This window comes from Lissotriton helveticus, chromosome 3_1, assembly GCF_964261635.1.
Source record: "Lissotriton helveticus chromosome 3_1, aLisHel1.1, whole genome shotgun sequence".
NCBI lineage: Eukaryota > Metazoa > Chordata > Amphibia > Caudata > Salamandridae > Lissotriton > Lissotriton helveticus.
The window spans coordinates 937,413,045-937,701,402 of record NC_136061.1 but is presented as its reverse complement, the minus strand read 5'-3'; the positions used below and the strand labels follow the sequence as shown (position 1 = coordinate 937,701,402).

The following is a 288,358-nucleotide window of genomic DNA, read 5'->3' as shown; positions in this document are numbered from 1 at the left end:
GGGAGGGGGAGAAGCAGGGTGGAGCCCTCTCTACCTTGCCCCTCCCCCTCCCCGCCTCCCTGCCCCACCGTAACTCCCTCCACGGCCCGCGGCTGCTTATAAGTGTTGCTAACTCTTATTCATTTACAGCATGTTAACATACTGTCACCATTCGCTTTTTATGTACTAGTAACTATGCTGGTAATTTTGCTACTGATAATATGTGTACTTGTATTCTCCACCCTGCTTCTCCCCCTCCCCGCCTCCCTGCCTCACCGTAACTCCCTCCACGGCCCGCGGCTGCTTATAAGTGTTGCTAACTCTTATTCATTTACAGCATGTTAACATACTATCACCATTCACTTTTTATGTACTAGTAACTATGCTGGTAATTTTGCTACTGATAATATGTGTACTTTTATTATCTAAGGTACTACGCCTGAGAAGACGGCATTAGTAAATAAACATTTCAAATACACATCTGTTCTTCTTAACTCCATGTTCTGGTTTCTAAGAAATCAATAACGACCGACTGTTCATGAGTTCCACGTATCCTGAGGTACTATAAGTTCATATTCTGGATTGTCTAAACATTGAGAGTTTGTTATATCCAATGTGACACTGTACCTAGCTTGCTAAGGAGTTTTTGATTACTAACGTGAGTTTTGGGACACCCTAATTCGCCGAGGTTCCAATCCTCTGTCCACAGTTCTGTGTGAGAACAGAAACCCTGCGACAGGGGCACCCCCGACCCTTGCTGGAGCTTCATCACACTTGCGATACAACTCCAGCAATGCATTCGCCGAGGTTCCAATCCTCTGCCCACAGTTCTGTGTGAGAACAGAAACCCTGCGACAGGGGCACCCCCGACCCTTGCTGGAGCTTCATCACACTTGCGATACAACTCCAGCAATGCGCCACCTTTACGGCACAGATACATCACGCATCTGTGCTGTTTTTGCCCCATGATGCGCCGCATTGTAAATGCAGCACACCATAGGTGACGGAACAGCGGCACAGAATGACTAACACATCCCTGGTGATGCGCCAGTCATCATAAATGTATCCCTATGCTTCTTATCTTGTTAGAGATGAACCGCCATATGTATCATCAAAGTTTTTTGCATTTCCTAAATAGCGAACTTTAAGGAATAAATAGCGATTATTTACCATTCCTAGTTTGCGATGAGCTATTTGCTAATTAGCCGAATGTAGCCCAATGAAGCCCAATGTAGCCCAATGTAGCCCAAAGATGGCCGCCAGACACACAAAAAAACAAATGTAGCCCAAATATCAGCCAGATGTAGCCCAACTATAGCCCAGTGACAGAATGACCAATCAGCTTCGCAAACCTCCGTTACGCGAAGCGGAGCGCTGTTACAGATATATATCTTTTTTTGAACGTTAATTTCTCAAAATCCACTGGAGCACATATATTGAGACCTAGCAAAGGCACATCGGGCTACCAGTCCCTAATATTTTGCCAAGTTTCGTGCAAATCCATTCAGCCGTTCGATTATTATTATTATTTTTTTTTTTGCCCCGCGGGGCCCTTTTAAAACCTCCACATCAAACCTAGGGGGTCAGCGAGGATCTACTATGCCCCCTTATAGTTATTTCCCCCTTTGTTTTGACCTCCTCTTGTCTCTCGATCCTACCGAGAGACAAGATGGCGGCCGCTACGGACTGTTTGGAATATTGACAGACGCCGGAGAACCAATCAGCTTCGCTTCACAAAGCTCCGTTGCGCGAAAAGTCCGCGTCCTGGGCCGCTGCCCAGTCCGCTGTTACAGATATATATCTTTTTTTAAACGTTAATTTCTCAAAATCCACTGCAGCACATATATTGAGACCTACAAAAGGCACATCGGGCTACCAGTCCCTACAATTTTGCCAAGTTTCGTGCAAATCCATTCAGCCGTTCGGGCTAAAAGTGAGGCCAACCGCCCTATGGAAATTAACATGGGAAAAACGCGTTTTGGGACCCCCCTTTTTTCTCGGCCCCCCCTTGACGAACCCCCCCAAAATTTTCAGGGGCTGCTCAGAAACAAAATGTGCCATTTTCCTGAAAATTTCAGCCAATTCCGTCCACAAACGCCAAAGTTATTAGACATAGAATTTTCAAAAAACCCATAGAGAAAAAATCCTAACTATATATACCTACTGGCGACCGCCAGTAGGTAATATATATATATATATATATATATATATATATATATATATATAAAAAGATTGTTTGTAGCTGAACACTTTTTTTTTTTAAAACAAATTTGATTTGCCTAGTTTCACATAGATTGCATAGATCTGGAGTCCAGAGGCCTCTGTGCACAGCAATTACACAATAATAATGACTTTGACTTTCAGGAAGAGTATTGGACCGCATGATAACGCCCCCCCCCAACTCCCCCCTCCCCCCCGATTGCGCCCATATCACAGAAGTCTATCAAGTTTGTATCTGCACACCCGAAGATCACCGCCTCTCCGGGTCATCCAGTCCCCTCCACCAATTAAACATAAATCAAACAGATAAATCAGTCCGGCAACCGTGCCTCCACCTCCCGTGGCGGGTCCAGCCAGTTCTAATCCTCGGTAGTCTGCCCACCTCTTCCATATTTTATAATATTTGCGTGGGCACCTCCTGGCAAGGAAAACGCACTGGGTGGAGTCTTTGCCCTTCTTCGTACTTTTCAAGGACTTGGTTGTCATATATATATATATATTCACTGAAAAAACCATAGGTTATAGACCATATATAGTTAGGAATTAGCATTTACAAAACCTTGAAAATTCACTGAAAAAACCATAGGTTATAGACCATATATAGTTAGGAATTAGCATTTAAAAAACCTTTTTTTACTCACACAAAACCATTGAAATTCCATATATAGTTAGTTAGTTGCACTAACTATATATCGCGCACCCGCAATCCACTGCTGATCATGTCACATATTACATCATTCATGACATGGTCAGTGATATCACTGATGACATCACTGATGACATCTCAAATGACATCACTGATGACATCTCAAATGACATCACTGATGACTTCACTGATGACATCTCATTTGACATTACTGATCACATCACTGATGACATCATTCATGTGATAATACGATGAACCTCTTCAGACTCTAATATAACCTTAGATACACTCAGTGTAAACAGACACTCACAGACTGTCACTCATCCATGGAGTTACTCACACACCTAGTCAGTCATGCAAAGAATCAATCACACCTCCATTTCCTCAACTATACAGTTATACACACCTTACTTATTCAAACATATACTAACACATATTTACTCTCTTATACAATCTCTGATACAAGTTCACAATGATCCATACAGCCACTCACACATTCACTGGCTCTTATGCACAGTTATTTATATATGTCAACTCTCACATGTACTGTGTTTTACATATGTACTTACTTTGACATGTAGCACTGAGATATCCATTCACTCACCAATACACTCATGCACACAGTCAACCGCCCATACAGCTGTTTCCACATGCACTTTTGAACCCATATATCTACTGAATCAACTGCTCACACATCTTTACACAGAGTCATACACCCCCCAGCCACCCACACACACACTCAGTCTCCCATACAAATACTTTGGCAACCAATCAATAACCCATATAGTTACTCATATAGCTACTGATCAACACATGCAGCAGTTTACAGAACAACAGACATAATGATGCACAAATTAAGACAGTTTAGTCACTAACCCATGCACTCAGTGAGACACATTTAATCACTCACTCATACAGTCAGTCATGCACCTACTAAATCCTTCATCCAGACACTTATACATCCACTCATTCTTCAATATGTAAGACATATTTTAACTTTACAGAAACATACAGTCACTGGATGTTGTCATCAGTGATGTCATCAGTGATGTCATTTGAGATGTCATCAGTGATGTCATCAGTGATGTCACTGACCATGTCATGAATGATGTAATATGTGACATGATCAGCAGTGGATTGCGGGTGCGCGATATATAGTTAGTGCAACTAACTAACTATATATGGAATTTCAATGGTTTTGTGTGAGTAAAAAAAGGTTTTTTAAATGCTAATTTCTAACTATATATGGTCTATAACCTATGGTTTTTTCAGTGAATTTTCAAGGTTTTGTAAATGCTAATTCCTAACTATATATGGTCTATAACCTATGGTTTTTTCAGTGAATTTCATTGGTTTTTTAAAAGCTAATATCTATATCTGTAAAATATATTCTTTATTACGTGACGTATCACGTAGCCACGTGAGACGCCTCATGACACGTCGCATAACCGTGACGTATCGGCTCTGCAGCGCAAACAAAACCCGTAACGTAAGCGCGCCGGAGCACGCTTACAGATATATATATCTTTTTTAACCTTAATTAGCCAAAATCCACACGTGCACATATCTTGAGGCCTTGCAAAGGCACATCAAACAAACAGTCCCTACAATTTTTCAAAGTTTTCTTGATAATCTATTCCATTATTTTTTTTTTTACTGTTTCTCTTGTTACGCTTACCGGGACGCTTACCGGGACGCTACCCGGTACGCGAACCGGACGCTCCAAAAACACAAGATGGTGGACTCCCGTTACGCTGCCGGTTAGCTGCCCGGTTCGCGTACCGGGAAGCGCCTCTACCGCGAAAAATCGCAATTTTTTTTAATTTTTTTTTGCCCCGCGGGGGACTTTAATATCCCCCTCATCAATCCTAGGGGGTCAGGAGGGGTTTACCTTGCCCCCTTTCCTTCATTTCCCCCTTTGTTTTTCACCACATCTTGTCTCTCGAACCTACCGAGAAACAAGATGGCGGCCGCTCCGGACTGTTTACAATGTTGACAGCTACGCTGCCGGTTAGCTGCCCGGTTAGCTGCCCGGTGAGCTGCCCGATTCGCGTACCGGGACGCGCCTCTACTGCGAAAATTTTTATTTTTTTATTTTTTCCCCCGCGGGCACTTTAATATCCCCCTCATCAATCCTAGGGGGTCAGGAGGGGTCTACCTTGCCCCCTTTCCTTCATTCTCCCCTTCGTTTTTCACCACATCTTGTCTCTCGATCCTACCGAGAGACAAGATGGCGGCCGCTCCGGACTGTTTAGAATGTTGACAGACACCGGAGAGCCAATCAGCTTCGCTTCGCGAAGTTCCGTTACGCGTCAGGTACGCGAACCGGGGCGCTGCCCGGAGCGCGCTTACAGATATATATCTTTTTTTGAACGTTAATTTCTCAAAATCCACTGGAGCACATATCTTGAGACCTAGCAAAGGCACATCGGGCTAACAGTCCCTACAATTTTGCCAAGTTTCGTGCAAATCCATTCAGCCGTTCGGGCTAAAAGTGAGGCCAACCGCCCTATGGAAATTAACATGGGAAAAACACGTTTTGGGACCCCCCTTTTTTCTCGGCCCCCCCTTGACGAACCCCCCCCAAATTTTCAGTGGCTGCTCAGAAACAAAATGTTCCATTTTCCTGAAAATTTCAGCCAATTCCGTCCACAAACGCCAAAGTTATTAGACATAGAATTTTCAAAAATCCCATAGAGAAAAAATCCTAACTATATATACCTACTGGCGACCGCCAGTAGGTAATATATATATATATATATATATATATATATATATATATATATATATATATATATATATATATATATATATATATATATATATATGGATTATACTTAATTGTAAAATACTTATATTTACTGGCAAAACTTTTACCACACATATGCGTTTATCATTCATGTTTTTTCAAATAAATTCATTTTAAAGGCATGTGTGGTAAAGGCATACGGCATTGTTAACTGCCACTTTGTAACAGCATACCTTATAACTGAATTTGTGGTTCCATCATACATCCATCTGAGTTGGCTGACAGGCTGGGCTTTGTGCATTCCCTTTAGACAGTCACACAAAGGGAACTGGGAGTGATATTTGCATCCTGATGGCCCAACACCAGGCTGATGGGCCTTCCAGCTGTAGATTGGGAGGGAGGAGCAGGCTCTTACTGAATAGGGCTATGCCTGCTCCCACACAAATGACTGCATACCACCTTGCAGTGGGTCTGAAGCCATGGCAGGTAAAGCTATATGGACCTTGTGATCTTCAGCGTCAGCTTTGAAGTCTCCCCCGCTTCAAAGGCACATTTGGGTATAATTACTCTGGAACCCTAACAGCAACAAATCAGAACTTACCTGGAACCAAGGACATTCTGCCTGAAAGAAGAGCGGCTGTGCTGTAGGAGCGACTGCTACTTTGCTAACTGCATTGCAGAGTTGGCTTGCTGCCTGATGATCACTGTGCTGTAGGAAGACTTCCACTTTGCTACCTGCTCTGCTGTGTTGGCCTGCTGCCTGCTGCTTCTTGCCTGGGAGTGAGAAGGACTGTACCTCCTGGAACCCAAGTTTCTCCAAGCGCATGTTGGCTTACCTCCTGTTCTCTGGAGTCTCAGGGTCACAAAGTACTTTTTGCAACCCTGCTGGTGCTGCTGGACCCTGCAATCTGTGAGTCCCACCGTTGCCTGAGGTGCCCCCTCCACTTCCTTGGCCTCAGAAGTGGGTTCTGCATCTGTTTTCTACAAATATCGACGCAGTGAAACATTTGCGCCGATCAGAACCGACGCAGTGCCGATTCGACAACGACGCAGGTCCTGACTGCAAGGTTCAACAATGACGCAGCGCCGATCCGAAGACGTGGATGCCAGGCTTGACTTTGACACAGTGCTGATCCTTCGACACCTCCTACAAGGCTTGGCTCTGACACACTGACCCGACTTCGTGATTCGAAACCGAAGCATTGAGTCCTTGACGTTGACGCTTGCTCCATACAAAGGTACTTTTTTGGTGGGCCCTGTTTGGGTCCTGTAGCTGGCCTGCCCTCCATCACGGTCAGCTTCAACTTTGGATTTACCTGGTCTAGTGTGACCTCAAGTAACCTTTTAGCGCTATTGACTTGTAAGCACTGTTTTTGGATTTAATCCTTAAAAATTCATATCCCAAGTTCTGCTTATTGAATCTTTGTTCTTTTGGTCTTATTTTACTCAGATGAAAATACTCTATTTTCCTAAACTGGTGTGGAGTCTTTTTGTGGTGTTTTCACTGTGTTACTGTAATTTAAGTTTTGTACAAATACTATACACATTGCCTCGTAAGTTAGGCCTGACTGCTCTGTGCCAAGCTACCAGAGGGTGAGCACAGGTTAAGTTGCGTTATCTGACTTACCCTGACTAGGATGTGGTCCTTACTTGGACAGGATGCACACCTCTGCCAACTAGAGAAGCTTCTACACGCTCAGAGGTGGAATCAGCCTTTTTGCCAAAGAGGCAGGGCCCATCAAAATTCATATCCACTAGAGACACCAGTACTTCCCCAAAAAAGCCTGTGGATTGCATCCATGTGTGGCAGTCGAGTACCACAATAGTACTCACTGCACGCCCCAAGCAGTTAGTCATATCCAGACCAGGGCTAATGACGTACTTTGCTGCATCCTGACCATCGTAAATGGTTTGAGCCAAATAGGCCTAAAACCCCTCCACACCAATGGCAAGATTTTACTAGCTATGTCCAAAGAGTGTGCAAATAGCAGCCTAACAGGCAGACCACATTGACAGATCTCAACATGAAGTGGTAGAGAAAAACATCTGCTTTCTGTATGCCTCTGTCTTTTTTAGATTCCCTGCCGGGAGGAGTCGTAGGTAATGTATAAGTGTTAACTTTGCTGGTTGATGCTTACACCATCAAAGTCTCTGAAGTCAGGTGCTGTGTAAGAAAGTCTGGTTCAACCAGTGCCAGTCTATGATGCCGGGCCACCTCACCTGCCTGTTTACTGGTGGGAAAGAGCAGGGCTTCACCAAAATTACCCTTAAGCGCATCAGTCAGAGCTTCATTAAATGAAAGTAAGGGGTCAGATGAAGCAAGCCCTGGTTGTAAATCCTCTATTAGGACATTTGTATTGATTTCACTGAAGGTAGCAGTAGATCCAGCACCTCAGCTGCATGCTTAATCACCACAGCAAGAGATGTGCCCTCTTCTGGAGGGAGGTCTAATGGGAAACAACAACCCTTTGTCCAAGAATGTATCCTGTCCACTGGCCTCCTGTAAGTCCATAAAAATGTTGTCATCACCATCATCATCATGATCATAGAATGGGGGAAATCATTCCCATAATCACCATCACTATCGTCAGTTTGATCCGAATTCAAGCCCAAAAGGTGATGAAGCCTCTGAGGAACGCATTGTGGGAGAGAAAGAGTTTTATTAGAATTAGAGTGTATTTGGAACATGTACAGCTGTAACCAGAATGTAATCATACCATGACTTTGGCTGGGGTGGGAGTGGATTTAGCAAGAGTGCCCCCTCCAACGCCGGCAAAGTCAAGATCAGCGTTGGTGGAAAAGGATCTTGGAACGCAATGGACCCAAAACACGCCAGGAACGCTAACCTTTGCATGATGTATTAATACAGTGATGTCATACACAAAGTCCATGCATTCATACTTTGGAATACTAAATTTATGATTTAGTTGTCTTGATAAGGTACCAGGCATTTCCCTTGTGTACATCTTGAGACTACTTTTGAGGCCCTAATGAAGTCTGCTGTTAATATTGAAAATATCAGACGAAATACGTGCTGGCAAGAAACTTAACGAACAAACGGCAATGTCAAGTGCTTGGATGCTCAAATAAAGGAAAGTGGATACGTAACCATTACATCATCATTAATTCATTGAGTGCTCATTGCGGAGATGTTTCTTTCCCGACTGAGGAAGCTTCATATGCTACTGGACTTGCCGATCAACTTCAGTCATGATAAGGACCTAATGCAGGCACGGCCTCTGGAGTGGGTACGAGACTGCGCCCTCAAACTGGTCATGGACTTACAAGAGGCCAATGACTTCTTACAATGTCTATTGACATACAGCTTCATTTCACAGTCCTGGATCACCTGGGAGTGTACTCTTTGCACAATTTGGATTCGTGCCCTGAGCCAAACACCGGAGGCAGATCTCATGCGTTCTATCACCATCTGTTTCCGACAGTGATAGCACGGTTTGGACCCAGTAGTCTGCGATGGGGACAATGTTCCCTTGCATACTGGAAATTATTTTTGAAAGAGAGCAGAGCTTTGGATCCGCATACAAAGGCGCAGAAAGAATGGAATGGGCATCAGCCTGCACGGCTGTGCTTACATGTACTCTGCCCGGTCATTTCCGGGGTGGAACGAGGCCAATGCGAAGCTGCATGACACCACCTTGCAGCACGCTGGATCACTACAATGAAAACCTCCGGATCCAGTCTGGTGTATGGGGAATTTTCTAAAGGTGCGGAATCTGCAGTTAGAAGTAGCTTTCCAGGAAAATATTATGTGAAAGAAAAGATTTGTTGAATTCTGGTTGGCTGCGACTAAACATGTTTAAAGATGAGATTAAACCCTTGTGGACAATTAAGAAAGAGCTGACAGTTGAGAATGGGTTGTTGTACACAGACACCAAATTGGTTCCACGAAAGGTTTTGTGATCTAGTCTTATTCATTTGGCCCATGAGAGACATTTTGGCGTGCTGAAGTCCAGGGAAAGGATATTTTTGGATTTTTGGTGGATCGGTATGATTCTGGAATTTGAGTGATTTGTAAGACAATGTAGTAATTGTTCTCTGATTGGCAAAATGTTAAAACCTCAAGTCTCCACTAATAGTCTGGCAGTTCCAGCAATACATGGGATGAAGTAGCTTTAAAACATTGTGGTCCAGGAGAGGAGAAAGGATAACTCTGTATTTGTTGGTTCTGGTGGACTTATATTGGATGTGGTCAGAAGTAATATGGGGGAGTTAAATTACATCCACAAATGTATCAGGTTTCTCAGGGATATTTTTTAGCATGAGGGCTTACCTATGTCAATGGACAATCGTACACAATTGTGTTCCAAGGAAGTAGGAATGATCCTTCTAGAAAATGGCATCAAACATAAACAAGCATTGGCAAAGCCAATAGTTCTCCGCAACCCGATAGCTATTGGCGTTGTCAATGTCTTTTAGCCAAGTTGAACAGCAGCACAGCTGTTGTTCAGCATGGCTGAAAGTTGTGTAAAAAAGCGCTATGACCCAGCCTGTGCTGTATTCTGAACTCACGTATTTGAAAGTGTTTTCATGCTCAATAATGAAGAAGAAATTTTCGGTGAAATAAAATATATGGGCAAGAGCACACAAGGAGAAGCTCTTAAAGAAACTGAAACCAAGTGCTTGAGCTGCAACTACCAGACCCCATATCCCACAGCTGCTCCTTGACCGTGCCAGTTTCTGGGCGCGTGCCCATAACCCCAACAGCAGACCTGTTTTTGTCTGCTTGAGCTGTAGTGTCCTGTGTTGCGGCTCACCTGCCAGAAGCTGGCATTATCATTTAAATGAGTGGAAACAAAACAAAAGTTTAAAAAAAGGGGACATGTGACTGGCACCTAGCTTGATAAACATCATGCCTCATAAAGTGTCATTTTAAAAAGCCTTGGGCCACAGCAAAACAGTTCCATGTGTTAATTTTGGAATGTGAGTTCCTATTTCCATTGTTTTAAAATATTAAACACAATAAGCAGGTCGCAAAATGGTACAGAAAGGACGCAAGGGAGGTGAAGAGGTGAATAAATAAAGCTGATCTGTGATGGAAAAGAAGCAACAGAGTTGGGGGAGGGTGGAAGGAGACAGACTTGGTGAAAACACGAGCACTCATGTGGAGGTCTCAAAGGCAAAGAAAAAAGCAGCTCCTAAAATGGGAGACGTGGATTAACACGAGTACTTTGTCCATGCTCTGGTGGAAGGCTAAACACAGAAAGAGGCATGAATCATTCATGCCATGGACAACCGGGAACGAAGAATACGAGACCGACGATGGGGCGAAAATATGGTAATCCTATGGGTGAGATGAAGCTCACTGAATTGTAAACAACATGTCTCTTCCAGACAGCACATGCGCTGTCCATCCAACACTTAAAAATGCTCCTTATATTAACCCCATTCCAATGGAGTTTAGGAAAGATTTAATTGCATGTTAAAGGAAGGTATACACTTTGCATGTGGGAATAGTTTGATTGGAAAGTGTAAGAAATTGGAGGAATTAGTTAAAGGAGATAACTACCCACCTCAAATAATAATCTCAGTCTTTGTCAAGGTGAACCACTAAAGTCACTAAATTAACTTGAGCTCAACCCACATGTTTAACTTAGAGTATTCATGCAGTACCAGAACAGTAATAAAGTCAAAACACAACAAAAAAAATCCCAATTTAGAAAAACAGAGTAAATTTTATAAATACACTTACACCAAACAACAAAAATCTAATAAGGGACCAAGAGATATGCATTTTTAAGGTTTGAGGTAAAAAATAGGGCCAAAAGGCATTAAGCTTTAACTGTTGTCAGCTGGTCTCTGTAGATTGGAACCTAGGCACGGTTTGAGGCCAACATCGATGGAGCACAGATCTGCTATAAAAACCAGATTAGACCTGGCCAGAAGTTTTACCTTCGGACTTAGTCTCTAAAATGGAAGTCCAAAATCTTCAGTGGCTGTGGCTAAAAAGGGCTCCAGCCTCACTGGGCTCCAAGTCCTGGTGAAGCTGTTGACTTTTGGCAGGAAAGCTCCAAGCGGTAGAAATTAGAACTTCACACCCAAGGAAAGTCCTTTGGTAGCCGGATACTTTTAGCGCCTTCAATGGCAAAGATTTATATGTTCGCAATTATTCACTATCTTGGAGCTCGATTCCTTGAGGGGGCAGGGTTGCAGGCTGTAGCTGAAGAGGGCTCATGAGGCTGGTTAACTTCTCTGTGAGGTCCTGCTGAACTGTATTTGCTGCTGCCAAAAAGCTCAGAGCGGGGGAAACCTGAATCATCAGGCCTGCAGCAATGCACCTTGAATGGATAGGCTTGGCAGGTGTGTACCCCGCCTCTAGAGGTCTTTGGAGCAAGTACCAGATTTTTCAGGATGGAGGACGAGCATACTTTGACACAGCCCAGGGTACCATGACCTTAGGAACAGCACTGGAGGGCCAAGATTCACTATAGCAGAAGCCACCAGCAAGGTCCAGGGCAGGTCCAGTTGGAAATTGTCAACTAGGCAATTTGCATGCAAGGCCTCTTGTTGTGTTTTGTATCCTTGTAGCTTGAACAGGTGGTCAGCCTTATGATGCTTGGACTCCACTTCTTTGTCCTGGATACAAGAAGAAGAATAGGTCCAGTCCTTCGGGGCTCTTCTCAGGCCTCAGACAGCGGTTCAGTCCTCATGTGTTTTCCAGAGGGCCAGTAGTGTTCTGAGGAGGGTACTGTCAGTGCCACACTTATGGCTGGCACTATCCTGTGGGTGGGGGTGACTACTGTCTCCTCTGTTACCAATGGGTTAAAGTTACCAGGAGAAACCCTACCCATTTTTACAGCATTTGCAGTATTTCCTGTGTTCCCTACAGCAAATAATCCCACATTGTCCCTCCCTTTCTAAATCAAAGATGGTGAAATCCTTTTCTACTTGTGCGGAACCAGTGTTCCAGGAAAATGAGAAACCCTTACTCTGTGGTCATGTCAAACCAGTTTAGGGGGCAGCTCCCCTCCCACTGTGACTGAAGCCTGCCTGGTTGGGGGAACAAAGAAAGGCTCTGCCCAGGTGCCAGCTAATATTTGCTAGTGACAAGGTAGGCCTTCTTTGAAGTTAATAAAGTTCCTGAGTGCAGTCTATATGGCCCTCCGACCAGAGGAACAGAAACACCTTACCACAACCAAACCTTTGTCTCCTTCGCTGAGAGAAGTTTTAATACCTCATTCGGGGATAGGCACTCAGAGGGCTGCAACTGGAGGGGGTAAAGTCTCTAAAGGCTTTAGGCAGGGAAAAAGTAACTGTTAGAAATGAGGGTAACTAGTTGGCAATGGTCTGCACATTGTCCAAGTAGGGACCCTTCTTTCTAGTCAGGATAAGGGAGTTACACTTCCAAAATAACCCCCTTGATAGCTTGGCACGAGCAGGCAGGATTATCTCAGAGGCAATATGTAAAGCATTTGCACATATCTCACAGTAATACAGTGAAAACCCTACAAAAGGACACCACACCAAGTTTAGAAAAATAGCCAATATTTATCTGTGTAAAAAAAGACCAAAAACGATATAAATCAAACATACAGTTACTCAAAAATATCAATAGTGAAAAATAGACTTTAGAAATAGTTCCTAGAAGTGGCTAGCTCAGTCCGAAGCTACCACTGCGGTGTGAACCAACAAATCACACGGTTCTGGCCGATGGCGGCTGTGCGGCCCGGCTGTGGTGTCAGAAGACCCTCAAACAGTACTTTTCGTTACGGCTGACCAAGGCGATGCGGGCCGATTGCAGCAGAAGTTGAGGCTGCGGTGTGAATTGGCGGAGCGGTGTGCGGTGCTCTCAGGTCGCGGTGCAGGCAGTGGCTCGTGGTGGTCATCCAGCGGCGTCGGTGAGACAAGGGCTGTGCTACAAAGTGGGTCAGTGCTTGTTGCGGTGCTGACAGTCGTGGTGCAGGCCACTCCGTCAGTTGATGATCTGGGATCGATGGGGCTGGTGTCAGTGGGCTGAGGCTGCAGTGTGGGATGGGGCGGTGCATCGTGTAACTTACGAGTAGTGCCCCCAAACCACGGTGCAGGCAGTGGGGGAGATGTCAGCTTGCAGTGGCATTAACGGTGAGACTGGGGCGGTGGAGTGAGGCGAGGCCGTGCGGAGTGCAGTGCCCACAGGTCACGGTGCATGGAGTGGCTCAGGTGCGGCGGACGTCATCACCGGTAAGACCAGGGTTGCAGTGGAAAGTGCGGTGGTGCCCTCTGCGCTGCCTTCATGTCACGGAGTCGCTGGCAGTCATGGTGACATCGGTTTATTGTGGTTTTCCTCTGTGGTGACTCAAACACATGGTCCCAGAGGCGGTACCCAGAGGAAGGCAAAGTCTTTGCTGTTCCTGACACTTCCTGATCAGGGGGCAAGCTCTACTTCAAGCCATAGGAAATACTCAGAAAAAGAAGTTGTAGAAAGTTCAGTCCAGTTCTTTCACTGCCCAAGACAGAAGCAGCCGCTGTAGGCTAACACAGCAAAGCACACAGCAAAGCGGTAGTCCCCTCGCAGAGCTTCTCTGGCTCTTCATCTTGGCACGTTTCTTGATCCCAAGGAGTGCCAGATTCCTGAGGTCAGGGCCTCAATATATATATCACATTTTCCTTTGAAGTTGGTACAAACAAAGTTCCTCTTGTAGTGTAGTTCCTATATCCCCAATCGGCTCTGCGCATTGGAATAATATATCCTGTAGTTTAGACGTAGGACTGAGGTCGACTAGGTCTCTACCGAATATATTAAACTTAATTGTGAGTGCCAGCTAGCTCAGAGAAAAACCAAAGGTGGTGATGGACGGAGCGTTGACAATACAAACACTCACCCCCAGTCAACTGATCTGGGTTTAATCCATCACCGTTCTTTAGCTCACTCCGCCACCCCAGTTCAGACATGGCCATATGCAAATCAGTCTGACCCTGTGCCTCATGGGAACAGTACAGCCCGAACTGCCAAGCCATTTCTTCCCTGGACCAGAATCAAGCTTCCCAGGACCGGTTTCTGGCATTACAGCAGTCTTCAGCCGGGCTTGCTTGACTCCAGTGGCAAAGTGAGCAAGGGACTCACGTCTGAGCATACCCTGCCAACTTAGGGCGAACAAAGAAAAACCAAAGGTGGTGATGGACGGAGCGTTGACAATACAAACACTCACCCCCAGTCAACTGATCTGGGTTTAATCCATCACCGTTCTTTAGCTCACTCCGCCACCCCAGTTCAGACATGGCCATATGCAAATCAGTCTGACCCTGTGCCTCAAGGGAACAGTACAGCCCGAACTGCCAAGCCATGTCTTCCCTGGACCGGAATCAAGCTTCCCAGGACCGGTTTCTGGCATTACAGCCGTCTTCAGCCGGGCTTGCTTGACTCCAGTGGCAAAGTGAGCAAGGGACTCACGTCTGAGCATACCCTGCCAACTTAGGGCGAACAAAGAAAAACCAAAGGTGGTGATGGACGGAGCGTTGACAATACAAACACTCACCCCCAGTCAACTGATCTGGGTTTAATCCATCACCGTTCTTTAGCTCACTCCGCCACCCCAGTTCAGACATGGCCATATGCAAATCAGTCTGACCCTGTGCCTCATGGGAACAGTACAGCCCGAACTTCCAAGCCATGTCTTCCCTGGACCGGAATCAAGCTTCCCAGGACCGGTTTCTGGCATTACAGCCGTCTTCAGCCGGGCTTGCTTGACTCCAGTGGCAAAGTGAGCAAGGGACTCACGTCTGAGCATACCCTGCCAACTTAGGGCGAACAAAGAAAAACCAAAGGTGGTGATGGACGGAGCGTTGGCAATACAAACACTCACCCCCAGTCAACTGATCTGGGTTTAATCCATCACCGTTCTTTAGCTCACTCCGCCACCCCAGTTCAGACATGGCCATATGCAAATCAGTCTGACCCTGTGCCTCATGGGAACAGTACAGCCCGAACTGCCAAGCCATGTCTTCCCTGGACCGGAATCAAGCTTCCCAGGACCGGTTTCTGGCATTACAGCCGTCTTCAGCCGGGCTTGCTTGACTCCAGTGGCAAAGTGAGCAAGGGACTCACGTCTGAGCATACCCTGCCAACTTAGGGCGAACAAAGAAAAACCAAAGGTGGTGATGGACGGAGCGTTGACAATACAAACACTCACCCCCAGTCAACTGATCTGGGTTTAATCCATCACAGTTCTTTAGCTCACTCCGCCACCCCAGTTCAGACATGGCCATATGCAAATCAGTCTGACCCTGTGCCTCATGGGAACAGTACAGCCCGAACTGCCAAGCCATGCCTTCCCTGGACCGGAATCAAGCTTCACAGGACCGGTTTCTGGCATTACAGCCGTCTTCAGCCGGGCTTGCTTGACTCCAGTGGCAAAGTGAGCAAGGGACTCACGTCTGAGCATACCCTGCCAACTTAGGGCGAACAAAGAAAAACCAAAGGAGGTGATGGACGGAGCGTTGACAATACAAACACTCACCCCCAGTCAACTGATCTGGGTTTAATCCATCACCGTTCTTTAGCTCACTCTGCCACCCCAGTTCAGACATGGCCATATGCAAATCAGTCTGACCCTGTGCCTCATGGGAACAGTACAGCCCGAACTGCCAAGCCATGTCTTCCCTGGACCGGAATCAAGCTTCCCAGGACCGGTTTCTGGCATTACAGCCGTCTTCAGCTGGGCTTGCTTGACTCCAGTGGCAAAGCTAGCTCAGAGGTCACTAGAAACTTCCGCGAATTCACAAGAAGGGATTAGTTTCTGACAACCGCATAAACATGACAACTTTGTTTCCCAAGAATAAGAAATCAATCTCTAGAGTCGCGGAAACAATAGATAGCTATTTTACTCAGTCAATCGTGCATGTTTCGTTTCACCAGAGGTGCTGAGAAATAGAGAGACTGGCGTTTTCAATAAAAAGTATTTATTGAACAGTCTTCTTTCTCAAGCATAAGAAATGTACTGCTACAATCGTAATACTGGTTATAAAGTACAAGGCATACAATACGAAAAGTATTATTAAGTAGTACTGTAAAAGCATGGTATGGTTTCTAAGCCATATAAAATAACATATAATACATACAGTGATAAAATAATGACTAAAAGTACTCAACTGGTGCTTCTAAAATTCGCCTACCCCGGTGTACCTAACCTAAGTCTAGTACAAGGGAAGAAGTAAGTGAGGTGTAGTTTAAGTTTAGTATTCTTTGCCAAGAATCTATTCCAAGAATTCTCTAAGGGTCTAATCAGCTCCGTACCTTGGTTTTAGAATGAAGGAGGTCTTGTATCTATCTCTCAGGACTCGATTTCCCAGCAACCCGCAAGGGTAGCCTGGAAACACTTGAGCTGGATTTCTCTGCAGGAGAAAAGACAGCGTCTCTCAGTGCGTCAGCTGGAGGGTCGGCTTCCTTCGGCACTTGCTGCTGCAGGGTGCGTCGGGCAAGTAGAAAGTCGAACTGCTCAAAACCACTGTGTGTTTGTCTGGGCAAATGTAGGCATATTTATACCTTGAAGGTGCCGAATTTGACTTATTGTTGGACATAATAACGTCATCAAAGACTCAGTTCTTTGAAAACTCCATGATTTCCTAGATAAATTAGCATTCAGGCATGGGTAAGTCCCTAGCTGCTGAAGGTGGGTTTTTCTAAGAAACCGTTGTTGATTCTCGGAACTTAGTGGAAGTAGCCATGCCGTATTTGGGCTGCATAGGCTCAGTCTAAATATGGTAATGATTTCTATGCCTATATTAGGATCGGGTAATTTATACCTACATATGGGCATGAATCGGGAAAATTACACTAGGGTCCTAGATTCCTACACACACTCTGGCACACTTAAATTAGTTCTGCCTGGGTCAGGCCAGGTTCACTACAGGAGGTGGAGACAGCTTTGTGGAAGGCAACCACAGTCCATTCAGGTGCAAGCGACAACCCCTCCAACTACTCTAAATGGAGCCAGGTGTATTCAGCCTGGCTTTGAGTCACCCAGTAATAATATCCACATTTGTAAAGCGCACAATCACCCGTTAGGGTCTCTAGGCGCTGGGGGCCGTCGGGAAGATTAAGCAAGCTATTGCCCAGAGTCACATGGTGCTGGGCTAATCTGCCGCCGGTGCCGGGGATCGAACCGTGATCCCCAGATTCCGGAGTCAGTCGCCCTGGCCGCGGCGCCACACCTCTTCCCTAAAAGCAAAAGCAGAACACACCTCAACCCCCCCTCCTTGTGTCTGTCTTGTATGAATGCACATCCCCAGCTCCTGACATTCCAAACCCAGACATTGAATACACAAATGGCAGAGGCACATAGGATGGGTAAACAAGAAATGCCCACTTTCTAAAAGAGGTGTTTTCAAACACACATTATAAAAATCATCTTCAATAAAAGTTGCATATTTAAATTCTGAGTTCAGGAAGCCTAAACTCCATTTCTCTATCTTGTCCCAATGGAAAGTTACGCTTGTACATTGTTGCATGGCAGCTCCCATGTTAACCTATGGGGCAGACAGCCTTTCAATAGTGAAAAACTAAAAACGCAGTCTTTCACTATCAGGACATGTAAAACACACAAGTACATGTCCTACCTTTCACATACACTGCACCCTGCCCATGGGGGTACCTTGGGCCTACCTGAATGGTGCCTTACATGTAAGAAAAGGCAAGGCTTGGGCCTGGCAAGTGGGTGCACTTGCTAGGTCGACATGGCAATAAAAACTGTGTGCAGACGCTGCAGTGGCAGGTCTGAGACACCTTGGAAAGGCTACTTGTGTGGCTGGCACTAGTAAATGAAATATCCCAAATATGGACAACCAATCATACACAATTTACATGGAGAGCATATGCACTCTGGCTCTGAATAGCAGTGGTCAAGTGCCCAGAGTCTAAAACCAATGAAAAATAGGGTCTGAGGATAAACCCACTGAAAAAGCCAAGTCTAACAATAGCTTTCTAAGTAACATTATTACATTTAATATTGTATGCCAGTGTTTTCTATGGGACAGCCAGCCTTGCTACAGTGAAAAGCGCCCCTGGGGCTTTTTTTTACTGTAAAGACGTGTAGCATTACATTTCTACGTGACCTACTTTTAAGTACTATGCACACTACATTATAGGTAGAAAGGCTTACTTCGGGGTGACTTATTAATATTTCAAAGGAAGGTTAAGGCCTGTCAAAAGCGTTTATTTTGACAGTTTGAATTGCAGTTTAAAAGCTGCTTTAGTCAGGCGTTAGTGGTATGCCTGAAGTCATGTTTTACACTGTTAACTGTAGCGCATGGCACATTGGTTGCTGCAGTCCACTAGTGACATTTAACTAACAGACCCTGGGTAAACTGTGTATCATATACTAGGGGCTTATAGTTAACTTAAATATGCTAGTTCGAAGAATCCCAATTTCATCATGTAAAAAGGAGGAGCACAGGCACTTTCCCGGTGGTTAACAGGGGTAAAGTACACAGAGTTCTACAGCCAGCAAAAACAGTTAAGGTAAAATTTCAAGGGTGCACCACACAAAAGATGGTTACTTCCTACAGAAAGTAGAAGTGATGGATTTAATTAGCAGCTCTTTTCTCCTTCTACCAAGTGAACATCCCCATTTGATTTGCTTTGCGGGAGGAGGCCATTCACCAGGCTATCCCCAGGGTGAATTTTTCAAAACGAAGGGTATGTGTATATTAACAATATCTGGAGAAGGAATGAAAAAACAGCAAAAGAGAAAAGAAAAAAACATTATGACACGAGTCATGGAGTCAAGGTTTGCAAGATAAAAGTGGGAGATTGGGAAGGCTTCTTCAGGCCATACTGTTTAGGCAAAATATTCCAAACCCATTCAACTAGTTACATTTTTCAATGAGGCTGTACAAACAAATGATGTAAGGATCTGTAATATGAGCAGGATATGATGAATTTTCTGTCAGGTTGTGGGAAACTGGAGATGGTATGTATGAATGTTATTATGAGGTGGTTAGTCCCTTCTCGGATTTAGGAGCAAGTGCTGGGTGTGGTAGCAAAAGAATACACAGGAGACCAAAATATCTTGATAACTATATAGCAATTAATTTATGTAACTTGGTTTGTTTTTGTTTTCAACTGTTTCTAGTATATCATATTTCTTCAAGCCAACTTTAATTCTTTTGGTTGTTGTTCTCCTTGAGATTTCTGTAAATGTTTGTTTATTTAAAAAGGGCGAAGATGTGCGGCATATCACCTGTGCCTTCTCTTGGGGATTTTCTTCTCCTTTGACTGTGACATAATAGGGTTCCTGAACTGTTATGAAGGGATATTTAAGTAAGGTAGAGCACGCAATTTTCAATAATTATAATAATAATAAACATGTTATTTGATATTCCTTGAGTAAAATAGTGGTCAGAGATTATGTACTAATCATCAACATGCAGTTGAAAACAAATGAAAGCCTCTATTTAATTGCGAGGCAGCAGAAAACTTAGACCAGCCAACACATGTTTCACCCCTCAATGGCTAACAGGCCTGCTGTTTTTTTTTAAGGCTGTTCAAGTATTATTAGTTACAGAATTACAGGTAATCTATTGATGTACATAAATATGTCACATAAAGAAAACAATAAAAGTAAAACCAAATGATGAATACAGATGAACATTACATACAAGCAAAAAGGAGAGGCAAAAACGAGAGCAACAATCATAATTATAAATATGTATTTAGAAATATTATATGCATTTGCTCCATGGTTTCCATGAGGGATTTGTTTTAAAAAAGGTAGCATTTTTGGCTGCAAGATACATAACAAACTGCCAACAACTAATCTGCTTGAAAACGCTAAGAAAATGCATACTCGCCCTAAGTGTGGTAGCAGAAACGTATATCTGTTTGGGGTTAGGTCTCCTTATTCTAAGAGAATTAGTTATTTCCCTTATAGCAAGGATCTACAATTACTACTAGACACAAATTATTTACTATACTTGCTGCCATAATTTCTGGAGCAATATCTATAATACTTTCTCAAGAACACCATATACAGTACTATATTTACTATGATGTTTTTGTCCATACTATAATGAAATTACTAAAATGTATCTATACAAAGCTGCAGATGCTTCTGACTAAACTTCTATGAACAACAAAATATCTATGAATAATAAATTACCAGTACCAAAGGAGCTAGATCATGTCCCATTAAAAAAAAGTACCGATAGAAGTGACGTCTAATAAAAATGCAACTTCTGACAACTTAGGACCAAATATACCCAACAATGGCAAAAAACAGTTCACTGCATCTAAAAAACTGTAAATAACTTTTACTGAGGGACTGATAGGAGAACTTCTGTGAAAACTGTAACCACTCCAATATGACCACTGCTCCTTTTGCTGTAATATGAACAGATTAAAAGTATTTATGTACCATACTTCGGTACATATAACACCACACGAGACCCATAGTGTTGTAATAATGTACAATGATATCAATGAAAGATTTTGTTGCTTTTAACATCATTTTACTAATCTGTTAAAGGGAGGTTCCATATCATTTTTTGTGAAATAACTTGCAACCACTTTAATATGGCTGCTGCTTTTTCTTGTATATAAAAGATTATTAATTTTGAGTGTACAACAATAACCAATTTTTGCTGGCACTGTACTCTAAAATTGAATTATTCATATTGAACAAGTTACTTACTGTCGGTAACGCCTTATCTGGTAGAGACTCTCTCTAACAGCAGATTCCTTACCTTAGAATATTCCCCAGCCGTCAGACTGGATCTGGAAGATATTCAAGCAGTATCTCTGTGTGCTGGTAGGTGGTGTCGTTCGACTCTGCATTGTCCCTATATAGGCGCCACCTTGGTATGCTGCTGTCGGTTACTTTTGCAACTTTTTATGCCAAGAGTGTGGAGCCACGATTAGAACTGACCACTGTGTGACAAGCTAAGGCCCAGAGGAGGGTGGCCCTTAAACTGTAATCAGTTCACAGAGCGGGCAGGATGGGAGGTCCGGTAAGGAATCTGCGGCTAGATAGAGACTTTACCAGAAAAGGCATTACTGAAGGTAAGTAACTTGTTCACCCGATAGAGACTTCGAGCCCCAGATTCCTTACCATGGAATAGATACCCAAGCAATACCTTTCCGGAGGTAGGTCTGCAAAGCCAATTAAATCAGAAAGTCTAGCAAGACAGTACACGCACCGTGCTCATCACAACAAACCTGACTGTCCAGGCAGTAGTGTTTGGTGAACGTGTGCAGGGATGCCCATGTTGGTGCCTGACAGTTGTCAAGAACAGGGATGCTCTGGTGGTGTGAGCCCAAAAGCCCTCAGGGGGCTGCTTCTTAGCCAATGCGTAGCAAATCTTAATACATAGAATAATCCATCTTGAGATAGTCCATTTCTGCACAGCCTTCCCTTTTTAGCTCTTACAAAGTCCACAAAGTGCTGATCATCCATCAGAACTCTTTTGTGCTGTCAAGATAAAACAACGACGTTCATTTTGGGTCCAGGCGGTGGAGTCTCTCCTCTTCTTTGGAGGGATACAGCAGAGCAAAAAAGGTAGACAGGGTGATGCTCTGATCTACATGTAAGGGAGTCACAACCTTTAAAAGGAAGGAGGCACATGTCTGGAGAACCAGTTTGTCCGGAAGGAGGGGTCCGAGATCAGCTCGTCATGAGCCACGGTGCTCCGGTGCTCATGACGAGCTGAACTCGTCACGACCACGCCCGTTTAATGGAACGCTCAGCACAGCAGGGGAATTAGCCCAGTGTGCGATTGTTCCACGGGACATGACGAGCTCTGCTCGTCATGAGCACCGGAGCACCGTGGCTCATGACGAGCTGAGCTCGTCATGAGCATGGGAGGGGTTAAGACGAAAAGCGCCTCAAAGTGAGAGTCACTTTGGAAACTCCAGTTTGAAAAACAACTGACATTGCACGTTCTCTGCGATGGCGAACAGATCTAACCAAGGTACTCCGCACTGCTGAAAGAGACTTTACATCATCTTGTGATAGAGAAGCCATTTATGATCCACTAGGCATCTTCATCTGAGTTTGTCGGTTCTGGCGTTCGGAGAGCCCCCCAGGTGTTGAATCACCAGGGAAAAGCCCTGACTTTCCAGCCATATGCAGGGCCTCTTGACCTGAGGGTCCATGACCCCACCCTACCCTACTTGTTGCAGTACCACATGGCGGTGGTGTCCATGAAATCCAGCACCAGCCTTCCCTTGATCTAAGTAAGAAAAGCTTTTAATGCCAAGCAAATTGCCCGTTGCTTCACAAGGTTGATGTGGAGCTCAGACTCCGTAGGAAACCAGAGTCCTATGAGCTTTACCTCGCGCAGATGGCCACCCCAGCCCAGGAGTGACGCATCTTTCAACACAGTCAGATCTGGTTGGCGAAGGGAGAGGGGTCTGCCACTTAAACCAATTGTAATTTGTTAGCCACTACTCCAGATATTTTGCAGTTTACTCTGAGAACTGGGCCATTTCGGAGAGATTCCCCTGATGCCGCGCCCACTGGGACTTCAGGTACTACTGCAAAACCTATCTATGCCAATGTGCATGAGAACAGGCAGGATGCAGGAGGCCTTGAGGCCCAATAGCATCAGAGTCAGTCTCACTGAAATCCAATATGGAGGCTGGGGAGCAGCCCTACAATGCAAAGAGCACAATTACTGGCAAATGTCACGAAGTACAGAAGTCAACATGGTCTGCTTCAGATTCTGACAACAGCACATCTGGAGATGAGATGGATGCAGCTACAGTACTAGACCATGATCCAATACTAAATGCCATGCCCATGTGTTATATTTGGCATCCATGATATGGTTTCCCCTGACTTTTTGCCTCTGCCTCCTGTATTTATGATGCTGTGTTGGATTTTGTTTTTGCTGGCTTAGATGCTTTGGGCGCTTTGCCATTGCTGATCAGTGTCAACGTGCAAGTGCTCCCTGTATACATTGTTTTGGTAATTGGTTATCCATGATTGGCATATCTGATTTACTAGTAAGTCCCTAGTAAAGTGCACTAAGTGTGCCATGGCCTTTTTAAGCAAATGGTACTAGTGGACTTGCAGCACTGGTTTGCCACTCACAGAAGTAGCCCTGTAAATGTATCTCAGACCTGCCACTGCAGTGTCTGTGCGCAGTTTTAAGCTTACACACTAGTAGGGATAGGGACGTTTAGTAGGTCCAGCATACATGCCCCAAAATCTAGAAGTGAAACCAGAGGTATGCAGTTCCTTTGGAGAGGGGGGTCACCCACTTGCCAGGCCCCAACCTTTCCTTTCCATGTAAGGCACCCCTCAGGTAGGCCCAAGGTACCCCCATTGGCAGGGTGCAGTGTATGTGAAAGGTATGACATGTACTGGTCTGTGTGACATGTCCTGATAGTGAAATACTGTGTACTTGTTTTTCACTATTAAAAGGCTATCTGTCCCATAGACTAACATGGGAGTTACTTTGTACATCTTACAAGTATAACTTTCCATAGGGACAAGATAGAAAAGTGGAGTTTAGGCTCTCTGAACTCAGAATTTAATAACACATCTTTTTAGGAAGATGGTTTTAAAATTGAGTGTTTCAAAAACGCCACTTTTGGAGAGTAGACCTTTTCTTATTTAACCATTCTGTATGCCTTTGCTGTTTTGTGTATTGACTGTCTGGTTTGGAGTGATAGGGGCTAATGATGTGCAGTCACTGTAGACAGCCACAAGGGGAGTTGAGGTGTGTCCTACCTTTCCTGGGTGATTAATAGCTGGGCTGAATAGACCTTGACTGCATTTAGAGTGATGGGAGAATTTTCGCTTGCGCCTGAATAGGCTGTGTCTCCTTTGCACAATTCTGTCTCCATCTCCTGTGCACAGAAGTGGTTTGGACTGGGCTCAGAGACCCTTATCACAAAGAGACCAAATACAAAATGGGGTATAAGTAGCGGACCTTAAACCCCAGAGAATTAGATCACTTCTGGACTCAAGAGGAACCTTTTGCCAAGGAGAGGAGCTGGAGAGCTGTAAGGAGGAGTACTGCCTCTTTGCTGTGTGTCTTCCTGGGCTGGCCTGCTGTTGCTGCTTCTGCCAAGGAAGAGGACAAAAAAGAGCTTGTGTGAGCTGGCCTCCTGTTATGAGGTCTCAGGGACACAAAGACTTCACCACCAGCTCCCCTGAACTCCACTGCTGGGAGTTCTGACCTGCCACAAGGTGCCTGTTCCAGTTCTGGGCCTCTGGAGGTTGTTTCTGCTGTTGGCAGCTGGAAAAAACTTAAAGGAAGCAAGAAAAACACCTCAGATGCTGTCAGCGACACCGCCACTGATGCTATGACTTGCACCAAGGCCAGGGCACCGCGAGTTAACTGCACGTTGCACCACCCGGCCTACAATGCAGCTTCGACACCTGCAGACGCCTGCAGTTATCGGCTTTCCCGACGCCAGCGCTCCAACCAATGCTATCATCGCCAGCACCTGCATCTTGATATTGCGGAGCTGATAACTGACGAGGGTGACTTTATGTACTCTTCGACTTAGCATTTCCTCAGCGGAACCGACACCTCACCATTGACGCCGCCGTCTTCCCCTGTCCTGGACCCGACACGTTGCCTCCTCACAGACATGATGCTTCGCCTCCCCTGTAGCAACCAGGGAACCGACCTCAGCGCCAATGCCTCGCCTCCACGAAGCCATGCATCGTCCATAGACTTCGTTTTCCAAGGTACTGTTGTTTAGGGGTCCGTGTGACTTCATACCCGACGCCGTGCACCTCGCGGTCGGCGCCGTACTTTGAATTTATGCCTGTCACAACGTCATAATAGCCCCAGGTGGAGCTATTTGTTTCTACAAGTGCTAAGTGCTATTTTAATATATGTATGTTGAATTTTTGTTGTTTTGGTCTTGTTTGGTTTAGATAAAGATACTTTATTTTTCTAAACTGGTGTGGTGGCCATATGTAGTGTTTTCACTGTGTTGCTGTGTGCTTTGAGTACAAATACTTTACACATTGCTTTTGGATAAGCCTATCTGCTCATGCCAAGCTACCAAGGGGGTGAGCAGGGGTTATAGAAAGTGTATAATCCCCGTACCCTGACTAGAAGCAAGGGTCCCTACTTGGACAAAGGTACATACCTCTGCCAACTAGAGACCCCTATTTCTAACACCACTGAACATATTGCTTAAATGTAAATATTTACTATGCACTAGAGGCTGAAATTATTTGATAAGTGCTGGGAACATGGTGAGATACGTTAATTCCAAAGTAGGGGTTATAAGATATTCTGCAAAATACTCTGCCAGCATGCTCATGGTTTTTTGGGACGAAACCTGGTGGCTGTGTTCTTCACATTATAAAATGAAATAAAGTATACTTTGGAACTATGTCATCTGGAATCTTGGGCCCTGTCACAGAAGCTGATACCGAGGTTGGTCGTCGTTGCGCTCCAAATCTTTGGGTAAGTTGAAGATAAAACTAAAAATTGGCCCACTCCCCCCCCTGTCAAACTTATGAGGATGCACAAGGGCTTTGTTACTGGTGTTGGTTGACTTCAGAGCCGATCTTGAAACTTTTCACAGCACAACCTGAGTTTCCAAGGATGTCTGCAACACTGCAGCAGATTTAAGAGTTCTGCAAGGCCATGTTCCAACCCTCTGAAAACACCGTAGGGCTTAACTGGCTCCTGTTTCGACTCTGCCTCCAGCTCTACATTCCACACTGCTTTCTGGAGCATCAACAGTTATGCCAACTCTTTTGATGCCAGAGAATGAAGTGCCCATTATGCTCCCTGACTCTGAGTCCGAATCACTACAACCTTGATTGAGTCGACGTTTGGTTTCCACTGAACCGCAACCTGTACCGTTTGATGTCCCACCACCACAAGGAAGATCCCATACATTAGCTTCCTTTTTGGTACAGATTCTGACAACGATTATGATGCAGGTGATGAAATCGGCCAACACTACCATGAGAAGAACAAGTACTATGACTTTTGAGAGACCAGTGGCCTTGACACCGCCCCTGATTCTGGTCTTCTAACACCGACAGGTCATGCAACTGAAGAGCGTGCTTCCTTCACAGTGGCCATGAAGAGGGTGGCTGACATTCTAGACCGGCACCTCCACACCTATGAGGTCAAAAGCAATAGACCTTGTCTATCACTGAAATGCCACCGAATCTCCCACTGTTCCCTGAATGGCTGGCAGAGGACCATATGTCTGTATTATGGCAAGAAATGAAAGCCCTTTGAGTAACCAGAGCTATCGAGAGGGTGTCTGTTTCAGAAGTCAGTCATGGTTGTTATTTCTATGCCAAAAAACGATGGAGGACATTGTCTTATTTTAAACCTGCACCCTCTCAATGCCTTCCTCCCATAGGACAAATTCAAAATGCTCACACTGACCCAGGTCTTGTCTACCCTGGTCTTGTCTGCATGCGACCCTGGAGATCCGATGACTGGATGGTGGCATTGAATCTGCAGGATGCCTATCTCCATATACCCCTCCTGAGGGCCCATTGGTGCTACCTGTGGGACAAGAGCATTTTCAGTTCACTGCGCTTCTCTTTCGTCTCACCAGTGTACCTCAAGTGTTCACAAAACTGATGGCGATGATAGCAGCACATATTTGGAGGTCAGGTGTCTCAGTTTTCCATCTACCTTGATAACTGGCTGTTGAAGGCAGGCTCACAACAGGCAGTCATTACCCACCTCCAGACTATGGCGAACCTCCTATCATTGCTGGGTTACCGAACAACATGCCAAAATCACAAATGATTCCTTCCCAGATGCTCCACCTCATCAGAGCCATTCTGGACACGGTTCAGTTTTGTGCCTTTCCCCTGGAAAGGAGAATCCACGACATTCAAGCTATGATCCCTACCTTTCAGCCTGTGACCTGGATCTCAGTGAGGTCGACTCTGAGGCTGCTGGGACTGATGGCCTATTCCATTCTGCTGGTCATGCATGCCATGTCGCATGTGCAGGCTCTGCAGTGGGATCTGAAGTCTCAGTGGGCCCAACATCACGGGGACCTCTCCTATCACATCCAGATTTGGAAGGAGGTTGTAAAGGATATGCTGTGGTGGTTGCTGAACTGCAATTAGGTTAGAGACAGACCCCTTTCCCTACCCCACCTAGAGCCGACAGTGGAGGCTGATGTGCAGCTTCTGGGTTGGGGCGGCCATCTGGGAGAGATGGGGATCAGAGTCTGGTCTCTGGCCAAGGACAGGCTCCATGCCAACTTTCTGGAGATGAGGGCCATACAATTTGTGTTGAAAGCCTTCCTTACATCCATTAAGGGAAAGCTGGTACAATGCCACTGCCATGTAGTATTGCAATAAACAGGGTGGGGTGAGGTCATTGACCCTGTAACAGGAGGCACCGTGCCTCTGGAAAAGGCTGGACCATCAAGGAATTTTCCTGGTGTTGAATCAGCTAGCAAGATCTTTGAATGCCAGGGCGGACAAGCTCAACCATCGACGCCTAGCGGATCATGAATGGCAACTGCACACGGGCGGCGTCTACATGGAAGGCGTACGAACAGGCGTGGTCGGAATTTCGGCTGTCTGGAGCGGTAAGGCAGGGGGACCGGTGGCAGCGGGAGGAGCAGGTGGTGCGTTTCATGCTGGCCATGATGGATAAGGGTTTGTCTAAGGTGACGATCGCGGGTAAACTGTCGGCGGTGGCGTTCATGGGGAAGCTTTGGTGGGGTATCCGCCGTCGGCCGGGTAGTTGGGGATGAGGTTGTTGGAAGGCTGGGCAAGGGAGAGAGGTGCTCCGGTGAGTGTGCGGCGGCCTATCACGGAAAAGATGCTGGGAGGTCTGATAACGGCGTTGCCGTCGGTGTGTCGTGACGGGGGGAGACGATGTTGTTTTCCACGCTCGTGTCTTGGCTATTTTTTGGAGCGTTCCGGGTGTCGGAGCTAGTGGATTTGAAAGGTGGGCGGGGGTGCTGTGGGAGGATGTGGAGGTGCAGGCGCATGAGGTGGCTGTACGCTTGAGGCGCTCTAAGATGGATCAGCGGGGGGTGGGGACTTGGGTGGTGTTGGGGCCGGGGAGGGTGGCCGGTGTGTGTCCCGCGGAGTGGGGTAGGTGATTGGCGGCAGGAGGCAGGGGGGGAGGTATTTGGTCGAGGGATGGATGGCCGGGTGACGGCAAGTCAGGTGCTGGGGGTCCTGCGGCACGCCCTGCGGTGGATGGGTGAGGACCCCATGATGTTCGGGACGCATTCCTTTAGAATTGGGGTGGCGACGGACGCGGTGCGCAAAGGTTGGGAGACGGAGGACATAAAGCGTTTGGGGCGGTGGAAATCGGATTGTTATAAGAAATATGTTCGGTTGCGGGGGGTAGACGGACTGCAATGACGGAGATGTTCTGCCGCTCTCTTACGTGTGTGTCTTTACAGGTGCTGTGGCGGGGCCGGATGCGGAGGTGTTGGACATCTTCATTGTGGGGCATTCATTTGTAAAGAGAGCGGAGAGGACCGAGTGGGACAGGCATCAGAGCCTTTATCTGGAATTGGACAACAGATTGTTTCGGTTTCAATGGCGTGGAAAAGGGGGGATGCGTTGGCACGAATTGGTGCCGGTTTTGAACAATGTGGTGAAAGGGGGTGTGTGTCCGGATGTGGTGCTCATTCACGTGGGGGAAAATGACTTGGTTACGTGCAAGGGGCTGGCGCTGATGAAGCAAATGAAGCAGGACTTGTTAGAAATCAAGTCGAAATGGGCAGGCTGCTATGTTATCTGGTCCGAGTTCATTCCTAGGAGGGTCTGGAGGGGGCCGAGCGTCCCGGGGCTATAGACAGGGCCAGGAGGAAAATCAACAGGGAGATGAAGGACTTTTGTGCTAAGGAGGGGATAGGGCGTATGGCCTGACCTGAGGTATGGGGCGGTATATTTCTTCAGAGAGGACGGGGTGCACTTGTCACGTTATGGGATGGAGCTATACCTGGTGCAGATGAAAGAGACCCTGGATGCAGCTTTGGGGGTGCGCAGATACCCAAAAGGGGGGATGTCCGAAGGGGGGGTCGAAAGTCACACGTGGCTTTCGAGTGGCGCTTTTACTAGAAGAAAGGGGCTACGTTGGAGCACTGGGATTGTCTTGACAGGGAGTGGGGTGTCACTGCAGGGGTCAAGGTATGTTTAAGTCAAAAAGGAGGCATGTTGCACATGGATGGTGTGGTTAGGTTGTGAGTATGTTGTGATTGGGGGATATCATTTAGGGGAGGGGGTGGGGGGTTTGTTAGGTATTCCTTATTTAGTGAGGATTAGTTTTGTTCGGCGCAGGCCAAGGTTTGTTTATTCAGGATGCACCTGCTTCCAATAAAGCGGCCTTTGTCACACCTTAATACTGTGTCTGTGGTCGGTCAACCCCCCCCCCCCTCCCCCCGCCCTCCTGGGTGGGCCCCAAAGTGTGACTCGACAGCATCCAGTCAGCCCTACGCTAATCCCGCCCTCCTCCTCTATGAGCTGATAGAGGACACCAGGGACGCCCAGCTGGGTGTTTAGGAAGTTTCGGGATCGTAATTGGCGGTTTCTCTTGCTGGGGTTTGCATCACAATGTAAATTGGGGGTGGGTGAGGTAAGGAGGGGCCTGGGGAGATGCAGAGGCGTGTGAAAGTCCCCCTGAGATTCCACAGACCCCCCACCGGGGTAATCAAGCAGGAGGGGCAGTCAGTGGCGTGACGTCAGCCGGCTGGACTACGGCAACTCCCTCTACGCCTGAACCACCGCCAAACTCCAGAAGAGACTCCAGCGGATTCAGAATGCATGGGTTGCAGGTGGCCGTCTCGGCTGTGGCCCACAGGCCTCCGCCAAGCAAGGGTGGCCACCTCAATCTTGGTAATTAAAGACACTTGCTCTGGACCTGAACATGTCGTATACAAATCTGTGATTTCAAGTTTGTTAGCGTGGTTAGTTGAATGGATGCAACAATTGACTACAACACCCAGAATGCACTAGGCTATAACGTAAATGTCCAGGACTTGAAATAGGGTCCATAATGACACGATGAGAAGGGGTCACCCTTCCTCTGCCCCTCATGCTTGTGTGCGTGGCCTGTTGTCCCGTAATTGAGAATTTCCTACCTTTGGTGTCAGAAATGTTAGATTTTATTAAAGACATGGAGGTGAGTATTCTGCTTTCTTTTCTTACTTTAACATCAACAGCTGCCAAGAAGAACAAGTACTTGCATAGCCAATAGGCCTTGCCTTTGGGACCTTATAAGTGTTTATCCAGATCTATTGGCTTTGCCAATGTCTTTAAGCTATGTGCTAGAGCAGTGTGGCTGCTGTGCAGCTTGTTGAAAAGTTATAATAAACAAGCATTTGCAATGCAATAGGTTTCACATTTGCAAGAGTTTAATCTGTTAGCATTGTAAATGACAGTGCCTTTTATTTATGTTTTACAAAACAAAACTTAAATAAAAGGCATTGTCATTTACAATGCCAATAGCTCAAACTTGTATAAATGTGAGACCTATTGCATTGCAAATGCCTGTTGCTAATAGGGGCCTGGGGAAGCTGCATCCCCCTCCCATTTTGTGCTGTGCTAAACCAGGGGCCCCATAGAAAATGAATCACACTGGTCCCATTGCTCAGACTCTCACCACACATGCAACATATCCACTGCACATATATGAGCCCGTCAAGCATAAGGAATGTCAGCAGAAAGGTGTAGTGTTCAACTAAGCGGTATTTTACACGAGGGCCTTCTAATCTGACAGTGTGCTGCCACCAGTTTTTGTGACTAACCTAGGACATGAGCTACAGTTATTTGCCAGATATGAAGATACGCTTGATGCTTCCCTCCAGGTCCTTGACCTCGCATTACCATGGACAGACCTAGGTCTTTGTACACACAGTAGATTACTGGGGTTACAGGGCTACACACAAAGTCAGGGTGCACGTTTCACATGCAGTCAGGCATCCAGGGCAGGGGTACACACCTGTTTGCCATGTTAGGGACCTTCCCGCCCCAACAGTTGTAAACTGGAGTGTTGAAATAGGCATTTGCAGGTCTCAATGCCCTTCTAAACTGAGCCACGTTCCAAAGGGTAAGATGGGAGGGGGCCTTTGAACTCAGTGATTTTTACTATAATGCCTTATTTTTGAAGTGGAAATGATAATTCAGTTTGATGTTGCCCTATGGTATCCCTGCCACATGGGTAAGACCCCCCGCATAGGTTTTTGTAATCTATAACTTGAAGTAGGGGTGCCAGCACAATAGCTATCACATTGTATAAGGACAAGTTAGAGACCTGCGTAAATCGTATATATTTGATTATTATTGCAAGGTTCCAAAGAAAGAAAGAAAGAACGACAGAGAATATATGCAGTTGGTGAGTTGGCTGTATTCTTTTATATCATAGTTGCCATTCAGAAGTCTAACATGTATTTCGCTGTGTCATGGCTCGCAGGCCTGTGGCGATTAAGGAATTTCTCCAGACTGCAGACATGCACTGATTCCAGAATAGAAATACTATTCAAGCTGCTTTATTTTTTTACTTGAGCATATTATTAAGGCAATAAACTACAACACCAGAAGGACAAGGAAGGACTACAGACGCTCCTCTACGACATTTACAACAATCATTGCCTTATATTGTGACCCACCATTTATATTTTTTATTTAGTTTGAAAGTATTTATGAAGTGTAACGAACACCCTATTAAGGGTACCTTGGTGCTGGGCAAAACAAAGACAGTGCCTAACCACAAAAGCACAGGCACAAGATTAATTCTGAGCAGAGGCTCTCCAAGTTTTTTGCAACTTTCTAAATGTCAGCTAATTGTATCTGGCCTCTTAAGAGAGGGGAAGTTTGTTCCATCTCGGGCCACTAACCCGGAAAAAGATCTTCCGTCTTGGGTTTTCAGTCGAAAGTTAGGAACCACTAATCAACATTGATCAGAAAATTTGAGCAGGCAGAAAAGACTGTACAATTTTAATTTTGGGACATTTGGGGGGGGGGAGGTATAAACTGCCTTGTAAACTTGGCTGAGAGATTTGAAAAGAATACAACCCTTTACTGGTAGTCAGTGAAGGGAACTCAACAATTGGAGTGATATGGGTATACCGATAAAAGTCAAAGACTTACAAGCAGCATGATTTGAATAAACTGTAATTTCTGGATTAGAGAGGCTGATAGACCTAGATATATAGCATTACAGTAGTCTAGGTGAGATTAAATCAAAGCATGCATTAGTTGGATTTTCTGTGGTAAAAAGAAATAGCAAATGTACTTGTTATATTTTATGGAGTTTGAAAAGATAGGCTGTAGTCATAGAAGCGATCTGTTCATCTAAAGTAAATCCTTCACCGCAGAGGCTGGATTTGGCAGAGAGCCTAGATTCTGGCTAAACAAGATTTCCTGAAATCACAAAACTTGGAAGAGCCTAAAATGTCTATCTTGTTGCCATTACATTTTAGGTGGGTGGCATTCATCCAAGAGAGACTTAAGATAAAGCACTTTAAATTGAGTCTATCACCTGGGGATCTCATTCCAATGTAACAATAATTTGGGTATCATCTTTGTATAGAAACTTTTTTAATCTGAAAGACTGGATAAGGTGGACCAGAGGGGTCTTATAAAGATGAAATAGTAAAGATGATAACACAGAGCCCTGAAGACGCCTTCAGCGCCTTGAGACCTCACGGGTGAGTAGTGCGCTATATAAACCCCTGATTGATTGATTGAACAATACATGAGCATGGCCTTAATGTAGACCTAAAAGGCGGACATGAAATTCAAAATGTTCTGTCTTTTAACCATATCTGGAATCCAAGCTAAGGCCTTATCTTTCATTCCTAACTCTGGCAGTTTAGTAAGAAGAATAGGATGGAGTTTGGTATCAGTTGCTGTTAAATCTAGCAAAATAAAAGCAGCAGGAATATAAAAATCCGCTGCACATCTTCAAGTACAGAAACTAAAGTATGTTCAGTGCTGTGGCCTGCACAGAAACCTGTCTGAGCTGGATGAAGAAGACTTCTTGATTCCACAAATTCGGTCATTTGTTGGGAGAACACTTTCTCCAAAATTCTGACCGAAACTGACAGCTGTGAGGTGGGTCAATAATTACAAATGTTGTCACGGTCTAGAGTAGGCTTTTCAAGCAGTGGTGATACACATGCCATTTTTAGGATTTCTGGGGCAATCCCTTCTTGGAAAGAAGAATTAATAAATACTTGCTCTCACTCATCAAAGTTATGTTTCAGATATTCTTTATGTAAAGTAGTTAGTAACAGGTTCCCTGGGGAACCTGACGGCTTACTACACGTCAGTGGATAGAAAAATCGCTATCATATAAGGGAGAGAACTGAGTTAGTGGCTTTACATTGTTTGACTGACTTTGAGGGAACAAAGAATGAGAGGATTTCTTGGTGATGCTAAATGCTCCCTGGATACTATCAATTTAGTTACAAAAGAAGTCAGAAACACGATTCCATTTCTCTGGGGTATTAGATATGTCTTTTGGATTATGAGGGGCTTGTAGTGCATTGATCACTGAGAACAAATCTCGAGAAGTATCAAGGGCATTTAATATCCTATGAGAGTAGCACATTGAAAGATGTGATTTGCAATGGTCCACTCAATGCTAGTTTCAGCGTTGCAGTTTTGGCTTCACTGGCACTCAATGGAGCATAAAGAGATCTTTAGGGTTATACATTCTGTTGATTCCCAGGTCTTACGAGGAGCAGAGTGCTTGTAGTGCCTGTTTTAACCAGAGCTGGTTTCAACTGCTGCATTCCCAAGATTGTAATATCTTTCTAGCAGTTTATCAGAAGACAAATAATCATTCCCTTCCACACATGGAGGAAATTTCCGTGGTCAAGATTTTGACCCTGCTCGATCGCCAATTCCTAGATTTGAACATTAAAATATGTCAAAGGGTGGAATTCCTGCGGTGTCCACATCACCTCATCATTGTCTCACCTTCTCAGTGCACTTCTGTTGGACAAGTATTGGAAAATGTGCAATGGCCCGTTTGTAGGAAAACTCATTGAAAGATCTGGTTTTATTTAATTATTAGCCATAAGCTCCAGTAAGGGGAGTAAAGCCCCAGGTCGTGATGGGGTTCCCATCGACTTTTTCAAAGCTAATATGCAGCTTTGGGGCCCTTTTTTGACCATTGTTTTTAAATCATGTCGGAGTATAGGGTTTCCCTCCTCATGGTCTGAGTCCCATATAGTACCAATATATAACAAGCATTTGCAATGCAATAGGTCTCGCAGTTGTGAGAGTTTGAGCTATTGGCATTGTAAATGGCAATGCCTTTTATTTACGTGTTGGTTTTTAAAACATAAATAAAAGGCATTGTTATTTACAAAGCCAATAGCTTAAACTCTCGCAAATGTGAGACCTATTGCATTGCACATGCTTGTTACTGCCTTCCCAATGCAACTCAACTCTGACTATTCGCCCCAGTTTCTTCATAGTACCACATGGTCACCTCCTGCAGCCAGTCACACCCGAGACCAATTCAAAACAGCCCATGTCTCATGTCACACAATGTGGTCACTGTACGTCAGCGCCCGGGACCCACTCGATGCAAAATGGCTGTTTTGCGCAGTGAGAGCTAGACACCGGCTGCTTGGATAAGCCCTGGGTGGGTGTGTTCAATAGGACACGTTATGCATGTTGTATTTTCAAGTCTGTTTACTGTTTTGCACAGCAAACCTTATTGCGTCCACACTGTCTCCTGGCACACATGTTAGACGGCTTCTTTTTGTAATAAACGTCAAGATACTTCCTGTTATCGATTTAAAACAATGTTTATTATGGTAACATTTATTTGTGTGATTCTTTTTTAAATTTTCAAACAAATATTGAAACTTTAAATAAAAATTAAATCAGAGTGCTACCAGTGGAGTTTATGATCGACGTTGTACATCCCAGAATGCAATTATCAAATATATTGTTCCCTTTTATGTTCTTTGTGCAGTACATTTATAAGCATTTACGACGATACTGTAATGCAAGATGGTGGGCCCCCCTACGGAACGGAAGAAGGTGCTCACAGTCCCTCATATCTCACAGATATTTATTGGTGTTGTGCTGAAGGGGGGGGGGGGCTGCGAGGGGCTGTGTTACACCCCTGGTTGTATATTGGGTTTCAGGTGGCTAAAGCACAGCTGCCAAGTGGAACCATGTCCTCTGACATAGTAGCCAGTCTTTGCTTTTTAAGCCAGTGATGAACTGTATTTCGGGAGTTGCAGTTTCACTTTTGACATTACTGATATATGCTCACAGCGTGCAAACTACTGTTGCTAAGAAGGAAGCTATGATTAAGGGTGCCACACACGACATGAGGCCTCTTGTCGATAATGGAAAAATGAGAACTCTTGAGGTGTAAGTGTCCCCAATATAGAGGATTACCCGTCACTTTTATGGAAAAGCGCGCTGCACAGTGCGGCTGACAGTCACACACTTATAATGAGAAGGATCGAAACCTGAGTCTCAAAAGTCAGAGTTGTTGCAAAAAACGACGGATTTAGGCCCAGATCTCTGTACTGGGGTGAATGTATGACAATGTTCTGCATTCTGTCCATCACCTGTTGTTTTTGCCTTTGTCGCCCCGAGTGGGATGGGTATGCTCAGACGTGAGTCCCATGCTCTCCACACCACTGGAGTCAAGCTATCCAGGCTGATGACGGCTGATAGCCAGAAACCGGTCCTTGGATGCTTGATTCCGGTCCAGGAAAGACATGGCTTGGCAGTTCGGGCTGGACTGTTCCCATGAGGCACCGGGTCAAGGCTGATTTGCATATGGCCATGTCTGACCTGGGGTGGTGTGGAGTGCAAAAAAACGATGGATTTAGGCCCAGATCTCTGCACTGCGGTGAATGTATGACAATGTTCTGCATTCTGTCCATCACCTGTTGTTTTTGCCTTTGTCGCCCCGAGTGGGATGGGTATGCTCAGACGTGAGTCCCATGCTCTCCACACCACTGGAGTCAAGCTATCCAGGCTGATGACGGCTGATAGCCAGAAACCGGTCCTTGGATGCTTGATTCTGGTCCAGGAAAGACATGGCTTGACAGTTCGGGCTGGACTGTTCCCATGAGGCACAGGGTCAAGGCTGATTTGCATATGGCCATGTCTGACCTGGGGTGGTGTGGAGTGCAAAAAACCGATGGATTTAGGCCCAGATCTCTGTACTGGGGTGAATGTATGACAATGTTCTGCATTCTGTCCATCACCTGTTGTTTTTGCCTTTGTCGCCCCGAGTGGGATGGGTATGCTCAGACATGAGTCCCATGCTCTCCACACCACTGGAGTCAACCTATTCTCCACACCACTGGAGTCAAGCTATCTAGGCTGATGACGGCTGATAGCCAGAAACCGGTCCTTGGATGTTTGATTCCGGTCCAGGAAAGACATGGCTTGGCCGTTCGGGCTGGACTGTTCCCATGAGGCACAGGCTCAAGGCTGATTTGCATATGGCCATGTCTGACCTGGGGTGGTGTGGAGTGCAAAAAACGATAGATTTAGGCCCAGATCTCTGTACTGGGGTGAATGTATGACAATGTTCTGCATTCTGTCCATCACCTGTTGTTTTTGCCTTTGTCGCCCAGAGTGGGATGGGTATGCTCAGACGTGAGTCCCATGCTCCCCACACCACTGGAGTCAAGCTATCCAGGCTGATGACGACTGATAGCCAGAAACCGGTCCTTGGATGCTTGATTCCGGTCCAGGAAAGACAGGGCTTGGCAGTTCGGGCTGGACTGTTCCCATGAGGCACAGGGTCAAGGCTGATATGCATATGGCCATGTCTGACCTGGGGTGTTGTGGAGTGCAAAAAAACGATGGATTTAGGCCCAGATCTCTGTACTGGGGTGAATGTATGACAATGTTCTGCATTCTGTCCATCACCTGTTGTTTTTACCTAAAAGACCTGCCGGAAGGCGCTCCAAGTGACATGGCACCAAGTAATAATACTGGAAGAAGGCACCAGGGATGTGGGATGTGCTATTAAGAGAAGTGGCATGTGTGCATCTCCTATTAGATGGAAGCAGAACACGGACCCAGTTTTATCTGAAGTGCAAAGAAAGTCGTTATTCATTTTTTGGGGAGATTTTGGTGAAAAGGCTGGGATCTGTGACATCCCTCGATCCTCAGAAAAGCTCCTGAAGATAGTACTTGAGCTGGGTGGGTTAATGTGCTTTTTGCAGATATATATATACTTGGAGGCCAAAAGCTACAATTCCAGCAACCTTCAAAGATTGTGGATGTGCCCTCTGCAAAAACCTGACATGTGCATGTGCCCTGAAGCCTCAAGCAGAAATAGCATTGAGTTATTTGTGGTGAGGAAAATTGAATTTTGCCCTGCTATGTGTCCCCTACGTGTTCCCCATCATGTAGTATATATGCTTGACCTCCATGCATTATCTTTCCATGGCCGAAAATAAAGACGCATTTACAGTTGCGTCCAACGTTAGTATGCCAGTTATCCAGTCCTCCGTGAAAGCAACGTGAATTAGGCTTTTAGGCCTATGTTGCCAACGTCTTTACATAGTGCACGTTAAATCATCGAGATGCACCCGTTTCTAAGGCTCCACAGGGCCCGGACACAGGATCCAGGCCTCAAGCCTCCCGAAACATTTCGAGAGATCCAGCCTCGCCCGCATCCCTGACCCTTCACTTACTTCCTGCCAAGCAACGCGGTGCCCGGCTCGGTCTGGCCTGCTTGCCAAGAATATATTATGCCTACAGTTATCTGTTCAGCTCCCCGGAGTCACATTCCTAACTAACGAACAGGAAAAACATATCCGTCTACAGTCCAGTCTTTCTGTCTCCATGCAAGTGATTTACTGAATTAGTATCCATAGAAGATTCATAGCTCACGCCATACATGAAGAAATATATGCATACACTAGCTTTTAGTGACAAGCAGCCTTTGCCCTGATGACTTTTAGAATCAAGCAACATGTACTCCATACACAAGATATCAGATACGCTATAGGTACAGGTCGTTCTGACATCCCAGACTTCAGTCTCCTCTACTAGTGCTAGGAGTCAGCGCCCCCCAGCCCTCCCCAGTTACACATCATGACTCGTTTTGCGCGCACCAGTAGGTTAAAGGTTCCAGCTGCCCATGAAACCCCCTCCATATGTCCACCCACCTATGACACTTCTGTGACGTCTACATCACACACCTCCGTGCACGTCCTGTGCACGCCTTCTTTTACGCCCATATGTTCTTATCTTTCTTTTTTCACTTGTTACGCCTACTGTATTCAATGCAACTGTACTGTTTTACTATATATATTGTATGATGTTAATGAAATGTTGAATATCCCTTCCTGAACCTTAGTAGGTGATGGAACCCGATGTCTATTGGCTCGAGCCACTTAATTAAAGCCCGTATGACTCAGATACCACGGATTCTGCCTCTCATTTATTGAGCTATTCTTATAATCATTTAATGCATAGAAAAATAGTCCCGGTAATTATTATTTACCACAGTGGCTTAACAGAGCTGCTGACTTTGTAACTGGGGGAACAGGTTCAAGCCTGTTTAGTGTCTTAGGCTCAATATTCTGTGATTCTGGGCAAATCACTTATTCTGCCCGGGCCTAAAAGAAATGTGACCTTGTGTAATGTAATATGGTGCTGAGGCAAAGCGCTCCGATGCCTTTAGGACAAGTTAAAATGGGGCAGTCACAGGGGTTCAAATACAATAAGTCACCCGACTGGTTTATTTTGCTAGGCACCGAAATACAAGCGTGCAGACTGCAGTTCACATATTCTAGTTCCAATGTGTTTGATAGCTTAGGGCTAGGTGAAGCTGGAGAAGTTCTCTGAAGTCGGTTTCTTTACCCGCAAGCGTAAGTTTTAATTTCTCCCTGCCCAAGACGGTGCAGCCGGTAAACAGACAAAATATCGAGTAGAAAATATCGAATGGACAAAATATCGACTTCAAAATATAGAATGGACAAAATATCGAATGGACAGAATATAGTCATCATAAATATCGTTTTTAAGGTAAGTAATGTAATATCGAATTTTAAAAATAGAGAAAGTAAAAATATCGAAGTATATAATATAGGTTATTAAAATTATCGAATGTTTAATAATATCAATTTTTTATAGTGTTTTTTATGTTAGTATGTGTGTGAAAAGTGTGTATTTATGTTATAATTTATTTTAATTAATGAATTTTATGTGATTTAATTTTTGCGTGATTTAATTCTGTAGCGGGTTGTGGGTTTATAGGGGAATAGGGTGGGAAGTAATTTAATTAGATATGTAAATTTATTTATTGGTATTTATTTTGAATTAATTGTTAATTAATTTTTATTTGGTAATTAATTAAATTTTAATTGGAAATAATTTTATTTAATTGATTAATTGATAATTATGTTAATTTTACTAATTTATTTTTTGTAGCGGGTTGTGGGTTTATAGGGGAATAGGGTGGGAAGTAATTTAATTATAATTAATTAAATATGTAAATTTATTTATTGGTATTTATTTTGAATTAATTGTTAGTTAATTTTTAATTGCTAATTAATTAATTGTTAATTTGTAATTAATTTGTATTAATAGGTAACTAATTGTAATGATTAATTTTAATTTGTATTTTTAATTGATTAATTATTATATTATATTAAATTGGTAATTACTTTTAATTAATTTTTTATAGATATTAATAAATATATTTTTTTAAATAATATATGAAGTATTTACTTTCCCTACTGTTGCACTCACTGGAGTGGGAATAGTAATTTTTACCCCTACGCTATCCAACGCTTTCCCTACTGTTGCACTCTCTGGAGTGGGAATAGTAATTTTTACACCTACGCTATCCAGCGCTTTCCCTACTGTTGCACTCACTGGAGTGGGAATAGTAATTTTTACCCCTACGCTATCCAACGCTTTTCCTACTTTTGCACTCTCTGGAGTGGAAATAGTAATTTTTACCCCTACGCTATCCAACGCTTTCCCTACTGTTGCACTCACTGGAGTGGGAATAGTAATGTTTACCCCTACGCTATCCAACGCTTTCCCTACTGTTGCACTCACTGGAGTGGGAATAGTAATTTTTACCCCTACGCTATCCAATGCTTTCCCTACTGTTGCACTCTCTGGAGTGGGAATAGTAATTTTTACCCCTACGCTATCCAACGCTTTCCCTACTGTTGCACCCTGTGGAGTGGGACTAGTAATTGTTACCCCTATGCTATCCAACGCTTTCCCTACTGTCACACACTCTGGAGTGGGAATAGTAATTTTAACCCCTACGCTATCCAACGCTTTCCCTACTGTTGCACTCACTGGAGTGGGAATAGTAATTTTTACCCCTACGCTATCCAACGCTTTCCCTACTGTTGCACTCTCTGGAGTGGGAATAGTAATTTTTGCCCCTACGCTATCCAACGCTTTCCCTACTGTTGCACTCATTGGAGTGGGAATAGTAATTTTTACCCCTACGCAATCCTATGGTAAAGATATTTTATAGTTTTTTCTTAATATTATGTTAATATATATATATATATGTTTTAAAAAATATATTTTTTTTAAACTTAAATTAATTATTTAATAATTCTAAGGTTATTTGAGTATTTGTAAGTATATTTTAATTAATATTTTTAATATTTTATTATTTTTTTTAAATATATTTTAATAAATTCGATATTTTTACTAAGTATATATATATATTCGATATTTTTGATTCGATATTTTTGTACTTACCTGTTTGTAGATAGGAATTCGATATTTTGTCTTTCTATATTTTAACTTCGATGTTTTTTTCTTCTACATTTTTGCATTCTATATTTTTTCAGTGATCCGGTGTAGCCACCCTGTGAAAGTAGAATTTTGGGGAGTACGCCAGTGTGTCAATATGTTCTGGATGGCTGAGCCTATTGCAATGGCAATCAAACAACATCTTCTGGATTTGAGTGGGTAAGTGAGGGGATTAGACAGCCCCAGCAAGATATATGCAGGGAATCTTGGAAGTTGAGTCTCTGAGTGAGTGTCTATCTCGTCAAGAATCTGCTTCCAGTATGGTTGAACATGTTTGCAGTCCCATAAAAGGTGAGTCAAGGTCCCCACCTTCCCGCAACCCCTCCAACAATCAGTGCTTTGCCGTGGGTCATATTGGTGTATTCACTCAGGTGTATAGTACCAATATGTAGCTAGTTTTGTAATTGTCTCAGTAAGTCCCGAATGATATGCTGAATGTCGGGCCCTGTAATAAATACCTACCCACTCCTTGTGAGTCAGGGAACTGCCCATCACCCGCTCTTAACGTTCTCGGCCAGCATTGTAAGTATGTTTGTCATTCGTTAACAGCATTTTATAAAGGTCTGAGAGGAGTTTTTTGTCGGATGTGCGGGTAATGAGCCATTTTTCATAGGTGGTCAAGAAGTGGTGTGCTTCAGGTTTGACATGTGGGTGGAGGGCCCAGTGACGGAGCTGCAGGTAGTGCAGACGTTCCACTTCTGCGAGGCCATACACGGCTTTGAGCTGTGGGAATTAAGTCATCCCTTCTAGGTCAAATAGGTGACCCAGTGAACGGAATTCTGTAGCCCCCCAAGCTGAGAATGCCTTTGCCTCCATGCCCGGTTGAAAATCTGGGTTATCGAATAATGGGGTGAGTAGGGAGGGGAAGGTGGTTAGATTATACTTGACATTAGTGCGATCCCAGGCTTCCAGTGTCGTGCGAGTGATATGGGATGCATATAGATTGGGCGGTCTGTGATGCTTCGGGAGAAATGGTATTCTCTGTAGGGGTGTGGCAGCTACAGCTTGATCTTGAAATAGCCAGCATTTCTCAGATTCTGGGCGGCACCATTCCACTAAATATTGCAGTTGTGTGGCGTAAAAGTAAAGTTGAATATCGGGAACCCCCAGACCCCCTTCCTCTGGCGGAAGGATCACTATGGTGTGTTTAAGCCGGGGTTTACTGCCTTACCATATGAATTGTGCAAGCTCAGATTGAGTCTGTTTAATCCAGCCAATGGGGGGGGGGGGCAAAGAGGCAAAGTCTGAAATAAATATAGGATAGTCATTTGAATAGCAGCCAGCTATCCTGCCAAACCAGGGAAGTAGGTGATGTTTCCATCGGGTCAGTTCCATGCATATAAGTGAGTGTAATATAGCATAGTTGATGTCGACTATGGATGGGATAGTGGGGGCTAAGTGTATCCCTAAGTTTGAGGCTAATTTTGATGACCATTGAAGGGAGTGTTCTTCTTGAAGGCTATTTTGGGTGGATGGAGATAGAGAGAGGTTGAGTGCTTCCGATTTGTCCACATTAATTTTAAACCCTGAGGCTAATGCAAAACTATTCATCTCGTTAAAAAGGGATCTCAAAGCAGGGATTGAGTCTGAAAGAGAAATTAAGATATCGTCTGCGTATAGGTTTATGGTATGTGTCCCCCCGCCAAATTTGATACCGGTTATAAGAGGGTTACGTTTAATCCACAGGGCTAGGGGTTCCATATATAAGGCAAATAGGAGGGGAGAAAGAGGGCATCCCTACCTAGTGTCCCTGCTAATAGGAAACCGCGAGGATGTATACCCATTTACTCCGACTGTGGCTTTAGGGAAGCAATAGCAGTTAAGGATCCGGGTGCATAGTTTCTTACCCATTCCCACCTGCGTGAGGACTTGTTCTAAGTAGGGCCAATGGATCCTGTTAAAGGCCTTCTCGGCGTCAAAATTTAAGCAACATGTACTCTCCTTACGTCCGAGAGGCCTTGTCATTCAAATGGAGAACCCTTTTGGTGTTGTCGCTCGTTTGGCGCTGAGGGATAAATCCAGCTTGATCTGGCTCCACCAAGGTGGGCATATATGGAGTCAGACGAGAGGTGAGTATTGTGGAAAAGTAAATTTTGCCATGTTGTATGTCCCTACGTGTTCCCCATGTTATGTCATATGTGCATGATCGATATGCATATATTCCCCCATGATCAATTAAAGACGCAATTACAGTTGTGTCCATCTCTAGTATGCCAGTTTCCAGTTTCCGTGAATACAACGAATATCAGGTCTATGTAAAGCTACGTTGCCACGTTTCACAGTGTGCACGTTAATTCATTGAAAGTCCCCGTTCCTAGGCCTCAAAGGGGCCCGGACTCAGATTCAGCTCCTGTTTCCTGAACCCTCTCCGAGGAGCGATACAGCCCCACCTGTATCCCTGACCCTTAAGCTTACTTTCATGCCTCACAGTGCCCGGCTCGGCCTGGCTCTGCCTCCAGTCTGCCAAGAGTATGTTATGTTTCCAGTTATCAGTCCAGCCCTCCTTCTCTGCATTCCTAAGCTACTGAATCGCATCAATAGTTTCCGTCATGGTCTAGCCTTTATGTCTCCATGTAAGAGAAATACTGTATTAATATTCATAGAATATTCCCCGCACACGCACTACATATAGGACTATGTATGCACCAGCCTTAATGTCTGTTAGCCTTTGCTCTGCTAACTTTTGGATTCTATCAACATGTTCTCTAAACACTAGATACTAGATATGCTTAGGTACGTGTCGCTCTGACACTCCAGACTTTAGTCTCCTCTTCTAGCGCAGAAGTCATAGCCCCAGTTCTTCCTAGTAACACGTCATTGTCAGTTTGCGCGCACCACTAGGTTAGAGGTCCCAGCTGCTCAGGTAGCCCCCTCCATGTTTCCGCCCCTTTTATGACATATTCTGTTACGTTTACATCACATGTCTATGTATACGCCCTGAACACGCCTTTTTGTTGCATCAGTCATGCCTTATCTTTCGCGACTGCTACGTGAAACGCCTACTGTTACGCCTACTGTATTGAACTGCATGTATTTTGTTTAACTATATATACTAATGTACTGTTATTAAAGGCTACTCCTGGTCCCTGCCCCTGATGCGCATCATTCCTATTCCCATACAGGCTGTCCTGTTCTTGTCCTTTATGCTTAATTAAAGCCTGTATACTCTAGCTACCTAGTATCTTGACTCTTATTTATTGAGCTAACCATTTATCGTTTATTGTCAAAAATAGCACAGGTAATTAATTATTTATTTACCACATAATGGCGCCCGAATAGGGACTTTCCCTTTCCCCACGCGCCGGAGAAGCCACGCAGGCCCCCTGATCCTCTGCAGCCGTGACGGAACCATACCGTGCACGTGCAGATATTTCTGCTTCAAGTATCCCTCAGGCCCACGGAGGAGACGGAGGTTGCGGTCCAGCATCCAGACGAGGCGGTGGAGGAACGCGGCGAGTCCCGACCAGAGCCCAAGCCGAGAGTCCAAGGTCCGAGGTATCCGGAGGCCCACCCGTAACAGAAGTCCGAAGTTCGTCCGTCCGTCGTCGTAGCAGTCCAGTCCAGTCCGAGGCCTTCTGTTCTTGCTGCCCGGTGAGTACCGTTGCTGGGGTAGTATCTAGACAGGGTCAATTGCATTGTCTCTGGTCCGTGGGTTTGGGTACGCAGATCCAACACGAAGTGTCCACTTAGGTGGATGCGGGTCCTGACGTGTCTCTTTATGGGACCGGTAAGTTTCGTACTGTTTTAGCAGTGCATCTAGTCCTTACAGTTTCTGTTCTAGTCAGTTCTGTTCTCGAGAAATTCATGTATTCTGTTTTCAGTATTCCAGGTAGTATTTTGTCCGAACTGTTATTTTAAATGTTCTTTAATGTGTTTTCAATGTCGTGGTATGAATGTGTTGTTCTTCAGTAATTATCGTGTTCATTGTGTATTGTATTGTGTCTAGACTCCAGTTCAGCCATGCCTCTGTTCTCCAGGTTACGTCAGTTAAAAACTAGAAAAGGTCTGTTAGAAGAAGCAGTTCCTGTCCCGCCTCGGGACAGTCCAGGTCATTTTATGTATCAAAAGCATGGCATAAGTGCCATATTGTATCTAGATTTATGGGTGGAGTACACCAAACAGTTAGAGGAAAAGTATAGATGGCCTGTATCAGGTACGTGGGATGCCGAGTGCATCATGCGAGTAGAAGAAGCATTATGGAAAAAGAAAGCCAGACAGTCCCAGAAAGACGCCATCGAGTTATGGCGCAAAGAATCTCACAGGAGAACAGAAAAAGAAATCAGAAAGTCAGAATTAAGTAGAGAATCCTTAGAAAGAGCCCAGGAAAGGGAATTAATCGAAGTAGGTGAACGAGTTAAAGCCGAACAGTCAGACAGACAGAGAAATGCCCTGATTAAGGGTATGTATCCTCTTCTTGCCGAGGGCTTGCCAAAAGCAACCCCGGAAGCACCATGTAATTTTCCGCCGCCATTAGTTCCGATTAAGCTACGTCACAAACCGACCGCAGCTGATATTTTTCTCTCGTCCTATTTGGACGACACAGTCCCAGAATATGCAAATCCTGTTCCGCCAGCTCCTGTAAATAATGTAATTCATGGTCCTCCAGTCACCGGGGCACCCGTTACAGTACCTGTTACAGTACCCCCGGTCCAGCCCATAGTACAGCCCATAGTCCAGGTTCCAACTACATCGGTCACTCTGCCAGCACGGAGAGTATCAGTCGACGATTCCAGTATGGGGGCCGCGGGAGGAGGTCCTCCTGGTACCCCGCCGCCAAATAAACGTCTAGGGTTAGTCGAGTTACATGAACGTGCGTTACAGCGTACGCCCAAATATCAGTCCGTTGCAGACATCAGACGAGCTCTTACTGAATGCTGTTATGATCCAGTTCCAGGCGAGGATAATATGGTTATATATTCCTTGCGTGTAAGACGGGTGACCGGGTATCTGGACACCCTACCGAATATGAAAGAAGATCTAGACAGAATGTATCGTTTCATCCGTACAGGAGAAGATCCAGAAAGTATTGGTGAAGTCATGTCTCTCAGGAAATCTGAGACCCAGCTTATGTTATTAAAGTTTCTGATCAATTGTTTAATTAGGGAACAAGAATGTCCGACTAAAGATCCGAACGAAATGAAAATTCTGACGAGGTGGAGTGATAATATAGCCGAGGGTAAACACAGGACAATCAGTAGTATAGAGAGTATGTACAAGAAAATACGTGAAGAAATAATAAGGTTACACGAACAACGGAAAGAAGCACTAGGAAGCGAGAAAGAAAGTAATTCAGATACTGAAGAAGTAAAAGACGAGAATACCGCCAGAATAGCGTATGTAGGAAAACCTAGATATCCAGACCGACATTTATGTCCGGAACACAAGAAAGTCGTTCATCTTCCAGCACCAGAAAAAGGTTCTCTAGAACAAGTATTTCAAGCTACCGATCACATTCTGAAATCACGAATCGGTTATAGTGAATTAAGTACCATGCATGAACAAGAACTAGCCCGATCAGCAGTCCGATCGATTACTGATTCTACCACTTTTCCAGACGAAATAGTGGCACAAATGTTTCTGAAACTGCCCCCAGCCGAGCAGCGACTGGTGGGTATGTATATGATTCAACACCTCATTACATTGTATGAGGGTCAACATTCTGATCCAGGTCCGTTACATGATATCCTGAACGAGTTACTCCAGTATAAATGGAAAGGTTTAGGTACCGATTTAATCAGTGTCATTCTAGAACAGCGCCATAAATATAGAACGTTTCTGAACCCGCATTTTGTTCACGTCTCACCTCCGGAAAGTAAACCGTTTTAAATAGATAGACAGCATCCGTTACGTGAAATACACCCAGTTAGGACACCAGATGGTGAGATGCAACGAGTATTTGTTTACACCCCAGTTACCAAGATGGAACTCTTAGAGATGAAGAAGTTAATTCCCTGTCACGATAAAGATCCAGCAGGGTTCCATCGAGAATTAAAAGACATGCTCCGTATAGGAGAATACACGTATCCAGATATTATTAAAATGTTAAAGGTCCTGTTGCCCGCAGGGGTATATGAGAAACTCAAGGAAAAAGAATGGGAGGTGGGAGAGAAAAAGATCGATTGGGCAGCCCTAGAAGCTGAAGATAAGATACGAGTACCAGGTACCGGTCTTGGAGATAAATGTAAAGAATTACCAGAGTTATTGATTCAGGTTTTGCCTAGGTTATTAGCCACGAAAAAGGAAGACTGGGATGCAATCTCAGCATGTAAACAGAAACAGGACGAAGATACTAGTGATTTTTATTCTAGATTTGAGAAATGCTTTATCATCAACAGTGGTTTGAAGACAGGTAGCGAGTCATACCCTCATCTTTTTGTTACTAAACTAGTCGAGAATTCAAGCCCACAAGTAAAGAATCGAGTTTTGAAAGTCGAAAGTACTTGGCAAGCTAGTACCCCGTCCCAGATGTTACAGATGCTCCAGTATCACCAGAATAGAATCAGGGAAGAGCAAGAACACGAGAGGAGACGTATGAAAGACACGAAAATGAAAGTACTAGTTGCACAATCTGTTCCACAAGACAGTCAGAAGAGGGGTCCGAATCAAGCCAGTCATCCTGCAGCTCCCGTTAAAGGGACGTGCAATTATTGTAAACAGCCAGGTCATTTTATAAACGAGTGTGCAGTTCTGAAACACAACATAGCCACTGGTAAGACAAAAGAAAGACCACGCCCGCCTAGACAAGAACAAGTTTCACAGACTTCTCAGCCACAGAATGCACAACAGACAGTTCCAGCACCGCAGCCTATTGCTGCAACACAGCATGTTACACAGCAATTGTACCAGTATGCCCAGTCAGAGTATCCAGAGTATCAAGCGTATTCATGAAACAGCCTAGAGAGGGAGGTAGGCTTGCCTCTCATCGAGATTCCTGTAGATCAAGAGGGTCCCTATGTACATAGTCAAGTATTAGGGAAAGACAGAAAGTTTTTGATTGATACAGGGGCAAGTAGGACTACTATCAGCCATGACGAGGTTCCAGGGGCTCCGCTCTCAGGCTCTAGAAATGTTTCCCTTGGATTTTCAGGAAAACCTATTGTAAACGAGATATCAAAGCCAGTTACTCTAGAAGTTGGTCCATTGTCCCGGACTACTGATTTATTACTTACGAAGTCATGTCCAGAAAATTTGTTAGGTATTAAAACATTGAAAGAATTAGGTGCAGTTATTTGCTGCTCTCCAGAAGGAATACGTTTGTTTTTGAGGGATTTTAAGGGTCTCTATGTTCTACGAGATTTTGATCCGAGATTGTCCAATGTACCACAGCATTTATGGGCGCAAGGTCCAACTGATGTAGGTTTCATGCGAATCACACCCCATCATGTGACCCTCAAGCAAGGTATAGTCCTGCCACGAATCAGACAGTACAGATTGCCACCTGAGGCTGTAGCAGCCTTATCCAAAATTATTGACGAGCTCATTGCTCAAGGAGTGGTTGTAGAAACTGACTCCAATGTATGTAATTCTCCTATCATTCCAGTCATGAAACGTACTGATCCAAATGCACCCCCAGTATATCGATTAGTGATTGACCTTCGAGAACTTAATAAATGTATCATACCCCAGTACCCAGTAGTTCCAGATATTTCATCTCTGTTGACAGCCATTGATTCTGAAGCTGTATTTTTCACCGTAATAGACCTCAAGAATGCATTTTTCAGTGTTCCGATTCATCCAGATAGCCAGTACCTTTTTGGTTTTTGTTTAAATGGAAGGAGCTATAAATTTACACGAGCTCCTCAAGGTTTTACAGAAAGTCCTAGCATTTACAGTCAAGCACTTAAAAGACAACTAGACAATATTCACATGCCAACTGACACTGCCCTGCTCCAGTATGTCGATGATCTACTGATCACAGCCCGTTCTGAGCGTGCTTGCGAACGAGCATCACTTACAGTTCTGTATTTCCTAGCCGAGATGGGGCACAAGGTGTCCCCTTCGAAGCTCCAGTTCTGTGTCCAGTACAAATGAGGATGGTCTGAGTATGGCAGATGTAATATACATATATATACAAATTCAGATAGGACCATGTTCACCTTTAAAGTTTAAACCAATCAAAAGAGAATTTAATTATTTGTATTTCTTTCAGGCGTTTTATTCATTCATAGCCATAACATAAATAGTTGCATCCAAGTTAAAAATGAAAAAACCTCTACAACCAAGCTAATGGGCAAAGGTTCCTCTTCCTGACGAAGACCCCAACATGAGGCTGTGAATCACCCTTCTTGCGTATCAGGGGTCGAAACGTAGAAATACGCCGTTTTTCCTTGACACACCATAGGAGCTAATTAAGAGATGTATTCTCATAAATCTATGCGTGATGTAAAATTGGGAACCTTTGCCCATTAGCTTGGTTGTAGAGGTTTTTTCATTTTTAACTTGGATGCAACTATTTATGTCACAACACCTTTACTCTGTCCCCCTCACTTATTCACCTACCCTTCCCTTTTCACAGAGAGCACCGATTTCGAATACAGAATGTAATGATGAAACAATTACATGTCTTTATCATAAATTGCTCTACACAATTTTGGCTATGAATGAATAAAACGCCTGAAAGAAATACAAATAATTAAATTCTCTTTTGATTGGTTTAAACTTTAAAGGTGAACATGGTCCTATCTGAATTTGTATATATATGTATATTACATCTGCCATACTCAGACCATCCTCATTTGTACTGACCAACGGACCCAGGCCCTGAGTTTTAAGGGCCTACCCCTTTCATACTCCAGTTCTGTGTCCAGCAAGGGATCTACTTAGGCCACTTGCTGTCCAAGTGGGGTAGGCAGTTGACACCCGATCGTATCCAGTTAATAGCGAGTCTTCCACAGCCCAAGACACAGAAGGAGGTACGTGCTTTTATCGGCCTTACTTCTTACTGCAGACAATGGATTCCTCAGTATGCATTTCTAGCAAAACCACTAATACAGTTAACGACACAGGAGGCAGCCGTATCGACTGTTCTCCCTTGGACATCTGAACATACACTTGTTTTTAATGAATTAAAGAAAGCTTTATGCCAAGCTCCTGTTCTAGCTACACCGAACTACAGTAAGCCTTTTACACTTTTTGTCACAGAACGTGATGGTACTGCATTATCTGTTCTGACACAAGATCAAGCCGGACAATACAAGCCTTGTGCTTATTTTTCGAGCACATTAGATCCAGTAGCCCAGGCTTTGCCTGCATGCCTCAAGTCAGTCGCAGCCACAGCTCTAGCAATCAGACAAAGTGATTCTATAGTATTAGGACACTCCCTGACAGTACAAGTTCCACACTCCGTGGAAGTTCTTTTAAACCGAACACAGACTCAGCACTTGACCATTGCACGTTTAACAGGTTATGAACTGACCCTGTTCCAGCCACACATAGAAATCAGACGCTGCAACGTTCTAAATCCTGCTACTTTGTTACCGTCAGTTACCTCAAATCCTGCCACACATGACTGTGTGGAAGTTGTTAACACTATGACGAAGCCAAGACAAGATCTGACCGACATTGCATTACCTAATCCCGACCTGACACTTTATGTGGATGGTTCATGTATGAGAACCAGTACAGGAGAACTAGTAGCCGCGTATGCAGTGACTACTGACACTGAAGTTATTGAAACACACCGTATTGACACCCTGTCTGCTCAAGCAGCAGAGCTAGTTGCTCTGACCCAAGCCTGCATACGTGCCAAGAACTTGAAAGTAAACATATATACTGATTCACGTTATGCATTCGGAGTTGTACACGACTTCGGAGTGCTCTGGCAGGAGAGAGGTTTCATGACTTCTCATGGAACCAAGATTCAGCATGGTCTCCTTATTCAAGCTCTGTTAGATGCAATACATTTACCGACAGCTATCGCTATCATGAAGTGCAAAGCACATACGAAAGTTACTGACATTATTTCCCAAGGTAATGATCTAGCAGATCGAACAGCCAAGCTTACAGCTCAGACACCAGACATTCCAGTTAGCAAGACACAGACATCCACTCTAGATCCGACTACATGTATGACAGTTAAGGACCCTACACAAGATGTTATAGACATACAGTTACATGCTACTCCTGAAGAAATCAAGAAATGGTCCGAACAAGGAGGGGTCCAGACAGATTAGGGATGGTTGACGAAGGGAAAAGCCACATGGTTTCTCCCCGACTCTATGGTTCAAGTCATTATCAATACCGCACATAGTCCAGCACACCTAGGAGAAAAAGCTATGTTAGACAGTATCCAGAACCTTTGGTTCAACAAGCATTTACGAGCTGCAGCCAAGCAAAAAGTCCGTACTTGTATGAAATGTTGTCAATTCAATCCAGGTAAAAGTGTCCCGGTGGAACAAGGTGGATTCCAGCCCCCTGACCACCCTTTTGAAGTCCTCCAGATGGATTATATTCAGATGGAGCGATGTCGAGGTTTCAAGTATGTCCTTGTAGTTGTATGCGCTTTGTCCAGGTGGACAGAAGCATATCCAGTTCCAGATTACACAGCAGCGACCACTGCCAAGCAGTTGGTTCGTGAATTCTTCCCCCGTTATGGACTTCCTAGGGTCGTGTATTCAGATAACGGCCAGCCATTCTCATCTGAGTTGATGAAACATGTTTCCCTTTTGTTAGGGTACCAGTGGAAGTTCCATTGTGTACGCCATCCAGAAGCAGCCGGTCTCGTAGAGAGACATAATCAAACCTTGAAAATCCGTATTGCCAAGATCTGTCAAGAAAAAGGTGTAGACTGGTTAGTTGCCCTGCCAGTTGCTTTGTTTTTTATGCGCATGGTCGCACACTCCAGATCAGGTCTGTCCCCTTATGAGGTCGTATTCGGCCGCCCCCCGAACATGTGGGGTACACCTAGACCCCGCAGTATTACAGATGTTTCCAGTAATATGTTGACAGATTACCTAGCTTCCTTGATGTCTGCCCTACACTCTTGTCGTTCACAGGTTGCCGCTGCATTTCCAGACAATACTGAAGTCAAACCACACGAGGTCCTTCCCGGTGATCTAGTACTTATACGGAATTTTGATCGTTCTAGTCCGCTGGAGCCTCGCTGGAAGGAACCGAAACTCGTCCTTCTGACCACCCGTACGGCCGTGAAGTTGGAGGGCCGTAAGGGTTGGGTCCACCTGTCTCACGTCAAGAAATTTCACGGACTCAGAAACAAGACTTTTAATGACATTTCTACAGACATTTCCAATTCTAAAGACTGCCTGAAACCAGACTCTAAATTAGACATCCATTCAATTCCAGAACTGAAAGTTCCTCTGTTGGAGAGAACTCCGCAGCAGGAATATAGATTGAAACTCCGGTCTAGTAAAATAAGTCAGCCAGTTTAATTGTCTAAGTCCCCCTCGGGTGAAACGGTTAGACAGGTATCTGACATGTATGAGATAGACCCCCATAGTGAGAGAGTTAGTCAAAACTCTATCCGATGTATCGTTTTTCTAAGTTTTCTATTGTTTCTAAGTTTGATGGTTACTTGCACAAGTTATGCATTCCATTTATGTTTTCCAATTTCTCATGTAAATAAGTTTTCTAATGCTACAGTAGAGCACACATTTAGTGATCTGCCCCCTCACGAATTATCCTATCGTCTTGCTATGCGCAATAACACGTTTATTAGAATGTTGCATTATTCTCACCAGACCAGCAATGCTACAAATTGTTGGGTGTGTGGTCGACTCCCCCCTTTCCAGACACCGAAGGGAGTTCTGCCACTATTTCCTTATCCATTTTCACATAATGGTTCGTGTGGAGCATGGTCCATGTTAACGTCATCTCCAAATGATATGTCCCTTCTGAATAGAACATGTTTTCCAGACAAGCAAGGTCTTCCCCACAGAACAGGGTTAGATCTAGAAAATGAAGTTTATAATTTGGGTAATTATTCTTCGAATTTTATGGTCCTGAATGTTCAGTCTGATCCTACTCCAGACTTACCTGCTATTTCAGTACTACCAGTCAAAGGCGAATTATGTGTCAGAAATAATGGTTCCGTACATGTAGGACATAGTGATTGTACTACTACTGTCGAGTATAGTGACAGTGGGAAATCTATTTTCAAAGCTTCACGTCATTCTTATTTTGTTTGTGGTCAGACCGCATATGTTCGTCTGCCCCTCGATTGGGAGGGAACATGTTACATTGCCTTCCTACTGCCACCAGTTTTTCTAGCCCCATCTGATTATCACAGAAACACACATCTAGTACACGTTAGACATAGAAGGGAGATCGAGTCCCCAATTGTCGATCAAACTGAAACTGCTCTAGAACAGTATACAGACTTCAATAGAGGTTTCTTTTTCTTTATAGGCCCTATCCAGAATAGTAAGTTAATTCGTAGATTAACCAGAACCCTTGAAGCGGTAGTGAATGAGACTGCTTCTGCTCTAGGTAACTTAACCGAAGAGCAATCTGCTATGAGGTTTGTCGTGCTCCAGAATCGTCTCGTTCTTGACGTCATACTGGCCGATAGAGGAGGAGCATGTAGAGTCATCGGATCTAGTTGCTGCATTTTCATTCCTAATAACGCGCCGTCTGTTTATTCAGCTATAACCAGACTACATAAAATTGCCCATCAGTTACACCAGAATCCAGGCACCTGGACATGGTCCGGTTGGTTTTGGAGTATCCTATCTGCATGGGGATGGAAAGTATTGTCATTTCTGGGTATTGCAGTAGCGATCATATTCAGTTGCTGCCTCTGTATACAATGTGGCCCTGCGATTTGCGGCATTTGTGCTACCTCTTGTATTCCTAGTCCCAAGTCCCGCTCTAAGTCCCGTTCCAAGACAATTCGAGACGAGCAAATGATGCTGTATGAAATGATAGATGGTATCATGAATATAGATGTTTCCTGATGGAAACGTAGGGCACAAGGAGGGAATGTGGAAAAGTAAATTTTGCCATGTTGTATGTCCCTACGTGTTCCCCATGTTATGTCATATGTGCATGATCGATATGCATATATTCCCCCATGATCAATTAAAGACGCAATTACAGTTGTGTCCATCTCTAGTATGCCAGTTTCCAGTTTCCGTGAATACAACGAATATCAGGTCTATGTAAAGCTACGTTGCCACGTTTCACAGTGTGCACGTTAATTCATTGAAAGTCCCCGTTCCTAGGCCTCAAAGGGGCCCGGACTCAGATTCAGCTCCTGTTTCCTGAACCCTCTCCGAGGAGCGATACAGCCCCACCTGTATCCCTGACCCTTAAGCTTACTTTCATGCCTCACAGTGCCCGGCTCGGCCTGGCTCTGCCTCCAGTCTGCCAAGAGTATGTTATGTTTCCAGTTATCAGTCCAGCCCTCCTTCTCTGCATTCCTAAGCTACTGAATCGCATCAATAGTTTCCGTCATGGTCTAGCCTTTATGTCTCCATGTAAGAGAAATACTGTATTAATATTCATAGAATATTCCCCGCACACGCACTACATATAGGACTATGTATGCACCAGCCTTAATGTCTGTTAGCCTTTGCTCTGCTAACTTTTGGATTCTATCAACATGTTCTCTAAACACTAGATACTAGATATGCTTAGGTACGTGTCGCTCTGACACTCCAGACTTTAGTCTCCTCTTCTAGCGCAGAAGTCATAGCCCCAGTTCTTCCTAGTAACACGTCATTGTCAGTTTGCGCGCACCACTAGGTTAGAGGTCCCAGCTGCTCAGGTAGCCCCCTCCATGTTTCCGCCCCTTTTATGACATATTCTGTTACGTTTACATCACATGTCTATGTATACGCCCTGAACACGCCTTTTTGTTGCATCAGTCATGCCTTATCTTTCGCGACTGCTACGTGAAACGCCTACTGTTACGCCTACTGTATTGAACTGCATGTATTTTGTTTAACTATATATACTAATGTACTGTTATTAAAGGCTACTCCTGGTCCCTGCCCCTGATGCGCATCATTCCTATTCCCGTACAGGCTGTCCTGTTCTTGTCCTTTATGCTTAATTAAAGCCTGTATACTCTAGCTACCTCGTATCTTGACTCTTATTTATTGAGCTAACCATTTATCGTTTATTGTCAAAAATAGCACAGGTAATTAATTATTTATTTACCACAGTATGCTGGTGTACAGTTTAATAGCTATATTAAGAAAGGATATCGGCCTATATGCTCCACAGGATGTTTTATCTTTACCGGGTTTGGGAATGACCGCTATGGAGGCTTCGAGCATTTAGTCTGGTATTGCCCCCACCTGCGCGAAAGAGTTGAATAATTTTGTCAGTAGAGAGGCTAACAGGGGGCAGAATGTCTTATAGAAAGCTGCTGAATAGCCATCAGGCCCCAAGGATTTGACCAATTTGAGATGTGAGATCGCTGTGATAACTTCCTCAAATATGATGTCCCTATCTAAGTGGTCGGCCTGTGCCGGCGAGAGGGAGGGTATGCCTGCCGTTGCTATATAGTCAGTACTAAAGGAGAAATCTAGGTGTTGACCTGCATAGAGATGTGCGTAAAAATCACGGAAGGTCTCAGTTATTTCAGAGTCCTCCGTAGTTAACCCACCGCCATCCGTGCGAATAGCGAGGATACTCTGATTCTGCCTAGCCTCTCAAAGTTTATGTCCTAGCAGACGACCACATTTATCCCCTCCGGTGTAGAAGGAGTGACGCAGTCGAAGGGCTGCAAATTCCGCTCTGTCTTGGTATAGGGCTGCCAGCTGTTGCCGCATTGTGCTTAATTGGCGCCAGATTCTATGTGCCCCCGTTCTCTGATGCATTTGTTCAAGCTCTTGTACCTGTGTGGTGAGGTCGGCTCAGATATGACAACGTTTGGTGTTTTCTGCCGTAGCAATGGCTACAAATTCCCGGCGGATTACCGCCCTGAGAGCTGTCCATTGCGTTAACAAGGTAGTGTCACTGTTTGCATTATGCGTGAGATACTCTTTTATCTCCTTCTGGACCTGTTGTATTACAGTGGCCTTCTGGAGAAGGGTATCGCGTAGGCGTCATTGGCGGGTGGGATGTTGCGTGGGCTGTGGAAAAGTAAATTCTGCCATGTTCTGTGTCCCTACGCGTCCTCCATCATATGTTATGTGTGCATGACTAATATGCATATGTATTCTTCATGTTCGATTAATGACGCAATTATAGCTGTGTCCACCTCTAGTATGTCAGTTTCCAGTTCTCGTGAATACTACGAATATCAGGCCTATGTAAAGCTACGTTGCCACGTTTCTCAGTGTGCACGTTATTCCATTATAAAGTCCCCGTTTCTAGGCCTCAAAAGGGCCCGGACACTAGATTCAGCTCCTGTCTCCTGAGCCTCGCTGAGGAGCGATACAGCCCCCACCTGTATCCTCGACCCTTCACTTACTTCCTGCCTTGCAGTGCCCGGCTCAGCCTGGCTCTGCCTCTGAGTCTGCCAAGAGTATGTTATGATTCCAGTTATCAGTTCAGTCCTCCTTCTCTGCATTCCTAAAGCTACTGAACTGCATCAATAGTTTCCGTCATTGTCTAGCCCTTACGTCTCCATGTAAGAGAAATACTGCATTTAATGGTCATTTAATATTCTTCATCACGCACTACATGTAGAATAATGCATGCTCCAGTCTTAGAGTCTGTTCGCCTTTACCCCGATAACTTTTGGATTCTATCAACATGTTCTCTAAACATCAGATACTAGATACTGCTTAGGTACATGTCGCCCTGACTCTCCAGACTTCAGTCTCTGCTCCTAGCACAGAGTTCGTAGCCCCCAGCTTCTCCTAGTAACACGTCATTGCCAGTTTGCGCGCACCATTAGGTCAGAGGTCCCGGCTCCTTAGGTAGCCCCCTCCATGTTTCCGCCCCATTCATGACATATTCTGTTACGTTTGCATCACATGTCTATGTATACGCCTCTGTTACACCTACTTTCACCCTTATCTTTCGCGACTGCTATTGACCACACCCACTGCTCCGCCTATCGTATGTATTGTAATGCAACTGTTTTAGTATATATGATCGTGCACTGTTATTAAACGTTACCCCCATTCCCTTACGCTGATTCCGATCCTGCCCCCGGCAGCGCTGCCATCCTGTTCCCGTGCAGGTTGTCCTGTTCCCGTCCTTTATGCTGTATTAAACCTGCAAACTCCTACTACCTCGAATCTTGACTCTTATTTATTGAGCTATCTGTTATTCATTTAAGCATTCAAAAATAGAGGTATTATTTATTTATTTACCACATAATGGCGCCCGAATAGGGACTTGCCCTTTCCCCACGCGTCGGTGAAGCCACGCCGACCCCCTGACCCTCTGCAGTCGTGACGGAACTCTTCTGCGCACCGGCAGATATTTCTGCTTCAAGTATCCCTCAGGCCCACGGAGGAGACGGAGGAGGCGGTCCAGCATCCAGACGAGGCGGTGGAGGAACGCGGCGAGTCCCGACCAGAGCCCAAGCCGAGAGTCCAAGGTCCGAGGTATCCGGAGGTCCACCCGTAACAGAAGTCCGAAGTCCGTCCGTCCGGCGTCGAAGCAGTCCAGTCCAGTCCGAGGCCTTCCGTTCTTGCTGCCCGGTGAGTACCGTTGCTGGGGTAGTATCTAGACAGGGTCAATCTAATTGACTCTGGTCCGTGGGTTGGTGGTACACAGTCCCACAAACGAAGTGTCCACTTCGGTGGATGCGGGTCCTGACGTGTCTCTGTATGAGACCGGTAAGTTTCGTACTGTTTCAGCAGTGCATCTAGTTTCTGTTCTAAGTCAGTTCTGTTCTCGAGAAAATTCATGTATTCTGTTTTCCGTATTCCAGGTAGTATTCTGTTCGAACTGTTATTCTGAATGTTATTCATGTATTTTAATGTCGTGGTATGAGTGCGAAGTGATTCTCGTGTTTATTGTGTATTGTGTTGTGTCCAGATTATAGTTCAGTCATGCCACTCTTTTCAAAACTGCGTCAGTTAAAAACCAGAAAAGGTCTGCTAGAAGCAGCAGTTCCTGTTCCGCCTAGGGACAGTCCAGGTCATTTTATGTACCAGAAGCATGGCATAAGTGCCATATTATATCTAGATTTATGGGTAGAGTATACCAAACAGTTAGAAGAAAAGTATAGATGGCCTGTATCAGGCACGTGGGATGCCGAGTGCATCATGAGAGTAGAAGAAGCATTATGGAAAAAGAAAGCCAGACAGTCACAGAAAGATGCCATCGAGTTATGGCGCAAAGAATCTCATAAAAGAACCGAAAAAGAAATCAGAAAGTCAGAATTAAGTAGAGAATCCTTAGAACGAGCCCAAGAAAGGGAATTAATCGAGATAGGTGAACGAGTCAAAACCGAACAGTCAGACAGACAGAGGCATGCTCTTATTAAGGGTATGTATCCTCTTCTTGCCGAGGGCTTGCCAAAAGCGACCCCGGAGGCATTCAGTAATTTTCCGCCACCACTAGTTCCGACCAAGCTACGTCACAAACCGACCGCAGCTGATATTTTTATATCGTCCTATTTGGACGACACAGTCCCAGAATATGCAAATCCTGTTCCTACTCCGCCAGTCCCTGTAAATCAGGCACTTCCCGCTCCTCCAGACACCGGAGTACCTGTTACGGTACCCCCGGTCCAGCCCGCCATACAAGTCCAGCCTGCATTTCCATTTCCCACTCTGCCAGGACGAAGAGCATCAGTAGACGACTCTAGTTTAGGGGCCGCAGGGGGAGGTACTCCAGGAACCCCGCCGCCACACAAGCGTTTAACGTTAGCCGAATTACATGCACAAGCGTCACAGCGTACGCCCAGGTATCAGTCTGTTGCAGAAATAAGAAAAGCCCTTGCCGAATGTGGCTATGATCCAGTCCCAGGCGAGGATAATATGGTTTTATATTCATTACGCGTAAGAAAGGTGACCGAGTATCTAGTCACCCTACCAGATATGAAAGAAGATCTAGACAGAATATATCGTTTCATCCGTACCGGGAATGATCCAGAAAGTATTAGTGATGTCATATGCCAAAGAAAAGCTGAAGTCCAGCTCATGCTATTAAAGTTTCTGATTAATTGTCTAATAAGGGAACAAGATTATCCGACCAAAGATCAAACCGAAATGAAAGCCCTGACAAGGTGGAGTGATAATATAGCAGAGGGTAAGCACAGGACCATCAGTAGTATAGAGAGTATGTACAAGAAGATTCGTAAAGAAATAATACGGATACACGAACAACGTAAAGCAGCACAAGTAAGCGAGAAAGAAAATGACTCTTCTACAGAAGAGGTAGAGGACGAGAATCCCGACAGAATAGCGTATGTAGGAAAATCTAGATTTCCAGATCGCCATTTGCGCCTAGAACACAAGTCAACTTTACACCATCCAGCACCAGAACAAGGTTCACTAGAACAAGTATTCCAAGTTACCGATCACATTCTGAAATCACGAATCGGTTACAGTGAATTAAGTACTATGCATGAACAAGAACTAGCCCGATCAGCAGTCCGATGGATTACTGATTCTACCACTTTTCCAGACGAAATAGTGGCACAAATGTTCCTGAAATTGCCCCCAGCCGAGCAACGACTGGCGGGTATGTATATGATCCAGCACCTCATTACATTGTATGAGGGTCAACATTCTGATCCAGGTCCGTTACACGATGTCCTGAACGAGCTACTCCAGTATAGATGGAAAGGTTTAGGTACCGATTTGATTAGTGTCATTCTAGAACAGCGCCACAAATACAGAACGTTTCTGAACCCACATTTTGTTCATGTCTCACCCCCAGAAAGTAAACCCTTTTACATAGACAGACAGAATCCGTTACGAGAAGTACATCCAATTAAGACAGACGGTGGTGAAATGCAACGAGTGTTTGTTTACACCCCTATCACAAAGATGGAACTCTTAGAGATGAAAAAGTTAATTCCCTGTCATGATAAAGATCCAGCAGGGTTCCACCGAGAATTAAAAGACATGCTCCGTATGGGAGAATACACGTATCCAGATATTATTAAAATGTTAAAGGTCCTGTTGCCCGCAGGGGTATATGAGAAACTCAAGGAAAAAGAATGGGAGGTGGGAGAGAAAAAGATCGATTGGGCAGTTCTAGAAGCTGAAGACAAGGCACGAGTACCAGGTACCGGTCTTGGAGATAAATGTAAGGAATTACCAGAATTATTAATACAAGTTTTACCCAGATTATTGACAACTAGAAAAGAAGACTGGGATGCAATCTCAGCCTGTAAACAGAAACAAGACGAAGACATTAGTGATTATTATTCCAGATTTGAGAAATGTTTTACCATAAACAGTGGCCTCAAGACGAGTAGCGAGTCGTACCCTCATCTTTTTGTTACTAAACTAGTCGAGAATTCAAGTCCACAAATTAAAAATCGAGTTTTGAAAGTCGAAAGTACCTGGCAAGCTAATACCCCGTCCCAGATGTTACAGATGCTTCAATATCACCAGAATAGAATCAGAGAAGAGCAAGAACATGAAAGGAAACGTATGAAAGACACGAAAATGAAAGTACTAGTTGCACAATCCGTTCCTCAAGACAGTCAGAAGAGGGGTCCGAATCAAGCCAGTCATCCTGCAGCTCCCGTTAAAGGGAACTGCAATTATTGTAAACAGCCAGGTCATTTTATAAACGAGTGTGCAGTTCTGAAACACAACATAGCTACCGGTAAGACTAAAGAAAGACCACGTCCGCCTAGACAAGAGCAAGTTACACCGACTCCTCAGTCACAGAATGCACCACAGACAGTTACAGCACCGCAGCCTATCGCTGCAACACAGCATGTTACACAGCAGATGTACCAGTATGCACAGTCTGAGTATCCAGAGTATCAGCCATATTCATGAAACAGCCTAGAGAGGGAGGTAGGCTTGCCTCTCATCGAGATACCTGTAGATCAAGAAGGTCCCTATGTTCACAGTCAAGTATTAGGGAAAGACAGAAAGTTTCTGATTGATACAGGGGCAAGTAGGACCACCATAAGTCACGCCGAAGTTCCAGGGGCTCCGCTCTCAGGCTCTAGAAATGTTTCCCTTGGATTTTCAGGAAAGCCTATTGTAAATGAAATATCAAAGCCAGTTACTCTAGAAGTAGGTCCATTGTCCCGCACTACTGATCTGTTACTTACTAAGTCATGTCCAGAAAAGCTATTAGGCATTAAGACACTGAAAGAGTTAGGTGCAGTTATATGCTGTTCCCCCGAGGGAATACGATTGTTCCTACGTGACTTTAAGGGTCACTATGTATTACGAGATTTTGATCCAAGATTGTCTAATGTTCCGCAGCATCTATGGGCGCAGGGTCCAACTGATGTTGGCTTTATGCAAATCACACCCCATCGTGTGACTCTCAAGCCAGGTGTAGTCCTGCCACGAATCAGACAGTACAGATTGCCACCTGAGGCTGTAGCAGCCTTATCCAAAATTATTGACGAGCTCATGGCTCAAGGAGTAGTTGTAGAAACTGACTCCAATGTATGTAATTCTCCGATCATTCCCGTCATGAAACGTACTGATCCAAATGCACCTCCAGTATATCGTTTAGTGATTGACCTTCGAGAGCTTAATAAATGTATTATTCCCCAGTATCCAGTTGTCCCAGATATCTCTTCCCTGTTGACAGCTATTGATTCTGAAGCCTCATTTTTTTCAGTCATAGACCTCAAGAACGCGTTTTTCAGTGTTCCCATTCATCCAGACAGCCAGTTTCTTTTCGGATTTTGTTTAAATGGAAGGAGCTATATGTTCACACGCGCTCCTCAAGGTTTCACAGAGAGTCCTAGTATTTATAGTCAAGCACTCAAGAGACAACTAGACAACATTCACATGCCAACTGACACTGCCCTGCTCCAGTATGTCGATGATCTACTGATCACAGCCCGTTCTGAACGTGCTTGCGAGCGAGCATCCCTTACAGTCTTGTATTTCCTAGCCGAGATGGGGCACAAGGTGTCCCCTTCGAAGCTTCAATTCTGTGTCCAGCAAGTGGTCTACTTAGGACACTTACTGTCCAAGAGGGGTAGGCAGTTGACACCAGACCGTATTCAGTTAATAGCGAGTCTTCCCCAGCCCAAGACCCAGAAGGAGGTACGTGCTTTTATTGGCCTTACTTCTTATTGCAGACAATGGATTCCTCAGTATGCATTTCTGGCCAAGCCACTGATACAGTTAACGACACAGGAGGCAGCCGTATCGACTGTCCTCCCATGGACATCTGAACATACACTTAGTTTCAATGAGTTAAAGAAAGCCCTATGTCAAGCTCCAGTTCTAGCAACACCGAACTACAGTAAGCCTTTTACACTTTTCGTCACTGAACGCGAAGGTGCAGCATTATCTGTTCTCACACAAGATCAAGCAGGACAATACAAGCCCTGTGCTTATTTTTCGAGCACATTAGATCCTGTAGCCCAGGCTCTGCCTGCGTGCCTCAAGTCAGTTGCAGCCACAGCACTAGCTATCAGACAAAGTGATTCCATAGTGTTAGGACACTCCCTGACAGTACAAGTTCCACACTCTGTGGAAGTTCTTTTAAACCGAACACAAACTCAGCACTTGACAATTGCACGTTTAACAGGTTATGAATTGACACTGTTCCAGCCACACATAGAAATCAGACGCTGCAACGTTTTAAATCCTGCTACATTGTTACCATCAGTTACTTCGAATTCTGCCACACACGATTGTGTGGAAGTAGTCAACATTACGACAAAGCCAAGACAAGATCTGACAGATATTCCATTACCAGATCCCGACCTGACACTTTATGTGGATGGTTCATGTATGAGAACAAGTACAGGAGAACTAGTCGCCGCGTATGCAGTGACTACTGACACTGAAGTTATTGAAACACACCGTATTGACACCCTGTCTGCTCAAGCAGCAGAGCTAGTTGCTCTGACACAAGCCTGCATACACGCCAAGAACCTGAAAGTTAATGTTTACACAGATTCACGTTACGCATTTGGAGTCGTACACGACTTTGGAGTGCTCTGGCAGGAGAGAGGTTTCATGACTTCTCATGGAACCAAGATTCAGCATGGTCTCCTCATTCAGGCTCTGTTAGATGCAATACATTTGCCGACATCCATTGCTATCATGAAGTGCAAAGCACATACGAAAGTTACTGACATTATTTCCCAGGGTAATGATCTAGCAGATCGCACAGCCAAGCTTACAGCCCAGACTCCAGACACTACAGTTAATCCGACACAGACACATACTCCAGATCCGACTACATGTATGACAGTTAAAGACCCTACTCAAGATGTTATAGATATCCAGTTACATGCTACTCCCGATGAAGTCAAGAAATGGTCCGAACAAGGAGGGGTCCAGACAGATCAAGGATGGTTAACGAAGGGTAGAGCCACATGGTTTCTCCCCGACTCTATGGTTCAAGTCATTATTAATACCGCACATAGTCCAGCACATTTAGGAGAAAAAGCAATGTTAGACAGTATCCAGAATATTTGGTTCAACAAGCATTTACGAGCTGCAGCCAAGCAGAAAGTCCGTACCTGTATGATATGTTGCCAGTTTAATCCAGGTAAAAGTGTCCCGGTGGAACAAGGTGGATTCCAGCCCCCTGACCACCCTTTTGAAGTCCTCCAGATGGATTACATTCAGATGGAGCGATGTCGAGGTTTCAAGTATGTCCTTGTAGTTGTATGCGCCTTGTCCAGGTGGACGGAGGCATATCCAGTCCCAGATTACACAGCCGCGACCACTGCCAAGCAGTTGGTTCGCGAGTTCTTCCCCCGTTACGGACTCCCTAGGGTCGTATATTCTGATAACGGACAGCCATTCTCATCTGAACTCATGAAGCATGTTTCCCTTCTGTTAGGGTACCAGTGGAAGTTCCATTGTGTACGCCATCCTGAAGCAGCCGGTCTCGTAGAGAGACATAATCAGACCCTGAAAATTCGAATTGCAAAAGTTTGTCAAGAGAAAGGTGTAGACTGGCTAGTAGCTCTGCCAGTTGCTCTGTTCTATATGCGCATGGTCGCACATTCCAGATCAGGTCTGTCCCCGTATGAGGTCGTTTTCGGCCGCCCCCCTAACATGTGGGGTACTCCTAGACCCCGAAGTATTACCGATGTTTCAAGTAATATGCTGACAGATTACCTAGCTTCCTTGATGTCTGCCCTCAACTCTTGTCGTTCACAGGTTGCCGCCGCATTTCCAGACAATACTGAGGTGGCACCGCATGAAATCGTTCCCGGATCCATGGTCCTAGTGCGAAATTTCGATCGCTCAAGTCCACTGGAGCCTCGCTGGAAGGAGCCCCGACAGGTCCTCCTGGCCACCCGTACAGCCGTGAAGTTGGAGGGACGCAAAGGATGGGTGCATCTTTCACATATTAAAAAATTTTATGGATTAAAACCAGTTTCAAAGAACATTTCCCAGGATTCAAAGGACTGCCAAAGTACTATTCTTAAGGACTGTCCCGCAAAAGACAATGATACTGCACCCTCCCTGTTAGAGAAAACTCCGCAACAGGAGTATAAACTCAAGTTAAGGTCTAGTAAAATAAGTCAGCCAGTTTGATTGTCTAAGTCCTCCCCTAGGTGAAACGGTTAGACCGGTTTCTGACATGTATAAAATAGACCCCCATAGTGAGAGAGTTAGTCAAAACTCAATCCGATGTATCGTTTTTCTAAGTTTCATATTATTTCTCAGCATTATGATTTCCTGCACCAGTTATGCATTTTACCTGTATTTCCCAGTTTCTCATGTGAATAAGTCTGCTAATGCTACAGTAGAGCACACGTTTAGTGATCTGCCTCCTCATGAACTCTCTTACCGCCTCGCTATGCGTAACAATTCCTTTATCCGCATGTTACATTATTCACACCAGACCAGCAATGCCACTAATTGTTGGGTGTGTGGTCGACTCCCCCCTTTCCAGACACCGAAGGGAGTTCTGCCACTCTTTCCTTATCCATTTTCACATAATGGTTCGTGTGGAGCATGGTCCACGTTAACGTTATCCTCAACAGATATGTTTTTTCTTAACAGTACATGTTTTCCAGACAAGCAAGGTCTTCCCCACAGAACAGGGTTAGATCTAGAAAATGAAGTTTACAATTTAGGTAATTATTCTTCGAATTTCATGGTCTTGAATGTTCAGTCTGATTCCACTCCAGACTTACCTGCTATTTCAGTACTACCAGTCAAAGGCGAATTATGTGTCCGAAATTATGGTTCCGTACATGTAGGACATAGTGATTGTACTACTATTGTCGAATATAGTGACAGTGGGAAATCTATTTTCAAAGCTTCACGTCATTCTTATTTTATTTGTGGTCAGACCGCATATGTTCGTCTGCCCTTCGATTGGGAGGGAACCTGTTACATTGCCTTCCTACTGCCACCAGTTTTCCTAGCCCCATCTGATTATCATAGAAACACACATCTAGTACACCTTAGACATAGAAGGGAGTCCCCGATTGTCGATTATACTGAAACTGCTCTAGAACAGTATACAGATTTCAATAGAGGTTTCTTCTTCTTTATAGGACCTATCCAGAATAGTAAGCTAATTCGTAGGTTAACCAGAACCCTTGAAGCAGTAGTTAATGAGACTGCCTCTGCTCTAGGTAACTTAACCGAAGAGCAATCTGCTATGAGATTTGTCGTTTTACAGAATCGTCTCGTCCTTGACGTCATATTGGCCGATAGGGGCGGGGCCTGTAGAGTCATCGGATCTAGTTGCTGCATTTTCATTCCAAATAACGCGCCGTCTGTTTATTCAGCTATAACCAGACTCCATAAAATTGCCCATCTGTTACACCAAGATCCAGGCACCTGGACATGGTCCGGTTGGTTCTGGAATATAATTTCCGCTTGGGGTTGGAAAGTCTTGTCCTTTCTAGGTATTGCAGTAGCGATCATATTCAGCTGCTGCCTCTGTATACAATGTGGCCCTGCGATTTGCGGCATTTGTGCTACCTCTTGTATTCCTAGTCCCAAGTCTCGTTCTAAATCCCGTTCCAAGAAAATTCGAGACGAGCAAATGATACTGTATGAAATGATAGATGGTATCATGAATATTGATGTTTCCTGATGGAAACGTAGTGACAAGGAGGGAATGTGGAAAAGTAAATTCTGCCATGTTCTGTGTCCCTACGCGTCCTCCATCATATGTTATGTGTGCATGACTAATATGCATATGTATTCTTCATGTTCGATTAATGACGCAATTATAGCTGTGTCCACCTCTAGTATGTCAGTTTCCAGTTCTCGTGAATACTACGAATATCAGGCCTATGTAAAGCTACGTTGCCACGTTTCTCAGTGTGCACGTTATTCCATTATAAAGTCCCCGTTTCTAGGCCTCAAAAGGGCCCGGACACTAGATTCAGCTCCTGTCTCCTGAGCCTCGCTGAGGAGCGATACAGCCCCCACCTGTATCCTCGACCCTTCACTTACTTCCTGCCTTGCAGTGCCCGGCTCAGCCTGGCTCTGCCTCTGAGTCTGCCAAGAGTATGTTATGATTCCAGTTATCAGTTCAGTCCTCCTTCTCTGCATTCCTAAAGCTACTGAACTGCATCAATAGTTTCCGTCATTGTCTAGCCCTTACGTCTCCATGTAAGAGAAATACTGCATTTAATGGTCATTTAATATTCTTCATCACGCACTACATGTAGAATAATGCATGCTCCAGTCTTAGAGTCTGTTCGCCTTTACCCCGATAACTTTTGGATTCTATCAACATGTTCTCTAAACATCAGATACTAGATACTGCTTAGGTACATGTCGCCCTGACTCTCCAGACTTCAGTCTCTGCTCCTAGCACAGAGTTCGTAGCCCCCAGCTTCTCCTAGTAACACGTCATTGCCAGTTTGCGCGCACCATTAGGTCAGAGGTCCCGGCTCCTTAGGTAGCCCCCTCCATGTTTCCGCCCCATTCATGACATATTCTGTTACGTTTGCATCACATGTCTATGTATACGCCTCTGTTACACCTACTTTCACCCTTATCTTTCGCGACTGCTATTGACCACACCCACTGCTCCGCCTATCGTATGTATTGTAATGCAACTGTTTTAGTATATATGATCGTGCACTGTTATTAAACGTTACCCCCATTCCCTTACGCTGATTCCGATCCTGCCCCCGGCAGCGCTGCCATCCTGTTCCCGTGCAGGTTGTCCTGTTCCCGTCCTTTATGCTGTATTAAACCTGCAAACTCCTACTACCTCGAATCTTGACTCTTATTTATTGAGCTATCTGTTATTCATTTAAGCATTCAAAAATAGAGGTATTATTTATTTATTTACCACAGGGCGGGAGCTTGAACGTAGCATGAACTGTTGCGTAGTCCGATAAGGAGGCGGTCATATGCTCAACCTCTGTCGCCAGTGCATGCAAGGGGGTGAGCTAAGGAGATAGTCAAGCCAGGCATAGGTTTTATGTGCTCCTGAATGATATGTGCATTGCCGGCTCTGAGGGTGAAACTGTCTCCATAGATCTATCAAACCTAGGTCTGCTACTCGGGTAATCCCGGCCGCTGAGAGAGCACCGGCCTGTCCCATGCGCTAGCAGGAGCGGTCGGCACTATTATCAAAGACTAAGTTCAGGTCACCCCCCAGGATGATTCTACATTCTATGGTGGCCATTGCATCAGTGAGGGCATCATGGAGGAAACTTTCTTGTCCTTCGTTTGGAGTGTATATTGATTCCGCTATGAATGACGTGCCCCCCCACCGCGAATTGGTACTTGAGAAGCCGACCCCTGATCTCAGCTTCTGTCACGTTTCCCCCGGCCGCTGGTAAATCACTGCCTGCTCTTCGATACTGAACTGGTTGGGAAACTACATATCCCATGATCCTTTGCGCGGCGCGTTCCTATGACGCTGTGCGACTGGAATGGATAATACGGCGTCTCACAGGGGGCGCGCTGCCGATTATTCCTGCTTGGCGAGGAGAGTCTCTGAGCGTGTATCCTGTCTCCTTTTGGAAGGTTCTCTGGAATTCGGCAGCGGTAAGCGTTGGTTCGCTTTGACCGATATCACAGATTGCTGAGGTGGGGCTTGGGAAGCGCCCGCTACTAGCGCTGTGATTCAGTGTTCTTTGCTTGGTTCTTTGGATTACCCTGGTGGGGCTTAGGAAGCGCCTACAACGGAAAGGTCCCCAGAAGTTTGTGCACGTGAGCTCTGGATTACCCTGGTGGGGCTTAGGAAGCGCCCGTATGGTCAACTGTCATCGGAGTATAAGGTTTTCCATGATTGAGTGGGGTGCTAGAGTTGAGTAACTCTCTGGTGGAACTTGGTGTTCGTGTACTAGTTATACTAAGAACAGTCAGGGAGCGTCTTGCTCCGGGTTTTCCTTAGGTGCCGCGAGACCATTTATCGCACTATAATTACTCATCAGCGCTTACAGAGAAGGATCTGTAGAGACGCTTTGTTTATACTTTAAGCTGGGCACATGTTTTTGTTCTTTCGTTTCTTTCAACAACAAACAAGTAGGGAATGTATGCAATATAAATGGGGTTGACTCTTCCTGCATTACCCCGTGAACATTCGTTTCATACATTTCCTAGGAGGAGGAGCCTTTTGTTGTGAACTTACCGTTAAGGGATGTGATCATCTTTCATTTTGTTCTGGGCATTGTATTGGGTTATCTTCATCCCAAAGTCTGGGTAGGTGTCCTGATATCAGCTCTGTCCTTAAAGATTCCGGTCACATGGTGGGAGGGAACATGGGGGTTTTCTAATGTTTTCTGTCTTATGTCTTATAGTAGCACATACCAGGGGATTTAGAAGCCGCCCTTTAGATCCTCCCTTCATTTATGCACACCTGTAGGATATGCAGGTGAGGTAACATGTGGTATATTGTTTAGCAGGTCTTCCCGCTTAGGACTATAATTGCACTTATCCCTTGCTTCTATAATTGCAGGTTGCGGTTCCAGTTGCCCAGCTGTTCCCCTCCGGACACATATTTTTCCCCCGCTTGATCTCCTTAACAGTCTGTGACATTGACAGTCGGACTTGGGATGATCTAGAGGTGGGCCCCTTTATAGCATCAATCCAATCCTGAGGAGCAACCACGACAGACCTGACAGCTTCTTTCTGCAATATTTTGCCTTGAAAGGACCGTGATACTAGGATGGCTACCCTTGCTGATTTAGTAGGGCCTGATGAAAACTTTTGCATCTGGAATATGTGAGATTTCAAACGGTGACAATCTTTGGGGAGGAGGTGGGTTTCTTGCAGGAGGCACATGTCTGCTTTGGTGTGTTCCGGATAGGAAAGGATCGCCCTGCGCTTAATAGGGTTGTTTAGCCCCCTCACATTCAAAGTGAGAATTTTAAGTGTGTTGGGAGGCATCAGGTAAGAAAGGCTCGGGTTAGAGCGAAGAAGGGAAGCGCGAATGTCAGCAAGGGAAGGGAGTGAGGTGCATGGGGGACCCGGGGAAGGCCCTTTATGGTAGTCAGAAGACAGGTCGAGGAGGTGGACGAGGAGTCTCAAACCCAAAATAAAGAAAACCATACAAAATAAACCAGCTCCAGCAATGAGCTAAAATGAAAAGGTAGAAAATAAACAACAATGAAAACACTAGTCCGTCATTGTGTGATGACCAGTAAAACTTCGTAATGGGGTCCATATTGTAGCTAAGTGTGGAGGCATCCACCCCGCCTGCCGCCCGCCTAAAGGTGTACAGTAGAAAAACCGGGCACGCCTGCCCTCTCACGAGTCCTCGAATTGTATCCCCGCTAGAGCTTCCAGCATGTTTCGAGAGCGGGCTGCTGCCCCCTGGCTATTTCTGTTTTGTCTGGACGCCAATGTCGCCTCCTTCTGCCTTGCCGCTGCCAACCCGAGGGTGAAAGCTTGAGCCTAGAGGGTGTGCTATGATGATCATCCTCCCCACTGGGTGGGGATATTCCCAGAAGGCAACAAGCATCTGTGAGAGAACGTAGTTGGTTCAGGTTGCCATTCTGGTGGAAGATAAGTCTAAATGGATGTCCCTAGGAATAGGAGATCCCCAGCTGTCGGAGATGTTCTGTGACTGGGCGAAACTGCCGGTGTCGCTGCAGTGTTACCGAAGATAAGTCTTGAAAGAGCACTGGCGATTGATCCTCGAATTGGGTGGGGTGCATAGATCTCGCCTTGGTGAGAATGGCCTCTTTAGTTTTGAAGTCTTGAACGCAAACAAGAATGCCTGCCGGTGAAGAGGGCCCACTATGTGTGCTCTGTCTAATTTGATCTCGGTGTCAGGTGGATTACCCAGGATATAGTTGAAGAGCTCCACAGTGAACGTGAATAAGTCTCTGGTGGCTGCTGTGATTTTAACACCCCGAATGTAGATGTTATGTCTGCGGGAGCGATTTCCTAAGTCTTCCAAGTGGAGTGGCATATCCAGGTGTTGATCATGCAGCCGTAATACTGCCTGTTGAAGGGTGGATAGTTCGGTCACAGTGTTATCGCTTCAGTCCTCCAGTGTTGCCACTCGCTCTCCAATACTGTCCATGTCCCGTCGCATATCCTTGATCTCGGCGGTGAGGTCCTTCTTCACTGTCTGAAGGTCTTCTCCGAGGGCTGAGAGCAGAGATTTCAAGAAGGCCTTGGTGATTGGTTCTTCTCCAGTAGGGGTCGCCGGGACCGGTGAAGTGATTCTTGAGTTACTGCTTGCCATACTGGGGATGGATTGCGTGCGGCCAAAGATATACTTCAGGGGTTTGACCTTCTTCTTCCTGTTGGAGGACATCCCTAGATGGTTCCGCTGGTGCCAACGAGCGGGCCAGCAGGATACGTTGAATAAGCCACAGGTGCCCGTGTAGGAAGAGGCAGAAGTTGAGATCAATACGATCCGGCGGGGAGAGTCAGGGATCTGATGCCCCGCCATTGTAAGGGGATGCGCTATTCTGGCCACTCCGGTCGCTGTGCAGGAGGGGGAGGGTGCTGAGAGGGTCTTATGACCACAGCGAGTCCCAACGGGTGAGATGTACCTTGATTGGCAGGGTCCCCAGACGGGGTTGCTGCGCCAAGTCAGAGGCGGAGAGGAACGGGTCGGGCCACCGCGGGATCTCAATTCACACCCAGGGCCAACCTCAGTGTTGGCAGTGAGCTCACCTCACCCACCTCTGCGATGTCATCAAGGGGGCGGAGTGTCCATGCTGGTCAACAGACCCCCTCTCCGCAGATCACGGGCGCCCTGTGCTCGCGGTAGCTGCTCTGTGAGGAGAATCCTCGTTGCGTAGTGGGTGGCGGGATCCGCAGGTCGCCAGTGAGGCCCAGCGATGGAGGTGATGCAGCGACGCCGCTAACCCCGCCGCATTCTCCCCGATGAAGCAGATGAGTGGGCCTGTGTGACGCACCCCAGCCGGGCACCTCAGTAAGATGAGCGCCGCCACAGCAGTTCGCGACGTGGGGGATCTCACGGGGTCACCCCAGCAGTGTCTTCTGTTATGGTAAGTGGGCCGAGCAAGGCCGCCAGTATCAGCCCACAAGTCCAAGTTAAGGGGTGCCCCAGTGGGTCCATGGGGCGCTGCGTCGGCCCCGGCGTAGCGTTGTTATAATGGTGCCAGGCTGCAAGTGCTCGCGGGTCTCTTACCGGGCAATCGATGAGGCGAAGCACCGCTGAGGGGGACCCCCATCCCTGCAAGTTCCGGCCAGGGATACATGTGCCGTCGTTGTCTCACCCAAGGCCCGGCGGCGATCCGCCAATCGAGGCCGGGGATGAGCTCGGCCCACCGGTCTTCCAGCCACTCCAAGTTCGAGTAGCGTCTGGGGCCTCAGGGCATTAGGTCGATGCTGGAAGCCGCCAGCGAGTCCCGCATGGAAGTCTGGCATTGCGGGCGTAGAAGGAAGAGGCCAGCCCCGGTCGTGCCAAGACTGCTACCACCGCAGTGTCTAGGCCGCTGCATGTGTTCGTGAGATGGGATCAGAGATGCTGCGAACCGGGCCTTCGCAGTCCGGCACCAGATGGAGCGGAGGCCGGACGTGCTGGACTGCTGCAAGTGAAGCCCCGCTGTTGGCGCTTTCTAATGAGACTGCTCCGGGTGCTTCAGTGCTGTAGGAAACCCGGGAAACTCAGTGACATGGCAGACGGCAAGCAGGAGCTCTATTCAGTGCATCCTACCTCGCTGCCATTTTGGCCACGCCCCCCTATCTGGGTATTTTATTTGACTGCAAGGGGAATTGGAAAAGCGCAGAGTGGCGTATGGGGCCTCAGGGCATCAGGCCGATGCTGGAAGCCGCCAGCGAGTCCGGCCTGGAAGTCTGGCATTGCGGGCGGAGAAGGAAGAGGACAGCCCCGGTCGTGCCGAGCCTGTGACCACCGCAGTGTCTAGGCCGCTGCGTGTGTCCGTGAGATGGGATCGGAGCTGCTGTGATCCGGGCCCTCGCGGTCCGGCGCCAGATGGAGCAGAGGCCGGACGTGCTGGACTGCTGCAAGGGAAGCCCTGCTGTTTGCGCTTTCTAATGAGACTGCTCCAGGTGCTTCAGTGCTGCAGGAAACCCGGGAAACTCTGTGATATGGTGGACGACGGGCAGGAGCTCGATTCAGTGCATCCTACCTCGCCGCAATCTTGGCCACGCCCCCCTATCTGGGTATTTTATTTGACTGCGAGGGGAATTGGAAAAACGCAATTAAGTAAAAAAACTGCAATTTATCAGATCCATTGCGGCTTTGTGTAATTTCGCAAGGAAAATAGGTTGTAAACAGCCAAGAGAAAAGTTAAATATTTATAGTGCAAAATGTAGAACTATCGCCATGTATGGTTCCGAGTTGTGGGGTTATATGAATCTGGAACCACTTCAGGTGTTTGAAAATGCTTTTTTTAAAAACTTCCTGGCACTCCCCTCTAGCTGTTCAAATTTTGTGTGCCACTCCGAAATGGGAACTAAATATCTAACCGATTTGATAAGAATACAGTCAGTCCTCCTTTGACACAAGATCTGGACCTCAAACCACCTGGAATTTAATCGTTCTTTAGTTAAGGACTGCTGTGATTCTGACCACCGATTCAATGTTCCTTGGCTAATGTTTATTAAGAACTTCATGGTAGATATTAGTCACCGAGAATTTTTTGATCCACCGGACTCCTTGAACATCATTACAAGGAAAGCACTTAAATCAGAGTGTCTAAGCCACCTTGAAGAACTGAGACTATCAGTGGAATTAATTAAACCTTCAGTCCACCATAACCAAATGATTTTAACCACTTGCTCAATACAACCATATCTTTTTAACGTTTTAAATGCACAAGACAGATTTGTTTTAACACGTTTTAGATTAGATATTTACTATCGCTTGACGACTTTTCCAAGTGTTAATAATTGGTCAAAGGACCTGGGGCCATATGTATCATTCCAAATTGCGATCTCAAATTTAGGCGTTTGCAATTGCAATTGGGCTTAGTGGTATGTATGAATGAAAAACTGCCTTACAAAATAAGGGAATTGCAAAATTTGTGATTCCCTGTTTTATGATTGCATTTAAGGAATCACAAATTGCGATTCCTTAATTTTAATGTAAGAAGCACAGAAAAAGTGCACTTTGGCCTTAAGGAATTGCAAATTATCACCAACTTCAAGTTGGTGGTAATTTGCGATTCCTTTGAAAAATGCATTGGCGCACATACATGCATTTAGGGCATGTATGTGCGCCACATGTGCACCCATGCTTATTTCAGGGGTGCAACAGGGTGTCCTTTTGACACCCTTGAAATTGCATTCTCACTTTGCGTTTCTCTAATTGCTAATCACTAATTGAGAATGTCTTCCCATTCATTCCTATGGGCCTTCAGGCCCATAGGAATGTGTGGAATAAAGCGACCTTTTCAGCTGAGAAGTTGGTGATTGCTGGATCTATTAATGGGTGGCTCCATCCCCATTTACACCAACCCGCCCTGCCAGGGTCTCATGGCTCGTGTTTGAAGGAGCAAGTTGTGGCTGGATTTAATGTACGTGAGCCTGACCCGCCGACCTTTACTGAGGCAAGACAGGAAAATTCCTAATGAAACCTGCAGTTACTTCGGAAAGGGAGACGAGAGGAAACATTTCCTTTTGCCAGCTGAGAGAGGAGAAAGCGTTACCTGGAGAACATTGCTTGGATATGCAGGTTTGCAAACTTTAAAGCGCTAAAACAGTACGATTGAACACTGGGACTGCAGCAATGTGACACTGACATGATTTATGCTGCTTTCCGTTAATTATTGAACATTTCTGTTTTAAGTGCACTTTCAGTGAGAGAATGTGACCTGCGTCTTTAAATCACGTGGTCATTTCAAAAAACACAATTTTCCCGTGACCAAGGCTCAATGGAGTTGAAACATGTTGGGATTTGCAGTACCTGTGCGCACTTTCTTTGTGTGGAATAAAGCGCTTGAAACCTCTTTCAGCAGGTGTCGGTGTGCCTCTTTTCAGCTGAGAAGTTGGTGATTGCTGGATCTATTAATGGGTGGCTCCATCCCCATTTACACCGACCCGCCCTGCCAGGGTCTCATGGCTCGTGTTTGAAGGAGCAAGTTGTGGCTGGATTTAATGTACGTGAGCCTGACCCGCCGACCTTTACTGAGGCAAGACAGGAAAATTCCTAATGAAACCTGCAGTTACTTCGGAAAGGGAGACGAGAGGAAACATTTCCTTTTGCCAGCTGAGAGAGGAGAAAGCGTTACCTGGAGAACATTGCTTGGATATGCAGATTTGCAACCTTTAAAGCGCTAAAACAGTACGATTGAACACTGGGACTGCAGCAATGTGACACTGACATGATTTATGCTGCTTTCCGTTAATTATTGAACATTTCTGTTTTAAGTGCGCTTTCAGTGAGAGAATGTGACCTGCGTCTTTAAATCACGTGGTCATTTCAAAAAACACAATTTTCCCGTGACCAAGGCTCAATGGAGTTGAAACATGTTGGGATTTGCAGTACCTGTGCGCACTTTCTTTGTGTGGAATAAAGCGCTTGAAACCTCTTTCAGCAGGTGTCGGTATGCCTCTTTTCAGCTGAGAAGTTGGTGATTGCTGGATATATATATATATATATATATATAGTTTTTTTTCCCCCCCAGTATATCAAACATAGATTTTGACGGTGGCTCCAGTGTACATATATACAGAGAAGACCTTGCATTAGCAGGTACTTCTTGTGTTTATAATCATTTGAAAGGATTATACATACGGGGCCCGGTGCTAGACTAGGTACCAAAGTTACCACTCCGCCATCTGCTTGATCAGAAAAATCTACCCTCTCCAGTAACTGTGTTCCCATAGATAGATCCCAGTCAGTCACCTTGGTATTAGTAACCGATCCAGCACTGCCTCCTCTATCCTTCTTTCGTATAGTAGAGGCCTGAGCAGATGTACTAGCAGAAGAAATGTTCTGGTATTGGCTACCATCTATATTGGGGGAATTTGCAATGTTGTCGCCACAACTGTCCTCTGGAAGTGACAGTTCATCTTCCATGTCCGATCCTTCAGACTGTTCTGAAAGTGAATAAAATTCACCATCCTTACTACTTAGTGGCTCCGGTGCTTCTCCCTCACTTACAGTACCTTCTCCATCCTCCTTAGCACTTAATTCCTGACCGTCTTCATCAGTCTCAGCCGAGATAGAAGGCGTCCCAGAAGATATCATTACCTGGGATGGAGGAGCTTGTTCCATATTTATACCATTACCTCAAGTCGCTTCCGCCTCATTAAGATTAGACCTAGAGGGGGAGGAGCCAAGCTCGCGTCCGAGATGGCCGCGTTTTAGCTCGGCTCCGTTCGCCTGCCTGTTTTTATCGTCTATCCTGCTGTTATCCTGCCCCGGGCAGTCCTCTTTGCTATGCTGTAGTGCTAAGACACCTTGCAGGCACTCACCTTTTGCTCTGGATGTCCTTGGGTGCCGTGGATCCTGCACATCGCTCCCGCTCGCTTCGGGGCCTCCGGAGCGGGCTGGCATGGATCTTCTCGGCGGCGCCCGGACGGGGCGGAGCGCGATGGTCGGCCCTTGATGGCGCTGTGGACGCGGTCGTAGAGGCCGTTGTGCGTATAGGCCGGCTGTGACTTGCTGGCCGGCTCCGGTGGGCCGGTGGCCTTGGGTGGAGGCGCTGCCTTCCGTTGACGGGGCTGACCGTACATTCGGCTTGCTCCCCCTTTGTTCTCCGGTCCGGCCATTTTGATTTCCTCCGCCCGGACTCGGAGAACGGGACCGGCGGCACTGGGGAGCCGGCGATCTCCTTTCTTCTGGTGGTCCCCCTTCCTGCTCTGGAGGTGCCCTGCTGCCGGTCGGCTGGTCTTCGTTTGCCTCGCTGCTGCCCGGACGGGGGTTGACGGACGCCGCGGCCCCGCCGGGCTTCCAAGATGGCGGCCGACCCTGAATTTCTCAGCCGGGCCTGGACGAGCGCTGGAGGCCCGCCGCATGGCCCGAGTGCCGGATACTGTAAAGGTTTTCCTACACTTAAGGACATCCTGGACGCCCTACACTCCTGGAGAGCTTCGGTGGCCGCACCCGTTGTCACCCTGGAGGTGGATCCTCTCTTCGGGCCGTTGGGCCCCCTAAACTGGGTGCGGCTTTGTCGCCGTTGCAGGGTGCGGCTGGAACTATCCTGGGAAGCATGGGCCCGGCGACGGCCGCGTCTGTGGGTGTGCGGAGTTCCGTTGCCCTTCATCGTCCTGTGCTATCTCCGGCGCCACTGGTCCAGGGGCCGGATCCCGTCTGGACTGGACTCAATGGCTCTTTCTGCCTCTCTTCGCCTCGAATGACCGACCCTGGCTCCTGCGCCGGCCCCGCTGAGTCGGCTTTTCTCGAACTGTCCCTGAAACTGTGCCTGCATTGCGTGAGATGTTCTCTGACTTTTCCGGATCATCCGGGTTTTACTCCACGTATCTTATCTGGACTGCCGTTTGATCTCCCTGTTCTTTGCCTTCTGTTCTTCGTGGTCTGGTTCTTAGTGAATCAGACGACTACAACTTTGGACAAACAAGGACAGGGCTGAGACGAACTTGCCTCTGTGTGCGGTAGTCTTGTACTGGTTGGATGATCGGCATGTAACGGTATGACTATGTGTGAATTTGTGATGCTCCTGGAGTGTATCCTGATACTTTTTTGACTTCCCGAGGGCTCTGCCTTTTTCTCAGGCGGGTGGGTGGGTGCTGATAATTCTGTTCCTTGGCCCTCTCCCGTGCGTTTTCTTCCCTTTTCCCTTTCCCCCCCCCTTTTTTTTTGTCTTAGGTTTCCGTCTTGCCTTTGCTCTTCTATATTTCGGGTTCTAATTAGGGCGACAGGCACGCTGCTGGGGGGTAGGCCATAGCCTTCTGCAGGGGTGCAGGGTGGGCTTGCGGGGTGGGTGGGGGGTCTGTCACTTTGGGGGGTCTTTTTCCCCCCCTTTTTTCTCCTTTTTTTTGTTCTATGGCTCTTAAGTATTCTCTTTTTCGGGACTCCGTCTCGTCATGTGTCCCCCTGGGGTGTTTCTGATGCACTGGCCTGCCGGTCTTATTGTGAGTATGGCTCACTGCGTGTTCTGTCACTAATCTTCAATGTATGCCGTGTACCGGTTTATGTTTTCCTGCTTCGTCGCCGGGGGGGCATGTCTGAGGAGGAGTCCCTTCCTTTTTCTTTTTTCTTCCTTCCCCTCCCTCTTTTGTGGGGGATTTCCTTCCTTTTATTGGGGTGTGTACCGTATTGATTGATACGATGGGATCTTTTTTACATCCGTTTGTTAAGTCTGGTTGTAGCTGTGGTGGGTGGGCGCTGGACGGCGAGCGCAATCGCCTCTCCTTGTGGTACTTCCGTTGGGATTGTATTTACAGATATGTTTAGTTCTTGTTGGATTTATCCTGTACTTTCTATGATCGCCTGTACGCGGCTCACCACGGCCCCTCCCTTTTTGCTTGACTCACTGCCCGTCATGATCCTGTACTTCCCGTTCCCATAATAGAAAATCAACCTTCACATATCCTGTCCATGCTGGTTGCTCTATGGCTTTCGGCCTATGTCTCCTGTGTTCTTGTTGTCATATCCTGTGGATACTTTTGTACTGCTGATTATGCTCCTGCTATGTGGTGGCCAGCCCGCCGGGTTGTAGGCCCGTATTTGTGAGCACTTTCTGTACAATAAAGGTTTAAAAAAAATAAAATAAAAAAATAAATAAAAAGATTAGACCTAGAATTACTGCTGGGATTAGGGGTAGTAGCAACGGTGCCAGTTTTTTCCCCCCCGCCAACACTCTGGAACATTTGCGGTATCTTTGGATTACCCACATTAATATTTTTGCTTGGCCCATCATGTCCCAAATCATGGACGTCCTGCATTTCCTTGGACTTCGCAGCTAGTGCGGCGCGTTTACCAATTGTCGCTTCACCGACTGGTCTAGTTTTCCCACCCCTAGCCACTTTGGGTGGCATAGTAGAAAAAGGGACCGAACCACGTACCGCAATGTAACAAAATTTTAAAGAAAAAAAAATCCTGGCTCCTCAAATGGACTTACACGTTTATGTACAGCACCAGTCCCAGTGTAAATATAATGGTCTTTATCTCTCTTTTGTTTTTTTAGTTCCCCTCGCGCCACTTTGTTCCAAAGAAAGATTGCAACAGTTGCAAAAAACAAGCGTGGTGCTGGCAACAATTCCAATTCCAATGTTCAAAAGCACTCTTCAAACTATACTCAATTATGTTCCAGTTATAACATCAATCAGAGCCAAAAAGTATCTCACTTGCTTTCCTTTTGTTTTAACGGGTATTCGCCTGCTCCCCCGGTGCCTGTATCCTGGAGCCTACCGCCGTCGCAGTGAAGGAGCCAGCAACCGGCAGCCACGGACTCGATACTCCTCACTACTCGTCCAGGTGCGGCACGCCACAAACTAACACACCGCAGGTGCTAGCGGCTGAATCTGCCGCACACGCCCTTGACGCCGCTCCCGGGCTCCCAAGCAGAGAGCCGCCGCGGTCAGCAGTTCCTCGAACGTCGGAGCCCCCACTGTGGCAGAGCGCTAGCAGAACAGCAAAAAAACACCAGATTTTCCTCCTTTTCGCCACGGCGTTTCTTCACCTCCACCGCACCAAGCCAAATACACGGTAATCAGTCAGCAAAACAGCAAAATACAGTTGACCCAGGTCTGGGGACAGGGAGCTCCTCAAACACGTGTCCGCACGGACGCCATCTTGCCTCCCTAGTTTGCTACCTAGTCTAGCACCGGGCCCCGTATCACTGGAGGAGATTTATAGGTCCATTAACGACCACAGGTTGGAGGCCCGAGCTGAACATCTTAAGACCCATACAGCGTGTAAGAAATTGCAAAATACTGTTCGACGCTTCGTAAAAACATGTAATGACTTCACGGACCGTATGGTAGAAGCAGAGGCCAGGATATCACCTCTGGAAGATCAGATGGTGTCTCAAAAGGTAGATCATGAGGATATAAAGGCACATAGAAATGTTGTCCAGGATAAGATTGACGAGCTGGAAAATCACCTTCGGCGGAATAACCTACGAATATTAGGGGTCCCGGAAAATCTAGAGGGGCAGGATATACGGAAATTTGTGGCAGAGCTTTTTGAGGAAGCATTCCCTGAGGTGACAGAATGGGACTGGTCACGTGAGATTCAAAGGGCCCATCGGTTTCCATTTCGGCTGCGACCAGCAAGTAGCACACAAGTGGGACCTCAGCAACCACGGGCAATTATGATTTCTTTAAATAATTTTCTGGCACGGCAGGTACTTTATGATAAGGCCAGACCCGGTCGGAAGAGAACTGGCAAAGGCATACAGTTTTTTGTGCGGCCAGATTTTTGCCATTCTACCGTTGAGAAACGCTGGAAGCTCCGACAATTAATTGCTCCATTCCAAGCCAAGGGGTCACAAGTATTTCTTTTGGAGCCAGCAACTTTAAAAATTGTCCATAAAGGCCAGACCCGGTTCTTCTCATCTGAAATGAAAGCGAAAGACTATTTACTTATTCTGGCTTGACTGTTTGGTTTAACTCTCAGTTAATCATGATTTTTTCTTTTGATATGTTTTGTCTATCTGTTAAAAATGGACTAGATTTTCTTAACGCGCTATATGCAAGATTGGACGACATTGGGCTGCATGTACGCAAAGACGAACATAGCCAAGTTTTGGGGGTCCCCAGTGCTACCGATGCTCAGAGATTGGTGCAAGGATTTAGACTCCACAATGTTGGCGGAACGAGCTGTATATCTGAACCGGAAATGCCCTCGGAAATGGACCCGAATATGGGGGGCATGGATTGAATACCGGGGTATTTGTGTGAACCGCCAGTGTTGGGCAGTGAGGATGACTTAGAGTGAGTGAGGGTGACTGGAATTAGTGTCCTTTTATTGAGGTGTTGGAGGCTCTGGTCCCTTTACATTGTTTATGTGCTTGTCAATTGCATTCTTGATTTCCATGTCTTACTCGCTATTTGATACAGCTGTATTGTATGATTTTGGTATGTCCTATGTTTTTTTTTCTTTTTTGTGATGTAAAAATAATACAAATATTTAAAAAATAATAATAATAAATAGATTAGATTTTGAGACGAGTCTTTAGGGTAGCCACTCACCGAACATCACAAGGGTGCTTTACCCTATTGCCTTAGTTAAGGTGGGGGGGCCACCTCGGGGGTGGGTAGGTTTGGTGTGTCGGTGTGTGGGTGGGGTTAGGGGCACTAGGGGTCAGGGGGGTGTGGTAGGGGTGTGGGGTAGTGGGTGGAAAAATAAAATGGCAGTTCATAACAGTTTTTTTGAGAATTGTGGATTAATTATAGCTTCCAGGTTACTAGTAATAATTAGTGATATGCATTCTACAAGTCTTGATGGCGGCCAGGTGTTTACGAATCTGTTCCTTTAATGTCTGCGGTCTTAATAATGTGACGAAAAGAAAACGGGTGATTAATGAGTTGCGTCTTATCAATCCTGATGTTCTGTGTATGCAGGAAACCCATATTCCTTGGTCCAATCACAAAATTCTATCCTCGATGGGGTTTACGCTGCTGGCTGCCTCAAAACAAACTACTATGAACAGAGGTGTTACGATACTGAGTAGTCGGGGTGTTGTAGGAACGGGTAGGACGCGTGTGGACTACTTTGGGCGGTGGGGGATCACTGAGTGTATAATTGAGGTAACTAAGTTTACAGTATGCACAGTATATGGTTCTAATTTTGATGAGGCCAAAATGCTTGAGTTTTTAAATGTAGAATTGGCACAGTGGGCAACTCCTCTGATAATACTTGGGGATTTTAATGTGCATGGAGATGCCCAAACTTGGAACCCCTCTTTTAAGAACTATCAAGGCCGTAAGCCGAAGGTTTTTAGGGCATTAAGTCACCTTATATCACAACATGGATTGGTTGATGGGTGGGCAACGTTACAACCTGGGAATCCGGGGTATACTTTCTTTTCCTCTCCCCACTCTAAACTGGTAAGATTAGATTATATATTTCTACCCCAATTTCTTACTGTAGGGGCGAATATTCAACTAATGCCGCGTATTACTTCCGATCATAACCCAGTGGTATTAGACTTGACATATTGTAAAATGAAACGTGAAGTACGTGCCTTCACTTTTTTTTTTTTTATATATGTTTTTATTAATTGAAGACAGCAAGAGCGAGAAGTGGATATATCTGGTATCATACAGCAAAACACAATACGAAGGGGAACAGGCAAAAAGATTGAAGCGATACATCTCAGTTAAACAATTACGAAGACATCAACACTAGCGAAAAAGTAGGGGCGAATATTCAAGTAATGCCGCGTATTACTTCCGATCATAACCCAGTGGTATTAGACTTGACATATTGTAAAATGAAACGTGAAGTACGTGCCTTCACTTTTTTATTTTATTTATGCTTTTATTAATTGAAGACAGCAAGAGCGAGAAGTGGACATATCTGGTATCATACAGCAAAACACAATACGAAGGGGAACAGGCAAAAAGATTGAAGCGATACATCTCAGTTAAACAATTACGAAGACATCAACACTAGCGAAAAAGTTGGCAGGAGCAATAACATATCAATCCACCACCCCGCTAGGCTGGGGCCCTCAGTGCCTGTCGACCCACAAAATCAGGATATTTAAACGGAAGCCCAAGACACCCAGCTATGACAAACAATGCAGATCAGGATAATCCACCCACATCTCGTATAAGAAGAGAGAAAAACAGGAAAAGAAAAGGGCCATAGAAACAACAATAGGAAAAAAAAAAACATCCCCCCACCCTGCACCCCTGCAGATGGCTACAGCCCAACCCCACTAGCAGTGTGCCTGTCGCCCCAGTTAACTAATCCCTAAAAGTAGGAAAGAAGTGGAGGAGGAGCATCTCAATATGGGCCCCCGGACGATCCCTCCCCCCCACCAGAACCAAACATCCCCATAAAATACTCAGAGCTCTATAGGCAGATATAGCTAAAAACAAATTAGGGGAAACAGTAAACACCACCCTGCCTCCCAACAACACAATGGTAACTGAACCCAATTCAAGAACCTATGGTGCCAAACCCTGACAGTCAGTCTCAACCTTGATCCTTCCGGTCAATAACATGGGCCCCCTCCAAACAGGTCGTCTCTTCCGCAGGGTAGTCAAAATGTGAAAATAGTGCAGGAAAGTTCCATGTGGGTCGAGGCAGAGTTATAAGGTCCCTGGAAATTCCATTGATGACAACGGTGGCCCTCATCGATACGAGCATGCTGCGTTTTTGTCCCCGAAAGGATATGGAAAACTTCGAAGAGGGATAAAACACCAGACCATTCCACAGAAAGTATTGAGCACGAGCGTCTGGTAGGGGAGCGACAAGAAGAACCAGCTCGGAAGGCGATGTCGAAGGGCTTGTTAATCCACTTGGCACATCGAGTACACGATCATTGGCCATCACGTTAGAATGAAGCTCCAACACCTCTCGTGGCACGGGGTCCATCACTGCTATGGGGACCGCCGTGGGTGATACGAACTGATCAGGATATTGAGACGGTGTAGGGTCCGGTCCCACTTGGCCGATGCTGTGAGCAGTTGCAATAGATTTAGACTCCACCTGGGAATGGAAAGCCCAGAGCGCTGCCAATACGGATCGTATCGACGGTTCAGACTCAGCCCGTCCCACGGAACCTTGCTACGAGTCAACCATATTCACGTCCCCCCGAGTCCACTTTCCCCGGGGGAATCAAATAATTCTGGAGCGGGCTGTCACAGAGGGAGACCAGGGACTTACCACGATGGCGGTCGAAGTGCCGGCGCTAAGCGGAGACCCCGGCCCGGAGAACACCGGCGGGGGAAATCCGGGTCCCCGGGCTAGGGACCCACACCGTCAGCGCCCTGTTGTGCCCCGTCAACCCTCCATCGATAGAATACTAGAGAAACAACCGCCGTCAAAATCGGGCTCGAAAGGTTTTCCACATCCAAGGACCGGACCCCGATGATCACCCACGGCCGTTGTTATTCAACTGGTACCCGGCTGGGCCAGTACTAGAGTCCACGGCTCACAAGCTGGTGTAGGCCCAAAATCAAACTCGACGTAACTTCGTCCAAAAAGCTGGTAGAAACCCCGGGATTCCACCAAAATGATGCGCCGCGATTCACACACCCGGAGGCAGGGTGGAAAGTCAGGATTTATAACAGGATGATCCGGCGGGGGAAGGTGGTCGGCGGAGCCGGGAGCCTAAGCGGCCATCTTGGTTGCAAGCGTAGCTCCTCCTCACGTGCCTTCACTTTTAGTAAAAAATTAGTCTGTGATGAGCAATTTAAAAATCATATTAAGGCATGGGTTGAGCAGTTTCTAGATTTTAACCGGGGCACTGCTTCTCAACCTATGGTTTGGGACTCGCTTAAAGCGGGATTGCGGGGGGAAATATGCAGCTATGGATGGGCTAAACAAAAAAAATAAAAAGCTTTGATAACCGGGTTGATTGAAGAACTTAGTAAGGCAGAATGTGAGCTTACTGCCACAATCCACTCTCACACTGATTCTCGTATGGCTCAAACTAAGGTTGCCAGCTGTAAAGCCAGGATCAATGGGATATGGAGCCAGGATATTGCTGCCCAATATCAGGTCTATAAAACTGAAAGATATGAATATGGTGAGGCAACAGGTAGATGCTCGGCTCAAAGAATGCGGGGTAGGCAGGCAGCGCAGTGTATAGATGTAATAGAAAATGCTAGTGAGGATATTGTGGAAACTATGGAGGAAATCATGGAAGTTTTTTGTAGGTATTATCAAGAACTCTATACTAAAGACCCTGTTGCTGAGGAATTAATCGAGTCTTATCTTCAGGATTTTGATTTTTGTAAACTTGGGCCTCTTGAGAGGGAGAAACTGGAGGCTCCAATTTCCATGCTGGAACTGCAGTCTGCAATAGATGAGCTGGCATTAGGGAAAGCATCTGGTCCTGATAAACTCCCTTTGGAGGTTTATCATTTATTATTTGAAATTATTAAAGAGGACATGCTTACGGCTTAGTTGTCTGTACGGGTGGGTTGTGCCCCGGTGAACCTCGTGTAACACCGGAGGCCAAGTACTTGGGGATTAAAATTAGGATGTCTGTCCAGGAAATCATAGAAGTAAATTAGGCTGATATTGTAGGATCTGTTAAAAAACAACTTGAAAATGTAGAATGCCTACATGTGTCAATGGTCGGGCGTCGGAATGTATTAAAAACGTGTATTCTCCCTAAGGTACTTTATTACTTCCGACAGTTCCTCTCGAGCTTTCGCGGATACAATTAATGCAGCTTCAGTCTGTTACCGATAGGTTTATTTGGGGGTGGAAGAAAGCTCGCCGGGCTTCAAAATATATGATGCTCCCACTTTCACGTGGAGGGTGGGGGGTTCCAAATTTTTTTAAATATTATTTAGTGTGTCTTATACAAAATTCAAAATATATGTTAACAGGGGGGGTTACACGACAGTTTGAATCACCTAATATCTATCAGATGATAGCAGGTAATACGGCCCGTGCAGCTACGTTGAAATTCTTTGAGCCAAGCTGTTTTAAACGCACTAGATTTAAAATTATGATCGCAGCATATAAGGGATTGAAAATTATACGTAAAATTTTGGCCATAGGTCGAATTAATTTTTATACACCATTAGAATCTACAGAAATATTCCCGGGGATATTTTGGGATGTGAAGATGAAAGTTTGGAGAGATAACGGGATATGTCGTTTGGGGGATTTGTATAAGTACAGTGTATTTATGGCCTTTTCGGATTTAATGGCAACATATACTGTAACCAAGAATGATTTCCTTAAATATCTACAGTTACGTGATATTTTACATGAACGTGCTAGGCTACAAGATATTTTGCGTAATGAATTTATTGAAGCAATGCATAAAGGGGCAAAGATAGGGACGTTATATGAAATCTTAATTTCTAAGCAACAAGACGATCTAGATCTTCAAGATTCTAAATGGCAGGTTCGATTAGAAAACTCTGGTTTTATACTACAAACTTCGATTGATATGGCAAATGAAGTAATTCTGTCTGCAAATTTGCGTACACAACATTATAAAACCCTGTTTAATTTATACCATACACTAGTTAAAATGATGAAGTGGGGTGATATGTATGATGGTAAATGTTTTAGATGTCAAATGGAGGAAGCTGATATAGTTTATATATTTTTTATTGCAATGCACTTACACAGCTTTTTTTATGTATTTAACGATTTTTGTTAGAAACAACTAAAGTGCCTTGTGTAATAAATCGTGAAATGATGCACTTTGGCGTTTGCAGCTGGGCAGAATCTATACAGAATAATTACTCCAATCGTTATTTTATCTTCATGGCCATGGCGGTGGCTAGATTGTCTATAGCTACAATGTGGTTGAAACCAGAGGCTGCGTATGAAATGTGGCGAGCCAAATTTTATAATGTATGTTACTTTGAATATAAATTGTATTGTCTTAAGCCATTGAAAAAGAAGCAATTAGGATTGAAAGTATGGCAGCCTATGTTGCAACATCTTGACGTCTCGCTGCAATAATTACATTGTTACAAGTTTCAGCTTTGCGTTTATGTAATATATTTATGTATATTGTTTTTTGCCTTTTTTCATGTTTATGTTTTTCTAATTTGAATTACTCTTCTTTGCCCTTTGTTTTGGTTTGTTTTTGCATGTTATGAACTAAACAATAAATTTTTTTTTTTTTTTTAAATGAAACGATTATACATTACGCCACTCCAATGACTAATTGGAGTGAACGGAATTGTTAAAATATTTACATATTTGTTCCATATCTCTTTCCTTATTTAAGGTGGATATTCTCGAGAAGGCTATCATTTACCTCTCTTGCTTTAATTTCAACGATGTCATTTCACTAGAAGTGATTGATAAATTTCAAGATATCATCACATCTGTTCTGTCTAGGTAGGTTGATCATTCGACAATCTTATAAATAATTAGAGGACAAGTGGTTAAAAACCGAGATATATATATCTCTTTTTTCACTATTTCTTTTTATATTAAAGGTGGAAACTCTTGAGAAGGCTATCAGTCCCTCTCTTGTTTTTATTACAACAATGTCATTGCACTAGAAGTGGTTGATTAATTGCAGGACATTATCACACTCACTTTGTTTAGGTTGGTTTATCATTTGGATGTATAATTCTCTGTATCAGAGATAGGGTATTATGTTTTATAAGAATTTCCGTCATGAGGATCAGCAATATCTGATTGGTTAATTACGTGTGTTTCATATTGGTGGTTGTGTAAAATATGAAATAGTGAATCAACAATGTAACTAAACAGAAAAATGTTCAATCAACAGTGGAACAAAAAAGTAAATGATTGTTGTGTACATTATGCTCAATGTCTTCTGTGCAAAAATGTTTTTAATTATAGATTCTAACCATATGTTTTCTATTATCTAGAAAAACTGTCCTGAAGAAGGTGTTAATTATAATACCGAAATGCTGCGTCGACAACTGTTTTTCCGAATCTTTTTAATGAGTGTTTTTATGTAATATGCACACAAATGTATTGGATGGAATAAATTGTGTTCTTTTTAACTTATGATTCGTTATTGCTAATTTTTTAATTAGGAATTCCTTGACATTGTAGCATCATTTGTTCCTATTGTGTTCTGTAATCCTATTGTCCACCAGCATTACGTAATCTGTATTACTATATTCCTAGGAAATGGGACTGTGTTAGGGACATTTTTTGCCCCATACTGGCAGCCAATCCAGACTCAGGAAGGTGCTGGGTTGGCAGACACTAACATTGGACAGGTGGGCCTGCACATAGCACCAAAGAGGTACACCATGCCCTTCATTGCCACTCTGCAGAACCTTCCACCATCCCTGGAACGACTGACGGAGGGCCATCTGCCTGTCTTAAAGCAGGAAGTGTAAGGCCTTTTGGCCAAGGATGCTATCAAGATGGTGCATGTGCCAGAAGTCGGTCGTAGTTGTTATTCCCACTACTTTCTGTCACCAAAGAAAGACCGAGGCCTTCATTCTATTTTAGACCTGTGCCCTCTCATCACTTTTCTCTGGATGCACAAATTGAAAATGCTTATCTTAGCCCAGGTCATATCTATTGTCTACCCAGGTGACTGGATGGTGGTGTTTGACGTGCAGCAAGCCAGTTTTTATATGCTTGCCCAATAATCCCTTCAGATCTACTTGCAGTTTGTGCTGAGATTGGAGCATTATCAGTTAGCTGTGATCCACTGTAGTCTCACCAGTGCCCCTCAGGTGCTTACGAAAGTCATGGCGGTGGTAGCAACAGATTGTCGGAGCTCAGAGTCCCATTCTTCCCCTACCTCAAGGACTGGCTGTCGAAGGTGGACTCACTTCAGGCAGTCATCAGCCACCTCCAGACTATGGTGAACCTCATTTCATCTTTGTGGTTCACTATCAATGTGCCGAAATCACACCTGACTCCTTCCCTGGTGCTCCCCTTCATCTGAACCATTCTGGGCACAGTTCGGTTTTGTGCCTTTCCCCGGAAAGGATAGTCCAAGACATTCAGACTATGTTCCCGATCTTTCAGCCTCTGTTCTGGATATCAGTGAGGTAGACTCTGAGGTGGTTGGACTGATGGCCTCCTGCATCCTGATAATCAAGCAGCCATTAGGCAAATGCAGGCTCTGCAGTGGGATCTGAAATCTAACTGGTGCCAACATCAAGGGGATCTCTCTGACTACATCCATATTTCGGAAGAACTGCAGTGGTGGTTGTTGGACCACAGCTGGGTTAGCAGCAGACCCCTCTCCTTACCCCACCCAAAGCTGACAGTGATAACCAATGTATCACTTTTGGGTTGTGTTAATCAGCTGGGCTAGGTGAACATTACAGACTTCTGGTCTCCGGCAGAGCCCTGGCTCCATATCAACCTTCTGGAGATGAGGTCATCTGCTTGGCGTTGAAAGCCTCCATTCCATTCATCAAGTTCGTCAAGTTCTATCAGTAGCTGCAATATACTTCTCCTTAATTAAATCACTTAGAAAATACTTTAACTTTCTTCGTTTGCAAGAAAAACTGTAGACTTTGTGCTTACAACTTTTAGTTGTATTGTAACAGCCTTTATCCTGGCATGTCCAAGCAAACTACTCCATATGCTACAGGTGCTTCAAAACTCAGCCGCAAAACTTGTTCTTAAGCTTCCCCTGAAAAACTCTGCCTCTTTAGAGGCTCAGAAAATTGCACTACCTACCTATTCACAAGTGGGTTATTTTTAAACCCTTGGTCTTGATCTTCAGATCTTTCCATTCAACTGGCTCCAAATATCTGTCAGACTGCTTTCTGCATTATAGAACTCAAAGGAATCTTAAATCTTCTAATGCTAATTTTTTACAAACTCGCATCTTTAGGTTGAAATCCAGAGGCAGCAAAACGTTTGCCAAATTGGGATCTAAGGCCAGGAAACAATTTAGCACCAGACTATAAAAAGGCCAACAAACCTAAAAATAAACGGCCCACCAGATAATAAACAGGTCCACAAACCTCAATAAAAATGGCCCATACAGTCACCTCATCATACTAGCCCCTCAGGGACAGCCTGATTGCCATTTAGGCCAGTCCAACCATGCCTTTGGACCCCAAAAGAGCACTGAGCTTTTACCTTGATCATACCAGAGAACACCAAGTGGATGATCAACTCTTTGTGGGATTTGCTGGATCAAAAAAACAGGCAAGCCGTGCAGGAGAAGACCATCTGCTGTTGGACTTGAGCTCTGCACTAAGATCTGCCTTGCACTGGCCAAAAAGCAGCCTCTTGAAGGACTGCAAGCTCATTCCGTTAGGGCCAAAGCTGATACCACTACGTTGGCATGTGGAGTTCCAGTCCTGGACATCTGCCAGACTACTATGTGGGTGTCATTCCATAAGTTTAGGAAGCACTACTGTCTAGACAGCAAGAGGAGCATGTTGCCCCCTCAGTCCTACAGCACTTTTTGGTTTGAGTCCCTTCACAGACCCGCCTCCAAATAGGTACTGCTTTGGTATCTTTAAAGAAAGTGAGTGCTCGGGGCTTAAAAGTCTCTATCAGAAGAACATGTCACTATCTTTGGTGCTACGCTTTCTGGTAGAAACTCTCTCTAACCACAGATTCTTGACCTATCCTTCCATCTTCTTTGTCCTGTGGTTGGGCTCTAGGCAATAAGATCCCAAGTCTAGGAATGTGCACACTGGTCAAAACAGATGTGATATTGGGACTTCATGACTGATGGCGCGGACATTCTCGAAAGCAACTGATGTCAGTGTACATTAGTGGTACCTATATAGGCCCAGCACATCATTTCTGGATTGGAACAGTGTCAATTCAAAGTCGCAGAGCAATACATACTGGAGCAGAGGTGCTACTTACAAGTTTTTGGATCCTATCTGATCCCTGGGGAATATTCAAAAGGTTAGGAATCTGGGCTTTGATGCCAAGAGCAATGGCCGCACTGCCTTAGGGCTCCGAGTAGCCCCGGGCTTCTGCCCCTAATTAATGCGGTAATCCATAACCTCGACAGAATAGAGACGCTGCAGCATTCCGCCAACTCCGAAAGGCGAATGCGTGGTAGGAAAGCACAAGAATAAGGGACAGTGAGCTCGGGAGAGTGTGGCCCAAATCAGCACCGTCCTCGATTTTAAGGTGTGGCCGGCCGGAAAAAGAAAAGACATCAGGAAGGAACGGCAGCCTTGCAGGACAGCCAACCTGAACACTGCTACACGGAAGGAAGCGCAAACCCTTGTTGGACATCCCCGACCGAGATGAAGGCTGTGGAAAATTCGCCACTACTGCTGCAGGAACAAGCAGGTCCCCACCCGGCGGGCAGCCATAGCGGACAGACGTAGGAGAGGGAGGGAGAGTCAAGGGCGACGAGACAAGGGCCCCCCCATTTTTTCACCATCCCCCCAATCAGTGGAACGGAAATAAATATGTGTGTGGCACACTGGTGGAGACATCTGAATTACAGGAGGGAAAAAACCCCGGGTACATTGGAGAGATAGCTCCTTCAGAAGCTAAGTTGGCACTGCATCCGTGATGACCTTACGGTGTACTCGAGAGACTGGGGGCAGAGCAGCGCAGTCAAGGTAGCGTTAGACTGGTGCATATATGCTGGAGCTGTTAAACGTCTGGGAGCATAGAAGACGCAGGATTCGGTGTGGGATAGCACCAAAGTGAGAAGCCTCCCATAGATCAAGACCCTGCAGTGAGGGGGTGGCCATGTAGGTTCGCGAGGCGGATTGCATAACACCTGACCTACACTGTACCAGCAGTCCATACGACAGAGACTACCCAGACACGCTTGCCCCGATCGCGCTCTTGCTGCCGATCGCTTTGAGGGTGTACGGTCCACTGCCTCACGAGGTTTTGCGAAGCGTGGTGACAAACGGAAACCATGGCCTCACGAACTTTAAGAAAATGAAGCCATAAGTGGAGACAGCTGGTGGGGCAAACCAGTAAAGTGCTATTGGAACACCACAGAGAGCGGAATCTACAATCAGAGCCGCCAAGCTACTGCCAACAAAGCACACAACGCAATGTCCGGAGGTAAACGGGTAAGAGGATCCCTCCAAACTTGATAAATATGTGACACAGAAGCGATCAGAGATAGAAGACCCAGGACGAGAGGGGAATGGAGTGCCATGAGGTGCAGTGAATGACGACCCATCCCTAAAAGACATCATGGAAGCACTGGTCGGAACTTGCGCAGCGCTGGAATCGAGAATGGATGTAATCACGACCGAAATGACTCTGATGAGAGCAGATATGCATAACATTAGTGAAAAAGTTAGGAACGTGGAGGTGGTCACGTTATAATTGAGCGGCAAAAGTAAACAGATGCAAAAGGAAATAAAGAGCTTGATAGATGGTCGATCCAGGCAGAATAATGTGCGAATTCTTGGGGTCCCAAAGAGTGCGGAGGGACGGACGGCTGATCTATTTGTAGAATCATTGATTTGCGACTAACTCAAGCCAAAGACATTATCAAAAAAGTTACAGTTGAAAGAGCACACAGAGTACCCATAGGCGGGCCTAAGCCAGGTGCCCCGCCTTGGCCTCTGTTGGCCAGAATGTTGAACTTTAGAGATCGTGACAATATTCTGCAGACTGCCCACATGGCCCCACCGATATGATATGAAAACAGCGAGATTACATTTTGCCCAGACTTTACAATAGCGGTGCAGAAAAAACAACAGTGGAAATTAAGAGACAGTTACGTGACAGAGGGCTTAAATACTCTATGATATTCCCGGCAAGACTGAGGGTCGAGAAGGATGGCAAGCCATCAGGGCCGGAGTGGGAACTGAAAGCAGCCCTGGCAAATTTTGGCAGACCAGCCCACGTCTGGGGCGTAGCGAACCAGCCCCCGTCCAGCGCATAGCGAGCGAGCGCAGCGAGCGAGCCCGACGGCCATTAGGGGGGTTTGGGGAAATTTTGAAAAACGACAGACCAAAATGGTGAATTTTACAGCACATTTTTCATTACATATTCAAATTGTATCAACTTTCAAAGCACAGTAAACAGTAGGTGATGACCTTAAAGAACATCAGGTTACCCACCCAGTCATATGTATTCATAGGCATTCTTTCAGCGAGCATCAAAAATAGACACAAGTAGTGAATCAGAGAGAACAAAGTAAAAGCTTCAAAAGACACCTAAAGGATCTTCTCCTCAACTAACATCATAACTCCCAACCCCTAACACCTAGCCCTGATCCTGACACTTCTCCTCTTACAGTGGACTCTTTGTATGCTACTGTTGTCCTGTCACCCTTCGAACTCTGTACCCATATATATGTATATTTATATATTTATACACACGTGTAAATAGCTTGATACCACTCTGAGTCTTTACCATATAGCATATGCTATCTGACTCGACCCTGTCCATACTTTTGCTCCATAAAGCGCTCTGATACCATCGGGTCCTACCAGCGCTATATAAAACTCAATAAATAAATATAATAAAATGGTGAGAAGGACAGGGTTGAGTTATTGAGACCGTCACCCGTATGGTTGCCGACCTTCCATATTGGTGAGGTGGGTTGGGGGGGAGCATGGAAACGCAAGCATGAACACTTGAGGTTTGGCCACACTTAGGCAAAGCATGTCCTGTTGTATGCAAACCAGGAAATGTGTTAGACAATCAGCAACTTAATGCTGAGACTCACAATCGACCTGTATAATTCTTACACACAGCCAGGCCCGCCTGATCATTACCAGACAGGAAACGCAGGGGGCTGTCAATCACCACCAATCAATGTTCAGTCAAGAAGCTTACAAACACAACATAAATACCAGTCCCAGTAAAAGAATCAATTACTTTATGTTAAAAAAAAGGTTTCATATCAATTAAATAGACCTTTACCAGACCTCTCTCACTTAATTACATTCTAACCAATCACATTAATAAATAATTATTTCATTACAAGAAGACAACTTACAACCCACAGCATCTCACATGGGCATAGTATCAATAAATCCGATCATAATCTATTCCCTTTACCTTCTAAATCACTGTCGGAATCACACAACAGAAAAAGAGATTTAATTTGCTGCTCCCGAGCACAGAAAGCGTGGGGCCTCCCTTCTTGCAGTGATGTTGAAGCGTTTCATTATCGCGCAAAAACAGGAGATGGTGTTCTTATTAATAGGTACATGCAGACGACATGGTCAGATGGCGTGCAGCGTTCAGAGGAGCCACCAAGATAAAGTTACAATCCCACCCCCCACGCTCCCCCCTATTTTCTTCAGTGTGCCATTCGTGGCCTCGAGCTCATAGGTTCTACGGCACAAAGGCAGTGGCACCGAGGGAGGTTTCCCTTCACGGACGCTGACAAAAGTTAGGGAGCTGCATTGGAATTTTCCGGAAAAGCAATATGTTTGGACCATTATCAAAACAATAAAATAAAGTGTATAACTGGCATGAGTTATTTTCCGTTTCTCCTTGTAAGCACGCCAGATACCCATAAAGAAATTGACGTCACTTTTACTGCTCTCTACAACTTCCTTTTGTTGTGTAAGGTTCGCCATAAAAATCGTTTTAATTCCTAACACAATGTGCCACTGTGAGATTAGTGATGAAGCAATTTAACTTTTCCATCTCGAACAATCTAAAACCTTCTTTTCGGTGACTGCCAAGTCGCAGAGGTGAGCAGCAAATCTGCAACACTTCTCTTCACTTTGTGTACAGGGCTTGCCTCTATAGTGATGGGTTTTTAAACGTGTTCTTCTAACTTGTATTTTTGCTTTCATATGCAAGGAATATTTTATTACTGTCATGTTAAATAATTATGTAATGTTATTGTCACTTTGAAGAGTCCTGTTATGCCAACAAAGGCCTCTGGGCACTAAAAGAAGGGTTATGGATGGAAGTCCTCTAGTGAATATTTAGGACCTTCTGAATGATTATACGGAACAAGGTATTCGATCTCTCCTAATGCTACTGATAGAGAGGCCTGGTCTGGAGACATTTGTCAAAAGCAAAAAAGAGCAGCCAAATCTTTGGAATAAGAAGGAGAAGAGCACATCATTGAGGAGAAGGTTCTAGCTGACAGTCCTGCCAAGCATCACGCATCCTGTGTGACACTCACGCATTTCAGTGCGGTGCTCTGTATCACCGCACTGAAATGCATTGTCACGCATTTCGCGACTCGCGCCACCCGCGGCGCATGTGCACGGCTCCTGCTGCGAGAGATGTGCTGCCAGTGCCAGCAGCTGCTCTAGCAGTTCGTGAATAGTTAATTGTGGCTGAGTCCGTGAGAGCACGGCAGCGCTCGGCGGCTACATTTACAATGTAAGAAGTGGCTCCAGGATGGCGCTGCAATTATTCCTGCCGCGCCACGCGGCTTAAGTACTTTGACACATTTGTTGTCAATTAAGGGGGGCGGGCAGGACGCCCTATCAGCACGATGCTGTAACTTGCTCTGCAGCCAGGCACTCACCAGCGCCTGGCCCCTGAGGTGTTAATTATCCAGATGTGAAACTGTACTTGCCGTTACCTCCGGAGGAAGAGGAACGGAAGTAGTGAGCACAAGCGGCCATGGCAGGGGACTCAAATCGAGTCAGGAGTCCTCCCCACACCGTGGCATGCTGCACTGTGGTCTCTTTGTGTGCAGCACACCTGAGCGCCACAAATATAATACCGCGTTGGCCAGCTGAGCCCAGAGACGGACAGACTCAGTGAGTCAGTGACCATGATGATGGTCCCTGGCTGGCGGCCGGCGAGTGACATTTGGCACCGGCGGCGGCGCGGCGACTACAGTGCCACAGGAGGGCATTAGAGACACAGTGTCGACTCGCTGGCCGCCGCCCAAGAAAAGGCATGGGGATCGCATGGGGGCGACGGCGGCGCTAACTAAAGTTTAACTGCGGCTGGCCCTGGGAGTGCGTCAGTAGCCAGTATCTGTGGGTCGAACTTTTAATGACAAGACTAAGGCAGTACAGTGCTGCAGCTGAGTTGTGCCGCGGCGGGGATCCCTAGGCGGCCTCCGGACAGACAGGGAAAAAAGTCTCTTCTAGTTCAAGTAAGTGTTTACAAGTACATCCGAGTCAATCGAAAAATAAATAATTTCACACAATACTGCATCTCATCTGCAGGGCTGCTCACTCTCATCATCCTTCCCAGTGTGCCTCCTGGTTAAATCTGCAGTCACTCAGTCAGTCTGATCATTGTGAGTGATCATTACAGTCAATGCAGGCAGGGCCGCAGCCAGGGCTTCTCTGTCTGAGTCTCAGGTCTTCTGACCAGTGAGCTTCGCCTACGAGGAACAGGATAAGAATCCAGCCAGCCTTCATTCGTTTATCTCACCAAGGGCCCAGGCCGCTGATGCTCGTGGCACGGACCGGTAGTCCTTTAAGTGATCATTGGTGGGTGGGGCACCACTGGGGGCACGCGGCTGAGGGAAGTAGCGCGAGGCCTGTGACTGCAGACTGTTGCTGCTCCATGTACTACCCTTAAAGGAGCGGCTCTGATGTCCTCTGAGCTGCGGTTAGGTTTTGCAAGCTGAACTTAAATGACAAAAAGCAAATAAAAGTCCAGCTGTACCTCGAGCTCAAATGATGTCACTGCTCTGCTCTGTGCAGTCTGACCCTGGGACCGGCTGCCTGAGACTCGTGACGGCCGTGGTTCATTCACTTGGGTCCGATTCTCAATACATTTAATTTAAAGCGGAGTGTGCGTCAGCCTGAGCCTGGAGCTCGATTGTCTCCTCGGGCTGGACTGAGATGGTTCCTTAGTGGGCTGGGCAGCGGACATCAGCTACAATGGATCTAGATCATTGATTAACAGCTGAGATCCGTGCTGGCACCTCTCACCCACAGCCACCACTCGACAAGAACTCTCTGCTCGGAGGAAGGTCTCTCAGACAGTGTGTGGTCTGAAACATTGCCTCCCCCAATCCCCTGAAGAGTTAATCAGATGTGGCTATCTCACACACACCAACATAGGGGGACCATCTACACAATTCCTGCAGTGGTGCAAAAAGTAGCAGTGAGGGTAGTACGGAAGCACCTCCATAAATCTTTGAGTGAAAAAAGTGCTGCGAATTCTATTAACATGAAGTATTATTTCTTTCTCTGAGTGCATGTTAAAAATATATAATTTTATCTAGTGAAACTTTGGCTCAGGCTGGGGTACATGTGAAAGGAGAACGCCACTGGTTACTTTTACTGCGTGGTACAATGACTTTTCGGAGCATAGCTAAAGTCCTCCTTAAAATGATGCCTACGCTAAGTTTGCACCTCTCCATTTTGCTGCTTTGCAGATCTTTAAAGTCCTTCTTTGAGTTTCCCTTTGCTCAAATGTGTGTAACTTCTGATATTTATGTTTCCCTCATCTTCATTGCTTGAATTTGCTTGCAAGAAAGTGTCACTCATAGTTGTTGAAATGTCACTAATGACATTGAAATTATGAAAATGTCACTCAAAGCAATCCGAAACCTTGGCAGCTATGAGCTGATCTATTTTGCAACTTGTGGAACATTGCTATGGCAGGCTTTATTTGCACCTCATACTGTTAACATGTTGAGCGGTGCTGGTTGTAGGGGTGGAAAGGCTCCCCGTGGAGGGCAAGCCCTCTGACCAACGAGACTATGTACCTGATAATAAGTTATAACCTCAGTCATGGGCCGAGACAGGCCTGAGCTGAGCCGAGTGTATAACTTAATCAGGTACATAGTAGTCAGTCACGTCCACTCAGCCAGGGCCTGGTCACTCACGTCACGTAGCACTGCTTGCTTCTTTACTTTCAGTCTCGGTGGGGGGGGGGGGGGGTTACGCGAACTTAAAACTGACTCACCTCACTCAGGCCTGCTGCCTGCTGACTGCTGTTGGTGGCGTCGGTCACGGACCGGTGGCACTGTGGCAGACACAGAGGGGTCGGGTCAGGCGGCGCCGGCGCTAGCCACTGCCAGTAGCCACTAGCCACTAGAATAACATTAATTTATATGGGCATGGCCGCTGACCGGGACTCCTAGCGCACCTCTGCAGACTGCTACTCTCGTAAGTCATGCGCCGTTAATTATCCAATGCGCATGCGGGCCGCGCGAAGGAGGAGAGTTACACCAGCCGCACCCTAGAGGCGCGCTGACGCGACAGTGGAGGGGGCAGGCATAATTCTTCCTGCGCGCTGCGCACAGGCACCGCCCCCCTCCCTCCTCCTTCATTTGTTTATGTTAGCCAGGTAACGGTTGCACAGTGCACACTGCGCAGACAGCAGAGCACACCGTCAATCAGGCTTGCTTGTGGCGGCGCTGGGAGGGGGGGGAGGGAGGAGTGTTCGTTCGTGCAGGCCTCCTGCATCGGGAATTCAGACATGATTTTTGATGATGTGCCCCTGCCCTGAACAAAGTGAGTGACGCTGTGGCTGGGGCCAGGGGCAAAATCGGCCCCCAGACACAAAACCGGCCCCCTTTTCAGAAACCGGCCCCCAAAACCCTCCAGCCGACCGGGGGATTGCCCGGTGACCTGACTCACCAGTCCGGGCCTGCAAGCCATGGTTCTTCAACACCCCAGAATCGTCAGCGGACTGGCTGGAGGGATGGCGACCAGCGAAAGACCACAACGCTGGGAAAGTGAAAGGTCACACTCACATGGACAAAACTCTGCAACAGGGGATACGACAAGACACATCGGGGACGGAGATCGAAGGGGCTGGAATGTACGGCTGAGACCGACGAACATTTGAAGGCGCTGTGGCACTGATATACCGGGTGAAAGATAAGTGACTTGATTTGTACTAGCAGGATACGTGTATGAACACTGTTATAGGCTCTTGCTGTCAGGTTGTCAGTAGCACAAGAACATAGGAAACGCCACTAACCTTTCTCTAGTGGCCAGCAGAGACGATGACAGATGTAAATCCCACCCAATTCCCTTTAAAGCAACCCCCAGCAGAGGAAGAAATCCTGCTGCGTGAGATTGGGCCCAGGGGAAAAGGGAAGTGGATCAAATAACAAACTAGCTGCAAGTTCTTGGGTCTCTTCAGGGTCTGGTCTAGGAGACTGTACGACACCCGTAGATAGGTGACTCTGAAGGACAGGAAGACAACATAACAAATATGAGTAGCTCTCTCTAAGGTCTGAAACATAGGCTATCTAGATAAATATCTATCTATACCCACTCACCTGTAGTTCTGCAGCTAAGGTACAAAATGAAAAACGTCATCAAGGTTCAACAATAGAAAGACATACTACTGCATAGGAATCCGAAAACCCAGGAATAAGAACGTCTCAAAATAATATGCAGTAAGGGAAACAAAAATGGAACTGTTTAAATCATAGTCACTCCAGTAGTTCACAATACCCTGTGCATAGTGTTGTTTTTTCCACAAACACTTTTGTGAGGATATAAAATTTGTTTGTTCTTATTATGAAATAAGTGCCTTCGATATTCAAAGTTATAAATCCCTCAGCACTGTGAGGAGCAGCTCACAAACTTATAGGAAAATGGCACGCCTATACTGGGAAGCAAAAGTTAAAGGCCAACCCTTTCCGGTATACTCTGTAAAATATTAATGCAAAAATCGCGGAGCAGAGAAACACCAATGGATTAGGCTGACACCGGTCTTGTAAGTAAACTGACAGCAGTTAGTGTTGATGCAAAAGAAAGCGCGCCGGCTTTTCTCTTGCAACCGCAGGGATAGCGAGCTCAAATAAATGCAAATGTAACGGAGGCGCGGCAACCATAAAGTACTCCAGCGCTTCTCGTGTTACTGCGGCGCACCCTTTCAGGAAACACGAAAACGGGCACACGAAGAAGACGATCCCGCACTTCTTCTGGGAATACCTGAACCTCGTGGGCACACTCCAGGAAGTTTTCGGGAAAAGACGGGCTATACACGGGTCACTCAAAACACTGAATGGATGAGGCAATTCTTCTCGCTGGTATCCGGCGGGGAATGCCATCCGCCATTCCGGTCTTCTAAGTGATTGTCAAGCACCTTCCTCTTGCGGAGGAGGTGCTTATATGCGGCCCGCCCTTTGCCTCACCTTGGTTCGCCCCATTGCCTGCTGGGGATTGTAGTTCAGGAGGCCCCTTCGTGCTCTAAGCCTGGGAGTTAGTTTAGAACTATAACGGTGAATAGCCTGATGGGTGGTGATCGGGTATGAAATCGCTACACTTGTGGGGGTTGGAGCCCAGGGAGCCGGCCCAAAGCCTACCCCACTTAATCTACTTTTAGTTAGTTTTTGTAGGGCGACAGGCACTCTGCATGGTTGGGGTCCTAGGCAGTTCAAAGCCCAGAGTGCAGGGGAACAGGGTGGGGGGGGGTCCATATGGTTATTTGGTATTGTTAGTTTTCATTATTACAGATTCAGGCTGCAAATTGCATAAGTTCATAGGGCTGATACTGGGCACACTGGGACTAAAAACAGCGGTTAAATGTGAAAGCAAACTTGCCCCTTTTCTCCCTTTGAAGTGGTCCGGAATAGCGAGAGGATTTATGCGTACACGCTTTCTTATGAACTGTGACAAATACTCATATGGGGACTATGTGTGAGATGCATTTCAATCTATTATCATGGAATGTAAATGGGATGAGGAATAAATTGAAGAGAGGAGTTGTGTTGCATTTATCAAGAGACAGGTGCCTGATCTGGTGCTACACACCTGATAGGTAACATGTGCAAAGCCCTGGGACTTATGGGGTACCACTTAGTGGCTAATTCTGTATTTACCACGGGGTCACGTGGAGTTGGCATATTGAAGAGAAAGTCCTTCCCCATGACGATTGATCAGGTACAGACAGATAGCTTGGGGAGATATGTAGCAATATCGGGGAATTGGGAAGGAGAGACGCTTAACTTACTATCAGTGTACTCGCCGCCAGGCCTCCAACAGGTGGCCCTAGGGGACTTGGGGAAGGTGCTGATGACACTCCCTACAGGAAAGTTGATGTTGGGTGGGGATTTTAATGCAGTAATTTCAGGTTGTTTAGATCACCACCCTCTCAGATTACTTAACACGACACAAGCGGGATTCTCTCACTTCCTGGATGCCATGGGACTTGTGGATAGCTGGAGAATACATCATCTCAATGAAGTAAATTTCACCTTTTACTCAGGGGCCCATAATAGCTTCTCTCGCATTGACTACATCCTCACTTCTTCCGATCAGATCTGATATATTCTCAGATCAAACACCTAGCGAGAGGCATATCGGATCATTCCCCAATATGGGTGCAGTTTGTGACGGGATACAGTAGCAATACCCGTGTAGCGCCCATAAACCCATGGCACCTGCACAACCCAGTAATTAAGCAAAATGTCACCAAATAAATTAATTACTACTTTAAAGAAAGTGAAGGAACTGTAGACTCGGCAGGAACACTCTGGGAGGCCTTCAAGAGAGTAATACTGGGGCAGGTAGTGGCACAAGTGGCAGGGGCTAGGAAGGAAAGGAACGCAAGACTGCTCAGTTTAGAACAGGAGATATCACAGCTGGAGAGTGAGGTCATCAGTTGGAGGGGTCAGGAACCAGCATATATTCTTAAACGTAAGCAAACCGACTACAGGGTGGAGGCGAGGGAAGTCACAAAAGTGTTAAAGAGGCATAAACTTGGGCGTATCTACGAATTGGGAGATAAAGCCGGTAAATTGTTGGCATGGCTCGATAAGAGGGAAATGGCGAGTCGATTGGTGGTGAAATTGATGGGAAGTACAGGTGACATTCTTAAAGATCCTCAGGAAATTGCTAATGAGTTTGCCAGATACTATGAGATGCTTTATACGTCCAGGTTTACGAGACAGGACAGAGAGGTGACAAATTTGTTGTCAGAAATGCAACTATCCCAGTTAACAGAGGAGGACAAAGTCGCCGTAGACAGTGACCTCACCCAGGAGGAAATAGCCCAAGCCATCCGAACCCTTCAGTCGGTAAAGGCAATGCGCCCAAATGGGCTACCCATTGAACTCTACAAACTGAAACCTGACAGGATTGCCCCATACCTCAAAGCCATGTATGAAGAGAGTTTAGAGAAGGGATGTCAACCGCAGGATCAGAGAATGGCCACATTGGTGGTCATTCATAAAGAAGGGAAACCCAGGAGTAAATGCTCTTCCTACAGGCCTATCTCCCTGCTAAATGCAGAAATTAAAATACTGGTGAAGCTTTTGGCTACCAGATTGGTGTGTGTGATTTCTGGACTGGTCCATGCGGACCAGTCCGGCGTTATGCCAGCTAGAAACACGTCACTGAACCTGAAAAGACTAAATGGGGTCATGGGTAGGGTAGACACACTGAGGGAGGATGCAGTGGTGGTGTCATTGGACACCACCATGGCGGTTGACACTATAGAATGTCCGTACTTATTTGCAGTATTGCAGAGAATGGGCTTCGGCCCTAGATTCATGGACTGGGTGCGGCTTCTGTACTCAGAACCGCTCACCCAAGTCGTGGTCAATAATAAAAAATCTACTGTTTTCCAACTTCACAGAGGGACGCATCAGGGGTGTCCCTTATCCCTGCTGCTGTTTGCATTAATGTTGGAGCCTCTGGCTGGTTGGATCTGTAAGGACCCCGTAATCCGAGGGCTGCGTTTGATGGACGGTTGGGAGGTCCGCATATCCCTCTATGTTACTATATTTGGCTTTCCAACTAGATCGTTGCATCAAGTCTTTAACATCTTTACAAATGTTGGCAATAACTCCAGTTACGCAATAAACTGGACAAAGTCAGTGATATTCATACTGCATGCAGACCCTCCCTGCCTCCCCAAAGACTGTCCAGTGACGATTGCTGAGGATGGCTTTAAATATTTGGGGTTGTACATTACCAAGGATCCTAAATTGTTCTACACTGCCAACCTGCAGCCACAATTGCAGCGGCTGGGACGCTATGCTTGGCAGTTCGGGCTGGACTGTTCCCACGAGGCACAGGGTCAGACTGATTTGCATATAGCCATGTCTGAAATGGGGTGGCTGAGTGGGCAAAAGAATGGTGATGGATTAAACCCAGATCAGTTGACTGGGGGTGAGTGTTTGATTTGCTCAAACGCTCCGTCCATCATCCCCTTTTGTATCACTTTGTTCGCCCTAAGTGTGGCAGGGTATGCTCAGACGTGAGTCCCTTGCTCACTTGGCCACTGGATTCAAGATAGCCTGGCTGATGAGGATTATTAATCCGAAACCGGTCCCAGGATGCTTGTTTCCGGTCCATGGAAGACATGGCTTGGCAGTTCGGGCTGGACTGTTCCCACGAGGCACAGGGTCAGACTGATTTGCATATAGCCATGTCTGAAATGGGGTGGCTGAGTGGGCTAAAGAATGGTGATGGATTAAACCCAGATCAGTTGACTGGGGGTGAGTGTTTGATTTGCTCAAACGCTCCGTCCATCATCCCCTTTTGTATCGCTTGGGACGCTATGTAGAGCACTGGAAGACATTTCCGCTCTCCCTATTGGGTAGAGCGGCATTATTCAAAATGATGTCGCTGCCTCGTTTCTTGTATATCCTACATAACGCGCCAGATATGGTGCCAGCGGTCTACTTTAACCCCTTCGGTGCTCATGACGAGCTCAGCTTGTCATGAGGTACACCTCTCGTGTGCTCATGACGAGCTGAGCTCGTCATGACCACACCCATTTCTATTATGGCCCAGCACCGCAGATGAACATCTCAAGCAGCCAAGGTGTTAAAGCTGTGGAGAATGTACAGAGAGTGCTGCTCTGGAGTAACAGCCCGCCCCGAATTGCAATATCAAAATTTGTGCAGAGCTGGTATGACGGGGTATTGGGTTACCTAATACCAAAAAGTATTATTGGGCGTCTAAATTGTCCTCCATTAATCATTGGATCTATAAGCGCCATGATGATCCAGGATATGCAATGGACAGGTGACTATTGCCAGGTAATAACTACATGAGAGCCTTATATACTAACCCGCCCAATCAGGCCTCCAAACTCTGGAACTCATTGCCTGTCGAACTTCGCTCGCAAGCCTCCAAACTGAGATTCAGAAAATCCCTTGAAAACATGGCTGTTCTCCCTGCCCTGATCTGTCTCACATCACCTTCTATCCTACAGCGCCAAGACGCCGCGGCATTCGAGCGCTTAATAAAAACTTCAGTCAGTCAGTCAAGACGGGGCTGACAAGACCCACTCACCATGCAGTTTAGATATGGCACATGGCGCAGAAAATTATGGGATGGGCAAAGACTGTAACACTAGCCACCCCACTATGAAACTCAGAGCAGCTTGGATCCCTTTGGAAAATGAGACTATTTCCTGAGTGGGACACTATCGGGATATCGCAGGTAGGAAATATTTGGAAAAGGGCAGAGGTAGTAACCGTGGAGATGTTGCAGCAAGACTATGAGCTAGCAGAGAGTGAGAAATTCGGATATTTTCAGGTGCGGCATGCATTAAAAGAGGTATTGCCTCGTGAGGAACCGTTTCCAGAGTCCTCGCCACTTGAAGATCGACTTTTAGATGTGTATATGCCACACAGGGCGATCTCGCTAACTTATTCCAAATTGATTAATAACTCCCCGGATCCACTTCAACAGCTCCGGACAAAGTGGGAAAAAGAACAACAGGAGTTAGATGAAGAGGAATTGCGTGAGGCCTTAGCATCACCCAAAGAGGTGGCGATATCATTGAAGTTGAAGTTAGTGCAATTGAAAGTGCTGCATAGAATATACTATACAGGATGCACATTAGTTAAGATGGGCTATAAGGAGGACGCTAGTTGTAGACAAAATTGCAGTCAAGGGGACATGGTACGTTCCTACACATATTGTGGGAATGTCAGTGACATACTGAGAGGCAGTCCTCAAATGCATGGGGGACGTATTGGAGACTCACCTAGAACTATATCCAAAGTTGTGCCTTTTGAATATTTGGGAACCAATGGACATAGGAACTAAAGAGAAGCTGTGGGTGACCCTATGGGGAATTGTAGCAAAGAGAAACATTGCAAAAAAGTGGGGAGCGCAGGAGGCACCAACAGTAAGGGAATGGATTGAAGATATGGATTGGTGTATGTTCCGAGAGTAAACAGTGTATATGTCCAGGGGATGCCCCAAAAAGTAAATGCAAAAATGGGGTAAATGCAACTCTTATAGAGGGGATATATGTGTTCTGCCCAAACTGCCAGTTGTTACCTCACTGGAGGACGTGGAGATGTAGGGGGCGGCCTTACAAAAATATTGTTGACCTATGGATTGTAAAGGAAGTAATGATATGCTGCCAAAGCCAAAGAAATGTGATGACGACAATGCGTAAATCTGTATAGTTTATTGTTTGTCTATAATAAAAAGAATGTATTAAAAAAAAATGAGAAATCTGTGGGTAGATAGAATCTCTACCAGAAACAGTGTTACTAAAGGTAAGTAACTTGTTCATCTCAATTCCTTTGCAATAGGTGAATACCTCCAAGCGGTTGGCCATTGCATGCTAACTAACTGCATCAAAATGAACCTGTTAAAAACTGGGATACTAGCGTATGCGAAAAAGCACCACTCCCACACGTCTTCTACCTGGTCAAAAAAGCTCGGCCTAACCTCAAACCATTTTGTGAATATGGATCTCTACTCTCTTTCTAGGGATTATAGTTATGTTTCCAAAAGGTCTTTTGACTTAAGTCAATGCCAAGAATATTCCATTATCTAGGCTTCCCTAATGAGTAAAAACCATCATTGACCTATTACTTTTCCCATACAGTATGCAGTATGCACCAACTGTATTTACCTTGCATTCTCTCACCACCTGACCTGTGAACTACAGAGAATCCAGAAAGCAGCTGCCGGACAACCTCCTTATCCAGGCTTGCACCAGGGGCGGCCTTAGGCATGTGCAAGCTGTGCACCTGCACAGGGCCACCAAACCCCAGGGGCCACCATGCCAATATATATTCTTAATATAATAATCCTCTGAGGATGGATAAATATTTGTGTGGCGGCCTCTGGCAGGGATTTGGAGGCCTCCGGCTCTGTTCCAATACCAAACACCCTGACCCCCCCGTCTTCACTGGCCTCCGGCTCTGCCCCGCCCGGATCCCCTCTTCCGGGGGCCCCCTACCTACGCTCCCTGCCCAGGGCCGCCATGAGCCTAGAGCCGCCCCTGCTTGCACCTCACCAACTCTTCAATCCTTACATTGGCTGTATGTGACTAGACATTTGAGACCCTATTCACAAAGGTGAATTTGATTCAAAACACAGGTTTACAACTGAACCTACCCAGGGCAGGCTTTAGCACTGGTGACGCCCGTGCAACAATCTTAGTTGGCGCCCCTCCACAAAAACCTCCTTCTCCACAAATTCCCTCACTGCCACACTCCGCCAGTGCCCCTCATCTCTCCATTGCCCCTCTCTCACATGTATTTCATTTGTTTTATAGAACTACTCATACCAGTGTAGGGTTTCAGAGCACTTTACATCACTTACACATTATACAAAGGCAATTAATCAAATGTGTGTTAACCAGTCCATAGGAAATTTACATAAAACAATGAGGATTATAAGTTGTAGGAATCACATGTCACCACTGCTAGTAGGCAGTATATGTTAAGAGTGATTGGAATGGAGAAGCAGAAACTCAGGATTTAAACCATACCACAGTGGTTGGCTTTACTAATAAGAATTAACAGTTTAAATCTCACTGTGCTATATTAGGGATGTAACTTATGAACTACAAGTAGAAAAAGGATCTCTGTGACAAAAGCAGTAGCCCACTGAGCAATCCACATAAAATACAGTTCGGGATTTGCATGGTGCACGTTCTTTGCAGCAGGCATAGCAACCCTCTGTGCTACTTTATCATGAGTGGAAACCGCCACTAGACAAAAGATCTCTCTCCAGCAGGAACATTAATCTCCTGAGTTATCTTGACATTTTTATTGTTGCCTAAAAACTGTTGGACACAAGGAACTCTGCTACAGGTGCTTTCTAAACCAGAGTTATTTTTTAACCCCTTCCCTGCTGGGAACATTCCCCCGCTGTGCTGGGGGGAGGGTGGGCGCGCACAGCGCCCCCGTGCTCATGACGAGCATGCAGCACAGTGCTCGTGTGCTCCTGATGACCTGAGCTCGTCATGACCACACCCGTTTCTTTCGAACGTTCGCACAGCAGGGGAATTTGCCCAGCGTGCGAGCGTTCTAAAGGTCATGACGAGCTCAGCTCGTCATGAGCACACGAGAACCGTGGCTCATGACGAGCTGAGCTCGTCATGAGCATGGGAGGGGTTAAACATGGTGCCCCTTGATTTCAGCACCAGGTGCGGCTGCACAGGTCGCATCACCCTAGAACCAGCCCTAAATGTACCTTACTTACAGCTGCCAGGAATTCCCAAAGAGATTTCTGACAGGCATAAGCCCATTTACAAGGGCGAAGATATTTGCCATGAGAGTTCTCCATGCCCATAAATTCCACTCAAGGGATGGAAATGTAGGTATTCCTTAGTGTTCCCTGTGCTGGAAAAAAAATATGCATTAGCACAGGAAAGCCAATAACCTCTCTGTTGGATTTTCTGCTACAAAGAACTCTACACAGCGGGGTTGGGATCTCGATTGGAAAATCAAATGACTTTCCAGGAATCAGAATGGAAACTTGGCACAGCTAGCCATGTGAATACCTAATTCCACAAAGGAGTAAATCTACACTTGGGTGTAGATGTAAACCTTTGAGTGTAGATTTGCTACTTGTTTGTGAGTCTGCCATATAACCTTTAAAGCAATGCACATTTACATCAAGCCATTGGTAATAGACCTCTTTATCTTCAATATAAGCTACCACCAAGCTAAGGGGATCTCTTCAAACCAAACTGGCCCTATTTCTGACCATAGCTTCCTTCAATAAGTCTTACACTTGTGAAAACTCCTTTACAGTTCTGGTAGCTAAAATAAGAAAGTAAAACTCAATACATGCTGGAATATGAATAATCAAGAGCCACCTTCAATTCCTCAGAGCATTTAAAATGAGGCTTTTCCCACACAAAGTTATGAAACAAAACTCTCCAAGGAAGGTAAGTTTTCCACAGGCACCACTGATTCCAGGGGTGTAAGTGGGACATAAAAACTGGGGGTGGTCTCTTAAAGAGGCGTGATCGATGTAATTACGAGTGTGGCTTAAAAACACCTAAGCTAAAAATCTGTGTTTAGCATCAGGTGGCGCCTGACTAGTATTTTGCTGCTTCTGTCATTGCATCCAGAATCCAACTGCGAACATTACACCTACAACAAGCCAGGACTATTGGCTTTTTTTCAATGGTTGTCAGTTGCATAAGATAATTAAGCAATAACCATGGCTTCGTTGTATATAATAGTGAAAATGCTTCAGGCCTGAAATAATGAGACTGCGAAAGAACTATAACGAGTCTCTTTGAAGTTACATTAAAGGCTGTGATGGGTGGCACTGCTACAGAGTTAAGATTGTTTTCATCCTGAGGGTGAGGACAAAAATGGAGAGTCCGATAGGGACCAGTCCCAGCACCTGCTTTTTAGAACTGCCGGTGCTGAGAACCGGCGGGACCCGGCCTGCTTAAAGCCCTGACTGCTCTATCATCATACATTCTGAAAACATCACTCTAATGATCTGCTCCTAGATTGCCACACTATGAGCTTGATTCTGTGTTCATGATGCTGTTTATTCCTTATGTTGTGTTCATCCCTGTGAATGATTCAGTGTATGTACCTGGTGCTTTGTGTGCACCTGACGATGTTGTGGTTGCTTATTAATGTGATAGGGCTTTGAGTGGACCGGGTCCTGCCGGTGCTCAGCACAGGCAGTTCTAAAAGGCAGGTACAGAGACGAGTCCTATGGGGCTCTACATTTTTGCCCTCGCTGACCCTCAGTATGAAAAATAAATCTTAATTCTACAGAAGTACCACCCTTGGCTGTCTGTGCTGTAACTTCAAGAAACTCGTTATAAGCTTCAAAAATAAATAAATAGTTCTTTCGAAGTCTCACCATTTCAGAACGGAAGCATTTTCAATATTATATGCAACGCAGCCATGGTAGTTGACATGGGCGTAGGAAGTGTGGGGGGCGCGGGTGATATATCCCCCACAGATTTTAAAGTGGGGTAGGCAGGGGGGGGGACAAGCATGGGGGGGGGTAAGGGGACAAAAGAATTTCCCCTCACCCGTCTGTTATTCACCGGGCCATTAGCGCGCGAAAGCGCTACCTAATGGCCCTGCACTTACCTGCCAGGAGTCAAAGAGGCCACCCGCCCTCTGCCCTTTGTTATGCTGCAAGAAGGCTCGGCGTCCTAAGGGCAGAGAAATGCGATGTCTCTTTTCCTTCATACCCAGAGAAGGCATGGACAGTGTCAACTTCTCCTGATCTGCCTCTGGCAGCGGCCCTCCTCTCCCTCTCTCTTTCTTTTTCCTTTATCTCGTTCTGTCTCTGTCTCCCTCCTAGTTAAGTTCTGATTTCAAGAGACAGCTCTTTCGTTCTCTCTCTTGCCCATGGGTGCCCGCAGGGAGGGACAAGGAGGGGCGCTTGCCCCTCCTGGATCTCTGGTCAGGTGCGGCACTTTACATGGTTATATAACGACATTAAGTGTCCTTTGGATGACACGACCTGGGCACTTTATTGTCAGGCTATTACGTATAATACCCCCGGAGCTCAGGGAGTCACTTCACTGGTATTCTATGCTTACTCGAGGTGAAATTTGCCAGGGCTGCTCGACCTTCCTTCCGAGATCAGTAAATTAACTGACATAAAATGTGACATTGACATAGTTGCATTTGTCATGTACACCGCTTAGAAACTGCATTTTACGTGGCTAAAGTTAATTTGACGGAAATAAAAGTAACATCAAAACCCCAATTCCGACCGATGCTTCTAATATATATTTTCGCTTCCCTACTACCGAGACTCAGTGACACTGACGTGAAAATGAAATGAGCTGCGCTCCCGCGACTTTTTATTTGTCCAAACTTTTCGCAGTTTGAAGTGGGCGTCACTAATGCCAGGATGTTTTATCTGCTTTCTCTTTTTTTTAGTTATTATTTCTTCCCAGCCAATGGGGTGGAAACATTTCATCAAACTCTATAAATAATTCTATTGATCAAGGAAATTTTCCAAACCTCCTTCTATTTGACATAGAAGCCTATTAATGACAATATGATTATTCTGAGGTCACACGTCCCCATGTTTTTGAATTTCTACAAACGACCGATTAAATGAAAGGGGTTTTGGAACTTTTCCTTTTTTATTTGTACAGGGTATCACTACACAGTATAATTGCCCAAAACATACCGAATTCGAGCCTCACAAGGTAAACGTGTATAATGGGTGATTTGTAAGAGTATATTTTTATTATACCTTGTAATATTACAGAAAGGAAAAGATGTATGTGACAAACAATATCTGAACTTTGAACTTATGGCAAGCCCCTAATGACAAAAATGATACAATAAGTGCCTACTTCTGAAAGAATAGAAATTGAATTATTTTAGTTTAATTTGGCAGTGACGCGAGAAATAAGAAATAACATTTAATATTTTTAACTTATTTTATTTATGGCTAAAAAAAAATGAACCACCCATGCAAGCCACAGCGAACGTATTTATTTCTATACAAAGGTCAGTGCAACCTTCCAACACTGTTTGAAAAAAGTTTCCTTCAGCTGGGAGCATAAATGTAGATACCTCTACCTGAAAAGTCGGAGCGAGTGTAATACATACATAGTGCCTTTTGATTGTATAGAGAGGTTTTTTATGCAAGTTTTTCCTTCAGGAAATTGTCCTCCGAAATGTACTTTTCTTTTACAGAGACTTTTATTCCACAATATATGTTTGAATATTTGAAGGTATTTCAGACTGTTGTTTTTAAAAGTGGGCATTTTACAGCACATTCAACATTACAAACCTACATTTTGCTTTATCTGCATGGGTCGTAGTCGGAGGAAGATCATTTTATAAAATGTGACTTTGTATCGATTTTGTGTGGGTCGATGACGCATTAAGCCAAGTTGTGGCGATTCCTCGCTTTCTTTTATTTCAATCTCGAGTGGTGCCGACACTGCGTAGAGTGGTGCGGGCGGCGGCCGGGCGCCATTCTTTTTGTAACGTTGGCACTCCAGCAGCCCAGTGACACACTGGTATGCTGGAGTGCGATGTTACCAAAAATAATGGCGGCCGGGCGGGCGGCTGCACCGTGGGCCGTACTACTGGTGTGCGGGCGGCAGCCGAGCGCCATTCTTTTTAGGTCTCGCCTGAGCCAGTGCGCATGCGCTGCTCTGCCAGGCTTCTAGTAAGGACTTCCAACTGGGACCACACGCTCGTTCGTGTTTTTTTTTTGTGCTCACAGGCTATTGACCTTTGCATGCATCTTTCTAAGAAAGACAGCACACAATTGGCCAAAGGTGGGTGTATGTCCCACCTTCTCTCTCCCGTGGCCTAGGGAGCTCTGGAGCGAGCAACGGCCCGCACTGTGCCTGCTGCATTCCTTAAATTCTTCTAGTATCTCTGCACCGCGTGCACCACTTGTGGGCTTTCTTTTTGTAGTGCCTCCTCTTGTGCTCTATGCTGTCTTTGCTTTGGATAAGCTATCATGACGCTCTGTCTCCAACTTTACTCATTTACTGCGACCCCACGTCTGCCTCTGAGTCCAAGACGTTTAACATGGGCACACAGGGAGAGGATGCACCCTCACAGCCAGAGATGCCGACTTTGGCTCTGGGGAACTAGGTTCGAGCCTGGGCGTCGGTTCAGCATCGTGTGATTGTAGGCAAATCACTTCATCTCCCCATGTCTACAAAAATGAAGGTGTCCTTGTTAAACGTAACTGGTTCCCATATAAAGCGCTCCATTACCTTCGGGATGAGTTTGTGCTATATAATTCTACAAAGAAAAGAAAATATATCAGTTTCTCTCTTCCTTTGCCGTGGCCATAACAGGCATGTTGTAAAAGTACGGCTTTAAGATTTTTAGCTGCAAGGACAGAGCAATCCTTCCGTTTTAAAGTGTTGTCATGGCATTAGGTTCAGAGTGTCGTTTAAGCAACGCCTGCAGTGTTTTTGTTTTAAGACTCACTCAAATCGATGGAGACTTGTTGCATCCCTGAGGAGGCAGGAGGCTGCAAAGTAATTCAGAAGGGAAATGCAGCCATAATTCACATTTAGAGGGTATCCCACAATAGAACTATTTTATCTGACACCTGAACCTGGCATCAGTAACGCATGGATTTCCATATTTAAAATTCCTGCATGTTCTCTAGACGGAAAGCGCTCAACTTCTTTCTGGCCACAGACTGGTCTCAGGTCTCCTCATTGACTTGCATAGTGCCTTGTCTGGGCCTTTCATTCTAAAATGTCTTGTTGCCCTCCCCCTACACCAACAATTTAGAAAGTTACGTCCATAGTTATTAGAGCAACTTAGCAAGGTTCTTCCAACTTCTTACATTGCATAAAGGGTTAAAACTAGCGTTACCACTATTAGTGATGGATCAACAACGCAGCACTATAACTCATTTAAAGTTTTCTATTGGCAATGGTTGTCTGTCTTAAGTATGTATAGATAAAGGTTAAAAATAATGTTCATGCCATTGGAAAGCCAGCGAAGCAGCCATCATAAGGAAAGCTGATTCTTGGATCTTTTATGGGTGCAGCAAATGCTGGGGCGGTCTAAGGCTGACTTTGAAGTTGGGGTACCAGGTTCAAGTCTAGCGGGAAGCTTAAATATCCTGTGATTCTGGGTAAATCATTTAATGTCTCTGTGTCTACCAAAAAACAAGCATTTGCAATGCAATAGGTCTCGCATTACGCGAGTTTAAGCTATTGGCACTGCAAATGACAATGCCTTATATTTATGTTTTAAATATGTTTTAAAAACAAAAATAAAAGGTATTGTTATTTGCAATGTCAATAGCTGAAACTCGCGTAAATGCAAGACATATTGCATTGCAAATGCTTGTTTGTAACGCTGGCACTCCAGCAGCTTACCAGTGACACACCAGGCTGCTGGAGTGCAAATAGTTACCAAAAAAAATGGAGCCCAGGTGGCGGCTGCACCGTCTCGGACCCCGGGCTGTAAGTAGTCATCAGACTTTCCTGGGTCATTTTAAAATTGCTTGCAAGAAAAACGTGAGGCATAGACTATGGAAGGAAAGCAATGAAAGCGAAGCAGAGAATAGTATTAAGATGCAATGCTATTGTTTCTTTCAATGTCTTGGAAACATCACATTGAGAGCCACTATCAACCAGATTTTTTAACACAGAAGTTCACTTTAGTCATGTGTATTAATTCATTGCTGTTTTTGACCACATGCATGTTGGTAGCAGCGGAGTGCCTGTTGGCAGCCGCACAACGTACATGAAGATGCAGAGTCTTCAAGAGTGATCAAGAACCTGAAGTTCTACTTCAGCATGTGTGAGGCGGGATTACTACTATATTGTGCACCCTGCGACACCAGGAAAGGACCCATTGGAGTGACTCACTGAAGTGCCGTCACTGGACCTGGACATGGCGCTATCCATCAATCTATTGACTCAAAAACTTCCAGCCGCCTTTAAGAGCTGCTTTGGCTGACTCATCAGTTCTAAGCAGCTACTTAGGCCTTCGCACAGAATCAAGGTGTTTGCAAGGCGCCATCTTTTCGAGCAGGTCCTTGTAGCATTGAGCCTGCTCCACAAAGTCATGGTCAGATCACCTCCATTCAGAACACAGAGCCCAGCAGCTGGGGTCCTCGTAGTCATAGGTCTAATCTTTGCTTTCGGGGTCATAGCAAAGCAGGAAACTTTAGATGTTTCCCCTGTTCTCAATGCAAGTTTAAAGAGCTTCTTCAGCTGTCAATAGGTGCTCACTCTCCCTCATGGGTGGCAGTGTATATCTATACATGTGCGAAGCGGGTGTAGAACTGGCGCCCAATCACAAGGGAATCCACCCTGGAAATTTACCCTGGAAATTCAGATGGATGTCTGGTTACTTCAAAAGACAACTTCCTAGGCTTCTCCCACAGGACTTAGGAATGGAGAAGCTCAGCTCACATCAACAGGCGAGTGGAAGTGCATGCATCATTACCATTTGCTCCATCTGTCTGGACTACTACACAGACCCGGTGACCACGCAGTGCGGGCACAACTTCTGCCAGCCCTGCCTCGCCCGATGCTGGGCAGGAGTGGCCTCAAACTTCCCCTGCCCTGAGTGCCGAAAGGCGTCACCCAAGGGTGCCCTGAGCTCCAACCGGCAGCTGGCCAATATTGTGCAGATCGCCAAGGACTTGTGCTAGCAGGTGGCGCAGCTGAGGGTGAAGGGGGAGTGCATCCGGCACTGCGAGAAGCTGCGGCTCTTCTGTAGGAAGGAGGAGACGGCCATCTGTGTGGTGTGCAGAGAGGCCAAGGTGCACCGGTCCCACGAGGTGGTATCCCTGGAAGAGGCGGCCCTGAAATGCAAGGTAAGAGAATATGCACCCAGCTCACTTGCTCCATTCATCCATCCATATATCCACCCATCCATCGTCCATCCGCCCACCTGTACATCCATCCATCTATCTACCCACCCAACTATCCACCTACCTGTCCATCCATCCACACACCATCCATCCACCCATCTGTCCATCCTCTCATCCATTCACCTATCCATACACTCACCCACGCACCCGCCCACCTGTCCATCCATCCACCCACCATTCATTCATCCACCCACCCTTCCACGCATCCTCCCATCCATCGACCCACCCATCCATCCACCCACCCACCATCCATCCATCTACCTGTCCACCCATCCATCCATCCCCATCCACCCACCCTTCCTTCCTTCCTCCAACCCAAACACTCACCCACACATCCATCTTATTCCATTCGTCCACACATCATCACATTTCATCTATCCATCAGACACCCATTTATTCATAGCCAGCTCCATTCATCTATTCATCACCATATTGTATCAATTCATATATCACTTTATTCCATCCATCCATCCCCACTCATCCACCCATCCATCCATCTTATTCCATTCGTCCACTTGTTTCATTTATCTGCCAGGCACCCATTCATCCCTCGCCTTCTTACAGTCATCCACCCATAACCCTACTGCATCCATTCATATATCACTTTATTCCGTCCATCCATCTCTCGGCCATTCATTCATCACCTTGTTTATCTTTGTATCTAGTTGATATTATGTTCGCTGCCATTGTCCGAAGATTCGTGCTTGCATGGTTCTTTAAATATTAGTTGCTGCAACTATCCCGTTAACTAGTACATCATTTATAGATCCTGGGAGGATGAAAAACGAAGTCAGTCTCTGGGTAACTGGCCGGTGACCTGCAGGTAGGACATAGATTTCTGTAGCTGCCACGTTACCCAATAGTACCTTATTTGTGTCTTCATGCTGCAAAGATTTCGCAGCTGATACTTCTATCTCTGTTTTTAGGCCTCACATACAGCAATTCGCTGTCTGAAGGCCAAAGCCTCTTGTGGACCATACCACAAGCATTTGCAATACAATAGGTCTTGCATTATTAAAGTTTGAGCTATTGGTGTTGCATTATTATTAGCAATGCCAATAGCTCAAACTTAATAATGCGAGACCTATTGTATTGCAAATGCTTGTTTACATTGCGGCAGATAATGCAGCCAGCAGTACCTGCTGCAATGTAAAAGATAGGCACTTGCGAATGCCATAGTGGCGGTCGCATTGTAATGCCTATCGTGAGGCCCCCACCTTGATGGCCAGCTGTCCTATTCCCCGATTCGTTGGCGGACGGACTGAAGTCCGCCTGCCATCGTAGTCAGCCCGTAAGATTGCAAACTTCATGGTCTCTGCTTCATGCACAAACACTTTTAACATGTGCAGCCTGCTTTTGGGCCACTGGAGTTATGCAGCAATGGAGGCCAAAAAGATGTTGCAGTGTTGACTAAATTTTGCAACAATAAAAAGGCTGCAGCGTAATGCAGTGCATTTATGATACTTTATTATTTTGACATATTTATACATAATAACACCCTCTGCAAAGCTTTTGCCTCATTAGTACCTGTGTAACATACAAATGCAGCAGTGGGAAAGGTGACTAGTCAACCTTTGCAAAGGGCCCTACACTTCACAGCAACATAAGTCACATTTCTCTTAGTAATTTTTGATCCGTTTGAGCAACAAAATTGTTTTGGGTCAAATCGTTAGATAATGCAGCAGATGATGTATTATGTTGCAAATATGATACAGACATAGTTAAGTGGAAACATTTTTTCCACTTAACTTAATTTTGCCTCAGCATCGTAGTTGATCAATTTGCAAGTTCCCCAAACCCAAAAGTCGAGTTTGGGCACAATTTGCATTTTAAAAGCAGTCCTACAACACAGGGCTACTTTTAAACTGACCTCAGGCTTCAGCAGTGCCCACATGCAAACGCAGAAAGGGCTGCTGGCCTCAAAACTGCCATGCCCTATCATATTCTAGGGACTTAAAGGTAGTTCTAATCCCCCTGCCCTATTATGTACTAGGGTCTTATAGGAGAGGTCATGCCAATCATAGGGGTACCCTAACCCATAGTGCACGCTAGTGTATGTAGGTGTTTTCATAGTATCTTTAGGTGTCTCTTTATGAATAGCACTGGCCCTGTGCCTGTTCAGGCAGAGGCCAGGGTCAGGTACCACCAGTACCAGTCAGCAAAACGTTGGGTAGTGCCCAGGGCAGAGGATGGCTTTGCAATACTAAAGAAGCACAAACTCAGAATTTAAAACATAACACCGTGGTTGTGGGGTTCTCTTTAATAATCAGAATTGATTTCTATCCTAATGAACCCATTTTCCAACATTAGGATGAGGAAAGACTGGGGAAAAATCATAACGTTCTAATCTATACCTTGAAGTTTTCATGCAGTTCTTTGATGATGGTTAATAGCTCACTCTTCTATATTAGGATTTTAACTTATAAACTGCAAATACCAAAATAATCTCTCAGACAAAAGCAGTAACTCACTGGCCTATTTACATGATATGCATTTTGTGATCTGCGTGGTACACGTTCTTTGCTGCAGGCATATTACCCCACTGTGGCTACCTTACCAATAGTCAAAACTTCCATTAGACAAACCTCCGATCTCTCTCAATAAAAGTTATTAATCACCAAAGTTATCTTCACATTTTTATTGTTGCCTGAAAATTGCTGGAGACCAGGAATGCAGCAGCAGGTATTTTTCAAACCATAATGCACTTGCAAACACGACCTCCCCACCCTAAGTCGGCGACCTTTGTTTGCTTGGTGCATGAAGATGCAAAATTCATATACATGTTTTTTTAACATTTAGTCTGATTACTATATGAAATAACAAACAAGCATAGATGCAAACTGTGACAATATGCCTGCTTTTCTCAAAATTTCACTTCGAAAGTATGCGATTGTATTTGCTTAACGGGCGGTGATTTGTATAGGGTCTCTGGGAAGTCCCCAAGGTTGTCCCTGTCCCCCCCAGAATGTTAGTGTCTCCTACGCCCCTGGTTGTTGATTATTTATCTTATGCAACTAACAACCATTGAAAAAGCGAACAGTACTGGGTTGTTGTAAGCGTAATGTTACTTGCTGTATTATATATCTGAATTTAATCACAGAAGCAGCAAAATACCAGTCGGGCGGCGCACTAACCTTAGCATAGATTTTCAGTTCATGTGCTTGTAAGCCACGCCCCGAAAAACACACGCCACACCTCTTTGAGAGACCCCCAGTTATTTCATCCCACTTAAAGCCCTGGTTATAGTGTCTCTTTAAAGATGTATCTCCATGGTGATACGTGTACGTGAGGTCCTGGGTGCAAAATGGAGGATTCTGTCTACGTTGCATTTTCAAATCATACGTGCGGATGAATGGCTGAGGACGCAGGCAGTCCTTGCGTGTAGCGGGTCGACACTGTCGCTATTTGTTAGGATTTGCTAACGCTGCAACAGAGCGTTTTCTGCCCGTCATATCTGCCACAACACTTCCCTCCGACTCTCGTGGGTGGGGCTCCTGCCCGGGCGGTGCCCCAGCCAGCATCCTCTCCACGGCTCCGGGCAGCGGTGTACCAGCTGCTCCCTGAAACCCGGAAGGGAGGGGGTTACAGCAGCGAGGGACAGGAGCCGCGCGGGAGGATCCGACGCGCGTGGACCCGAGCGTCAGGGGACCCGGAAACACCTGCGGCTCTGGCCCTTGTCGGCCTACCCTGCCTCATCCCCTGCCGGCGTCCTCTCGCGCTCTCTCGTTGTCCCCGTGCCCGCTGCCACCAGTGTGCTCTTCTTCCACTGCTGCCTGCGCCCCTCCCTCGTCTCTGCCCCCCGCAGGCCATGGACCTGAAGAGGCTAGTGACCACACTGGAGAGCGGGCAACAGGATGTGGTACTGCGGGCGCTTCAAAGCTACAACAAGCAGGTGAGCCTATCTGTGGAATGACGTCAGTGCGAATTGCGTTCGGGCTACGTCATGAGTGTGAACCCCCTCTGGTGCACGCGCCTGTTCCGTGGTGCTAGTGAGTGTGGGGTCATGTCAGTACGAGTCTGCGCACATTTTCCGACCGAGGGCGCGCCCGGGCCAGTGTGGATTTCATCAGTGGTACAGAGAGGGAGTGTGCATCTCATGTGCCATAGCACCAAAACCGGAACATGTGATACTGGGATGGGTTTGTACATACATGGCAAATGTCGGTCCCATCTGTGGTACAAAATTAATATGGGCTATATACTTGGTGTAGCATCCACTCCAGCTCTGGAGCACGCAAATGACTACGCACACAGGTAGCTCAGTAATACACTTCCTTATTCTTCCGCATGCAGCTGTTAACTGAACATACTGCATCATAGACTTTATTGACCACACCAGACACACCTAAATACCTCCCAACTGATTATGTAACTTTGTAAGGAGTCCACCTAAGCCCACAAGGGCCCTACTGCGCATGATCACACAATACATCTCACCCTTTGTTAAATTAAAAACACAAATAATATATATATTAGAGTCCTCAATGAGTCGTTGAGGTGCTCACACCAATCTTCTAGATTGAGTCGTACCAGGTGAAGGAGTTGCACTGCCATCTGGCATCGTAGCTGTAGACTCAGATGCTGGATGTGGGAACTCAGGTGGACTTGGTTCACTCGTGAGGTCTGGATCCAACGAACATTGAGGCAGATGTTTGAAATGGGACGAGTCTCGTAATGGATTTTCTGCTACGTTGACTGGTCACCATATGTCCTTTACTTTTCACGGTTAATGTATGTCCTTTACTTGTCACAACTTTTATTATATCAGAATAAAACAAAGCGCCAGTCTTGCTTTTCCGTTTTTGTTTGACTCAAATTTGATCTCTTTCTTTGAACAAGCATTGGAAATGCAATAGGTCTCGCAGCATTAGAGTTAGTGCTTTTAGAATTGTTTATGGTTTTTTTTTGTAAATCTTTAGCATTTTTGTTTCCTGTAGCCAATGCTAAAGAATTTAAAAAAAAAAAAGCCATAAACATTTCTAAAAGCTCTGAAATGCAGTCTGAAATGCTGGATATATATTCAGTACAGATACACTATATTGTTGATGAAGACATAGGATATAATATGTTGTACTGTATACACACAATTAGATGGGAACGTGCTGTGTGTGTCAGCGATTGAAAGAGACTGCACTCAGAGTTGCTGTGCGCATCAGCGAAAAGATTGCAGAGTAGACACGCAATACTTGTACTAAAGTGTTGTGCGATTGTACTGTAGGCACGCAATTTAAAATCCAGCTAAACGCGTCAGCAGAGTTGCTGTGCGCATCAGCGAGTGAACTGTAAACTAGACACGCAGTTTTAAAATCAAGATGTGCGTATCAGCGAAAAGATTGCAGGGTAGACGACCAAATACTTGTACAAAAGTGCTCTGCGTGTCAGCGAAAGAACGTAAAAGTCTGCACTGGGCACTGCTGTGCGAGTCTGCAAGAAAGCATGGAGCTGCTGTGCGCATCAGTGAGTAAACTGTAAAGTAGGCACGCAATTTAAAATCCAACTGTGCGCGTCAGCGCCGCGGAGTTGCTGTGTGCATCAGCGAGTGAACTGTAACTTATACACACAATTTTAAAATCAAGCTGTGCGTATCAGCGAAAGGATTGCAGGGTAGACATGCAAATACTTGCACAAATGTGCTGTGCGTGCCAGCGAATGAGCATTAAAGTGCACACAGCGTCGCTGTGCGCGTGAGCGATAGAGCATGGAGCTGCTGTGTACATAAAATGGACACAAAGCTGGTGTGCACGTTAGTATTGGCACAAAGCTGTTGTACACGCTGTTGTCCGTCTGTAAAGGCTGCTGGGTGTGTCAGCCAAGGAGAATGAAGCTGGTTTGCGCGTCAAGGTTTCTAGGTGCGCAATCAAAGAGCAACGTCGGGTCAATGCGTTGCACGTTGCGTTCCAATGACGAATTTCTGGAATGCCACAGTTATATGGAGAAGTCCTAAAGTTCACAGAGGAAAGCACAGTGCCAGCACGAGGACGGGCAGTCACGAGCAGGTAGTTAAAGAAATAACATGGAACCACCCGGACAGCGGTAAAGTTAACAAGTGAAAGCGGGATGTAAGTAGGGGGGAGGAGAAGTCTGGGCAGGCAGGATGACTCAGGGGAGGGGGCGGAGCGGGGCAGAGCGGCATGTGGGTGTGAAGAAGCCGGGCCTTTGAAGTGAAGCTAAGCTTCACTTCAAAGGTGTCGGAGGAATGCGGGCGGCTGTGCACGCGCTTTTAAGCTCAATGCACATGCGCATTGAGCTTAAAAGTCACGGGCACTGCAAGGAATCGCCACGATTCCTTGCAAGTTGGATAAAGAGTGGATAAGCCCCCATAGTCTCGCAAGCTCGATGCGCATGCGCATCGACAGGCGAGACCTAAAAACTGTTTCCCTAGTGTTGCTACGCTTATCTGCATAGGTCTTCATCTTTCTTTTGCGAGAAGCGATCGTGACATGAATCTCATCAATGTCTATTACTCTGCTCATGGTCCACTGTGGTAACTTTGTCTCAATGGCTCTCCCAAACAGCAAGGTGGCAGGGCTTTCACCTGTTGTGAAATGGTGAGTTGACCGAAAAGCATAAAGGGCTGGACACAAAGCTGACGTGAGGTCGATTCCTTCAAGCATAGCACGCTGAACCACTTTCTTTAGGGTTCCAATAAATATTTCAACAACACCATTTACCTGTGACCAGAGAGGCGTGCTTTTCTAATGCTTATGTTTAAACGATTAAGAAAGTCTTTAAACTCTCTTCTACTGAAGGGCAGACCATTGTCGGATTAGAGGATGGAGGGAATACCCCACATTACAAAAATATTATCCTGCCTCTCGATGACTTTGTCATGTGTGGTCAATGATAAATCTTCCACTAAGGGAAACGTGAGTACTCACCAAAAACTGCCATAATATGATGGTTATTGTTTAAAGGTCTAAAGAAATAAACTGCAATTTTCTCCTATGCTTGTTTAAGAAGGTCAGACATATTTAGCGGATGCTTTGTTGTCTTGAGATATAAGCAGTTACACAGGTGATATGCTTTCAGTTCCTTCTCGACTTGTTCGCCAAGGCTAGGAAACCACATTCGTTCTCTGAGGGCTCTCTTGGTGGCTACAATGCCACAATGTCTTTCGTGAGCCAGTTCAATAACTTTTTGTCTCAAGTTCTCAGGTTTGACAACTCTCGAATCTCTCAGTATGATACCTTCTTGAATGACAGAAAGTTCTTCCTGCACATTCTCGAATTTTTGATATATATTCATGTAATCTGTGAGAGGGTGAGTATGTTTACTCCATGATTGCTTTGCAGTTAGATCCTTGAGTGTGAGCATGTCTCTGTCTGTATTAGTAGCAGTAAGGATCTGCTTAATGGATAGAGCTGCAGGGGTGCTGGACTTAACTATGAAATTAATGTATGCTTCAGCTGCTTTAGACGTCGCGCTGTAATGACACTTATGAGGAATAATCTGCTTGTTTTTGATCCATCCTCAGGTTATGCACAATAGTGTAATCATACTCTTGCAATCCCAACCCTCACCTCTCGATGCGAGGGGGCATGTTGGCTTTCGGATTTTTGAAAATGGCGAGCAACACCTGGTTGTCAGTGACAGGAGTGAAATGTTTTCCGTACATAAACACATGAAAATGTTCACAAGCCCCACACTACAACTAGGACCTATTTTTCTGGCTGAGAATAGGCATTTTCAGTCTGAGATAAACTTCGGCCAGGTATAGTCCACAGTGTGTCTCTGAGCATTTGGCTGTCCATTGTGTTGAGCAAGGATCTCACCCAACTCCACCGGGCTTATGTCTACAACAATCTCAGTATGTAACTTTGGATCAAAGTAAGCCATTTCAGTTGCATTTTTAGACGCATGTTTGATTTTCCTGAAACTTAGATCACATTCAGGGGCCCATTGGACAGGAACATTTTTCTTTGTTCACTCTCGTAATGGGGCTCTCATCGTGACAAAATCACAAATGTATTTGTAGCAATAGCTGGCCATGTCTAAGAAGGACTGCAGCAGGTTTATATCTTGCAGGTCACAGGTGGATGACAATGCTTGTACTTTTTCAGGGGCAGGAGTCCTTACCCCTTCAGAGAAAATATGCCCTAAGTATTTGAGTTTGGTTTTGTGAAACTCGCACTTTTCTGCATTTCAACATGAAATCTGCATCGGCAAGCAAATTACACACTTACTGAAGAGCTTTGTCATGTTCCTTTCTTGTGGCCTCAAACACTAATATAACATCACTTAAGTTAAAATCATGTGTCACAGGCTGAATAATTCAGAGAATGGCATCCTGAAAGATTTCTGCAGCCGATGACACAGCAAAACTGAGTATTTTGTAACTGAACAAACGAACATGAGTTTAAAAAGTAGTAATGTACCTACAGTTCTCTTCCAGCTCGAGTTGATGGTACCCTTTCTTCAGATCAAGACGGGCAAAAACGTTTGCGCCATTCAGCTGTGTAATCATGTCTGCTATGTGTGGATCTGGGTGGCTATGTTGACTTGGCACAGATCAACACAAATGTGCATGGCACCTCCACTGTCCTTTTTTGTACTACCACTATGGGCAAAATCCTTGACTTCGGACTAGTAGAGCGCTTGATGATGTCATGCTTTAATAATGTTCCCAGTTCATTCTCAACAGCCTCCTGTAAGTGAAAGCATCTGACTATGTCGCTGAGCAACAGGACGAATGTCCTCATTAATGTGAAGTTGCACCTTCATTGTCTTAAGTGTACCTAGTCCATTAAATAACGACGGAGATTGACATACTATTTCAGAAAGTGCATTGAGGTTGTAGTTGATGGATATCAGTCCCATGTCAGTAGCAGTGCTGAGACTGAGTAGACATAGACTCGACGAAGTATCTTGGAGAACATGAATTTGTGCTTGTACTGTCATTTTTGTCTGCTTCAAGGTCGCTACAAATGACCCTCGACTTTGTAATGGCATAGAAGGAGCCCACGTGTACACCTTTGTTTTCGATGGCATTAGACCTGGTATCACAGACAGTGCATTGTATGTTTCTGCTGGCATGATATTGCTCAATGCACCACTGTCTACAATGAAAGTTGTATGGCAGCCATTCACCTTTTACGTGATCTTGGGGCATTGGCCAAATGAGTTGGGTAGTTTCACATGGCGATCTCTCTTTAATTTGTGTTCTTCTTTGCAAGCAGCCAGTCCTACATGTGCATGTTTTTCTGCAGTCAGCATCACCATTGCAAACCCATCTTCTTCACTGTTGCTCGATGATGATGCTGAAGAGCCTTTGGAAGCTGACTTTGATGACGATCAACTTCGTCTTGTGGGTGTCGCTAAAATGCTTCTGGACCTTTCTGGTGCCTATTTTCTCTTCTGTTCGTGACATACTTAGTGTCTCTTTTGCTTTGCACATCCACCTCGGAAACATAATTTATTTTTCTTCGGAGACATCGTCTTCTGGGCCTCCACTTTGTATTTCTACTTATTTTTCGTGGTCAATGCTGATTCATTCTGGGTTGTTCCAGCTTCCATATCAGCAGCCTGTCAATTTGCACATTCATCAGTTCTCGCAGCCAGGAGTACCTTTTCTAGAGCGTCTCTCTCAGCATGCGTCATCTGAACGAATCGGAGAGGCACCCACGATGACTCTAAGATGCATGGATTCTTCGTGATTGAATTCACTGAATTTGCAATGCTTGATGAGGGTATCAAGTCTTTCGACAAACTCATCCATTGTTACACCAGCTTGCTGTCTTGCCTGGTCAAAACTATATCTTTTATAGTCGACATTTGGCATTGGATTGAACTTGGCATCAAACGTTTCCTTGATGTGACTGTACGATATTTCGTGAGTTTGTGATATTTTCTTTGTCAGTTCTTTCACAGCTCCACTTGCAAGGTTCTTTAAGTATTAGATCTTTTTGTCATCTACTTCTAGGGAATCTAGGAAGTCCTCAAACGTTTGAGCCATGCAGTCCATCTGGCACCAATATTCTGCTTTTTGGTGGTATCGAATGGCGGTGGTGGTTTCAGAAACACTGCAGCATCAGTAACCTGTGTTGGGACTTACTGACGTTGAGAGTATATGCTGTCCCTTCAACGGTTGCTGCTCATTCGAAACTGCACCTTCTGTAACCATCAACCGTGTGTTTACATCTGAGTTTGTTGTACCTAGTTTGATGTTGTACAGCGCCATCTTCTTTCTTGACAGTGTATAACGCTTTTGTCAATTGCACGTGTTTCTCACAGCTCTCAACTTTATGCAATGTACCTGATTGTCGCTGTCTTTAGCGTTTCTTTGTGCCTGGTCATCTCTGCCTCTAGCGCTTTCTTACACTAGGCCGTTGCTGCCTCTAGTGCTTCTTAGCACCTCATCGTCTCTGCCTTTTAGTGCTTTCTTGCACCTGGCTGTCGCTGCCTTTAGTGTTTCTTCGTACCTGGTTGTAGCTGCCATGAGCGTTTCTCTTTTGTATTTATGATGGCTTTGTGTTACTCTGTGGCGTAGCATCTCTTTTTTTTACCTTAGCAGTAGGCTTTTGGCGGGCCTTCTGACGGTGCTCCTCCATAGGGCCTTCACCTTCTTCAAGGGCATTGTACGAGTTAGAGTGGTGCTTTGACTCTACATATGCCAACGGTAGCTTGCTTCTTGGGGCGCACGTGGCACACACAAGCAGTTTGTTTGACCTCGTCAAACTCGCAGGAAGAGCAGTCCTGTTTCTTCTTGGCACGTATCCCCTACTCGTCGCCAGTTGAAGCATCCACCCCAGCTCTGGAGCATGTAAGTGACTATGCCCACAGGGAGCTCGGTCTTTATTCTTCGGCATGCAACCGTTAACGTACTGCGTCAATAGACTTTATTGACCACACCCAAACACACCATTATACCTCCCAACTGATTACGTAACTTTGTAAGGAATCTGCCTAGGACCATACGTGTCCTACTGCACATGATCACACAACACTACACTTGGTACAGGGTGAGTATAGACACCAACCATAGTTCAAACAATTTTGGTCTAAATCTGTGGTGCTGGATGAATGCCTACAGCTTCTGTTGTACAAGGCGAATGTCAGCTACAGGTGACTGTGGACACCATGAGTGGTACAAAGCAAGTATGGGCATCAAACTATTGTAGAGAACATGTACAGGCATCATTGGTTGTATGGTGTAGATGAGGACTCACTAAGAGGCCCAGGCGAGTGTTAACACATGTGGCACAAGACGAGTGTGAAATCCTTCTGTGGTGTTGTTTTAGTGCAGAGTTCATTGTGGTACAAAGTGAGTGAAATGTCCCTCTCCATGTGCCTGTGGGTGCTTGTTTGTAGACCCTCTGCTTACTCCTGTCTGTTCGATGTTACCTCTGTAATCTCTGACATGCTTTTCCAAGTTTAGTTTCATTTTGCTGTGCCTCTTTTCCAGACTTCCCAGTGTTTTTCGTTTGAAAATGAGGACACAGAGACCAGAAAGGTGAGAGCCTTAAAATTCAACACAGCCATAATAACAGGAGGAAAATACCTGTAAGAGAGAGTAGAGGAGTAGGATTTGCATGCCATCTTGCAGCACTCTTCAGACTTCACTGAATTAAGAAGTGCTCTGAATATTCTTTATCTTTGGCGAGTTCCATAAATGATGTCCCCAATCAGCCCCATGACAACTAGAAATGGGCAGGGCAGGAATACCTCAAGCCAACGAAAAGGAACAAAAGAAAAAAGGCAGCAAGGTGTAAAGGTAGAGATCTGAGATCAGTCAGGGTATGAGTTTTTATAGGTTTGTGGAGTTTCCTGTAGTGTTTCTATCACAGGTGGCCTATATTGCCTGGATTACTTACCGGTAATCTTCATTACTCCGATTCTTCCTTACTCTTCTTAGTACTTGTGTGAGTAACGAGACAGCATTACTGCCACTCACTCACCAATTCAAAAGCCTTTATCACTTTCTTTTACTCCAAGGTTTATTGCCATAAAACCCTTCTCCCACAATCTTACTTCCTGATTGTAACAAACCCTTCCTATAAGACTGAAGAGGAGGTAGGGAGGGCCGTAAGTACTGGGACGAATAAGGAAGAATCAGAGTAATGAAGATTACTAGTAAGTAATCCGGACAATACCTCTTCACCTTACTTGTCCCATTATATATATATATATATCATTAGCCAAAATAAGAACAACAGGAAAACATAGATGCTTACAGAAAGGGATCCAATTTTAATCATTCATTACTTAGCTTTCTTTCATTATGCATTTGTAGTCACTGAACACAAGAAATTTAAATGAAAAAATCCACATTTTAATCTCTTAATTTCAGTGACATGAAGCTCTTAATAACAGAAGTACCAAATGACAACTGAGACCCCTGAGCCTCATTCAATCTAGAATGAGTAATATATGTGTGGGGTCAGCCTATGTGACTGCTTTGCACACATCTGCTATTGAGAGCCCAGCCCATTCTGCCCAAGAAGTCCCCATTTCCCTAGTAGAACGGGCTGTGATTGATTTAGGAATGTCTTTGCCACTGCTTTGATAGGCTATGGAAATCAGTCTTTACCCATATTGCCAGGGTAGATGAAGACCGCTTCTCTCCCCTTCTTAATGCACTAAGAATTAACAAAATGACTAACCTTTTGAAGTCTGAAGATCTCCTGAAGTAGACTTTCACTGCCCTTATTACATCCAGAGATGAAACACATGAGTTTGAGAACCTGTATCAGGTATCAAAGAGAAGAGAACTATCTTCTGTACTCCATGAAATCCAGAGCTGAACTTCGGAAGGATCCTAGGGTCTAAAGAAAGGACTATTCTATCGCCAAAGACCCTTAAATAAGGATGACAACACTAATGCACCTAATTTCCAAAATCCTCTTTGCCATACTGATGTTTACCATGACAGGTACTTCATGGTAAGGAATTGTTCAAAGATTGTGCCTAAAGACTCAAGCAGAGCTACCTAGAGGTAAAATAACACCAAAGAAAGATCACATGGTGGGAAAGGATTCGTAACCATCGAACATAAAAGGCTAAGGGCCTGGTTTATATCTTGCCGGTATGTATACTCTATCGCAACAGCAATGGAGTATAAGTACCGCCAAAATAGTGGTCTGCTCTCCAAATTTCAAAGCAGGCGGACCTTAGGTTTAATCATTAGGGATTACTCTGTCTCCGCCTTGATTAAGCCCCTCTGATGGCACTTTGGAGTAAGGGCTGTTAGAAGCAGACCTCTAATTCCACCCATCTAATTTAGATAGGTGGAATTAAAGGTCAGTTTTCACTGCCCGTCACCGCTAGGAAAACTCCGGCAGTAGATAAATGCTTCCCTCGCCATGGGGGACGACTCCCATGGTTAGGGTAGCATTTTCTTCTCCATTTTGAAAAAGAAAATCCTGTTTTCATGCAGGGCTCCCTCATGTTGACAGAGCCCTGCACCAACCTGTAAATAGCACTGACAGTAATCAACATGATGGAGGTTCCTGCCAATAATTTAGAAATGACCACCAGCTTGGTTGATGGAGCAATTTACTCCATCTACCTAACGGAGAAACGGGCCCCCACCATTATGTAAATTAGGCTCTAAATCCAGATTAAGGGTGGCTAAAGATACCTCCTTCTCCAAACCATCTTGCAAAAACTGCAATATCTCAGGAGCTGAAGCCAAAATCTGTGATATAGACCTAGACTAACACCAGAAATTAAAGGATAACCAATGGTCATTGTAGGCTCTGTCTTTTGATCCCCCCTCCTAGAGGTCTGCATAGACTTAGAAATAGAGACTAAGGGGCCTGTACTCTAGAGCGCATCCCACTCGGTCTCCAAATCAGTAGTCTTACTGTGAGGGTCTCTATGGGAAGAGGAGTAGGGCTTGAGGGAGGAGGAGACAAAGGAAGGACCCATTCTTGCTCTACTGCTAGGTGATGAAGTAAAGGGAACCAAGGTCTCCTTGATCAATAACGGACGAGGATTCACTTATATGCCAACTCTCTCTGCAACCGTGCCTTGACCCTCGCAATTAATGGAATCGGGGTAAATTCATAAAGAAGATTGTCTTCCATGGACTGGAGAGAGGATCCACCCCTGATGGCTAAAGCTCCTGGAGTCTTATGAGAAACTCTGGGGGTTAGCTAATGTGTTGATTCACAAAGAGATCTACAAGGGGATCCCTCCACCTGTTATATGTCTCTTGAAATATGACTGGGTTCAGGACAAATTCCTGGGAATGTGGGTACATCCTGCTCAAATGATCTGCCTGTAAATTCTGTGTTCCTCTGATGAAGACTGCCCCTAGGTTTAGTTTAAGGACAGTACTATGATAGTAAAACATCTAGGCACTAGACAGACGCATGTAAAATGTATCCTCTGCCAACAACTCGAGAGCAGCCCACCTGCTACCAATAAAATGAAGAAAAACCAAAGGTGGTGATGGACGGAGCGTTGACAATACAAACACTCACCCCCAGTCAACTGATCTGGGTTTAATCCATCACCGTTCTTTAGCTCACTCCGCCACCCCAGTTCAGAGTGAAGGCCATGCCCATCTCTGATAGAAGAGACTGAAACGGGGAAGAGGTAAGGCTAACACTCTGCTTGAATCTCTTTAAATTATGAAGAAAACAGGCCTGTGTGTTGCAGCGACCTCTCTGCTGCAGGCCAGTGCACCACCTGAGTCTGCAGCATGCCAAACCTTTTCAATATCAAAGCGGGCCAACACACCACCTAACCTTAGCGCGAGAGAGGGCGGGGCACAAACACTGCCCTTTTGTCGACAACAAAAGCCTGGTAATAAAGCGGGCCAATCCACCTTGTATATCAAATGAGAAAAAGCACCACGTAGTTGTAGAACTAGGAGTAGGCAATGCACTGCTTGTATTAAACAAGCAGTGGCAAAATGCAATAGGTTTCGCCTATGTGATTAATATTATTTTTTTGGGTAAGTTTTAGCTTGGTGAGCAGTAGTGCAATATAATTGAAAGAAACTCTGTAAAACTGTTATAACTTGCAGTAATGGGTGGTAATATAAAGTGCTCCTGTTCAGTTATGCTGCAAATTCAGATATTTTGATGTCAGATCCACTTTCAGCAGCCACAAGTGTGGCTTTTGTGTTTAGAGGACATTCTGGCAAGATTTGGGTCAGCTGTGCACTATATAAATATGTGGGGAAAAAAGCAAATAAGCCTCTCCCCGTGGCATTGGGCGGCGCGTCCATGGCTAATGCAACTGTTGCTTATGCAATGTGCTCCGATACCTTTGAGTTTAGTTTGTGCTGTATAAAAATGCAAACAATTGTAAAAAAAACCAAAGTGAAGCACTGCCTTCTGCCACATTGAAAGTGCTCTAATTGTCTGCTTACACTTACATAAAGCGCCCACCACCAGACAGAAATATCTTGGTGCTGCGAGTACATAGAGGAGGTGACTAAAGTGGAGTAGATAGGCAAGGCAGCTTATTTCTCATTTGCATATAGCACAAACGCATAAAAAAGCTGTATGGAGGATACAGACAAGGAAGTTGAACAAAGTAGTCAAACACTGTTTGTGAGAAAATTATATATATTAGCAGTACTAATTTGTGCAGTGCATGGTGTCCCTTGTGAAAAACAGGAACATAAAGATAAAGGGCTAATAGGCAATACACAAAATACATACAGATACGGAAAGAAACACAAAATGGCAGGTTTTCCAAAATTCTGGCAAAGGACCAATGATTGGTATTTTGTACGAATAAAACTCGTTTTATACTTTGACCCTTTTAACAATAAAAAAGGAATTGGATAATTGATTCATTGCCCAACACTGTCAACAACGTTTGAACCCCATCTGCGATATGGGGTCTCATCCGGACCATTAGATATGGAGTACACCTGTTGTTAAAGAACATAGGCTAAGACTACTAAGGTGACCAAAGCGGGTAGCAGAGGCTATGAGGTATTGTGCGGGTTCACATATCTGATGGAAGCTTGGAAGAAACAAAAGTGTAACAAGACGGACAAGGAATACGGCACACACCAAGAGGGGCTTTATAAGGAAAGTGTTACTCATGTGGGGTACCCTTTGTGGGTGCTGTAAATGAGGTGTAAAGAGAAGGGATAGCATTAGTATTTCACAGCTAATATTTTAAACTGAGATAAAGGGATACAATGCTCGGTAATTCACATATCCCCAAGGAGATAGAAAAAGAAAACGGGAGCCACGTGTAATAAAAGATTGCTGCTGACCACACTTAGGGAGAAAAACAGTAAGCTTGGTAATGTGGCGGACCTTTTTAAGAAAGGCTGGAAAATATTAAGCTATGTAGCCATACAACGACTGGCAAATGATCCGAACCGATGAAAAACAAGGGCTGTAATCCAGCCTCGCTGTGGCCTCTATGGACAAGACACTTGCGGTGTGTTTGTTATGCTTGTGATACAGACGGCCAACTAAAATAAGGTGTGAAGCGTGAGCGCTCCATCAGTACTGGTGCCTGTGAGGGACAGAATGGAGGGCTTGGCCAACAGGTGAGCAAGAATATGCATGGAAGCGCAGTTGAAGGCCCACGTACTAGTAGAGGAATGATGGCTGGATGGCATTATCCCCTGTATCTGCAAATCAGAAAGCTGCAAGCAAAAACCTGGGGTGGGGCTGAGGGGTGAAAACAAGTCTTGGAGAATGATGTGTTCCAAGCCTCGTGGAAAAAAGGAAAGTTACAGCACGGAGTGAAAAAGAAACGAGATAAAGAAATGAAAAAAAAAACGTATCGGACAGCGAAACCAATTAAGATTCCTGACAGAAATGCTAGCATTTGAAAAACAAGCTCAGCACAAGCGCTGTGCAGGCAAAACATAAAACAAAATAGTTCCACAAAAGTAGATACAAATAGTACTTTGGCCATGGGACACTGATAAGAGAAACACAGGAGAGGAAGAATAGGAAATAGTATGCTGCAACCAATAGAAATGGAGGAAAAGTAAGTGGCAAGTACACCAACCAATGAAAAGTGAAGGTGGGATGTAAGCACCAAAACAGTTGTTTATTACAAAAATGGCTAATATCTGCCACCCAAGCGATTCTTTTTACTGTGGTGCCTGGAATAGTCTGAATTGTCACGCTTATAGGAGTGTGATGGCCTGTAGTTGTAGTTGCCTCAATGGCAACGCTGGCAGGAGTAATGGGGAACCCAAGCTGCAGTGGCCTTCTGACTAGGGCCCTGGACCTTATTTTCTTACTAATTAAGAACTGCCAAACACCATATAAATACGGAAAGCACCACTGCAGCCTTCCTGACAATCTCTGGAATGGAAGGGCACAAAAAAAGAAACAGAAAGTAATAGGTTGTGGGAGACGTATTTTATGGCAATAAGTCTATGGGAATTATGAAAAGTTTCAAAAAAGGCTTTGTAATGGTTGAGTGAGTGGCAGTAATTCTATCAAATTGCTCCTATAAGTAAGGAATAGGACTAGTAAGGTGAAGAGGAGGTATTTTGAAGTGTGGACATTTTTAGCCAGCTGTCATTGCTCTTCTAAGGCTGACTGGACCAAGGGCTGTTGACAATTTTCTGGGTTTGCATTGAAGTGTCTAATCCAGTTTCAAAATGGATAAAACTGAATTCGTTTTTCATTCCCCATGGAATGTTATTACATATTGTGTTATACAGGGTGTGGTGAGTGCTTATTATTTTATTCACTATTTAATGTTATTTTATGTTGCGTTATTTAGGGTGTGGTAAGTGCTTGTTCATCAGTGAAGGTTTCCAGGCACTAGAGCAGTCCTGGTCACTACCCCTGGACATGTTTGTCGAGGGACAAAAGTAGAATTTAATTTGGCAAAGATTTCTCAACAGTATTCTGTGCTCAGTTCGTGGGCAAAGTAGAAGAAAATCGAACCGAAGAGCTTCCTTTATGCAGGCAAAAGTGTAATCTGCAGCACAAAACCACACTAGATATAACATTTCAAACATTAAAAAAATATTGAGGACAAACAAATAGAAATAATAAAAATGCAAAGCACATAGTAAATGATACAGTAAAAGAATATAAGAAGTCGTTTTCTTACCCTTTTCCCCTTTTTTGTCCCATGACACACCAGTAACAGAATGAAGGGATGTACATCCCTTTGCCAATGTCACCTTGCCCCATCTTTTCTTCTATTTTCCCAAATTGCCACTTCCTATCCGCTAGTGGGAGTATCGGTAGATCAATACCTCTACTCGGAACTGTTTATTCATTAACAGTTGTTTATTATAAAATTGGCTAATATCTGACACCTAAGCGATTCTTATAGCTGTGGGTGCCTGGAATAGTCTTAATTGTCACACTTATAGAAGTGTGATGGCTGTTGTGCTGAGATCTTATCTTGACTGTTCTACACATTGTACCTACTGATTTGCTTGTATACGCAGTGGAAGTCACTGCAGAACTTCCAAGGCCTAACTCACTGGTTGTGCGTTGTCTGTTCACCACCTTCTCTTTGGGCCACATTAGACTTCAGTCTGTCAACAATGGATTGCAAGACCACTTGCCTCTCAAGACCTCTTCATTTTCGTGCTTGATTCCAGCATTGCCCCGAGCAGCAGCCTCCAAGATAAACAAGTTACTTACCTTCAATAATGATCTTTCTCTTCACGACATAGTCTCTACAAACTGGGAGTTAGAGCAGGAAGGATGCTGGCGTGTTTGGAAAAGAGGGAACATGAAGAGCACTGGGTAATCAGAATAATGCTTAGCAACAAGCAATACATCTCAGACCTGCACCCCATCGCGGATGCATTTGCAGATCAGCTCGAGAGGGTCTACACCTCCTTGACCACGGTTACGGCTGAAGACACCCGACAATTGCTAGCTGATATCAGTTTGCCTACCCTAACCACTGAAGATAGGAATACACTAGAGGAGGACCTGTCAGATGACGAACTTCGTCTAGCAATAAACAGTGTGCAGTCGGGGAAAGCGATGGGGCCCAACGGGATCCCAATTGAATTCCTAAAAACAATGGCCTCCCATGGTTTCACCTCACTTACGAGAAAAGTATAATGAAAGCTATGAAAAAGGAGTCTTACCAAAGGACCAACGCCTCTATTGTAGTAATTCGTTAGTCGGGGAAACCTGCTGATAACTGTGGATCCTACAGGCCGATCTCGTTAATCAACGTGGAAGCAAAAATCCTCGCCAAGCTCCTAGCGTCCCGCCTGAGCTCAAGGATCCCCTCACTGGTTTATGTGGACCAGTTGGGCTTCGGGCCGGGCCGGAACACTGCCTTAAATATCCGTTGTCTTCATAATGTTCTGGGCCGCAAACAACTAATAGAGGAAGACGCAGTGGTGTTGTCCCTGGATGCCAAAGTGGCGTTCAATTCCATAGAATGGCCATACCTTTTTAAAGTGTTTCGGCGCCTAGGGTTCGGTCCAAAATTCATAAACTGGGTTCAGCTGCTTTACCCGGACCTAAAAGCACAGGTCAGGGTTAACAATCGCCTATCCAGGATATTTCCACTAAAAAGGGGCACAAGACAAGGTTGCCCTCTGTCCCGCCTGATTTTCTCATTAGGACTAGAACCATTGACCTCATGGGAAGGGCGGAGCCATTGATCAGAGGGCTGAAGTGGGCAGAAGGACATGAAGATAGGATATCGCTCTACGCTGACGATATCCTGCTGTATCTGACGTCCCCTTCCAAATCAGTGAACAGAATCTTAAATATCTTCACGAACTTCGAAAGATACTCTGGTTATTTGATTAACTGGTCCATATCAGTAATCTTTGCAATTCATGGGCCGATTTCTAATTTCCCACCAGGTTGTGAGATGCAGTCAGCTGTTGAGGGATTCCAATACCTCTGTATTTATATCACCCCTGACCCCTCAGATGTTCTACGACAGAAACGTAGCCATCCCTCTGGAGTGGCTGCAAGATGACTTTAGGCACTGGAGGTCATTACCCCTCTCCTTGCTGGGTCGAGTCGCCCTTTTTAAGATGCTTGCCCTTCTCCATTTTCTATATATCCTGCAAAATTGTCCATATAAGGTCCATGAGTCCTAATTTAGAAACATAGAGAATGAGGTACGAACGCTACTGTGGGATGGGAGGGCTCCCGGGATAGCATTACATAAATTGACTAAGGGCTGGTACGATGGAGGCATTGCTCTCCCATATATGCGTTTATACTACTGTGCGTCATAGTTGATAGTGGTGAACCACTGGATCTATCGCTTCCCGTTGGACCCGGCATAACTGCTGGATAGATATCAAATCGGAAGGGAGGGCTACCTGGGAGCCCTTTACTCTGAAGCTCGGAAAGGTTGATATCTGGGCCCAACAGCACACAAGGGTAGAGATTTGGCGCCAGGCTAACGGGCATCTTGGCTGGTCAGATGTACTAACACAGGCCACCCCACTATGGTCCTCCCAAAGGGTCGGATTACTCTGTAATCAACCAGGCTTTGACAGATGGGATACTATAGGAATCTCCACAGTAGGCCACCTAGTGAAAAGGGGGAAGCTATTAACATTTGCGGAATTAAGGGAACAATATGAACTAGCTCCAGGCTAGACCTTCCGCTATTTACAGGTATGACATGCCCTTCAGGCTGCACTCACAAACATGGCAAATATACTGGAGTCATCCCCTTTAGAGCACCGATAGCTTTCGGAACCTATACTAGAGAAAGCTGTATCTTTAACATACAGGAAACTATGTAACAACCTACCAGATATGTTTCATACTCTTCGGGAGAAATGGCAGACCGATGTGGGGCAGCTAGAAGATGATGATTGGCGAACTGCACTGATGTCCCCGAGAGAAGCAGCCATTATCCAATTGAAAATTCTATATCAGACCTATTTCACAGGGGTTATGCTGGCAAAGACAGGGAAGAGACAAGATGCGCAGTGTCTCCGCCGATGCAAGCGCAAAGCCACATTCTACCACATAATATGGGAGTGACCCCACGTACAAACTCTATGGGAGAGGGCTACAACACACATGCAGATGGCGCTAGGAAAAGAGATTGACTTACCTCCCCAACTGAGATTCCTAAACATATGGGAGGCTACAGACCTCACGGAAGTGGAGCAACAAATTACAACACGGGGATACACACTGGTGAAACATGCAATTGAAAGGAAATGGGGGGTGTAAGAGAGGCCATCGCTGAAGGGTTGGACTAAGGAATTAGACAAGTGTATGATAGCAGAAAAATAGGTGTCTATATCAAGAGGCTGCCCTATAAAATGTGACAAAAATAGAGCAAGTGGAATGTATACCAGGGTGAACTGTGTATCTCACCTACCAGGGAGATGGAGATGAGGGACAGTACCCGAACAACAATGGGACTTTTTTTGTTGTTGTTTTTTAAAAAATATTTTTTAATTGACATTTTTAAAAGAACATCATACATTGACACCACAACAAGCCAGTATGGTTTTACAGCAGCACAGGACATATAGTAGTCATGGTCTATCCATTACATAACACAGTTAATATCTCTGAGCGACACACGTATCCACCGATATGAAGGATTCAATCAACACAACTTCAGGTGATCAGCGTTAATACGTAAATAACATTACCTAGTATCCCATAGAGGGTGAATGACCTGAACAACCCAAACAAGCACGAATTGTAGATACTGGGAGGGACAGACAGTAAGCGTGTCAAAAACACATGAAATCTAATGATTCAATCCACATCCTGGACCCCACCAGTGGGTGTTGACGCCGGAGGCTCAAGTTGACCCTGTGCCCAGGCCAGAAAAGGTTCCCAAATGTTTTGAGGCCTGGAGGCATAAGTTCCCAAAACGTGTTCAGTTGTGTGTGGCCATATGCGACATCACTCATCCATCCCTTGATTGAGGGAGTTCTTTTCCTCCCCCAATGTATTGCAACCTGTCGTTTGGCAAAAAGCAGGAGAAGAGCATGTAGTTTACGCTGCTTAGGCGGTGTGTCTTTAACATAGCCTAGTAAACCCAAGGCAGGGGTCGGGACATCCGATCTCCCAATCGTATGATTCACTGCTGTGAATATTTTGGACCAGAATTCAGCAATCCGTGGGCAGTCCCACGCCAAATATAGAAATGAAGCAGGGGAGTAATTGCAGCACCAGCAGCTATCGTCTTCCCTGAGACCCATCCAGCACAGACCCACAGGTGTCCTATAGTATCTATGCAAATATTTAAAGTGGATCAAATGTAGCCTTTAATTTGGGACTCAGTCAGCGGAATAGGGAGCTTGTCGTTCCAGCACTGGAGGAACCTAGGTGTCACCAACGGTGCTGTGTTTTGCATTTGTGTATACAGGTGCGTTATGAGTTTGTGGGGAGATGGGTATTTCAACAAATTCTCCTGTGCAGGCAACATTTGAGGAGCCGCCGGGAAACCGTCCCATAGGGCACGGCATGCTGCACGCAGTTTGTGATATAAGAATAGCTCTGCAAATGGTACAGTCTGCCCCTCACCTGCCTCCTGAGGTCTGAATATGTCTCCAGGGTACAGGTCCGCAAAAGTGTGGAGATTCATTTTTTGTACTAGCGTCTTACTGACCCCATCCCGAATACAGGGTAGCATGGGATTCTGTGCCAGTGGGACAGAGGGAGCATACAATATTGGGACGCCCACCCGTTGTCGCAACTCTCCCCATGCCCATCGCAGAGTCCCGGCGGTGTCTATGTCGCCGCGGGGCCGCAGGGCAGATTGATAAAGCGCCATATTATTCGGGACGGGCTACCGCATCGATCTCATCTGCCACATGCGGTTGATAGGGCGTCGGATGGATCCAGTAGTGTAGAAATTGGGTCTGAGCACAGAGCGCATATAGATGCATATCTGGAGCACCTAAGCCCCTCTTGCCTCAACGGGAGTGTCAACATATCCCAGGAAATTCTAGCCTGACCACCCGCCCATACCAGGGAGACCAACTGTGATTTTAGGTTGTTAAAAAAGTGTTGTGTGAGAGGGATTGGAACGTTAATAAATAAATACAAACACTTTGGTAAGACAACCATTTTAGCCAATGCTATCTGCCTGCCCAATGACAGTGGCATCTTGGACCAAATTTTAACCTTCTCCTCCAACCAAGTGACAGCCCTCCTGTAATTCAGGTTCCACATAACCCTGGGCGTAGTATGCGTAGTGGGGCTACGCGAAGCTACGCAAAGTGGGCGAGAAGCTACGCCCACCTGCGCACTTCGCGTAGCCCCACTACGCGCCGCCTGCCCCCCTCCCTGCCGCCTGCCCCCCTCCCCGCCGCCTGCCCCCCTCCCCTACTTACCTAATTTTTGTAAATGCGCAAAGAAAAGTAAATAAAAGGCACTTACCTTGTCCGCTGCGTCCCGGGGCTCCCTCTGCTCGTTCACGCCGCCGTCTTGGATACAAATGCGCATGCGCGGCCGCCCGCGCATGCGCATTTCTCGCGCATTGGTATCCAAGACGGCGGCGTGAACGAGCAGAGGGAGCCCCGGGACGCAGCGGACAAGGTAAGTGCCTTTTATTTACTTTTCTTTGCGCATTTATAAAAATTAGGTATGTAGGGGAGGGCGGGAGGGAGGCGGGTGGCGGGCAACTTCGCTACGCCCACGGAGTGGGTGTAGTGTTGCCTGCTACGCCTACTTTGTAAAGGGCGAAGTAGGCAACACTACGCCCACTCCGTGGGCGTAGCGAAGTCCTTCGCCCAGGGTTAGTTCCACATCTCCTGCGTGACCCGGCTTATCCACACACCCAGGTATTTGACCGCCTTGGCCTCCCACCTCCGAGGGAACTCAGATGTTATCTTAGGTGTGCTGTCTGTCAGGGGAAAGACCACTGACTTGGCCCAATTAACAGAGATACCAGCAATACCCCCAAATCGGATAAACTCTCTCAAGATGGGGTTCAAGTTTTCCTCTGGATTAACAATATACAGAGTAACATTATCCGCATAGAGCGAAATGAGTAGGCTTCTGGCACTAAAGCCAATGCCACGGGTTGTGTGGTGTTGTCTAATGCGGGCAGCCAGGGGTTCCATCGTGATAGCAAAAAGCAAGGGAGAGAGTGGACACCCCTGCCTGATACCATACAAAATGGGGAATGGATCCGAAAGGATGCCATTTACCCTGATCCGGGCGGTGGGTAAAGTGTATAACTGCCGGATGCGGTTGATAAAGAGTGGGCTAAACCCCATATGACCCAATATGGCAAACAAATAAGGCCGTATCGAATGCCTTTGTGGCATCTAGAAATATAGCAGCTGGGCGCACCTCTGGGTGTAAGTAATGCAGCGCTGAGAAAATGGTTCTCAAATTATGAGCAGTCGACCTCCCGGGGATGAACCCCGATTGATCGGGGAGCGAAACCATGGGAAGTAAAGGCTGTAATTTATTCACAATCAACTTCGCGAGGATTTTAACATCCACTTTTATCAACGATAGCGGCCTATAGGAATCTATCTCTGTTTCTGGCTTTCTGGGTTTCAATAGGGTGATAATTATAGCTTCTCTCATTGACTGAGGTAGGACACCCACCTCCAAAGCCTCTTCATATACCGCCAGTAGTCTAGGCGCCATTTCCTCCACGTACATTTTATAGAATGATGTGGTAAGGCCGTCTGGCCCAGGGGCCTTATCTAGAGGCAAGCTTTTTATAACATGAGCAAGTCCTCCGCCATAATAGGGAGATCCATATACTTTCTATGGGTATGATTGAACCAAACCAATGTGATCGAATCCAAAAATGGTTGAATTCCCTCAGGGCAAGTTGGGTTGCAGTATAAAGGTGTGCGTAAAATGCAGAGAAGTCATCCAAAATTGCAGTCTGGCCTCTAACGGAGTCACCTTGTGGGGGATGAAGTTCATGAATGAACGTGGCGGCCAGGCCTATCCCCCTCGCCATACCGCCACGCCTCTGCTTATTTACCTATACATTTGACCTTGCGCTGGGCCTCTTCAGCAAAGTCCAACAATTTGGATTTCAGGAGGGCGGCAGTTTCGGGCTCACTGGTAGAGAATAACTGGTTTTCAAGCTCTTTTATTTGAGCTTCCAGTGAAGCAATCATACCCCTTATGACCTTCAGTACCCCCATCTGTCTAGCGATACACTGTCCTCTGATAACAACTTTAAATGCCACCCAGAGTGAAGCCTCTGTGTCAACCGAACCAGTATTTAGGGTAAAATACTCGATAATATCCGATCTTATTTCTTCCTTGAAAGCTTCATCAAGCAGGGCATGCGACGGAAGGCGCCAGGTAAAAGCACGGGGAGGTGAACTCGGGAGTAGCAGTCTTAACAAGCAAGGGGCATGGTCCGACAAGGAGAGTGGCATGTGTAGGACCTCAGAGGTCCAAGCAGCTATGTCGCGTGAAACCAACCAGAAGTCCAACCGGGACTAGGCACTGTTAAGACTAGAGATACATGTGCCCTACCTGGCTAAAGGATGTCTCCTATGCCATATGTCATTGAAGTCTCCATCAGAAATTATAGCATACAGGGCAGCATTAGCAGCCAGATGCAAGGGGCGAGCAACACCTCGCTTGTCCATATCATCATCTAGTATAGCATTAAAATCCCCACAAAATTGTATTGCAACCATTCGCCCTGATCTTAGTCCAGACATCCCAAAAACACTCTGGCGAGTCCACATTGGGGCCATACACTGCCGCTATAACTAGGGAAACGGCACCCAGTTCACCATGTATGAGGATAAATCTCCCTTCGGGATCATTGTGAACCTCTCTCTCCTGCCAATCCACTCCCCTCCTAATCAACACAGCCACCCCACGACCGCAGTTGGAGTAAATAGAAGAGTACACTCTACCCCACCTAGTGTGACGGAGCCTCTATGATGGTGTGACATTTAAATCGGTCTCCTGCAATAAACAGACATCTATATTGTGCCTGGATAAATAGGCATGCACTAGCCTGGCCTTCCTATTGTCACTCAGCCCTCTGATGTTCCATGTGAGGAAAGTTATTGTGTTAGCATGAAGTCGTGCGTGGTGAACTCAAAGGGCAATACGAACAGTGGCAACGTGACGCCCCAATGGCGTACCGAATATCCTGACCAACAATATGCAATCATACTGACAATGAACAATAGAACTGCCCCTACCCACCACCACCACCCCCTCCCACTCCAACCCCCCAATCAGGTTGCAGAATATTCCCACCCAAAAATTAAACTAAAAAAACACAAATCAATACCGGGAAATTTTCCCATGAGGGTGTGGAAGCACCGGCAAACCTCCCTGTCTGCAGAGGGTGGCTGGAAGCACTGCAGAGACGCTGCCAGCTTAAATCTCTATTAGCAAACCCTATATAAACCAACTCAGGTTATAGAACTCCAGGGCACACTATGACAGAAGATACATATGCCTCCCAAGCTAGCACCCCAGCAGCACATTTGGAAAGGCTAGCAGACACTATGATACCCAAGTCAGTCGTTATCACTAAAGCGGTCAGTTGTAGATCTCTCTGTCTCTCAGACGTCCTTGGTTTTCTTTCCACCGTTATGCTTGGCGATCTTCAAGGCGGACTTCGCATCTGTGAAGAAGTGAGCTGTGCCACCATGTGAAACTTTTAACTTAGCAGAGTAAAGCAGGGAATAAGGGATCTGGGCTTGCATAAGGATACGTTTAGCAGGGAGGAATTCTCGACGCGCCGCCTGCACAGCTGGGGTAAAGTCGGGATAAAAGGAAATGGTTTTGCCTTTATGTGTCATTTGACCTTTTTCCCTGGCCAAGTGCAAAATAAGATCCCTGTCTTGATAGTTCTGGAGCTTAGCCAGGATGAGTCTAAGTGTAGCACCCACCGGAGGTTTCGGCCCCAAAGACCTATGTACCCTCTCCACCACGAAGACAGGGCACAAATGAGGATCAAAGAGTTCATGTAGTAGGTCTGTTAAAAAGGTCCCCATCTTTGATATAGCGGTAGTTTAGGAAATTCCAGTAATTCGGAGGTTATTTCTATGGGACCTCACCTCTAAATCATAATTTTTAGCCCGAATAATTCCCAATAATTAAACCATATGTAGCATTTGCTCCTTTGTTTTCACTTGGAATTCATGAAATTTGGTGTTCCGATTTTCCAGGGCATCGAGTCTGTTCTCGTGCGACGCCACCTGTGTCTGCGTCTTGACAGAGTCTAGCTGTGAGGTCAGGTTATCCAACTTCGTGTCTATGTTGCACAGGCTGGAGCGCATCTCCAACATAAGGGTCCGCAGATCTTCCCCATGGTCATCAGCCTGCGTGCCATTCTGACCATCCTCCTGTGCATCCGGGTCCGGCTCTGTATGTCACGTGGCACGCTTGTTTTCAAAAGTCAATTTCGGCTGTTTATTATCCTGTTTGCCCATGGTGGACACGGCGGTGGAGGTGCGCCAAACGCAAGGGTTAGTATACTGTGTGTAGTTCAGGACTTCGCCACACACCCTTGCACAGAGCAGCAGGTTCGGCGTAGGACCTCGGCGTCTTATGGGCCACCAGTGCGCATCTGTATTTTATGGAGCTCCACAGTCAGCCCAGGCCTCGCAATGGCTAGGATATCACCAGCGTGCCACAAACGAGTGCCACTTGGGAGACACCCCCCATTGAGCTTAGTCACAGACAAGCCACTCCACAGCCAGCAGCAGTGCAGCGTGACACAGGTGGCGAAGCAAGTGGGAGATAGGCCTAATGTTCACGCTGTCTCTAGGGTGCTCCCACCAGAACACCGCACCCTGGCATCCACACCTCTCCACAAAAGGCAGCAGATTATCCAATCCAGCTCATCCGTTGGTAAGTACATAGCGACCCATCCATCACATATAGTCTCTCACCCGACTGCTGGTATGGGTGATCCTCTGCTGGGGCAGCATGCATCCAAGGCCTCGTCACTCTGTGAAAGGCCCCCTCCGGTGCACCGAGCGTGCCCCACCGCTTCAGGCGCACACAGCAAGATCGCAGCTCCTGCGATGGCAGCAGAAGTGCCTCAATCGTCTCAGCAGCCCCATCCGCAGGTGGTCCCTGGCTCCAAGTATCCCAACCTCAAAATGGCTGCAGCGGCCTCCAGGGCAGTGCGTCCAGGGCACCTCTACTCGCGACCCTGCAGCAACTGGGCACATCGCTGCACTTCCACCCCAGCAGGCTACGACTATACCTCAGCGCCGATTGGTCGATGCATGGGGCCGTCGCCACGCCACACGAAGGTCACGGCCTACGACTCAATTGAAGCCGCGGGCTCAATTTTCAGGACTGCCCGTCCGCAGCTCGTCAGGAGGCAAGGAGTATCAGGCCCCCGGCGGGTCAGGAGTCAGCCACACAGCTCAGCACCGGGGCGCGACTGATCCACCGGAGCGCCAGCACCAGGGTCCACAGATGTTCCGCCACCCGATGATTGTCAAATAGCGGCACAGCAGCTCTCCCTGTCCAGGATTAGTAAAGGATTGATTCCCGGTTGGCGGAGCGCATTCACAGAGCGGCCATTCCACTGCGCGGCAAGCCTCGCCCCACAACAATGGGACTTAATGATTGATTTACTACTGATTCCTATTGAATGTATAACGAATGTAACTGTATAATTGTATACAAACCAAGAAATGTGACCTATTTGTTTGAAAGCAATAAAAATAGTTTAAAAAAAATTATGATCTTTCTGGTGCATACTTTAACTACAAATTCCTCACCTTTAGAATATTCCCCAGGCATCAGACTGTATCCAGAAACTTTAAAGCAGTACTCCTGCATGCCAGGAGGTAGTGTTTTGCAGCTCTGTGTCCAGAAGTGACGATCGGAGCCCCAAAGTGAATGGTCAGGCGCAGTGACAGGTGCACTGATGTCATTTGCTTTCTTAGTCTGTCCCAATCCTCAGACTCGGAGCAAAACGCCATATTGCATTGACCAGTGGGCAGATCTCTAAAGTGGGACCTTTCAGTTTAAAAAAGAGTCCAGTTCACAGAACTCGGAGGTGGGAGGGTCAGTGCAGTTAGATCGAGCATCCAGCAGAAAAATCATTTTAGAAGGTAAGTAACTTGTTCTTCTGATGGGGACTTTTAACGGCAGATTTCCTCACTATTAGTATAGATACCAAAGCAGTATTTCTTCTGTTAGTAGGTCTGTAAACTGACTTATACCAAAATGCCCTACAGGACCTTGTGGGCAAATTGCCTCTCTCGATGGACCTAACTGTCGAGGCTGTAGTGCTCGGGATTGTATGAAATGACACCTATTTAGCTGTTGACAAATGTCCAGGAGAGGTGCACCCCTTGCTAGCAACGTGGTGTTGTAGCCCCCTATTGGGGGGATATTTTTAACCGTTTTTTACACCTGCCATCACCCAGACAGTCTTCCTCCTGGAGGAGTATGGTTAATCACTTGGAAAACGGAACCCTCAAGTGATTACAACCCTATGATGATTCTATCCATCTTACCACACAGGCGGAAAAAAAGACATATACAGTGTACTGTGAAAGTATGGTTGAGGGTCTCCGATAACAGTTCTTTGAGACTCGTTGACACAAGTGATTCATTCCTCATTGATCACAAGATTGACAATCCGGAAGCTGAATGAATCTCTGCTTCTCTCTCCCTGATATTTTACAAGATGCATAAGGTTTTGCCTCTCTATCTCATGTTAACTTTGTATTCAGTTGTCAGAAGTCCTGGTGTCGTGCTCTGACCCAAGGCACCAAAGACACACTTTGTAAGGGTCTGTCAAAGGCATTTGTTTGTGACACCACCTACTCAGATTGAATCCTGTTGTGTTACATTTTCGCTTGCACACGGGAACATTTTGTGATGAAAAGAGTGGTCTTGAAGTCCCAAAGAGAAGCTCTGAATCCACATCTGAAGTTGTCAGAAGAAAGGAACTGACTTCAGGGGCATGCTTATATGCGGCTCCGGTCATCACTTCTGGAAAAGAACAATGTTGGTGCTGAAAGGCACGACCACCTTCTGGTGCACAGGAGTACTGCTTCAATGTTTCCAGTTTGATGCCTGGGGATTATTCTAAAGGTCATGACTCTGCAGTAAGGGGTATCCAACCTCCACAAGCCACGTCCAATGTGCTGTCCCAGATTGGCACCGGCCATTCAGAGCAGCACCTCCACCACTTGACCAGCCACTTGAGTTCCCCATAACATACTTACTATTATCGCCCCAGGCTGTAGTTATAGAGTCTTTGCTATGCTGTATGCAGTCTGCACTTCACTAGGTCCTTACGGCTGATCTAGCACCTAACCTATAGTAGGAATTTCATTAGCTCCATTGCTTCCTGCTGAAGTCCAACGATGAGTTTCAGAGCCCTTGCTAGGCCCTGCTTGTTAGTTGGATTCTACTTGGCATCTGTTCAGGTTTGACACCAAGGACCCCGAGCTCTTGCAATGCTGTCTGCTTGTTACACCAGTCCCCACTGCAGGCCCCCCATGGCATTTTAGACACCTACTCTGGCTTCACATCATGAATCCGTAGCTCTGGCCCCACTACCTTGCAGCCTCTTCACATCAATATTGCACCAGTCCTGATGCACGACGCTGCAATATTTTCCTCTCTCCCCTTGTGGAGCCCACCACAGAAGGGTCCTTTTGGCTCACTACAGAGCTGTGTAACTGATGAGACTAGTGAAGTCACATTCACACAATCATATGGCCGCCAATCCACCTCCACCTACCATACACACTTTTCTCTCACCATTAGACGTTGGCCACCATGTTGTATTGCTTCCGCTGCAGAACAGCTATCCACCCCTAACGGTCCCATTGCTCTTGAGGTATAAAAGACAGAACCCAGTTTTATCACCCACACACTAGATATGCATCCATACCATAATGTCGCCTGGTGGTGGTCACTCCCAGTGGCCCAAATTCCATGACTGCATGTGCAGAGCAAAACATATCACACACACATCAGCTCCAACTCCTTGGCACAAGCTGTGGCCAATAACTGAACCAGCCACAGATTCTTCTGCAGCAGTCGATGTTGGTAACTGAAGAAATGCCATCTGGTCCTTCACAGCACTGGTTAGTCCATTTGGTCACGCGCTGGCAAAATAAGTATCCATACCCACATTTATCTCTGACCTGCTTAATGCCATCTTCAAGACCCTCAGCCAGCTTGACTGAGTGTTGTAGTTTCAGCAGCTTCTGCCAAGGCATCACTGAATTGATGGGCTCCTTCCACACCCGACTAGGGTACCCGGCCTCCTCCCTTAACTTTGAAGATGAAGGTGTCATGGTGCGAGACCAGATCATTATTGAGTGTCACTACAAATCAGTGTCACATTATACGTTGCCACCTCAGCATGCCATCTGAAAACATCCTCCTGCAGAGGGAAGAGGTAAAACCGAAGAGTTAAACATCAAAGTTTACTTGCAGATGTCTCAGCAACTGGGCAATCACACACCTGCAGCTGCCTGACACTGCACACATGGACACAAGCATAGATAAACACCATATGACTGAAACTCCTCGGATGCAGCCCACAGTACCTACTGCTCTGATTCCCTCCCAATTGTGCAATCATTCATTGCTGAGAATCCAGATCTCACAGAGAATTGTGCTTTACAGCGCTGGACCTGTGGCAAGCTCAACCATTTTGGAGTGGTTTTGATAGAGCGCGCGAGGTCACCCAACCAATAATTTCGCCGCTTCCGGCCCGTATATTTCAATTCACCATGTACATTGACCGGGTGACTTCACGGGCTGCTACCAATTTGTGTGAATTCCCTTCTGTTATTACTCAGCGTACCCGACTTACCATCCACCGACACGGGTACCTATGACCACAATGGATCAGGGAGCTAGCTGTAAAAGGAAAGGCAGCAAAATACAAACTCAAAATGACATTCAATACTTTTGTAAATTGACCACGGACAACTGGAAGTTTTAAAATCTTTATCTAAAGTTCGTTTTCTGAAAGCATGAGATTTACAAGAATAAGACAATCGATAATCAAGATAATGAAAAGTACATAACTATAGAGAAATAAAGTCAGGGTAATCATGGAAATGCTAATATGAGATGCAACAGGGAACGCTATGCATTTAGGGCAAAAATTCTTTGGACAGTTTAAGAAAGGCCGTTCTAGACCATATCAGAAAATGACAAACTGCAATGCAAAATATGATTTCTAGCAGGTAGGGGAACATGGGAACACGTTATGAAAATATGCAAATGACTTTACGTTTCAATAATTGCGGCAAAAGCATGGAAAAATCAACATATGCAAAGGTGTGTCTTTATTGAAGCAAAAGACAGAAAAATAGAAAGGTGCAAGTTTAAAGATTTTAGAGCAATATTTACCTAGACTGGTGTGGAAACCAAACCCTGGCCACGGGTCAGTTAAGGACAGGAAAACCCTCAAGGAAGGATACCCCTCAATGGACAGCAGGTGCAGAATGGACACCCAGGACAGGACAGGAAACCCTCAGATTAGGAATCAGGACAGGACCTCAGGACAGGAACCCCTTAGGACAGGACCGCACCCGCAGTTTGGAAGCAACGCCTGCGCTCCACCCTCTCTGCAGCTATCGATCAAGACCCCGATTGGGTCAGCGAACTCCCAGCAAAGTGCTTCGCCAGCACTTTAAGGTTCAGTAGAACCTTAGTCTATGGTCAATTTCGGACAGAGTGCTCCGCAGCTCTCTGTATCTTCAGTAACCTATTGAGTACGATGGGTCAGTGACAGGTCAGCTAAACCAGACAAGTCGGACAATTTCCCTAGGTGAACCCAGGGTAGTTATACTGTTTTGGGGCAGTGTACCACCCCCCAATGTTGCAAAGTGTCAGAATCCCTCAATTTGGATTGGTCCTAAGGTAGGATTTGGGTAACACACCAATCAGAACACACTATTAGGATGCCTACTTTGCATCTCTGGGTACCGCCTAGCGAGATTGGGGTTCTCGTGAGAAAGTCCAGGGAAATACAATGACAAGTTTACATTGTTTCAAAATGGGGACACATGACTCTGTCCTGCTGAGTTCGCAGGTCAGTTTCTCAGGAGCATCTTGCCCATCCCTGCCAGCTGGCTGAGTTCCACCAGCCAAGGTTGACTTCTCCCCAGGCGGATGGTCATGCGCAATAAGGACCTCCAAGATGGCTTTCGGCTCAGTCAGACCCCCATTTCCCGCGGTACATGAAAAGTAAGCGAGAACAAATTAATACATAGAAATAACGTTATGAAAACACATCATTGGGTTTGTACTTTCAACTTATCACTATAAAATATACTTATGCAGTCTAAATGTTAGCTACATATACACGGGCACAAGAGCAGTGGCACGAGCAGTACCACGTTACTGGCAAAGCTATGTATTACGCATGCGCAACTATTCCCTCCAAACCTGCAAACACGTCAGGACACGTGAGTGTGACCGACGCATGCGCAGACACTATTTCAAAGCAGCGGCCATTTTAAGTACTCGAATTAATCGTATTAGAAATACACATAGGCAAGCTTCATGGACCTCGTTTCAAACATGAAATAAAGGTTAGTAAGACGTACAAATTATTACTTGGTTACACATGAACGAGGTTCATGACAAAAGCAAGTCGCAAATGCGAAGCTTTGCTTCATCAATCCCCTCTTTGATGATATTTACTATCATCACAAAATAAATGGAACCAGATGCCAACTTCTCACACTTTATACAGCTCTATCTCTTCCAGCAATCTGTTCAACTTCTCTTTCTCATTTTTGGTAGGGTGAGAATTCTTCACCCTTTTGTATATCTGATTATTTATCTCCTCCAATTCAAGCTCATCCACACTTCGTTTCACCCCTCTCGCATTCACTTGATGCTTTCTGGTGTGCTTACGGCATTTACAACAGACAAATATGAAGAATAGGATGAGACCTATAATTCCAATTGGCATCAGTACCTTGAACAATAAGCTTTTACCTAAACTAGCAAGCCAATGACCTACATTTGAGAGACCATCTACCAGTCTCTTCCAGGCACTGTCAACCTCGAGTGGTTTGAGTTCTCTTTCCAAATTTGTAATGTTTTTCACATATCTTTTGAGCTGCACACTTTTGTCCGGAATATAAGTGCAACAATGTTGCGCCTTCAACATCCGGCAGACTCCACCCTCTTTCGCTAATAAGGTGTCAAGAGCAAGTCTGTTCTGTAAAACCATTGATCTGATCGCAACCATTTCGGTATTGACCAGCAGAAATCCATGAGCTGTGTCAGTAGACAACACATCCACTATAGTGGACAATTTGCAAATTCTGTGAGTGTTCAGAACCACTCCCACTCCAGGTATCAGTGCACTGAAAATACTACCCATTATTTCACCTACGCTTTCTCTTTTACTACGCACTAAGCCATTAGTATTTTAACTGCTTCCAGCAACTCCATTCACATGGTATATTTTCGGGAAGACAATGCCAAAATAGCAGCTTCCATACCAGTGATCCGGCAATTTGAAATAAGCCTTGTCCCCACAAATATAATAAATTCCAGGAAACACAGGCTCTGACCCATTTTTGAAACCCCAACCTCCAATTACCTTGTAATTATGTTCGCATTCACTGGAACCAATGAAAATGTTATTATAATAGCTAGTCTTCTCGCGGTGAAGACATAGCTTGCCTTTCTTTTCAAAATCCAGCAACAGAGCAGGACCCGCCCCACCAGTTGAGGTGCCTTCCATGTTCTCCGCCCACTTTGGCCTTTTCTGTTTTTCGTCATCTGCCTTTCTTTGTATTTTTATTCTCCTTTTCTCTGCCATGTTCAGGAACATCTTTTCCTGCTCACGCAAAGAACAAGTCAAGTTATCTCTGTGTGCGTCACCTATGTCGATATTACCTATAGTCAGAAAGTATTCGCCCATATAGCGAGTAACGTCACTTTTGGTATGTACAGGATTCAAGTTCCCACGTATAGGAAGTTCAGAAAAGATCACGTCATTGTTAGAGTAATAGTACTGTAACGGTCCTCTTTTGTAAAATAAGCTTGCTAAAATGCTACAGGAGATTCCATATGTCAGAGGCAGGTGATGGTATGTCACGCGTTCAGCTACAGAGGTAGGTAGCTTCATGCAGACATAGCAATATTCAATTTCCATAGTCTCTACATAGTGTATTAACAAGTTTGCAAAAACATTTAAATGTGTCCTGTTCTTAACTCCATGATAATGTAGTCCTCCCTCATCTGATGCTTCTAAGTCTTGTTTTGTTTGTTTCAGTGCTCTCTCATGTCTTGCTACAGTCTGTGTTGTCAGCTCCTCACTGTCAGTATTTACAATTTCAGTAGGGTAAATATTAGTATTTTTGCTCACTGCAAAGGGAATGAACACTGTTAGTCCTATCCAAACTAATATCAGTATAACTATACTACATACACATACCTTGCAGCATGTTTTGCAACAACTGCGACTAGGTCTACCACTCACGCTTGAATCAGACATTTCGGCTCAGAAGAAGTTTCTCGACCCCTCTTTGTGACTTTACACGAGTAGCTTACTTTGTGCAAATTCACGGTGGCTCGTCTTCTTCTTCTGCAGAGTACTCAGGGACGGGTTCTCCGTCGCTCTCGTCAGTTAGATCAAGATCTTCAAATTCTTCCAAAACAAGGGTCCATTCAGGAGACTTGTACTTTTTGTTTTGTCTCTTTATTCGATCACTCCTTCTTTTGGAGGTACCTTCTTGTTGCTCAGCTATGCGAGCACTTCTCCTTTCTTCTGCACGTTTTTCTTCCACCGTTTTTATCCTTAGCCTCAATTTTTTGACAAATCCAGGCTCAATGTGCTTTCTTTTCTTAAGTCTTTTAGTTAGCACTTGGACTTCGTTTTCTTCTCTTGCCCTCTTGTTTTCATTAGTCGGTGGCAATTCTGCTTCAGTTTCTCCCTCTTCTATCTGACTAGTTCCAGGGCTAGCATCTATTTCTTCTGCCTGGTTACTATTCTGGCCTTGTTCAGGACAGTTTTGTGTTTGCCTTTCAAATGTCTCTGTTTCTGTTTCCTGAACACGTTCTTCTAATCCTATCTGATCCTGTTCAAGCACTTCGATCTCTGCACTTTCTTCTGCTCGAATTATTACGCTATGTCTAGTCTGTCCCTTCCCGACATCAGGAGTCAGTGGAGGAGTATCAATCACTTGTTCTGTCCCTGTCTGACCTTCTCCTTCCTCAGTTTTGATGTGAATCTCAAGATCCTGAGGTTCTTCGCCTGTGCCTTGCTTTTCCTCTCTAGTCCACTCTCTACCTTCCCAAAGTCGCTCACTTGTTCTGATGGGGTCTTCAGTGAGATCAATCAATGGTATCCACTCCTCTGGCCATATGCTCGGCAGCTCGTCTTCAGCTACTTCTGGCTCAGCTTCTTGGACCCCTTCAGCAGGCTGGGCTCTTGGTAGTTCGTTATCAACTATTCCTGGGCCAACATCTGCTGATCCTGCAGCTTGACTGGTACTGGGCTGTACGTCGTCAACTACTTCTGGTCTGGCTCCTGCAGAGTCCTCTGCTGGACGCCCTTCTTCTTCAGGCTCTTCGTCTGGTAATACCTTCTGGGTGTGGCTGGCGTGTATCCAATGTGGAACCCCTGCACACTTTACTGCTGTGATTGTTACCAGGATCACCTGACGCTTCTCTCCCCACCTTGGCTCCAGGCAGTTCTTCCGAGTATGCTTCTTTATCTTGACCCAGTTCCCCGGGACCAGTTTGTGGAGAGGAGTCGTTGGATTGAGGATGGCGTCTTCTCCGATCTGGCGAGAGATAGAACGCACTTGGTCACCTAATCTCTTGCAGTATTCAAGCACCAAATCATCAGTAATACTCAACAGTTTGCTTCCTGGTACCCATGCTTGTCTCATCACTCTTCCCATCAGGATTTCATGGGGACTTAGGCCTGTCTTGCGGTCAGGAACACTTCGGAGTCCCATCAGGACCAAGGGCAGGGCCTTCACCCAGGTCATACCAGATGCATCACACAGTTTTGCTAGTCTGTTTTTGATAGTTCCATTTACTTGTTCCACTATTCCAGAAGCCTCTGGACGGTACGCACAGTGAAGCTTTTGTGTGATTCCAAAGGCCTTACAGAGTTCGTCGATCACCTCATTCTGAAAATGTCGGCCTCTATCTGATTCAATAGTGACTGGAACCCCGAACCTAGGTATCAGTTATTTCAGTAAACACTTAGCTACTGTCATTGCGTCATTTTGGGGAGTAGGGAAAGCTTCCACCCACTTCGAAAATAAACAGACCATGACAAGGACATATCGCTTCCCTTCACAACGTGGCATGGTGATGAAATCAACCTGTATTCTCACAAAGGGACCCCCTGACCTCCCAATTTTTCCCAGTTCCACCGCAGTTCTCTTGCCTGCGTTCATCCTTTGACATGGCAGGCACCTCTGGCAGAGGGACTCTGCTACTTTCCTGAACTTTTTACTGTACCAAGTCTGTTGGAACACTAGAATCATGGCGTCCCTACCAATGTGTGATCCTTCATGTATCAATCTCGACATTGTGCCAAGTAAGTGTCTAGGTAAAACAGGCATACCAGTTGGGCCTAAGATGACACCATCCACACGTCTTGGTCTACACCCATCTTCCTTCCACTTCTCTCTCTCTTGCCAAGGTGCCGCCTGCTGCCACTCTTTCACTTCATCCCATGTAGGCACTTCTTCAAACACTTGAAGTTGGCAGCTGGTTCCGGCCCCCCCTCGTTTTGGATTTATGATATACCGATCTCTGGCGCACCATTGGGCCACTCGATCAGCAAAATCATTCCCCAGTGATACAGTGTCCATGCCCTTCTTATGAGCAACACACTTTACCACTGCCAGTTCCTTTGGTAACTGGATTGCCTCTAAAAGGTCTTGATCAACTTTTCCATTTCGGATAGGGGTACCTGATGAAGTCAGGAACTCCCTCTGTAGCCACAACTGGCCAAAGTCATGCACAACCCCATAACAGTACTGACTGTCAGTATACACTGTTATGCGTAGGTTCTTCCCAATTTTGCAAGCTTTTATCATAGCGATCAATTCGGCTACTTGTGCAGACTTTACGTCAAATAGATAACCTGCTTCTTCAATTTTAGTTAAGGAGACTACCGCATAGGCAGCACTCAGGCCTCCTTGTTCATGTCTTAGACAGGAACCATCCACAAATAATTCCTTGTCATGCACAGGCAATGTTGTTTCTTTATTGTCTAGGCGTGGCTTGGTGTTGAATTCTGTTAAATCAATGCAATCATGCTCATCATCCACCCCACCTTCCATATCCATTGGATCGGGGAGTAAAGTGGCGGGGTTCAGAATACTGCACCTAACAATGTTTACATTTGCAGCACCCACAAGAATCCTCTCGTATTTAGTCAGCCGACTAGAGGTGAGATACTGAGTCTTCGTCCTGGTCAGTAAAATTACTACTCCATGTGGAACATACACAGTTACAGGATGTCCCATGACAATGGACTCACTCTGCTCTAAACTTGCGCAGGTGGCAGCTACTGCTTTCAGACAACCTGGTAATCCAGCAGCTACTGGATCCAGGGTGGCAGAGAAATATGCCACAGGCCTTCTGGTGGTGCCATGTTCTTGAGTTAGGACTGACAATGCGCAATTATCGCGAGTGTCACAGAACAGGGCAAATTCCTTGGAATAGTCTGGCATTCCCAACGCAGGTGCTGTACACAGACAATCCCGCAATTTTGTGAAGGCTGTTAAGCTTTCATCATCCCATTCTACAATATCCGGTGTTCCTCTCTTGGTCATTTTTATCAAGGGCCTAGCTAGGACTGCAAATCCCAGAATCCACTGCCTGCAGTATCCTATCACTCCCAGGAACATTCTGATCTCTTTCTGAGTACAGGGTAACTGCATCTTTTGAATTATTCTCACTCTTTCTGATGTTACTTTCCTGACACCTTTCTCTATCTGGTGCCCCAGATATTTCACTGATTTTGCACAGAACTGTAATTTGTCAGGGGCCACTTTATGTCCCTTCTCACTCAGGTGATTCAGTAGGGCAATGGTGTCAATCACACAATCCCTATGACTTTTAGACGCCACCAAGAGGTCGTCTATGTATTGCACTAAGACAGAGTTCCCAGGTAAGACCAAAGTTTCCAAACATTTTTTCAAGATCTGATTAAAGATAGAGGGGCTCTCTGTGTACCCTTGAGGGACCCGGTTCCAGACATACACGTGACCATTAAAGGCAAATGAGAAAAGAAATTTGCTGTCTGGATGCAAGGGAATGGAAAAGAATGCATGACATAGGTCTATCACAGTGAACCACTCAGCATCCCAGGGAATCTGATACAGAATCACTGCTGGGTTCGGGACAATAGGGCAGCAGGGGACCACTATCTTGTTGACTTTTCGTAGGTCCTGCACTACTCTGTACTTGCCACTAGGCTTCTTGATGCCCGTAATCGGGGAGTTACATGGGCTACTCATTACTTCCTGTATGATGTTTCCTTCTAGCAATTTCTGTATTTCCAGAGTGACACCTGCTCTTACTTCTGCATTCATTCTGTAGGGTTTAGTATAGGGGTATACTGCATTGTCCTTGATTGCTATCTGTATGGGGTCCACGTTTTTCATTAACCCTACATCTTTCCCAGTAAAGTCCCATACTTCTTGCTTCACTGCTTCTTGGAGTTCTTTGGGCAAATCCTGCATGGTCATTCGTTTAATTTCTGAGTCAGGTCTGATTAACATTAATTTATAAATGCCGTCTTCATCTGGGGTCTGAATTTCAACACCCTTTGGTGTGCAAAAGATGGTACAGTTCATTTTGCACAGCAAATCACGTCCCAGTAAGTTCACTGGACTGGTGTCACAAACGACAAATCTATGCATTTCCTTAAAGTTTCCAATTGAGATCTCCATGGGCTTGGTAACAGGAGTACTAATCAATTGATTAGATACACCCACTACTTGGATGGCTTCTCCCGAGAGGGGTAGGTTTGGAACGTCCACTGTCCTCACAGTAGAACGGGTAGCGCCAGTGTCCAACAGAAAAGTGACATCATTTCCGTCAACCTTTCCTTCAATGTATGGTCCGGACTGGTCTACCGGCAAGGAGGCGCCAAGTACGCACTCCTCGTCCTCCCCTCTCAGGCCCCGTCAGTACTGGTCATCACAAAGGAAGGTATCGTTTAACAAATACTGCGAAGTTGCTGCATTCATTTCTGTTCTCATTGCTTTCCCAGACTTCTATCTCATCACCCTCTGTGACTTTTCCCTTATGTGCTTGCTTTGGAGCTCGGGGCACCTGAATCGTTTTTACCTGTGGTTGAGTCTTTCTTGGTCTTTCTTTCTGCGTCTGTGGAATTAAATCAGGTGTTTTGGGGTTATCGTCAGGCAAATAAGGACACTCGTTTCGCCAGTGTCCAATTTCTCCGCACTGGTGACAGGGAAATTTCTTCATAGCCTCTTCCCTGCTCATTTTGGGCCGGGGCTTACCTCCTCCCCCACCCCCAGGACCTTGGTTCTGAGTATTTTTGACCATATTACTCAACTGTTTTTCCTGCTGCTCTGCGAGCTTCACTTGAGCCCACATGACCTTCTCTTTGAGAGCCTTTTTCTTTTCTGCCATCTCGTCCTCGCAGTACTTTGCGTACCGCAGGACCTCGTCTATCTTTTTGGACTGCCAACAGATTTTGTTATCTTTTATCCACTGACAAATTTCGGGTCTTAAACCGTTTACAAACCTGTAAATGAAATGCGTCATATCCTTCATCTCGATGTTATCTATACCACTGTATGTTTTAAACACCTGCAACAGCCTTTCATAATAGGAGTGCACTGTCTCATCTCTTTCCTGCGTGGTTCTATCTATCCTGGTCGAATCAGTTTCCTTTGCGGGCACCTTATTTTTCAAATGCTGAATTACTTGTTCGTATTTTTTCATCACTTCAATCGACGGCTCCCCTGTGTTAGAGTCCCTCGGGTACTCCTCACTAGGCCAGGCTATGGCTATTTTACATTCGGTCCATAGATCTACCGGGACCACAATATCGAAAAATCCATCCAGATCTTTCCACAGGCATTTTTGCACCTTTACGAACCTTTCCACTTGCCGGTACCAGTCAACTGGCTTTTCGCGCAATTTCGGGAAATCGTTAGTAAAGGACACAATATCCTGTCTGGACCATGGAACGTGCACATACCTCCCACCTGGTACTTCGCGCATTGGGCATAACTGTTCGGGCTTGTCTACTTCTCTCAGAGCGAACTCAGGGGTCGCTTGTCTGGATCGAGCCTCATCTTTCTTTCGTGCCCACCTGCTTTTCCATTTTTCCACGTCTCCCCATTTTTGCAAAATTGCTAGCAACTCCTTAATCTGCAACTTTTTCCCTGACACATTCAAGTTCTCCATATCTTTGTCTGAGAATTCAGCTTGGTATGGTTTTTGCAAGGGCTTGGATCTGGAAATATCTACCCCCATACTAGCTGCAGTGTCTGTCAGCTTTTCGTGGAGCACTCTGGTACTTCTGGTAAGGCTTTTACACATAAACAGCAATTCTTCTTCAGAGTAGGTATTTAATCTGTCTAATCCCACATTTCCTGCCATTAATTCCTCTATTTCTACCCTCAGTTTGTAGAGGTCTAAAGGTTTCGTTTGCGGAGTCTGTTTTTCTAATTCACGACTCCAATTTTCAATTTCTTCCGGAGTTACCAGAGAGACACTCCTAGTACCTGACGTTGATTCTAATTTAATTTCTTTCGCATTAAAAGGATTATGCCTTTTCTGCACCCCCTTCCCGGTCTGTTTGTTTGGCAGGTCCAAGAACACAACTTCAGACTCGCACTCACTGGACTGATCATCTATCAGTAGGGGCTCCTGCCTCGGTGGGGCCATAATTGGGTTAATAACTGGAGGGTTTGGACTTCCCTGATTATTCCCATACAACGGAACCACGGGTCCGATTGTTACCGGAATAGTCAAAGCCTCAGGACTGTTATTTAACTGGGAGATCTTCTGAATTATTTCTGTCCTCTGTCTAGCTATGGCCTCTTGCTCCCTTTCATCTAGTACTCTTCCTAAGGTTCGGTCAGGTATTATCTGTGGGGTCAGGTGAGGGGTAAAACTCGGGGCAGTAGGATGCGTTTCACTTGGTCCTCCACCATAATTTGGTTTTGGGAACAAAGTTCCTGTGCCAAATGACCTACGCTCTTCCCCATATGGAGGCTGTAAAAAGGGCATTCCTGAACTTAAGTGTTTTTCTTCGTTTTCATAAAGAGGTCTGGGGAAAAAGACTCCTTTGCTGGAATATTTTTCCTCCGGGCACCCGGGCACTCTAGGATATATATCTCGTACCTCCGCGGGTCCGGGATTCTCAAAATAGGGCAGTACCTGACCACCTCCCCCCCTACTTAGGGATCTGTCCTCTTCCTTAATAGATGGACGCTGGGGATTCTCTCCTGCACTGGAAGGTCGGGCTCCCTCATTATAAGGGGGCGGGCTTCGCGTAAAAATGTCATCTAATAATTCATCGTCTGACTCCCCAAGAGCTCCCCAATGCTTACTCTTTTCTGTCTTTTTCTCTCCCACAGAAGAGGTACCCGCTGGCATCATGGGAAACAGACCCTCAACAATCATGCTCTGTCTCCACTGTTTCATCTTTTTATCCCTGGTCTCTTGTTTCAGCCTTGGGTACCATTTGGTCAGACCTTTGTCCATTCGGGGTTTCTCTCTTTCAAAAGCCTCAATCTCCCATTCCTCTAATGCCTCATACTGCGTTAGTCTCGGTCTGGGATGCAATTCATTCATTCGGGTTCTCAAATTAAATAAAATCCTACCATTGAAAGTACCGTCTAACGGAAAAGCCAATATTCCGTCATCTTTTGTGTACTTTACCCAATTTTCCAACCACACACGGGTATTGTACCCTCGATCAAACATCATGAAACAGGCGGGAGTATTGGGTGGTGGAATAACAACGCCCTCTCTCGATTTAATCGGTTTGTCCGTTTTGAAGTAATTCTTCACCTTATTTACAAGGGACATTTTTCTCTTAGTTCCGTACATAATCTCGTATCTATTGGCTGTCCACTGATCTCTTTCAAACCCTTGGTTTCTTGGATCGGGTCTAGTCTCTGGACAATACGAGTGCCACATACGATTTCTACGCTTAACTTTGTTTACAAAGTTACCTCCAATCAGAACGCGCCTTGCAATTCCGTGCGACCAATGCGGTGCACGCGTTCAAATATTTTCGACCAATGGGTGCGCGGCCCCTTCGCGAGACAGTTCTCACTCTTCGGCGCTCACCCCTCCTTCACAATTCCAGCCCCGCTACCAATCCCAGCGCGGCACGGAGTGACGTCAGAGACGCTTCGCGGCTGACTCCCTCCCTTCACAAGGTAACGGAAACTTTCTTTCTTTCTAAAGTGCTAGTGCTTGGTTATTTTACAACGAATACACATTCGCCACAGTGCTCAAGTGTCTAGACAGAGAAAGAGTTATTTTACTGCAAGTAAACTACTTCCATTTACTTTTCCCACGCTGCGGGTAAATCTCTTCCGCCTACCCTTCACTCTAGCATTGGTGAACCTGTTATTCCCCTAAACTCATCCACTTCTCCGGGATATATCCGAGTCTAAGGTTTCCCAGCGGACCCCTCTGCTTTCACCCAAGCTCCGATGAACCTGCTACTCTTCCGATGTGACCCTTACTAGGTTATGCCACTATGGGAATTTTGCCAATGAACCTCGTTACTAACATTTATTCACACACGTATTCAGAAAAACCCTAGTTAGTGCTTCCCGGTTGTACCTAACCTGCACCTAACTTTCCTCGAGCCTGCGACCTCAAGGCAAATGGATTCTATTCACCACTTTGCCATTCAATTCCCCGGGGAGTTCGGACAACACTGAACGAGACGGTTTACAAATGCATGGATTAATACATATAACAATATAAGAACAATAATAACAATGATAAAACAATTCATAAATTTCAAAGCAGCGTATTCTCAAGAGAATGATCAGGTCCCTCGGAACGGCCGCTCTTGTAGCAGCATTAATATACTGGCAGCTACCGACTTAACTAGTCTAACTAATCCTGCCTAACCTTTAACTAGTCCCTAACCATACCTCTGCTACCAGAAAAACTGATAGAGCGCGCGAGGTCACCCAACCAATAATTTCGCTGCTTCCGGCTTCGGGCCCATATATTTAAATTCACCATATACATTGACCGGGTGACTTCACGGGCTGCTACCAATTTGTGTGAATTCCCTTCTGTTATTACTCAGCGTACCCGACTTACCATCCACCGACACTGGTACCTATGACCACAATGGATCAGGGAGCTAGCTGTAAAAGGAAAGGCAGCAAAATACAAACTCAAAATGACATTCAATACTTTAGTAAATTGACCACGGACAACTGGAAGTTTTAAAATCTTTATCTAAAGTTCGTTTTCTGAAAGCATGAGATTTACAAGAATAAGACAATCGATAATCAAGATAATGAAAAGTACATAACTATAGAGAAATAAAGTCAGGGTAATCATGGAAATGCTAATATGAGATGCAACAGGGAACGCTATGCATTTAGGGCAAAAATTCTTTGGACAGTTTAAGAAAGGCCGTTCTAGACCATATCAGAAAATGACAAACTGCAATGCAAAATATGATTTCTAGCAGGTAGGGGAACATGGGAACACGTTATGAAAATATGCAAATGACTTTACGTTTCAATAATTGCGGCAAAAGCATGGAAAAATCAACATATGCAAAGGTGTGTCTTTATTGAAGCAAAAGACAGAAAAATAGAAAGGTGCAAGTTTAAAGATTTTAGAGCAATATTTACCTAGACTGGTGTGGAAACCAAACCCTGGCCACGGGTCAGTTAAGGACAGGAAAACCCTCAAGGAAGGATACCCCTCAATGGACAGCAGGTGCAGAATGGACACCCAGGACAGGACAGGAAACCCTCAGATTAGGAATCAGGACAGGACCTCAGGACAGGAACCCCTCAGGACAGGACCGCACCCGCAGTTTGGAAGCAACGCCTGCGCTCCACCCTCTCTGCAGCTATCGATCAAGACCCCGATTGGGTCAGCGAACTCCCAGCAAAGTGCTTCGCCAGCACTTTAAGGTTCAGTAGAACCTTAGTCTATGGTCAATTTCGGACAGAGTGCTCCGCAGCTCTCTGTATCTTCAGTCACCTATTGAGTACGATGGGTCAGTGACAGGTCAGCTAAACCAGACAAGTCGGACAATTTCCCTAGGTGAACCCAGGGTAGTTATACTGTTTTGGGGCAGTGTACCACCCCCCAATGTTGCAAAGTGTCAGAATCCCTCAATTTGGATTGGTCCTAAGGTAGGATTTGGGTAACACACCAATCAGAACACACTATTAGGATGCCTACTTTGCATCTCTGGGTACCGCCTAGCGAGATTGGGGTTCTCGTGAGAAAGTCCAGGGAAATACAATGACAAGTTTACATTGTTTCAAAATGGGGACACATGACTCTGTCCTGCTGAGTTCGCAGGTCAGTTTCTCAGGAGCATCTTGCCCATCCCTGCCAGCTGGCTGAGTTCCACCAGCCAAGGTTGACTTCTCCCCAGGCGGATGGTCATGCGCAATAAGGACCTCCAAGATGGCTTTCGGCTCAGTCAGACCCCCATTTCCCGCGGTACATGAAAAGTAAGCGAGAACAAATTAATACATAGAAATAACGTTATGAAAACACATCTTTGGGTTTGTACTTTCAACTTATCACTATAAAATATACTTATGCAGTCTAAATGTTAGCTACATATACACGGGCACAAGAGCAGTGGCACGAGCAGTACCACGTTACTGGCAAAGCTATGTATTACGCATGCGCAACTATTCCCTCCAAACCTGCAAACACGTCAGGACACGTGAGTGTGACTGACGCATGCGCAGACACTATTTCAAAGCAGCGGCCATTTTAAGTACTCGAATTAATCGTATTAGAAATACACATAGGCAAGCTTCATGGACCTCGTTTCAAACATGAAATAAAGGTTAGTAAGACGTACAAATTATTACTTGGTTACACATGAACGAGGTTCATGACAAAAGCAAGTCGCAAATGCGAAGCTTTGCTTCATCAGTTTGTAGGTCTGTGTAATGCCATCTTCATCTTCCTACTTGACAGGGAAAGAGGAGCAGCAAAAGCAGCATGAACAGCAGTCAGGTTGACTTGTAGTGCCCGCCAGCAGCTGTGTCAGCTCCTAGCACGCATTTCCGCACCCTAACCCATTGATCTAGATCCCATTGAATTTTATGTAGCCTGCCAGGAAGTGAGCCCATTTACTTTTAAGAATCACAGCTAACTTCAATGTGATGAACATGAATGGAGCCCAACACCACTGCCTTGTATCCACCGACAATGTGCCTGGCTCAACCCTTCTAGACACAGAGAACGAAATGGCCCCTAGTGTTGTACTCAGATTCCACCCCATATAGATTTTTCAGCATTGTATGAAAACATATAAAGGTGTGGCAGTACCTCCTCCTCCACCCCACCTCACCACACCTGCTGCAGTGGCAATGTGGCCATTCCGATAGGACCAACCACAGCCCCTTTTCACATCACTGACTATGGATTGAACACATTTCTTGGTTTTTGCACAACCATGTAATTCTATGAGGTCCTCACACTAAACAAACTATTCTCCAGGAACTCTTGCAGGGATTTCAGGCAAAATTTACCTTGTTGTTCGTCAGAAACGGTACACTGAAGGACCCACAGATTTTTAATTTGCATCAACCAGATTTTCATTCTGCATCAGGCCACAGATGCATGCATAGCATACCTTGTGTGGCTGCTGGTAGGAAACTATAACTGCTTGACAACACTAAAATAGTGACTGACACCCCTCTAGTAGTAGTCGTCCCAGAGATGATGAACTACCAGGTTGGACTGGAACAGAAAATAGACCCAGGCATCAAAATAAAAGTGGCCCCAATTGGTGAATTAGAGAAGTAAAACAGTGGCCCATGTTTACAAATTGGGGCAGTCTTGAACTCGTAAAGGCACATGCTATAAATGTTGTGCAAGGTACAGGAGACTGCATGAATTTGAGCGTGCTGCAAGCAATGTTTGTTTTAAAATCAGAGAAATCAACATTAAAAACCGGCCCATCAGACCATAAAAGAGGCCCACAACCAGCCAAAACAATTACCCACACACTGAGACTAGACTCAACTGTTGGGAACTGCCTGAGTGCACTGTACAACAGTCCGACCTTGTACACTAGGGTGAAATGTACCTTTGTGTGGACATGCACTTTCCTGACAAGACCACTGTCTGCGAATATCCATCACCTTTGGAATCATCATTGCTGACATCTGCGTAGTGCACATCCTCCTGATGTTTGACCTGAACACTAAATATCACCAACTCGCGCCACATCCTTTGCCTGCTATATCACCCATCGTCCATGTACAAGAGACTTAGGGCCAGATGTCCGAAGAAGTAGGTTGCAGATAGTGGGTGCATCAGAGTCTGTTCAGAAGGTTATTGGGGGGGGGGGGGGGTGGGAGTGCCGCACAGGGCAGACAGGAGCTAGTAGACCCAGCCATAGTGGTTGAGGTCATTTGTCACTGGTGTTTTGGGGTGTGTCCTAATGTGGTTCTGCAAGCTGAGCCATGGCAATCCCTTTACACACTTGACTGTCAGGGTAGCAAGAGTGAGCAGTCAAAGGCTTCTCAGAGATACAGTGTGGAGAGCAAGCGTTCCGAAATCAACAGTCAGCCACCAGAAACAATAGTGTATAGTCCTGTCAATTGCATATATTTACATATAAGAAAGTACTTTAATCTCACAGCAAAACGGAATATGAGAAAGTTCGATAGGAATTGCAATTACAAGGAGCAATCTCATTTACGATCTTCAGCAAGGTGCTGCGCCCTTTCTCTGTACACGCTCCATGTTTTAGAAGATCTCTGATGTCTACTGTCCCCCGGGATGATGCTGGCATAGGCATTAATGTATCACTGGTACAGATCACTGCTATGTACCCCATCGGTTAGGTGTGCAACTCAGTTCAACAGTTTTTGCCACATTCATTCACTAGACAAAAAGTCTCAAGTCCGTTTACTAGATTCCACTGTGGGCTTTTAGTCCCATTTTCCATTAGAATTAACCCCAATTTACCTGCTTGATGGTTGTGACAGATTTAGTGATCCTTGGGGCATAGCTCATTTCGCGCTTTATTTGCAAGCTGATGACAATTACATAAGGTAACAATGAGGCGGGCTCCAGGCATGGAGTGTGAGATCTCTGTGCCTGGCTGTCATCTACCTTCCTGAGTCAGTAATCAGGGACAGAAAAAAGGGTTGGCCCTGCCTGGATACCACCTCACTTTGAACAAAATAAACTGCAGTCCCACCACTTACCTTTATCATTTGTAAAAATAGCAGTGCTCAGGAAGAACTAATCCACAGCCTTTTGTTAACAAGTTCCTCAGTGAATTTCTAAAGGCAGCTCTGTTTTCATTCTCCCCACTTCAGTGTCTGAATCTCCATCGTCCAGCCACAGGAATGCATGCAATACACTTCCACTATCTGCGGGAATTACATCCATCTGCCATCTTTTACAATGCCTACGTAGCCAGCGAAATCCAAAATGGATCATATTGGCCCTAATACAAAGATTCTCACAACACAGTTGTACTACCTTCCATTTGCTACACACTCTTTATACATACACGTGATCACAAACACTTGTAATGTGTGTGCAAGGTTCTGGTTTCACATAACAGTGGAACTTCACATGAAGGGAGCCAATAGGCTTCCTTCTCCTTGGGGCTGAGAAAATGGTCTAGTCATTGCCATTACCACTTTAAGGGATGCACACATGGTATGGACAAACGTCCATTCACCATGCAGGGGACATTCCTGTCAGTGTGTTTGTAAGATGCATATTGCAGGTTTTAATTGTGGCAGTAAATAGAGCCTTTTATCCTTTCACAATAGACACAATGTTCAGTAATCATAATTCAGCAGCAATAGACAGTTCAGTTTGTGGTGTACAATAATAATAATAATGTCATAATTTCTTCTGTTATTCTGCAGGTGTTGGGTACTCTTCTCATTCAGCTCTTAGAACGTGAGCTACAACCTTCCTGCCAGGCAGCCTGTTTACAGACTGTACGTATCTTGTCCCGTGACAAGCGTGCCCTGGACCCCTTCGTTACCCATTCAGGCCTGCGGACATTGGCGCATCATGCTGGTATTGATGGGTCATTGCTCGACGTGCCAGACCAGGATGTGATGGTGGAGGCACTGAAGTGTCTGTGCAACCTGGTCTTCAGCAGTACAGAGGGGCAGCAAAGGGGTGCTGATGTGGGCATCATTGTGGGCCTCGCCCGCCGACTCAGGCTCCACCGTGAGGAGAACTTCATGCATGAGGTTAAGTTCTTGGATGTGCGCTTGCTCTTCCTGCTGACCGCCCTAAGGGTAGACGTGCGAGAGCAGTTGGCCCAGGAGCTCCGTGGGGTAAGCCTGATGACTGATGCCCTGAAGGCAATCTTGGGCACCCAGTGGACGGATCCCTTTGACCGGGAGAGCAACCCAGGGCACCTCTCCCGACAAGGTATGGAGCTGGCAATGGAGATCCTCAAGGTGCTCTTCAACATTACTTTCAACAGCAGCCAACAACAGCTGGACGAGGTGAGGGGATCCAACACCTAAGAAGTAAGGGGGTTAACTCCTACTGAGAAATGCCCAGCGGGAGGGTTCCAGCCAGGGTCCAATGAGACTCAAATTTGAGTTGGGGGGGTCAAGGGAGGAGGCTAAGAGTTTGCAAATGGAGACTGGGTAATACTAAAAACAAAAGGGGAGCTTTCCTTATAGCCAGTACAGGAAAATAGAGTGATTCATTGTGCATTTTAAACATATCGGTCAAACCTGATATGATGACAATAAACATGTTTTAGTGGATTTGACATTGTTTATAGGCCACCAACAGATCTTTAAAACTGTGAATTAGTAATTTGACGGCTAAAAACCGGCTTCTACAGATTTCAATACAAAGCACTTTAGAACCAGTTTCCACACAGTTATTTCAAGACAAGGGCCCTTTTTGCCAATTCGCCGAAAATGCCTGCTGTGAAATTACTTTGAGCTCATGGAATATTTTTAATTCCATCTTCAGAAAGACACTTCTGTCTGACTGTTAACTTAAGGGATGCTTTTAGTCTGCTCATCATATGCTTTTTGAGGTCACACATGTAAATGTTTCAGGATACTGGTCCTAGTGGTCTGACATCCCTGATTTTGGGGGGTGTCACTGGCAAGTGTTGGATTCGATTTCTAATAATTATTCTGATGCTCCTGAGATTGAATAATTGAGTACCAATCAGTTGAAAATAGTACTTCCTGTTAATTACTATTCCAGATAACTGCTCTATTCAAAATCAAAATAAAATTATTGTTGTTAGCACTAGACCTTGAGCAGTTCCCATATGAGATGACTGACCTACATCCATGATGGAAGCCACAGGGCCTAAAAAACTGACACACAAGGTAGTTTCCTCGAAAGAACTTTGCAACAAATGGTGGTCTACATGCAAAGGATATAATATTCATTCAATAAGAGTACATAAAATGTGTGACTAATGTTCAGTGTCCCGCAAAGAGGTCACTCCAACAGAAACAACATTATTTCATCTTAATAGCATATGCTATAAAAACAAAACATGCTTTCATTTATGTTCTGAACCCCCAGCACGTAAAGTGTCACATTCACTAAAATAGAGATGTTGTTTTTAAATCCTGAAGATGCAATACGTGTTATACAAAATTACATATTATATTATATATATGTATATGTGTGTGTGTGTGTGTATATATATATATATATATATATTTGTGTGTGTTTATATGTGTGTATATATATATATATATATATATATATATGTCCACAACAGTTTCCAGAGAAACGAATTAAGCCGCACACCAGTAGTCTTGTTTCAGGGTGTTAATTTATTCCTAAATCATTTATTTTCACCAACACAGGACTAACCCACGCGTTCCGGTATCTCCTCAGGAGATACCGGACATTTGAGGCGGTTTGGTTCAACCGCGTTAGCGACGCACCTTCCAGCGTAGCGCTGTGTAGCCGGGAAAAGGGAACCGTCCCTCTGTGAATATATATATATATATATATATATATATATATATATATATATATATATATATATATTCCAAGGATAATCCGGCACGGTGCAGGCTTTCTCCAGGCAGCAAGTACGGACACGAACCCAAAATCGGTGCAAAGAAGTGATTTATTTAGCTACGGTGTTCCCAGTCATCACGACGCGTTTCGCGTTTCCCAGAGCGCTTGATCACATGTATATTATCTACTGGTGGTCGCCATTAGATAGTTTTTTATTTATATATATATATTACACATTTCTTCAAGATTCCCTTGTTAAGAATCAATGTATTCTCAATAATTATTGTTTCTAAATGTCGATATTAACTATAGCAATTAGCTTGATGTGGGTAGAGAAAGGGGATAACCTAGAATGGGGCGTGAGAGAGACAACAGACAGGCAACTTAGTGTCCAGTTTGTCATTGTAACACTGAAGCAAGTAATGCATAAAGTAGTGTTTTCATTGGATCGCGGTTTTGCATTGGTAACCTGTTATACATAATATCATAAGTATGCTGCTTTTGACAGACCCAGGCTTAGTTTGAAAGCAGAACAGGCATTTTGTTATCAAACTACACTATTTTGAATAGCGAGGACACAACAATGAAATGTATACAAGGGGAGTGGTACTGTATTGCCTCTGTACAGACACCATCCCTCAGAAAAAAAACACACAAGGCATACATTAAAGCAAAGTGTACATCTGTTTTACAATGCACTCTCAGAAACTGATCATAGATGCGCTTGCTTTAGATGGCAGAGGTATGCCTCTGATAACATAACTGATATGTTCAAGCTTCACACAGCTAAGCTATATCTTAGTCTAGTCACAGGTCAGGCGGCAGACACCTTTGCTCCGTCACCAAAGGACAAGAGCCATTGCCCATCTTTTCTGCTCAATTACTTCTAAAAGTGGCACCGGGCCTGTGTTAGGCACCCATTAAATGTATTGAAAACCTACATACCCAAGATATGAGTTGAGTTGAGTTGTTACTTATAAAGTGCAATGAATGCCCTAAGACATCTTGGATGTAAACTAGCAAGCAACATTAGAAAAGATATGAAGATATTTGATAAAAAGATTCATTTTAAAAGCCTCCCTAAACAGAATGGGATTCTATGTTGTGCAAGCCACGATGGAGTGCATTTCAAATAGAGGAAGCAATAAAAGACACCCTCTACCCCAGCACTGAAAATGTCTACATCGGGAGAAGGTAGAGCCACAATGAGGGGATCATTTAGACTTGAAAGCAACCCCATAAGCAACGTGGGGTTTCCTTCATAATAGGCTCTGTGGGCAAAACAGAGTGACTTATACTGGATCTTTCTAGAAATTGGCAAGCAGGGAAGCTTACGGCATGATCTGCCTTGATTTTCTCTTAGGTAAAGAGGCCAAATTGTCACAAACAACTTGGGAGAGGAAATAGTCATTTTGATCCAGGGCAATCTGGTGAGATTAGTGACTGCCTGGAAAAGAGCCCTTGAAGAGTTGGAAGTGTGAGAAATAGAATCTGAAGTAAAAGAGATCTTAGTAACAGGAAGAGATAGTTTGTAATGTCTGAGTTGTTGACATGTATGTGGTGCTTTCAAAGTCTGATATGTGTGCGGATGTGTGTGTGTACATACACATTTGTCTTTAGTTTAATAGAAGGGTGCAGGGATTGCAGCCCTATTTCTCTTCCCCTGACCTCAATCCGACCTGTCCTACCCTCTAACAAATTATACTTTGTTGTTTTCTTTGGAACTATATATGGCATGCTGGCAGCTTCAAGCAACCAGGAGCAAAGGCAGAAGTGAAACTAAGAGCCTAATTTAGAGTTTGCGCAGTTGGAGATTCCGTCCCACCAAAATAGCTGTTCTCCCGTTCTATATAGATTTGGTGAAAGGACCTTGTTTACACTGGTGCAGCCTTCATTTGTCTGCTGGTGTCAACCTCTGGGTTGGTGGCCCATCTTTCAAAGCGCCACCAAATCGCAATGATGATCATCCCACCAGAATGAGGGCAAGACTATCCCCACTCATTTCCGTTCTCAAGACATAGTTGATACATGCAGGGAAAATGTAGAATAGCCCCCACATGCAGGGAGAAAGCTCCCTGCACGTGCCCCTGCACGTGAGGCCATCTGTTTTTTTGTATTGAGAAAACAAACACTTGCGTTGAGATTTTATTTTCTCAATAGAAAGAAGGTTGCGGAGCAGGTGCTTAAAAATGGTGCCAGCTCAGCAAACCTGCAGTGTTCTGAAGGGGGTGCTGCCTCACCACACAGATCTGAAATGCTAGCCAGGTGAGGATCAGAAAAAGGGTGGATGGTCCTCTGCCCGATTGATGAAGGCCATGGGTTTATCCTACCTGACAGATCTGATAACTGTCCACCAGGTTGTAAATGTCCCCCTGTTACAGTAGACAGGATATTTTGCATATCAGACAAGCCTGATGGTCTTTGTGTATCACCAGAATCTATCCACAGTGTATGCATGATCTTGATTATCTATTTAGCTATCCTCTGTATATGATACAATCATAGTGCAAGACAGAGCTAGTGACTGTAAAGAATTTGACAGAATAGATGGGTCGGGTCAACACACACACGCACGCACGCACTCACACACACACACTCCCTCTCTCTATCTCTATCAGATTTATTACAGATTAAAAGGTTACAGCAGATAGGAAGATTGGAAAAACTAACTGGACTTGGTGACCCCAATCTGAGATTGATATAATGTATGCTATATGCCTAAATATATATATCATCATGACAAAAGTACAAAGACAAATTTGGAGACTAGTATTGGAGCTACAATTATTATACATGGTAGTTAACACTACCCTAATGTGGGATATTTAACGGGTTATATAATTAACTTCTGCTGAGTACCACCCCACCCCACCCCCCAGAATGAAGCTTAACTAGTGGAATCTGTGTTTACCACACTGTTTGCTGCACGTTTTGCATTTATGTCTTTGCATTTTATATGTATACATTTGCTCAGGCTTTTCCATGCGAAATCGATCAGGAGAAAACTGCAGAATGCAGTAATGATGCAGAACCCAGAATACAGATCTTAGTTCAAACATCTTTGCATCTCAATTGGAATTTAAAACACAGATTTGAATCAGGATTTAAGTAAACTCTACACGTTTAGAAAAAGTAGGGATAGGTTATTCCAATAGAGATTTGACTAGCTCTGTATTGCCATTATTATATTATTATGACAGTGCTTTTGTGATAAAGTAAGTTGAGTTGTATTGCAGTTGTATTTATTCAGTAATACATACTCTTATTGAGGTATTAAAGGCATTTGCAGAGGGGTAGCATGCTATTCTATGCAGCGCTATAGATGGAAACGTGCGTGTTTGTTCTGTGGCTTACACGACGAGCTTTTTTGTTGTCATGTGTCAAGACCAGACTTATGCTCTTCACAGATTTTGTTGCTATGCCTCTGCATGAAGGGATAATGTGTGAGAGGTAGGTTGATTATTGATAGACAGATGTGTGTGAGTCCAGTATGGGTTATCTGGGCTAGGACTGAAATGTTTTTGTGTGTGAATATGGTTGAAACTGCTAAAACGTTGTCCTAAATGTGTGGTTTGACTTACTCATGGGTGTAGGAGAGACGTTTGAGTATAGATGTGGCTGCACAAGCCAATATCTGCCATCTAGTATTTCATTATTTAATATTGTATAGCTCGTAGCTACCCACACAGGGGTTCCCAGCACTTGAAGCCAGATAGAGTGCAAACCAGAGTACTACCTAAAACAGCCATATCTTCAACTGTTTGCGAAAAGAGGTCTGTTAAGTGTATCTTTTCAAGATGGGTGGCAGCTCATTCCAGAGCTTAGGGCCAATGTAAGCAAAAGACCGGCCATCCATGCACGTCCATTTAAGCTTTGGAACAGAATACAGGGTGAGATCCCTGGAACTTAGAGTGCAAGCCAGTTGATGGGGTCTCACAATGCTGTGGAGATATTGAGGGCCAATTCCTGATCTAGCTCTGTGCACAAAGCACAGAGCCTTAAATTGAATCATTTTCTCGACCCTAAGCAAGTGCAGTCCCTGCAAAAGGATGGAGGCTGATACAGTTTTAGGAAATTTGAAAAACAATCTTATGGCACAATTTTGAACAACTTGCACCTTTCTTATGGAGGCTTTGTCAATTCCTAAATACAGTACATTACCATAATCCAGTCTAGAGAGAATGAGGGTCTGGATAATTGTCCTTTGGGCTGGAAATGGGAGAATCCAGAGGATTTTCCCTAGCCATTTCAACACAGTGAAGCAGATGGTAGCCACTTTTGAAACTTGGGACTTCAAAGGCAGTTTTAAGGTACAAAAGAAAACTCAGGTTCTTCATCTTTTGAAAGAGGGGGCCAGAAGAACACCCAGGTTTCCAGGCCAGTGAGGAGGTCCCCATAAGGACAGGTGTTTTCCTAACACCAAAACCTCGTTTTTTTCGCCATTACATTTCAGAGAGTTCTTATTCATCCATGTTGCAACGTGGCTCCGGCAGGAGTTCAGGGCTTCAGCATTGTGATCCTGAGTGGACGGCAAGGAAAAATCATGTCTGTGTCGCCAGCAGGAAAACAGTCAGGCCGAAACTTTCTGCCAAATCTGCCAAAGGGTGGACGTAAACATTAATTAGGGCGGGTTTGATGCTGAGCCCTTGGGGACCCCTGAAGTAAGGGCCAGCCAGGTAGAGACACCATTCACAAACAGTACCTGAAAGGTTTGATCACTCAGAAAGGATGCCATCCATTACGAGGCTGAATCTTGTATCCCCAAACTGACTAGTCTTCCCAGCAGCATTGTATGTGGCACAGTATCAAAAGCAGCGCTGAGATCTAATAACATTTATGGAGTGATCTCTGTATATGCAGTTCAAACAACAAGAATATTGAGCAAAGAAAGTGCACAGAGAAAATAGAAACTACCATCAGGGATTCAGGCAGAAACAAGGCTCGAAAGTGCATTCAGTCAAGCCCAAAACAGTCTATGCTGAAGGAAAAAGCAACATGAACTTCACAGTACAACAGGCCTTACAGCACCCACAATACATTTACCAGGATCAGGAAAGCAGATAGGGTTTGGAGGGCTAGGACATTAATTAGAATCATTAAGACCGAATACATAATTTCTTTCTTTCAGTTTCTTTTTAAACAAAGCAATGTTTGTGTCTTATCTGATCTTTGGGTCTCTCCGGGATTAGTATAGTGCTATACAAATGGCAATGCAATACAATACCACTTCCTCTCTCTATTATATTTTGATGGAATCTTGCAATACCATACTGCAACTCCTACTGGCACTGTGCAATTGTAAGCTTAAACCATAGGGAATGGTACATTACCATGTGGGCCTGGATTTACCTGCCAGTATTCCGTTTAGAATTCCCTTTTTAGTGGGCTTTAACACGAACATTAACCTGTTGTGAACTGATCTTCAAAGTGTTAAGGGGGCTGTGCTAAAAGTGTGCAGGGAGCTGATGTAAGGCCGGAGTAGATGGAGGGGGTGAGGAGGGAGATGTAAGAAGTGTAGAATATTGGCTGGCATGGGGAGCAGCATAAGCTCCCCCAATGTCCTGTCTGAGATTTGCAAAAACAACAAGGTGATGGATGGAATGCTTGAATTAATCTCAGTCACTAGCAATCTCTTGGGACTGCATTTCAATCCATCATTTTTCTCCCACCATGCCATCTCAGTTTGGACCCAACCATATGCAAATCCGTCTGGAGCGTGCTGACCCGGCTGACGGACCCATAACTAGGGCGAAACCAGTCCTAGGTTGCTTGTGTACCGGTTCAGGGAGTACCTGGACTGTTCCCATTGGAGGAGGGTCAAGACTGACTTGCATATGGCTGGTTCCAAACTGGGGTGTATGGTGTGCAAAATAACAATGGACTGGGATGTGACCTGAGTAATTACCAATGGCTGAGATTAATTCAAGACTTCCATCCATCACTTTTTGTTTACTTTAATGTGTCGCCCTAAGTGGGACGGGTATGCCCAGAAGTGGGTCCCATGAACACTGTGCCACTGGAACCAAGCTGTACCCTGCCGATGAGCCCATAACTTGGGGGGATTTGGTCCTGGGTTGCTTGTGTTCCGGTTCAGGGAGGACCTGGCTTGGCAGTTCAAGCTAGATTGTTCCCATTGGAACAGGCTCAAGACTAATTTGCATATGGCTGGGTCCAACTGAGGTGGAATGGTGTGCAAAATAACGATGGACTGGGATGCCGCCCTGAGTAATTACCAGTTGCTGAGATTAATACAAGCATTCCAGCCATCAATTTTTGTATACTTAGGGTGCTGCCCCATGCGTGACGGGTATGCCCAAATATGGTTCCCATGCACACTGTGTGAATGGAATCAAGCTGTACCTGGCTGATGATCCCAAAACTAGGGTGAAACCTGTCCTAGTTTGCTTGTTCAGGGAGGACCTGGCTTGACAGTTACGGCTAGACTGTTCCAATTGGAGATGGGTCAAGACTGATATGAATATGGCTGGGTCCAAACTGAAGTGGCATGATATACAAAATAACGACGAGCTGGGATGCGGCCTCAAGTTATTACCAGTGGCTGATATTAATTGAAGCAGTTCATCCATCAATTTTTGTATATTTTAGTGTGTCTGAGGTTTGGGCAGGGCATAGAATGGGCCCTGCCTACAGTGCAGCCTTGTGTCAGTGATTTTACCTGCTGGATATTCTGGCTAGTTAAATTAGGCTTGTTATTCCTGTAGTCAGTGAATCCCGACGCAGTATCAATGGACCTCTTATAATTGTGTAAACCAGAATTCTACACAAGAATTATGCTCCTCACAGTTCCTAATCAATAGACACCTTGCAAGTGAGCTGATGAGTAAGAGAGAACTCGACTTCATGAGACATGAGAAGCAATGAAAAGAAAAAAAAAAGCTTCCCACCTGTAAATAACTTTTAGATTACCCAAGTGGATGATGTGGGTAGGATCTATTAGGATTGACATTCCCGTTCTTTTCATTAAAATATGTTTTTACATTAACAGCTTGTATACTTAACAAAAAAAACTGAAAGAACCCAATCATTGAAGAACAGCAAAATGAGAAGTAATTGCGCTAAGGTGCCCTCTACCTGAAATAAATATACATGTGTGCAACTGGTTGATAAGCAAATCTAAATGATGCTTCCGAGCCAGTTTATGGCTTAAATCGAGGCTTTATGGTGACAAAGGTTTACTCTTTTTGAGAAGTAATGTAAGGGGGTTATCAACTGCATTCAGGAATGCATTCTTCTAATGGAAGCCTGTTAGAAAGGCTTGCACTAGGTATAGTCTCATTTACTTTTACTACAAATATAAATGTTTAATGCACTTGTTTTATCTTAAACTATGATGCACCAAATATCCATTGGCAAATAGTGTCAGGATTCTGCCATCCTGTTACTAAGGCCCTCTGAACGTCTGCCTCTAACACTAACACACTTCTACACCTTGCCTTGCCAGATAAACTTTGTATTCCAGTGCCAGATTCCACTCTACTGTCTTAATGCATCATGGTCCTTGTAGTTCCCCCTGTTTTCAGACCTTCCTAGATCACGGCCTGGCGATGGTTTCTTGTTCGCTAGATTTGTTCCTTGATCCTATAGCTATTTTGAACCCTTTATCTTTATATTCTGGACCAGTCTTTATGTCTGCTCTGATCCACACTCCTTTCCAGGGTTTTCTATTCCCTGTCTTCTGTTTCCTGGTTTCCACAGTCTTCTTTCCCACAAGCCACAGTTCAGTCTTACCTTCATTGGTGGTTCCCTGATTACTTGCACCCAGCTCTTTGTGTGCATCTGTGCTCCTCTCCGAAGCCTTCAGCTACTTCAGTCCTGTGAGTGGAGAGTGCACTGGCTTTGCAAGTGACTCCTGTTTCGTCTCCTTCTGCTGTGTTCCTGCTGCTGTTACTACAGTTGTTTACAGGAATCCCCTAACAGCAGCATCTCCGTTCTCTGTCTTGGCAGACAGAGAGCGGAAATGCTGCCGTTATGGGACTCCGGCCAAACTTGAAAGGTCCTTGATTAATTTCTCCACAAGCGAAAAGACTCAAGTTGGTGCTTTGAGCACGAATACACGGCATTGAAACAAAGCCCACGTTTTCTACTTGCACTACCAAAACTAGTCCTAAAGTTAGGAGTCCTAACTTTATACTTCTAAACTGAGAAAAATCCTAACTTTAAGACTTTCGGTATTCACAGAAGGTATTTAGCAGTCCTAAAGTTAGGACTCCTAACTTCTGTGAATACAGAAATGAGTAAGTGCCTTCTGTGAATACCAAAATGAGTGCCTTCTGTGAATACCAAAATGGTAGTAAGTTTAGGATTTTGTCTTAAGTTAGTTCTGTGAATTGGGCCCATGGTTAGTGACAATTCAAGCAGAATGGAAAACATTTGGGGTCCAGCTCCCGGCAGGTGTGGTAGCTTCAGAGAGCTGCAAAGGGTGTGGGAGTTGGGGTGGCTGCTCAGAGAGGTGTCCTAACCTACATATGCTAGGAGAGGACAATGACTGCGTGAAATATACAGATGAGGTGATAGGGCTGGCCGTGCGCTCCTTGGGGTGAGTGGTGGGATATGCAGGGCCGGCTTTAGGACAGTGTGACTGGTGTGTCTGCACTTGGTGCTGACCTGGCGAGGGGAGAGGGCGCTGACCTCAGGAGAGGCGCTGTTTTTAGCAATAACATGATTTAAAAACACCTGTGGGGGAGTTCCTTGTGCATCCAGATTTCAGACTGCATTACAAATGTCAAGATAACTCTTTTGATTAACGTTCCTGCTAGCTACAGAGAGGGATCAGAGTTTTGTCTAGTGGCACTTTTCACTTGCCATAAAGTAGTGCAGAGGGTTAATATGCCTGTTGCAAAGAACTTATACCGTTCACATCACATGTTTAATTTATGTGGATAGCTGAGTGGATTACCTCTTTGGTCCCAGAGATCCTTTTGTTACTGCAGTTCATAAGATACTTCCCTAATATAGAATAGTGACTCTTACGAACGGTCATCAAAGAGCTGCATTCAAAATGTTTAAAATGGGTTAGGACGTTATGTTTTTCCCCCAGTCTTTCATTATCTGTTCCTAACGTTGCTGAAAAGGTTTTGCTTGGAAGATATACATTCTTATTAGTAAAGTCGGCCTTTACCAGTACTTTAAAACAAATGAAATGTATGTGAGAGAGGGGCTGTGGAGAGATGAGGGACACTTTTGCCCAGTGGTCATGAGGGAACTCGAAAAGGAGGTCATGGGGAGGGGGCGCCAAAAATGATTGTCACACCGGGCGCCACCAGCACTAAAGCCGGCCCTGGGGGTAGGAATGCTACAGAGATGTAGAGGAAATAATGGGATGCTGCACTCTCAAAGAGCGATGTGACTGCTCCAGTAAGAGCGAGGAGGCGGGGGTGACAGATGGTACAGGCTTTGGCGTGGGGGTGACAGTACTAGAGATGTGGCAGTGTGAGGGCCCGTAGGTTCTGGAAGGGGCGGTTTGACAGCTTGAAGGGCAGCACACATGAGATTAATGGCGCATGTGGGCTAAAAAGACCGAAAGGAGCTTATGCATCCCCAATCTCTGCACGAGAGGGGGTGCCTGCTGCACTGACCGGGCTCAGGCCACAAGGGCGTGTTGAATGCTTCACGTGCTTGCGCGTGGATCGCCACTGTCTCTGTGACGTAACAACTATGACTGGTCTGGGTTTGGGGCCTGCTCTCCAGAGAACAGTGGTGACAGGGCAAACCCTAGAGGAGGGGACTTAACACCTTGTGGACAATGAAGCATGACGCTCATAAAATAGGAGGACATTAGAGAGGGAGCAGGCTCAAGTCATCTTAATTCATCAGCGCCCCAGACATGGTGCAAGACTAGAGATTTGCAGGGAGCAGGTGACAGGAGACTATGGCCACTGGAATAAGAGCATGGCTAGTTTGGATTTAGAGGCTTGAGTTTTTTAGACGGGGAGAGGATGTGGTGTACCGGCCAGAGCTGCCGACCTTGGATTTGGGGAACCAGGCTCGAGCTTCGGAGTCGGCTCAACATCCTGTGATTCTGGGGCTAATCACTCAATCTCCCCATGCCTACCAAAAATGCATGTGTCCTAGTGTAACATAACTGGTGGTCGACCATGTAAAGTGCTCCAATACCTTCGGGTCAAGTTCGTGCTGTATAAAAAAAGACTAAAAAAATGCAATGACGGGAAGGATAGAGGATGGAAAGGAGATCGAACAAATACCAAGGTAGTGTGGGAGTAAAGGGTTGAGAGATTTTGCCAGCTGAGAGTGAGAGGGACTCAGACAAGGAGGGCTGACTAGAAGGCAGTCGAAAACTTAATTGCAGGTGCAGGTTTGGGAATGTGAAGTAAGAAGGCTGGGAACTTGGAATTAGGAGGAGTTGGCTATCTATTACAAAGAGGTGGTATGATGTAGCGGGCTTTTCAACATCCCTGCTGCTGAATGCAGTACCATACCCCCTCCTACTCCTGAAAACTATATGGATTATATTACATTTCTCTGTTTCCACTACCTTCAGTGCACAGAGGATTATCATACATAAATGCTCAACACACAGGTTTGCAAAATACCTGTATTTGAAGTGTGATTCTTTGAGTCCTGTATTACAATACATTTAAAAATTTTGTATAATTTCACCCAAAGCTGACACTAGCCACAAGCAACTGCTTCCTGAAGGTGGTACCCAATTTCGAGACCTGAACGAGATCAGCAGCAATCAATGAAAATTGATTCAGCTAATCACCTAGGAGGCCTTGCTATTTTTTTGGCTCATGGTTCTCCAAACATACCAATAGATGAAAGGCCAGAGACTTGCCGCTTTAATTTGTTCTGGGAGTTGATGAAGATGGATGTGAATAATAGGCCATGTGTACGCCACATTGTGGTCTAAGAATCTAGACGTTTGCAAATAGAGGAGACGTCATGTCACAGTGACTAGCGTGGGTGCATTTTTCGCCGAATTTTGGGGGCATATCAAGACTCACCAGGACCCTTGCTCAGCGACAGCTTCCCAGCTTCTGCCGTTGGTTTCCCCCCGCCGCCGCTGCTACTAGACATCGAGCACGGCCGCCGAGTGGGGGAAACTACACTTCCCAGGAGCCCTTGCTGCAGGAAGCCACCCACGCCCATTACGCGCCTGGTGGCGCTTAAAACAACGTGAGAACTCCGGTGGAGCAGGTACATTTTTAGCCGCATTTTGGGGGCATATCAAGACTCACCAGGACCCTTGCTCAGCGACAGCTTCCCAGCTTCTGCCGTTGGTATCCCCCCGCCGCCGCTGCTACTAGACATCGAGTGGGGGAAACTACACTTCCCAGGAGCCCTTGCTGCAGGAAGCCACCCACGCCCATTACGCGCCTGGTGGCGCTTAAAACAACGTGAGAACTCCGGTGGAGCGGGTGCATTATTCGCCGCACTTTGGGGGCATATCAAGACTCACCAGGACCCTTGCTCAGCGACAGCTTCCCAGCTTCTGCCGTTGGTTTCCCCCCGCCGCCGCTGCTACTAGACATTGAGCGCGGCTGCCGAGTGGGGGAAACTACACTTCCCAGGAGCCCTTGCTGCAGGAAGCCGCCCGCGCCCATTACATGCCTGGTGGCGCTTAAAACAACGTGAGAACTCCGGTGGAGCGGGTGCATTTTTTGCCGCATTTTGGGGGCATATCAAGACTCACCAGGACCCTTGCTCAGCGACAGCTTCCCAGCTTCTGCCGTTGGTTTCCCCCCGCCGCCGCTGCTACTAGACATTGAGCGCGGCTGCCGAGTGGGGGAAACTACACTTCCCAGGAGCCCTTGCTGCAGGAAGCCGCCCACGCCCATTACATGCCTGGTGGCGCTTAAAACAACGTGAGAACTCCGGTGGAGCGGGTGCATTTTTTGCCGCATTTTGGGGGCATATCAAGACTCACCAGGACCCTTGCTTAGCGACAGCTTCCCAGCTTCTGCCGTTGGTTTCCCCCCCGCCGCCGCTGCTACTAGACATCGAGCGTGGCCGCTGAGTGGGGGAACTACACTTCCCAGGAGCCCTTGCTGCAGGAAGCCGCTCACGCCCACGCCCATTAGGCACCTGGTGGCGCTTAAAACAACTTGAGAACTCCCGCATCGCGGGACGCGCGCGGGCAACGCCGGGCCAAGCCCGGGCCAAGGGCGGGCCCATCTGAGCCCGTCCAAGACAGGAGGAGACTGGGCTGGGCCACCCTCCGAACGTTGTAAACACTGTAAGACCTTACATTGTTATTACACTGCTGAGTATTTGACTTTACCATTCGCCCTATTAGTGATAACATTCTGTACATCTCACTGGATTGATGGCATCTAAAAACGGGAAAGGAAATAAGCCAGCAAACAGCTGGAAGGGAGGGGGGTAACTGGAACGTTAGATGCGTTCATAACCAGGGCCACTTCGGTCCTGGAGCACGAAATTGCACTAACTGAACGCCGTTTGTCCCTAGAACCCATATATCTGAGACGATCCTCATTGGGAGGCTTAGCGCTAGTTCCCTCCCCAGATCAAGTGACTATACCTAATTCGCTGATAGATGTAAGTAGCCAATATCTGCATGGACAACTTGATAAATCAATTATAGCAGAATCTAGCACCATCGTAGCAATCAGTGACTCTTCTATAGATAAGATACCGAATGATCCTGGTCCATGTGTATCCATTAAATCGACATCTATACACTCCACTAATTCCCAATTATTTAATCGACCAGTGGTTACGGGCCCTCATGTCAAGAGGAAACGGGTAGGGAATTTACAAAAGGGAGGCTGTGCTAAGAAGACCAAAGTCACAACAATGTCTAAGGCTGTGGTAAAATCGACACTGGGCACCACTACAAACACTTTACAAGCCCAGAATACTGTTCCCTCAGCTAAGGCTCCCTCTGCAAGAGTGGTAGAGCCATCTATAATTATGGCTCAAAGTATAGAGGAACAATGGAAAATTAGGAAAAATGGAACAACTGGTGAAATCTTTAATCCTTCCACTGATGGAGAGATCCAAAAGGATCAGCAAAAGTTAGGGCTGCTTGAACAAGCGACTCTAGCTAACTCTGCACTCTTGGGAAAGTTAGTAGAGTCTGGATTGAATCAACCAGGAATAGTAACCATCCCCCGGGTTGAACAATTAACTGGACCTACCGAGATTTCGGTAACATCTATAATTGAATCACCTCATCCAGTAAATGGCATGCAAGGGCGTGATACAATATTACCAGGTAGATCAACGGTCCATGAAAGAGGGGGCCGTTCAGAGAGACAAGGGGTAAAGGACGAAAGAGGTTCAGGGGTCGTAGAGAAGATGGGTAAAACCACTATACATGATAAAGAATTACAATATGGGGACAAAGAAAAAGGTAGTCCACAGAGATTAGATCTTCCCCCGGCCTCATACCCCTATGTAGTTGTATTATCAGGTGTCCCGGAGTTGAAACCTGAGAAAATAGAAACGTACCAAGAATTAAAAAACAAGGTAACGTTTTGGTTAAACAAAAACAGACCTCTTAGACCGGATCTACATGGTGAAATTCTAAATGTTCGCAGAGTAAGTTGGGTGGGTCATAGAACAAAGGATATGGATGGGGATTGTATCACTGTTAATTTTAGGATCCACGCGTGGTTCAGTATATAACCGGCTTTTATCACCAAAGAAGTATGGGGGGTATTTGTACCTTTGATTTAAGCTACTTCTATCCCTCCTCCTTTTCTACCTACAATGGTCTTCTTTTCCGTGATGGACAGCGAGGTGGTCCCATTTTCTCGTTTGAAAACCAGTTTAACATACCGACAGGTAACCGCTATGAGTCACTATCTGGGCTTGGGGGGGGTAGATTGACCAACTTTGGGGAAGGTAATTGTTAAACCCCCTGAAAATCGATTACCTGAAATTGCAATGAAAGACCATATCATATTAAGTCCAATCCAGCCATTAGCAGTATCTAGTGAAAGTATGGAGCCATTACATTCTGACATAACTGGTGAAGAAGTAAACAGAGATAATGGACAGAATAAAGAGAATAAATATGGCCATCCAGTAGATGTTGGGATTATTAGAAATGAGAGAAATAAGTCGAATAAGGGTACCTGGTCCATCATGTATTGGAATATTGCAGGTTGAAGATCTAAGATAGGTAATCACAACTAGGTAAAACTTCTAAATGAATACGATATTGTTAGTTTACAAGAGACATGGGCGGTAGAAGTGCACCATTTGAGCAGTTTTAAAACTATATTCACGCCAGCTATAGGCTCGTTACACGGCAGAGCCAAAGGTGGGCTATGCACTTATGTATCCAACCTTTTTAAATGTGAAAAAATAGAGATTCTGTGCAACAACAGTTTTTATCATATGGTTAGGATACATATTAACAAAAAATTGTGTTTTTATAATTGTGAATTTTTATAATAATGTTCCCTTGGACGACATTCCAGTAGTATTGAAAACATTGAGAACTGATATTAACAGCCTGCAAGGCAGGGAAACTAAAGAGTCTGTAGTTGTCTGGGGTGGTGATTTTAACTGTCCACCATGCAAGAGAGGAGAACAGGGGACTTGTGGCCTAATGTTGGACAGAGAAACCAACTTAATACATTTTGATCACTCTGTTTGCGGGGATCTTCTGAATGAAATTATCTTTACATGTGATCTGGGTTTTGCAAATAAAATGTGTCAACCCGAGATCTCATTTTCCCAGCGTTTAACGGTAGAGGGGTGTTTTCGATAATTGATTTTATAATGATATCTTCATGTTATAGAGATAATGTCTTAAACTTTAAAACGTTAGAGAACCCTCTAAGTGACCATTTCCCTAGAAGGGTGGAAATTATAAATCCATATTTTGACCCTGAGCATGATCATATACCTGGGCGTTATTTGAGTAACATTGCCCTAAAAAGACAAAATGGTTATGCACTGAAGTGGTCAAAGGTAGTCCCCGATGACTTTCTATGTAAATTAATTAAGAAGTGTGAACCTAGTTTTGATGCTTGTCTGGGAGAGACAGTTGAAAACTCTGAAATAATTAAAAACTTTAAGATAATCACCTCACAAATCAAGGCCAGCTTGTGGGTAGAAGTAAAAAATTCTAAAGAAAAAAGACCTAGCTGGTTTGACACAGTATGTACTAAGGCTTATTCCAACCTTAAATGCGCCTTAAATACCCCTGATAAGGATTGGATTTTAATTAGGGACTTGCGTAAGGCTTATAAGGCAGCTTTAAAAAGGAGAAAGGATGTTCTGAAGAGGGAAGCATGGGACTCACTATGCGATGCTTCCCAATCCCGAGATATGACAGCCTTCTGGAAGGCAGTAAACGCACCTTTTTTTAATGACAACTCTAGGGCAAGGATTGAGATTGCCATTGCCGAAACTGAATGGGTTAGGGTTTTTGAAACACTTTATAGTGCATCAACTTTGACAGAGGAAATGCTTGGTGAGGAAGCTGAGCAGGGTACTATTAGTCCTCAAAAGAACAATATAAATTTGAGTATCACTCTGGATGAAGTGATTCTGAGTATTAAAGCCAGCCTGGGGGGAAAGGCACCGGGCCCTGACGGTGTTCCGGTGGACATTTTCAAGAACAATATGACTCTATGGGCACCACTGCTCACTCACTTTTTAATGCCTCCTCTTCAGATGGATTGGTATCGACATGGTATGAATCTATTATAGTTCCTATATTTAAAAAGGGCGATAGGACTAGTTGCGCGTGCTATCGCCCTATATCATTACTAGACTCAACAGTCAAAATCATTGGCAGAGTGATTTTAAATAGGTTACAAATATGGGCAGATGAGCATAGGATAATCAGTGACCTCCAATATGGCTTTAGGGAAGGTATCGGCACTGTGGATCAGGGCCTTAATTTGTATATACTTCTAGAAAAATACACTAAAGCTAAAGGAGGAAGGATGTTTTTAACTTTTGTGGATTTTTCATCCGCCTTCGATTGTGTTACCCACAGTAAGCTGTGGTTAATTTTGGAACATTTGGGGGTGGAGAACAATATTATCCAATTCCTCAGGAATCTGTATTATGGTGCTAGGGCTTCAATAAGATTTGGCAAGAATGGTGAATGCACCCAGATGTTTAGCATTGCTAGAGGAGTGCGAGCAGTGTTCATGACCGAGTGCACTCGAATGTAACAACGTGTCATTAGATCACGTGTCTACTGGTGGCGCAATTAAAATCTGGCCCACACTACCGAGTGCACTCGGTCATGAACACTGCTCCCAGGGAGTACCCCCACTACCGAGTGCAGGGGAACACTGCACTCGGTAGTGGGGGCCAGATTTTAATTGCGCCACCAGTAGACACGTGATCTAATGACACGTTGTTGAATGCTTGTGATGGTTGCAGGTATGCAGTAACTGGCAGCCATCAGGTCCTGTGAACCAACAAAAGTAAAGATTGAAAACAGAACCCCAATTTTGCCCTGACGAAGTTGCTGAAGTTTATAGCAATGAAACATGTCGGCATTGAGTAAATACATATGGTATATTAGGAACCATTTTTAATTGGGAATTCTTGCGGCATCAGAATAAAGTTATTAAGCTAGCAAGTTTCTCCACATTTTAGCAGTGGTGGCCGATTGCCTTAGGCTATCACAGGGGTTCTAGGTGCGCATACACATTTTTTTTCACTTTTAATTTAGATGAGTGGACATAAAGGTTCTCTATTTGTGCACCACACTAACATTAGTTGGGGAATCACTATTTGTGTTTTTACCTTTCGTTCTTTACTCACAACAAAGAGAGAGTGGCCAATGATGAGAAGTGGGTAAACTGGCAATTGTTTGCCAGGAACCCCCTCGGGTGTTGCTACGGTGAGGTACTCTCTCTTTGCTCACTTTATTTTCACATTTTAGAGTGGGACTAGACCTGGGTGTAACTTTGTATGTAAGCGAGAACACACCATGACCCTATAGATTAGTGTTAAGGAACGCATCTAGGGCAGTAGGATAATTGGTCGTTTAACTCTGCCATCGGTCCAATGAGAACTGGTGTGAGATGGGGGAGGCCTTTGTTGTTGAATATTGACTGAGTGGGGGGCGGCCTCTTCCATTATTCCCCCTAGGGCTCCTTTTGATTGAGTGACGCATAGTGTTCACAATCCCTATGACTTCAGTCATGTAACATTGATGTCAACACCCCCACTCTGAAAATTGTTCCAACACCACTGCTTTGGTAGACAAAGATTGCAGTACAAGGGGGGTGTTGATAACATTGCACATTTAATGAGTTAATATATATTCTAAGTAGAAACCTCCGATCTACCCACCAATCTCTTTTATGCTTGACATATTCGCACCCCCAAATATGGAGGCCGTGCTTGCTCCGCTCCACTGGAATAAACATGCTCTTTCCATTCAAACATGCCCAAGCTTAGCTGAATTCAAGAAATGCCTGAAAACCTGGCTGGTCTAACCACCGCTTTTCCTCACCTACCTGCCGTTCAGCGACAAGATGTCCCTTCGGGGATGAGCCGTACCCGGTACCAAGAATCTAATAACATAACATAATGTTGTATAAGCAGTTCAAGTTCTAACACCAGGTACATTTTCTAAACAGTTGTAAGTATTTTTTGGGTTACATTTGGAACTTTGGGTTAGAGATGGTTTTGTAATCTTTTTATCCTTGTAAGACACCTGTCAGATGAAGATCTGAGTCACAACCATTGTGGGTAAAGTTACTCCTTCTTGTCTGCTGTCAAGGAGTGCATTTGTGGTACATCAGAGATGAATTCTCTTTCGGGATGAACCCCACATTGGGTCAATAGTATACTTCAGGAATTCCTGCTGTTGCTGTTCAATCAATGCCAATGCCCCCTTTCTGTGGCGACTGTCAGCCTAACTCCATTTTGGTTACCAGGTGTTTTTCATCAAGAATTGGCACCAGAATAAGAGCTTGTCGATTCAATGTAGTAGGAACTCAGCAGGTGGATCTTTCCCTGGGATAGGATAATTCAGTTTTACTTTAGTTCATCCTTCATTTTAATTATCAGGCTTTTTCCACCCAGAGCCGGCATCAGAGTAAGAGCCTGCACATTCACTTCATTAGGGGCTACCCAGTCCCAGCTCTCCCTAAATTGTGATAATTCGGTTTCACTTCAGTTCATTCTTGGAAGTGGAAGCTCTAGTCTCTCTACACCATATACTAAGGATACCTGTCCGATGCCTCTGGCCCTGCCATTTTCCACCTCTGTTCTGGGAGGCACCCAGAGAAAAATGAGCAAGAGGTATGGGGAGGGCAGTAGGACTATGGAGAAGTTGTAGGGCAGAAAAATCTATGAGGTAAGAAAAATACAATCAGCATAAGAAACCATTTTAGCATTATGGGAAATAATCAGACGATGTAAAAAGTTTGAATCAGAATAATGCTTTTACGTCCACACTCAAGTACTGTAGGCAGATTCTACCATTATTCTATTCGGGCATCTTTTATGTGCTGGAATTCTTTTGAGAGATAGCTGAACTCACTGTGGAAACAGGACTAAGTGACGAGCACCACTGGATAGGAAGAATGACGTTTGAAATTCTGAGAAGAATGGATGATGTTGCATTGGCAGACATCTGGTATTACTTACTGTGCTACATTTAAAGGCTGATTAATTTTTTTAGTTTAAAGCAAGCATTGAACAAAAACAGGGAGTTTTACTTGAGTATTAAAGTAAAAAAGTTAGACTAGAAAACCCAAGCTTGGTACTGTCGCTGAGGTAAGACCTAAAAGAGTGAGGTTTTAAGTCTTAAATTGCAATTCTTGTTCTAATGAGCAATCTTATTGTAAGAATATTCACAGATTTACATGGGAGTACGTAGTTAACTTCTTTTTTTGCCAGAGTAGGATTCAAGAGTCGTGTGGGCAGATATTTTACCAGGCTTTGGGGTCCAAAAAAGAATTTACAGTGGTTGAATGAAGGACTTTGGCATAAGAGAGCCTCTCACCTTTCTATTCTTATTGCTCTCTCCTGAACTTATTATAGGACTGCCTTTGGCTAGGTGGGGTTTGGGAGTAGGCCTTCGGAGTACAACAAAGGCTAGAGGGTTTTGTTCCAATGGATGAGTTAAGTAGTTTGTGTCTCTCCTGGATTCAGCACAGGAGGACAGTTCAGGAGTGCCTATTCGCACCCAGTGTCCAAGAGGGCATGCCAACTTCTTTATACAAGATGGTCTATCCACTCTCTATATGGAAGATAGTCTAATAATTTCCACCTGTGTGGAATGATGTGAGGGGACTCTGTACTCATTCCTGTATCCTGGATGCGGTTAGGATCCAGTCATAGTGCTATCACATTCTGACTACTGGATTCAGAAGCGTCTTTCCCAGCCTGGTAGCATGTAAATGACCACGCCACACATGGAGCCATGTAGTGCACATCCTTATTATTCAGAGTGCTATCGTTAACTAACTGTACGCATTGTGTCATGAACTTTATTAACCACACCCAGACACACCCAAACGATTATGTCACTCTACGGAGTCCATCAGGGACCATAAAGGTCCTCTATACACATGTACAAGACACCACAGATGCCTGTACTATGTAAGTGACTGCTGCAGATAGGCCGAGGTAGAGAGGGGCTTGAACTCTCTTGGAGGCAGATGTCACTGTTACAGAGAGCTGAATGTGGATGTGGTCCTGGTCCTGTGCTACTTGGGAGCAGAGGAGAGTGGCTGTGACATCTGAAGAGAGGTGAGTTACAGGGAGTGGTTCTAATCTTCTTGGTAGTGTTGGATTTCGCTGCATCAGGATGTTGGTTTCATTGACTTGGCTATGTTATTTCTATTCACATCTCCTTCCTATTTTTACTACACCACAATTTTTTGTTCTGAGTTTAGGAGGAGGCTGCATCATTTAGACACCTGTGTGCTGTCCTGCGCCACTGCCTGCTTTTGAGGGGAGACGATGAAGATATAACTGAAGAGTTCTATGGGTGAGTGCACCATAACATGCCTGCGCTGAGCGCTGTCATGGAGAGGTCCGGGTCTACCAGGGTGAGAGTTCCTCTCTTTCTTCCATTAACATGTTTCTCTAAACACTGACCATAGAGTGCCCTTTAGGGACTGATTAAAGGTGATGCCCTTCCTGACTAGACATTCCTCTGCAGAGTGAAGAGCCATGTTCAATCTCTTTTATATTTTCCTACCCAAGGCCCAAATTTGCCCTTCAAAGTCACCTTTTCCTGACGGCAGAGACTATGGACCAGATGTACAAAGATTTATTTAAGGTGGCAAACAGCATGATTGGCAGAATCGGGCCGTGTGCAACCACAAAAAGCTTATTTTGGGGTACAAAAGGCAAATTGCCAGTCGGTAACTTGTTACCCAAACGCAATTTGCATTTGTGATTCGTTATTTGCAAGGGGCGTGTTAGGGCATCCTTTCCAAATACCGATCCGTAATAGTATGTATTAATGTTTTGCAATGGAATTTCGGTCGCAAAACATTAATAATTTTCCAGCAGTTCAAAAGTGTGGTAACCCATTCGAAGGAGGCAGAGGTGTCATGGATCACTGCCTACTATTAAAAAACAAAACTTAAACTTTTCATTTTCTATTTTTTAAACACATCCCATTTTCCTTTCAGGAAAATGGTTTGCATTGGGGAAAAAAGATTGCTTTGTTAAAACGCAATCACAGACATGGTGGTCTGCTGACCCCTACAGGCCACCATCCCTCTGATGACTATCATTCCTAATGTGTCGCAAACTGTGACCCACCTCAGTAATATTCATGAGGTAGGTTGATTTGCGACCCATTAGGAGTCGCTAATTTTAATTTAAAACGTTCATAGATTAGAAATAGCTATTTCCTAATTGCAATTCACAGAACATCTCAATTAATGGTTATTGCTAATGTTAGAACATCTGGCCCATTGTCACTCCCATCTCCATGCAAAAACGGCTCTTCCTTGAAAGATCTTCTCAGAGTTAAAAGATGCTCTTACATTTCCCTGCTCAGTAAGAACTTCCTGTTGTGGGTCAAAGAGGTCAGCTCGGTTAATGGCTTACATGTACCCACTCAACCATGGTCTTGAAACCCTCCCCCACTCCCCGTGTTGACCCCTTCTTTCCCCTTGATGACGCCTCAGCCTTGCAGAGACCTCCCTCTCCTGGACTGAGAAAAGGGTTTCATCTTCATACCAGTCCTGCATCCTAAGAAGTCACTTGTATTGATATTTACTATATTCTTGTGTCCATTAAGTCACACAGTGAACCTCCTGGGGAACCTGCCATTTAAGTGCCTGAATGTCTTGCTGACCCCAAAGGTGCAACCAGGGTGTATTGAGTACATGGGAGTCAACATGGACGCACTCCGCATGCTGCTGGAGTTCTTGGAACAGCGCCTGGACAGGGTGAGTGTGGCCTTATTCGTGCATTCTGCAGCCTTTATATTAAAGAAGTCAGTCATGGTAGGAAAAAAGTTTCATTGCACTAAAGGCTTAAAGTATCTAACCAGGGAAATAGGGTCTGATCAAGGAAATCTTACTTCCCAAGTGGCAGCCGAAATTAATGTACCACACTGGACGATAGTCAGATAATCCTGAGACAACATTTGCTGAAAGGTAAGTCCCCCTTAGGAATTACTTCAAGCAAACGAGGTTAGCTGTGTACTTCAGCCACCTTCTCATTTTTATGCTATTTCACCTTGAGATATTTTCCAAGAGCAGGAAGAAGTGAACTCTCTCAAATCATAGGTAGGCTGGTAGTGTTGAAATGTCGTTTGCAGAGAATGTAAGGACAATTAAATGAAATATGAAAAGGAGCGGTAATTATGTTGGCATATTTACAACACTTATCACCTAATGAGTCTTGACGTACAGTGGACACGGGAGGTCTCTTTAACTTGCACCATTAGGGTGGATGGGTGTGTGAGAGTAAGTGTCTGAGACGGTGACATGGACCACCCACTGAAGATCATCAGGTGCTTAATACACATTTTAGAAATCCATAACAAATTATTATACAATAAAAATGAAAATGTATTGCTCATTTATCAATGTATTTCTTTTGATTGTTATATAGCGCTGGCATGACCCGAGGGCATCATTACTCTTCACATCAGTCGCAGTTTTTGTCTCCCGATTATTGTTTACATATAGACTGTGCAAATTTCTAAACAAAAATTACATCCCCTTTCACCCAAAAGCCTTATTGCTACAATTTGTCAGTATGGTGTGCATGTAACCGATGCAGTACAAAATATGAACAGTAAATTGCTTGGAAATATTGCTGGAAAAAGCATAGTAAAATGTTTCTCAAGCTATTGCAATGTAACGAAGGCTGATGGCAAGCAGCTTGCAATTTCCTCCATTTCGAGACCTTCATTCCAGTAATAGAAAAGCCCCATGAAAGAAGCTGGGCTCCAGGGAGTTGTCATTTATTGGCCACATAAGCAGTAAACCCCCAGATTAAGAGGGCATGGACGGGGAATCAACTGCATAAACTCGCTCTAGGTGCTGCTGACATGATGGTCAAGTTATCTTACCCCTGAAGTTCCATCTCAGTCCTCTTGCGAGAATGAGAACTATTTGGTCAATTTTCACTGTTGAAAATAAACCCACCAATATTTCAACTCATGAGCCTCAACAGCCTACTGGGCATACAAAACACACTACATGGATTGTTCCCACTTGCCTGGACACATCACATTCATTACCTCGCCATTAAGATCTGCCCCAGTACAGATAAAATAGCCTTCCAAAACTATAATGATCTCCTCGATGTAACGACTTACAGAGCTGGCAGATGGGTTCGGGTGTTTTGGGAGGGTCTCATTGAGGCAACCAAGATGACCTTGTTGCCTAAAGTCCTGTTTATGATGGATACTGTGCCATTACAACCCCCAACTATAACGGATACAATCCAAAGGGTCTTAAAATGCTTTATATGAGGTGGTAAGAAGTCCCACATAGTTAAAAAGTAGGCTTATCTTGCTTCAGATAAGGGTGGACTGGGGATCCCTCACTTAATAAACTATTACCTTACTGCACAGTTTCGATATAAAATGGAGTGGCATCATCTGTCCATGGAGAGACTCAGGTACTTTATGGACCAAGCCGTTGCTGGTACCCATGTTTGGAAAGTCCCATGGCTGGCCAAAAATTATAGACCGTGGGGCATACTCTCTTCCCCGGCACTCAGAGCCACTATTGGAGCACAGGACTGAGTGGCTGTATCTAAGGGTCTAACAATTATTTCTCCTCTTATGGCTCCCATAATCCTGAATTCTCGCCAGCTATGGAGGGCACCGCATACAGGGATTGTCAGAACGCTAATTGCAAACTTCTAGAAGACTTCTACAACACGGAGGACATTCAGTCCTTTGCACAGTTGAAGTGAATTATAGTTTTCCAAAGACAGAACATATTTACTATCTACAGATTCAACACTGGGTCATCCATCCCTCGATTAGGACCATTGCCGTCAGACCATGTACGCAAAATTAACAGTGGATTCTTACAAAACATGACAATAAACACCTGCTTTCGGACATCAACACGTTTTTGCGGAAAGCATTTCCCAGTGAAAGTCGCCAGCACAAAAGAGGTGGGAAGTAGAATTGAGCACTCCCTTTTAGACAAAGAAAGGAAGGATACATACAGCAGGATACAGATCTCTGCAAAAAGCAGCTCAAGTAAAGAAGCACTTCTAAAGACTACTCTTTATTGGTACTACACAACAGAGTGGGAATGGTACCCTTCGGGACTGTCCAAGTGTTGGAGAAACTGTATAGGCACAGGTACAATCAATCAATTAGGGTTGGTGAGTGAGTCCCACTGACCAGGCACTAGGGGATGTGGGGGATACTCCGTTGAGTGCTGGGGTCACCTGAAAAGCCATTTCTTGAGGTCCTCCTTGAACTGGGGCAATGTGGGAGATTGCCAAAGGTGAAGAGGGAGGGTGTTCATACTTTGGCAGTGAGGTAGGAGAAGGACTTTCTTCCCCTTCTTGTCTTGCTTATACATGGTACAGTGGCCAGTGAGAGCTGGGCTGATCGGTGGTGTCTTTTGGGTGGGTGGAAAGAGAGGCGGCTGTTCAAGTATGCTGGTTCGGTTTTGTGAAGGGCCTTGGATGCGTGGGTGAGGAGTTTGAACGTTATTCTTCTTTTGACTGGAAGCAAGTAGAGATGGCAGCAGTGTTGGGTGATGTGACTGTGACAGGGGATGTTGAGGATCAGTCCGGCTGCGGCATCCTGGACAGTCTGGAGTTTGCAAATGAGTTTCTTGTTGAATCCGGCGTAGAGAGCGTTGCCGTAGTCCAGTCTGCTGCTAATGAGTGCATGTGTAAGTCTTTCTGGATTCGGTTGGGATCCATCTGAAGGTCTTTCGAAGCATGTGGAGGGTGTAGAAGAAGGTCGAGAAGACGGCGTTGATCTGGTGGTTCATTGTGAGCGATGAGTCTAGCATGATGCTGAGGTTTCGTGCGTGGTCCATTGGGGTGGGGGGATTTCCGAGTGCCACCAGGAGTCATACCATGTGGAGAGGGTGGAGCCAAGGATGAGGACTTCTGTCTTTTCTGAGTTGAGTTGCAGGCAGCTGTTCTTCATCCAGGTGGCCACAGCTTTCAACCCTTCTTGGAAGTTGTGTCTGGTGATGTTGGGTTTGTTGGTAAGGGACAGGATTAGCGGGGTGTTTTTGGCACAGTTGTGTAGCTAGCCTTTAAACTGCCTGGGGCGGTCCCAGCGTTTGCCACCCCCCGGCGGCTGCATTGAGCGGGAGGGTGCCCCCCTCGACGGCTGCACTAAACAGCAGGGGGGAGGAGAGATTGCTGCCCGAAACGGCAAGTTAGGTGCTGGGGAGAGGCCCCTGCCCCCAAAACTCATGCAGTCTGGGGCGGACAGCCCCCCACACTCCCTTGGTAAGGCACTGCGTCAGCGTATGAGACGATGTTGAGCCTGAGGTTCCTGACGATGGTTACGAGGTGGGCCATGTAGGTGTAAAAGAGGGTAGGGCTTAGGGAGGAGCCCTGGGGCATTCCACAGTTGGTCTCTGTCGGCTCCGAGATGTAGGGAGGGAGTCTCACCTGCTGAGTTCTGCCGGTGAGGAAGGAGAGGATCCAGTTGTGGGCCTTGCTGCGGATGCCGGCGTCGTGGAGTCTGGTGGTTAGGGTGCGGTGGGAGACGGTGTCGAATGCAGCCGAGAGGTCCAGGAGGATGAGGGCTGCCGTTTCGCCCTGATCGAGGAGGGAGCAGATGTCGTCGGTGGCGGCGAGTAGGGCGGTCTATGGCTGTGATTGCTTTGGAATCCGGATTTGGAGATGTTCAGGACATTATTAGCTTCCAAGACGTTTTCTAGCTTTGTGTTGATGGCCTTTTTAAAGACCTTGGCTGCGAAAGGAAGCAGGGAGATGGGCCTGAAGTTCATGAGGTCCCTTGGGTCCGGGGAGGGTTTCCTCAGGAGGGAGTTGACTTTGATATGCTTCCAGTCGTCTGGGAAGGTGGCGTTCTACAAGGAGCAGTTGATTGGCCTACGTGTTTCGGGTGCGATGGCAGAGGCTGCGCTGTGGAGGATGTGGTGTGGGCAGGGGTCTGAGGGCGCTTCAGAGTGGATGCTTTTCATGGTCTTCAAGGTGCTTTCTTTTGTGAGTGGGATCCATATGAAGAGGGTCTGTTGGGTGGTGTCGCATGAGGGGGGAGATGGTTCGGTGGTCTTGGTTGTCGAAGTAGTTGTAGATCATCTTGATCTTGCGGTGGAAGAAGGTGCTGAGTGGTGCAGTGGTGATCTATTCCTTTGGTAAAGGTAGAGTCGAGTGTGTGTCCCGCTGTGTGCATGGGGGCAGTAACTAGTTGTTTCAGTCCTATGTTGGCGAGGTTCCCTAGGAGGGAGGCGGTGTTTGAGTTGTTGTGGTTATCCAGGTGGAGGTCCGTGGATGCAAGGGCGTGGGGTGAGATGAGGTCGGAGATGGCGTCGGTAAAGAGAGTGCAGGGGCCGGGCAGCCTGTAGATGAGGGTTCCGCTGAGACTCGTTTTGGGGTTGGGCTGGATCTGGAAGTAGAGGTTCTCCATGAGGGTCGTTATGTTGTCCATGAGCGTGGTCATGCGCAGGGTGATTTTTTGAATGATGGCGATGCCTCCTCCTGATGGATGGGGTGGTCTTGGCACAAGATCTTGTATGTCAGGTGCAGAGTTGGTGTTGGTCCAGGTTTACATGAGGAAGGTGATGTCGGGCAAGGAGGTGTTGAGGAGGTCCCAGATTTCTATGGCATGCTTGTGTAGGGATCGTCCGTTGGGGAGGAGGAGTTGAGTGGTTAGTGAGCGGTGTTGTCCGGTAGGTTGGGGGATGCTGCTGGGATACAGAGTTGAGTGTGGGTCCGCCGACAGAGTAGACAGGCGAGAGAGCTTTGGGTGTTGTTCGGTGTCGAGAGCTGGCAGTTGTTGTTGCCTCTGAGGTTGAGATCGTGGAGGGTGCTGGAGTTGTGGCGGTGGAGAGTCAGAGGACTGGGGTCCCTGGCGCTGGTCGCAGTCGGGCACAGACAGGCTTCCTGTGGTGAGCTTTTGGCACGCCAGCGGCTCGGCTGCAGAGCAGCTGCCATTAAGTAGGGATCAGGGGAGGCGGGTTAGTTGGGAGGCCACACTGGAGGGGGAGGGGCCGCGGGGCAGCAGGGGCGGGGAGAAAATGAAGGAAAACGAAGAAAAGAGTGAGGAGAGTGAGAAGTGAAAAAGTGAAAGTGACAGAAGGGCAAAACGAAAGAAAGAGAAATAGAGGGCAGAAAAGGAAAGGGGCAGAGACAGAGGCAGAACAGCAAAAGAGCAGAGTGCTCTTCTCCTGGACCACCAGGGATGAGGTGCAGGTAGAATACTGCAAGTGCAGGAGGGCCTCGAACACCATGCAAACCGAGAGCTCAGGGGGCACCACTTAGTGGTGGTGCTGCGCAGGGGGAGAGCAGTCACACTGACCAGGACACTCATATACTTGCTATGGCAAAGCCCTAAATTGGGTCTCTCAAATAGTCATACCTATTTCCTACGCTCCGGAAGAGACAGGACAATTACTATGGAACTATGCCCGCCAGACAGGCAATGGCAGCACTGTAGGGAAAAGTATTTGGGACATGGCTCAACAGGCTTTGGGGGCTCCTGTGCATGGAAAAGGTCTTGGAAATCCTGGGAAAGCGAGAGGCCTAAATATAGAAAATGAGGGGACGACAGTGTATTGACTTTCTATCAGCAGAATTTAGAGAGCTCACCTGTCTCAGATGTCTTAGAATCCTCCACATCATACAGTCTCATTCCACACAGTAGACAACTAATTCCGTAGGCAGGCCATGCACGCTGCTGGACGGCTAGACCCCCGGGCGGGTGTATTTAAGTGTAAAGCAATAGAAGGTGTCACATATAGAATTTACAAATCAGCCGATGGAGGGAGTTATTGATGGGTTGTTGACTATTTTGTTTATGTTATATATCGGATGAAGCTAATTCACTGACTTGACAATCCCACTGGCCAGTGGTTGTAGGTGGACGTATGTCCAGTAACAATTAAAAAGAGCAGAACCATAAAAGCAGGACTTGCCCAAAAGTAACTTCTACAACATGTTTGTGCTATTCCACTTCTCATAGTCCGGAGTGACCTGCAGTGGGGCCAGGGTAATAAGAGAAAAGATAGAGCAACATGTACTCTCTTTACACAGCACAGTGGGGGTGTCATTGCCCTTCATGATCCATCTTTTAATCTCTTTTCACAGGGGCATAAGGCCAAGGAGAGTCTCACCCCTGTACTAACTCTTTTGACCCAGAGCGCCCGGATTCACAGACCAGCGAGGAGATACCTCAGAGCCAAGGTGAGAGGGGAACAGCTCACATTGGAGCTTCTGGTGAAAGGGAGCACAAAGGAGGTGTTACATGAAAAAGCAGCATGCATAGTGTGCTCTTACAACAGAGTACCCACTGCAAAGGACTTAAGAGTACCCATGAGGAAAGAACAACGGGGGTAATATTTACAAAGAATTGGCATAGGGCAGCGCCGCAAGTCATTTTGCTGCACTGCCCTATGATAATTCAGAAAGGCAGGAATGCACCATATTTACAAGATACGGGGCATTCCTGTCCTTTCAGCTAGCGCACAATTGGCAGCTGTGTGCCAACGCAGGCCACCTTGCACTATGATGCTAGGGTGTCTGTGTTGTTGGCCTGATTGCTTTTGTGCAGGAAGGTGTCCCTTCCTGCACAAAAACAATCACAAGAGGCGTTTTCCTCGTTCTGTGTGTGCTGCAGAATGCAGCACATGCGGAAAGAGGAAATCACGAGTAGAAATTAAAACATTTCTCCTCATAACACCTTCTTTAGGGAGGCGCTAGGTTTTGCGCTGCTCCAGGTTTACAAGATATTGTAAATCTAGGGCAGTGTCCGAACCCATGGGTGTTGTCAAGGAACACCCACTGCAACACCCATGGAACTCCTCTTTGATGCAGAATAAGCCAAGGCAGCAACTTATGCTGCTTTGCCTTACACCATGTCTACAAGGCCATGAATAGCAGGGTGGCTTAACGTAGCTTTGTAGATATGGCTACGCCCTGAGCGCCACCGGAACATCACAAAGGTGTATAAAACACAAGTATACTCGCACCAAAACATTAATCTAAGCGCCAACACTACGGTTATCAGACGACTCATGTCAAGGACAGGAGACTGCATTTACTCCCTACTGTTTTCATGTAACAAATCAGCAATGTTAGAGGTTTTGCTTGATTCAAAAGAACGACTCACACAAACACGCTTCGTAACAATGATTATTAAATAGAAACCCCAGGATTAGAAAACCAGTGTTCAGTTTACATGGAGTCATCCAGTAAAACTAGCAACGATAACTAACTAAATCCACCAACACCAGCGGACACAGACCAGCACCAGACAGCACAGTGAGAACTATGTGAGAAAACATTAAGTATGCACAATTAAACTAGAATGATGGCTGACATTGTAACGGTTCTGAGCAGTGTTCCAAAACATGGTGGTGGCATCCATGGGCTTGAGCAATATTTCTCTGGTCTGTCTGGTGACCCTTGCCTTTCCCCACAGGTGCTTCCCCCGCTGCGGGATGTGACAAATCGCCCCGAAGTAGGAGAACATATACGGAACAAGATTGTGCGGCTCATGACGCACATCGACACCGACGTCAAGCACTGTGCAGCCGACTTCCTCTTCATCCTTTGCAAGGAGAATGGTGAGTGTGAATATACACAGGAAGCAAATAAGAGAACTTGGGTGATCTGCTGATGTAGTGAATGTGGTAGAGCTCAAGGAGTCCTCTGGTTGTTATTAAACAAGGGTTGGTAATAAATCAGCAGAAAGCAAACAAGTTATAGACTAAAAGTTATAGAATAAAACTAATCCTGTCAGTCCTGGAAATTCATGCTATTTGTTCAGACTGACATGTCCAGAGATTATACAACTACAGGGAGAACTATGTCCTACATGGAATCAGTACCAGTGCACAATGCACCTCCATATAGTCATGTCATCCACAGAACAAAAACAAGAACGTAGAGATTTTAGGAGAGCCCATATCTGAGATTAACAGAGCATTGTAGGTCTTTGGTTGTGGGTGCCAAGTCTTTGACCGTCTGCTTAATCTTCACCATACGACCTGTAATAGTTGGAACATTCATTTAGTGCAAAACACAGACTTATTGCCTCTAGGCTCATGCATCCTTCAGCTTCACAAAGTAATGACAGTGAACTATAATAAGACAAAGAAACTTTCATGGTTCCTGGATGGACAGTGGTTAAACTGGGTAACTAACTATAAATACCTTGGGGTACTATTAGTCTGCAGAGGTGTGTTTATACCTCAACTAGCGGCCATTCGTCGGAAGGGCACAACATTCTACTTCTCACTGAAGCCCCTGAAGAAAGTCCTCCCTGATCAAACACTGCATCCTCTTTTACAAGTGATCAGAGCACGATTGCAGCCAATGCTCACATATGGAACTGAACCAATGCAAGGGAAAGACACGACAGCTCTAGATAAAATAATAATCTGCAGAGCATACAGGGCAATCTTCCAACTGCCGAATTACGTGTCGCCTGCCCAAATCCGTCTTGAATTTGGTCTCCAGAGACAAACTTTGGAGAGAAGAGGCGCCTACATAAAAATTTGGTGTAAAATCAGAGGCACGGAGCAAGGATCTCTAAATGCCAATCTCTGGACCGAACTGTCTACCTGAGAGAACTCACCTGCCAAGAAGTACCTTCTGGAATCACTGGAATATCTTGAATTGAAAAACCTCTAGGAGTCATCCACAGATAATAAAAGTTTCAAAAAGGTGGTAACAAAAGTAACTAAAATTATATCAACCATAGAAGATAAAGAAATTCTGGCCAAGAGGGCTCATGGAGGGACAGTGCTGAATGATTATAAAGCTCTTAAGCCACAGGAATGTCTGAAAACGGGACTTACACAGAATACAAAAGAAACATTTCTAAAATTGCGCTTCGGCATCCTACCAATTCTACCTCACTTGGCACCTTGGAAAAGGAGAGCAGGTGAACACCTCTGCCGTTTTTGTGGAACGGGAAAAGAGGACTTAATACACATAATTTGTATCAGCCCAAACTTGATGGATATAAGGCGCGCCTTACTCCGAGTAATATGGAACCAAAAGGGCATAAGAAGATGTAGGCAGGCTGTAAGCTGTGCTTTAAACCAGAGGAGATCCAACTAAACTGCAGGCTAACAAAGTACTTCAAAATAGTGGCTAGAAGACTTAAGAGCTAGTAACAGGCGTAATGAAGAACAGCAAGCAGTTAAAGCACTTCAATTAAATAAAGAGACAGCCTGTCAAGAATCTCGCCTAGTTAAATTGCGCCCTGTACACTGAACCACAAGCACTTTATCAACCTAGAAAAGGACTGCACAGATGATATTTTCTTCTTTTTAAAAAACATAAGTACAATATAAGGTTGAAAATAATTTGAATGATGAAAGTTTTTAACATTGTGAGTTTTAATTAACTGTACAATAAAATTATTATTATTATTCAGCTTCACCAGGGAACGCTCATCATTCATTAATTGAATGTAGGTCTTCAAATTAGTAAACTATTGCTTGGATGTCGTGCTGCCTAAAAGCTTTAAAGGATATTATTACCTTTGAAGAAATGAGAGAAAACACCACTTTTCAGCCCTCAGATCACTGTCAGGATTCTGTTGAGGCTTTTGTGTCCAAGTCAGTTATTCGTCTGTACAAGAATTAAACCTAATTCCTGAGACTGTGTTTTGCAGTACTAATGTATCTAGTTACGATGATGAGTGCTGTTCTTAGTGCCTTCTGACATGGCATAAGTTGAAGTCACATTGCTGCATAGCAAAATCTTCCCCATTTCATTGTACAGAAGTGGTGTTATCAGTTTCCCATCATTGAGGTTGGCTAACGGGTTGATAGTAGTTCCCTGTTTACTTCTCGAGTCCTCATTATTGTGAATGAACTAATCATGTACGTCCCCTCTCGGAAACCTGGAACCTACTTTCTTTCTAGCAAACACTGAAGTCATGTGACAGATCTGCTGACAGCTCCTCAATAAGTGCTCCTGGCTGTTTCGTCCACTCCCAATACCTTCCAATTCATCCAATAAAAGAAGCAGCCTGGCTTGCCACAAAATTGGGAGCTCTGAGCAGCCATTGTCTCTGATGGGATTGGAGGGCTGAGGCAGTCTGTAACTTGTCGTGTGTCTTTTTTATGGTCTTTGCCTCTATTCCTCGACTTCCCAGCTCCCATCAACCTCTTCAAATATATTTCCTCAGTCGCCTTCCTTTTCTGTGTCCTTGCACCTGCAAAATATGCCATGATGGAATATTAACTCAAAAAAATCCTTTGTGTTATGTTTGTGCATGTGTTCTGCTATGTGAATGATGATTAGTGGGTGTCCGGAGATGATGAGCTCTGTACCATATGGCTGTGTTGAGTGGCTGGATGCCCTATGATGTCTCATGCTTATGATATGATGTGTGACCGCTCTGAGACCTCCTGCAGTAATGACTTTATGGGAGCTTTGTGATTTCATAGATGCAGGACAATTACATTTGAGGTCGCAGATGTCGCATAGGTGCGATTAATATGTTAGGGGTTTTTAAGAACTCAATATCACAATAAGTGCATGTGTTCTCTGGGAACACATGTGCTGTGAGTATGTTTGATCTCTGAGAAACCATGGCAGTGCCCTGGATCTGTGTTGACTTTTATGAATAGAACTTGATTATCCTTTTTCCTCAGTGACACGGTTTGTCAAGTACACCGGCTATGGAAATGCTGCAGGTCTCCTCGCGGCCCGTGGCCTGATGGCGGGAGGACGGGCAGAGGGTAATTACTCCGAAGATGAAGATACGGACACAGAAGAGTACAAGGAAGCAAAGGCCAAGTAAGAGATTTCTATCAGTCACCCCGCTGAGTACCTCTTCCACATCTCACATGCCTGTTCCCTTCTCAAGTGAGCTTAGTCCTTTAGGTGTGCAAAGGCAGGGTTCTGATTGTGCAAGGCCAAACCTGCCTGAAACTTATTGTCTGTGTAGTGCAAGAGACCACTATAGTCAATAGGTTGCAGACAGGCAGTGGGAGCCAGATTCTGTGTATATGTTCCCAGTTCTTGCTGGACAAAATATATAATCATGTCTTCCTGTGCCAAGATCTGAAAAAATAATTTCCTGGTTGCTTGCAGCATTAACCCAGTTACCGGACGTGTGGAGGAGAAACCTCCCAACCCCCTGGATGGCATGACGGAGGAGCAGAAGGAAGATGAGGCAATGAAGCTGGTGGACATGTTCACCAAACTATCTAGGTACAGCAATCTAAATGGAGGGATTTGGGGTGACTGGGAGATGATTAAGGGAGAGATACTTTGAATCTGTAGGCCGCATTAGCACTATTAGCAGAAGGGAAAATTGTGTCTATAACTTTGAATAAGTTCTCTCTGTCACAGTAGTCAGTGGCGTTTGTCCACCTAGGTATTCTTTCTTCTACTCAATCAATACTTTGGATGTTGCCATGATTGCATCCCAGAAATGTGAGTTTTTAATATTATTATATTATGCTCTCATAATATTGAAGCAGAAATATCGATGACCAGCCAAAATATTGAAAAGATAAGTACATACAGATAAGTATACAGATAAGAATATAAAGATAAGTATAGATTTACTATTCAAAACTCCACATATATGTGGACTATGTTACCCGATTATATATATATATTCATAACTCCACATCTATCATCCTGAACAATATTGATCCATATAAATATATATATATATATATATGTATATATATATATATTTATATATATAGTAATTGTATTTATATAGCGCCTACTACTCTGAGTAAGGTTTTGAAGCTCGTTAGTGCGAGTAGCACGCTACTCCAGAACCCAAGGTTAGTGGTTAAACCAGTGATTATTGCTGCTTATTGTGATCAGTCACGTGCTCTACAGCAAACAAATTGCATGCATTTATTCCAGCTACTTAGTGATAGATTATAAAATACTATTTCAAAAGGATCAGTTTTGGGGGCTACGAGGTTTCAGGTAAATAGTTGTTGAGAGAGCTAGTATGGTGATATATATGTCACACAACGATATTTCTGAGTTCTGAAACTGCTGAATTTCAATGGGGTTGTGTGTGTTAAATCTGAACCTAACTATAAGGCCCCTGTAACCTTTGTTTTTTTTAGTGGATTTCAAAGATTTTTTTAATTCTATATTCCTGACTATAATGTCACTGTAACCTTTGTTTTTTTCAGTGAATTTCCACAGGTTTTTAACGCTATATCTCAACTATAATATCCCTGTAACCTGGATGTGTGATTGGGAGTGTGAGTGGTTGTGTGGGTTTGTAAGTGGGTGGTAGGTGTCAGTGTATGCATGACTGGCTGTGTGGGTCTGTGACTGGCTGTATGGGTGTGTGTGTGGGTGTGTAAGTGAGTGGGTGTGTGAGTGTGTGTATGACTGGCTGTGTAGGTCTGCGAGTGGGTGTGTCAGTGGTTTTGTGGGTCTCTGAGTGGGTGTGTGAGTGGGGCTATGCTGAGCGCCGAAGTAAATTCATAGACCCTCGCACCCCCCCCCACCCCCTCCCACACACACACACAAAAACAGTTTGTGGACAATTTCTTGCAGATGAAGGGTCCATCAGAGAACTCTCCCTCAGTCCCATGGGGTCAGGATACCTCTATCCTGACGTGTCCATTGACAAAATGGCGGCGCAACTTTTCTAACAGGTTGCAGCCAGATAATCATAGCATGGCTGTTGGTGCGTGGATCCGCGTCCCTAGATATCCTAAGTCTTTTTTCTTTAATAACTCCAAAGCTATTGAAGAGATTTGTACCAAATTGCAAAAATAGCGATTTCTGGACCAAGATCTAGCTTTCTGCCAAATTTCGAGTAATTACATTCAGCGGTTAGGGCTGTAATTGTGTCCAAAACCCCTATGGAAAATTACATGGGGACAATGTGTTTTAGTGCCCCCCCTTTTTTTTCATATCCCGGTTGACTAATCACCACCCAAAACTTTCCAGACTGCAGCTGAAGTGGTGACTAGCACACTAGTTTTGGAATTTTCGAGAAGATTCGCCAAACGTACCAAAGTTATTAGTAAAACAGAAAATTATTTTCCTATGGAAACTAGGTCCTATAATTACCTACTGTGTGTGTGTGTGTGTGTGTGTATATATATATATAAACAAGAAGAGTTGCCTCGAAAGAAGAAGCCACACCACGGCAAGTTGAACCTTTTATTTGTAGAATGCAGGATACACAGACCAGCTGCTCCTTCGCATAATGTCTTTCAGCCAAATGCGTTTCGGGCGTGTGGTCGCCCTTGTTCACTGGCATGGGGAGAAGGCAGCGAACGCACCACCTGCGCAAATTTAAATATCCCGCCCCAGTGGCGTATGCGCGACTTGCATGCTGGTAACTGTAGTGCGTTTTTCAATGTTCACCCAAGTGGGTCGCATGCCTTGCCCCCAACAAAATGTAGATATTCATACCCGAGTGGGCTGCTCGAAGCTGACAGGGCTTACATCCTGCCCATACTCCTTCCACAAAGCGGACTTGCCATTCCTGCAGCGTCTTTTATTGTTGTCGCTGCAGGCCCGCCATGATAGCAGTGGGGCTTCCTCGTGGCGGGCACGCCGCTTAACACAAACAAGAAGAGTTGCCTCCAAAGAAGAAGACACACCACGGCAAGTTGAACCTTTTATTTGTACAATGCAGGATACACAGACCAGCTGCTTCTTCGCATAATGTCTTTCAGCCAAACGTGTTTCGGGCGTGTGGCCGCCCTTGTTCACTGGCATGGGGAGAGGGCAGCGAACGCACCACCTGCGCAAATTTAAATATCCCGCCCCAGTGGGCGTATGCGTGACTTACATGCTGGTAACTGTAGTGCGTTTTTCAATGTTCACCCCAGTGGGTCGCATGCCTTGCCCCCAACAAAATGTAGATATTCATACCCGAGTGGGCTGCTCGAAGCTGACAGGGCTTGCATCCTGCCCATACTCCTTCCACAAAGCGGACTTGCCATTCCCGCAGCGTCTTTTATTGTTGTCGCTGCAGGCCCGCCATGATAGCAGTGGGGCTTCCTCGCGGCCGGGCACGCCGCTTAACACAAACAAGAAGAGTTGCCTCCAAAGAAGAAGCCACACCACGGCAAGTGGAACCTTTTATTTGTATAATGCAAGATACACAGACCAGCTGCTCCTTCGCATAATGTCTTTCAGCCAAACGCGTGTCGGGCGTGTGGTCGCCCTTGTTCACTGGCATGGGGAGAAGGCAGCAAACGCACCACCTGCGCAAATTTAAATATCCCGCCCCAGTGGGCGTTTGCGCGACTTTCATGCTGGTAACTGTAGTGCGTTTTTCAATGTTCACCCCAGTGGGTCGCATGCCTTGCCCCCAACAAAATGTAGATATTCATACCCGAGTGGGCTGCTCGAAGCTGACAGGGCTTGCATCCTGCCCATACTCCTTCCACAAAGCGGACTTGCCATTCCCGCAGCGTCTTTTATTGTTGTCGCTGCAGGCCCGCCATGATAGCAGTGGGGCTTCCTCGTGGCGGGGCACGCCGCTTAACACAAATAAGAAGAGTTGCCTCCAAAGAAGAAGCCACACCACGGCAAGTTGAACCTTTTATTTGTAGAATGCAGGATACACAGACCAGCTGCTCCTTCACATAATGTCTTTCAGCCAAATGCGTTTCGGGCGTGTGGTCGCCCTTGTTCACTGGCATGGGGAGAAGGCAGCGAACGCACCACCTGCGCAAATTTAAATATCCCGCCCCAGTGGCGTATGCGCGACTTGCATGCTGGTAACTGTAGTGCGTTTTTCAATGTTCACCCCAGTGGGTCGCATGCCTTGCCCCCAACAAAATGTAGATATTCATACCCGAGTGGGCTGCTCGAAGCTGACAGGGCTTGCATCCTGCCCATACTCCTTCCACAAAGCGGACTTGCCATTCCCGCAGCGTCTTTTATTGTTGTCGCTGCAAGCCCGCCATGATAGCAGTGGGGCTTCCTCGCGGCGGGGCACGTCGCTTAACACAAACAAGAAGAGTTGCCTCCAAAGAAGAAGCCACACCACGGCAAGTTGAACCTTTTATTTGTAGAATGCAAGATACACAGACCAGCACTGCTATCATGGCGGAGGTGCTGGATGAAAAATAAAAATATTGCAGCACGACTTTGGGTTCGCGTCGTCTCTGTGGAGATTGAATTCCTGTGGGCGATAGCCAGTAGGTATATATAGTTAGGATTGGCTACCATAGGAAATCCGCAACATTCTATTGGGAATAACTTTGGCGCCGGTTGAGGAATTTGCGTGTAAATTTCCAAAATTTTGGCCAGCTCCACTGCGCTCCTTCCCTGAAAGTTTCGGGGGGATTCGTGAAGTGGGGGCTGAGAAAAAAGGGGGGGGTCCCAAAACATGTTTTCCCCATGTTAATTTCCATAGGACGGTCTGACAAGTCTACAGCCCGAACCGCTAAACGGAATTACACCAAACTTGGCAAAATTGTAGGGACTGGTACGCAGATGTGCCTTTGCTATGTTTGGTGAAATTTGCTCCAGTGGTTTTTAAGAAAATTAACTTCAAAAACACATATATATCTATAGCAGCTCACCCTAAGCTTACTCCTTAGCTTACCCGTACGCGTACTGTACGTGTACGTACGCGTACGGTACGCGTACGTGCGCGTACCCCTACGTGCACGAGCTGCATGCTGATTGGCTGCCACTGTCTGTCAACACTCTAAAACAGAAATTGTGGGCAGCCATCTTGTGCCTCGGTAGAGTGAGGTACAGGAAAGCAAAAAAACAAATGTGTAGAACTCAAAAAGGGGGCAGGGTAGAAGCACCCTGACCCCCTAGGCCTGCTCAGGGGGTCCCACAAGGACCCCCAAGGCAAAAAAAAAAAAAACATTGAAAAAAGTTGCGGGGTACGTGTACGGTACGCGTACGGTACGCGTACTCCGCAACTTTTTATTTTTATTTTGCCTTTGGGGGTACTTGTGGGACCCCCTGAGCAGGCCTAGGGGGTCAGGGTGCTTCTACCCTGGCCCCTTTGCGAGTTTCATACCTTTGTTTCACTACTTTCTTGTGCCTTGGTTCTAACAAGGTACAAGATCGCTGCCAAAACTTCCTGGTTTGGAGTGTTGACAGACAGTGGCAGCCAATCAGCATGCCTTCCCGAGAAAGCTGCATGGTCATTGGCTGTCAACACTTCTAACCAGGAAGTGTTGGCATCCATCTTGTGCTAGTGTTGACAGACAGTGACAGCCAATCAGCATGCCTTCTCGATAAAGCTGCATGCTCATTGGCTGTCAGCACTTCAAACCAGGAAGTGTTGGCATCCATCTTGTGCTTGGTAGACCGAGGCACAAGAAAGCAGAAAAACAAACGTGTAGAACACAAAAAGGGGGCAGGGTAGAAACACCCTGACCCCCTGGTTTGCAGTATTGACAGACAGTGGCAGCCAATCAGCATGCCTTCCCGAGAAAGCTGCATGGTCATTGGCTGTCAACACTTCTAACCAGGAAGTGTTGGCATCCATCTTGTGCTAGTGTTGACAGACAGTGACAGCCAATCAGCATGCCTTCCCGATAAAGCTGCATGCTCTTTGGCTGTCAACACTTCTAACCAGGAAGTGTTGGCATCCATCTTGGGTCTCAGTAGACTGAGGCACAAGAAAGCAGAAAAACAAACGTGTAGAACACAAAAAGGGGGCAGGGTAGAAACACCCTTACCCCCTAGGGCTGCTCAGGTGGTCCCACTAAGATATTAATTTATTTAAACGTTATCCGCTAATAGAATTAGCATTTAAAAAACCTTGCAAATTCACTGAAAAAACTATAGGTTTAAGGCCTTATATAGTTAGAAATTAGCATAAAAAACGTTTGAATATATAAAAAAGTTATCCGCTAATAGAATTAGCATTTAAAAAACCTTGCAAATTCAATGACAAAACCATAGGTTTCAGGCCTTATATAGTTAGGAATTAGCATTAAAAAAACGTTTGAATATATAAACGTTATCTGCTAATAGAATTAGCATTTAAAAAACCTTGTGAATCCACTGAAAAAAACATACGTTTCAGGCCTTATATAGTTAGGAATTAGCATTTAAAAAACCTTTGAAATTCACTCAATAAACTATAAGTTTTAGGGGTGTTATAGTTAGCTGGACATTTAACTCATACAAAACCATTGAAATTGCTCCTATAGGGGGGAGGAGCTACGCTACGAAGCAAGATGGCCGCATAAGCTCCCGGCTCCGCCGACCTCCGCCGGCAGCTCGTATATCCTGTCTATTATCCTTCAATCGTGCCGGACTCCCATGCGCATGAAGTCTTTCTGACTCCTGAGGTGCAAGTCCGGTTTTTCTAACTTACCGGGGACGAAGTTACGTCGAGCTCTATCCTCGGCCTGCTCCAGGGCTTCCGCCGGGACCTCAATTTCTGGCCCATTCGGGCTGGAAGTGAACAACAGCGGCTGTGGGACCAGGGGTGCATCCGGTCTCCCGATCTCGGATCACTTTACCGCTTCCGGCTGATAATAAAGCAACCAGCTTCTCGAAGGACATGGTACGGTGACGCAAGTAATATCGGTGGCCACGGTCGGGGGTCCGACGCCCGGAGAGCCTTCTGGGAGGCCGGGGTTGACGAGCTGGTCCCCACGTGTGGTGAAGGTGCCGTCTCTGCCTGCTATGAAAGCGCCCGCTGTTATTGCCAGCTCAGTGTGTGCCTGTGCCTCGACGGTGTTCCGTGACCCGAGTCCTGCTTCGTCTCGGGGGACGGAGATGGAGGGGATGGACGGCGCGCCATCGTTGAGGTCCGTAATGGCCGCCATTGGGGCGCTCCACTCTCACTTTGTTGTCACGTACCAACAGATGTCTGTAACGCTGGATACTGTTTCCTTGAGACCGGACAACGATGTTCCGACCAGTTATCAGCGAGCTATGGTTCCCGAGGAATATCCTGCATGTCCTTCCGAGGTCCTCGAGCGGAAACCGGCTTTATCCCAATTTTATGACTCTGGCCTCGTAGATGGCGCACCCACGAACGTTGTTGGCTTTCCATACCGGACTCCTGTTTGGCGAAACATTGTCGCTAAAGGCTGTGAGAGACATGGACAGTTTATCAGTGACTTTCGGAGAGAATCGCCCTTCCCTTTCATCATCCTTTGTTGTCGTATTTTCGAATGTCGCCATTTTGTTTCCTATTTTCAACCCGATTCTGCGGCCCCAAATTGTTCTGGACGCTTCGACTACCTTGATGTCACCGTGGCTCGGGCCACTTGGGCGTTTGTAAAGAACCGTACTGGTCAGGGTTGATTTTTGACTTTTTTGGAGTTAGCCGTGCTTTGTGATTTATGCCGGAAATGTACCTTTTATTCTAATGGGAGTCTGGCAGTTTTTTGATGATGTCCTCCCCTTGTATGGGGTCAATACTTGCTCTTAGTAGTGGATAATATGTCCTGGGGAGGTCGCTAATGGCGGGGGGTTAAGGAGACCGGGAGTGTGTTTTATTGTTCTCCTCTCTTTCTTTATCTTTTATTTTCCTTTCTTTAGGGTAATTCTGGGGCGACAGGCACGCTGTTAGTGGGGTAGGCCATAGCCATTACGGTGATGTAGGGTGGCGGGTGTTGGGGGGGTTTTGTTATTTTAGTTTGTTTTGTTCTATGGTCCCTTTCTCTCTTCCTTTCTTAGTAGGTTTGGCTGTATCTTCTTCTTTCATCCTTTTCTCTGTCGGGCATCTGCACTTGCCTCTACTTTATTGTCTCGGAAGGGTGGGTTTTTCGGATGATGCTTTCGCTAAATTGCTTGCCATTGTTTGACCTTTACTCCTGGCCTGCCTTCGGCGGGCGTAGTGTATTTTAGGCCGTATTGCTCATCACCGATTCCCGATTGCGTGGAGGGATACGCCCCTCCTGTCTCTTTTTGTTTATCGTGTAGTGTGATGCCTTCGATGATATAGCCACAGCTACTCCTTCAAAACTATAAAAAATGAAACCTCTTCCATCCTTGTGCTTCGTGGTGCCTACAACCATGTATTATGATTACACCGTAATTACTCCTTGAGCCGTAAACATGTGCAATGCTTCTGCTTATATTTCCTGAATTTGCGGCCGGCCCCTGTGGTTGTAGGCCTGCGCTTGTACTGCTTTGATCGAATCAATAAAGGTTTTCAAAAAAAAAAAAAGAAATTGCTCCTATATAGTTAGTTGGACTAACTATATTTCGCGCATCCGCAATCCACTGCTGATGATGTCACATATTACATCATTCATGACATGGTCAGTGACATCACTGATGACATCTCAAATGACATCACTGATGACATCACTGATGACATCATCCACGTGACAATCACATACACCTTTTCATACACTAGTAAAATCTTTCATCACTCTTTGGAAAATACAGAGTATCATATTTGAATCCATTGACACAGCAATACAAGTATCTAAAAACCCACTTAGTGATTCCTAGATGTATACACACATCTAATCACTTACCTGTAGATTCAATCATACATGCTGACAATGAAAAATTCAACACTATGAAAAATACTTATACACCTATATTGTCATTGCACACCAGCACACAACCTATTAAAATATGAAGTTATCCTACTCACTTATGCAAACAATGGATCATACTTACATACTTACTTAGCTACACACTTATACAAACACCACTTCATCTATTCATTTACTTAGTAAGTCATACTTACTGTATTATAAAATCATTATTACAAGTATACAGTCATCCATATAGTCACTTACAGAATCATTGAGTCTTATGAATACTTATTTATATACAAAAACTGACATATAAACTGACATATACACTGCCTTTTATTTTTCTACTTTGTTGGACATGCACCAAAGAGAAATATATTTGCTCATCACCACTCCCATAAAGATATTCACTCACCCAAACAACTATTATAACATGTAGTTTTAACTTCATATATCTACTGAATCAACTATTCACACATCTTTGGGCACTCACCCCCCCCCCCCCCACCGAAACACACACACATTCACTCTCCAATACAAATACTCAGTTAACTAATTAATAAGTAATATAGACTTTTACATAGCTAGTAACCAACTGGAGAACCAGTTTACACAACAACTGACAAAGTGATACAAAGTGATACAGATACTCACACAGTTTAGTCACTATCCACTATATTTAGTGAGACACTATACATTGTTAAAGTAAACAGTCAATTACATTGCTACTAAATCCTCCATCCAAATATATTTTTTTATATATGCACTCATTCTTCAATGCAAATTGCTATATATAATGAATATTTAAATCAAAGAAGCAAACCACATTCACTGGATGATGTCATCAGTGATGTCATCAGTGATGTCATTTGAGATGTCATCAGTGATGTCACTGACCATGTCATGAATGATGTAATATGTGACATCATCAGCAGTGGATGGATAGTTAGTCGAACTAACTATATAGGAGCAATTTCAATGGTTTTGTATGAGTTAAATGTCCAGCTAACTATAACACCCCTAAAACTTATAGTTTATTGAGTGAATTTCAAAGGTTTTTTAAATGCTAATTCCTAACTATATAAGGCCTGAAACCTATGGTTTTTTCATTGAATTTCAAAGGTTTTTTATATGCTAATTCCTAACTATATAAGGCCTGAAACCTATGGTTTTTTCAGGGAATATATATATATATATATTTTTTTTTTCACAGCAATTTCTCCAGTTCTGGGGCCCCCGACCCTACAGGGCGGCCTCACCCGTGGGCACGGAGCAACCCACCAAATAAACAATGGACTGCCAGATTTCAATGCCTGTAAGCACAATGCACTGTGGGAGCCGTAGTTTTTACATGCCCGGTCACGTGATAAGAACTTTTTTTTTTTTTTAAAACCTTTATTTTTTGATTTTGCAACATGGACAAAAACAAAACAAAAAAAAAAACAGTCCCCCCCCCCAACCTTGGCATCGTTCATCCAGTAAGTGTTTACAATACATTATGGCACTAAATGGTACAGTGAGTCCTATACAGTCTATATTCGTAAGCATCATGACAACCACAGCAATCGCATGAGGTACTATCAAGGAACAGGCACTGCACCTACATTGGCGTGGGTCCGACCTCCCCATTCCCTCCCCCCTCCCCCTCTGATCCCGAGTCCCCTGAGGAAAAGAGCTCAGCGCTCGTACCGTCCGAGTTGCTATGAGACATCTCCGAGGCACACATAACTCTCCATGCAAGGAGGTCGTCCGGCAACCGCACATCCTTTCGGGACCTCTGCATATGCGTCTCTTCAGCTAACGACCATTCTCTCACATCCCTACGCCATGCTGACAACTCTGGCGCTCTGTGCCCCATCCAGGTGATCGCCACTCCACGCCTCGCCAGCACCAACACCACCCAGGCCAGGTGCATAAACCCCGCCCCCCCGATCCCACATCTGGGGCAGGTGTCCTCCCTATCCCCTGAGATACGCCTTAAGAACAGCGGGGTCATATAGGTGCGGTGCATGAAGTTAAAATGCGTCAATTTGAATCTCGCGTTGCAGGACACTTTGCGGGTAAGATTCCCTACGCGCTTGCGCTGTTCCGGGGACAGGGCGACACCCAGGTCCCTCTCCCAGGCATCCCAGGAAGGCGGAACCGGTGGGGTCGAGTCCCGTCTCATGGCTGAATATAGCAGAGAAATTAACCTCCGCCCTCTCCCGCAAGAGAGGAGGATGTTCAGGGTGTGGGTCAACGGGGGCGCCTCCGGAAACTGGGGCCACGCGGCCCTCGCCACCTCCTGAAGGCCCCGGTAGTGTAGGTATTGTCCTTCTCCCAGGCCAAAGGTGTTCATGGCGCGCTCAAAGGACACGAAGGACTCATCGGGGTAAAGGTCCGCCAACGTCTCGCAGCCTCCCGTCTTCCAGGCGCGAAAGGACATGTGGTCCACCATATCCACCACCGGGGCTAAGATCCACACTGGGAGTTCCCTATGAAAGGGGGCTCGCCGCAGTATTTTCTCCACAAACCGCTGCCAAACCGCAGCCGCGTGGCGAACCACATATGGTAAGTCCACACTGGCTCCCCGTCCTCGCATCAGTGCCACCTGTAGTTCCTGCTCGGTGGCCCTGCCGGCCAACAGACTCAACTCCCAACTGTTTCCCTCCGCGAACCACCGTGCCGCCGGCGACAACTGCGCTGCATAGTAGTATAAGTCAAATCTGGGTGCCTCCAGCCCCCCTCCTCCCATGTTCGGACCACGGTGTGGAGGGCGACTCGGCTGCGCCTTCCCGCCCAGAGCAGTGACGTTAGCAGCGTATTAAGAGTGCGAAATACTCGCGAGGGGAGTGGACATAAGGAGTTCTGTAGGACATAGAGTGTCCTAGGGAGCATCACCATCTTCGCAACGGCCAATCTCCCCATAAGAGATAATGGCAAGGAGTTCCAGAAGGCGACCGATTGCCGCAAGGACCCAATAACTCGGTCAATGTTGCGGGCCAACCCCTGTGCATCCGTGGGCGTCATCTGGATGCCGAGATACCGGAACGCCTCCTGTTCCCATCTCAACCCGAGATCCGGTAGGTCCGCCAGTGGCCCGGCGCCGTAGCCCGACAAAGGGAAAAGCAGGGACTTCCCACAGTTAATACGCAGTCCCGAGGCCGCGCCAAAGCGGTCCAAGTGTTGGAGAAGGACCGGCACCGACTCCTGTGGGGACATTAAATAGAAGAGGGCGTCATCCGCATATAGCGAGAGCACGTTACAAGTGTCACCCACCACGATGCCCCATCGTGCCATGTCCGCCCGGAGCCGGACTGCGAGAGGTTCAATGGCCAGAGCGAAAAGAAGCGGCGAGAGTGGACATCCCTGGCGTGTGCCCCGGCCCAAGGGCCATTCCTCCGAACGTCGCTCCCAGTCGCACCCTGGCTCGGGGGGCTTTATATAAGATGCGGATCCATCGGCAAAGTCCGGGGCCCAACCCCACCATCCGGAGGACCTCCAAAAGGTACCCCCAGTTGACGGTGTCGAAGGCTTTGGTGATGTCAATCGACACCAGGACCATTTGGTCCTCTCTATCTCGTACCTCGTGAATGATGTGGTTCAGTCGCCTCAAGTTCATGGCGGTATTGCGGCCAGGGATAAACCCACATTGGTCCGGGTGCACCAGGAGTGCCATGTGCGGTGCCAACCGGGCAGCCAATAGTTTCGTCAGGACCTTCACGTCTGTATTTATCATGGTGATGGGCCGGTATGCCGCAGGATCTGCAGCATCCCCACCCGGTTTCAGGATCATGCAGATCTCCCCCAGATTTATACTGGGTGGGAGCGCCTCCCGTTCGAAAGCCTCCAGGTACACCTGCAAGAGGGGTGGGGCAAGGACGTCCGCAAACGCCTGGTAAAATTCAGAGGGGTAACCATCCCCTCCCGGGGACTTAGCCCTCGGCAGGTCAGCCATTGCCACTTTCAACTCCCGGAGTGTTAAGACCGCATCCAATTCCTCCGCATCTGCTCGTGAGAGTGCCTGTAGAGTCAGACCCTGGAGATAAGGGAGGAAGGAAGCCCCCATGATCGTGGGATCCGCCGCGTATACTGTTTGAAGATGGGAGCGCAGGACCCGGAGTATACCTGCCTCCGAGTGTACCATTCCTGCGGGGCCTCTCAGGGCCACTATCCTCTCTGGGGCGGATTCGCGCCGGAGTATTCAAGCCAGTAGTCGGCCCGATTTGTCTCCTTCCCGATGGAGGCGCTGCCTGTACTGGCCCAGTGTGTATTTGTCTAGGCGAGTAAGAATATCATGGACACTCATGCGAGCCGTCTGTTCCGACTCCTGATCCCGGTCATCGGAATCTGGCAGGGTTTGCAGATGCAGAAGTGCATCTTCCGCATCCCGTAATTCCCGAAGGAGCTGCCTCCGGACTCCATATGTGAGGGTCATACACTCACCCCTGACAATCGCTTTCAGGGCGTCCCACTTGGTGGAGTAGGAGAGATCCCCATCGCCCCAGTTCAAGTCAAGGTAATTCTTGAGGGCCGTATCCACATGGTCCTTCCCTACCTGGTCCTGCAACAGATCTATCGGCATCCTCCAAGTGCGGGGGCGTGAGGGCTGGTTCTCCCACTGTGCGAGGCACATTACCGGAGAGTGATCTGATAAAATACGGGCCTGATGGGTGACCCTCAGAGAGAGAGAGGCATCCACGTTTGCCGCTAGTACCCTGTCCAGTCTACTATGAGTATTATGGGTGGGGGAGTAGCATGTGAATAATTTTTGAGTTGGGTTGCCCAGGCGCCACACATCGCTGAATCCCAAGTTCTGCATCACCTCTTGGAGTCGTGCTGTAATGCGCGGCTTTGCCCCCGCGCGAGGGGGGGGGGGCTCTATCTAATACAGGGTCCAACACGCAATTAAAATCCCCAAACCAGAGCAGTGGGCCCTCCAGATCCGAAACAAGAACCTCCTGTAGGTGTAGAAAAAAGTCAGGGTCATCTACATTAGGTGCGTATGAATTTAGAATGGAAAGTTCCCTCCCGTCAAGTTTCACCCGCAGGAGCAGGTACCTACCATTAACATCCGCCTCAGCATATTGGACACCACATGGGACTCCCGGGACTACCCAAATTAGGACTCCTCTAGCATAAGTTGAGAAAGAAGAATGAAACACCTGACCCCTCCACTTTTTCGCCAACTTTTGGGCCCCCTCCTCATCCAGGTGGGTCTCCTGTAGACACGCTATAGCAATTCCGTGTCTGCGGATGAAGGACAGAACCCTATGCCGTTTGGTACAAGTGCCCAAGCCCCTCACATTCCAGCTTAAAAACTTGTGCGCCATGCGTGGTGACAGTGCCCATCCGGGCGAGCAGCCTCACATCCTATGACCCACCATTCCCGTGCCTGGACTGAAACACATTTGATGCCTTCAACATTCCCCCCCAACTGAACTCCCCTCAACCCCAACCACCCCCCACCCGCGAGCAATATTACTGCAACAAATAAAGACGCTAATATGCCCTTCCCCTGCCAGTGCCAGGACGTACACAGCATACCCAAATAGCCAAACAGTGAAAATCCCTCCCAAACCCCCCCCCCCCAACCCGACTCCGCCCCCAGGCCGCCCTCCAGGACCTAAAAACCAAACAAACTCCACCTCAATGTTAATGAAGAAGGGTATCTGCATTAGTACTCCTCCCCGACTCCAAACCCAGCCCCCGCCCCTCCCCCCGCGTCCCGCAACCCCGGGTTCCAGCAGTTAGGAAGTGATCCCTCCTTCATCAGGGTCCTTTTACTGTCCAGACAGTGTCCAGTCTCTTGTCCAGGGTTTTTTAGAAAAGTGCCAGGAGTTAGATTGTACCTCAGGACGAGCCACCCGGCTGCTGCTGGCCCTGCGCTCCAGCCGTCTCCGGGACCGTTGCACCGGTCGGAGAAATCTCCTCCCCAGTCGGCCGTAATGTATCAGGTACCAGGATCTCCGAAGGAGACGCAGGGTGCAACTCTGTCGGATCGTCAATATGCAGAGATCCATCTTCCCTTACTGTGACCCGGTTACTCTCCACACTCTCATCCTCCCGGGCGTCAGGGCGCCGTCTCCGGCTGCGCCTCCTCCTCGGTCTGGTCCCCCACGAGCTCCGATCCCTAGCTCGCTCGCCAGGAGGGAGGTCATCACCCCGGATCTCGAGCCACTCCCACACATCCGCCGGGGCCTCGAAGAAGTGAGCTTTGCCCTGGGAGAGAACCTTGAGTTTCGCCGGGTATAGTAGCATGTACTGGAGATGCATCTCCCTGAGTTTTTGTTTGACTGCCAGAAAGGACTTGCGCCGTTCCTGGACTAACTGTGTGTAATCCGGGAAGATGGATACCCGCGCGTTTTCAAAGGTAAGGTCTCTAACTTCCCTCGCCGCTCGTAGAATGCGGTCCCTGTCACGGTAGTTTAGAATTTTCGCGATGAGGGCCCGGGGAGGGGCCCCAGGTTTCGGAGGTGGAATCAAAGCTCTGTGTGCCCTCTCGATTACAAATACATCCGACAGGCCCTCGGGGCATAATACCGTCCGAATCCACTGCTCTAGAAAGCGTTCCGGGTGCCCCGCCTCTGCTCGTTCCGGAATTCCCAGCACGCGGATGTTACTGCGGCGCGCCCTCCCTTCAGCATCTTCTGCCCGCCATCCCAGGGCTTTCGTCGCGGCCGAGAGTTGGGAAACAGTTTTCTTGAGGGACGCCACCTCTCCCTGCAGTTGGGTGATGTTCCCTTCCGCGGTCGTAACCTTGTCGGCCACCTTGCGCAGGTCAGTCCGCAACAGGTTCACATCGATGGACACCGTCTCAATCTGACGTTCCAATGCCGAGTGGGAGCCCTGCATCGCTTTCAATAATTCTGCCCGTGACGGCTCCTCGGTCGCTGGACCCCCCTCCTCCTGACCCGACTGGCGAGTGAGTCTCTGCGAGGGGAGCCTCTGTGTGGTGTACTGCGTGATGGTGTTGAGCTGGACCGCCCGGGGCGCTCTGTCCTTGCGCATCATGAAGTGGTAAGGGGGGTCACCAGGCGTCCTCTAGGTCCTCAGCAGCTCCCCCAGACGTGGTAGACAGTCTAAGTGTCAGAGCACCAGGCCCATCCGATCTGCCCTTCAGACACGTCCCAGTGAGGGCACCGCTATTTTCACCCAGTCCAAGGGGCCCTGCGGGGATGCAGGTCAGGATCTAACGTGCTACTGGGGGAAGGGGGCTAGGTCCAGATCTCCGCCCCAGTCGCAAGCGGGGCCACGTGTGGCACCCCCCCCCCGTGTCCCCGTACCTCCAGTCTCTGTAGTGCAGGATCTGTGCCTCAACAATTGCAGGGATGTCCAGTGGGCACGGGACCCTCTGGCGCCAGGAGAAGATCGTTTCAGGGGTCCAGAGCCCCGCTCTCAGCCCGGCTCCACCAGCCCAGCAGGTATACGAGGGGTCCGTCTCGCCGCAGGTCCAGACACGGACAGGTTATCTTCCTACCCCCAGGCCAGGGCGCAATGCGGGTCAATACGTTGGGTCCCCAAGCGGCGCGCAGTGCGGCGCTCCAGTTGTCCTCGAGATCACCTGGGGCAGCGGGCCCCCCCCGCACCAAGCTTCACGACCAGGCACCGGTCGCCACTTCCGCCAGCCCCGGAGGCCGAGACTCCGCCTCCCGGCCCGGTCAGCGTCCTCCTTTTGGCCCCCGCTGTTACCACTGCCGCCGCTTGGCCCCCAGAGGGATTCCGGTCCGTCTTCGGCTCCGCCTCTTCTAGGCCCAATCCCCGGCCTCGAGTAGCGGTCTCTGCCCCCAGGCGCTCCGACCAGGCTCGGGCTGCCACAGTCACCAACGCTGGCAGGCTGCTCACCACGTCCAAGCCGGCCGGCGCACCAGTCCTGGATCCCTCTCGCACTGCTGCCTCAAGCTGGCCCCCCGGATGACAGCGGGGGGCCTCCCAGCAATGTCCGCCGCTCCGCCGCAGCCAGGCCTGAACCCTGGGCTCGATTACCGGCGGTCACCGCAACCGCCATTGCTGGTCATCTGGGCCTATCTTCCGAGGCGCTCCGCGTCTCCGTGTGCTTGGCGCCGCTCCGGTGCTAAATTGACCGCTGGGGGGGGCTCGATGGCAGTGTGCCCCCCCGTACCTGAAACCGCCGGGTGCCGGGCTAGGCCGCGATCCCCGGCCTCGATTTTCGCCCTGCCGGCGGCGAAGGAGTTGGCCCAAGCTCGGCAGTACACGGACACCCACAGCCTCCAAAGCGGGACCGGAGGGGCACGGGACGGTCCGGGTCCGGGGCAGCACCACAGGAGTGCCTCAGGTGGGCTGACAGGATCTTTTATTCAGGATTTCAGCGGCGGCCAGCAGGGAGCCGAAGGAGCTCACGTCCTGTCGGCCATGCTGCTTGGCCACGCCCCGTGATAAGAACTTTAAAAGCATGCTTGTAATCACTCTGTGGTAACTACTTCCTCCTGTGACCAAGGCTAATCTGTGCCGAAACGTAAGGAAAAGGAAGAATACGATGCTGGGACTTTGAATAAAAGCTGTGTCCTCAGTAGTGGGCCTCACGTTTTTTGGAACTGTGTTTATTTGGTGGGCTGCTCCGTGCCCATGGGTGAGGCCGCCCTGTAGGGTCGGGGGCCCCAGAACTGGAGAAATTGCTGTGAACTTTTAAGGAGGGGCATGACCCACTCACGCGTTCATCCTACCAAGGAATGCCACTAGCGCGAAAATGTGAACGCGTGTAGGAAGGGATTCAGAGGGGGAAGACATCCCACTTTGATCGTGCTGAGAATCAGAGCTTTGTTCGAGCCAGGTTGGAAATAATATCATTGTGACAACCTACTCACCTGATTGGGAAACAGAAAACTCCTAATACATCAACGGTGCATGTGCCAAGTAAGAATTTCGACACTTGTAATTGAAATAAGGACTGCCAGATTTCAATGCCTGTAAGCACAATGCACTGTGGGAGCCGTAGTTTTTACATGCCCGGTCACGTGATAAGAACTTTAAAAGCATGCTTGTAATCACTCTGTGGTAACTACTTCCTCCTGTGACCAAGGCTAATCTGTGCCGAAACGTAAGGAAAAGGAAGAATGCGATGCTGGGACTTTGAATAAAAGCTGTGTCCTCAGTAATGGGCCTCACGTTTTTTGGAACTATATATATATATATATGGGAAAATCGCTCCGGAAAAGAGAGATCAGAGGCCAGAGAGGATTCCATGGGAAAACAGCATGTTTATTTCAGCAATAAAGTGGCGGCGGATGCATTTCGGCTACATGCCTTCTTCAGCGCCCAACACTTTGAAAGAGTCATTCAGTCCGATATCCCACTCCTGCTCCTCTTGAGGTCGAGTGCAACTAGCTCCTCCCCCTTGCTGATAGAGCTCACCTGTTGCGTGTTCGCTATGAATGAGCCGAACTTCAACTCCCAGAATGCACAATGTGGATACACCTGGGTCGGCGGTGTGGGGGAACAAGTGTCAGTGACAGCGAGCCTGTTGATCTGTTGCAGGTAGTGGCGGGTGAAGCCCCTAAAGCATGTTAAAGTCCACATACAGCTCCCTTGGGTCCTCTCGAACTGCTGCAGCCCGTCCCATCAGGTAGGCGAGTGAGCAGGGACAGCCATGTATGCCATAACGCCCGACTGACGGTAAAATACCCCCAACTGCTCTTGCTGTCCTGACGGTATTGGCGGATACCGGACTTTTCGGTACCCCGAAACTCCAACTTACTGCAAGCAGCATGATGCCAGTGACAGTCCGGATCGCTTTAAACAGCAGGGCCATCTGTGCTGCGCCTCTGTATATTAGCCACATGGTCTGATACGTGGCTAACCCCTCGTGGACGGCTAATTTCTCACAGGCAAACACCCCATGTAAACTTTCAAAATATATATTTATTTTCTGCAGGACCACACAGGTTCTCATTGGAGTACCGCGGGATGTGGTATCCCAAAAAATATATATTTGTTTTACTTTTTTCCCCAGGGGGTGTCAGGGACTCTCTCTCAGATGGGCTAAGGGGTCAGTGTATCCCTATCTGCCCCCTTATAAGCCTTTTCAATTTATTGTTCAGAATTTCAGGGCCGAGAGCCCTGTAATGGCGGATGAAAAATTTCTATTTATTTTGTGGCCAACCAATCAGAGCACTTGGTCCCGCTTTTGTATTGAATTGAAAATGCCAGTGCTCTGGTTGTTAGTTAGAAGTCTGTGGTAATTCTGCAGTTCCTTATTAGGGAGTTCACTGAAAGATTGATGCTTCTGTTAAAAGTGCGTCAGAATATTTTACCGAGATGGATGAGAAAAATATTTGATAAGTCTTAGAAAATATGTCCTCATTTATAGCACTAACCATCATTTCTATCACAAAATGAACCCCCTCAGTTTGTTTCTAAAGGAAATACTTTCAATTTTACAGCTTTGATTCCTTCAAGGTGTCGTTCAGGTGTTCTCCCCTTTTGGTATTGATTCGAAATGCTAGCTCTCAAGTTGTTCATTGGAACACTGTGGTGCAACTTGAATTAAAAAACTGGGAAATCAACTGACAGGCTGCTGCTGGAATTACGTTTTACTTAGAGAACCACGCTTTATTCTCACGTGGCGGAAGAAGATCTTGTGAACATACAGAAAATGTACTATCATTTTAGCTTCTGAAGCACCCTCCATAATGAGAAAATAATGAATGAAAGTAATTTTCTTTCAAGCATGTTTGATCAGATCCCAGCAGATGGTCAACATTTTCCATGTGGTAAAATCACCTGGTAACTCACCAGAATTTCGAAAATGAGTATAACGCCACATATAAATGATTTATATTGTGACTAAAATCTGTTATCAGGCTCTGTATGTGATCCTTGGGGTCAGGGCCCTGGGACCATATATTATTTTTCTATCCATGTCCCTAAATGGCTGCCACAATACATGGTTCATGTTATGGTCAGCCAACCATGACTAACGAGTCCCCTTCAAATCGGTCAATGAAAGCCTAGCTGGACACCAACGGTCCAGATACCTCACCTTTTAACCCTTCCATGCCCAATCCGAGCCCTCTTTAAACATTAATTTCTAAAAACAGCTGTACAGATTAACAATATCTCACAAAAAGCACGTCTTTTGAGTAAAGTTCTAACTTCTGTCAAATTTGGTGTAATTCCAGTCTGTCACTTTTTCTGTATGTTATGTTATGTTATGTTAACATTTTGATAGAGCGCAACAGCTGCCCCAGCAAAGAGGCGTCCCGGCACTGAGGAACCACAAAAGCTAAACTGAGGAAGAAGGAGGAGGATGGACAGATTTTTTTTAAGGGGAAGGGAACAGATGGGTCTTAATGGCTTTCCGGAAAGCGGCCAGGTTTTCCAAACAGCGAATGTTCAGTGGTAAGGCGTTCCAGAGCTTGGCTCCCAGAACCCTAAAAGAGCGACCGCCAGTACGGCAAAGCTTTGTACAGGGTACAGGGTACCGGGTATCAGAAAAAATGTTTCCTGTGGGAATTAACATGGGCCACTGTACATTTAGGACCCCATTTTTTTGGACCCCTGCGTGATTAATCAGCGTAAAACTTTCCATGAAGGAGCTGAGGTGGATGAACTTTTTTAGGGAAAGTTTTGTGCACTTTTATCAGTGAAACAAATACGTTCTTCTTTTTGAAAGTGTGACCTAATGACAGCCAATGTCTACTGTAAATAAATAAATATATATATATAAAGCTACACCCACGGCGCTGAAGAAGGCAGAGAAACGCCGAAATGCATTCGCCACAGCGGGTGTAATTGAACTTCTTTTTTCCATCTGTTCCTGATTAAAGGTGTCTCCAACGTCTCCCCTCAAGTTGGTCTTTTCTTTCGTCTTGGATGAAAGTGGATGCACATATATATATATATATATATATATATATACAGACACACTTATACACACACACACACTGTCAAATTACTTATATATGCAGTTAAGCACAGTCAAGCTACACTTATATATATCCCTACTGTGTCAATATTGTTCATATCAACATTTTTTCTATGACATTGTGGTAGCATGATATTAGAGACTCGATATTCTGATACCATACTAGCTGCAAATTCTTCTTGTTGAGACTGTAAAGTACCCTGCTTGGTGATGGATGTGCACCCCTGCCCTGAGTGTTCCAGCTGCTTCGATATCTGGATCTCTGGTACTGATTTTTGATCATGAGCAAACACGGATCATGCGTGTACTCCATGACCTACCCTCTCTCAAGGTAATACTGTCTGCTTAGACATGAATGGGTGCAACAAGCAATACCCTTGTGAAGATACTGCCCTCACCTGGAGTTAAGTGACATGAGCGTGGTGGTTGCAGCATACCTGTTTTATGTTCAGTATAATCAGTAATGTGAACAGACCTTTTTTTATTTTGGGTCGAACCTACCAAACAGCACAGCTGACTGGTTGAAAAAGACTTATTGTCAAACATCTATTGTCCATCCATTGCTTACCATTGGTTTGGCTTTATTGTCACTCTCATTTGTTTCTTATTCAATGGCTTGCCTTGGCCATCATGTATTTGTACATCCTGTGGAGCACAACCTCTTTACTTGAGTTCTTAAACTGCTCACTTTAGGGAACTACATTTTAAGTTATCGCCTGACCAGAGTGCATGTGCTGTCAGCGAAATCTATTAACATTAAAATGGGCTTAAAGCCTGCCTATTACTTATCACTGGAAGGCTTCAGTGTCATTCTTGCTTCCTAGCTTTTGATTGGTCAGCGCCTCCGGCTCCTTCCTGCTTCCTTCCGGCTAGAGTTGTCATCTAACCACTTCTCTACCAGCAACATCGGTATTTTAATGTACCACCCTGTAGAAAAATGAGCGAAATCATCTAAAGCTGGTATTTTTAGCCTTCATCTGTAATTACTTAAAACAAATATAGAAAGCCCGTTTAAATGTGTTCTAGGGTTTAATTAATTATTCCTGACTAATAATTCAAGGGAGCAAATGCAGAAAAGTAATGTAACAAATAAATATATACAATTTCGTTTAAAGTTCTATTTAGTAGCATGTCTGGGCTTTTGCAGACTCTTAAAACAACAAATTGGCAGTATTTTTTTCTTGGAAAGATGGTAACGCTACTTCTGGTACTTTCAATGTTGGTCCTTGCCGTAGAGCATGGACCTAGTACAGGTTCCTGTCTGCAATCTTGGTCCTTTCACTGGTCTCATGCTCCTCCAGGTACTTTTTTAACTTTTGGACATGCACTCTCAAAGAGTGAATGCCCGCATCAGTTTCACGCCCCTCCCTTATGTTGCTTCATGTCCTACCATCTTTCCTCTATCTCTTATGTTGCTGTTCCCTCCCCCACGCCTCCTTCGTATTGGTCCCCCTTCCTGCTGACCACCCTCCTCTCCTCTTTTTTCCTGTTGTTTTTTTTTGGCAGTTTTATACAGCGCAAACTTGACCTAAAGGTATTGAAGCACTCTACTTGAGCACCAGTTACATTGCACAATGACATGTTCATTTAGGCATGGGGAGCCCGCATGCTGTTGCGGCTCCCACACTCCCTCCCTCCTGTCACCAACCCACTCCTGGTGCTTGGTTTAAAAAAAGAAAAAGTGCTATGACATGGTCAACACTGGCCACATCATACCACTTTTATTTTCTTTGACTTCATGCCGTGTTGCACAGCAGCCTATGGTGCTATGCAACAGGTCTAAAAAAAATAATATGACAAAGCCAATAGATATTGCATACCCATTCCGTGCTGTATGCTGCTTTCTCTCTTGTGTGCTTTCACAATGCAACAGCATCCTTACCCCCACCATTCTGCTGGATTTGTAGCATGAATTAACAAAGGTGTGTTTTTTTTATAGATGTTGCTATGCTAACTCTTTGTAGTGTTGTTCCACTTTATTTTTTATTATAACGAAGGGAAATTGTACTCAATATGTCCAGAAATGCAGAGTGCACAATAAATGAGAACAACACATTTGGAACATATTCTGAGACCACCCTACCTCCAGAGCAGGGCCCTTCCCCTTAGATTTTGTTTTTCAGGACCATTCGTGTGATATCAACGCCATCCAAAGGTATTGTACCACTGCAACTATGTTTTTATTTAGCACTCCTCAGTTGTGATTAATTGCTTTGACCACCACCAATATGGAACAGGAAGCCTAATGGGACCAAGAGGCGACTCATCCAACCGATTGATGCGATTTTAAGACTATCCATCATCTATTTAATAATACTATTGGACTATAGTCGGTGGAAAGGAGTATTGTGTCCTAATCTGGGTGTGGTGACTATCTGGAACTAAGGCCCTATTGGATTTATCTGTGTAGCTGTGGGTAGTTCTGTACCTACTAGACCTGTAAAACCTAGATCTAGTATTATAAATGGGGAAGAGGAAATCTGCTATTGGTGGAGCAGGGGAGGCACAGGTGAACCCCATCAAAGCCAAGCAGGCCCGTAAGAATTCTGGGAGTAATTGTGTTTTAGATCACATTAACGATCTATTGGTGGGATTGCAAGGAAATTTAAGACCCGCCAAGATCTTTTCCAATTTGTAGCTCCAGTGGTTATTCATCTGTCTCTAATTTGAGGACACCGAAACGTATTCCCTCAATATTTAGGAAACCAAACAAGCGCAGTAGTAAGGCAAGTCAATTAGTGACAACTGACGCTGATGCTGACGCGGAGTCAGTGATTCTAGCTCCACTTGTAAGCCACACAGCCCAAGGTCACTTGACACTGGACTTATCCTCAGTAATAGGTTTATACCTCTCCAAAAATTGAGTGACGACCAAGAGGGTAGGGACAACATGGAGGGAGTCATGGGATGGGGGGAGAAATGGCGGGGGGCAAAAAGGTGAAGCCGGAGTGGACGCGCTAACTAAAGGGCTATCCTTGATTGGCTCTACTGTGACCAAGATTATAGAAGATATGAGGGCAGAAGTTAGTATGCTGAGATCTGCAATTGGAGAACTAACCGGACAGGTTACATTTTAATTAGCTTGAGGGGAGGGTGATACGCAGGCCTTGAGCCAGATCTCCACCCAACACGCCAATACAATTCGGTGCGACCTGCTACTGTAAATCCTAAGTGTAGCGTCACTGAGGTGGCTTTACGTAAAGATCTATGGGGGTAGGAGGGGGAGTACAGCCCAGTCACAAACAAGTAGAGGCCCACTGGTGCAATGGAGCCCTCTTCCTAACTATAATCACCCTCACATTTCAGTCAAGATCGCAATACTCCAATTAAATCCCCAAGTTTGGAGTTATAAAGTCCCACACGCCCCCCCAGACGCATTTACATGACCAATGAGCCCAAAGTCCCTTCTCACTGACGGTATGAAGAGGAAGATTCCCTCATAAATAAAACCATACACTGGATCCGTCATGTAAGGGGTTGCCGCTCAGTCATAAGGTAGGACATCCTGCTAGCCAGAAGGCTCACATGCTCTAACAACCCTATGGATTGTATTGAATTGTGTTTGGCAGACAGGAAGGTGGCCCATATTCTGATAGCTCCACACGCATTCTATTTAGGTACAGTTTGCCGCAATGCCCTTTACCATCCTTAGTCCATCCTTCTGTCCCCCACCTTGGCTTAGATTCTAATTTAGCGGCCAATGATTGACTTCAATACTTAGGCAACCACCACCACCCAAAGCCCCCATTGGATCATTGGTTCAGAACACCCAGTCTTTTTATACAACCAGAAGCCAAACTGCTAGAGATCATTCTATAACACCCCTACCTAATGGCGACTGGAATGCTAATGAGCTATCTCCTATTGAAGGATGGCTGTCGAGAGGAGAGTCATTCATAAATCAAACATAGTCCGATGTGTAGCCATGAAATTCAGTAGATGAGTCACTATGTAATTCTAATAATAGGCAGGAAGGGTTTTCCAACCTCCAATTAGTGTCTTGGAATGTGGTGAGGTAAGGTAAAAAATGGCACTCTAGCATTGGATTGACTATACTGAAAACGTTGACATTTGTAAACTCCAAGAGAGTACCCTGCCCTGTTTACATTCCAGGGTTTGTAACATTCTACCAACTAGCGCATTCTAGCAAGTCTGGCCACTCTGTGGGGGTGGAGGGGCTAATTTGGGTAAGAATTGCACTCCATTGTATAATCTGTGAGCTCCCGTCTAGTAGTCCTGACATTTTAGGCATTCAACTCAAAGAACAGAATGGTGTCACGCTTGACATCTATATTGTCTATGCTAGGGGAACCAGGGTAGGAAGAGTGTCAGCTACGATACATGAGCTGACAGGCCCACATCACCACCATTGATTGTAGCAGGTGATTTTAATGCTACTTTTGAACCACTGGAAAGGGAGGACATCTGTCGAATAACGAAGGTGGATGAGTTGTGGCATGTTCCCCACCTTGATCTAGCGCCCATTAAAAAATGGTCCCAGGTGGCACCTCAACTCAATGCTTTTTAATTGGAGGTTGGTTTAAGGGCTGCTAACGGTCGCACTAGATCAGAAAAATGGGCTCAAATACTTTCAATCGGACTAACAACATTAATTGTACATATTATTTTTTGATTGACATAAGATTATGGCCCAGTTTGATCGGTGCTCTGGATGAAGGCAAGCTTGAATTAATTAAGTGAAATGTATTGATTAGTACAGCAGAGGTCCAAAGTTTAACTAACAATTCCGGGGGGCTGATAGAGATTCCGGCCTGCCACACTCGCCTCTTTGCGCAGTTGTCTATATGTTTTATTGAACCAATGCGCAGATCCAATCCCGGAACTAAGCCAAGATCTCAGTTTGCTTGGTTTAATCAGGAATGTAGAGGCCTTAGACACCAACTATCTCAGGTGATTAGAATGAGAATTCTAGGCCTAGTAAGGGAGTTGAGGAGATCATATAAGTTGGGCCAGGTGAGAGCTAAAAGGGAGTGGGATGACAATCGATGGAGCCTAAGTTTTGGCTCCTAGGTACCAGGGGGGATGCCAATAGGCCATTACCTCTGTATACTAATATTTTTTATCAGTTGTGGTATGAACACTTTTCCCTATTATATTCAGGGCCATGTGAACTTGCTCTACAAGATCCTACCCCTGAGTTCGTCCATGTTACAGCTAAGGATTTTTTCTCCAAAAGTGATATTAAGTCCGGTGTAAATTCAATTGCAAGGGCAAAAGCGCCCAAACTGGATGGTATTCCGGGCGACGTATTTGCATATGACATATTTAACAACAAGGCGTGGTGATGGACAGAGTCTCTGAATTAAGCAGAATACTCTCACCCAGTCAAGAGATCAGGGCTAGATCCAACACCGTTTTTTAGCTCACTGCACCATCCCAGTTCAGAACCTGGCTATATGCAAATTAGTCTGTTCCTGTCCCAGTGCATGATAGGAACAGGGCAAACCAAACTACCAAGCCAATTCTTACACTGGGAAGGAAACAAGCTTCCGGGGACCGGTTTCTGGCATTTCAGCCGTCGTCGGCCCGGCTTGCTTGAATCCTGATGGTGCAATGAGCAAGGGACTCACATCTGAGTATACCCTTCCACGCTTAGGGTGGACAAAATATTTAACAACAAGGGGTGGTGATGGACAGAGTCTCTGAATTAAGCAGAATACTCTCACCCAGTCAAGAGATCAGGGCTAGATCCAACACCATTTTTTAGCTCACTGCACCATCCCAGTTCAGAACCTGGCTATATGCAAATTAGTCTGTTCCTGTCCCAGTGCATGATGGGAACAGGGCAAACCAAACTACCAAGCCAATTCTTACACTGGGAAGGAAACAAGCTTCCGGGGACCGGTTTCTGGCATTTCAGCCGTCGTCGGCCCGGCTTGCTTGAATCCTGATGGTGCAATGAGCAAGGGACTCACATCTGAGTATATCCTTCCACGCTTAGGGTGGACAAAATATTTAACAACAAGGGGTGGTGATGGACAGAGTCTCTGAATTAAGCAGAATACTCTCACCCAGTCAAGAGATCAGGGCTAGATCCAACACCGTTTTTTAGCTCACTGCACCATCCCAGTTCAGAACCTGGCTATATGCAAATTAGTCTGTTCCTGTCCCAGTGCATGATGGGAACAGGGCAAACCAAACTACCAAGCCAATTCTTACACTGGGAAGGAAACCAGCTTCCGGGGACCGGTTTCTGGCATTTCAGCCGTCGTCGGCCCGGCTTGCTTGAATCCTGATGGTGCAATGAGCAAGGGACTCACATCTGAGTATACCCTTCCACGCTTCCACGTATTTGCATATGACAGCAAGAACTGGACTAGTAATATTTTGGCCCTATCTAATGCAATAGCAGAGGGTGCCCAACTACCTAATTCCTGGAAGGGAGCCAAGGTTGTCCCTGTGTACAAGAAAGGTGAAAGATCTTCACCTTGTAACCATAGACCTATCAGTCTTATGGACTGTGTACAAAACGTGTTCGCTCGTGCACTCCTTGGAAAGATTCAGGACTGTATTAGCAAACATAATATTTTGACCCTCTTTCAAGCTGGTTTTAGACAAAAACAAGCACCATTGATCAGGTGTTTTGTTTTTCTCCTTTGACTTGGAAGACTGTGGTGCTTGGCCTTGTGAGTCTTTACGTAGCCTTTATCGACCTAAAGACTGCCTTCGATCTTGTACTTAGGAACAAGCTATGGCATGTCTTAAAAGGGATGGGTTTTCCTATGGAGGTAAATTTTGCCAGGATTTGATGGGGTTGCCAAGGCCAGCTTACTGATCTAATAAAAGAAATAGGGGGTACACCAGGGTTGGGTATTGGCGCCTACACTCTTTTCCCTTTATGTCCATTTTCTCTCCGAGGCCCCTGCAGATGCTCTGACTTTGGGGGGGGGGACAAGAGTGGTAACATTATAGTTTGCAGATGATGCGTTGCTTGTATCCAAAACTCCAGGAGGACTTCAGCTGCTTGTAAATTGCTTAAAAGCTTTTTGTGATTCTCGAGGATTAGAGGTTAACATTTTAAAGACAAAGCTTTTGTTGCTTAACCATCACAAATCTTTTAGAGGCAAACTGACCTTAGGAGGGGTGCCTTTGGAAAGAATGAGTACCTTTGATTATCTGGGTATTACTCTTTCGGAAGATATGGAAGCCACACATAGCTAAGCAGACCCTGAAGCATAGACAATCAGTAGGGGTTCTGTTAAAAGAACATGGTACCTCCTTCGGCAAATTAGTGGCAGCTCCACTCCAGATTTATGATGCCAAAGCAGTAAGTTCAGCTCTTCATGGAGCTGAACTCTGGGGCTTTGAAGGGATGGATGTCTTCTTGAATTCAGAAAATAGGTTTTTGAGGGCCCTGGCCTCACTACCCCAGAGTACGCCACTTCACCTGTTAAGGCTGGATCTGGGTAAAGTTCCTATCATGGAAAGGGCTAAGCTACGCCCTCTACTGTTCAGGTTGCCTATAAGCTCTACTGCTGAGTTGCTGCCGTATGCCACTCTATCATGGAAGTTAACGCACTTTACCATTTTAAGAAGATAGGCTGGTTCCGCAATGTGACATCTCTCCTAACTGCAATAGGATTAACAGGTTACTGGGATGTAAAGGATATAGCATTACTTCCCAGTAAAGATCTGGCCAAGAAGCAGTACTAGGGTTGGGCAGCGCGCGCTTCATTTACCAATCCTTCTTGGGGCCTTTTAACTATGGAGTTTATGGATTTTAAAATGAACAGCTCATATGAAGAGTATTTAGATATTATCACGATACCTCATAAAAGGAAACTTTATATGCAGTTTAGATTTAGTTCCCTGCCTCTGAACATTTTCACATGTTCCTGGCAACAGCCTTTTGCAACTGTCCAGAATTGTCCCAATTGTGCTTTTGCAACAGAGTCAATTGCCCGTGTGTTTTTTGTCTGTCTGATCTACTCCCGCCCGAGAGCAATTTGGCTCAAACCAATGTGCAAGCATCTGGGTACACCCAATTGTGGTGAAGCTCTTCGCATTCGGTCTCCAGTCTGACGATTGCTTGCTCAGTTGCAAAGTTTTTGGACCGTATGAGGGCTATTAGAAGGAATTTGTTGAAGGAGTGAGCCAGTTTTTTTGTTTTTAACCATTCGAAGAAAAAAAATGTTAAGCTATTTGCACATAACCTAATGATTAACATCAAAATGATCATGAATGTAGTGCATTCTTAGATCAAGGGCACCTTAGTGGGCCATGTTGTCCATTTTGGAATATCATAGGTTTTTGTTGCCCTTGATTTACTTTGTGTACCAAAGATTTCATTAGTTGCAAAGAAAGTTCAGATCAAGTTTTGATTGATATATTTACTAGGCTATTAATGTATTTGCCAGTTATGAATTGTATTGCACTCGCACTTTTATGGTAGGTGAGGCATAACACAGCTCTCTTTGCATGCGCGGTTTCTCCGGACCAGATACATTGAAAGATTTCAACTTGTAATTTGGCAAGCATTCCTTTTGGATGGGTGAGAGGTAATGTTTGAATTAAATAGAGTACCTTGGGAAGTATAGTAATTTTGAACACAGCGAATCGGCCTAGCCAAGATATCTGATGGTGTTTCCAGTTGATCACTTCTAACCTGCCGGTGTAGGGTTTGATAGTTTGATGAGGTCTGTGGAGGGCAGGTGCCAGTTTAAATCCTAAATAAGGGAGTGCAGCAGATTGCCATTGAATAGGATGCTGCGATTGTAAGTGTGACACTAACGCTTGGGGTATTGAGAGGCCTAACACCTGTGATTTTTCTACATTGACTTGAAATCCTGAGACCCGTTCAAACTCCTTCATTTGCTCTAGAAGAGCTGGCAAAGTGAAGGGGGGATTATCCAAGGTGAGCAATATATCGTCTGTATATAGACTTTTTTTGCGAAGTCCCCCCCCCCCTGAAAGACGGCACCAGTAATCCGGGTATTGTCTCTTACATGCTGAGCTATGGGTTCCATACATAGAACAAATAAGAGAGGGGTTAACGAACAAACTTGTCGAGTACCTTTACCTATCTCAAAGGGATCTGAGATATGGCCATTTACCCGCACTGACGCCATTGGGAGATGAGAACGATTCATAATTTGCGTCTTACATTTTTTACCTAGGTCAAAATGTGTTAGAAAAACCACTACAAGGGGGCCTGAGGCGGTTTAATGGACCAACGAGGGCAAACTCCCCAATCTATATGATATCAAGCACACACAGAGCCATCGGGTCCGGGGTCGACCCGGGCGAGTACATGAGTAGAAACAACTATGCTGGGAAGGGAGGTGTCCCTTTTAAGGACGGTTTCCCTCACACACCAGAGGTGTCATGCTTCATCATCCTGATACCTCCTCGGGTCACGAACCCAGTCGTGACGCAGGCTACAACCCTCTCACTGCGAGGGAAGAGCTCAGGGATGTTTTCAAAGTCTGTGGGTATTCATAAACCCAATGTGAGCATATTGTGTGGTGAAGGGAGTGCAGTGCTTTCTAAAAGTGATTAATACCAGCTACGAGGTTAGCTAGACGCAGTTTATAATTGCTCCCTGGTGCTAGTATTACAAACTAGTAGTGGGTAGTGTAACTGCAGACATTAGAGGCAGTTGCACTTGAAAGTGATCGACATGTTTCAGCCTAGTGATCGTTACCAAGACTTGCTTATAATGACCGCTTTGTAATGGCATGCGATGTATCGCATGCGAATGAACGTCATATATTCGTCCCAGGGACCACGGCCTACTCCTAAATGTTTTTTTTTTTAACATTTAGAAAGCGGACCTTTTCACGTTTGTAAATGGGTTACCACTTCCTTTGCAGTTGCAAGCCATTAATACATAACAGAAGGAATAGCAAATTGTAAGGGACACCCTAAACATGCCCCTTCCAATTTGTGATTTGGTGTGCACTCGGAAACCTATTTGTGGTTCATAACATGGTGCTGAATCACAATTTGGTTTTTGCACATACCAAAAGATATTTTGTTGTGGCAAAGCTGTGTTTGCAAACTCAAATTCGTGTTGTACATGAGGCTCAAAGTTTGGAATAACAATTTATACTTTCAGAGCCCACCACTGGATGGTGGGATTTTGCACAATGTGAACTAACAACAAAACAATCAATAAAAGAGTGATTACAGACAGTGGCGTGGCTAGCCTTATGGCCCCCCATGACGGTCCCTTCTTTTTTCGCCCCACTGCGACCCCATTGAAGAGTGGGGGGGTGGTGCTGGTGAGATTCAGTGGTGGTTGCTGTCCCGCTATGGCCGAAATGTAGAGGGGGGCGATTACCGCCTCTGAGACAGCAGGTAGAAGCAGGAGGAGGCCTCCGCCCTAAAACTTGTGCCACCCGGGGCGGACCGCCCCGTCCCCCCCTAGATATGCCACTGGTTACAGATAAGTAACATTTGTCTTACAGTCTTTGGAATCATTCAAAGAGATAAAGATGAAAGGAGTAGGTTACTTCATTGCAGAGAGGTGCAATTGTGGAGGAATTCCCCATGAGATGAGCGAGTGCTCACTGAAGAAACATACACTATTACATTGTGTAGTAGAAAGCCTAGACATTTAAGCACTCAGAAACGACATGTATAGGCTGAAGCGGTGTCTACAAATAGCTACTGTTAGACAATCTGTGTAGCACGCAGAGACACTTGGACCATGGCAGTATACATCAATTAGGATCAATGTAACAGAACACGCTTTATGCTTGAGGCAAGATACAGAAATTGAGCACATACATGCACATGATAAAGCGGCTCATATATGCTCCCGATAAGAGAAGGAAGAATCAGCTTGGTTAGCATGCCAGATCTGTGAATTATGTAAGGGTGACATCAGGGGTTGGGCCTCCCTGGCACACAACGAATGGGCATTCAATGAACGTACCTTTGTATCTTGTGGAAGTGCTGAAAGCTTATTGAGCCAACCATATAGATTTTAGAAAACAAATGGTAGTTAGAGAGTCTGCGTGTTCCTAGACATATCATCCCTTTGAAGCTTTGCTGCAGATGCACAAACTCTTCTTCTTTCCAGGCCAATGTATGAATCTAATGTCACACTGAAGAACACAGCATTGCCAAGGGTGTAGAGTGCGGGAACACGCGTGCATTCAGAAAAGCATTCCCTGAATAGCAATGCCTTGTGATTTCATCAGAATATTCGTTTTTAGCCAAGTATTACATAAAAGGACAAACAAAACGTTCCATCAGCAAAAACATTGTTAAGAACGATTATCTCTACCAGGACTCTGGAAGTTTATAAATAAGACATCCCATGTGAATGGTGCCATTATCGAAGCTGTTGAATGAAGGTACTTTGTTTGGCATACAAGTAAAATCAAACAGGTGATCATAGATGCATTTTCCCAGCGAGCTTTTGAAGAGCATGTGGCTTGTGTTTTGAATATTGATGCCGGTGCTTATGGCTCAGGTGCAGTGCCAGAGCCTTCCCAGAATGGATGGATGTCTCACACAGTTACATCTGCACCAAGGACACTGAGCCAGGTAGTGGGGCAATATTAAATCATAGAAAAACATACTCTGGTGCTGTGCCTAAATTGTGTTGTATGTATGTGTTTCACCTGCACTCTTCAATTACATAAAATTCAGTAATGCTGTCAGAATTCAACCTTTTTTTAATTTATTAGGTTTGGTCAAGGTGTAACATGTACAAAATGACTCAAATAGTTAAGGTATGCAACCACAAGAGAAAACAAGCAGATTAAAAGCACAATATCCGTAGAATAAGTTAAATAGAGCATAGGTAATAGTACCACAGACCGCGCTATATACAACTTTATAAATAAATATCACCGATCCACAATCGCAGTGCATTGGGCCCACAGTATATCAGTTCACAGGAACAGGAGCTGCAAGGACTGTGAGGCATGTGTCATTCTGGTCAATAGGCTTCGCTCTAATCGATCGGTCGGCTAATTCAGGAATGGGGGTTTGCCACTCAGGGGTACCTACAATTTAAAGAGGGGTATCTACTATGTATCTGGAGATTGGGGGGGGTGCTATTGACTTCCGCGGGGAAGCAAGATGAATGATACAGAGGGGCTATATGTCTACCAGGCAGGAACCCTAACACTGTAGTTCTCAGTAAGCGGTTAGTTGTTCTTGGCAGTAAGTCACATCACTCAGCCGGCTATTCACTCAGGGCAGCGTTCCCAGTGCATTGCGACCTGTTGCTGGGCCAAAAGTAATAAAATTGCAGTCAAGCGTCGAACCCCATCAAGAACGTCTCTGTCGTATCCCAAGAGATCAATCAGCAGGGACCTATGGGGCCAGTGGTCAGTGATTGAGGCAATGGCATCAAAGACAGCTGACCAGAAGCGCACGGATGCAGGCCACTCCCAGGCCTAATGGAGGAACCTAAAGTACATGACAATGTCAAGCGGTGTGTGCTGCGGTAGTGCAACTATGTGCTGAGCTGTGAGAAATCAGTCCTCTGGGTATAAATCACTCAGCGTAAGGAGGCACCGCTAGGTCACATGGTGGGATACTCCCTCATCGTCCACTGCCGGAAGTTGCTGATGGCCATCGAGCAGAATGTCAGGCGAATAGGAGTTGCTCAAGCGGGTCTGGAGTTGCATTCTATCCGACACCCAGACCCTGTATGCAACGGTGTCTATTTTGGCCCAGGGTGGCGGGCAGGCAAGTATAGTGCGGTGTTCAGCGGGCATGCGGCTTTGGCAGAGACCTTGACGGCCAGATGGGGTTGGGTGCATCCAAAAGTGTGTGTATTGCACTTGTGCACAATAACAGTACAGTTCCATGTCAGGGAGGCACGGTCCGCCTTGCTCGAAGGGAGGAGCTAGCGTTTCCTAGAAGACCCTTGAATGTTTGCCAGCAAAAGTCAGAGTCACGAGCTGCATACAGAGTTGTTTAAAGAAGTGGGCAGTAAGTGGCATGGGGATATTAATGAAGAGATACAGGAATTTCGGAAGGATGAGCATCTTTGCAATGGCGATTCTTTGTGCCATCGAGAGGGGAAACAGATCCAGGATGAGACTTGCGCCTAAAGCCACGTCATAGTTGTGCCGTAATTGTTTTTCCATATCTCGTCAATGTATCTGCTTTTCTATATACCTAAGTAGCAGAATGGTCGATCTACCAATTACATGGGGTGTTAAGGGATAAAGCAGTCCGTCATGGATGTAAGCGGAAAATAAGTGATTTAGATCAGTTTATGTGGATACCAGTAAGACCACCAAACAGGAGCACCTCACGGATCACTGGGGATATGTTGTCTCATGGGTCACGCAAGTATAAGATGACATCGTCTATGTACATGGAGATTAGGACACTTCTAGTGTGGAAGACAAGCCCCTGCCTGCATTGTGCTGTCTCAGGCGGACCACCAAGGGTTTCATTGCAATGGTGAAAAGGATAAATGAGAAGCTGCAACCCTGTTTGGTGCCCCCGGTGATAGGCGTAACATTTATCATTGAGAGGGGGCAATAGGAGTCACAATGGTTGGAAGTTTTCCCAGGTTTCAGAATAGTGACAATCACCACCTCACGCAATGTGGGGGGCAAATGCCCCAGCCTTAGAGACTCATCATATACCACGAGGAGGTGGAGAATCTGGGCATATTCTCTATAAAAAGCAGTTGTCAGGGCATCCAGTCCAGGCACTTTATCTCTAGGCATGCTCTGTATCGCCTGTACAATGTCTTCGGCCAAGAACGGGACATTGATGTACAGCCGATGCAAATGGTCGATCTAAAGAAGCTGAATAGAGTCCCGCTCTGTCACCCTCCCATTAGCACTGGACTGTAGCCTCTTTGCTAAGATAATGGCCTCCTGCTGTGCCTCCTCCTCATACTTGCCAAGCTTCCATTTGATGGGAGGCGAGAGCGCCCAGATTCCGCGGGAGGAAGAAGACAAACTTGAGGGACTGAATATCAGAGTCAAGATTTGTAAGATGCGTTTGGGTTGCCCTCCGCACCCCAGCCTGCTTGACAATGGACACATGACAAATGGAAGCCTTAAAGGCCTCCCATAGTGTAGCAGCAGATGACACATTGTGAATTAAGGGCAAAATATTCTACAATACTTGATATAACCTCGTCACGAAATATCCTGTCGCAGAGAGCATTGGCAGGGAGTCACTAAGTGAAGGAGCGAGCGCCTTGTCAGGGATTGTGACTTCAAGGAAGACTGGCGTGTGAGCTGAGAGTGTGCATGGGAGATGCACGTTGGACCTCAGCCAGGGAGCTGAATCCTGGGTCGCCAGCCAGAGGCTGATTCAAGACCAGGTGTTATGTGCAGATCCTGTACAAGTTCTCTCACCATCCAGGGTGTGGACGTGCAACCACAGGTCAATAAGCCCATGGTCATCCATTGTAAGGCTCAGTTGAGCAGCCACTGTAGGATGTGGCTGTCTTGTGTCGCTGGGTGCGTCCAAATGGGGGTCAAGTATAACGTTAAAATTGCCTCCCGACCAGACCGTGGCAGGCCTGCATTGGGGATGTAAAGCGATGCCAGAGGTCTGCAAAGAAAGTGGGCCTATCAATGTTCGGCCCTTAGACAGCGACAATCATGAGAGGCCTGCTCATGAGTCTCCCAATTTATGGTAATGTATCTACCCTGCGTGTCGCACAGGCAAGTGGTTCTGTGCCACTGTAGTCCTCCACATATGAAAATAGTAACTCCGCGAGCATAGTTAGAATATACTGCAACATGTGTCTCTGCCACCCCGCATGAAGGCGGGGATGAGACCCACTGGTGAGGAGGAGCTAAGCAAGAAGCAAACATCGGCGCAAATAAGTGTGCACTTGGCAGGACTTGCGCTGATCATTCAATCCACGTACGTTCTAGGTTGAACATCTAAGGTCAGTCATCCCAGCCAACGGCGTGAGAACGCTGGATGTAGAGCTTATGTGAAGGTCGCTGGAAGCTGTTTTGTTGTTACCCGTAACAATAGATATATGTTTTTTCAATCTGTTTTGTCTTTATCCTATGTATCAGTATGTGGAAACACTGTATGTTAATATCTGTGGTGTATATGTGGTTCCATAGTATGTTTTTAATGATGTAATTTTGTACTATGGAAAAAAGAAAGTAATTTTTTACTCTAATAAAATGAAAAGTATGTACACGCTTGAGACACAATGTTTATGACTTAAAGATCCTAGAATGGTCAGCCCATGAAACCCTAGCAGGCTGATACAGAATAAATAATGGTTGTGTGGGAGTTATTCTAGTTTTTCATTGGATTTCCCTTTTTCTCCCAGACCTACAAGTATCTTTAGGGGGTACCTTTTTCTTTCCACCGCATTTGCCTCCCTGCGAGTCGGAAAGGACAGTTTCAATTGCCTACCGTCCTGCTTGCCCATTACAAAGTGGGGTGAGCAACAGAGCAAGCAAGCACCAGTCCAACATATCGGATCCTGCCCCTTTGACTGGGGCACATGAGCACACCCAGGTATCACTGCAGTGCCCAGGAAGGCAGCCCACGTTACCCCCCCAGCTCCCCTAGGGTCACCCAATACAAGGAGAAAAGTGCACAAATCCCACTCCTCAGGTCCCGCCACACCCCAATAGCAGGGGAGAGGGGGGGAGCATGAGCAGACATGGTTGTCACCAATGCGCCATACAAGGCAGCCACTCCAGCTCGTCCTCGGGCCAACCACCATCAGGGGGAATCACCCGCCACCCAAACAGTACTCAGTGTGGGGTGGGCAGCCACTCCAGCCAGTACTAAACAACGTTGCCCCACACCCCAAGGGGGCAGCAGACAATAGTAGGCCAACCGCCTCAACTGCTATGCCTGGCAAGACTTGCCACCCCCGCCGGGGAGCAGCACCCCACATGTACAACACACTGGCCTTGGCTTGCTGCCGACATGCCCCAGAGGAGGGGCAATGAAGCGAAGTCCAGTTGCAGCAGGCGTTCCGTCCCAGATGGCGAGCAGATGGGCCCAAGACATAGGAGCCGGATCCCACAAGGCCACACCGCTGTAGGCAGGCCGTGCTGCCCAGGGGGTTCCGTCTATAGTACCCCAGCATCAGGCATTGCCCCAAGCCAGCTCCGTCTCATCTCAGCTGACCTGGGGTGCCCTCCACAAGCGTGGCCGCCGTGGAGGTAGGATTATAGTGGATTGTTGTTGGCCAGCAGAGCCAATCAATCAATCAATCAAAGACATTTATAGAGCGCACTACTCACCCGTAGGGTCTCAAGGCGCTGGGGGGGGGGGCCGTTACTGCTCGAACAGCCAGGTCTTGAGCTTCTTCCTGAAGGAGAGGTGGTCTTGGGTCAGGCGCAGGTCGGGAGGGAGGGAGTTCCAGGTCTTGGCGGCCAGGTAGGAGAAGGACCTTCCTCCTGTTGTCGCTCTTCGGATGCGGGGGACGGCGGCGAGGGCGTGGCTGGTTGATCGGAGGTGGCGCTTGGGAGCGTAGAAGTTGATTCGGCTGTTGAGGTAGCTCGGGCCTTGATCGTGTAGGGCTTTGTGTGCGTGGGTGAGGAGACGGAAGGTGATTCTTTTGTTGACGGGGAGCCAGTGCAGGTCTCTCAGATGTCCGGAGATGTGGCTGTTTCGTGGGATGTCGAGGATGAGTCTGGCTGAGGCGTTCTGGATCCGCTGGAGTCTCTTCTGGAGCTTGGCGTTGGTTCCGGCGTAGAGGGCGTTGCCGTAGTCCAGTCGGCTGGTGACGAGGGCCTGGGTGACAGTCTTCCTGGTCTCGGTGGGGATCCACCAGAAGATCTTCCGTAGCATGCGCAGGATGTTGAAGCATGACGAGGAGACGGCGTTGACTTGTCTGGTCATGGAGAGGGAGGAGTCCAGGATGAAGCCCAGGTTGCGTGCGTGGTCCGTCGGTTTGGGTGCGGTGCCCAGGGCGGGGGGCCACCAGGAGTCGTCCCAGGCGGAGGGCGAGGAGCCCAGGATGAGGACCTCCGTCTTGTCTGAGTTCAGTTTCAGGCGGCTGGTCGTCATCCACTCGGCTACATCTTTCATCCCTTCGTGCAGGTTGGCTCTGGCGGCGGCGGGGTCGTTGGTCAGGGAGAGGATCAGCTGGGTGTCGTCGGCGTAGGAGATTATGTTGAGGTTGTGTTGGCGTGCGATGGCCGCGAGGGGGCTCATGTAGACGTTGAAGAGGGTGGGACTCAGCGAGGATCCTTGAGGGATGACGCAGATGACTTCGGTGGCCTCTGACTTGTACGGTGGTAGGCGGACTCTCTGTGTTCTTCCGTCGAGGAAGGAGGTGATCCATTCCAGTGCCTTCTCCTGGATTCCGACGTTGCCGAGGCGCTGCACTAGGGTGCGGTGGCAGACAGTGTCGAATGCCGCGGAGAGGTCCAGGAGGATGAGGGCCGCTGTTTCTCCGTTGTCCATCAGGGCTCGGATGTCATCGGTGGCAGCGATGAGGGCGGTCTCGGTGCTGTGGTTGGCTCGGAAGCCAGACTGTGAGGGGTCGAGGGATCCATTCGTCTCGAGGAAGGCGGCTAGCTGTTTGTTGACGGTCTTCTCGATGACTTTGGCCGGGAACGGGAGGAGCGAGATGGGACGGTAATTCTTGAGTTCGGTGGGGTCCGCTGTAGGTTTCTTGAGTAGAGCGCTGAGTTCGGCGTGCTTCCAGCTCTCAGGGAAGGTGGCGGTGTCAAAGGAGGTGTTGATAATGTCCCGCAGGTGGGGTGCGATGACAGCGTCGGCCTTGTTGAAGACGTGGTGGGGGCAGGGGTCGGTCAGAGATCCGGAGTGGACGGAGTTCATTGTGCGGACGGTGTCTTCGGTGCTGATCGGAGTCCAGGCGCGGAGGGTGGTGGTGGGTGGCGTTGCTGCGGTCGTGGCGTGCGTCGGTTGGATGCTGAAGCTGTTGTGTATGTCCGCGATCTTGTTGTGGAAGTAGGAGGCGAGGGAGTTGCAGAGGTCTTGCGATGGGGTGATGTCGTTGTTTCCGGCGTTGGGGTTGGAGAGCTCTATCACGATGTTGAAGAGTTCCTTGCAGTTGTGTGTGTTGTTGTCCAGCCGGTCCTTGTATGCAGTTTTCTTGGTGGCGCGGATCAGTTGGTGGTGCTTCCGGGTGGCAAGCTTGAGGGTGGTCATGTTGTCCAGTGTTGGTTCCCTTCTCCAGACTTTCTCGAGGGCTCGGCAGTTCTTCTTGGAGCTCTTGAGTTCGTCGGTGAACCATGGGGCTTTTCTGCTGCCGGGTCTGCTGGGCGGGGTCCTCAGAGGGGCGAGTTCGTCCGCGCAGTTGCTGATCCACTTCGTGAGGTTGTCGGCGGCCTGGCTGGGGTTCGCTGAGCCGGCAGGAGGGTGCTGGCTCAGGGAAGCGGTGAGCTGGTCGGCTGTGATCTTGTTCCAGCTTCTTCGGGCAACCTGTTGCTGGTGGTGGTGGATCGTCGTTCTTTTGAAGGTGAAGTGGTTAGATAGCCGACATCTTGATGCGATGCTCTCTCTTGTGCCCCCAGAACTCGACCTTTTAAAATAATTAAATAATTGACTCCTGAGTGCATTCCTCCCTTATTGGTCTTTGGTGAGGTACATCTTACTTCACATAATTAAAACAAACAATTAGGAAACCGCACCAGTGAGTTTCTGGGTAAGTATATACTAAGTATATAAATGGTATCTATTATGATAGTATATAGTATATACTATCATAATAGATACCATTTAGTGCACATTTCCACAATAACATTTGTTGACAACAATGGTAAATCATACAAAAATTAAATTTCTTCGTCTATTAACTGGACGACAGCCTTTGTGGTGTTTATTATTGAAAGTCTATCTGGCAAACAGTGCTTTGGAAGTACCATCAGAAGATTAAAATTACAATGTGAAACATAAGAGCAATAGAAAATAAAGACAAAAATTATACCATTGCATACCAGAGGAATTAACATTTAGAGCATACCACAGAAAATCAGGAGTGGAGCCTGGGAACTCTGTTTCAGACAAAAGGAGACACGCTGGATATAGTTGTAGACTTGAAATCTAATCATATACTGAACAAGGATTGTGACCTTTGTATTTTTATGTTCATTTTTAATGCTATAATTATATCAATAAATATAGACTGAATGGTTGTAGGGAATCCGCATTTGCTGCGTCATCAACGCCGATTTTTTGCCTTTTTCTGGATCCTATAGCTGTGCTGGATTTAGAACTCCACCCCTGCTAACCAATAGTAAAGTTCCTGTGCTCCCCCTTTTAACATTGTAAATGGCATAGTCCTATTTGGTATATTACAGTGCCTACAAGGCACTATTATATTGTACAAAATATGCCTTGCTTTGAACAAGAATTACCCGACACTCTTATATTGTTAAGTAATACCCTTTGTCTGGGGGTAGTGCAATCTTGAGATTGGGGCCAACTGCACCTCTTCAAATTTCCAAGTTTACAGATTAATGTAGAGTGTACCCACCCAACAATTCACAGTCTGGTAATAAGCCTGTGCAATCACATAAGGAATTCTTTTGTAAGTGAAATTTGACCAAAACAGACTTTTTCTTTTTTATAAGGTTGCTTTTATTCCTTTTGTGTTCTCATAAATGACATAACTTATTGAACAATGTTGATATTATGACTTATTCCACATTATGTATTCCAATGTTGGTTCATCGATATCATATGCAAGATGTGTTCAGTTTGTATCACGTACATTCAGGATGTGCCAAGACCTGTTTCGCCCCCACATGTGTCTAGGAATTCCTGGGGCTTTTTCAAGGCTGTAATGTTAAGGCAATCATGAGTATATGTTCTTCTGTCATGTGAGGTATCCAGCTCCATGCTTGAAAAGAATGTTATCTTAGTGATACCCTTCGTCCATATCCGTTTATTTAGTGAATGTATTAGAAGTGACATTAAAGACTAATTAGAGTGTGCCTTTTATTATTAACGTCCCCAAATTAAGATTTAAGATTTATTTACTTTAGTTAAGAGAGGCACTGGTATACGAGTATTTAAAAACGTGTGTACCTTCCAAATAACGATGTAAACATTGTTCAGTATAAGTGATGTAACTTACACCTAAGAAGAATAAAAGTGACCTTATGAAAAAAGAAAAAGCCTTGTTTTGTCAAATGTTACTTGAAAATAATTCTTTTTGTGATTGCACAGTATTATTATCAGATTTTGAATTTTTTGGGTAGGTACGCTCTACACTCATCTGTGAACTTCAAAATATACCTTGGGCCTGAAATTTTAAATGCCACTAATGGACTGCACTCTCTACTGTGCCATCAACTATAGCCTGAGTGCAAATATGATTTCCTGCATATTCTATGTCTACCACACTGCGACCTATCGAAATAAACTCCATTAGACAGGTAAAAACCCTGTTTTTAAATATTAGTCACCCTTATGTAGGGCTTGTAAACCACAAGGCAGGGTGCATGGTATTTAAAAGTAGTACATCTAGAAATTTAAAGTTAATGTGTCCTTATAGTGACTAGCACTCAAAATCTATTTTAACAATAGGAAGGCTGGCTAGCCCATAGAGAAATATTGGGAAGCAAATATTAAATGCTAATACTGTGTATTGGGAAAGTGACCAGCTACAAAAATATTCAAACTACTATTTTTAATAGTTATTAAAAATCAAATTCAACAGTGAAGTCGGTCTTTTAACAAATATTAGGTTAATTAGTATAATCCACTGCCAGGTCTCAGCCTAAGCTCACACTTGAATATGTGTGAAAAAGGTGTGAAATGTCTAAAAGACCAAACAATAGACTGACTTGAATGGGCATCAATGACTCCTCTAATCTCCACAGAATATGCAGGGTGCGGGCTGCGAGTCCTCTTTTGACAGCACAGTGTCAAATCATGCTTGACAGGACTGTTTAGCCAGCCCCATGTAACACCTGGGCTCACTTGAAGGGGCGAGAATAGGATGCCAAGGCAAATCTTGTGTATCCACTATATGATTTCTGAAGGCCCATGCGTTTGTCCTACTAGACTTCTGTGTCTGGGTTTGTTGTGGGTACAGTGCTTGCCGAAAACTCAATTTCCATAGTATCTCCTCGCACACGCCCAGCCATCAGAGCCCAAGTTGAGGTTAAGTCGGAGCTAAGATTTTCACCATCTCGAAAATGCCCACGTCGTGGCATGTTGGGTTTGTTTCCTCTAAAGCAGTCAGAAACTACTAAAACAGTGTATAAGATTTGACCATGGAACTTTTACCCCCATTGGTTTAGGCAGGCCCAGGAATCACCCCATCATCCTAGCTGGTTCTAAGCATAAATTTGGCTCCCACTTAAGAACACTTTCTGGACTTGTGGAAGATCAGAAGAGGACTGGGCCTGCAGTCTGTGACCTGAGAGGAGCTTTGAAGGATTGACCTCCCTTTTTTTCCAAGAAAACAAAGGGGACTCCTGGTGTCCGTTGGCTAACCTCCTGTGTGGCTACAGATCGACAACAATCTGCAAGAGGCCTTTTCCTGGAACTACCCAGCGGACCCTCCCCTTAGGTCCTGGGGGGTGAGGTGGCTTTAACAGTGTAATCCTGGATGAATTGGAACTTAAAAGACCAAGCCAGATGACAAAATTGTTGACCAGGACGAACCTGGTTGGTGTATCCGACATTTGCTCTGTTTTGATAAGCCTCAAATGGCACCTAGGTACCAGTTTATTATGACCATTGACTAACATTGTTGCTGTGTGCTTTTTGGCATTATTTCTATTTAAGAGCCAGATGGGGTGCCCATGGACTTATTTAAGGAAGACCCTGGATTTGGGTCACTGGTACTTACTTCTGTCTTTAATACCGTTTTCAGCGAAGCAATATTACTTCTTGGAGCCTTTCAATCATACCTATCTTTAAAATGGGCAATGCCAACGACCCTAGGTGCTACCGACCAATATCCCTGCTTGACTCCACCACTGAAATAATTAGTAGAGTGGTTTTAGATCCACTTTTACTGTGGACAAGGGAGATTAGCATCATATTGCGGGTTCAGTATGTTTCCAGAAGGACCGATATATTGAGCAGTGTTTTAACTTAAATCTCATCTTGGCCAAATATAAATATGCAAGGGGCATCCCAATCCATCTTGCATTTATGGCCCTATCAAGCACCTTTGATTGCGTAAAAAGGTCGAAATTGTTGGCAATCCATGAACTTATGGGTCTTGAGGCTGACCTGGTGTCTTTTCTTAGACTTCTACACTGAGATCTCATAGCCTCGGTAAGATTTGGCGAAGCAGAGAGTATACTTCTCCATTTAAAGTAAATAGAGGAGTACCCCAAGGTTGCGTACTTGCCCCATCCTGTTTTTATAGTATAATAATGATTTGGAGAGGACACTAGATGTTGCTGGAGCAGTTGTACCGCTCATTGAAAATAAAGCTGTGCCCGCCTTCTTATATGCGGAAGACGTTTCCTTCTTGCTTTAACGGCGAACGGTATGAAGATATTACTCAGTAACTATGTGAAATGCATGAAGGGTCTTGACGTGGAAACAAATTACTCCAAAATGTTCGTTATGGAGTCCTAGGAGCACAAAAAACTAGTACCCAAACGATTGAAGGGAATATTTTTACAGAGTATCCTCTTTTCCTTATCTTGGATTGCGATGATGCTTGCACATGGTCCATGTGTCTTAGAAGTAGATTAACCTGATTTACTTGTGCGGTCTGCACCATTTTCTCTCTTGCTGCTTGCATTGGTAGAAAGCCATTGGCCCCATTAATAGAAACGTATAAAAGAAAATGCATTGCAACCTTGACGTATGGCATGGGTGTATTGGGTTACATGGATGTTGCTGCCATCCAAGTCGAGGAAAATAGATTTTGCATCTGCCTGCTGGGGGTTTCTCCCTCGAGGCCCCACTTTCCCCAACACCAAGAGTTAGGCTGTGAGTATGTTCAGGACCTTATCGGAGCCGCCCCTGTAGCCCTTTGGTGTTTCCTTTGGTCAAAAAAGGAAGCTGAGCTCAACCGTGCAGGTGTTAGAGATTGTCTTGCTTGCGACCATGGATTGAACATTCCGTGGCTAAAGTACACAAGAGATACCTTTTCGACTCTGGGTTGTGCACATTTGTTTGAGAACCTGGAAAGTATCACCAAGAAAGACAAAAGCTGGACCCCAGGAATGCTTTTCTACACACACGCAGGTCACTAAGGAGGCTGTGGAAGTGGTGAAGCCGTCTGTAACAGATTATTGGTTAGTCCAGATGACAGCCAGGATCGCCCCATACCTATTATTTGTGCAGAACGAGTACGAATGCAACTTACTGACTCTTTTTGAGTTAGGAACGATACGCTGGATGTTGTGGTTTCCCTTAGGGCAATACTCTCCAAACGATATTTGAATTTACCCGTGTGATGAGCAATCAAACCAGACATTATTGCACTTAGTTTACTTTTGTAATTTTTATCTCCCTGGTACCAGGAAATTTCTATTGCCTCTGTTGCGCCGACACAAATGTACTAAGTGAAAAACTGCTTTGCTCTTCTTACAGCGGCTAAATTACCAAAATACCCGTTATTTGTTTGGCCGGTTTTTGAGAGGCATATTATGTGTGAGAAAGGCAATGTTTTTTTGAAAACAGATTTTATTCATTTTACATCAGCTTATTCATAGGTCAAATTGTTTGGTTTGACATTAGTTTTCTCACATTTCACTGTGTTCCTTTGTTATATCAACAAGTTATATGTGTTCTCAAGTAATAGTGCACTAATAACAAAAACATACCCAGTTCCCCTTTCCTTCGCCGAGTCACCTATTGTCGGCTCTTCCTGCGTCAAGATGGGTGAAAAGTGTTAGCAGTTCTCTAGTCGTGTGTGTGCAGGGTGGGGTGGTTGTCAATATTCGTGCAATAGTTGGTATTTCAGTGCATATTAATTATGATTGGCGTGTTCGAGTGAGGGGATTCCACCCTATGCGGTCTCTGAGTCGTCGTCTGGGGGCTCTAGTTCTGGATATTCTAGGTCGTGTATCAATGCCTCCCAGGCCCTCGGTATCTCTATATTTCATGGCCCTCTTTTAGCCTCCCGCATCATCACTCGACCATCGCAGCTCGTCCACCTGAGGAACTCCCTGCTCCAGGTTGCTATCCTAGGGCCCCCTCTCATCTTCCAATTTTTGGTTATTTCCCTCTTACCCAAGGTGTATGCCAGGTCTTGTAAACTGCTTGTAACCTTTACTTTGGCCGAATGTGGGACCCAACCCAGTAGGCAGCATACTGAGTGCATGTTAGTTCTTTGTCTATGACCTCGCCCACTGTTTGTATCACTTGTGTCCAGAATTCTTGTGAGAAAGGCAATGTTTTTCTAAACAATGAAAACTCAATTTTACTTGTACCTAATGTCCTGGCTTTTGTGATTGTATTGTATTACATTATTTCACATTTTTAGAACAGGTCTTTTTTATGGCTTTTGTGCCTGGTATATATTTTATTTTTATTGATGCATTTTACAAATGTAAATTATTTGATTGGTTTTATATTACTCGTGTGTGTTTTAAATCATGCACGTCTTTTATGATCATCTGGGAATTGATTGAATAAAGATTATTTGATATTTAAGACTTTAAAAATTCTTATCTTGGGGGTGTGGCCAAGATGGCGACCTAGGAGGATGCAGGACCTTGAGGCTCCTCGGACTGGGCCCCCTTCCTCGGCCAATTTGCACAAAAAAATCCCCTGATATGCGCTGCAATTGGCAGAGAGCTGAGAGGAGACGAAGCGCTGTGACTGGGAGCATTTTCGGGGGCAGGCTGCCACCGTGAGACACCGCAGCAGAAGACAGCTCGCAAACGCGAAATGGTGCCCAAGCCAAGCGGGCACCGACGAGAACACGATTGAGCCCAGCAGAGGGTCCCCAAGGCTCTGGAAACAGACAGCCCATTGACCATCGACAGCCAATCCTAACGGTCAGTGAGTGGGCAACAACAGCGGAGTGGCAGATCCGGCAGAGCGGGCGAGGCGAGTGGAGCTGAGCGGCAAGGCACTCCTGCATGGAGGCGCAAAAATTGAGGCCGGGGCTGTCGGGCCTACATAGGTGCGGACAGACGCCGGCCGTTTTGGCGCTGCGCCGGGGACCCCAGATGTAACTCCTGGTAGGTGCGCACTGGCGAAGGCAGCGGGTGATTGGAAATAGCAGCCCCCAGTAACGTAGGAGCAGGAAAGGCCACACGCTCACCACAGGAGAAGAGCGAGCAGGCAGAGGCCTTCACACCCCCAGCATATCGACTCTGGCGTGATTTAACAAATCGGCAAGGAAGCGGGGCGGGAGCAGCATTTCATGTTGGCGGCACTCCAGGAGCATGCAGTTGTAGGCCGACGGGGGACGTGAGGACACTAACCCCCTGGGGCGCCCGCATAGCTGCAAGCGGAGCCCCCTTTGAAGACAGGAGCGGCGGAGGGGGTGGATTAGTGGCCTACATACAGATCCAACTCTCACCGATCTGGAGGGGTCGAGCCCGTCACAGAGACCAACCAACAGTGAGCACAGCGCGGCCCACGTGAGTGGTAGGCTTTGCAAGTAAGCCCCAGCAAGCAGCAATATGGCAGCCTAGGGCTGGGCAGCGTAGGGCGGCCAACGCAGTATTCCAACCCCTGGACTGACGGGGCTAGCCTCAGCAGAGGGTGACGTCGGCCGCCATTGGGTATTGCACGGATGGGCCCCATTACTTGCAGTGGGCCACAGAGACTCAGAGCCATCCTGGGGCCCAGACAAGGAGCAAAACCGCATCACGGGCAGGGACATCAACACACTGGAATTGAAAGCCTGCCTGACTGGGGCCCATCAAGACTTTTACACAGCTTTGGCAGTGTTGCTGCAATCGAGGGGCTGCAGGTACAACGAGCAGACACGCGGTGAGGCCTGGTGAATGGCCCGGACTGGAGAGCTCCTGCTTATTGCACATCCCTCCTTAACCTGACACCAGAGCCCGCGGCGGGGGGGGGGCCCTGACCCCTTGTATTATAACGCGGTGGGCTCGTCACAACAATCTAGTGCTAGGAGACCCGGACAGTGAGGCTCACGGAAAGTGGACAGTTACGAGGAGGCAACGCAGGACGGCGATGGCAGGTCAGACCGGAGTGGGAGACTGGCCCCTTGACTCCCCCTGCGCGGGTGTGGACTGGCGGATCAACAGAGCTGGTTGGGGGCCGCAAGATGGCGAACATGAGGAAAAAGGGCAAGAGCTCGCTCCGAGAAAGGCTCACCAAGACCCCTTCCACAGGAGACAAAGGGGGTCAAGCTTCAACGGCATCACAACTTCCTTCTGAACAGGAGCCCAAAGACGTACCTATCACCAGAGAGTTTTTGGAAATGCTTTTTAACATGCTCAGGGACGACTTTCAGACACTGAAATAGGAGGGTGCAGACAAAATCAGAGAAATACGCCGGGATGTCGACGACCTCGGGGAGCGTGTAGCTGCCATTGAGAATGGAGAACAGTCCAAAAATGAGGAACTAGAACTCCTATAGCAAGAAGTCATCCGCCTCAAAGATCAGCAGGTGGACCTGCAGGCGCACGCTGACGACCTGGAGAATTGGTCCAGACGCAATAACAGCCGCGTCAGAGGAATTCCGTTGCGAGAGGAAGGGGCGGATGTGACCGGATACCTCCAGGCCCTATTCGGAGACATCCTGGGTGAATCACCAAACTTCGCATTGATTGAGCACACAGAGTGGGAGCTGGGAGACGAGCGCCGGCTCCGCCGCCGGATATTCTCGCCTTCCTGCCGGACTTCCCTTTGAAAGAACGCATACTACGGGAGGCAAGGCAGAAACAACCTCTCAAATTTCAGGGTCACCTTGTGGCACTGTACCAAGATCTGGCCTCCATCACTCTGAAGAAGAGGAAAGCGTTCAAGGAAGTGACAACCTACTTGAAAGATAAAGGGGTGCCGTACTCATGGGGTCACCCCTTCCGCCTAATCTTTAAATGAAATGATAGGATTCAGCAACTACACTCACTCCAAGAAACTTGTGAACTTCTGGGCCTAACACACCATAGTCAGGCGTCCTCCCCTAGTCCCTCGCAGCGGACGATGGGGAATGGGTGGCAGAGAGTGTGACGTCGACGCTCACCCACAGTTGAAATGAAGCCAGACCCAGATCTAGTAACCCAAGGGAAAGCATCGGCCCTGGAAGTGTTGCTGCGGGACACCTCGACTCCCGAGTGAAAGAAAAGGCGCACAAGGGGATCTCATAGCACAGAACTAAGGCTGGCTGGTGAGGTACGGGGGGTCAGGGTCAACTGGGCTACACAAGGACCCTACTCTCTTTTCTTCCCATTAGCCTGTATTTTGGGACAGCAGGCTGTGGACTATGGTGACTGGTTGGGATTGTTTGGTTAGGGTGGTGGGGGGGCGGGCGGAGGGAGGGGCAAAAGAAAGGGGGGTAGTTGAGTCGGTGTAAATGGGGGGAGGGAGAGATGGGAGGGGGAGGGAAGGAACCGGTGTGCTACCCAGGGTGTGACCTCAAGCAGGGCGTGTAATTGTGACAGGAATTCGATGGTACTGTCGCTCCACTTCACACTTATACCATGGCGGGAACTACTCTGAAAGTTCCCACCCTTAATGTAAAGGGGTTGAACAACCCCATTAAACGAAGTGCTATCCAGTCATATCCAGAGAACTCTGGGTCCTCGATCTGTCTCCTACAAGAGACACACTTGTTGTCCAAAGACTGGCATAGAATGAAATCACGGGCCTTTCCCCAACAGTATTACTCCTCTACAATGGACAAGAAAGCGGGTTGCTATACTGGTCGCTAGACACTTCCAGGGCACAGTGAGAGACAAGGTAGCAGAGATCAAGGGTAGACTGTTAGCACACACGGTGTACGTGGGTGGAACGACTATGGTTATAGAGCATGGGTCTTCAAACTGTGGGGTGCACAGTGGGCACCCCACCACTTCATCTTCCATTGCTGCCTCCAGGCACCAGTTGGGTGTCTCAGACATAGTCAGAGCGGAGAAGCAGGGGCGCTAAGAGGTGACAAAAACAACAAAGTCTCGTTAACACGTGAATGGTCTTTTAAAGACCTGTGAAGTACTCGGGTGTGGCTGGCAGCTCAAAAAGAGTCTAGTGTTGTAATTTTTCTCTTAATCGAACCATCCTAAATAAACACAAATGGCTTTAAAAGACAAATACAGTGGCCTAGAGAAGGTATTCAATTGCCATCTATAGTTTGAGCTCCCTAATATTTCAAATATCCTATACTGGCCTTTTTGTTTAAAGTCCATAACACCCAGAATGAAAATCTATGTTACTGCTCCTCCTACAGTATTTTAGTTACAAGAAAAGTAAAACAACCCGTTGAATTTTCTTCCAAGACAAAAGACTAATCTCACAGATTGTGTATGCAAATGCCCGTTATATTATGTATGATAATGCATTTATTAGCGCTATATGCCCAACTCCGGAGTGCCGTAGCGCTTTACCAGAGGGGTGGCACGCTATGGGGGTGTGCTTGGTTGGAAAATTGTTGTAGGTGCTGTGAGTCTACGTTTCAAGCAGTTGGTTTGTGTCATTTGTGAGAATGACCAAATTTGTGTCTTATTGCCTCGTGGGTTTGAAAGATTAGCCGTGTGATGGAAGAATTAGAAGTGAGATGTGGGGTGTGGTCAGATTATTTTAGCTGGCTGTTGCAATTTGATGAGCAAATCCAGTATTAGTTTGCTAGTGATTAGTGAAGATTTTCAATCCTTCACTTGTGCTAGTGCTCAATTCAAGAGTAACGCATGGTTTGGAGTCCCGTCTTAAATCTTTTGAGCAATTATTTAACCCTATATGACAAAATCAGAAGAATACATTTCTCGTGCAAATTATCTTAACACTGTATGGCCACATATGTTTTGGATTAGACACGAGCAAAGACAAATTTATTTCAGCTCTAAATGGGCTACAGTGAAAGCTAGAGCACAACTTGTTAATAATGGATTTTACATGAGAATGAGGATCTAAAGAAGCTCTTAGATGATTGCGTGAGCAATAGCTTTGAAAGGAAACAAAATACAGCCAAGAAGAAATGGGGTTCATTCAAGCTTCAGCAGAGACCCATCTTGTAATTGAAAGTCTGACTGACAGAGGTTTACCTTTGTTCTGAATGTTGATTGCAATGGAATTTTAGAAAGTTGTGTAATGTATATTTTAGGATCTTTTCGCATGTTACAAAGTAAAAAGTGAAATGTTGCTCATGCTGACTTCAAGGTCTTGACCGCCGTTTATTTGGCATCTTTATGAGGTCTGAATACACGTAGGGTCGATTCTGTGTCTGCAATTAATTTGTTATCTTTGAGTCAAATTCTCTGTTTCCTGGGTGGGACTGTGTGAAACTTTTTATATCTGAGTGTATTCTTGTAAAATGAATGAATTTTGTGTTGCGTAAAATGTGCAGATCTTCACCATTTACCATAATGTAACATTTCTTGCAGGAGAATGGATCAAGTCATAAATGTCTCAACAAAGTCTGACTTCAAATCATTTTTTTTGTTGTAAAACAATTTTTATTGCAGAGGAAAATGTTAGGTATACAATATACACGCAGGTGTGTTAGCGGGATCTCAAGTATTTCTCTACATCTAGATATTACGTACACAGCCTTATAACCCACATCCCGGAGGTAGGGTGGCGTACATACCGTCAGCATGGTGCCTCAGTTTCCTGGCATAGACGTTCTCAGTGATCTACCGCTCTCAACTTTTTTTAAACCTATAGTTCCCCATCGTCCAGTAGTGGTGTAGAAACCCTCTTCAACATTTGAGTTAGTTTAACTGTCCCCCCCTCCCTGTCCCCCTGGTGTCTGTGCCTATGTGCAATGGTCGTAAACTAAGTTGAGTTGGTAGTTCTAGGATTATGAAGTCAATTATTAGGTGTGTGTGTCTGGTGTTAGTGTTGGGTCCAAAACCGCTTCCCCCGGGGTCTCCGAGTGTTCTATTTCCTCCTCTTCTCCACTCTCCCCTGTGCTGTCCCTAAGCGCCTGGACTAGGATCTCCCATGCTAGCGCCGCTTCCTGAGCTTTCTCATCTGCTTTACGCCTGGCCAGCTGGTATCTAAGCGTGCTCTCTGCCGCAGCCCACTTCAGAAATTCGTTCATCCATTTTTGATGTGTCGGTGCCGTCTTAGACTTCCAACCTCTGGTGAGCTCCCTCTTTGCAATAAGTAGACCCATGTCTATAAATTTACTCGACAGCTTGGTTTTGCGTGTGTGTGGAAACCAGTGTAGCAGGACGACCTCGCTGTCATAGTGCAGGACTCTATCTGTAACCTCATTCAAGGTGTCTCCCACCCCTGTCCAGTATTCTTGCAATCGCGGACAGTCCCTGAGCATGTGAATTAAGTCTGCACCTGTTAGTGCACATCTGGGGCACGCTGCATCCTCTGCGCCAAAGTATTGTGCTATTTTATTCGGAGTGAGGTAGGCCCTATGAAGAATGTAAAGATGTATCAATTGGAAGCGGGCGTTCCTGGTGCTTTTCCTAGCTCTCTGAACCAAGTGGGACCACGTTGTGTCAGGGATTTCTTTTTGCAGATCAGTCTCCCATTGTGTTTTGAGGCGTGTCAGCGGTGGCATGTTGTCCGTGCTCATTCTGGAGTAGAGACACGTTGTGAGAAGTTGGCCTGATATGCAGTGCTCACTATTCTAGTGATCACTATGTATCAGTCCAAGCAACCCTTATTGATGATTGGTTGTAAGTCAACCTTATAGACCAGCTATCCTAGTAGCATGGATACGAGCAGTCTAAGGCTAAGACTCTAGAGGGCGTGTTAAGCCAGCTGTTTTACCATCACATTACCCCTTGAACACCAAGTGAAAGGGCACCACACAAGTTGTTATCAAAAATAAAGTATATTTATTTATAACAGGACTACCCTGGCTCTTTATGAGACAGGGAGCTAAGCACACAACAAAACTCTTAAAGAAACACTGAAAGTCGCACAATTTACACAGATGCCCGAGGGGCACGAAAAACCATATACTATGAAAATGGAATGCGAAATTACTAGCAGGTAAGTAATACTTTTCTAGACTTTAGAATCGCTAGGCCTACAATGCTAAACACTTAGGTTAGGAGCAGGAGGCCTGTGGACGTCGTGTGCAGAGTGGGAACTCTCACGCGTAAGGCGGGAAAAAGTCTATGGAGGCTAGTAAAGACAAAGTTACTGTTCTCGGGCGAACCCGACTAGGTGGGTCGAAAACAAGAGTGGATCCGAACACTTAGGGTGTTGGACTATGCTGGAGCACCGGAGTACTCAGTTTACCTAGCCCAGGGGCTGCGGCTGCATAGGGTTCAAGTTGCGTCGGAAACCCTTGTTGTCGAACCAGGAGCCTGAAGAAAGAAGTTGCTGGCAGGCGGCCAGTGAAGAAGTTCGTGGAGATCCAAGCCTGGATCAGGGAAGAAGAAGACCTGTAAGCAGAGGGGACCAAGTTCTGAATCACTAGCCAGTGATTAAGTGGGCACCAGAGTGGCACCGGGCGAAGTCACCTCGACCAGGTGAGTGGGCGCTGCTGGGCTCTGCAGTCTCTCGGACCAGGAGGCGTTGTCGGCGACCAGGATGGAGGTGCGAGCTGTCCCACGAAGGTACTTGCTGTCGACGTCGCTGGACCCAGGATTGGGGCAACAAGTCTTGGCAAATTCAAGTCCACGCGGTGGACCTAAAATGGAGTCTGGAGTGGACCAGGAGGGTCCGGGGTGCTCCTCTGTTGGAGGGGAGCAAGGGCCAGTCTGGAGCAACCAGACCAGCGGTGTTTGTCGTCGAAGTTCGTCGTCAGAGGGCCACTAGCCAACGGGCAAGTGACCGGGACAACGCGGTGAGCAGCAAAGAGCAGAAGGGCCCCACGCAGATCTCGTGGATGCAAGGGGGCTGTACTTCGGTGCTGGAGCTGCTCAGGGTCGGGGCTTCTCTTACCCCAAAGCACTCAGTCGAGGGTCACTCGGTGGTCGTGCTGGACAAGCGTCGTGCAGTTCTGAAGATGGCCGGTCCCTTGAGGTCTCGTCGCACCCACGGATCAAGGCTGGGCTGATTATGTAGGTTGAGGTCAGAGGTGCCAGGGAAGCCGGTTCTCGTCGTGCTGGAGCAGTCTTGACCCGAAGGAGAGACTGACAACAAACCGCGTTGCTTGGTTGGTGCCTGCTGCTGCAGGGTGACTACTCCTTAGTCACAAGGGAGAAATCTTGAGAAGAGTCTTGAGTTCTTCGTGCAGAAGGTCGGTTCAGGATTCAAAGATTGATCTAATTTGGAAGGGGGCCTGCTCCTACCTTTATCCTGTAAAAGGGGGCTGGCACGCGACTAAGTCCTGCCCTATGGGTGGGACCAGGAGGGGGGTGGTTACACCCCTCTCCTTTGGCGGGCTTTCCCCAGCTCAGGGTCTGGTGTGCCCCTGGAACTGGTTCAAGCCGGCCTATGCACAGTGAGCACCGGGGTGCCACTTGCAGTCACCTTCCTCTAAAGCCCTGCCTACCTAGAATACACAAAACCCTGTCTGGGACGGTGCTGGCACCGCCCCTGGCAGGAAACCCTTTGTCCTTGCCTCCTGCTCTGGGAGGACTCCCAGCAGCAGGAGGGCAGACTTGTGTCTCGGTGGCAGCATCCATTTTGTGGAGCTAAGGCTCTGTCTGACTTTAACCGGGGTTATAGGTTACATACATGTCGTGTCCCTCTAGAAGGGTGGAATGCTAACCCCGTCGCCAGAATTGGCGAGGGGTTAGTATTCCAATTCGTATGACACCTTACTCGACATGTTTTGATAAAGCGATACCAGAGTTGGCATATAACCGCGAGGATTATAATGCACTTAAGAGTATATGGTACGCGTTATCATGGAACAGCTAGTAGGACTTGGTTCCGCAAGCTGCAAACGGGCTCAGCTCATGCCAGAGCACCATTTCACATTATTCCAAGCACTCTGCCTTCAGGATTGTTAAGGCCTGCCATAGGAGTGACTGATAGGAATATATGTGTCCATTTTAGGGTTAGATATAGGAATACTATATCTAAAGCAAAGGGTGATTACACCACCTTGCCCCAGCTGTCAAGCAGCCAGTTGTGTCAGATTTGGATGGCCAGCCAGGGGTGGCATAATACATGCTGCAGCCCCTGGTAGGCCCTGGGTACACCTATGCCCTGGGTACCTAAGGTACACTGTACAGGGACTGATAAGGTGACTCAGTATCCAATTAGATAGGTACCTAAGGTACATGGAATCCATTTTACAGAGAGAGCAGTGGGCCTGGGGTCCTGAATAGCAGGGCCCCAGGTCAACTAAGTCAGAAAACCAGCAAAACACCAGGCAAAAAGTTGGGGGCAACCATAGTCAGGGATCTACCTTCCTACACACGTAACCGTCTTGAACGTTCCTGCTGTCATCATCGTGTATTGGCACGCCGGTGAAGTTTCAGGTTCAATCAGTCCCTCTCCCCAATGTGCCTGAATAGTCCTCACTACCGCCGCGTGCAGTAAATAGCCTCCTCGTGGGAGATCGTATTGCTCCTGTAGAGTCTGGTATGGCGTTAGCACCCCGTCAGTATATAGGTCTCCCACCATCTGCAGACCCGCCTCCTCCCACAACTGGAGGTTTGACCAATCCCCTCCATGCGGAAGCGCCGTTATCATTCCTATTGGGATCTCTGGCGCATACGGGTGACCAGGACCGGCACGCTTTTGCATGCGGTTCCAGCATAGCCGCAGCGTCCTTTCTTCTTGGGTCAACCCTCTGAGCATTCATTTCTGCTGTAGGGCTATGTACGCAACACATGGCGGGGGGTACCCACGTCTCTCTCTTGGTCAGGCCCCCGGTACACTCTTGCCACCTCCTGCGTGAAGAATTGCAGTTGTGCAGCCAGGTAATAGAGCTCAAAGTCTGGGACCGCTAGTCCGCCTCGATCTTTCGGGCGCATTAGAGTCACCAGTGCTATTCGCCGCCTGCCTGCTCCCCACAGGAAGGACACTATGCTAGACTTCAGGCGCTTGAACATTTCTCCCGGTATCCACACAGGGAGGGTCCTAAAGAAGTACAATAATCGTGGCAGGGCGATCATTTTGAGGAGGGACACTCGTCCCGCCAGGGATAAGGGGAGGGTAGCCCAGAAGGACATGTTGCCTTTCAACGCTCGAATACATCGACCGATGTTCCCGTCTAATAGGGTGGCGGGTTCATGGTAGATGTAAACCCCGAGATAGTGCAGACAATCAGGTTCCCATCGCATGTTAAGGTTGGTCGATGGACACTGCTCTGCTTTCCGGAGCGGAAAGAGGCAAGTTTTCGCCCAGTTCACTTTTAAGCCTGAGATTTCTCCGAATCTCAGTAGTAGATCCTCCGCACCCTCAACCACTTCTCCGGCATTATCCAGGAATAACAGAAGATCGTCTGCATACAGCGATATATAGTGGTGAGTCCCTCCTACTTCTAGTCCGTAGTAAGCATCCCCCCTTCTAGCCAGTGTCGCAAATGGCTCCATCGCCAGAGCAAACAATAGAGGAGACAGCGCACACCCTTGTCTTGTTCCCCTGTTCACCTCGTAGCGATCCAATATTAAAGCTCCTACTCTCACCCTAGCGCCTGCCGAGGCATAAAGCACTTTGGTCCATTGTATATAATCTTCTCCTAGACCAAAACACTGCATCACTTTATAGAGGTAGTCCCATTCCAGGCTATCGAAAGCCTTTTCAATGTCGACCGACAGCACCATAGGGGCTCGTGCGGTCGTTGGAGGGTCCGCTATTAGTCTAAGCAGCCTGCGAATGTTGTGGGACGTGTTTCTAGTGGGGATGAAGCCCGATTGATCCCCATGAATCAGGCCCTGCATATGGGCTATCAGTCTTGTGGCTAGGATCGTGCTTAAAATGTTATAATCCGTCGTCAGCATTGACAACGGGCGGTACGACGCTGGATCCGAGCTATCCCTGCGCGGTTTTAGCAAGGGGATCATAATCGCCTCACGCATCGATTGGGGCAACTCGCCCTTCTCTTTGGCTTCGTTATATATTATTCGTAGCCTTGGGGCCAGTAAGTCCATATACTTCGCGTAAAACTCAATAGGCAACCCATCCATCCCTGGTGTTTTGTTACGCGCCATTCTCTTTATGGCCCCCCTAATTTCCGCGAGGCCGATAGTTTTAGCATGTTCCGGTTCTAACCGAGGCAGCTGGATCTCTGTTAACAAAGCGTCCGTCGCCTCGGGTCGAGCCTCTAAACCCCTCCTGTATAAGTTGTCATAATAGTCCTTGAAGCACTTCACTATATCTAGTTGGGTGTTGTACACTTCCCCGCCCAATCCTTTCAGGGACAGTATCGGGGTTGTGCCCCTATTGGGGTTGGCCAGCCAGGCTAGCAGTGTCCCTGTCTTATCCCCTTCGGCAAGAGCCTTAGTCAAATAAGATTTGTAATCAAAGCTGCGTAGGCGCTCTATTTCAACAGCCACCGCTTCCCGCGCTGCACATACCCTATCTTGTAATTCGGGGTGGTTGGGTCGCGATTTCTAGGCTTCCCGCAATGTCCGCTCAGCCTTGTCTAAGTCCTCTACTAATGTCCGTCGTGCTCCCGCAAATTTCCCTATACAGTGTCCTCTTACTACTACCTTGAATGCATTCCATTCAGCGGCTCGTGAGGAGGTAGTCCCCTCGTTCTCTGTGAAGTATTGTGCGATTCTGGTTTCTAAGTCTGCGCTGAACGGCGGGTCATCCAACGTGTCTGGCCGGAGCCGCCACGTTGGGATCGGCGTTGTCCCGTTCATCCAGGCTAGTGTGAGCAGTAGGGGGTTATGATCTGATATCGAGCGTGTGAGATATTCTGTGCGGGCAACCATCGGTAATATTTGCTGGGAGCATAGGAATGCGTCTATACGGACGTGTAGGTCGTGCATGCTAGAGTAGAAGGAATAATCCCTCTCTGCAGGGTGTTGTATGCGCCACACATCAGTCAGGTCCCATTGCTCCTGCCAGTTCGATCTGTGTTTCGCCAATCTATGTACTGGGGAAGCGTGCAGTGGTGGGTGTGATCTATCTAAGGTGGTGTCCTCAATAGAGTTGAAGTCCCCCCCCCCCCCCATCAATATGTGGCCAGCGAAATAGGCAGCTAAGTGTCTGGAAAGTTTAGTGAAGTACACCGCTTGCTCAGCGTTCGGTGCATAAACGCCGCAGAGTGTGATATCACGGCCCCTAAGTAATCCCTCAACAGCTACAAATCGCCCCTCTGGGTCTACGGTGTGCCTAGTGACTTGGAAGGGGATCCCGGCTCGAATCCAAATTAGCACCCCCCTGGCAAATGCTGAATATGTGGTATAGAACAGGTGACCCCTCCACCTCCTTTGCAGTGCGGCCCCTTCTTTTTTAGTTAGATGAGTCTCCTGCAGGAAGGCAATGTGAACCCCCCTGCGGACCAGGTAAGAATGAATTTTGTGCCTTTTAGTCATTGAGTTCAGACCCCGCAAATTCCAGGACACACATTTTAACGATCCCACACTATCCATTATCCCGATATTGTCGGTTATGAGCCCTGACCAACTGTGGCCAGACACCAGGAATGACATCTCTCCCAGCTGTCCCCAACAGTTTCGCCCCCCCCTCCCTCCGCACTCTGTCCCCTCCCAGCACTGCCCCTCCCCCCCTTCTCCCGCCCCTGTCTTGAGTAACCCCAACGTCTCCAGACATCCTCCCCCCTAGAACAGGACCTAACTGCGAAAGAGTTACCCCCGTCCAAACAATTGAGCAATGTGCTCTCAAAACTTCCTACTCCGCAGTCTGTACTGCGGTGGCCTTATGGGCCTCTGGGCGCGAGTACTAGCCTCCGCTATGGAATTTATCTCCCTATTCCCCGCCCCTCAATATTCATCCAGACTCACGTTAGTCCAGTCTCACGTCTGCCTGCTCAAGTGATCGGCCATGCCATACCAGCCAGACTGTCGCTTTCAGACCCCCCATGGCTCTTGGTTTAGCTGCCGAATATTTCCTCTGCTGTTTGTGGTGTTACTGTCGGACCCCTTGCGCTGTCCACCTCCGACAGTTCTGTTTCCGATCCCGTTCTTCTTCCCTCCGAGTTCGATTCTCTCCCCAGCTGTGATGACACCACGCCGGAGACCTCCTTCACCGCCTGCAGTGCCGCGTTCTGCTCCTCTTCCGTCTGTGATTCCGTCGGTTTTTTCCGGTGTTGTCCACGTTTCCGAAGCCGCTTGGACCGTCGCACCGAGCCCTGTTGGAATTCCTCCTCGGCTCTGAAGCGGGCCCCATCTGTTCCAGCCTTGTAAGAGTCCCACCAGGACCATGCATCCGCCGAAGATGTAAAGAACAGGGCCTTCCCATCTATTGAAATTCGGAGCCTTGCCGGGAATAATAGCGAGTATTGCAGACCCTCCGTACGTAGTTCTTTTTTAATGGACAGGAACGAGGCTCGTAGTTTTTGAGTTTCGGAGGTGTAGTCCGGGAACAACGTGACTTTACTGTTATCGACCTGAAACGGTCCCGCTTCCCTCGCTCGTTGCAGTAGCCAGTCTCTGTCCCTGTAGTGGAGCAATTTAATCACCACCGGTCGCGGGGGGAGCCCCGGTTTCGGGGGCCTGGCAGGTACACGATGTGCTCGCTCCAATGTGAAGAAGGAGGACAGTCCCTCCGGTGCCACCGCTGTTCGCAGCCAGTTGTCTAAGTAACCCATTATGTCCGTCCCCTCTTTTTTCTCCGGAAGGCCCACCAGGCGTACATTGTTCCGACGGCTGCGGTTTTCCGCATCCTCTGCCCTTCTTTCCAGTGTCTGGATGCGGTCCAGGGCGTCCGTGAGTTTGCCTTCCAAGGCCTTTTGTCCCGGCACAATGTCTTTTAGAGTGATTTCCGCCTCTTTGACGCTATCGGCTAGCTTCCCATGGTCGGCTCTCAGGAGCCCCAGGCCCGTCGATACCTGAGCAATGTCTTGCTGCAGAGCGGCCTTCGTGGCTGCAATAGCTTCTAGGATTTTGTCCTGCATCATTTGCAACTCTGAATGGGGCTGTTGCACGTCGTCTGGAGCCTCTGTGGCCGGCCCCCCATCACCTTTTGGCCCTTTCGTTTTCCCCATGCCACCTACGGGTTAACAGCCGGCCTAGCCTGGGCAGGTCGCGACAGATAGTCTACTCAGCCGGTGGTGAGGCCGCAGCCTTCAGTAGGAGTCGTCACTGTTCTGGCAGTCGCGACCTGTGGTCCGCGCGGTTGGGGTCCACTCGCCAGTGGAGGTAGTCGTGCTCCAGGGGTCCTGTTGCTGTACTCGTGCGTATCTCCCTCAATATCGTGGAAGGGGAGTCTGTGGCCGCTCTTCTTCCTAATGAGGCCCTGTTATGGTCACGCTCGCTGCTGTCGTTCGGGTCCGGCTCCAGTGCTGCACCCCGGGGCGGCTCTCCTGTAGCCCGTCTCTCACCGTGGGTAGCTGCGCCAGTAGCCGCCATGCCGGGCCTCCGGATCTACTCTCGCTCGCTGGCGGGAGCGGACCCCCCCGCTGGGGAGTCGGGCCGTCGCTCCGGGAAAGGAGCAGCCAGTCTTCGTTGCCACTCACTGCCTGGGCCGCACACCGGACCGGCCCAGTGCCGCCAGCCAGTCGCCACCTCTCCCCTGTTCTGTGGTCTCGCGGCCCGTGGCCGAGTGCAAAGCCGCTAAAGGTGGTAAGGCTCACGAGTACCAGTGCACCTCAGTGCTGGATTAGTGCTACGTTGGTCAAAGGAGGGCTGAGCGTCCCTCCGGGTGGATGCAGGGCTCCGTGTCCTACTACAGGAGCCCCTAGGAATAGACCCCTGGAGTGTGGCTGCGGGGTAGTCGGGCCCAGCACCAGGATCGAGGGCTCCTCACACAGTCTAGTAGTACCTGTCTTAGGCTGGTCGGGTCCTCCGCCAGTTCTCACGGGGTGAGGCCAACGGGCCCTGGGTAGATCCTGCGTATCGTCCTCCGTTTCTGCCCTCACTCCTTCAGGGTCCCCATCCGCCGTTTGTCGCAGCTGCCCCCGTACCTCCGCAGGTCGTCAACGAGGACCCGCCTAGTTCGTGAGCTCGCCGACTCTCCCGCTGCTCACTCGTGGCTCCGCTCACTTTTCTCCCCTAGTCGCTGACAGGCCAACGTCGGTGGGGTTGCAGGCCCACAAGCCGGGGCGTCGATTTTCGGGCTCCACGGGGCCGGGGCCACCACCAGGCACCCCGGCTACGCACACGCCCCTTCACAGTCTGCCGCCGCCGGGGCGCTTCTCGGGGGTAACACCCTCCTCACAAGTCCGCTGGTCACCTGTAGCCGCGCCCCGGACCTCTGCCGGCGACAGTCCGCTGTCCTCCGCCTCCTCACGCCGCCATCTTGCGCTTCGTCCTCCCGGGCTCTGCACAGCTCGTAGCGCTGGTTGTGGCCGTTCTGCTTGCCAGCCACTCAACCGGAGCAGGCGCTGATGGAAGCTGCGGAATCGACCCGAATTTCGCGGGGATTCCACTTATAATTCCGGATATTTTGCGGATAAGTGGGCCGAGGGCCGGGAGCCTCACTAGGCTGCGTCCGCTCGCATCGGCTGCTAGCCACGCCCCCTCTGACTTCAAATCATGATGCAGCTTGGAGATATCTACCTAACACATATACACAATGGGACTGATTCACAAAGGGCCTCCACCCTCGTGGCAGAGGCCCTGCAGTCATGGGGCAGTCTCGTCACTCGGGTGGAATCTTTGCAATGAGAATACTCATATTTTACAAAAGACACTTTTGCAGCCCTTTCTGTAATACTGGTGAACATGGAACACCAGCGCTATCTCAAGTCCACAGTTCCTCATTTTGCAGGGGGGTGAATCTCTTTGCCTCTCCACCTGTGCCATAAAATGGAATTGGCTAAAAAGGCGAATAAGCCATCAGGAGGCTACATAAGGGGGCACAGCTCTGTCAGTGCACCCCCTAAAGGCAGCCCTCTGTAGGGAACTCAAGATGTCCTATGGGTCCTCCATACATCCTCCAGCAAGCAAACTTCAGTTTACTAAACACTCTTAATTTATTTAATATTATTTGCCCTATGCGACCTGGGCTCTGCAGGAGGGAATGGCCATCAATAATGCAGAGTACCAGCTTCCAGAACATTTTTGTCAGGTGGTGGTGATGGTGGGGGAGGCTCGACGTGTAAAAAGTTTCAGATGGGGGGGCTCGGCCGACAAAAGTTTGAAGACCTCTGTTATAGGGTCTCTCTATGTCCCTAATGCAGGCCAGGAATCCTTTCTCAAGGGTGCATTGTCCGAACTTCCAAGATTTCAGGATAAGCATGTGTTAGGGGACCTTAAACTCGTTATGGATTCAGACTTAGATAGGTCGGGCCACCGCTATGGCTCTGCGGGGGCAATCTCCACTGAGGGAAAGAGATGGTTGAGTCAGGGGGGTCTGCTGGACTTGTGGCGGGAGGCCCATCCTAGGAGCATACACTACTCTTTTTACTCACATGTGCACCAGACATACGCCAGGTTAGACCACTTTATTGGTTCCTCAGAAATTAACGCACAAGTGGAAGAGGTGGGTATTGTCCCGGCAGCACTTTCTGACCACGACACTGTGGTGGTGTCTCTCACAGTCCCTCACACTAAAACGTCTAGAGGGAGGTGGCGATTTAAGAGAATCCTTACTGCATAGGAAAGGGGTGACCCAGCAGATACACAAGTGCATCACGGACTATCTCACAACAACGACAAGCCTGACACTCCTTTATCCGTGCTGTGGGGGACCCTTAAGGCGGTGGTGAGAGGGGAACTGATAGCGATTTCAGCAGTAGAAACCAGAGAACGGAAAGAAAAGAGGGAAACACTCACAGCCAAAGTTTTGGAACTTGAAAGGGTGCACAGTCGCACGGGCGCTCCCAGGATATGGCGGCAATTAAAGGTGGTCAGGGCCCAGCTCGCAGGCCTGGACATTGATCGAGCTGAGTTTGCGGCCCTGCGGCTGAAGCACACATATTATGTTGAGGGGGTGACAAAACCGGGCATTTCCTCGTGAGCAAACTCAGAGCTCGCATTCAACGCTCCAAAATCACCACCCTCCATGAGGCTAGGGGTGAGAAAATGGAGAGTGATGAACAGATAGCAGAGGCTTTTAGGGATTTTTACGCCTCTCTCTACAGCAAAGATCAGACCATCGATACGGACGGGGAGGCCTACCTCAGCCAAGCGGCGACCACAGCCATTAACGCATCTGAAGCAGCAGCTCTGGATGCACCAATCAGGATCGAGGAGGTGATCGGAGCGCTATCCCGCCTTAAGCCCCTGAACTCTCAAGGGCCTGACAGCTTCTCGGCCGGCTTCTATAAGACTTTCTGCCCTCTTCTAGCACCAATTTTAACCTGACTCTTCAACTCTTTTTAGGGGCCGGGTTCGATACCCCTGGACACACTGGAAGCAGACATAACTGTACTACCCAAGCCGGGGAAGGATGACACTCAGTGCGCCGCATATAGACTGATCTCCCTACTCAATCTGGATTTAAAACCCTTCACAGGGCTGCTGGCGGCCAGATTGGGTCCATGACTCCCTGGCATTATCGAGCCAGACCAATCTGGCTTCATCCCGAACTGACAATGCAGCGACAACACTAAACGCCTCATGCACTCAATCGATAAGGCCCATTACAACGAAATGGATGCTATGCTTCTATGGATCAATGCTGAAAAAGCGTTTGACAGGGTTGACTTGGGGTTCCTAGACAAAACGCTGGCACATTTTGGCATCGGGGAACGATTTTGGGCCTGGGTCGCGAGCTGCTACGACAAACCGAGGGCGTTGATACGGGTGAACGGTATAAACTCATACCCGTTTGACATTAGGTGGGCCACAAGGCAGGGGTGCCCTCCATCGCCCCTCCTCTTCGCGCTATACATAGAACCCCTAGCCCAGAGGATCCGGGATAACCCCGACATACTAGGCATCCCCTTTGGAGGGGAGCAGCATTTATTTATTTATTTAGTGTGTTTTATATAGCGCGCAGCTACCCCAACGGGGTGTCCCGGCGCTTCTGCACATTTGCTGAGTCTTACACGGGTGAATTTAGCAAAAAAGGAAGGTTTTCAGTGCTTTGCGAAAAGGCAGCTCCTCCTGTATCATCCGAATGGAGATGGGGAGTTTATTCCATAAAGAAGAGGTGCATACCTGGAAGGTTTTTCCCCCGGAACGTGCTTTTTTGAATCTGGGGGAAAACAACAGATTTTTTGAGTTGGAACGAAGGTGTCTCTCATTGCTATAAGGACGAAGACAGGAGGAGAGATAGGCAGATCCTTTTCCTTTGATAGCGCAATGGGCTAAGGTGAGGGCTTTAAATTCCGCTCTTTTACTAACCGGTAGCCAATGTAACCTGAGTCGATGTGGCGAGATATGCTCACGAAGAGAAATACCACTGACCAGCCGAATAGCTGCATTCTGGACTGTCTGTAACCGATGACAGAAGTCAGTCCAAGATATAGCCCCTTGGCATAGTCTAAATGAGAGGTTATCAGTGCCTGAACAAGGATTTTCCTAGTGCTGCTGGGGAGAAAATTGATGAATTTTCTGATCATCCTAATTTTTGAAAAACAGGCAGCAGATACTGTCTGAACTTGATTATAGAAGGATAGATTGGAATCCCATCTTACCCCCAGGTTTTTTACTGATTCCTTGGGGGAGGGGCTACACTCAAATCAAGTGGCAACCAGAGGTTCGAGTCCAAAGGAGAGGGTTGGTGGAAAAAGAGAACCTCAGTTTTTCCTGCATTCAGCCGGAGAAAATTATTGTCCATCCAACGGGCGATGTTACGAAGACAGAGTTTCAATGGATCATAGGTGGTCTGAGTGGGAGTGTCATAAGAAAACAAAAGCTGAATGTCATCAGCATATGAGGTGACCTTAATGCCTGACTGAGCAATGAGCTCGGTCAGGGGGGAGAAATAAACATTAAACAACAGGGGGCTTAGTGAGGAGCCCTGAGGGACACCCCACTTTAACAGGCGGCTCTCAGAGGTGTAGGGTGGGGTGAACACCGCCTGTGTTCGGTTGGATAAAAAAGAGGACAGCCAGTCCAAGGCCTTACCTTGAATGCCTTTAGACCGGAGGCGGTCAAGCAGGACGGGGTGAGAGACGGTGTCGAATCCTGCCGAAAGATCAAGCAGCACCAACACCGCTCTTGAGCCCCCGTCCAGCTTACATCGCACGGAATCCGCCATCTCTATTAAGGCAGATTCGGTGCTATGGCCAGGTCTAAATCCATGTTGGCAGTCATGGAATAGGCCATGGGTTTCCATGAAGCCTGCTAGTTGCTGATGTACCAGTTTTTCAAGGACCTTGGCAGGGGCGGACAATAAGGAAATAGGCCTATAATTAGCCGGATCATCAGGGTCTGCTTTGGCTTTTTTGAGAATAGGAACTAATTGGGCATGTTTCCATGAATCCGGGAATATGCCTGTCCTAAGAGATTCATTCCATATGTCATTTAATATGGGATTGAGGAGAGGGGCCAATGCTTTATATTGTTTGGCCGGCCAGGGATCGGTTGGAGAGCCTGATCTACATTTTAAAAGTTCTGTCAAGGATCGGTCTAAAGTGATCTCCTCAAATTCCGAAAAAACAGGAGCAGACATTGAATGGTCCGCCAGTATTTCTTCAGTTCCCATACTTTTACTATGGGGGAAGGACTCGTAGATGGATGCAATTTTTTCCTCAAAGTAGTCAGAAAGACGATTGCAAAGGGACTGTGATCCTGGGACCTGACATTTAAGGGCCATAGGGTCAGTGAAAGTTCTTACTGTGTTGAAGATTTCCCTAGTGGAACCTTGTGCTCTGTTGATTTTCTCCTCCAGGAAGATTCTTTTATGGTTGATTATCTTCTTCCGGTATTCTTTAAGGGCTATTTTATATTTTTGTTTATCGTCTAAGGAGGACGAATATCTCCATCGACGCTCCAAAAATTTACAAGCAGATTTACATTTGCGGAGATCATCAGAATACCAGGGGGAGGAAGGGACAGCTTGAAAGGTTTTAATGGGCCTCAAAGGAGCAATAGAGTCGATCGCAGAGGAGATCCAGCTGGTGAAATTAGTCAGACGAGAGTCCAAGTCTGGTGCGCCATAGGGGCGGTAGTTGAGAGATGTTCAGCTAAGCTGTCGGGAGAGATCTTACTCCAGTTGCGGCCTACCGTCTTGGCCCGTAGCCTAGGTCTGTCTTGATGAAATAATAAGATGGAAAAAGGGATGAAAAAAATGATCAGACCAAATCACTGGGTAAGGTTCGCTAATGGAGATGTCCGCTAGATTGGAGCAGATAAGATCAAGTGTGTGTCCAGCCTTATGGGTGGGGAGAGAGACCAATTGGATTAATCCACCATCAGTTAAGGTGGAAAGAAAATTAGAACTGATAGTATCGGAGGCATCCTCCACATGAAGGTTAAAATCACCAAGCAAGGTGAAGTTCGCATAGCGGGAACTAGCTTGGAGCACAAAGTCCGAAAGTACAGGTAAAAAAGATACCTTGGACTTAGGAGGACAATATACTAATAGGCTTGAACATGTAATATTAGGCCTCAGTTTAATACAAAATGGTAGTGCCTCTATAGATTCAATTTGGGCAAAGGGATAAGAAGAGATAGTCCATTGCGACCTATATATTTTTGCCACGCCTCCACCATGACTATCACTCTGCCTATTGGCACACAGGATGTTATAACCAGAGGGAATAGCCAGACACAAGGCTGGGTTAGATTCATCCCCCAACCAAGTTTCCGTCAGGAAAAGAAGATCCCACTTATTGTCTGTCAGGGTCTGGGCTATATCATCAGTCTGTATGCAGATGATATCCTGGCGGCTCTAGACGCGCCTGAAAGGTCGGTGCCGGCCTTACTGCGAGAGCTGGAGACTTTCGGGAGGGTGTCTGGCTTTAAAATCAACACTGAGAAGGAAATCCATGCTCCTTCCCCTTGGGAGCTACGCCCTGATGCCACTAAAAGCATCCCTAGTATACAGGAATCTCCGTTCATTTGCTTCGATCCCATACCTGGGGATTGTTCTGACCCCGACTACGGAGCAGACAGTCTTCCTGAACTATGCGAAACTCATATCTCAAATACAATGTGACCTGAGACGATGGCAGCAACATCCATTGTAGTTATTGGGCCGCATTTCGGCGATAAAGATGTCCATCCTACCCAAAATATTATGTTTTTCAAACCATCCCAGTTGGACCCCCCGCGGGTACACTCCGAAAACTGCAAGACGCCATACAGCAATTTATATGGGCCGGAAAGAGGCCACGAATGCAAAGAGATCTCTCTCACCGGACGCCAGATGAGGGTGGGCTAGGGATTCCTAACATCCAGCAATATTTTCAGGTAGCCCAACTTAGATACTTAGTGGAATGGAGCCGGCCTGAATCAGAGAAGAGGTGGCTCTTCCAAGACAGAGCAATGGCGCAGACAGCCCTATGGAGAATACCTTTCCTGAGATGTTCCGATAGGCTGAAATATCTCAACAGATCCCCAATTACCCACACAGTGATGGGGGTATGGAATAGAGTCACGACTAAGAGGGGATATACCTTGTTTCCCTCATCACTTACGCCTCTGCTAGACAATCCTGAGTTTGAACCCGGGATAGATAGACGGGCTTTTTCGCAATGGCGCACATCAGAGTGCAGATCCGCAGGTCATCTATTCGATTTAGCCGGGTTTCTTAAGTTCTCTGATCTCTCACAGCTATACGATCTCCATAACCCGAAAAGAGACCAGTACTTTCAACTCAGGCACTGGTTGATGCACCCGGAGATACGCCCGCATGTAGGTAGGAAACTAACGACTTATGAAAAATGGCTTGTTACTAAGCAGACAAACCGAAAGCTAATTACCAAGCTCTACCGGATGCTAGGGTCACTGACTCCTCAGCAGAGATCAGCAGGGCAGAAACCCTGGCAGAGGGAGCTGGGGAGAGCCCTGTCTGCAAAAGACTGGCAGGCCATATACTATAGGGCAAACCATACTGCTAGGAACACGGCAAGCAGGGAAGCGGCAGTTAATGTGGCAACTTATTGGTACCTAACAGGGGTAATCCAGACCGCAGCCCGACTTGTTGGAGGGGGTGTGACGAGGAACGCACACTGACTCATCTGTTATGGGAGTGCCAAGAAGTGACGGGATTTTGGACGGAGGTCCTCAACGACATTGATAAACAATTCGACATCGAGATCCCTCATTTTCCAGCTTACACACTCTTAAGGCTCCCCAACGCACTTACATTTCCTTTGAAATCAATCAGGGGAAAACAGATGAGACTAGCAGTGGGGGCGGCTGTCCAACACATCTCATCTCTATGGGGTACACAGACTCGCCTCTCGCATACAGGGTGGTTGCACAAGTTATGGTACATAGTTGGTATGGGGCGCATCAAGCCTCACCCAGTCCATGTCCTCTTTTAACACCATCTGGCACCCGTTACTAGATTTACTAGCGCAGTAATTTAATGAAGTCACATGCCCGAAATATCTACGCCTCCTGAGACTCACTAGCTCTTCATCTTCGAGAGATGCAAACAATGAACAGGCGCACTCTGATCATCGTTGACACCAAACACACCCGTAACAAACTTCGGCACACCGGTTCCGGGAGGGGATGGGTCAAGGGGGAAGGGAGTTTGGGGTTTCGTTCTTTTGCCAAAATGAGTAGGTTTAGTGCATGCCTGGCAGGGGCCCGTGCCTTGCCAGGCAGGTCAGGACTTTCGCCTCACAGACAAACTCTAGCTTTGACCTGCTAGGACGCTACATAGTTGAGTCGGTCTGGTGAAGGTCTTACGTCTTCAGACCAAAATAAATGGGGCTTGTACTGTGTTCCTTTTTCATTGTCTGAAACTCAATAAAACAAAGTTAACACAAAAAATAATTCTTATCTCCTGTTCCCCATATTGAATTTCTAATTCTGTTTGAGATTTTTATTGTTTGGTATTTTGATTTTATTGCTGCTTTGGAGCTGCATAAATACTTGGATGTTCTGGGGCACACACATGACACTGCAGAACAAGTAAAGTGTCTTAGATAACTAGATCAATTATGGTGTTTTTCTCTAGCAGCAGCACAAATGGGAGAAAGGCAGTCATTAACCTACATGGAGTTTTAGGTCTGGCTTGATGATGCAACTTTCATCTGACCTTGTAACTTACACCAATATTATTCTATAGTTCTGTGCTTCTACACAAAAATGTATACATTCCTATTCTATTTGTAATGCTTCACATTACCATAAAACAACCCTATAAATTCAGGCCTATTGGCATTGCCCCGCCAGCATCACTCTGAAAGTCAAGGTTGACGAATACCAAGGTTGTCTACTCTTTATTTCACCTCATGTCTCTTTTATTCACCAATATACTATCTATTTCCCTATATTACACTGTGTTACGTTCCTTTTTAGCCTGGCTCCTCCCTTTGTCACAGCTTTTCCAATTTTTTCTTCCTCCCTTTCTGCTTTTCTTGGGTCAAAGCCTTATAATTAAAAATAAGCCCCTAAACAGAGTGCTGGTGGGCCCCACCTGAAAACACTGGCTTAGACTAAGCACTGATAACTTTGATATTCATTGCTACAATCTAAAAATTAGAAAATGAGTATGTGTTTTACTCTTGTGTAAAATACAGCAACTTAAAACTTACACTATCAATATTGTTCACAGCTGTTAGGCATGTCTTTGCTCACCCGCAAATGACTCTCTTAAAGGCGACTGCCAATTGCTTTGGTTGTGATGTCCAATCTACTTATAAAACAGGTCAATTATGTTGGCCTGCTTTCACCTTAACTCATGTGGCAATAACCTAAAACTCAGACTGTAACCCACCCCATTAGAGTTGTATATTTCAGAGAAACTTGACCAACGCATTACTTCTTCTTCAGCATGTTCAGGTGCCTTAATTGGCCAAAGTTAAATCAAGGTCTCTGCTCTATTTGTATCCTAATAAAGAGCGACCGCTAATCATGACAGACTGCTCAACATAGTGTTTATCCTTTTCTATGTATGCCAAAAATCCTATACCTGGAATCTCTCTTAAGTGACTATACATCAAGTATCTTTCCAGACATACAGATTCTGTTTATTGTCAAGAATGCTGTGTATAGTCTGAGTGATCTCATCAATATTAATTTTCCTACCCTTCTTTCTGACAACTTACAATCTAGGATTGTTACAGTGGTGGTTCATTTGTTTTCTACTCTGCCTCGAAGATACACTATTCTAAATCTTTCTAATTGAGAAGATGTTTTTGAACAAGAACTGATCACACACACCATGTGAACATTTTACAAAGATGAGATCCTGGGGTATCACATTGAGCCTAAACTCTGCGAATCTCCAGGCACAAATATACAAGCCGAGTGTTTTTCACTGCTGCCTGTTCAAACAGACTAGCAAGAAATGATGACTGAAGATAAGGAATGAGTGAACACAATTGCTAATGTTGTGTATGCCAGGAAGGTGTGGATGCTGAGCAAGTGCTCAAACAGGTGGTGATACACACAACTATACAGCAATACACACATTGGGATGACTGAAGGTCGAAGGACCACAGTATTTCATACAAGATTCACCTATTTGTGAAGTGTCTGAATTGTCTTGTGAAAGGCACATTTTGATGAGAAATATTCATTGTGAACCACCAGTGGCTATTGCTAGTATACTTTTAGATTTTGTGAATTATGGACATACACCTAGGCATAACATTAGCCATGCACGAATTCAGAGAAGATGTAGCATTTGTACTCTGGCAAAAAGAAACATTTAACAAACCATAATATGACCACAGTTAAGAGTAGTTTTGCAGCAGCTCTCTGAGAAATGGTGCTCAACAATTATTACTAGAAGCCCAGTAGTATGACCTAGCGTTAATAGACCACTGATCCAAGCTGTCTGCAGGCAGCCTTTTATCACTTGCAGCGCCAAATCATTTTTCAGCCGGTTTAGCTGTAGACAGTAGGGCACATTACACATCAAAGGTCATGGCAGATTTGGGGGAAATACGTTTTTTAGTTGCCCGGGCTTTATTGTAATAACACACCCTATCAAACCAGTCAAGGGTGATTCCAGTTTTGAAACAGTGAATCCCCTGGCTTCCTCGTCTCCAATTAGAAGCAACAAAATGATGTCTGAATTTGGAAAGTTGGTTGTGAAGACTAAAGGCCAAAAGGACAGTAAATAAGGATAGAGAAAACAAAATGTTTAATCATGAGAGAGAAAAGAAATGAACTGTGAAAATACAGCTACGCTCTAAATTTGTCTTTCTTCTCCTCTTCCACAGGCAGTGTGTTATTCAACCGATGGCGGTGGGTCCTGATGGGAAACTGACCCCGCTGAATGAAGTAATGCACAGAATGGGGGATCGGAGATCATCGTCATCCTCTGGTTCAGATATGAAATAAGCAGCCCCTAGGACCAATCAGCGATACCTAGTGCTCTCTCTCTTTCAAGCCTTTATATCCAGAAGTGTGCTCCATGAACTTTTAGAACTTGATGTGGCTGGATTGAACAAGTTACTTACCTTTGGTAATCCTCTTTCTGGTGGATACTTGGTCTACATCAGATTCCTCACCTTAGACTGCAAAATATACTCAGGAGGTTTAACGTCAATGCTTCTGCGCAGATGTAGGTGGCCCTGTGTGGCTCCACAACAACTTTGTTTCACCCCGGAAGTGACAAACTGAGCCACATATAAGCGCCACACCTGTGTGCTGATGTCAGTTTCATTCTTGACTCTGTTCGTATCCTCGAAAGTAGAGCCCAGCAATAATCAATAATATCAGTGTGTAGATTCCTTGAGTGGGATCTTTTTGGTTCAGAGATGACATTCCACAGCACAGAAGGAGGATGGGCAGTGAGGAATCTGTGGTTAGCTAACATGTCCTCCAGAAAGAGCGATACCAAAGATAAATAGCTTGCTCTAACCAGAAATTCCTCACCTTTTGAATAGATACCAAAGCAATACCTTCTAAAGGTTTTCTTCTGTGGGATGACTCCTGCAGGACAGAATGGGCAAATTGCCCTTCCTGTCGGAGGTGACTGTCAAGGCAATAGTGCTTCCTGAATGTGTGTACATTTGCCCACATCACAGCCTGACAGATGTCAAGTATAGGCACTCCATGTGCCAGCAAGGTTGTAGCAGTCTTGAACTTGGTGAAGTGGACCCGTAGCCCCTCCGGAGGCTGCTACTTGGCTAGCAGGTAGCAGATCTTGATACAGAGGACTATCCACTTGGACGAAGTCCTTTCCTGTACTTTTTTGTCTATTTTTGCCACAGAATCCCACATAGAGCTGATCGTCCACCTGAGGTGCAATCGATGCAGAAGCTCTTTTAGAGTCCAGCCGAGTGAAGAGAGCATCTTGTCCACTCTTTTGAGGGTCGAGGTGGCGCAAATAACACTGGAAGAGTGATGGATTGCCTGACATGAAAAGCAGTAACCACCTTAGGAAAAAAGCTGTCTAAGTCCACAGAACCACTCTGTCTGGGAAAAAGGTGGTACAAGGTGGTTGCACCGACAGCGTCTGTAGTTCACCCATTCGATGAGTCATAATCACCATAACCAGAAACACCATCTTCACAGTCTGGAGACAAAGTGGGCAGCTGTGCATGGGCTTGAATCGCGTGCACATGAGGAAAATAAGAATCAAATCGAAATCCCCGTGTGGCATCATTAAGGGTTTTGGAGGAAATATGAGTCAAACCTTTAGAAACTCTCAATACAGTTGGTGATTTGAACAGAGAGGGTTGGCCGAGTAAATGTAAAAAGGCCGAAAGAGCCAACAGAAAACCTTTATTGGTGTCTAATTCAAGTCCTTGCGGGGCCAAAAATAAACAACAGGAAATCCTTCAGTGTGGATCAGTACTGCAGGTGCCACACCAGGCTGTAAACTTTTCCCAGTTTTTGGTGTGTAAAATTGGTAGAGGGCCCTTAGAAGTGAGAATGACATCCTTTGATAGATGGTAGTAAAGCATTCAGCAAATTGAATGCAACTCCAACAGGTTAACAGCTTAATGTGAAGACGTATCCACCAGAGACCAGGGTCCTCTGATCGCCACCTCTCCCAGATGACCTGCCTATTCTAATACTGATGAATCTAGCATCACCCTCAGCTGTGGGTGAGGCAGAGAAAGGAATTTGCTGCTGGTCCATTTGTGGTTGAACCCCCAATGCAGGCCTTTTGCTATCTCCTCAGAAACCTGGGTGGAATCCAATGGGTTCCCCTCGTACTGGACCTGCTGAGACTTAAGCTTCCACTGCAGAGCTTGCATATACCACCTGGCATGATCGACTGGCATGATAGAGGGTACCAAGAGGCCCAGAAGCAACCGACCCACACTCATGAGACCCATGACCAGGGCTAAAACATCCAGATAATTGCCTGAATGTCCTGGACTCTTTGTGGTGGAGGGAAGGACTGAAACTGCACTGTACCCAGATGGCTCCAATTAAGGGGAGCCTCTGCCAAGGAGTCAGGTGTGACTTTGGCATGTTCATCATGAACCACAACAATGTTAGGAGGTTCGCCGTCATCTAGAGCTGGATTTCGACTGGCTGTGGTGCCTTCAAGAGCCAGTCATCGAGGTTGGAGAAAACTGGAGATCCTAACATCCTGAGGATTGCTGCAACCACTGTGATCACTTTTGGGAACACCTGAGTGAAGTTGGTGAGACTGAAGGGGAGCACAACAAATTGGCAATGCTTATGGCCCACCTTGAGCTGCAAATAGCATCTATGAGACTGCAGGACATGTACATAATTATAAGTGTCATGCAGCTGAAAAGCCTCTATCTAGTGGCCTGGATCTTGGGGATACAGAACATGGGCCAGTGTGAGCGTTCTGAATGTGTTTCTCCGTAAAAAGTCATTCAGAGGGCAGAGATCTAAAATAAGATGAAGGCCTCTGTTCTTCTTCGGCTCAAGGAAATAACGGCAGTAACCGCCAGTCCCTGCTTCCCGGGCTGAGACACTCCATCTATGAATGAATGAAGGATTTATAAAGCGCTGGACTCACCCCTACCAGGTTATCTTTGTGCTAACAGTGAAACCAGAAAAACAAAGAGGTGGAAGCAACAATATTAAAAGAGCTTAGATTTCAGTAGTTTTCTGAATTTTTGCAGGTCCGGGCACATACGTAACACACAGTGGAGTGAGTTCCAGAGGCACAGGGCTACATAGGCAAAGGATTTGCCTCCAGCTCGAAGTTTCTTGACCCAGGGCACTAGTGGAAGAGCCTTACCACTAGAGCGCAAGTCTCTGTTGGGACGATAGAGGATAAGACTATCGTTCATAAACTTAGGTCCACTATAGTTAAGGGTTTTGTGAATCAGACAGCATATTTTAAACTTGATGCGATTACGAATAGGAAGCCAGTGTAAGCTTTTTAATAATGGTTCGGAAGGAGTCCTGGGCGGTTGATTTAGGGCCAGTTGAGCTGCAGTGTTCTGCACTATCTGGAGCCTATTAAGCACCCCCTCATTCGCTGCTCCTAAAAGGGCATTATTATAGTCGAGTCGACTTACTACCAGGGCTTGTAGCAGGGTCTTATGGACGGATAGGGGGAGAAGATCGAACACTCTCTTTAGGAGCTTTACCATACCAAAACAACTACCTGAGATGGCCACCTCCTGCTCCTTCAATGATAAAGAAGGGTCTAGATATACTCCTAAGTTTTCAGCCTTGTTAGTGGGCACAGGAGCGGGGCCTAATTCTGCTGGCCACCACTCCGGAGACCAGATAAGTTAAGCTTTGCCAAACAGGAGGACTTCTGTTTTGTTGGTGTTCAACTGGAGGAAGTTACTTGACATCTAGTTGAAAATTGCATGCATACCCTCTGTGAACAGCTGTTTAGTGGCATTCAAGTTGTTATCAAATGGCTCTATGGCTCCTTTCACCAAAAGAACCTGCACTTTTTCGAGAAGGCTGGACAAGTGTTTGTCTGAAAGACGTTTGGATGTAGGAGAGAGAAAAGGAACTGTAGGGACTAGCCTCGCTTGGCAACCTGGAGGACTCACCTTAGGGATGGTATATTTTGCTAGCCATGGAGGAAATATTTGATCCTGCCTCCTACAGTATGGAGCCTGCTGCTAAGGGCAAACTAAAGCGGTTTGGAAGCAGATGCCAGAGTGGGGTGGGGGGATGGTTGTCCCTGATGACCTAGACATTCCATGCTGGATCCCCATCCTGACCCGAAAGGACGAGGCTGCCAGATGTGGGGGTGGTGGTCTTGGTGTGGGTGGGTGGCTTGCCAGACCTCACGAGTTCGTTGAAAGGGGCAAAGCTGATGAGCAAACTGTCTCCCAGGGGTAGAATTGCTCAGTGAATGCAAAGTCACACTGCTTTCTCTAAAACAGGGTCTTCAAACTGGGGGGGTTGCTCTCCTAAGGGGGGCTTTAAGTGATATCAGGGGGGGGGGGCACCAAGCTCTGGCCAAAAGAAGCATTATGCTGATAACAGCACTTTGTTTTCAGTTGAACCACATGAGCAGCAGTAAGTCACTCTTTAATGGGCCATCAAGAACAGCTTTTGGCATTTATATCCTGGCTGGGAGAAGGTGTGTAAAGGGAAGGGGTCCAAATATTCATCAAACCATCACATTTCAAATAATCACACTGGATACTTTTACATGTTAGTAAGGCCTGCCTTACCAGAATAGTGTGTTTGGCTATCATGTATTTGATTGCATTTTTAAAATAGTAACAGAACTTTACTGCAAGGTTTGAATAAGTCTACACATATTTAAATATTGCCAGTTTATTGACATTTTTGGAGGGGGGATCCTGATGTTTTTTTCCCACTTAAAAAATTGGAGGCCACTGCTTTAAAGTGTTCCAACACTAAATCAGACTTTTCACCAAACAGGTGGGAAACATTAAATGGCACGCCCATAAATGGGGCGTGCACATCTGTAGAGAAGTCCGTGGATCACATTCAAGTCACTCTAGTGCTGAGTGCTCGGCTCAAGCAGTCAGTGGTGCCCACTCTACAGGTGGTAATCGGTTTAGCTGCTTACTGGCCATTTTGGATAGTTTGAGCCAGATTGGCATTCCTTTCTCTGGGACTGCAGGCAAGATATCACCAACCATGTCCCACAATGCATGGGTTTACCTCACCAGCAAGCAGCTGGCACTGATTGAATGGATAGCTAAGTTTGTCGAGGAACATGCCCCCTTCTCAAAGGTCTTAAGTTATTTTTATTGTCGGTCAGGATTAGCCATGGGAAAAGAGTTGGGGTTCACCCTACTAATGGAAGCTTGAACCACCGAACTTCCTGTTGTAGCGTGCTGTGTGAAAAAAGCAGGGTCGCCTGCCGCAGGCCTACGGTGCCTGGCAATCTGTTTGCTCACCTGAACATAGCAACATGTCTTAGACCAGGTTCCCATGAGGGTGTCTGTTATGGCATCATTAAATGGGAGTAAAGGCACTGATGATGATTGCCCTGGATGAACAGGCTGTAAAACCTCTATGAGAACAATGGTTTTGGCCTCCATAGTAGGCAACTGCAATTGTAATTCCTCCAACTGAACTTAAAGGTTGTCAAGCACCAGGGTGTGGCCCTGGGAGACATACATTCTGCCTGAATCTGAATGGAATGGGTCAGGGTGTGTCAATAAACCATTGACATTCTCCCTCAGCTGACAATGAGACTTTGGACTTTGACTTACCTGAAGACTTGGACCTCAATGATGACCTGTCATAGGAACATGCTCGAGAATGGGAACAGATCTGTGCCCTTGACTTTGAGTGGGGCATCCAAGGCTTCTTTCGGTTTTCGGCAATGTACATCTTGGCTTTGTGTTTCGGGAAAGAAGCAGACATTGTGGTGATCTTTACAGACATTTGTTTGTGACAGCCACTACCAGGCTTAACCCCTTTAGAGCTTGTAAATAAACCTCCCCAGTGCTGCGCTGTCCATTGGAACTAGTGCTGAATGGACGTCCAACGGTCGTGCGCAGCACTGGGGAGGTAGTGGCCGTGACGACCGTTGGCCGACGGCAGCAATTAAGGGGTTAAACTCTGTAGTTTTAGAAAGGGACCTAGGACACACTGGAAAAAATAAAATTTGGAGATTTCTATTGTCCGTGAAAACACGAGGAAAATGTACCAGATCAGCGTACGAAGGAGCAGAAAGAAAGTAATGGACATCAGCACTCAGGTGTGCCTATGTGCAGCTCCGTTTGTCACTTCTGGGGTGAAACAAAGTTGTAACCAAGCAACACAATGCTACCTTACCGGCAGGTGGGAGCTTTGATATTAAATCCTCTGGATCCAGTCTGGCACCTGGGGATATTCTGAAGGTGAGGTATTTTGGGTTAGCAGTGTCTATAAGAAAACAAGAAAGCAAAACACACACCTGCATGGAGGCGCTCATGCCTGTTATGTCTCTCAGCTCTACACTGGGGTGGCGGAATAATTTTCCCTGCCTAACCTCTTCTGTGCCCCTTCCTCAGCAGCTGCAGGAAAGGACTTTTCTCACCTCAGCTCTTCTTTGCCTGCCCCATTGGATCAGCCATTAAGAACCTGAAAACCCCTCGTCCACTCCCTATAATGAATGGGATTCCATTCTTTTTTGCTCAGAACTCAAAGAAAACCCCTGTAATTCCTAGCCCTCACTAAGATGACCCTGCTCTGGGTGTGACCTATCACTTCAATATCATTTAGATATTTTAAGCAGAGTCGTCGAACTGATCTGATGAGCATAGAATCCATAAGAGAAAATTAAGAGACATTTAAACATATACCTGAAAAAGCTGAAAACTGTACTATTGAATCTGCGAGAAAAAGCCTTAAAAAAAAGATCCATGGTGCACATCTAGAAACGAATAAAAGGCAATTTGTAAAGTGCTGCAGTGACTCAGATTAGGCATTTTGGCAATGAAGGGATTCAAAAGGAAGCCTGGTATCTATTTTTTAGATCATGAAAAAGTATATCCATAATGACTGTGTACCAGTCCCTTGTTTTCTTAGGCAAGCGACTTAAGTTAATGTAAAGATTTACTTGGTTCAGGGTCAGGTTTTAGGCTCCCTAGCCCATGGCATTTCTTCCTATTTCAGTGATTATTAGAACTAGCCCCCTAGGAGTTATAGGTTGTTCCGGTCCAATTAATGGAAAACCCTGCTAAAACCAGCTCTCTTGCCCCAATCCCCTGCACTGAATTAAAACTCCTTTCTACTCCTTAACGTTCACTCAGAAGGCCATCCTCTGCTCTCGAGCTCTCACTAAGTATGCATGCTCTGTAATATACCACTTGCATTCTGCCTTTTGTCCCCAGCATAGCAGGCTATGCATTGTTTTGCGGCAAACACTTAGCATCCATCACATGCTGTCTTGTATTTACTGAGAACCTGTTTTGTTTTTTCCACCACTAACAGAATTTATTTTCTCTCCAGTGCTCTTTAAAACCACTACCCTTCTTTCTGCCCCCCCCCTCCGCCCCCCCCCAAAAAAAAACCTCCTTCAGACCTAGACTGAGATTACAGCCTTTGCTCCAAGTGCTCACTTAAACCCAATCTGTTTTCCTCCTCGGCCACTCTGACCTTTCTTCTTCTGTGGTTCATGACTCGCCGTGAACGGCGATGAAGGAACATGAACTACCAGTGTGTGTGTAACAAGCTGCCATCTTTAGCCACAAATTTCTCTCTCACTGATTCTTTCAAGTGCTGGGTGAAACGACCTGGTGGTCACGATACAGATACAGTCTGCTACCAGTGCCTCTCTCAGACTCTGAGGCATTCAGTAATTCGCAAGCCGATATGCAGCAATTCAAAAGCAGTCTCCCATTTCACTGTTCCATAAAACAGCAGAACTTTGGGCTAATTGTGATTCTCGGTGACTCATAATTAGGAAATCGCATTTCCTAATGTACAAAAACGTACAAGTTGGTAATAGCAATTCCTAATGGGGTCAAGTCTTTGGATATAATTCTGAATAATTGATTGTTTTATAATTTTAAATCTTGTTGATATTTTAGCTATTTTTGTAAGATTTTAATTATCAAACAAAATAAAAAAATAAACTTGAAACTTAATGAGGTCGCAATAGACCTATTTCACGAATATTATTGAGGTCATAATTTTAGACCCATTGGGAATCACAGCCATCACAGGGGTGGTGGTCTGCTGTGGTCAGCTGACCACCATGTTTGCAATGGCTTTTTAATAAAGCAATCTTTTTTTTTAATGCAACCGTTTATTTTAAAGGATAATGAGATGCGTTTCAAAAAATAAAATGAAACGTTTAAATTTCATTTTCTAAGAGCGGGCAGTGGCTCTGCACGCTGCCTGCTCTTAAAAAATTATGTGTTTCAACATCCACAAAGGGGAAGAGTTCCCATGGGGACCCCTTCCTATTTGCGAATGGTGACTGCTACCTTTGAGGTGTCTGTAAATAATGAATGTTTTGTTGTGGTAATTTGATTGCAAAACATTCATGCATAGCACAGCAATTCGGTATTTGGAAGACGCCCTACACAGCCCTTCCAAATACCGAATCGCTAAACACAAATTACTATTCAGTAACATGTTACGGAATAGCAATTTGCTCTGTACATATGTAAGAGTATTGTTGCAGTCAGAAACGACCCGTGAAAAGGGCCATTTCCGACCCACAAAAATGCTTTTGTACATATGGTCCTAGGCTCAAAAGTCTGCCATCAGTCCTTACACTCAAACAAAACCTTTACCACCAATTTTCAGAAGCGTCAGCTGTGCACAACAGGGTCAAAGGAAGGAAGGGCAGTTTTGCAGAGACTGCAAGGTGGCTATCTCATGTGAACTTTATGAATCCCTCCACCCCATATTAACCATTTGAGAGAGACTCCCACTCCTGCACTGTCCTACTTTATAGTTCACACCGAGTAAAGCACATCCATTGAATGCTCCCGACTTCTTTTCAAGAGCCATGCCGACAGATTATCGCTGTAGTACCACGATGTATCCCAATTAGAGAGCATGGCCCTTCCAAGCCATCGCAAATCGAAGACATTTAGGGACAGGATCTGCGTGAAATTTGATCTCGGATGTTTAAAATGTTTTATTGTTTTCTACTGTTTTACTGTATTTTAATGAAGTCAGAGAAAAAATAAATTATGTGCACAAAACGAAAAACACAAATCTAATTGATGCTGTATCCCAGTCTGTATGGGTGCTTGTGGGAGTATTTGGGTCTATAAAGGAACGGAAGTCAGGGCCAATTTGATGGTTCGAAAACTGAATTCTTGAACAAAGTTGCTCTTCGGCTGATGCCTGAAGCCCTCAACACAATACCCATTGGCCACAGTGCACTCACTGAATGTCTTTCTTTTTAATGAGTACACAAAAATAACAAAAACAAACATTTACACTAACTTTCTGAAAATAATTGGAGTATTTCTCTTCTGTGGAGATGCTATCTTGCACTCTATGAGGTATTGAAGATATATTGCATTCAATGAAACCATAAGAATGCAGCCTTGATGTTTCATGGATTCACATTCTCGAATCTTTACCCGTCATCGAGGTGAAAGCCTTTGGTAACATACAACAGCTAGCTGCGCAGGACAGTAATTAGTACAGAGAGATTAGCATACAAATGTCAATTTAGTAGCACATCCACCATAACCAAAATGATCCATGCTTTAGCTAATGAGGTGGAAATGCTCTGAACTCTACTAGCCCTAGAGGCCACCCTACCTGAGAGCTCTACCTCACTTCATATATGGAGAGAGTTTAGTTGGTTCTATGCTCTGTTTCTCTTGACTTAGTTGTACTTCTACATCAGAAGCTTCCCGGATCCACCCAACTCCTTTAGCAGCTTTTTGGTTTGAAATTCTTGCCTCGGAAGATTGGAGCAGGTGCTACTTGTTCGACTATGTTGGAAACCCCCCAAAAAGCTATGTTCTCGAGATAAGGGTTTATGGCAAAAAAGTTTACATCTGGAGGACCCACATGATACCCGTATATGTTAAGAGTACCCTCAGCATAGGAGTGCACATTTAGTAGACAATACACACTCAAGACACTTCAATACAGAGAAAGCAGGGTATTCTACTGCCTGAAGAAAAAGAAAGCCATTTTCTCAGATGAGGAATGTAATTGCAGTGCTCCTCTGTCATCCTTAAAAAAGGGCACAATAACGTTAATGGTATGCTGCCTTTTAAAACATCTTCAACAAATGATCTATGTCCAAAGAAGCCTCATTAAAACATGCCCAGAAAGGGAGAGATATAAAAATCCCATGAGGTAAGCTTTACCTGAGAAGCTATCCGGCCTAACATTCTGCAGATTTAAGTAATATTGACAATTCTTTCATTGGTGTCAACCTCCTCTCTGGCTACCTCTTCCACAAAGAAATCTACACTCTTCCCATTGACAGAGAAATCCCAATTCTTTTCATCGTCAAAGCTGCTAATATCGGGAAATCCGTAATCAATAAAGACTGCACCAATGGCCATGCCATGCTATGTTTTTGACTACTATCTCTACATTGACTTCCACCTCAAATGTTCCATCAATAACATCCTTGTCGATGACCGTCCAGCTGACCATCCCAATGACGAATTTCTCTTTAGTGACCATGCTGTCAGCGACTATCCTGTCAACAAAGTCCTCTACAACAGAAAAATCATTCACAATCACTTGCCCCTAAACTGATGAAAAAAACACCAACAGTACTACTGCCATCACACACAGCCCCTAGCAAAGTATCTCCAGCTCTACCTGCAAAGTTCTTGAAAATTGATAAACAAGGGAGGTCATGAGGATTTTGAAGACACCAGTGCCTTTGTACCAGCATGTAGCTGGCCTCACTCAAGTGTAAAATGCCAAGATGACCATGATGCCCAAAATAAGTATGCTTCTCACACTCTCCATGGCCAAGCACCACCATGCCATCGGGAAGAGATGATTGTGGTTGGTAATATCACCAACCACACTATGATATACATATTACATCCACTACTACAAGGATAGATGTGATCAGGGTAGAAACCACGAGTTAACTATGATGCAGGGTCCTGTCGAATGAATATGCTTCTAACAGCCCCTGATGATGGACTGTTATGCAAAGTTCATATCTTCCACTGTCATCTACAGTGTCGCTAATCTACTATAGCTGGAAATACCACAACAGCTGCTACCTCAATTGGCGCCTCCTACCCCCCACCAGATCTGATGCTGAAGGTGAAGCAGATGGTGAGAAGGAAACAGGGGAGGTCTTTATTGCTACCCTTCCCAGTGACTGACAAGAATGAGATAACTATGTGACACATCCTCCATAACAAGTTGAGCCTCCAATACTTGAGTCTCTGTCTAACAACAAAGTGAATTTTCACACCCTCAGTGGGAGAGCATCTAAAGGATTCACCTTTCTTTAGCAATAAAACAAGAAGACTGTTTCAAGATTATCCTTCATAAGGCATTCAAGGGCCTCCAAAAAGTGGATCAGATCTGGTTGTAAGGGGAAAAAAGTTAGTGCAGACACCAGCCTCTGTCCTGACTGCAGTGCCCCATATCGGGTAAAACTACAGATCCCTAGAAAGCACTGCTGCTTCTTTGGCTGGTCATTCCATGGTGGATTCTGTGGTAGTCCAGGCAGTACTTTGACACCACTGCAATACAACTTATGCATGCACTGCTCCACCGGAAGAAATGGAGAACATATGAATGTGCAGCAAATTGCCTGCTGAAAGTAAGGCGGTATGACTGAAAGATATGTAAAATGACAATGCTCTCTATTTCCGTGCAGATAAAAGAGGATACAAGAGCAAACCTGTATGAGGAAGAAGAGCCTCCTCTGCCAATATTGATGCTTTGATGGGTGTGTCTGTTGCCAGATCCTTCCAACTTGCTGTTTGATGCCAGGGCTGGCTCTGTTATATATGTTTTGCCTGGACGTTTAGAGCTGCATCCTCGACATTCCCATCTCTGTTTGGTAGCCATGTTGAAGAAGCTCTTCAACACTAGGAGACACATACAGAGACGGTGATTTTCTAAAGGATCTAGCAGGGTCAACAGCAGCAATACTTTTGATGAGTACATTGATGCACGTGTGCCATCCCGACTAGTGTACCAGCTGTACCATCAACATTAACAGGTTATGTTACCATCCTCAGGATCACCAAGGGTCTACCAGAGACCCACAGCCCTACTCCTCTCATTCAAAGAAGTGTGGAGGCAGATGCACTAAGTTCCAAGTTTCAAAGAAAAATTGTCTTACCACTGGTTTCAGCTGCTTTCCCCTCTGGCCCCTCTTGTATAGGTGGAAGGATGACTGCCTACTTTCTGGAATGGTCCCACCTCACCTGCGACAGATGGGTTCTGGACCTTATCCAGTGGGGGCATGCCACCACATTTATCCAGAAAACACCTCCTTTGTTACTTCAGCGATAAGTTCATCAACATGTTAAACAGTTGTAGGCTAAGTTCCTTCCCATGTTGTGGAAGAGGGCCCTCAACCCTGGCCCCAAATCTCAGTAAAACAAAGGATTCGGTACAAAACTATTTGTTGTGAAGATTAAGAATCTAGCAGTGTGGTAACCAGTTCTGGTGCTACCTAAAAAAATCTATTGTTCTTCATAATCATTCTTCAAGAGATCCTTCTGCTCCTAAAGACAAAAAGGATATGGGCATTGCTTCATCTGTAGGACGCATACTTTCACATGCCTATACATCCCAAGGGCCAAATGTATTTTAACTTCCAAGAATCATAACACAATTTTCAATATCAAGCTTTGCCCTTTGGTCTCAAATCCACCCCCACATATTTGCAAAGTATATTGCTCCGGAGCTGGCCCATCTCTGACGTCATGGGTTTTAAATATTCCCTTACCTCAATGATTGGCTCATGAAAGAGAGATTACCATCCGAGGCAGTAGCCTCCACAAATGCTTGCCTACAACTGTTCCAGATGCTCAGAGTGATTCTGAACCACCAGAATACAATTCCTAGGTGATATTCTAGACACGAAAGAAGAAAAACCTTTTCCCTTGAGGAAATCCGCTCCCATCTCTTCCAGCTCATGAAAAAAGATGACGATATGTGCTTACAAGTCTGCACTAAACATTATATCCCCTTACATCTCTAAAATCCCAAACTGCCACCTAAAAAAGAGACCCGTAGAAAAATATATGGCTCGAGTAAAAACCCAAGGCTACTTCTGAGACAATTTAAGGTAAATGATCTCTAGAATCCCCAACAGCCACCTAAGAATGAGGCCTTCAGAAGAAAATATGGATGAATAATGAGAGGAAACCCATGTCTCCTTCTACGACAATTCAAGGTAATGGAGCAAGTGAAGTTGTCTCTTGGGTGGTGGACTGACAGAAACATCATCTCAAAAGATCTCCCTTCCGAAATACAACTGTATGCTTTTGTCAAGACTACAGAGGCCTCTTTAGAACTTTGGGAAGTGCCCCTCCCGGAGCTCTCAATAAAAGAGAGTTAGACCCAAGCTGATTCAAAGATGCAGATGTGCAAAGATTCGTATGAAAGAGGCTTGCTTTCTTCCTTCCCATGATCTCAAAGTGATCAGTCTTCATCAGCATGGACAGCATTACATCCACACTTTATGTAAACATGCAAGGGGAACACGCTCACAAGCACTGTTACAAGAGGCGCAGATCCAATGGATATGGGTGATTCAGCATGGTATCCCACTGAGACAGGAATATTCTCATCTGTTAACCCTATCAGTGCTGCCGTCGGCTGCTGAATGTTCGGAGCACTACCTGGCTGGTGCTGCGCTCGCCCCACCCACTCTATAGAACGCCCGCAGTGCGCCAAAATAACGGCCGCAGTAAACGGGTAAAACGCCTGCCGTTCACATCATCAGAACTCACCCCGTACATGGTTTAATAGTATAATCATATACCTGCTTACTCCTCACATTGTTTAATAATATAATCTTATACCTGCTCACCCCGCACATGGTTTAATAATATAATCTTATACCTTCTCTTCTGTGTTTCCATTTAAAGCACTGGCAGCGACCTTAAACCATGTTCAGGGTGAGTTCCAACGATGTGACCTGTAGGCCTTTATCAGATGAGGCATCGATGTCACGGACGTGCTGTTTTCTGCCTCTTAATTCATTGCTCTTGGCAAGTCATGTCATATTTCCTACAAGAATACAGCTACACAGAAATCACTTTCACAACATTTGTGTGTTTTTGTGTTTTGCACATTCACCTTCCCTAATTTACTGTATGCACCACAATGCCATTCTCTTTTTGCTATGCAATGACTTCAAACTACAATGGACCTAGGCTGCGTATATGCTTTCATCCTGTGACCCCGTCATGCATTGCTGCGCGGCACTTAGCAAAGGGCGAGTGTAGAGATCTCAAGGTTGGAATGTCAGCCATGTAAGGGTATACTATCACAAAAGGGAGACAAGAGGGGCATTATGGGGCTCACACCTGCCCCTACTGACTCAAACAAACACAAAAATTGGGATGATAGCCTTAGAGAAATGTTGTTAGCTTAATCAGCAAGTTAGTACCGGAGACCCAGTGAGTTCTCTGTGTGCTGCTAGTTGTTTGTTACCTAAATTCAAGGCAATTTCAAGTATTGGACAAGGATGACTCACTCACGTAATGTGACATGCTTCATCATTTGCCACCTCATCCCACCCTGGTAATAACCTAGAACTATTTAGCAAGGTGCTTCATGGTCTCTCCTGTAGTCATACTTTTATCAAGGTAGAGAACCGACTTGTCACCTAACTTGATCCACCCCGAACAGACCATGAAGCACCTAGCTAAATAGTTCTAGGTTATCGCAAATTATGATACCATTTGAGAGGTAGGTCCTATTTTTATATCTAAGCCCACCCAGCACTAACTAATTGCAGTATAAGGGGCAAAGATGATGCAGCGCTCACCCAGAAATATCACCAACCCAGGGTCCAGGTCACTCCAGTGGGGCCCATAACACCGAAGTACAACACACCTAATCACACACACACACACACACTTTACCCCAGACCCTTGCAACTACATATATAAACAAAATGGGTTGAGTGAATTCTCTCCTATGACAGGATACCTTTAAGCACAGATTTTTAACACCAACCTTTGTTTTCATCAATAATTTTATTAACTAATCTATGCATCAATGTACCCCGCCAATTAGGTCGATGGACCAATTAGTTGAGTAAGTTGATGGTGATTGATCACAACCAGCTTAACCTCACTACAACAATACCTTGATTTGCATAATTAATTGGCTCTAAAAGAATCACAAACACCTGAAATCATTTAAAAGATTTTATATAATTAATTTGCATAAAAGAAAATTAGCATTTATTCTGTGATTATTAATTCTCACTGAGCATTGCCATTTATTCAGGAAATAAATCAAGAAACTGTTAATAAAAGACATGAAGAGAAAATTCAGATTCACATTAATTCCATTTTTCTCTAAAATAAACATCAATCAATCCTTGGTCATATAACTGAAAGAGAAATGCTTCATGAAAAGGATCAGAGAACCATAGTTAAAACATGCATTTAATTCGAAAGATTTCTACACTAAAACCTTCCTACCCAGCACTAAACCCCAGCTATGCTTACTAACCCAGGTCTCCTCGGGTGCATTCTCCCAGGCTAGTGTCCCGCAACGTTCTTGAAACCTACAGGGGTTATCAGTGAGCCTTCTGGCATAGTTTCAGGCTCCCAGCATCTCTGCAACGGGCTGCAGTGCAATCAGCTTCTCTCTGTGATCAGCTTCTTCGACATTAAACCCCAATTTTGGTCTGATATTTATAGCATATTTGCTGGCTCTCTACCCTCAAATGTTTCAAGTCTTACCGTTTCCCTTTCGCTGCTTGGTCATGACATTGCAGTTATTAGCTCTCAGGATGTCTGTTAATTGACAATGTATTTTTTAACTTTAAGGATGTCCATGAATAGCTTCCTGATTAAAAAGCTGACAGATACAAATTCGACTGTCAATGCATTTCTCAGGATGTCCGTGAATAACTTTGTTTGACAAACTGATAAATACAAGTTCAACTGTCTCCATTCATCATCAGTCCTTTAAATGTTCATTGGCAGTGATTCAGCTGTTTCCACGGGTCATTTTTGGAAGGCATTTGACTTTTCTCCTTGGCAGACATTCAGCTGTTCTGGTGGTTATCATTTTGGCTCTCAGCCACTCACCAGCGTTCATATCAAATGGCCTCGAACATAGTCAGCTGAGGTTGCAAAATTTTCATTGAAGCACAACGCATGGATGAGTTTCTCTCAGCAAGATGATGTAAGCTTTTTCTACTGCGCAGAACCGGGAAAAGCGAAGCCATTTTGGAATTGGCAACCAGCCAAAACTACGATAAACACAAAAAGAAAATGTAAATACACAGAATATAAGTGTTTTCTGTCCCTCCACTCCCAGTGCTAATATTGATCCTTTAAAACTGTTATCTAGCAGAAAAGCATCACACTGCAAGCCATTAAAAAATGAAGCAGAAAAGCAGCATGCAATGAACAATGTACATTACAACATAGACATGCACTATTACACCACTTAAATGCACAAAATAGTTTAAACATGCGTTTTACATCATTCATTAATATGTTAATCAAAACAGTTAGTGCAAAGCATTTCGCACATGTAATGTGTGTGTTTTGGTTAATACACAGCAATCAAAATTAATATATTCACTTTGTTATGGGGTGATTGATCTGAATGGGGTACACACAAAATCTTCTGTACCTCGTTCCATCAATTACTCAGCCCTGACAAATGCCTTAGACCCACGTCTGATTAGATGCAGAAACCTGTTGGCCTCATTTTTGTACAGTGACGCATATAGGTAATTACACCTAAGTATACCTCCTGTATTTACCCCATGGTAATCTTTTAATTAACGAGGGTTACCACCAAATTAAAGGATACTTTAGTGGATTGTCGTAAACTGGACCTAAATCATTGTCCTGAGAGAAGAAATATCTAAGAACTCCCTCAGAAAAGCCCCATTCTGAGGTCGAGTCTGCCCTGGTAGCAACATGGGACGAGGTGGCAAAGATGAAGCATGTCCCATTACGTGAGTGAGCCACCCTTGTCCAAATCTTGGAATTGCGTTGAATTTAGGTAACAAACAACTAGCAGCACACAGAGAACTCATTGGGTCTCTGGTACTTACCTGATGACTTGCTGATTAAGCAAATAGCATTTCTCTGGGGGTTGGGAGAGATTGATAATGAGACCGTTGTATCAAGCTGGAGATGCGATGAATTAAAGAAGATGAAGAAGAAGAAATCCTGTGTCCAGTACCTTTTTACATGGTGACAAGTGACGACTGTCTGTGCAGGGGACGGACATTGAGGCATCCTCACCCCTGGATGTGTCAAAAAAGCTAGAAAATAATATACGAAATCTTACGAGGACAAGAGTATCATTCGTACTACAAGGTGCTAAAGTAGTTTTAAGACTTCTTGAAGGCACAAGGTATGTGGTCCTTGTAGCTGTATGGATTATTTTTTTGTTATTTTTTATGATTTATTTTCCCGAATGTTACAGCACTGGCACGAGAACCATAGGAGTGGCGAAGTTGGCTGCTGTGTGAGAACTGCAAGCCTGTGAATTTCTTTGTCACAGCTGCAGCGTGAGCGTTTCTGTCAAACGCTGTTGGCTCGCGCAGCTTGTCCGTTAAGATGAGAGCAGTACTCCTTGGCAATGTTGCGGAATGAATTCGCAAGCGTGCTCCGACTTGCAATTTGATTGGCTTGTGCAGGTTGGAGGCGCGAGTTTGGGAGCATGCTCCTACCTCAATCAATGTAGTGCGCTTCACCGATGTATTCCCGGTGATGCACGATTACATTTAATTCAGCTTGGCACGTTCATATTGAAGGAGAAAAAAGTTTAAATAAACTGCCTCACGGATATTCCTGGTGATGTGCTATTGATTTCTTCAATATATATATATTTTTATTACATTTCCAAACAAGTAAACATCTGGTGATTAAATTTACATATAAATAAGTCAATATACATCATGACAACAGCTTACTCTGCGGTGAAATGGTAACTCATTCCTCAATGCTAATCTATTTCCCATTTCTCCTTTTCCTTGTAATTATCAATGTTCACATACGGGGTCACTAACCGCCCATTTTCAAGCGAAGTCATTGTTGATTGACATATATTCGCATCATTTAAAAAAAAAATTTAAACCAGTCTCTACTTCCCCTCCCTCCCAACCAGTGGCGGCTCGTGACATTTGAAAGTGGTGAGGCGTACAAGCTGTAGAAGAGTGCACTGCGCAAGCGAGCGCAACAAGCACGCCCGACAGACATAAGGGGGTTTCGGGGCAGAAAATTTTGAAATTTTGAAAAAAGTCGTCAAATGGTGCATGGAAGGAACACAAATTAGAGGAACTTGATGGTAAGTGCCCAATGATTTTACCCTCTGACCCCTCACTATAATGGGAGAAAAAAGGATGATTTATGTCAGAGCACTGCACTGTGTGTGAGCAGCACTCATACAGAATTGAGCACAATGCAAGCCTCCTTTGAGGCGGAATACCTGAGCGTGTGGGCATGGCTAAAAAAACAACATAATCTGTAACTTTTTTCGGTCTTTCACACTCTCGTAACTACATATAAAATAACGACCAGTTTAAATTAAAAGGAAATACATGTTATGTAAATCAGTGGGAAATGCAGCACTATTGAGCATTATGAAACATCTATTAATGCATTGCACCAGAGAGCCACAACAGTGAATCCTGGTGCAGTGGAGAATAGTGATTTGTATTTGTTTAGTACTACAAGGTTTCAGTCTGTAGCAGTAAGCACTGTGACACTTAGGTAATTATTTTAAAATTGCATTACACACACAATATAACATTGGCTGCAATGCTACAGAATGCACAAAAAGGCTTAAGATTAAAAAGTATTACAAAAATATAGATATTTGTGCAGACTCTATGTTGTGCAGGATTTTTATAACTGTCTTTGTGAAGCCCACACTTCACAGATTAGGTAGTAGCTCCCTTACAATAACCCTAAAAAATAATGAAGTTGTAGCAGAAAGCTTCAATAAAAGCCGTTGTGGGCTTCCAAGCGCCCTTTACCTTTACATGTGCACATTTACATTTCTTTCTGGGAAGGAAGTACCCAGGCAAGAAGGCTTGTTTTAATAACCTGCCCCTTCCTCGGTTTACAGCACAGGGAGACTCATGCCTTTCACTTAAGCTGGTGCATTTCAAATGGGACGGTCGTGACCGTCAACACCCCCAATCCCCCACCACAGTTCGCACTTCTCACCTTTGTGCAAGTAACGTTTTGCAGTCGTTTGGTGCAGAAAGAGGGAAAGGGGTGACTAGTCTGCTGTAATATATTGGTCATAGTGTCCTCACTCGGCCTGTACAAAATGTTGCGGTATGAAGCAAAATGACTACTAATGTGCATCAGGACTGATGTGGATAACTGTGTGCATTGTGCAAGGCATGATGCCCGCACACTGAAGCCAAAACACACAGGCAGACAGCTGTAGACAAAGAACTCAAACGCACTTACCACAAGACCAGACTCGCCATCAAAAGTTTGAGCCACAAGCTTCCTGCAATCCTAGAGTCAAGACGCTTCGAGCCTTTGAACCAATATAGAAGTACTTTGGAATTGCAGCAGATTGTTCACCTTTCTAGTTAACAACATAGTTTTGAACATGATTTCAACTTTCAATCCATAACCACCTGAACATTGATTTAAATTTACATCACAGAGATGCCGAAATCTAATGTTCTTTTCAATGTTGTTTTCAGGAGGTCACTGTGGGCTGTTAAAGTCATGCTAACTGTGAATCACATATCCAACACTTTGTGTGTGTATATATATATATATATATTATGCGTTAAGTTCAGTTAATGCAGCTGTACCAGACATCGAAATATTTTGTACCGACTAACCCCTACATTAATATATGTTGAGGCAGGTGCTCTGCGTTTTTTGAAGAGTTTATAGCAATCTCCGTTAGTTTTCGGGTGCTCCACAGGAGGCGTCTGACGTCCTGAGGCGCTTACTAGAAACAAAAAACGTGCTTCCAATGGAACATTAGAAGCATCCCTGTGGGCACACCATTCTCCCCTTAGCAGAAAATGAGGGTTCTTTACACAATGTTGAAATTATATATATCCAATGTTTTATTCACATGATATATTTAATATTTTCCTTTTTTGTTTTTTTTCTTTTCCTTTTTTCCTTTTGAACATTTACATTCCACTTGTTGCATTTTACATCTGCGGCATTATCATACATCCAATGCATTTCGGGCATCCAATACTGCCCTTCATCAGGGAACAATACTACAAAACAAATGATAATAAAGCACTGTCAAAATGTGATATGATATAGGTGTTGTGCTTAGTCTACCCCCTAGTGTACTGTGAGCAATGTGTAATGACACCTAAAAACCCACAAGTGCAATCCAAAATCTAAACGACTGTGTGCATCGCACCATCCGGTATCCAGTACAGTGTGTGTTTACTTTGTCACCTTAAATGAAACCTTGTATCCTGTGCAAACCGCAATACTTCACCAAGTACCAAACTTACATGCCGGTGTTTGCCGCATGGATTATTACCACGTGTTCCAAAGCTAACCAAGACAAAAGAACAATAAAAAGACCGTTAGAATTGGAGTTTCCAACACAACCATTCTGACCGCTATCTATAAAGTATCTGTTAAATACACTAATCTCCTTCCAAGTCGCTTGTCCAAAGCTTACACGAGTGTTGGTAAAACAATTCAAAAACGACTCGATGGTGCCCTTCTTCTACAATTCTAACAACAACCCTCATTGGTGTCCGTTCCGATCACGTGTTATAGAGCTAAAAGACATACTTAGTGCCTGCTCTGTTGATAAACTTGCATAAAAAAACTTAATTAGTCCTATAAACGTTCATAGATCAGTTCACCTAATCCATAAATGGTGTAAATACATGCGCTTAAGATTTAGCACCCGAAGGAAAAATAAAAGATAAAAATACACAAAGAATTGAGCTAAGCTCCAAACGTAAATTCAGGTGACCAGGGAATACGAACCCTGCATAGTCTAGGATCTCATGATGAGCAGAGGTGTCATATGTATAGTGCTATCTGACGAGTGGTAATGACAGTACACAAAATGCAAATCATATTCAAGAATTTCAACAAAAATGAATTTAAAGATCTCGCAAGAATCATTATGTGTCCCAAGGCAAATTCATAAGTTCATAGATAACAAGATAGTTCAATACCGTCATTGAGACCGTGAGGCTTATGAGTGCAACGTTTTTGAATCCAGAAATTCTCCCTTTGCAGGAGATACCTTGTATTGTCTCTTCCTTCAATTTTTTTTGCGGTCTCCAATACGATAAATTTTAACTGTGATACATTATGTTGTGCCTCAATGAAATGTACGGCAATAGTTGACTTCATATTTTTTGTTCGAATATTTGATTTGTGTTCTATCAATCTTGTTTTGATGCGTCTTTCCAACGTATAACTTTCCGCAGGGACATTTCAAAGCGTAAATGACATTAGTTGTGTCACATGTTGCATTTGTCCGGAGTTTGATTTCATGGCCCTTCATCGGGTGATTGATCGTGTTCCCCTTGATCACATTATTACAGTTTCCACAATTTAAGCAAGGTTTGGTTCCTTTGAATGTCTCCTCTGTTGTGGGTTTGTGTTTCAATATTTCCCCTATATTCCGAGCTCGAGTGTAAGCGAACAGTGGTACTTTCTCGTAGATTCCGTTAAAATCTGGTTAGAAGTTTAAGACTGGCCAGTTTTTAATGATAGCTTTTTTGAAACGTTCACTTGATGTTGAAAATTTTGAAACTGCTACTATTCTTGTCTCTTCATTTTTAACTCTCGTTTTTAATAGTTCTTTTCTTTCTGTTGAATTTACTCTCTTCCTTGATTCTTCAATTATGTGTTCGGGGTACCCTCTTTTAGAAAACCTCATTGCCATTTCATCCATTCTTGATTCTAGTTTGGATTTGTTGGAGATGATTCTCTTGACTCTCGTCATTTGAGAGAAAGGCAAATGTTTTTTTAAACTCTGATGATGGAAACTTTGAAAATGTAACATGTTATTTCTGTCCGTGTTTTTCCTGAATATATCCGTCTCCAGACCTCTGTCTGTGACTGT

The 288,358-nt window shown here is 45.9% G+C and overlaps 1 protein-coding gene across 2 annotated transcripts; it reads left to right on the top strand.

The window, feature by feature from the left end:
- Window positions 1–116,963: 116,963 nt before the first annotated feature.
- LOC144823106 (chaperone Ric-8A-like) lies at window positions 116,964–269,331 on the top strand. Of its 2 annotated transcripts, XM_078681287.1 has the most exons (10): window positions 116,964–117,388; window positions 124,898–124,945; window positions 162,395–162,991; window positions 184,337–184,431; window positions 185,701–185,851; window positions 192,183–192,278; window positions 193,516–193,660; window positions 196,709–196,853; window positions 197,151–197,270; window positions 266,527–269,331. In XM_078681287.1, the coding sequence occupies exons 1-10, from the start codon at window positions 117,305–117,307 to the stop codon at window positions 266,645–266,647; spliced, it is 1,602 nt and encodes a 533-aa protein (XP_078537413.1). In that variant the 5' UTR covers window positions 116,964–117,304; the 3' UTR covers window positions 266,648–269,331. The 2 variants fall into 2 exon arrangements, with proteins under 2 accessions (XP_078537413.1, XP_078537412.1); XM_078681286.1 differs by lacking the exon at window positions 124,898–124,945 and having other exon boundaries at window positions 117,167–117,388.
- Window positions 269,332–288,358: the final 19,027 nt, after the last annotated feature.

Bases quoted from the DNA above. Each gene is read 5' to 3' on its own strand.
- LOC144823106 (XM_078681287.1), top strand. From the start codon at position 117,305: ATGGACCTGAAGAGGCTAGTGACCACACTGGAGAGCGGGCAACAGGAT. The intron at 162,992-184,336 runs GTGAGGGGATCC...TTCTGAGTTTAG, and splicing joins GCCAACAACAGCTGGACGAG to GAGGAGGCTGCATCATTTAG. The intron at 196,854-197,150 runs GTAAGAGATTTC...GGTTGCTTGCAG, and splicing joins TACAAGGAAGCAAAGGCCAA to CATTAACCCAGTTACCGGAC.